The 285,876-nt window shown below is 44.5% G+C and overlaps 11 protein-coding genes across 21 annotated transcripts in view; 6 read left to right on the top strand and 5 right to left on the bottom strand.

Annotated features, from left to right (window-relative positions):
- The window catches only part of sdk2a (sidekick cell adhesion molecule 2a), a 103,784-nt gene extending 22,363 nt beyond the window's left edge, over positions 1 to 81,421 (top strand). Inside the window, exons 2-45 of one of the 5 annotated variants that reach the window (XM_084372465.1) lie at positions 33,113 to 33,272; positions 35,541 to 35,647; positions 35,940 to 36,087; positions 38,680 to 38,813; positions 44,009 to 44,120; positions 44,515 to 44,705; positions 44,945 to 45,028; positions 45,137 to 45,331; positions 45,877 to 45,993; positions 46,235 to 46,402; positions 46,833 to 46,935; positions 49,745 to 49,921; positions 50,171 to 50,307; positions 50,995 to 51,142; positions 52,301 to 52,441; positions 52,799 to 52,980; positions 56,840 to 56,955; positions 57,744 to 57,939; positions 58,042 to 58,140; positions 58,227 to 58,418; positions 59,065 to 59,186; positions 59,337 to 59,446; positions 60,804 to 60,954; positions 62,959 to 63,196; positions 63,291 to 63,406; positions 63,505 to 63,694; positions 64,565 to 64,663; positions 64,811 to 65,005; positions 65,114 to 65,315; positions 65,970 to 66,073; positions 66,314 to 66,384; positions 67,809 to 67,944; positions 68,128 to 68,184; positions 68,668 to 68,769; positions 68,857 to 68,972; positions 69,100 to 69,286; positions 71,564 to 71,701; positions 72,356 to 72,517; positions 72,614 to 72,739; positions 72,823 to 72,987; positions 73,222 to 73,362; positions 75,717 to 75,861; positions 78,195 to 78,324; positions 79,881 to 81,421. In XM_084372465.1, the coding sequence (XP_084228591.1) occupies positions 33,113 to 33,272; positions 35,541 to 35,647; positions 35,940 to 36,087; positions 38,680 to 38,813; positions 44,009 to 44,120; positions 44,515 to 44,705; positions 44,945 to 45,028; positions 45,137 to 45,331; positions 45,877 to 45,993; positions 46,235 to 46,402; positions 46,833 to 46,935; positions 49,745 to 49,921; positions 50,171 to 50,307; positions 50,995 to 51,142; positions 52,301 to 52,441; positions 52,799 to 52,980; positions 56,840 to 56,955; positions 57,744 to 57,939; positions 58,042 to 58,140; positions 58,227 to 58,418; positions 59,065 to 59,186; positions 59,337 to 59,446; positions 60,804 to 60,954; positions 62,959 to 63,196; positions 63,291 to 63,406; positions 63,505 to 63,694; positions 64,565 to 64,663; positions 64,811 to 65,005; positions 65,114 to 65,315; positions 65,970 to 66,073; positions 66,314 to 66,384; positions 67,809 to 67,944; positions 68,128 to 68,184; positions 68,668 to 68,769; positions 68,857 to 68,972; positions 69,100 to 69,286; positions 71,564 to 71,701; positions 72,356 to 72,517; positions 72,614 to 72,739; positions 72,823 to 72,987; positions 73,222 to 73,362; positions 75,717 to 75,861; positions 78,195 to 78,324; positions 79,881 to 80,291 (6,521 nt within the window). In that variant the 3' untranslated portion in view covers positions 80,292 to 81,421. Of the gene's footprint in view, positions 1 to 33,112; positions 33,273 to 35,540; positions 35,648 to 35,939; positions 36,088 to 38,679; positions 38,814 to 44,008; positions 44,121 to 44,514; positions 44,706 to 44,944; positions 45,029 to 45,136; positions 45,332 to 45,876; positions 45,994 to 46,234; positions 46,403 to 46,832; positions 46,936 to 49,744; positions 49,922 to 50,170; positions 50,308 to 50,994; positions 51,143 to 52,300; positions 52,442 to 52,798; positions 52,981 to 56,839; positions 56,956 to 57,743; positions 57,940 to 58,041; positions 58,141 to 58,226; positions 58,419 to 59,064; positions 59,187 to 59,336; positions 59,447 to 60,803; positions 60,955 to 62,958; positions 63,197 to 63,290; positions 63,407 to 63,504; positions 63,695 to 64,564; positions 64,664 to 64,810; positions 65,006 to 65,113; positions 65,316 to 65,969; positions 66,074 to 66,313; positions 66,385 to 67,808; positions 67,945 to 68,127; positions 68,185 to 68,667; positions 68,770 to 68,856; positions 68,973 to 69,099; positions 69,287 to 71,563; positions 71,702 to 72,334; positions 72,518 to 72,613; positions 72,740 to 72,822; positions 72,988 to 73,221; positions 73,363 to 75,662; positions 75,862 to 78,194; positions 78,325 to 79,880 lie in introns of all 5 variants that reach the window. The other 4 variants (XM_084372463.1, XM_084372464.1, XM_084372462.1 and 1 more) reach the window with 4 other exon arrangements.
- A 9,091-nt stretch (positions 81,422 to 90,512) lies between these two features.
- On the top strand, positions 90,513 to 109,105 carry cdc42ep4a (CDC42 effector protein (Rho GTPase binding) 4a). The gene is made up of 2 exons (XM_084371645.1): positions 90,513 to 90,781; positions 104,869 to 109,105. Exon 2 carries the CDS (start codon positions 105,021 to 105,023, stop codon positions 106,065 to 106,067), a length of 1,047 nt encoding a protein of 348 aa, XP_084227771.1. The 5' UTR covers positions 90,513 to 90,781; positions 104,869 to 105,020; the 3' UTR covers positions 106,068 to 109,105.
- Positions 109,106 to 129,396: 20,291 nt separating this feature from the next.
- On the top strand, positions 129,397 to 132,162 carry pmp22a (peripheral myelin protein 22a). Its single transcript, XM_084371171.1, has 5 exons — positions 129,397 to 129,631; positions 130,382 to 130,473; positions 130,625 to 130,718; positions 130,807 to 130,947; positions 131,061 to 132,162. The coding sequence occupies exons 2-5, from the start codon at positions 130,396 to 130,398 to the stop codon at positions 131,216 to 131,218; spliced, it is 471 nt and encodes a 156-aa protein (XP_084227297.1). The 5' UTR covers positions 129,397 to 129,631; positions 130,382 to 130,395; the 3' UTR covers positions 131,219 to 132,162.
- An 11,374-nt stretch (positions 132,163 to 143,536) lies between these two features.
- On the top strand, positions 143,537 to 225,755 carry arhgap44a (Rho GTPase activating protein 44a). 7 transcript variants are annotated; one of them, XM_084371701.1, is made up of 24 exons: positions 143,537 to 143,635; positions 144,267 to 144,419; positions 190,198 to 190,272; positions 204,382 to 204,421; positions 205,309 to 205,428; positions 205,533 to 205,609; positions 205,750 to 205,861; positions 206,054 to 206,130; positions 206,215 to 206,329; positions 206,491 to 206,559; positions 207,411 to 207,492; positions 207,934 to 208,061; positions 208,853 to 208,964; positions 209,432 to 209,513; positions 209,705 to 209,785; positions 211,034 to 211,147; positions 211,231 to 211,322; positions 211,399 to 211,582; positions 213,347 to 213,364; positions 213,468 to 213,656; positions 214,802 to 215,314; positions 218,266 to 218,411; positions 218,601 to 219,002; positions 221,705 to 225,755. In XM_084371701.1, exons 3-24 carry the CDS (start codon positions 190,220 to 190,222, stop codon positions 221,857 to 221,859), a joined length of 2,961 nt encoding a protein of 986 aa, XP_084227827.1. In that variant the 5' UTR covers positions 143,537 to 143,635; positions 144,267 to 144,419; positions 190,198 to 190,219; the 3' UTR covers positions 221,860 to 225,755. The 7 variants fall into 7 exon arrangements, with proteins under 7 accessions (XP_084227827.1, XP_084227831.1, XP_084227829.1 ...); XM_084371703.1 differs by lacking the exons at positions 143,537 to 143,635; positions 144,267 to 144,419 and adding an exon at positions 219,663 to 219,715 and having other exon boundaries at positions 189,753 to 190,272; positions 221,705 to 221,795; XM_084371705.1 differs by lacking the exons at positions 143,537 to 143,635; positions 190,198 to 190,272 and having other exon boundaries at positions 144,271 to 144,419.
- On the bottom strand, positions 159,730 to 174,245 carry hs3st3b1a (heparan sulfate (glucosamine) 3-O-sulfotransferase 3B1a). The gene is made up of 2 exons (XM_084371708.1): positions 173,475 to 174,245; positions 159,730 to 161,544 (listed from the first exon to the last, which is right to left on the bottom strand). Exons 1-2 carry the CDS (start codon positions 173,957 to 173,959, stop codon positions 160,926 to 160,928), a joined length of 1,104 nt encoding a protein of 367 aa, XP_084227834.1. The 5' UTR covers positions 173,960 to 174,245; the 3' UTR covers positions 159,730 to 160,925.
- A 1,951-nt stretch (positions 225,756 to 227,706) lies between the features above and the next one.
- LOC311267847 (RING finger protein 222) lies at positions 227,707 to 229,735 on the bottom strand. The gene has a single exon (XM_084371089.1). It carries the CDS (start codon positions 228,801 to 228,803, stop codon positions 228,171 to 228,173), a length of 633 nt encoding a protein of 210 aa, XP_084227215.1. The 5' UTR covers positions 228,804 to 229,735; the 3' UTR covers positions 227,707 to 228,170.
- A 1,296-nt stretch (positions 229,736 to 231,031) lies between these two features.
- ndel1b (nudE neurodevelopment protein 1-like 1b) lies at positions 231,032 to 241,640 on the top strand. Its single transcript, XM_084371636.1, has 9 exons — positions 231,032 to 231,186; positions 234,958 to 235,054; positions 237,321 to 237,474; positions 238,478 to 238,626; positions 238,749 to 238,885; positions 238,983 to 239,150; positions 239,241 to 239,332; positions 239,503 to 239,648; positions 239,741 to 241,640. The coding sequence occupies exons 2-9, from the start codon at positions 234,969 to 234,971 to the stop codon at positions 239,829 to 239,831; spliced, it is 1,023 nt and encodes a 340-aa protein (XP_084227762.1). The 5' UTR covers positions 231,032 to 231,186; positions 234,958 to 234,968; the 3' UTR covers positions 239,832 to 241,640.
- Positions 241,641 to 245,230: 3,590 nt separating this feature from the next.
- LOC311267790 (medium-chain acyl-CoA ligase ACSF2, mitochondrial-like) lies at positions 245,231 to 251,268 on the bottom strand. The gene is made up of 16 exons (XM_084371022.1): positions 251,110 to 251,268; positions 250,326 to 250,521; positions 249,585 to 249,713; positions 249,425 to 249,478; positions 249,180 to 249,298; positions 248,920 to 249,082; positions 247,832 to 247,927; positions 247,598 to 247,749; positions 247,423 to 247,511; positions 247,256 to 247,332; positions 247,050 to 247,157; positions 246,824 to 246,972; positions 245,988 to 246,129; positions 245,751 to 245,861; positions 245,600 to 245,668; positions 245,231 to 245,503 (listed from the first exon to the last, which is right to left on the bottom strand). Exons 1-16 carry the CDS (start codon positions 251,229 to 251,231, stop codon positions 245,453 to 245,455), a joined length of 1,827 nt encoding a protein of 608 aa, XP_084227148.1. The 5' UTR covers positions 251,232 to 251,268; the 3' UTR covers positions 245,231 to 245,452.
- A 587-nt stretch (positions 251,269 to 251,855) lies between these two features.
- Positions 251,856 to 255,095, bottom strand: slc16a5b (solute carrier family 16 member 5b). Its single transcript, XM_084371038.1, has 4 exons — positions 254,713 to 255,095; positions 254,165 to 254,305; positions 253,237 to 254,088; positions 251,856 to 252,104 (listed from the first exon to the last, which is right to left on the bottom strand). The coding sequence occupies exons 1-4, from the start codon at positions 255,071 to 255,073 to the stop codon at positions 251,917 to 251,919; spliced, it is 1,542 nt and encodes a 513-aa protein (XP_084227164.1). The 5' UTR covers positions 255,074 to 255,095; the 3' UTR covers positions 251,856 to 251,916.
- An 842-nt stretch (positions 255,096 to 255,937) lies between these two features.
- atp5pd (ATP synthase peripheral stalk subunit d) lies at positions 255,938 to 257,907 on the top strand. The gene is made up of 6 exons (XM_084371070.1): positions 255,938 to 256,045; positions 256,498 to 256,638; positions 256,831 to 256,927; positions 257,047 to 257,118; positions 257,279 to 257,341; positions 257,591 to 257,907. The coding sequence occupies exons 2-6, from the start codon at positions 256,517 to 256,519 to the stop codon at positions 257,720 to 257,722; spliced, it is 486 nt and encodes a 161-aa protein (XP_084227196.1). The 5' UTR covers positions 255,938 to 256,045; positions 256,498 to 256,516; the 3' UTR covers positions 257,723 to 257,907.
- A 10,499-nt stretch (positions 257,908 to 268,406) lies between these two features.
- metrnla (meteorin like, glial cell differentiation regulator a) lies at positions 268,407 to 276,326 on the bottom strand. Its single transcript, XM_084371468.1, has 4 exons — positions 275,952 to 276,326; positions 273,731 to 274,119; positions 269,514 to 269,573; positions 268,407 to 269,370 (listed from the first exon to the last, which is right to left on the bottom strand). Exons 1-4 carry the CDS (start codon positions 276,047 to 276,049, stop codon positions 269,057 to 269,059), a joined length of 861 nt encoding a protein of 286 aa, XP_084227594.1. The 5' UTR covers positions 276,050 to 276,326; the 3' UTR covers positions 268,407 to 269,056.
- Positions 276,327 to 285,876: the final 9,550 nt, after the last annotated feature.

Here is a 285,876-nt window from a genome sequence, read left to right as displayed (position 1 = left end):
TTGTGAAAATAACTGACTGATTGATTAACAATGGCAATACTCCTTAATTGCAGCCCTACTGTATATTTGACATTCGCACATTTGATGGCCGCTGCTTCCCAACCGAGCAGCAGGTCCGTTACTGGTAAATTTTACATGTTATAATAACATTAGATTACATTCCCTCACCTCATCCATTTTAGATGATGACAGACAAGGTGCTGCTGCAGCCAGCTTGACTAAAATCGATCAGGAATCAATAAGGGAAACAATAAAGAATCAGACCCAGTGATGGCAGTGGTATCAACAGCTCATCATTTCCCAGTCTTCTGCAAGAAGATTTTAGTCCTCTGAGAAAACCCCCCCCAAAAAACTCCTTTATTTGCTGATGTCACTTCGAACACCCTCCTGCCCTCTGGACATCTGAACAACCATCGTCTAATCAGAACCTGCACAATCTTCTCAGTAGGGTCACGATGACCAACTGAGAGATCAGTGTCAAGTGTCCCTGTGAGGAGCAGCACAACCCGAGCACACTCAGTGAATGAGTCATAGCAGCGAGGCCTGCACCATCATTAAATATAAAAAGAATCATTGTTTTATCTGCAGCTCCGTGTGATTCATTCCCTCTCGGTCTGCATGTGTACGTTTAAGCTGCTGTTTGTTCCTGCCTGTGTTTATCACGCTGCATTAACCAGCACACATGCACAATGTGTTAAATCACATAGTATCCCTCACCAGCACCACAAAGAAGATGTTTATTGTTGGGTAAAGAGCGGACCTCCATTCATCTGTTTGATAAGATTATTATCAGTAAATATTTCCTGTCTACCTGTTTACTCTGGTATGTCATTGGCAGCGGCGTGTTCCCATCTGGGAGTGTTTTTCAGCCGGTATCTCGCAGACAAAGATAAACACTGGTGTTGTTTGCTGGTGAGCCGATGTCAACACCAGTGATGTCACGGATACCCGTTGTAACAAACAAAATACCACGAAACAATGATACGGGATTAGCTGCCCCGCCGATCAGGGACAGCCCAAGGGTAGCGGAGTGATACGGGCCTGCAAAGCGCTTTTGCTTTAGCACATCTTGCTGACAGCTGCCTGTCCACATGTCAGCCTGAGCAACAAACCTAATCCGAGGCTTCGTATACAGCGACGGTGACAGTAAGGAAAGCAACAACACGAGCCCCCCCCCCCCTCCCACCTCGGCGTGGAAATGCTAGGTGCTAGGATTATTCGTGGTGTGGTAGATCATCCGCAGCCCTCTCACCCACCCTGTGAGCCTCAGAGGTGGATTAGAGACCTGGTAATCTGAGTGTGTGTGGTGACACATGTCAACCAAGGGATGTCTAGAGAGAGGAGTCGGGGTGAATTAGAAATGGCGGGGTAATCCAGGCTATAGAGCTCCAGAGTCTTTACACATATGTCTGTACACGCAGGCGTTCCTGTACACGGGCCTGTGGGCTTCCTTGACATTACCTCCCCGACATTACCTCCTCAGCACAAGCCCAGCCCGGGATTCCTGTCACATCGTTCCACGGGCAAGACTCACATTTTCATTACAGCGGAGCCAGTGGCGGCGCACAACCTTTTCTCTCCTCTCTTCCTCTCCTCGTCTCCTCTTCATCACCGTGTCAATCATCACAACGCTGTCACTCCGGATCTGTCTCAGAAAATAAGCTGTCTCTGAGCTAAGATCCAGACACACTTGAGAGACGGAGGCAGACTACTCACCCAGACGCATCTCTCTTGAAGTTGTACCACTATTTCGCTCCCTTTTCTGCCTCTTGACACTTCCCCTAAGTTTATTTTTTTTTTCTTTTCCCAGATTTTTTTCTTTTCTTTTTTTACTGATCTAATTTGCAATATTTCCACATATTAGATGAAGCCTGTACATGCGGAACAGAGTACACATGGCCAGGGAATTGAGAAGTGCAAATAATTCCCTCATGTGGAAAGGCTGCAATTAACTGGGGATGTCAGCCTTTGTAAAATATAATTGAGTTCAGGACGAAATGAACGTCTCTAATCCGGCCGACAGAGCACTGTCAATCAGCGTTCCTCGCATCCCCAAAACCAACTGTCATGCTTGTTTATGTCTGTCTCTCCACTGAATTTTTGGACACTAATGCTCTGGCAGCTGCCTCTCTTTAATGCGTGGGTGACTGGGTGACTTTGTGCGTGCCCGGTGGGAGTGGGATGCCGCACTATAGGGAGAGAGTGGACATCTGTCTTTTCCGTGGCCGCGCCGGAGTCAGATTGTGAGCTGAGGCATGGTGTCAAACACCTGCGCGATTGAAGAAACATTTTCACATTTACCGGGGATAAATCTCCTCTTGTGACGCGCCGGAGGATCCCGGCAGGTGGACGCGGCTATTAGCATAGCGTGGCCTCACCTCAATTCCCAGGGTCACGTAACAGTCAGCTGTCTCTTTAGGCAATCTTCCTCTCCAGTAGTTACTGTATGTGAATTACCTTTCCCATCAATTGCCGCGCCCTGTGAGGCATCTTCGAGACGTCCTCGTGGAAATGTCAAGCGTTCACGGCGCTCAAATATTGCCTGTCATAGCAGAAAGACAAGTGATGACCTTAAAGTGGCTGGATAAATGAGTCCACTTAGCGAACAATCGTTTTTTTCGCCCTCTTTAACTCCTTTCCACCTGTCTCTCCGGCTGAGGTTTTGATCTGTGGCCTCTCTCTAATCAACCCTCTTACTTGGAGGTAAAGGGTTGGGAACACATCAGATACCTTGATGTCTCTCAAAACAGGCCTCGGTCACACGGTTTAGTTTTTGTGTGTCTAATGATTGCCTTTCAAGGGCCCCCACAGTGATCCCCCCCCCCCCCCGAAGACTCCCTACAGGCTCCCACGGAAATGGATTAATTACAGGGCGCCTGACAAATGGCTGGCCACAGTTGTGGTGGCTTTGTAAACTCTCACGACTAATCAGCTGAAGACAGAGCCTGGTCACTCAGCACGACCTCATCAGCAGTCTGACACTGTAGCTGGGGCTGAAGGGCCTCTAGTCAGAGATTAATTGTGTTGAACTCTCCGTGCTGTTCGCCGCTAACTGATGCTGTCATCTCAGGCCCCGTCAACAGAAGCAGTGGCTCTTCACCCCGGACACCTGTGGACCCGATGTGATTGAGAAAAAAACCTCTCCGGCCCGCTTCAAACCCCTTTATCTCTAAGAGTTTTGATCTCTTAGTGAAATAGATTGAGGATTGATTGTCTTGCACTGTGTTTGGTTCACCGTGAACTTCAATGCGCGCTGTCTTCGTTTGGATTCCTGAGCAGTTTGTGTTTTTTTTTTTTTGCTTTCTTCTCCGAGCGATCGAGATGAGATATAACCAGATGCTGTTCTTATTGTAGCCCTCTGAAGCCTTGTGCCAAATTCATAATATGCTCCCTTGTACGATAGATGGTGAAATGTGTGTTATTACAAACAAGTGATGTGCAAATATCCAACATGATTTCACTCAAATCCTTAATAACCTGAATTCTTTGTGCTCGTTCCTGAAAGTGCCTCTCAGACTGTAACCTGTTTTCTCAGCTGCTTACCTGCCATATGTTGGTTTTTGAAACTAGTTTCTTATCCAAAGCAGCTTCGAAATTAGATACTCGGGTTCGGATTATTCATTTAATATATTCAGTCGGCTTTTTTGAAATACAGAGAAGTGCCTGCAGCATTGTTTATGCATTTGAATAACCCCTAAAATCAGAGAATACAGCAGGAATACAGAGCAATGCCCCCGTGTACCTCCACGAACACCTTTGTTATGTGTGTATGAGGTGAAGAGGAAGTGGATGAGAGAGGGTTGCTGGGGTTTTTGGGCATGCGTGATCCTCTTGACTGGGATCCAGATCCACAGGCGGAGAGCCCTGAGCCCTCAGTCAGCACATCACATAAAAGCACCAGGCTTTGCAGGATTGCAAACCGAGAGTTTTTTTTTTTTTTCCCCCCCTCATTTGTTTTCCTTCCTCTCGGTGAGGACAGGTTTTCCACTCTTGTGAGGAGTACACAAAAGAGTCTACCATTATCACAGCCGCGATCGACCATTACGGTTTCTCTCCCATCAGAGCGCTCGTTAACCGCAGGACAAAAAAGCCTCCCAAAACAGCCAGCGTGTCCTGGTGCAAACAACGGGGCGGTACGCCGTGCCAGCTTATACCAACAGCTTGTAAATTGAATCCTGTGGCATACAGTCAAGTTTACAGTGTTCAGTGCAGCTTTGCCACTATCAAGCAGCCAGCACAGCCCCCAAACTGACCCTGAGGCTCAACAACACCTGGCTCTTCCCTTGTTAATCATGGGCAAGGGGCCAGTCTAAACAAAAATGTCTGTGTAGCTATCACATGAACCATGCCTATACATCACAGGGTTTCCACTCTTCAAAAAACTGAGCTTCATCTCTACAGGTTTTATAGATTATCTGAGCTGTGCTGCAATGCACCGTTTTTCAGGGTTAGCCTAATTCACTGTGCATCTCACCGTGTCTGCATCCATTTGCAGGTTTTTGTTCCCTTTGTCAAAGCGTATTATTGACGCAAACAGGCTTAGATGCCGTACATGATCAGAACTGTCAGCATCTGGATAAAAATAAAGGCCAGTTGAAGATGGAGGTTTTTTTTTCGAGTGTGTGTGTGTGTGTGTGTGTGTGTGTGTGTGTGTGTGTGTGTGTGTGTGTGCATTTGGGGACAAACTGTTACCTGTGTGCATGCAACTTTACCTACGCTTCGAGTGGCTCATTCTGGAGGGCGCACTCGCGACAAATATCCAGTCGCATCAGAGAAATTATGTGCGACAGCAATCACTTTACATTCCCGGAAAGTGAGCAGATGGAGCGTGCTGTACAGTGAAATAAACACAATGAACGTAGCAGTGGTAAAAATCGAGCCAGCGCTGGGGGGGGGGGGGGGGGGGAACAAATGGTGAAAACAACATTTGGCAGGCTTTGTTCAGAGATGCCCGCTGATGGACTTAAGGTAGAGAATTAATCCGCTGATCGAAGTAACATTTGTCCTTAACACCGTGTCATCCGGTTATTTCAAACACATCTTTCCATCCCTCAATCTGCCCTCTACTCTTCACATGTCTTCAGCTTTAAGTGTGGTCAAATGGGATTATGAGAGACTGGACCGCATATGGGCTGTGCTGGTCTCCATCCCTGTTGGGGGATGTAATCCAACCCCCCCACTCCCTTCTGCCCTGCCTCATTATCAGATGGCCGGCATGTGTAGCAGTATTCTGCCACATACCGGCACTATCAGTGCCGTCTCTCACAGAAAAACTAAGCACTTCTTTAAGTTGTTTTATCAGTTAACTGTCTCTTTTGTCTTCCTTTGTCCCCCCTCTAAATTGTGCCTGACCGGGATGTTTGATATTCTATATTTGGTGGATTTGGGGGGACAGAATGGACTTGCAAGGAGATTAGAGTGAGGGAAGTAGAACAACAACAATGTACGGATTACAGGCAGGATTTGTGTGAGGAACACATGATATCCTCTCTCATCCCTTTATCAGATTGGCCGTGATGGAGAGGCAGTAGTGGCCGGGCCCGGCGAGGAGTAGGTTTGGATTCATTAGGAGGGAGCCAGATCAGGACAGAGAGTGATGATAGAGGCTCATAATTCAATAGAAAATCATCTCGCAGTCAGACGGTGACGCCTGCAAAGTCCGTCTGAACGAGTAGTGCTAGAATCAGAGTTTCCCTAAAAACAGGAGGGTAAATTTACCAGTCGGATTGGATAATTGCAGCCATTTATGATTCATCTTGACTTCTATAATTAAGTCACTTTATTGTACTTTAGAACAAGTGCAGTGATGATGATGACAACGCAGCATACTAAAAATATGCTCTGAAGAAAGACAGACTTCAAAGACTTCATTCACAAGACTTTCCTCCCCAGAATAACAACAGCAGCAGTCATTTCAGCAAACGCTACATCCAACATAACCAATATTAATTAGTCTGTCATTAGCAGTGGAGGAAGTTAGGTAACTAAACAGACACAACAGCTGCTCAGGGAGGAGCTCAGGATGGATGAATGTGTGGGAGATAGTTGTTTATTTCCTGTTTCTTAGTCACAGTAAAGTTTTTTTTTTTAACTATGACGACAGTCGTTCCCCAACCTTCCCCAAGTACTTATTACTGTAACCATGATGGTCTGCTAACCTTAATGAAGTCATTTTAAGCCAAACCTAAATGTTTTTCCAACCTTGACTATCTACTCATTTGAACCCTGACCGCGATCTTCACTTAGTCTAACTTTGACTCTGTGCCTAGATGTTACCAAACCCGAACCAAAGCTGTGTCAGCAGATAAAACAGATCTGTCTTTTCAACAGATTTCTTTATTGTGTTTTTTTTTTTTTTTTGCACAATATTTTAATTGGGATTTTCAATCACTTTCCTGCCAGAAATAACAGTAGATCATCAGCATATCAAACATAGATGGTTTAGATCGATGTGATAGAAGTATATTCATTCTACACGGAATCAAAAATTTGGTTGAAAGAAAGTGAAAACCACTGAAGATTCATTTTTTTAACTTGAAAGATTCTTTGTTCAGCTGAAAAATATATATCATATAATCATCCTTGGGATTTCTTTGATGTCCAGTACAAAATCAAACCCAATCCGATGAACGATGAGCAATTGTTGAGGCTGAGAATACAAATACAAAGAATCAAATTCAGCTCTGAGGGACAAACTTCAAAAAAAGTCATAAATCAAAATCTTTGTGCTTTGTACAGCTATTGGATTTTGCAAGGTCGCATGAAGGTTTCCTAATCTCAGTCAACCGTTTCAACTGAAACCTAAATGTCTTTCTGACCTTCATCTTTCCCAAAATCTAACCTCAAATTTTATTCCTAAACATAATCAAACCTGAACAAAAGCTGTATCAAGTGATGAAGCGGATCTATTTTACCATCTTTTCTTTTTTCTCTGCACAATATTTTCAATGGGATTGTCAAAACATTACTTTTTTTAAATAGACAGTCAAAATATGGTTGCAAGAAAGTGAAAACCAGTGAAGATTAATTTCTGAACTTGAAAGATACTTTGTTCAGCTGAAAAATATAGATCATATAATCATCCAAGGGATTTCTTTGATGTTCAGTGCAAATTTCAAACCACTCTGGTGAAATATAAGCAATTGTTGAGGCTGAGAATAAAAATACAAAGAATCACAATAAATGCCAAAATTTTGGAGGCCATTAATATAATAGAAGTTTTTACATAACTAGAAAATGCATGAGATGAACTGGGAACTGGGAAAAGTTGTGAATGCTGGTTGAATTGGCATTGAATGACTTTGTGATGTAATTACAATGTGGAGAGATCTTGAAGACTAGATGAGCTACTTCACTCTATAATCTTATTCCAGCTGCCCCTCCCCCACCCACTCTTTATTGATCATTACCACCATGCAGTTTCAAAAAACTCCTTGAAGCTCCCTCAGATGTTTTCAAAAGCTTTCATTCACCAAGGTATGCTAGTTCTTTTCAAAGCGACCCAGGATGATCCTTAATATATTAATTCATACTCATAATGGTAAAATATGAGTAGCTCTTAGCTGGTAAAAGTCCAATATTCCAAGGTCCATCGTCCTTGAAAAAAAGAAAATAATCAATTGGATAAATACCAAACTCTGGTGATCAAGACATTTTCAGCTTTGTTATCTGAGAACAACCTTTCAAAAACTTCTGATCAATGCAATCGTCCGAATATTTTCCTGTAGAACAACAGATAAGTTCAAGCTGTTTGTTTAAGCTTATGCTCCGATTAGGTTAAGGCAAGAAACCCACTTGGTAAGGGTTAGGAAAACATCATGGTTTGGCTTAAAATACCTGTTTTGGTTGCCACAAACACAGCTAGATGTTGCCTAACTTCCCTTGAAAAACAGAGTTTTGGTTGCCACAAACATGGCTGGAAATGTCCTGAGGTCTACCTTCAAAACACCCAGTTCTGTCCCCGCAAACACAGCTAGAGATGGCCCGACTACCCATGTGCAATATCTGGCTTTGGTCGCCACAAACACAGATGGAAATGTCCCAAGGTCTACTGGTTTTGGTTGCTGCAAACAGGCCCTGAAAATATCCAGAGGTTGCCCTCAAAACACCTGGTTCTGTCCCCTCAACATGGCTGAAAATCTCCCCACATCTCCAGAATATCCAGTGGTGTCATGCTTACAAATGCCGGCCTCATCGCCCGTTCAGTTAACAACTCGTAGTCACTGACTTCGTAGTCACTTGATGTTCAGCCTTGACGCAGACTGACCTCAGTCGGCCAATAAAAGTCCAAGCTGTCACATTCAGCATGAAACCAAGCGAAATAAGCACTGCACAGAAGGTTAATATCTCACTAGCCTATTATTTATGAGTGAGTTATCAGATGATTGTTTCAGTTGCTTTCATTGTATTTTAATACACTTTTAATGAGGAAGTAACTAACTGAATCACAGCTGAGCTGACAGCGCCGCACTCATTCACCCGTAAGTGGAGCTTCACTGCTAAAGGCTCCTGATTCAGTCAGTGTCGTCGTGAAGGGCAGACAAATACTATTATCCTCCGAGTTGGAGGATGTGTTGCGTATTTCTCATTACTGTCGATTCTATCTGCCAGGCAGACACTGGTTTCATTCCAGTCTTTGTCAACATTGGTTTACTTATTGTGGCGCTGTATTGAAAATGTCCTGTATTGAAAAATATTGCGTAATTGGAAAAAAAGGCATTCAGATAAAATTCATGATTTCAAGGTTTGTGAGTAGGATGCTTGCTGGAAACAATTTTAAAAAGCAGCAGCATTGTGAAGCAACGTTTACCAGCGGTTAATAAACTGAAACGGCACGAAACAACCAATGTGATTCTTTCAAGAGAATACAAGATGGGAATTTTTCTGCACCGAAGTCGGACACACTGTTAATGGGAGCCTCTTGCAGTGAGGGAATTATAATTTAACCTACACAGACAGAAAATCTATTCTTTTCCTCCCATGAAGCTGTGCGAGAACACAGAGCAATCAACAACGTGCCCTTTACCTATAGTTATCTGCACTGACCGAAGGGGGAAATGAATAAACAGTTCTCCGCCGTTTTTATGGAGAGCCCGACTCTGACAGCATCAAACAGACCAGGCTGGGTCCATCACTAGTCAAGCTGAAACACCTTCTCACAGTGCTGTCCTCCCACATCTTTCTCTCCACTCCCTCCACTTGTCTCCTCTAAATAGCCACAGCACAGCTTTGCTATGCATGCAATCACTGGAAAAGACAAAAACGCGCTATAAGGTTGACTTTCCGCAGTGTGGTTCCATCACAATGCCAGACGGAGGGAGACGGGGGGAACTGATGGACAAATGAAAGAGCGAAGAAATGAAACGGCTAGAGAAAGAGAGGAGCTAAGGAAAGGCAAAGAGCTGGACGAATAATAGAGTGAGAGGAATGGGGAAGGAAACGGATCGAACAAGAGGATGCCATGACAATTATAGGCAACAGAGCCCCTAACGTCAAAGTGGAACCCTATTTCTGGGAGCTGTCTATTCATCCGAATGTGAGACAGTAAATACCTTGTTTCTATCTTCCCCAGACGTCATTGTGACCACCAGTGGCACAATGGAAACCCTGATGAGGAGCACATGCAATTGCTCTCTCTTAATAAAATCTCACAGTTCCCATTACACCCCGGCACAATGGGCCTCTCGCCTGGCCGCTGATTGAGTTCCTACTCTCCGGGAGCTGTAATAGCAACCAAGCCACTCCCCCTCACCACCCTCACCCACTTTACCCCGCTTCCCTCCTCCGCCTTCGCCAGCCCTCATCCAGACTCCCTCCTGGGCTTGATCAAGGGAAGAGGTTTTTTATCACAAGTGAGAACTTTTCACTCCCCTACCGCTCTCCTTCTCTTTCTTTATTTCCTCCCACACATAAACAATAAGAGACACCTGGGCTTCTTCGGCCATTCGATCTGATCGATAAGTGGATATTTTAGTTTGAGTGTTCTCCCATCTCATTGATGCGAGGCACACCTTTATCAGGATGGCCTTAGCGGCCGTGGAGGCAGTCTGTCAGGGAGCAGTGCTGATTATGAGGGATTTTGAGGAGGTTTGCTGAAAGAGTCACGAGGTGGGCTGGATTCCTTTGCCGGGGAAAAGGGCGAGATTGTTCTCAGAAGTGGGTTAGGTTGTGGGAAAGAGGATTTACTTGGTGTAATTGCTCTTTCTTCTCAAGCAGGACTTTGGCCTTAAGCATACACACACCTCGAGGGAGAATTCACCCCAAAGCAGAAACACAACTTACAAACGTAGAAACAGTATTTGTTCTGTGAATGCATATTAATATCCAGTAGTTGAATGGCAGCTCGGTTCACGACTACAAGTATTCAAACTCTTGTATCTCTTCTAGGCATGCCAGTAGCCTTGAAGGGGAATTCAATTTTGTTTTAAACCTGTGTTGCATTTACATATTTTGAGAAATGATTCACACTTTCTGAAAGTTTTGGGATCGGTCCAGTAGGTTGCCTCAGCCGGTAGCTGGGACACAACTGCGATGGCTGCAACGTGATCCTTCAGGGATTACGACCTTCAAAGGTCTGTCCACTTGTTTTTGTGACTCACGGGCTGAGATTCTTATTTTAAGTGTCTGACGAAGTTACAGAAACAAGTCCTAGACGTAGAGATAGACCTTTTTGTTTAACAATAAGAACCTTTTAGTTATCAGAAAAGAAAAGTCTTGCTCGAGGAGAGACGAGAGTCAGAGTTGGAGAGAGGAGGTTGGTGTTTGCCAAGAAGAACTGCCAGCAAGAATTTATTTCCAAAGTAACGGCTGAATTTTTAGCTGATTTTGACCGTCCAGATGAGGCATCAGTGTTAACAACTAACCTTTGAAAGATTTTAGAGTGAGACTTCTCCTTGAGCGAGAAAAGGATTTTACTCTTAAACAAAAGGTCTGTCTGTGTAGTCAGACTGGCTGATGTATCAATATAATATCGCTTAGACTTTGTTATATCGTGTTTTGGCATAAGCGTTGTTTTTCCCTTATTTTTTTAAAGGCTGCATCAGACAAAGCCACATTACTGATGATTATTGATCACAGATCTCATTGTGTATAAAGGGTGCAACATGTAGGAATTTTCAGTTGGACAAAAGTTTGAAAATTAGCAAAAATTATCAACAGAATGTACTAAAATAGTGTCAGATGTTATGGCATTTGTGTATTGTGTCTTTGCCAACCAGCTAGCCCACAGCCCATCCCAGTCCAAAGCTCCTGTGCAAGTAGTTTGAACACCAACGGACTGCTGCCTGCACAGCTAAATGAGCTAACTAGCTAATGGCTAGTGGCTAGTCACTAGTTACTCTAGTGGCATGCTGCCCCATATATCGTTTGAGTATGAATTCAATTTGATTTTCTTGCCCACTGTGAACATTTATGAGGCGCTTTGGAGGAGATTTCCAAATATCAAGATTCATACGGGGTTTCACAATACAGCTTAAAAAGGTCATATTTTTCAGTTGCTACTCTTCTTCTTTGAGTTTGCTGCTTTTTTTAAATAGTCCTGGTGGTGCATCACACACGTAACTTGTTGGCAAAATGTCACACCAAACTTGTACAAAGTCCGAGGAACAGAGGAATTCAAACCGTGACCCATCCGACCTTTTTTTAGGTTTGGTTGTGGTGTTGAAATGCAGCGGAGGTCGGAGCGGTCGTGTGGTTCCTTGCAAATTAAAGGACGAGCCTGAAACTCGGATTTGATTTATTTAATCCCACTGACTCACACCCACTTTGAGGGCCTTCGCAGCACAGCCCACATCCACTTTGTAGTGGGTCAAAGAGCTAATTTTCTTTTCCTTGTTGACTTGTAATGATATAATCAAAACATTATATGAGCATGTGTACGGAAAAATAATGCACACACACACATACAGCCACGCATTGTAACCCTGTTCATGAATAAACACAGTAAACAGACTCACGCACACACACACAGCTCCTCACAGGTGGTAACCCATTAGAGACCTTTTGATTAGCTGTTTTCAAGATGTGAGGCAGGTAAACCGAGGCACTCCCTGCTGCTGTGTGATGCTAGTAAAGGTCAGCAGCTGGTGGCTTCGCTCATGTCTGCACCGCATTTACTCCCTGAACTCAGGCACCCTGGGAGGGAGAGGGAAAAAAAGTACTTGTATTCACGAGGTGGCTTCATGTATGCTCCAGAGACGACGTTCAGAATTGTAAGCAGGCGCCTTAAAAAGAAATCACAAATAGGATGTGGTCTTTTTTTCTTTTTTTTTGTGCTTTACACCACTTTTTTAGATAAGAGTATGGCTTCCAGATGTCACTTCTCTGTCTGGCAGGGACGGCTTCAGATTTCTAAACTTGGCAGAGTGTGTGAAAGCGAGGAGGAGAGATGGAGGAAAGTAGAAAATGCTCATTCTGGCTCTGTCCAGTCTACTGTTTAACTTGAGTGAAGCTGTTTCATGTAGGTCACAACTCTCGACGAAGGCTTCCTCTCACTGTGATACTCCCCGGGCCTGGCATCAGCTGCTTATGTCATATTAATTTCATATGGACTGGTAGATGGGCAGCCTTTGATGTACTTTATATTGATTTTTTGTGTGTCACTTATATTTAATCCGGTTGACTGACTCGTCTGTGTGTGAGGGGACTGATACCATGAAGATAAGGGTGTCAGATCAGTCGGATGCCATGCTTTATTTCCCCCTCGACAAATCCGACGAAGTTTTCGCATCTCATCGCCGCGCCGCGGTGACAGCCCGACAGGAGGGGTCCGGCCCGACACACTGCAACGATAGACAGCTCACGCTGACAATAACGCCACCGTTGCTCATGCTGACAAGAGCCCATCCTTTCTCATTTCATTGAGAAGAGATGCAGAGAGAAAGATGGAGGGAGGTAGAGCGGAGAGGTGGGGAAAAAGAGGGAGGCTGACTGGCATCCAGTCAAGGAAAAAAGACCGATTTTTGAGCTCCAGACAGTCTGCCACCGCGATGGTAATCCTTCAGTAACACCCCTCTTCTGCTGTGTAGGTAGACTGTCACACTGATAAACACACGCGCACACACAAACACAGATTATATAAAGCAGGCCTGTTCATACGTAGGCAACCTGCATGGTAACACACTGCTCAGTCACATTTGGCAAAGAAATCACTGTCTCACCTCAGCTATGAAAATACGGTTACCAAATTATCACCGCACTTGTTAATATGTGTCTAAAAACTCATTTAAAGTTCACATGAAGTGTCTTTTTTTATCAAATTAATGTTGCTCCATATCTCACCTATGTTGTAATTTCCTGGAAACGATACAAAATCTTCACTATGACTCATCCTACACTCATTTTCACATCCAGTGATCTCTCTCTGACATGGTTGTATGAAAAGGAAAGACCAACACCAGGGCGGAGTGTATTTCGGGGGCCGGGCCTCATGACTACTGTACAAAAACACAACTTTACTGCCAGATGTAGCTTCCTTTAGGGAGTTTGAAGTCGTATTTTTGCTGACTCAGTCCAGGAAACCGCCTCAGTGCTGTAGCCACTGTCATCTTACTGGCCGATCCGTCTGTGTTCACTGGGCGCCGCCAGTGTGGACAGAGTCGGCAGAACCGCTATACTTTCTGATCCCAAACATTTCTGTGCTTGGAACGATTTTACGATTAAAAGATAAATATCTAGACTCAGTAATTTTGGGTGGAAAGTAACTCCACTATCACTGGGATCTAGTTTAAGTCATACCCGGCTGATAGGACCAACTTCTCCTTCTGCCCGTCAGAGTCATGTGTGAACTATGGCTCTGTAAATGCAGAACTGACAGGAAATAGATATTCATGATGGCTCGTGTGTGTGGAGCTTTTTCAGTTCTCGGAACAGCGTCGACGCTCTCGAGCTGTGAGGTGCTGACAAAACACCACAAACCTTATTAAGCATTTGAGATTTAATCACAGTACAGACTATGATGAGGTAAGCAGCGACGGACTGAAGAGGAAAATAAAGTCCTTTGGCAGCGGCAGGCAGCATCCAGGTACAGAAAGAGAAAGGCTGTTACTATTGGCAACATTCGTCAGTGTCACTGACCGCTGGAAAGTGATTCACATCTGTCCAGGCTTCAGTTTGTGAGTTGATGCACAAAAACAGCACTATTCTTATGCTGTTTTATTAAGATTTTGTGCTAATTATCGGTCTGATATTGGCATCAGTGCCTTCGTACTGGATTGGACAGGAAGTCACATAACGCACATCACTAACCGCTCGCTCCGTGGGGGTGTAACACACATTCAGTGCTATTGACGACTGTAAACACTAATCAATATCTGCAACGAGTCCTTCTTTAGCTGACTGTTTCTACAGGAAAACATGTGCTGAGCCTAAACAATAAGCAGCAAATTAGAAAATCTATTTATTTCACCTCACAGAAGAACATGGCAAAAAATAGAAGTGGAGGTGTTAAATGTGATCAATTGAGGTGCTAAAAGATAAAAGTTGACTGTATTTGCTGTAAAACTTTGGTATTTACACTTTATATATTCGAACCCCCCCCTGCAAATGTTTTCTCACCAGTCACAGTGAAGTGACATCAGCAGACACGTGTAGGAGACTGTCATGCTGCAGGACAACCTTCCATGTCTTCAGAAGTCTCGACGTTGGTCAGCATTTTCTGCAAACTGGGTTGTTTTCACCCATGTTATAAAATCACAAGACGTATGCCTCCTGTGTGCAGGAAATATGTCCCTCCGGTGAAAACCTGCCACACTCGTGACGGATTTCACACAACACTGAAAAGCAATCAGCCATTTGTTGTGTTGAAATGTGGGTGTGTGGCTCTTTGAGGCTGATGTGATTAAGTGCTGCACAAATAAGTTCGACTTGACTTTTCTTGTTGGGGGTTGGACCTGTTAATCCAATTTTAGATGTGAGCTTACATCTCTGATTACTTCTCGTCTGACTGCGAGCCTATTTTTACAAATCAAAATGCCAGAGTTTCTCTGAGATCATTTTTTAAAAATGCTTCGATTTAGTCATTAGAATCAACTGAAAAAATATAAAAGCACATATTCAACAAACAGTCCAGCCTGTCTTACGCAGCTGGGATGTAATTGTTTATCCATTAAGGGAAGAAGCACAACTGCTAGAGGTAATTTTGTGGCTGTGCAAATGAACCAAAGAGAAAACAGGGAAAGGATTCATCAGAATGAAATGCAAAATAAATCATCAAAGCGATTAATGAGTATTATTTTTGTGTAAAACACACGTAGGACATCACAGCACAGCCGAGTACTCAATATATAAACGTGACAGTCTCTGGCTGATATGCATTGGATTAGATCAGAGTGGATTAGAGGGATGTGGAGGCAGGTTGGTGAGAACAGATCACCTAGATTGAAGAAGGATTTCTAACACTTCTAAATGAGATATGGGCACGCATTCAGAGATAAGACGCTGCATATGAAAATGGGTCAATTGTTCTGCAGGTTTAGCTCGTGATTAAGAAGATTACGTTCCACCAGTGAACAACAATGGCAAAGTCAGACAGCAGCCCAGTTGTACTTAGCCACTCTGTCAGCCTGGCTGATCCCTATTCTGTCCTTTCACCAGCATCCAGACTTTCATGTTTTGAGCGATGGGACTTAAGTACTGAGGCAGTGCTTGTCAGGCAGAAGATTTTCTGCTGGAACAGAACATAACAAAGCACAGTATAATTTGACTCATTCCCAGACCAAAGACTGTTTTGATGAAAGTTTGTGCGGGTATGTTTCTGTTCTGTCCACCCTCCATTTTTCAGAGGAGAGTGATTAGAGCGGGGGCACTTAGGCCAGAGCTAGCGGACTGCTATTGATTGATCAAACCTGGTCGTTCAGTCCTGGAGAAGAGGGAGGGTTTTCCGAGCGGTCTTCTATTCCTCCCTAATGAAAGGGAGGCAAAGCTCGCTGCCTCCTTTGATCCAGAGGGGATTAAAATAGTGTTGCTTATGGAAGTAGAAAGATCAGGGCTGAATGTTTCTGTGTGTCTGATGTACTGCTGGGGAGGATATACAGCCCTGTTCTGAGGAGTCTGAGGCTGGGTTTAGTTCACGGTAGGGCCAGGAGGTCCGATTCACCATGTGTTCAATTAATAAGAACACCTGCCTCTGTGAAGCTTTGATCAGCGGCATCATCATCTTTATGTACTTTCAACCTCCTCTCTTCTGCGAGTTTTGTACGATATGTTGCTGCATCTCCCGTTTTCTGTTTGTTTCCTTCCAGAATCATATCTGTGCTTCGCCGCTATTACATGTTTCTCCGTGTGCGCGCGCGTCTACAAACGCTTGCCTTTGTGATGCACCGTGAGCATCTCCGCTGAAGGCAGCAGATCTGAGGTTTTTGACAGTCTGTCTGTTTGCAGCAGCGAAAAGCAGGTTAGAATCAATAAGATCGTTTTGATATGCACAACGGCGCCTTGGACAGCCATTTGAAGGAAGTCCCGAAAAACACTAATAAACTTGAAGCCGCGCTCTCAATAATTAAAGCTGATTTTCTCTGAGAGAAAATATTTTCGAGGGAGCTGGCGAGGTGGAAGGCTTTGATACAGCCTAGAAGCCTTCATAAAAGTTTTAGATGTTAGAGAGAGTAATTGACATTTTTCGCAAGTTGGCAGTCAGAACCACACATACTTTGCCAAGTGGGCCCTCAAATTTGTGCGGTCAGTCTCTCTCTCTTTCTCTCACCATCTCTTCTTCTCTTGTTTCGACACACACACACACACACTTTGTGTCCGGTGCATTTTCAGTTTGATCTGTTTTATGGATTTCTCTCACAGCTCAGTTGAGAAATTCAATTAATTGAGCCATGCTGTGAAATATCGCTCCGATCAGGATACAGTCGTTTTTCAGAGTGTGGACCATGCAGTATTCATATCTGCATGATGCATAGAGCGCACAACATAAACCATCGTGGATCAGTTGATTTATGCACATATCTGCCTGATTAATCTGTGCCATGCACACACACACACACACACACACACACACGTTGAGCCAGGCACTTTAGGTGATGAAGCGGTCGACCAGGTACTTAAGTTTTCAAGCCCTTGGGCAGTGGAATGCGCTGTGATATGTACAGTGACATGTGGCTCTGCTATTAAACGAACACTTGTTGTGTCCGTGCCCTTTTGAAGCCACGGCTGGTAAAAAAGCCTCCAAGCTGTTCGGGAACGGTCTGTTTATGCTAAGGCCGGCCACCGGGGGGTGGGTTTGTGTGGCTATTTAACACACACACACACACACACACGGATTCTCTCTGCATGTATGTTCCCACAAAGGGAAGGCGGAGTTGTTAAAGAGACACTGATAGCCGCTGGCAGAAACTGTAGCTCCGTCTGATTGTTCTCTCTAGGAGCGTTGTGCATGAGAGAGCGAAAACACAGCAAGTGGCGTGATAGAGCGAGAGAAAAGGCAGCCTCTTTCTTCTCCGTTCAGCCTTTCCCTCCAACTACCTGCTCATTAGGTTGGAGACCGTGGAGCTGCATGAGGCCCGGTAACTGCGTGCCTACCGGAGAAAAAGCCTGACATTATCGGCGATTTATCAGAAGTCGCTGAACTCGTCACTGCACTAGCAGGCGTCAATGCATCAATAAATCAGCAATCACTCTGGGCGGTCTCGACTTCTACGGCTTCCTGCCGCCCTGACACACTTTTATATACTCTGTTTTATTCACTTTTTATGTGCCGGGTTGATGTATTTTATCGAGCTAGTTACTACAGAACATAAACTAGGGATTACAACCTTGTGCATAAAAAAAATCTGCCCCCAGAGAGAAATGGGAGCAATCTGTTTTTAATATACCCTACTTCTCATTCTCTGCACCGCTTCCACGCTTCACATTTCCGTCACTCAGCCTTGCCTTGCCTTGTTGCCTGCGAATGTATGCAGAAAACGGAGCAACATTGTTTTTATATCCTATTATCCGGAGGATTCGCCGGGCCCTCTCACCCCTCCAATTCCCCCACCTACTTTACCTTTCTACCTGTTAAGACTTCCACTAGCAGATGCTGTTATCTCTCAGGCTTTCAACAGCCTGTCACATCCACTAGCTTCTCGCTTCTTCAAAAGCTGTCTCCCACTTCCCTTCTGGATGTACTCCCCCTGCGGTTGCCGGTACCTGCTGGGAGGTTCAGCCGGCGATGTCAAACTTTGGGTGGTTGAAAACAACAAAAAAAAAAGAAAAAGGAGGAGCCAACACGAGGGTCAGAATGATGGAAGGAGGGAGGGAGCGTTTGAGTGAAAGACTGAGGGGTCCCACTGCAATAAGGTTGTTATTTATTTTTTTCCTTCTGTTTCCAAAGCTGACTTTATTGATTTCTCTAACCTGAAACACAGCCACAGTAGAACCTTCCATCGTCCTATAGATTGGAATTGATTGCCTTGAGGCTTTCTTGTCCTGTAAATATTTGCAAGGCTTTATTGATTCCATTAGTGGCTGGCTGCTATTTGTGACAGTGGTATGGATGGTTGCTGTTGGTAAGACTAAACTAATGCTGGGAGGTCGGCGCTTTTTTTTTCATGGCACATTAAGGTCTTGTTCCACACGTGTACTGTTGTATACGACCTGTCCTTGCAGCCATTATGTTGCAAATGGTCGCCTACTAGATTTGTTTTTGAAAGCAGTTATTCAGGTGGATGATATACAAGCTCGAAGCCGTTCTAATTAGTCCATTTATTCATCTTCAAAGCAGCTGTCGATACTCTATTTACCGCCACATGTGTCTGCGTACAAAGCGGTGCACATGGGATGGCAGAGGATCTGACCTTGGATGTGACCCTCGGGAGCCCGACTTGATCTGGAAGGAAAACAGAAGAGAGTAGTGCCTTTAAAAAGAGCTGTAGTTCCTAACTCATAAAGCTCAGGCACAATGCTCATATAGGGGCCAGTAATGTATAGACTGTGGGCGTTTCATCTAATCTGAGGAAGCGAGGGGCCAGGAGAGTGCTGCTGCTTAAGAGCACAGGGGAGAGCCGGGTGGCCCACGCACTGCTGCGCTGTTAACCCGCATCTCCTCAAAACCCCTCCGCCTCCTGCATATTCTACTGTTGTCTCAGGAACACAAAGACTATTTTCAGGCAGCCAATCCACAGAAGAGTGGGGAAACTGCAGCCCTGCATGCCCCTAAAAGCCTTCATGACTTTTTAATCGGTGGCTCAGGGCTCTGCGTCCAGCGGTTAGAGAGTGGACCCCACTGCCGGAGCTCCACTCCGTGGAGGGATCAAATCCCCCCCGCTTGAATCTCAGGCCTGTCAAAGCAGTCAGGCATGGAGGCAGTGGATGGGTGGCATCTGAAGGTGAGAGAGGGAGGGAGCGAGACGGAGTTGGCAGTGGAAAAGAGCAGTTTGCGGTTGAGGAGGGTCGGTAGAAGAGAGCCAGGAGGGAATGTTTGTAAAGGGAGGGAAGAATTTATGTGAAAGTGCTGAGAGGAGGAATAGCCCCGCACCAAAATAGCAATTTCTGAGGTGAGAAAGAGTTTGTTCAGTCGAGTTGTAAGAGAAAAGTGATGTGTGTGTGTGTGTGTGTTTGTGAGTGTGCGCATGGTGCGTTTGGTAGCACAGCATTTGGAAGTGATGGATTGTTACAGCATACCAAACAGAGTGGGAAAGGTGGGTGGTGGATTTTATTGGAGAGCTGGAAAGGTTTTGTGATGAATAATAGTCATGAGTGAATTGGTCATTGTCAGAACCCTCCAGAGCCTATTGAATCAGCAAGGCTAGGGTTTTACAATGAGCTTCAGCCATGAAGATCAGCCTGTTGGGTCGTAATAGATGGAAAGTGAGTTGATGGAGGCAGGAGGTACGATAGATGAGGCTAGCTCTCACCGCTGGAGCGGCATTTGTCTGTGGGGAAATGGGCCACAGGAGAGACCCGTGTTCCTCCCACACACTGTGCAGAGATCAGAGAGCAATATGGATGCATTTTGATGATCGCGGTACATGCACGTGCACTCACGCGCAGGTACACACACACACACGCACACACACAATGAAGCTCAGAGCAGAGTAAACATGCTGCGAGTGTAGCACGCTGGCTAATGATGCCCTGTTGACCCATCGCTAATGATCCCCCTCAACTCAGCCAGGAACATGATGGGCTTTGATCTGTCTGTCATTAAGGGACTGTGGAGTACATGCACGTCTCTTTAATCTGATGAGGAATTCAGATATACATCAACTCGCTGGAGACACACACACACTCGCACTTACAAGCATGTATTTACATATGAATAATTACGCTTGCGCATTCCCTGTAAAGATACATCTACTGTACGCTCACAAACATCCGCATTTATTGTGTGTGAAGGTCAACAAGTATGCAGGCTCTTGCAGCGATAAACTCTCACAGACACAGTTGTATTTTCACCTTTTGATTTTCTTCTTTCATTGATGTCCAGGAGTGTAACCCTTTTATCGACATTACTGATGATTACTGGTCAAAAATCTCATTGTGCTACTGTTTTAAAATACCAATATTGTCACTATAGAGATATTTGGTCAAAAATATGATTTGAGGATCAATCCAAGCATTTATGAAGTGTTTTTGAGGACATTGCAAAATATCGAGACATACAATACAGTCTAAAAATACTCTTAGGGCTTAGGGCTTAAGATTCATGATTCAGAAATGTCATTATGCAATGTTGTGTTTTTTGATGACAATTAAATACATCTTGAATTAACCTAAATCTAACCCTAAAGCAACGTGATGTAACTGTAAGACCAAAGAATCAACATTGTATTGCTTTAAATCAAGTCTTCAATGGATTTAATGCATTTTGTCCCCATTAGGAAGGTGAGTCCCCACAAATATCAACGTCCCCACAATGTTAGTAATACACGTATGAAAATACACACACATGCGTTGATTCATGTCACTTCTGGGGACTTTTACATCGAATGACATTCATTTTCTGGAGACTTGCCCTCGTCACAAGCACTCCAGCCCATCCCCACTAAACTGGTCTTTAGTCTAAAATGCATCGTTGAAAGTAGCCTGTCAGAGAACACACACACACACACACACACACACACACACACACACTTTAAAAGCACAAAAAGCCCTTGAATCCATGACAGAGATTACACATGTCACTTACTCGCTGGGGTAAAAGAGCAGTAATAAATAAAACAGATGATTTATTAATATCCAGAGTTGTAATCCACTGCATTATATGTGTATTAAAGCACATTACTTACCACGGCATGGTGAGCGTTAAAGTGCTTCTAATAAAATTTCTTAAGTGCCTACAGGCATTTCAAAGCAGCAGCAGATCTCAGAGCGCTATCTCCTCAGTGTCTCACTAATGGGACTGATGTAAATATGTTCATTTGTGAATCTTCCCTCCAATTTAGCGCTGCTCATATTGTAGATGAAGATTATCCAGGGATTATGAGGCTGGAAAAAAAATGCTATTTGATGTGTATTTATGCACGGCTTATAGATGTAGTAATATGGAATTAGGTCCCATCATGGGTGGAAAATACCAACGTGAAAAAAGTGTCACTCCCCCATCTGGCTCCCTGTCAGCTTGTCATTTAGCGATATTCATTTCCAAAAGTGGAAATTTAACAGACGTTTATGATGCAAATCACAGGCTATAACTCTATGGCGGTGTGGAGGGCCGCATTAAGACTTCAAATCACTCATGCCGTTGCTTTGGCGCTGGTTACATTATGCCATACCCACTTGATCGTTTGCACATATTTCATTGTGTAAATGCAGCTAACAACAGTCGGTGCCTCCGCTTTGTGGGTCCTCAGAGGCGGAGAAAGTTCAGAGAATTACCGACATGTTTTCTTTTTCTTTTTTTCACTGGTGTGTTAAGAGCAGCGGTGGGAACATTTCAATAACACGGTTGGAAAAAAAATGCTCTGAATACATTAACTTGATGGAAGATGGTGCTCGTATTTAAATTTATATAATTTCTAACGATAACCTCCAGGATATACGTGACATTGTGTGAAGACTAAAATTGCTGTGGTTGTAATTCCTTTTTTTTTACGAGGAGCTTTTGCATATGTATAAGACTGTGTCAAAAAATAGAGCTAACCTTGGTTTTTACTTTCACAGATTTAAAACTTCTACACAGCTTCCCATACTTCATCCCCCATGTGAAATGGACACGTTGGGGTGCAAAGAGTTGAAGGTTTAAATACTGGAGCTTCCTCTTAGCACGTTTCTTAATCTTTGCCCTTGACCCAGAATGAGAAAAAACAACAACTCAGGCGTGCCAACATCACTGAAGCAACACTGGTGGCAATTTTCGCCTCAGTGAAAGCTTAAGAATATAATTAGTAAAACATCATCAACCTCATGTTTAAGATAGGATTGTTGGCAAAGGGCTCCAAGCTGCATTTTGTTGCCAGTGTTTAGTATCAGGGGGTACGGTTCTGTTTACTTGCTTGAAATTTTCAATAAACGACACGATCTTCACAGTTTTAAAACGTGGGCGCAGATGACAGGCGTGTTAGAAGGAGACGGGCGGTTAATTAGAGCGTGTTTGTAGAGCGGAAAGGATTAATCGACTAGTTGCTCAAAAGAACATCGCTCAAACATTTTGATAATCAATTCATCATTTAAGTTATTTTTTCATTTCCTCTTTCCAGCGTCCTAAATGTAAGAATGTTGCTGCTTTTCTTTGTTACTTTTGTCTTTCAGTTTTAGAAGAAGCAATTTTGGAGATGTCACTATGATGAGCATGTTTCACACTAAACAATGAATCAAATAAGAATGAAAATAAACGTGCAGATTAGTCAATAATGACAATAATCATTAGTCGCAGCTCTATTTGTTTGTATATAATATTATTATCGGGCCACTCTATCGATTTTACACATCAGAGGCAGTTTACTGCTGTTAAGATGACGCCAACAGCTTTTTAAACTCGCCTCCTTTGGCTTTGAATAAAGTTTTACAAATGCAAAGCCTCCATAAATCAATAATTGATAATAGAAAGAGTCGTCACTGCCCTTGTCATCTTTTCATCATGGGGCTCAAACGAGGATAATGCTGTTCGGGCCCCAAGGGAACGTTTCATTGAAGTACTGCGAGTGGCCACTGGGCAAAATTGGAAGGTCGGGCTGAGAGGTGCCACATAATATAATATATTCATGTTATACTACCTGTGAAAGCAGCTGCATAAAGTCCTCTGTGGTTCAGAGGGGAACTCTCCAAAGTCTGAAAAATCAATCCCGATGATGTTATAGAGATGTCATCAGGGTTATCTTGGCTCGGAGTGTGGCGTCTGAAAGATAAGAACATTTACCAGGCGTGGGTGACCTTGAGTTGTGGTCTGGCAAATTTAGGATCCAAAAGTGGAAACATTTAGGCCTCTGCTGCTGCTGCTGCTGCTGCTGCTGCTGCTACGAGATTGGAGTATCCCTTTAAGAGGACAGATCCTCTACATCCGCTTTGTTATCCTAAGTTGTGTACTCAAATAATGAAGAGAAATACACATGTCTTTAATGTTCTGGTGTGGTCTGTCAGAGCCTCATCATTAGTCATTCTTTTTATTCTCAAGCATGCATAATTTCATAGTATTCACATAGGATGCTATTATGCACCCCCGATTTTAACAAGTCGTGTTTCTGGCGCTAAATCATCCTAAAGGATCATGTGGAGAGAGCACAACAATTAGTAGCTCCGACTGAGAATTTTCTACGCTTTTGTTCGAGTTGCATGCTTCTCACTCACCACCCGTTACTGTATCTGATAATTGAGATGAGCAATGTGGTGTGAAGTCATGTAAGAACCAGCCAAACGCTTCCATTAGCATAATGTCAGGGCGTTCAGATCTTTGTCTGCCTGCTGGCACAGTGCTGGCTGCCTGTCTTCACACAATGCAACCGAGCTGTGTTTCTCCTCTGTCTTTTTTTCCTCCTGCTTTGGGGGGGCATGTGCACTTCACAGTCAGGGTCGGGCGAAAAAGACTTTCCTATATATGCGTGTGTGTGTGCATGCCTCAGAGGTCAGAGATGAAGCCTGCTAGGATGTAGGAGGCTGGCAGCTTTGAGGGTTCATCTGAAGGAAGTGAGTTGGGAGTTGATGGAGTAGCTGCGACTTGGTGCTCCGGCATGGATGATGGGAGAAAATAGTGGTCAGAGGCGCCTCCCTGTAATGTGCTGGAGAGAGGCAGCGATGTGACAAGCTCCATTCTGTCAGCTCTCACACTCCAGAGGTCTCAATTAGGAACAGGGACTGTGTGTTCCCGCAGGCTGCCCCTGCTCACAAAGGTGAGGATCCTGCTACACGTCTCACCCAGCCCTCCACCAAAATTAGAAAAAACATCCATCCGTGTACCCTTCAACTGTACTCATCTGTCATCTCTAAGTCCTTCCCGCCAAAGATCTGTTGTTGCTCACGTGTAATCGAATTTTCCGTGACGTATTGTCAATGTGAGAAACTCCCGAGATCCCGATCCCCTGACCGGATGATGCATCGACGCCGGGGAAGGTGTTTGTCTTCTGCAAAACAGGTAAATAAAGCTTTGGCAGCACTGATCGCTGTTAAGGCTCGGGCCTCGACGAAGGAAGTGAGACAGACAGGCGGGCAGGCAGGCAGGCCGTGTAAATGTAATGAAGGGAGATAATAATTCTTTTCTCTGTCAGCTGCTCTCTGCCATTAGCATTTACTGCCAGCCCCTGCCACTCACTGCTTGGAGCCCGTGCACTCTGCCACACTGATAAGAATCACAATCACCAGTCTTTCCACACGCATATATTACAATGGCAGGCGCCCTGATACCTCGCACCTAGCAAAACACTATTAGCATGCCAGCGGTATCTCTTCAATTCAGGAGATTCAAAGGGATTCGGCTGGGGAAGGGAAGCACGGATGGGACATGGCAGTTTGAATCCATGCATTATGTCTGACGGTATTCTGTATCTTAGAGACGCGCCAACACACGAGGACGACGCGTGCACACATGCAGCGCGAGGGGATAAAGGAGAACAAGGAGCGGACAGGTTTTCCATAATGTCAAGAGCAAAGATGACTCTCTCCTCCCAAAAAAAAAAAGAAAGTACGAGTCTATCTATATGTTAATGGTGGGAGGGGAAAAAAAGGACCAGAGTCTGTCTGGTGCATCAAGCAATTAAATCAAGACCCTGTCTGATAGCTGCACGGAGCTCCCCACAGATGTCCCACGATGGACAAGGCAGCTCAGCCTTGCAGGTGCGTGTGATCGTCTCCATCTCGATGCGTGTGAAATAATGTTTCCCTCACCATACCATCCACTAATTAGGATCTAATTATCCAGGCTAGTGTAAACAATCGCAGCAGATGGCATAGCGCGCAGTATTAACTCTAATGACCCGGGGCCCTGTGGAATTCACATTTCAGCGCGTTTGTTTATTTTCCTCCATTAGTCTTTGCCCTACTTTCTAAATTCACTTAGGCCTATTTCCAACCTTCTCATGCCTTGAGAAAAGCTGCCCGCCTCCTATTCCCGACGCTGCTCTGCCTGTTTTTTTATTTGCTATTTCTTCCACTTACTGTCGTTTATCTGTTTTGTGATGCCTCTTTCTTTGTTGGGCTTTTTCTTTTCTTCCCCCCTTTTTTCAAACAATGTCAATTAGCTCTCACAAAGATCAAGCGGAAATTTGTACCTGTTTCTCTCCCCCACCCACCCACCCAACCACCGCTGCCTCCCTTCTCCCCAGTGGAAAGAGAAGAGAGGGGAAGTCAGGGGGGGAGATGTGTATGTGATCTGGCGTACGCAAATAAGAAAAAAAAATCTTACTTCTTCTTCCAAATCGTAGAAGCTGTCTGTCACACCTGGGAAATAACGCTGTGATGTCAGTCGCTTCAACGAGTGGGGAGTCTGGATCATTTCCCGTTGTGTTCGGCTCAAACCCCACTTTCTGTAAGAAAAAACAAATTCACGTATCTCTTCCTTAGAAAGTAAAAGATTGCCATACTGTCTTGGCGTACATTTCTAAGTTGATACACTGATCTGTTGGTGCCAAGAATATCCTCGCAGCTCTCTGCTGCAAGACATAAATCTTATGCCACGACGTCCGACGAGAATCCGTCCTTTGTCTTCTACAAAGCTGCGACTATCCCTTGTTGATTAAAGACATAACTTTCTTAAGCCGAGCTACAGTTGTTCAGCTGTGGCTTCCCCACTGTTCATCGGACAAGGCTGAGCAGACGAGAGACTCGACGCTGCAGAGGGCGTGTAATGGTGGCTGTGGGTGTGTGAGGTCTCATTAATTGACGCCGGGCCTTGTGCCTGTGCTCCTCTGCGTGCCGTGTTCTGTGCCAGGAGCTGGACTTGCTAATTAGGCTCCTGGATATCACAGACACGTCCCACGGTGCGCCATACAATATACTGCTAGTGACTCAGTGCCGTCGAGAAGGAGAGCGAGAGGACGGAGGGAAGATGGAGAGTAAGGAGCGATTGCTGAGAGACGGGGGGGGGGGAGAAAAAAAAGATGCAGAGACATCTGGACCGAGAGCTTGGAAGGAAGGGGGACGGCGAGAGAGAAGTGTGAGATGGAGGAAAGAGATGACAACTGATGAGAGAAGAGGGCAGGGAGATAGAGAGAGAGAGAGAGAGAGAGTATGAAAACTACTGTTTTGGGAGAGATCAAGGCCGCCGAGAAAGAGAGACTGCCACAGCACACAGAGAGGAAACTGTTATTGTGGCGGGTAAAAAGAGAAGAGAGAAGAGAAAGCTAAGATGGGTAGAGAAAGGGGAAAAAAAAGAAGAGGGAATCAAAAAGAAAAAGATAGTTCGAGAGAAGCAGAGCATAGCAGAGAGGCAGAGAAAGGCACTCAGAGGAGCAGCGAGGCAAACAGGGAGGAATTCCAAACAGAAAAGTGTGTGTGTGTCTGTGTGTGTGTGTGTGTGTGTGTGTCTGTCTGTGTGTGTATCTGAGTGTTTGTGCGCGTGCCCTGTGAATTTGTCTGCGCTGCCCGCTGGAGTGTGTGTCCAGATAATTCAATCTGCTGCCCATTGACTGGCCTCCCCGCTCCGTCTTCACTCCTAATTAAATCTCCATTTGTTGGCTGGATGCTACTGCTTCTAATTGTGTTTCCGTAGCACCGGCTAGACACACACAGGTACGCCCAAACACACACACACACACACACACACACACACACAGGCCCCACAGCGAGTGGGATCCCGCACACACACGTCACCGCGCTACATTACACCTCAATTAATCACATCAATTACACATCAATTAACCCGTGGCGATCGGCTCAACACAGCTGCACGCGGGCGGGTTTTCTCATCTGCGGCGCGACCCGGGGACGTTTTTCTACAACATCAAAGCATCATCAAACAGAAAAAGGTTTCAGACGGCTTAAACGTGAAAATCTATACTCCTAATTCAGCTTGGTGTGAGCGGAGAGGCGTGACTGTATAAGCTTTTAAAAGGCATGCTACCTGGGCCATGACGTCTGTATCGCCACAGCGTAGATACTGAAAGGAACTTGGTTGTACTGAACGCTGCACAAAGATGTACAAGAGGTTATAAATACGGGGAGCGGGGTGAGGGGACATCGAGCTGTGATGGACCGGCACTCACTCGCAGATGCAGATCCTGATCCATGGGCCATTTCTCTAAATGAATGTAGGCCTAGATGGAGGCTCTCCATCTTCCCCCCCTGTCTCTCAGGCCGGGACTGCTTGTTTGGCTTCGGCTGTAATGGGTCGCTTCACCTTGCTGCCTGGTGTTGGAGGACACCCCCCTCTTCTCTCTCCTCCTCCACCCATCACCTCGTCCTGCCTCCTCATCACTGCTTCTCCATCTCTCTCTGTTTTTATATCATCTGTTTCACTCCCTCTTCCTCCTCTCTGTCTTTTCCTCGTACGCTCTCTTTTTTTGAACCCCTCCCACCGTGTCCGCCCGCTCCCTGACTCACCTAAGTGATGGAGTGTAAATCGGTGGGGTGCCTGTTGTCACGGTGACAGCAGCTTGTGACAGAGTGACAGATCGGGTTGACCTTCAGGACGGGCCGTGTATTCGCGGGCGGGGAGGAGGAGGTTAGGTGTGAATATTTGTCGTGTTAGTGTGTGTTTTTGTTGGGGTTGGCTTCACGTCCTGGCCTTAACATACACGTGTATGAGTGTGTGTGTTTTCGCTTGTATCCATAAGGGAAGCGTTTCATCAGCTCTTAAAGATGCTTTTAACCCTCCTCCACCAGCCCTACAATCAGCACCCTTTCACGAGCCCATTACTAGGGCAAGGTCACTCCCATGACTGTTGCATAACCCCCATCAGAGGAGCTAACCATGACCCAGCCTGCGCGTTAAAGTCCCATCGGAGAGGCTAAATGATAGCTCTAAATTCTCGCGGATGACATGATGCACCATGAGTAGAGGTGGTCGATGGAGACGGGCAGTTATGTGCATACTGGATGTTTGCGTGTGAGTCCAGGAAAAGGAAGAAGCGGAGTGGATAACATCAGAGCAGACCTCCAAATGTTTTCAACAAGCAGAGGCTCCACTTTATCGCTGCATCTCTCAGTGATATGGTTGCGCCGAGTGCCAGCGAGGATGTGGTTACATCGGCTCAAACGCAGGTGCCTGAGGATTAAACAGAGGGCAGGAAGAGCTCCCCGCTGCTGGAGTGGAGCAGGGGTAAAGAGGTGAGGCACAAAATAAGCACAGGGACAAAAAAAACAAAAAAAAAAACAGAAGACAAAAGTCAATGTGCACGCTGTGTGATTGTGTGCCAGCATGGCGCAACGGGGAACACAATGGGCCTTGGTTTATAAAGCTGCACCGTGCCTGTGGTCTTTGTCTCACAGCCATTAAAATTCTGTGTTTGCAGCAGGGGACCCGGCTGGAGCCGTGCCACCATTCAACCTCAGCTGTCAGGTTAGAATAAGGTGTTTTTTATATCTGGTGAATAGGCTGCGGAGGTGAAGCTCCTCCGCACAGCAGCCACACTAAAGCCCTCCCGGTCCTGCGGTGCCAGTTTTGGGTCTTCCCCTCGATCTGCCGACCCATTTCCATTGGCATTTGTCTCTGCTCGCAGTGCTGCAGGAATTCCTGGTCCAGAAGCACTGCCCTCAAGCTTTCCATCTGGATGTGAAGCCTGCAGCAGGCGCCGCCGAGCACCTGCCAAACCCGCCACTGTCCCCTTTGTTCGTCGCTGGGATGCAGGAAGCGACAGCTCTTCTCCGCCAGAGCTCTTCTGTTTTTCTTCCTGTCCGCCCCGTCTCTTCCTCAGAACATGTCAGCTTTACCTTGACACAGTGCAGCCAGTCAGAAGGACACATGTCCTCCGGTCATTCACTTGCTGTGTGTCTGTGAACATATATTTATCAGCTGGCACTACAGTCTTTCCCTCAAACTCAAAGCTGGTAAGATAGTTGGTTTTTTGAGTCTCAATCCCAGAGTGTCAGTATTACTATCTCACTCACAGGAGCTTTAATTATATTGTGCATTTGTCTGAAGTCCCGATCAGACAGCTTATTGTTTTTTTTGCAGTGAGAGGCATCTTTTCCAATTGTTTTCTATAGTCAGTAAGCGTTAAATGTGCTGCCATCCACCCTGGGCACCTCGTGTTTTTATGGCTCATATTTTTGCAGGAGCTCTCTGAATGCCTGGAGTTTAAATCAGGAGCAGGAAAAGCACCAGACGCCATAGTCTGTCCCCGACTCATCCAAAAATAAAAATGATTGGCCTTGAAGTGACCATCATTCAGGTGAAGCTCCTGGACCAGCTGGTTGCACAGTACAGGGTGCTACTCGGGATCGACTGCTCGCCCTCAGTCGGAGCCAACGCTCCTTTAAGATGTTATTTATTCAGGAGGCTGCTAATTACCTATCTTGGAAGTTAACTTCTTCAACCTAGCCAAATTAAAAGTTGCAGATCTGCAAGTTTACTTCACAGTTCCTCTAAAGACAGGTGATGCGGCGGTTGCCAAGCAATAATAAAAAAAAAAAAACGCACCACACTGCTTTTTTTGATTGTTAACTCCTTGAGTTTTACCTCCTACAAAACTCGCCCTTGTCGATCACGGCCTCAACATCTTCCACTGCAGACGAGAGAAGCTACATTACAAGAAAATAAACAAGAAAATGATTCAGCACTTGTGAAATTATCCATCCACGCAGCCCAGACAATCCTACTTGAAAACAAGTTGATTCAGTCTGAAGATGAGGAGGATCTGATAATGCTGTTTTTTTAATCAAATTACTCGCAACAGAACGTTAACAAGTGAACTGAATTCAAGCATATATTCTTAATTATTTCTCCCCGTTCATATTTTGAGCACAGCGGCAAGAACAAGGGAAAAAAAACGTTTATTTAAGTGGAAAACGATTTCATGGTGGAGTGTGATTATGCTGCTTCTCCCAAAAAGTTTTCTTTTTGTGTGTTAATGCAGCCGTAAAGTAAAAATACTCAATTAAGTTTTCCTGACTAATTGAGGCGTAAAGGACACATTCGCGATCAATGTAGGAATATATATAATGGATTCAAATTTTTAAAAACAAGCTCATTAATCTCGTGGTTTCCAAATATAGATATTAAATCTTGGCACGCAAACAAAAATATGCAGCGTGTGTGAACAGCACGAGGTGACACCTGAGACACTTAACGGGTCGGATCAGAGGAGGCGAACGCAAGAGTGACAGCAGCTACAGCGAGCCGCCGCCGCCGCTACTGTACATGTTGCATATATTAACAGAGCTTAATGTATAGTTCAGATCTGCATGAGCAAAAATAGACATGTCCACCATGTGATTTACAGTCAGACATGTTTGATATATACAGTGTTGCTCTGCAGTGGGTGGCTTGCACACAAAGAAAGAAAGACTTAAAACACACCCACCGTCCGCCGCAGACACAAACACGTATCGGTGTCGTTTGACCTCAGCGGTTCACTGCGAAGATCAAAAGCACAGTGATGAAGAGGAAGGGGAGAATGAGGGTCAGACAAGAGGTTCTCTGTTGGAAACTCATTAGATCCCAGAGCCCGGTCTGCAGACGAAGTGCTCCCATCCTTCCTGCGGCAGTATGAACTGTTAGCGGTCAGCGGCCACTTTAGTTTCTCACCGAGTCTGGGAGAGAAGATCACTTCAGTCGTGTTTCACGGGGAGCAATCCATGTAACAATCTCCGATTCAGCAACATTGGAACGGGGATGTCGATTCTGTTCTTTATGTGATGTCAAACAATGGCTTTTTCTTTGGCCTCTCGCTGGCTTTGTTCCTGAAAAATATACACTTTGCTTTAACTGTAAAATTGGTCACAAGAGCCGCGGCGCTCTGGGATCCATAATCAGACTTCAGACGAATGGTTCGGTTGAGGCGGGAGTGAACGTGAGCGCATGAATAGAAGTGAAACAGGTAACCGCGGCGGTGATTACTGTGCACTCAATTCCCCGGTCCACAATTCCACACGGGTAACTACTTGGTATTATGCATATTCCTTTGCCTCAGACGATCGATGTGTGCGGCTGGGTTCGGCGTGTGCAGGTCTCTAATGGTGGCTTGTTGATGGAGCCGCGTTGCTAAGTGCACGTTGCCACCAAGCGCCCGGACCAGCTGGAAGTGGTCGGGTGTTGCCTGCGTGTGTGCGGAGTGAATGTTTTGTGTGTCTGCCGTGTGTGTGTCAAGTACAAATACATTTATGAGTGGATGGAATTACAGCAAAGCCGCCTCTCCCGCGGCTACTGCTGGAGGGAAAATAGGAGGATGGCTCCTCCATTTGGGCTCAGACGGGGGGGGATCAGTTTTCGAGGGCCTGTCGGGTTTGACAGTGTTTGTTTTGGAGAAGTCCATGCGAGGGTGGTAGAAAGAGCAGATTTAGCCAGGAAGTGGAGTGCTGTTGTCACCAGACGGGAAACAGTGTAAGGACTGGTTGTTGGAAATGGAAAGCAACGAGATGGCTGTTGTTTGTTTGCCTCCTTTTTTTTTTTACGAGCCGTGTCTGTACAGATACGGGAGCGAGCTGCAGCTTTTTCCGACTGGTATTGCACGAGCTGGCGTGTCCCGTTATCTCGTGTTTGTGTGAAACACAGAGGTGCACAGTCATTCTTTTATTTACAGTTTCAATCAGGTTACATTTTCTGTATCCGCCTGCCCGGCCCCGGCGAGGCTGCCCTCACAGTCACCCAGTTCCCACCACACCACCCTCTGCGTTTACCGCCATAAATCTGGGGTGTTAACTTGGATGTGGAGGGAGAGAGAAAAAAGAGAGAGAGAGGGGGGCTCCAGTAATCATCCACGAGAGTGAGTCAGCCAGTGTGGTAGACCCAGAACCAGGCGTGCTCCGGGCCTTTGGCGGCTTACTGCAACTATTAATACAGACTTTAATTAGCCCGCCACAAACACTGGCACAATCGGCTCAGTGTCGCCCGTGGCTGGTGAGGCAGACAGATCAATAGGTCTGATCATGCCTTTTTCATCAGCTCAAATGAAAGCACTTTGTCTCCGAGCCTCAGCCCTGGACCTTGCGTCTCACCTTAAAGGCTTTCTGTGGCTGCGCAGGCTGTGTGCAGTGTTGCGGATGGGGCCTGTATAATCTGGCTGCATTAGGGAACTATAAAGATAAATGAAGGGAGGCACAGAGCATAACTCATCCTGTCAGAGAAGAGGGTTTAAGGCTGGGAAACTTTGTGTTTTCTAAAGCAGCCCCTACCACCACCTCCCCACCCCCCACGGCTTCTTAGTTTCACACTCTCTCTTGTGCTTGTGTTCTGCTTTTTCTTTTTTTTTTGTTTCTCGTGCACAATCTCTGCCGTATTTTTCTCCATCTGCTTTCTGTCTATTCCCCCTTATCTCCCCGGCCTCCCCCTCTCTTTTCCATCCTCTTTTTACTGATCTAGAGGTATGGAAGTGTTCATTTACACTTCCCTCTGCTGCACAAATTGCTCTTCTACCTCTTTGCCAGCGCATTTCAAATGAAATAAAAGAGTAAGCTGCTTTGGCGGTAACAACTTATTCCATGTGCTTTTTGGCAGGCTTCTCTGTTGACCTTCAAGTTCCCAATCAGCGCCGAAGAAAAATGGAAATGGCTTGTTCTGAGTCCTCATTTCCTGTGAATTGCTGGGATTGTGTTGTGTGTGCTCACAGCGGTTACTGAATCGCTGCCTCTCACCGCTTTTTTTTCTCCCCCCTCCTTTCTTCAGATGATGTCCCGCCGTACTTTAAGATGGAGCCTCCTCAGACCCAGGTGCACCTGGAGGGGAACCGCCTGGTCCTCACCTGCATGGCGGAGGGCAGCTGGCCCCTGGAGTTCAAATGGATCTACAACGGGTCGGAGCTCACCAGTTTCTCCTTGGAGTACAGGTGAGGAACGCAACCTTGTCTGACTGAACCGATTCCTATTATCTTTTTTATTATTATTATTATTATTCATCAACTATAATTAGCTTACTACATGAGGACATTTAAGCGGCATTTAATTGTAACTAATAGCTCAATTGCTCATTTTTATTCATATTCCAGTCTCATTTTTATGGATTTATTCAGGACTGATTTGGCTGCACGTCTCCCTAGAGACATAACATCCTGCGTTCAGGGGATTGTCAGATTTATTCCGATTTGTATCTCACGCTACTCGACATCCAGAGATGGTGTAAGCAGATAACTCCTCTTTTTCTTACTGGAAAAAAAAAAATTACACAATGCATATTTCTCTTCAGGTCGTCGGTGCGGGTGGCTTTGCTATGTCAGCAGCAAGACTGTGGAGTTCATACTGGGCACTTTTCTAACTACGCACTTCAGCCACTAACCACAAGGCTGAACAGTTCGACTAACAGCCCAGAGTGTGGCGAGAGAAAGCTCAAGCCTGTCCTAACAAGGCCACAGTGTGTGTCTGTGTGTGTGTGTGTGTGTGTGTGTGTGTGTGTGTGTGTGTGTGTGTGTGTGTGTGTGTGTGTGTGTGTGTGTGTGTACTGTATGCTCTTGCTCTTGTGTGTGTCCCAGGTCTCAGTTGCAGCACAGTAAAAAAAAAAAAAGTCGGTTTCTATCTCATTCCAACCCTGTTTCCTGAACTCTCGACTCACAGTCTGACTAGTCTCCCCGACATGGACAGACACTCCCAGGTGGCGTTGTCTGATTGCTATCACAGTCTCCCCACCCTCCCCTCGCACACCTTCCCCTTCCTGTCTCTCTCCCCCCCCCCTTCCTCCTCGTCGTCGTCTTCTCCTTCTTCTTCTTTCCCTGTCTTTCCTCAGCATTTGGCTGTGCTCTCACGTGGCTTAGTCTCTGGGTCTGCTTTTTGCAGCCCTCTGCTTGTTATTCTTCACCAGCCCTGATCAAAGAGGAGAACTGGAATCCATTTAATCAGACCCCCCACACCCCCTCGCCCCCACCACACCACCCTCCTCCTCCACCCGAATTGCAGCGCAGTGGGAGCATGGCAGGGGCGGACTCACACTCCTAAGTGGGCTGTAGCAAACCAATTAAAAGAGGACTCGGCTGCGGGGTTATCTCGCTCGCGTGTCGCACACAACATTTAGCACGAATGCACATCAGGAGACAGATGCAGGTACGGCGACGCAGGATGACGTGCGACAGATGTTGCCACGCTTTGATTCAACCGAGTAAAGACTCACAATAACAATGGATTTTTTTGTGAGTCAGACACCGGGCCTTAAAGAAACAGTTCAGGAAAATTCAGTCGTTATCCGCTCACCAGATGGAAAATCAGGTGAGGTTTAGTACTCCGCAAATCATTTTCTGGAGCTTCACAGCAAAACGAGTGAAACCAAAAACAGAGAAAACCACAAATTGGCTCCAAACAGCTCGTCCAGGTGTTTTATAAAAGTCTCCAGAAGCTCCAAGATCCTGCGTAGATTCAAAAGATGTTATTTACACACTTTTTAAAGCTGAAAGCTTCACCGTAGCTGCTCTACCAAAGGCGTTAGCTTTTTTAGGTGTGGATTACATCTTTTCACATCAGTGTAGGATCCCACAGCGTCCGAAGACACTTTATGTTTTAGTATTTCATTTTTTTTAAGTTTTAAATGGAGCTTTAGACTTATCATTATTCAGTTTCCCTTTTTTAAGCATAAATCTTCATTGTAGTTGCTAAGCTACAAGCGTTAGCACACACCACATCTGAAGTGGGCGCACAAGCTTGATGTCACATTGACAGTGTTAAAGAAGTCTTTTCAAATCAGTTAAGGATACACTTGGACTAAACCAGAACAGCTGTATGGAGCCATTTTATGTTTTCTTTTTGGTTGTTAAAGTTTTAAAACCATCAAGTCTCCATCTCCTTCAGTTGTTTAGCAGAATGCTGCAACACTGTTTTGCTGTGAAACTTCACCCAGCTTTCTATCAGCATGGACGTGAAAAAATAACAACATTTCATTTTTGGGTGAACTTGTCCTTTAAAATACCACCATGTACTGTACCTACTGTCCTGAACCACGTCGTCACACTTCAAGGCCGCCCTGCTGGCTAAGTGGATTTGAGCTGGTGCCCATTGAAACATCTCGATTAAATTGGCATCTTGAGTGTGTGTGTGTGTGTCAAGATGACAAATGCCGCTGTCCGTCACGCCGATGATGACTAATGGCGCTTTGTGTTTTGCGTGTTGCCCATTAGGTACCTGATCCCCTCGCTGGACAGAGCGCACGCCGGCCACTACCGCTGCATCGTGAGGAACCGAGTGGGAGCTATAATGCAGTGCAGCACTGAAGTGCAGGTCGCCTGTAAGTGTGTGTTTCTGTTCCATATATCCCCCCCCGCCCGGTTCTGAGAGAGTAAGGGGAGGACACTGTTTTTGTTAAAGGCTTGTCATGCACAGTATGTGGATGAGTCACTCTGAGTAAAGGAGCTTAGGCTTTTGAAAAGGTGGTAATAATGACAATTCCTCTTTTTTATCTTCTTTGTTGCTGGCGTGCTTTTCCTCCATGTTGGCAACATTCTCCTCTCCTGGTGTTAATATTTAATTTTTCTTTGTCTCCCCTTCTTACATGGTTTTCTCTCTATTATTTCTGCCAGACATGGGCGGCTTTGTGGAGGCCGAGAGGTCCCAAACGGTATCTCAGGGCGAGGGCGCTCTCGTCCACGCCCCGCGGATACACAGCTTCCCCAGGCCGCAGATCACCTGGTTCAGAGACGGACGTAAGATTCCTTCCAGCAGCCGCATGTAAGTCCACTTTCACCTCGGCTCGGCGTGTTTGCCGCGTTTTTTTGCCGTGCGCTCTCACATTTGAGGTTGTTTTGAGAACAACGAGCTCCCGAAGCAGAATATCTTCCACTTCGGAGAACTCTGAGAAGTTCAATACCGCTCACAGATTCTTTCCTCCAATCCCCCGCACACACCGCCACGGCGAGAAGTTGAGCGGGAGTAGTTGATGAACAGATTTTGGTGCGGGGCTCTGTGTTCATCATTGAATTACTTCTCAGTGATAAAGCGGGTTATTATATCGCCCCTATTGACTTTGCAGGCGGAATGATTGAAGGGTGGAGATAGAGCAGGCAGCAGGGGAACCAATTAGACAAAATTGGACAAAAGGCCTCAATTGATGATATGTTTGACTGACAGCACTCACCCCTGGGTGGATTTGTGTGTGGGAGGGTGTGTGTGTGCACATGTGCATGCAGTAAGAATCTATATAAGGCCATATGTGCACAGTGGGAGTTCTTGTAGGGGGGACTGTATGTGCTGCGATGTGTGAGCGTTAGCGTGGCAGCTGTTTTTTTTTTTTGTGGATTCACGTCTGAAGAGACACTGTGAAGGTAATCACCTGAGATTAATTCTGCCATCCAGGACAAATAGAAGAAGGCAGTCCACAACTCCTCAGAAACCACCTCCTCATCTATAATTCAGCGGCGACGGTTGGCATGTCGTGGCTGACATGAAGACTTCTACCCTGCTCTCCATCTTCTGTCTGCAGGGCTCCAAACGCGAGGAGGAAAAAAGCAGAAAGAAAATTGCGAGAAAAGAAAACTCTCTCATCCCCTCCCCGTCCGTGAATGTTTCGACCGATTCCAGAGCCGGTTACTATGGCGCTGACTCTTATCAGAAGTGAAGCGGTGAAGCTTTGCTCTGTGACAATGAGAGGCACTGACAGGACACTCTGCATTTACCGCTTGTTTGCTCACTTTGTGTCAGGCCACATTGATATTCACAGGCGTGTGTGTACATCGGCGTTTGTGCGTTTTGCGTCGGTGTCTGTTGACTCGGTAAAAAAAAAAGCAGCGGCTCCTAATTGTCCAGGAGTGTGTCTGTTTATCCCTCACCGATCAGGCAGATGCCGGCAGATACGGAGAGTCTAATCTGGCCTCGCGCTTAGCGTCAGTTCTCATTTAATGGGCACTTCTCAAACGTTCGACGGCGTCAGACGATCTCAGCCGTTCTCCGGGCTGCTGGGACGCAACAGTCACACGAAAGAAACGTATTTTAAAGGAATAGCTCTGTGTTTTTTCTGTGTAGTTTTTGCGCCTGACCATCATTTTCAGATGCAGTTAATTTGGGAGGAATCAGAAATGTATTTCGCGCCCCAAAGCAAAGCAGAGCTCACAGTTTGTACTAAATTAGGGACTCGCCCTTTTAAGATCGGTCTGTCACAATTATTCATGTCTATATAATGAGGCAGGTTGCACACAGATGGAGTTTGACTGTGGCTTACATCATACAAATGTACTTCAAATATGTAGACATCTAAGTTTAGCTAGTTGCACAAAGCTGTTGCGGGACCAATTAATTTGTCCCGATATATTAAGACTGACTGAGCTTCTGTGAACCGAACTCACACTGGCCTACAGCGTCTCACAAGACCAGCAGCACTCATCCAAACTTCTGTGGAGATTACAGTAAACTTTGTCCTGCAGGATTAGTGGATATAAAAATGAACTGTTCCACTGAAACACGGTGGTACCTTGTGGACGGTTATTGTTTATGTGTGCTTTTCTTTTCGAGACATAATTTATGTGAATGTGTGTGTTTGTTTGTGTTTTCAGTTTCCCCTCAGGATTTACTGACTGCTCGCTGCTGTTTTAATGATACCGATGTGTCCGCACACTTGTTAATGTTGAGAGACACGTTTTTTTTTAAATGCAGACCAGCTGACCTGGAACATGTGATTAATTGGCAGCCAAAATAGCGACAAACTACATTCAGAACGACCCGGAGCTGTTTTAATTAAAGGGTTAAGTGTGTGTCGTGAGAATGAATGTAAACCAATGGAGAGAAACCCTGCAGGTGAATCACCATGAAACTTCCCCAGTTGATCATTTGCATCAAGACAATCATTTTTTGTGTTGCCAGTTTGTGTCGTTTAAACGTGCAAATGAAGCAATATGTAGTTACAAATGTGACATTTCCACAACAGAAATCATAAATCTTGTTCCATTTTGTTGCCATACTACAGTCAAAGATTTATACAAAGAGAATAAAGGATATATTTTGTTTTTATATCACTCAGTAAATCAGAAAATACTACCAACAGCCATAAAAAATCAATTTCTGCCATGTGCAACCCTCCGCTCTGGTGATAGCCGTGATCGGAGGCAACATGGTCTTCAGGTTGAAAATGAGGTAATTTGCCTGAATGTCCAGTGAAGATATCAAAAACTGATTCCAACACCTTCAATATGTACTCTGGATGTTTTATTTCCACTCGTCTGAAAGAAGAAAAGTGTTGTTTGAAACAGTGTGTTGTTTTCAAACGTCCAGAGTGTTTGAAAACAACATGTTTCAGCTCGACTAATGTCTGCGACTACATATTCCCTTTAGTGCGATCACCCTGGAGAACACGCTGGTCATCCTCTCCACCGTGGCGCCCGACGCGGGACGTTACTACGCCCAGGCGGTCAACGACAAGAACGGGGAGAACAAAACCAGTCAGCCCATCACGCTCACCGTGGAGAGTAAGTACGCTCAGACGAAGAAGACGCACCTCACGAGCAGATTGTTTGTGTCATGGGCAGATTGTGTTAACAGGTTGTCGCAGATGAAAATGTTCAGCAACACTTCATCTAACAGCTACACAACAGGTGGCTCAGTTGAGACAATAGAAACACGTGGCGCCCTCTACAGACGTCCGCCTCTCATCAGATCACTCCCTCCTCCTTCTCCAGTGTGTCCTGCAGTAATCATACCCATTACCTTCACCACAGTCATCCTCCTCTAAACCTCCGGCAGTGAATCACACTCGTAAGGTGTGTGTTTTCACCTCTCTTCTCTCCGACTGGCTGGATGTGCGCGCCCCGTAAAGTGGACCTTCACTTTAATCACTCCTCACAAAAAAGCAGATTTATGAAAATGACAACCGAGCGAGCGGGAGGGAGCGATTAACATGCTGCCATGCAAACACACACACGCGTCACTGCTAGAAGGTCGGCCTTCGCTTACAAACGGCGGCGTGTTTCACAACTTCAAATAAGGTTCGCCGTCGCTTCTGCGAGCGCGGTGTCAAATCATTAGTGTTTAACCAAACCTGTCGCGTCTCTGTTGCCCCACCTACTGTTGCCTGACTTTGATCCAAACAAAAAAACAGTTTTTCCTCTGCTTACTTTGAGCAGCCAATTAAAGGGAGTCAACACATGTATTCTGTGAATATAATATTTATGATGATACAACACAAACTCTGATAGAAGATGAAACGCAACTATGATGTACAGCAGATATCAAAAAAAGGGGGTTACGACTACCTTATTGGTGTTTTCGAATGCCAAGAAATCTTCTTCCTTTACTGCCGTGTGAGGGGTTTTTTTCACAACATTTTTCAGTATCAGCTTCCTGCCGGCTCCAGCATCTGCTCGTCATATCATTAATAAAGTGTTTGTAATTCAGCACGCATGACGCAGCAATCTGCGGGGACCAGATATCGCCGAGTATCACTGGATCTGGCCTCGTGGATCACACAAGCGCACTTTGCATCTGAAAGTCAATAAGGTTTTTTTTTACGGCTGCATTTGTTCATTTTCGCAAGTCTGTGGAGAAAAGAGAGAGGAAAAATATGCAGGAGGGGGGAGAGAGCGTCGATCCAGAGGGAGCATACAAATGAGATGGAGCTGAGTTTAATAGTAAAAAAAGCAAACTGACACCGGCTAATACTCCAACTGGGCAGACGTGTTGCTTTTTGTTCCATTCTTCCGAGTATGAAATTCACTCGGCGGTTCACAGTTTGTCTTTTTGGACAGATGTAAAACAATACGGTGACATTAGTAGCTAGGATTTTGCTATGCAGGTCACCACGTTGTTTACTTCCCCATTTAATTAGAAGATTACACACTCGAGGTATTCTCACCACTGAGAGTTTATGAACTGCAATACATTAATTAGTGTCTGCCAGAGAACCAATCATGTCTTCCAGGAACTAAAAAATGAGTTATTGGACGAGACCGATGGATGAATTCCCTATTTTTTTCTCTGGCAAACGTGGACGGAAGTCTCGAGGAAATATTAAAGAATTTAACTCCATTTATCAAACTAATTTATCGGTCTGTTAAACATTTATTTACACAAATCTGTAAACAATTTCTTTAAGCTTAAATACTGTGTTAAGTCGACTATCAGCTCTCTGTTGAAAGAGACAGCAACTATCTTATTTATCTTATCATGACCGCGGAGATAACAATCAATAAATCATCCACAGACATAATTACGTATTATGTGCTGTTTATACCATACTAATTAGTGACCTTAGTGACTTTGCTTGTTCTTCATCTCTGGAAGAGAATGAAAATATATGAATTAGGGCTGCAACTAACAATTATTTTCATTGTCGACTTTTGCTGCTGATAATTTCATCATTTATTCTCTAAAATGTTGAAAAATTGTCAATAATCCTCATCACAATTGACGTCACAAGTGACGTTCTCAAATCGCTTCTTCGGTCCAACCGACAGTCCAGAATCCAAAAGGCTCCTCATTTACTATCATAAACTAGTCAGTAGAGAGCATACCTCCGCCCAACAGTGCCCTTTTGTACTTTTTAATCAAGATTCATGCCGTCATTCCCTGAAAATTGACAAGAAAAGTCTCACAATGTTGAAGAAAGAGCGCAAAAAGTCCTGGATCCGTCCCTTTATCGGGATCTGCACCAAGATGGAGACCCATCCTCTGTCCAAGTGTCATGTAAATCTGTTCAGTAGTGTTTCTGCTGAGAAACCAGCCAACCACCAGACAGACCCGGCTGAAAACATAACCTCCTTTATTGAGGTATTTACAAAGAAAAGCTACAAATCCTTGCATTTAGAAGAGCTGGAACCAGCAAATGTTTGACATTTTTGCCTTAAAAATTACTGAAACAATCAAATCGATTATCAAAATACTTGACTAATCTAAATCCTTCCCTTCCCTTCACTCTCCATCCATCCACTTCTCCTCCCCTGGCTGTATCAGGAGCTCAGACGTCATCAGACCCAACACCAGGCAAACTTTCCACGTAATCTCCTCCAATAATTAGGCGAGAAAAACCTGCACAAATTACACATTTTAGCCAATAAATTCTGATCCAAGTGATTTAGATTTTTCCTCATAAATCCCCTGGACCTCTGCGAATCATTGCAGCCTGTTTAAGTTCATCTTTTTCAGTTTTTTTTGACTCCCCTGCTGACTTGACAGCGAGCTGCTCTTCTGCGTGAATTGATTGGTCTTCGCTATGCTAATTAATAATAATGTCAATAATGCCCCCAAGATGATGCCTCACCACCACGATGGGATGGATTCATCTGGATGTGTCGTAGAATTTTAAAACCTTCAGTCAGCTGCACTAACACAGAGCTGTGTCTATTTACTGACAGAGAGAAAACACTGAGTCAGTGGAAATAAATTGTCTTTATGTGGAGATTAAACAGTGTTATGATAATATTTTCACCTTGTAGTTACATATCACACTGATATGCTAATGAGTAAATTGTGTGTCATCCTCATACATATTCAAAGCGCATTACCGAATATATAAGGATATTTTTTTCTATATATTGACAAATATATCCAATAATTGCTGTTTTTCATTGTTTTTATTGTAAAAATAATACCAGATAGTATATTATAAATATATACAATCTAGTAATATATGTAAAATACATATGAGGTATTCATTTTTATAAAACATATATGAGCTGACTTACAAAAGGCTAACCCGGCTGTTAGCATCGCCCTAGTTCCCTCGAAGCCTATATGGGATTTTTCCAACTGGACTGGCACAAATGTATGATGCTTGCAATGCAGAAGCTAAAGTTAGTTCATCCTGAACTTGTTAGCAACCACCTTTTTCAAGACATGTTTAATAATTCAAACGTGGGGTATTTATTGACGTATTTGATGTCGCAGAACATGAAAAATCTCTAACGCTATGGTGCCCCGTAGGAGGCACATCCCGTTTCTTGTCGTCTCTTAAACTGTCCTATCAATAAAGCCATGAAAGGCCAAAAAATACTTTAAAAAAAAAGAAAAATCTCTAAAGCCTGGGTTGATTACCGACCGTATTTCAGGTGTCTAACCAAAAATTGACCATTGACTTTGAGACGTGTGAACCAGAAGTGCAAAAATGGTAACTTATTTCCAGGTTTTAAGACTCATTCCTGCGGCACTATATGATAATATATTGGCATTATGGCACCCCCCAGGTGCCCCCATGTTCGATAAAAAACAGCGTAAGCGCCCTCTATGGTGCCCCTCCAGTGCAGTAGATATAATCACATAATCAAAATGTATCTTCACAGTGAATTAGCCTGACTTTCTGTGTGCTTGTGCCACTTTTTATTTTTATCGCCCCTGACCCTCAAACATCCTGAGTCCACCCCTGGTGGACCGCCTAGAACCGCTTGTTCCACAAGGGTCCAAAACATGAGGATAAATGTCATCGTTCCCAAACTTCTCACTTCAAGAACCCAAACTTTTCTGTCTCTCAAACATCATTACATTGAATTTTAAGGTCAGGGTTCACCACTCATCTGTTTAATACACTCTCTGGTGCTGTGAGGGATCATCGTCTCAGTCAGTGTGTAGGTAATGCTCTGGGATTTAATTCAAATGCTGTAATTTTGAAATGTTAAATGAGTCCTTTAAATGTCAGCAGCAGCTAAATGTGACTTGAAGCTATAAAGTCGTCGTTGGTATCTGGATCAGCCAGAATCACTACTTTCAAGTCCAGTTTGTTTACAGTGAACAGCTGCACTCGACGCTGTACATTGACTTTTAAAACTCAAAACTTATGGAGCCGATTACATGAATGAGAATTTATATGCGAGCCTTGCAGAAAAATCTAATTCCACAAGGCAAATTGTTTGAAAGTGTTTTTCATGGCAACTTTCTCAACGCTCTGTATTAAAATTGAAATTGTAAAAAATCATTTTTTAACTCCGCAGCTGAAGAGCCGGAGACATGAATGAGGCAATCAAAGTGGGAGCAGAACCAAACAGCAGCAGCCCATCAGGAGGCCTGCTCCCACATTCAGACAGTGTTTGCTGAGGGAAGCTTTGTCATTACACCGCTGAGCTTCCACAAAAATGGGCCTTGAAAGGGTGTGATTTACAATGAGGTGGCGCAAAATAACAATAATGATAATGAAAACTTGATTAGGCGCGCTATTAACCCGGGATAGCCTCGAAAAACCTTCGCGAACACACACATGCGTACGAATCGCGCAATCACTCAAACACATACGAGTGCACAGGCCCGTAGTCGTACTCCGGGGAGGTGGGGGGAAAATGAGATCAGATTCAGAGAGAGATCACTGATTGAGGGCAGTGAATCGATGGTTGGCTGGAGGCTCCGTGAAACCCGTGAGTGATGGTGCTGCATTTAATCGCCTTTTGTGTTTGTCTCAATTATGCTACATAATGGCTTCTAACACCTGGGCTAACACCGTGCTCTGGAAACGCTGTGCGCACTAGAGAGAAGGATCTAAAGTAAAGACAGGGGTGTTAATAGTTGGGCGATAGCATGCTGGCTACCTGCTGCCGCTAGTGACAGATTGTCAGTCTCTGTGTAAGGATGGAGTCACGCTCAATTGGCTGCAGCAGACAGGTGCACTGGGATTAATCTGAGCTCTGCATATAGCTTATAGATTTTCTCACGTTTTTCTATCTGCCTTCTGTGTGTGATGTGATAGATGTGGGAGGACCGGCGGACCCCATCGCCCCGTCCATCATCGTCCCCCCCAAGAACACCAGCGTAACCATGGGGAGAAACGAGGCCATCATAGAGTGTGTCGCCAACGCCAGGTACATTTTTTCACACAGCAAACACACACAGGCACCCAGGCATTATGCAAACACCTTCGCTCACCTCCACATCTGATGCTTTATGACTTGAATTAATCTTGAAATCTTTTGTTTGAACATGATGGAAAAGTATTTTGTTACGGCTCTCATTTTGTACCTCTCCCTCCATTCTTCCCCTTTGATTCAAGGCCCCGGCTCTATTCGAGCTGTCTTGCGCAATTCCAGTCCTGGATTCTGACTATTATCTCCGATTCAAAGACTTAATCAAAATGACAGATGTATCCCGTTGCTCTCTCAATGCTCCGTAACCTTGAAACAGAATATGAATCTGTATTAAAACCCCACACTCCCGCTTCTCTCTTTTCTTCCTTTTCATCTTTTTTTTCTCCGCCAGACCCCTCGTCAAAATGGGTATTACTTGGCGGAAAGACGGCGTGGTGGTCAATACGGGGATCCGGGATTTTGGCCGTCGATTGGTCATCAGCTTGCCCGCGGTCAGCGATAGCGGCTTCTACGAGTGCGAGGCGTCGCTCCGCAGCAGCAGCGTCCCCTCAGTGACTGCCGGGGCCTTCCTGCATGTTCTCGGTAACTAACCCAGCAGCTTATGTTATAACAGCTTGGCTTAAATTATCCAAATATTGCATCAGCGAGCTAACCCCCCCTGATGTTGAGAGAACATTTTTGCTGCCATTTTTATACTCCGGTAATAGAGTTGATGTTCTTATCTGAGAAAGGCTGAGATAAAAAAAAAAGACGATTTGTGAGTTGTTTTTAAGACTTTAATGGAGCGATTTTTCATGCTTTTTTTCTCTCCTTTGAAACAGAGTACCCTCTGTTTGTCAAAGAGCCACCGAGTCACATCAGTGCAGAGATGGAGAAGGTGGTGGATATCCCCTGTCAGGCGCGAGGTGAGTGCTGTTTGTTTTTTTTCCATGTGCTGTGTGAAAGAGCAAAAAGGAATAAAAGGGTCACAGCGACAAGGGAAGAAAAAAGCTAATCCTCTCCCTCCTCTGCAGGCACGCCGCAGCCAGACATAGTGTGGTATAAAGATGCAGTGCCCATCAGCCCGGTGAAGATGCCCAGGTACAGGGTGCTGGTAGGAGGCAGCCTGCAGATCAACGGCCTCCTGCCGGATGATACGGGGATGTTTCAGTGCTTCGCCCGCAATCTCGCAGGAGAGATCCAGACAAACACCTACCTAGCTGTTACGAGTACGTCCTCCTTGAAGAAAATTTCAAAGCTATCTGCACGTCTGCTGCTTAATTCTGCTCATCTTCTCCTCTCTGTTCCCTCCCTGTTTTTTTTATTTCTTAAATCCGCTCCACTGTTCGCGTCTCTAATCCTCTTTTCTCCCTCTTCTCTGTCTTGCCTCCTACACCCCATCTATCTATATATCTCTTCGCATTGACAGATTTGTCACCTTGGATGCTCGGGCAATTATTGGCTATTTTTGAATGTGTAGCAGAAAGCAGAGAGAGAGAGAGAAAGGGGGAGAGAGGGAGACTTGCCTTGTCACATTCTCCGAGCTGTCCCTGAAAATGAGACCTGACAGCCGCCCCTTTTGTCAAGTCTATTAAGCTCTCAGCTGCCGTCTGCTTTATTAGGACCAAAACTGTTTATATATCTCATTATCACCTCTGTCTCACTTGATCTCATTGTGCATGTGTGTGTGTGTGTGTGTGTGTGTGTGTGTGTGTGTGTGTTTGTGTGTGTGTGTGTGTGTGTGTGTTTGTGGCTGACCCCTCCCCCATCGCAGGTATCGCTCCCAACATCACGGCTGGCCCTGCCGACAGTGCCGTGATTGACGGCATGTCAGTCATACTGCATTGCGAGACCTCGGGAGCCCCACGGCCCGCCATCACCTGGCAGAAAGGTGCGTGGGTTAACAGCGTGAGGTTCTGAGCAGGGGGGGGTTCATTATGTTGGACTTGTCAAACTTAGAGAAAAGGATTGAGAATATGCATTTTCTCCAAACAAGCTTCCTTACTTTGCTGCACTGCTTCCCCTCCTGTTTGTTTTCCCTGACATCTTTCCAATACCCTAATCTCTCTTTCTCCTTGTTCCCCCCTTTCTTCATCCCATACCATCCATCACTTCCGTCCCTTTCCCCGCAGGTGAACGTGTCTTGGCCAGTGGCTCGGTCCAGCTGCCCAGGTTCACCCTGCTGGAGTCGGGCAGTTTGCTAATCAGTCCCTCCCACCTGTCCGACGCCGGTACCTACACCTGCATGGCCAGTAACTCCAGGGGCATCGATGAAGCTTCGGCTGACCTAGTGGTCTGGGGTAAGCATAACAGAAACTGGATACACATCCTTCATGATGCTTGGATTATCTGCCTGTGCCTTCATTTTTCCCTCTTGACCAGCATAAAATTCTGCAAAGTATGAGCTAAACCTTAAAGATGAAGAGAAAAATCCTAATATCTTTAATCCGCGACTTGTTTACTTGAAGATGCATTAAGTACCTGGCTCCTGGAGGTCATTGTCAAGATTTCCTGACTATTAGTCTAATGACTCATACGTGTGCTTATTTCTCAGTGCATGAATTCACAGTACCAGTCCTTGCAAATACTCCATGCAGCAGAAATAGCATATGATTCACGCTGTTCCAGAGAGACATTGACTGAAAGATGAGACCAAGTCCAGTAAGCTCTCCTCAAATCCGCTGTTCAAACACAGTCTCTGTATAACAACCGCTCTGTGTGTGTTGGCAGCACGTACCCGCATCACTAAACCGCCGCAGGACCAGAGTGTCATCAAAGGGACCAAGGCTGTGATGAGCTGTGGGGTGACCCATGACCCCAGTGTCACTATCAGGTAATTGTGACTTCCAGCTGCAGTATGTGTTGGAATTCAGTCGAGCAAACGTGGGAACTATTCGTTTCACCGATATCTAAAGGTTTCTATTTTACGTCCAAGTCTTTTTACAGTTTATATTAATAGTATTCATAGATTTTTATCTGTCAAACACATTCAATATGCTGATGATACACTATTGTACTGTAATTTTCCCCAAATTGCACTTAATGATCTTAAACTTAGTTAAAGGTGCAATACGTGTTAACTCTAGTTGAATTTTCTTTTTAAAGAAATCACAGTTTTTATGTCATTACGTCTGTGTATCGTTGCAAAGACCAGCTAACCAGCTAGCCCCGGCTCGTCACGGGCCAAACTTCCTGAATCAATGCTCCAAGCTCCAAGTTTGGCCCCGTTACTTTTAAAGCTAACTGAACTAACCAGCTAATGGTAGCTACAGTTAGCAGCAGCTAGCTGTTATTCTGATGACATGCTGCCCCCTATTGGTTTGGAGTATGAACTCGACAGGTGGCCAATTCTTGCTTGAGGCCGATGATGGAGAAAACTTTCCTATTTCCACTGCACAAGGATCCAACATTAAGTCACAGAATATAAATGCCTCGGTATCACATAGACAATTTTGTCAATTATGGCAAAAAAAGAATTAGACCTAATTTTGCCATGCTTTGAAGGAAATGGTTTGTCAAAGCTGTCTGTCTTTGTTCTGTAATGGATTATGGTAATGTGATTTATAGGCATGCCTCTGCCTCAACCCTTAAGCCCTCGATGCTATTTATCATTCTGCTCTTAGGTTTATTACTGGTGATGCTAATAGCACTCATCATTGTACCTTGTACAAAAAAGCTGGGTGGTCCTCTCTCTTCACAGAGACAGGATAGGCATTTTAATGATATGATTTGTTTATCTATAATAAAGTCCTTAATGGGAAGTTGCTGATCTATATATCTGCTATTCTACACGGGTTGTCTGGAGCTTATTAAACTCGGTCTAATGACTGACTTTCAAGTGCATGTCTCTCTAGTTTGTTCTGGCCTTGGAAGATCTGCTTTTTGTTTCTATGTGCTGTCTACCTGGAGCTCTTTACAAAGCACCATGATAATAACACTTTGGTGAATTTAAATTGATTCAGCTTCTGTTTGTCCCTGTTTAAATGTAATGTTTTGTAAAGTGTATCTTATATGAAAAACCCAGTTGCCAGAATGAATGTTCACAACAGATATATTCAAACTTTACATTTGTGTTTTTTGCAACTTCACCTTTATTCAGGTTACATTTTATGTTGTGACAACATCGGGCTGAGGGTAAAGATCATGTTTTGTCGACACAAGCAGGACTGGAGGTCCACAAAAAAGTACCTAGAAATATGAAGTTGTTTCTGCAAACGTGTGGTTTTATTCTGGTGATTGTGCTCTCATGAACCATATTTATATATTTGTTTAAATGAAAAGGTTTATTGTGGTATAGTGGCAGACTCAGGATGTTTGAGTCAGGGGCAGAGAGAATATAAAGGGCACCAGCTGTAGGCAGTGGGGCCTCCAAGAGGGCACTTTTTCATATTTTTTGTACCATAAAGGCTTTTTGCTGCATTTTTTCAAACACAGGGGCACCAGAGGGCCAATGTTATGGTATCTTATTTCTGTATCTTTTATATTATTTTAACTTGTTTCTCAACAGAGCTGTAAATTAGAATCTGCCCTCAATTATCTTTGAGTTTAAATCAAGGTTATGTATAATGCACTGTTGCAAAAACTACCCAAAAGTCATACTTGTGTACAAGTAAAGATATGGTGTTGAAATATTACTGATAGAATCTGATAATAAATGCAAAAGTATCAAAATTGGATCTCAGCATTTTCTGATTATCGGGATCAGCAGGCGAGAAAATTAATTGGCTTTAATGCAGCGTGCAATGTGAAGAGTAACTCGAGACTAAACATGTAATGGAGTATAAAGTACAATATGAAGTTACAGAAAATGGAAATAATCATGTAAAGTAAAACTTAAACTTAACTTAGTTACACTCCAGCAGTTAATTATTATCAGACATCACAACTATTCCTTGACGCAACCTCGGTCGAGAAAACAAGTGGGTGTTTAAATGTCGTACTTAATTAGTTTATGAAATCTCCGAGAGATCTTATAGTGTTTATCCACCCTTAGACGACCTCCTATGGGAAGATTTTGAAACTCGTACAAACTGATTGAGGAATTAGTCCGGTGCTTTGCCTCCTCTCTTCAGACAGTCTTGAGCATGATGGAGTGTGTGTACATGCGTCTGTCTCGGAGGGAGTGAAATGATGTCTGCGGAGCCCAGTGATTAGAGTGCCTGTCACCTGTGGGCCCGCGGCATTGATCAGATCGCGGGGTAAACAGATGAATATGTAAACAGAGTAATAACTTCAGACAGCGCCTTTAATTAAACGCAACACAGAGGAGATTAGCTGGAAAGCCCGAACAGTCGCAATTAATCACAGGGAGCTCCTAGTGTGTTGCATGCCTATGTGGAAAGAGGGGGGATGGGGGGGGGAGGCTTCCATATGTGCATTTGGGTCTGTGACAGGGAGAGGGATGCATGGAGCAGAGGTTCGGTACTGTATGTGAGACAGAGAGAGATGGTTTTCGGATTCAAATCGCTTTGCCATCAGCCTCACAAGGCTTTTCATCGGTGTCAGCGCCTTCTGTGTTTTGCTGTTTTCGAAACTGGCGCAAAGCAAACAGATTTACTGTCACGACACTCCCGAGTGTTTGTGTGTGTGTGTGTGTGTGTGTGTGTGTGTCTCTCACATATGCATGTACATACATCCTCCAGGTATGTGTGGGAGAAGAGCAGCTCGGTGATTGACGTGAGCGTGTCGCCCCGCCTGCGGCAGGATCCCGACGGGACCCTGCACATCTCCCAGACGTGGTCGGGTGACATCGGAACATACACCTGCAGGGTGACCTCAGTCGGTGGCAACGACTCCCGTAGTGCCCACCTCAGAGTCAGGTATGCATATCTGCCTCTCCTGGCATTATTTTCCCTCTTATTTACGTCACACCGGGACATGATGGATGGATGTTTTCTCCGCTTTTTGTGGTTTATCACCGCTCTCCTCTCTAATCCATCAAACACTCTAATATTTACAATGCAAGCCGCTCGCTTCGGCTGTTTAATTCTTTTTATTTGCTGCCTCTCTTGTCTGATTCTGTTTCGGTTTACCTCTTTGTCCACACACACACAAACACACAAATACAGGCAGCTGCCCCACGCTCCAGAAAACCCAATAGCGGTCCTGAGCGCCTCAGAGAAGAGGGCCATCAACCTGACGTGGGCACAGGCCTTCGACGGCAACAGCCCTCTGATCCGCTACATCCTGGAGGTCTCGGAGAACAGTAAGGCGACGGTGTCACCATTAGCACCGCTTGTTGCTCAGATGCATTTATTGTGTCTTGTTAGTCATTTTAAAAGCAATATTGTTACCTCATACTCCCTGGAAGAACTCATTTGCTGCCCCTCTTATTACATTACATTTCCATGGTGTCCCCAAAATTGGCAGTTGCGTCCCCTCTTACCTTCTGCAATCAGTCTAACTCGATTGCCTCACCTGTGCGCTTCCCTTTCGCGAATGATCCAAGGGAGCCAAATTGCGTTGATGCCCGGCGAGCTTATCTTCCTTCCTTGTTTTCGCTTGATAAAATCAAAGAAGTGGGAACGCTTTTCACCCACAGAGAGTGAACCGTTCAGCCATTGCTCATCAGAGCTCAGGCTAACTGAGAAGATGACAACTCATTAAGAGGAAAATGAATCCGGGGATGCAGATGGGATCTGGGTTTTTTTTTTGGATAATTGAATTTCAATCTGATATTTAGCGCGAGTGTGTACAAAATAAATGACTTGTTTTGTATCAGCTGCAATAATATTGCTGAAAATGAAACAATGGTGTGCAATAACAGTCAGGAATGACACTGAATTTGAGTTTGCGAAGAGCTGATGAGGTTTTTCTCGAGAATGCAAATGCTCTCACAAGGTCATTTACGGCTCACTAGCTGCTGCTCACAGCTGTGTCTCCTCCGTCTCAGACGCCCCGTGGACGGTGCTGCTGGCCAACATCGAACCGGAGTTCACGGGGGTTACCGTCGGTGGCCTCATCCCAGCACGCTCCTACCAGTTCCGCCTGTGTGCCGTCAACGACGTGGGAAGAGGCCAGTTCAGCAAAGAGACCGACAGGTTAGTGCTCTTCTGCATCTGCTGAATATGAGTGATGTTGCAGGTGGTTTGTGTGCTAGCCATGGGAACGGTGCTACACTGGGGGGCTTTCACAGCTCTGGTACAGCCTGTACTCCCCCCCCCCCCCCATCTTTGGCAGTTCAATAGAAAATCCACTGATTATTTCCTGTAAGTCTACTTTTTTTTTTTGGTTTCACTCCTGTGGGAGAGAGTGAGAGACGAGGCAGCTTCGGGACGAGCCTTTTTCAAGATAAAACTGTGAATGAGCTGAAATTGTGCTTTGTGAAGACTTGATGGGTGCGCTGACCCAGCTTCATCTCTCTCCCTCCTATTAACTGTCTTCATGGGTAAAATACAGAGAGGCTCGGGCGAGCCGAGAGCTTCACATGGACTCGACTCTCAAGTAAATTCTCTTGACTAGCAAGACGAAACGGACGTAATTACACAGACGCACGCACGCTCTCGGCTCATCACCATTCACCTGTGCACACGACTGCCTGACCTTGTCTGCTTCAACACAATCCCATTTCCCGCTATTACACCTGCAGCGAGGAAATCCCTCAAACCCAAAAGCCATCGCTGCCCATCACGCATCTTCTCGCACCGCGCACATTCATGTGAAGCGTGCCCAGACAAGAGCGCGCGGCAGGAGGGCGACCGAGCGCCAGCGAGAGTGCCGGGCTTCTTCTGAGGCGTCTCTCGGGCACACCTCTTTGATCCTAAACACTCCGCTTCATCTCCTCCACAGCAGTGCGCCGGTGCACTGGGAGGAAATCAAGATGTCATCTTAAATTGACTTAAGGGAAAAGTCTGCCTGGATCGCTCTTTCTTGTTTCTTTTATATCTTTTTTTTTTTCCTCTCGCTCGTACTGTCTTCTCTATTGTGCCGCTCCGTTCTCACCCAGGCCTCTTTGATCCTTGTCATGCCACTTCAAGATGTCCCTCTGCGGACAGTATTATGGGGAATATGTTTCGGACAAAGACGCGGGCACGCTTATCTCGACTTTCCTTTATGCTGTTCTGAAAAAAAAAATACAAAAAAGCGAGCTTTATTATGATTTGATGTCTATGATGAAATGGGATAGAAATATGCAGAAACTCACATAATTAATGCATGGTTTCGCTCCGCGTCTCCTCTTTCACCTCTTCCCTCTGCAGACTCACGCTCCCCGAAGAGCCGCCCAGCGCCCCCCCGCAGACGGTCATCGCGAGTGGCCGCACAAATCAGTCCATCATGATCCAGTGGCAGCCGCCCCCGGAGAGCCACCAGAACGGGCCACTGCAGGGCTACATCATCAGGTAAGAAGACCGTGACAAGCTGCCTAATTTCTTCCCAGAGATAGGTGCCTGTCTGGGCCAATGCCATTCAGGAGTGATAATAACTGTTATGTCAGCTCCTTTTCTTCCTCTCCATTTCGCTTCGTTCTCGCTCACCGCTGCAATAGAATAATTGGTGCCAATTAAATACCTTCCTCTCCATTCATCTGTTGTCACCACTCTTCCTGTAACCATTTTATTACTGTTCTGCGTGACTTCTCCTCCGTGACTACTCTCCCCCCTCTCCCTCTCCGCTTTCCTGGAATCTCTGTTCTAATATATTTATATTTATGTCACCTGTCTGTGTCTCTGTCTATCGATTACTCCCTCTGCTGCCAGGTACTGTCTGTCAGGGCTTCCGGTTGATTGTCAGATGAAAAACATCACCAGCCCGGACCAGAGCAGTCTGCTCCTGGAGGACCTCATCATCTGGACCAACTATGAGATCGAGGTGGCAGCCTATAATGGAGCGGGCAGGGGAACCTACAGCCACAAAGTCACTGAATGGACACTGCAAGGAGGTGAGGGCAGCACTAAGGGATTTATATTACATACTGTTTATTCCCAAGGAAGCCTGACAGCAATCCCAAGCAGCCAGGCTCGATTTAAGGCTTGTCTGCTAGCTTCACATTGTGCTTTTCAAAGTTAATGTTTATACCTGGCGCTAGCATCTGTCCTGAGTGATCCAATCACAAGGGACAACTCTAAGTCTGTAAGTTCACACATGTCATTAGAAAGTGTCTCGATATGCATCTCAAGTGACCTCTTATGATCAGATTGAACAAACAGACAGTGTTTTTTGCACAAAAAAGGGAGAACTTTATGTATAAAATATGCCGAATTTACAATAAGGCCCAATTAATTAAGAATTTGTTGGAGACAGCATCTAACACTGTTTACATTGGGTCTCCGAACTCAACAACTCATAAAATCATGCGATTTTTAAAGGGAGTCTGGGGATTTTCTCCACAGGCGACAGAGAAGTAGCCTATATTAGTTACTGTTAACTGTATTTGTAAAATTTGACATGTTTACTGTCAATAAAAAGGCGTCTTCATTCATAAATTTTGTATAATCGGTGAAATCAGTTGAAACTGTTCAAACAGCTGCTAAATGTTTTGCAGTTAAGATGCACTTGAGAGGCAACTTGCTGTATTGCATTTCCATTTCCACTCTGCCTGTTGTTGGCTTCTTCCTCTTGTCTCACAGAGGACGCCAGTTGGCGTTCCGTCGCTATGACAACCGTGATGTCCTTGTTGTGGTCAAATGCGTCCCAGACCACCTTGACAACGTGTCTTGGTGGACATTTACACTGGTCTTTGATGCATGTTAATGCCGGGTGTAAACAGCCTCGTCTTTATTTGGCTCTACAGATTCCCATTCATCACCTGCAGCCTCATCGTGTCAGGACGACGCTCAGTCTGCCGCACAAAACCTGCGACTTGCTTTAATCTAGTGATCTGCTTTTAGAGATCAAATTAAGAGCTGTACAGCCGTGTTCCTCCACAGCACAGCCTTTTTAAGAACAAAATCCTTTGCCAACCTTGAAAAGGTGATTTGCGCATGTTGTTGAGAAAACTACTCGCTCTTGTCTCAATCAGAAGCCGGCATTTAGACTGCAGCAGCAGGGCTTTTAAAGGGAATTTAAGACGGCCATGTAAGTGCTATTTGCCTCTCAGCGCTGCTTATTTGTTTTTGTCAGGTTTATTGCAGGTAATTTCTCAATAAGTGCTGCAGCACTGTAGAACAAAATTGTGTGCAGAAATGAGAATATACAGGTTTTTTCTGCTTAATATTGACTTTCTTCCTGCTGGTTTTTAGCCTCAGCACCTGTTTTTGTGTGATGGCGCGTTCTGATTTTTTATCTCTGCTTTGGAATTTAAACTCTCCAGGAAAAAAAAAAATCTGACTCTTATTAGGTGTTTTTTCTGACTCGCAGCACCTCACGAAAAAGAGAAAAACTGTTGACGTTGACCACCTGGAGATGTCGGGGCGTTCTCAAATTTAATTGATGCCGCACATAAATTACCAGGTGATGAAGTGCGTGAGACGTACCTTTTTTCGATGTTTCCAGAGGAAGCTGCCTCAGTCGACTTCTTCTCTCATCCTACATGCTGAGTAATATAATTAGAACACACATTGTGAACTTTCCCCAGGTGTCAAACAGCTACATATTTCTGTCACGGCCGGCGATTCCGACGCCTTATGTTCCTCGTCTCCTCCGTCTATTCAAAACCTTCAGAGGATGAAAGTCACATTTGTTACTGTGAAATTATATCGAGTCTCATCTAAGATTATTTTTGGCAGCGAACCCCAAAGAGAATAACAGCACAGATATTGAATCTGGCTCCAGCGGATGAACCTCAGATAAAAAAAAAAAAAAAAAATACCCAAGGTGTGATTTCACAATGTAACCTTCAACCTCACATTTACATGCCGACTTTTTTTTTGTCCAGAAAATATTGCTAAAGCGAGCTGCAGCCGGGTGCATTTGCATGTTGAAAGGTTAATCTATGTTTTTATTAAAAAATATTGAATAAACTCTCTCTCTCTCTCTCTCTCTCTCTCTCTCCCTCGCAAGTCAATTCATAGAATACGGTGCGAGACAAAAAAAAAACACAAGTAAGAGGATCTCGCCTCTGGTTCTGCGCCGGCCTCCACTTCGATTTTATATTCCTTTAACTTGTACATAAAGCTCGGAGAGGCTTAACACACTCACGCATCTCCGAATCCCTGTCATGTTAAATCCACTCTCATGAACGGAGATCCTCTATGCCAGGCTCACTAAATATTCTCAAGAGCACTCGCAAGAAAATTGGGAGTGTTTCCATTTCCTATTCTGTTCCACTCCCTGCTCCGATGCAGTCATTAGAGAGGGTGAATCAGCAGATATTTTGATTTCATTAGATTGTATGGGTTGTACAGCAGACTGTTACACTGGTTTCGAGTTTGAGCTAATTTATTCATATCGTTTTTGTTTTTTTTGTAATGAGAAAGTCTGAGATGCTTTGCGGAGAGGAGAGAAAAAAAAAGTGGAGCAAAGAAAAAGACAGAAGAATAAAGACGACAGAGTTTAATCCATTTAGTAGAAGAAGCAAAATATTTCTTCTTCTTCTTCTTCTTCTTCCTCGGAGCTGCGGTGATTAATCAAGTAATCGATTAGCTGTCGGCCGTGGAATTAATTGCCGAGCATTTTTGATAATCGATTAATCCGTTTAAGGGACATTTTAAGCAAAAATAGGCAAAATTATCTGATTTCAGCTCCTTAAATGTGAATATTTTCTCTTTTGAGAACGTCATCTTCGGCTCAATCGATGTTTTTCGCCATTTTTGGACGTTTTATTGACCAAAAGACGAACATTTAATCGAGGAAATAATCGAAAATCGCAGCCTTGTTCGTACCTGAACGTCTAACGCAGTGGGTCTGTACATTTCTACACATTCCTCTCTGTAAATGTATTCATCATTTCCTCTAGCTGATTTATGTTATGAGCCCTGAGCAGGTGTGTGTGTGTCTGTGTGTGTGTGTGTGTGTGTGTGTGTGTGTGTGTGTCACTTTCATTTGGCTGGATGATTACAAAAACACTTCAAACGCCTCAGAACATGATGCACTCTACCTGGCACGCGTTATCGTTAAACCTTGAGAAAACTTCGCCGTACGTCCCGCGTGTGTGTGTGTGATGCCTGATCAATCAATCAATTAATGAGAGTCTGCGAACAAACAAACGTCGCTGCATTTGTAACGACGCTGCGATCGTCGTGTTTAATTAGCAAAAACTTTGAAACCTGGAAGGTATGGCAAACATCGCCACTTTATTTCCATGTCACTTCCCCTGCGGAAGAAAAAATAAATAAATAGTAATTTCATCATCCAAGTCTCGCTGTCAGTGGGTAACGACAGCGAGCGAGGCGTTCGTGTTGTTTAGCTCAGCTCCCATTAATTGGATGTTTCCGTCACTCACTCCATTAAAGGCACAAGAGCAGATCATGACGAGCATTTAAATGCATCCGAAGAGGAAGCCGAGGATGGAATATTGATGAGGGGGACCGACGCCGGCCAATCGGCTTCATTAACGTTCGCCTTCCTCCTCGACTGTTTTTTTTTTTTTCCGGTGTTACATCAGAATCGCTTGCTCACATCAAACAAACCGCTGCAGGGTTCACCTGGAAGCCGCCTGAGGCGAGCGCTCTCACACCCGGTTTGATTGGCATGTTCTTACCTCCCCAAATGAGCCAAGCTCCATCCTGATTCTCACGCCGGGCTGAAAGTGCCTGTTGTACATTTTCAAGTTTTTTTTCCCGCTTCCTATCTCATCTCTCTCTCATTTTTTTTCCTCCCACCCCTCTCTTGCTTTTTTTTCTCTCCCTCCTCTGGATCAGTGCCCACTGTGCCACCAGGAAATGTACAAGCCGAGCCTGTCAACTCCACCACGGTGCGTTTCACCTGGAGCGCCCCGAGCCCTCAGTTTATCAATGGAATCAACCAGGGATATAAGGTGAGCCCCGGCACCGTTCTGTCAACTGGTGCACTCTAGTGGTCGGAGGCAGACGAGCACGCTAGTCTGCAAACATCTCATCATGTCTTCAGCACTGAAAGGATATATGTCTCTCAGTGGTACTTAAAGACACGTGAGCAGTTTCTCACATGTTCTCATAGACAGCTGTTGCAAATGGGGACTTGTTTTAAAACACAAAATGGCTCCATACTCCTCTTTAAGATAAATCAAAGTCTCCAGAAGCACCAAGATCCAGAATTGATTTCAAAAGGCGTTATTTAAATCCTTTTATGTCATCAAAATCTGCAGTGTAACCGCCAAAATAAAAGCATTAACCAACCAAAGCGCTCGTTGAGGGTGTAAATAAGGTCATTTTAGATGAATGTGGGATCCCGAGGCTTCTGGAGACGCCAGACAAAATCATTTTAGGAGTATTTTTATTTGTTTTTTACATTTTAAAACAAGTCCCCATCTACTTCAGTTGTTTAGGAGAATGATGTAACCTTTTGTTTTGACTGTGACGCTCCAGAAATGTTTTGTCTGACTATTAACTTCATTGGCGTGGAGGTGGGTAGGTAATGAGTGCATTTTCATTTTTGTGTGAACTCTTCCTTTAACCTAAGAGGAGGCCCTACAGGTGAAAACAGTATTTCTTTTTCATGGATGAGATTTCTGGTGATTTTGCCTCCATAGCTTGACTTCAAATTTCTGTTCTGGACATTTACACATATTTAATTAGATAATACTTCCAATTGTGTGTCTAAAATGCGCACAATCATCGTTTCCAGCTGTTGGCGTGGGAACCAGGCCGTGGAAACGAAGTCACCGTCGTCACGGTGCGTCCCAACTTCCAGGACAGCGTTCACATCGGTTACATCTCCGGCCTGAAGAAGTTCACCGAGTACTACATATCAGTGTTGTGCTTCACCACCCCGGGGGACGGTCCACGCAGCCCCCCACAGCGGCTTCGCACCCACGAGGACAGTGAGTTCAGGATATTATATATTTTATGGTACAGACAGATAATTACGTGTCAGGCTGCTGTTCTGCTCGTTTACTACCTGTTTTTTATGATTTTGTTTACAGCCCCCGGTGCCGTGGGACACCTCAGCTTCACCGACATCCTGGACACCTCGCTGAAAGTCAGCTGGAAGGAGCCGCAGGAGAAAAACGGCGTTCTCACAGGTAACCGAGCGACATTAACACGTCTGTGAGTCGCCGCCGTGTGTTTTTCTCTGCCTCACACTTTGGATTTCGAACACTTCCTCCAGGCTACCGTATCTCCTGGGAGGAGTTCAACAGGACCAATACTCGGGTGACCCATTATTTGCCCAACTTAACTCAGGAGTACAAAGTGACGGGGCTCACCGCGCTCACCACTTACACCATCCAGGTAGCAGCCATGACCTCCAAGGGCCAGGGGCAGCTCTCCGCCTCCACCATCTCCTCCGGTGTACCGCCAGGTCAGATGAGATATTTCACTTTAAGTTGACTTAAATTAGAGTGTTTTCACATGGAGTCCGGCTGAAATGAACCAAACTCGGTCCTCTTTCTGGTCCACTTCAGCTCTGATGGGGCCTCAGTCCTCTCTCTGTTCTGACCTTCTCTGCTTTGGATTATCAGTAGTTTCACTCGGCACCAGATTGCTGAGGATTCTCTGCTTTTTCTCAGTTTAGTGTGCGGTAAAGTACTTTTTTACCTCGACACGGCGCTGCAGAGTGGTCCTACTGAAGCCTTTTACGCTCATATAAACAGAACATTTAAGTCTTAGCGTTGTAAAACAGTTGTGCAGTAATTTCTTCCTAAAAACTACTCTGTCGTCTCCCGTGTTTGTTTTTGCGAGCGTCTCAGTTTTGTCTACGGCAAGCCCAGAGGGCTAAAACGCAATCGCAAAGGGCGATGCTGACTAATCACTCTGTGTTCGCTTAGAGGGTTTGGAAGGCACCGAGTGAGAAAACACCCCTGTAAGAGCCTGAAACATCCACTGAAATGATTTCAAGATGACTCATTTCCACTTACTGTGACTCAACAGATTTTCTCCTCAGCTGTGATAATTTAAAAGTGTATTTTAATCCGTCTCTCCTCCATCCTCCTCCTCTTCATCCGCAGAGTTGCCCGGCCCTCCGACCAATTTAGCCATCTCCAACATCGGCCCCCGCTCCGTCGCCCTGCAGTTCAAACCCGGCTACGATGGCAAGACCTCCATTTCCCGTTGGCTGGTCGAAGCCCAAGTAAGACACTTCACATCTATTTCAACATAATGAGAACAGTCTGGGGTTTTGTGTGTGTGTTTGTGTGAGTGCACATTTTTCTGTGATAGCAGTTAATTAGTTTAATTTGTTGAGCTGCTGATATCTCCTCTTTGTCTCTGCGTGTCTCAGGTCGGTATAATAGGAGACAATGAAGAGTGGCTGACGGTTCATCAGCTGTCTAATGAACCTGACGCCAGATCGCTGGAGGTCCTGGACCTGAACCCCTATACGTTCTACAGGTACGCACACACACAGACAGACACATGTATACAGGTGTGGCATGAAGACAAAAATCTTGTACACCTGCGTACTTTACAACCCTGAGATCTGATTCACACAGCGCCCATTTTCCTGCGTTGTACCGCTCACATGTGGTACCGTCGTATAAACAGTTGTATAAACGGACAGAATCAGACAAATGTTAGTTATTTCACTGCTTTGTGATTGATTAGCAACTAAAAAGACGATGATAGTGAAAATTTGGAGAGACGTCAGGACATGACTGGAGGTAAAACGACATATTTGATAACCCCTTAGCTAACGTTAGACAGCAGCTTACGTTTAAACCACCGCTAACGTTAGACAGCAGCTAACGTTAGCCTTCAACCACTTCCGAGCTAACTTACAAGACACATTTATTTAAACCTGGCGGTAAAACACAAGCGCTATTGTTAGCTAGGAAAGTGGTTGAATGCTAACGTTAGCTAACAGGTTATCACATATGCTATGTTGCCCTGAAATATGTGTCCCTTCAGATTTTCACTAATCGTTGTCTTTTCACCAGCTAATCAATCAAGAAGTGGTTAATTGATAATGACTTGGCACGTTTCCTACGTTTGTACCCACCCTGACTGTGACATCAGAGGAAAATGGCCGCCATGTCAGAATCAGAATCAGAAATTCCCTTATTCGTTCCACAAACGGGGAAATTTGATGCGTCACAGCAGCCAAAGGACAGTTCAGTATAACAATAAACAATAATGATAATAGTAGAAAATAATATGTTAAATTCTTTAAATTGAACTTTAAATTCTCGGGAAAGATGCAGAATAATTGGCCCCGCTGGTGTGAATTTGCATGAATATCTGGCATTAACTAGTTTCATGAGTTTCATTCATTCACTCACGTTTTGCTACTGACCCTTAGAGACTCTTTCCAGGACGTCTGAAATATGTATTTGTCTTTCTCCATCTCTTACTCGCTGAGGAGGGCGAGGCTCGACAGCAACCAGAAACAAGTCGTGATGACTAAAAAGGGGAAAAACGTGTGAATGTTTGTCATGAATCGGGGAAAAACGCGGAGAGTTTTGACCGCGGGAGGAAACTAGGAGAGAGCAATGAAAAGCCAGAGTGAAAATAAAGTGAAAATGATTCACTGATTATCCTTTATCTTGATAAATCCTTTCAATTTACTGTTATCCAAGATTTCTCTGCCACCACAATGACCCAGTTTCCTTTTGGGCATCATTAAAGTTTCATCTAATCTAATCTAAACTAATCTAATCTAATCCTTCCCGCCGTATCATCGCGATTAAACGCCCACCTTCGGTCGATTTACTCCACCGTCAGCTCGTTTTCCCTTTTTTTCCCCCTCCAGGTTCCGGATGTGTCAGGTGAACATCGTGGGCACCAGTCCTCCCAGTCAGCCCTCCAGGAAGATCGAGACCCTGCAGGCCCCTCCGGACATCTCCCCCGCCAACGTCACCCTGCGCACGGCCAGCGAGACCAGCCTGTGGCTCCGCTGGGTGGTGAGTGCTCACGGCTCGTTGCACATCGCGGCCTCGCTGAGAGCGTATGAAGTTGGTGGAGTTTATACGATTATGATCAGATTTAGATAGGCATGTCTGAGTCGCTCCTTCTTCAGACTTGGGATTATTGAAATCTCGGCGCTGTAGATGAAGGTACGCCTCTGCATGCTCATGAGCCGTTTGAAATTGCTCGTCTGTTTTCTTTTCCGTCCTTGTCGTTGGTAAGATGGAACGTCATGTTGGTGCTGAATTGGTAAAACGCCCTTGGGATATTAATTGGATCCAACATTTTTTAAAGATAAGCTTTGTCAAATCAGATTTAGGCAATTTCATTTTGCCTTCAGAATCCATTTTTTTAAATATGTTTCAGAAAGTTTGACATTAACTGGTGACTCTTTCAATGGGAGTTGCTTTTTTTTTTATCTCAGCCGACTCTAAAGCGTCGCTCTCGTCACAAAAACTAATTTCACTTCGTTACATCTTCATTGTCGTTCAAGTCGCAGGTCAGGTCACATGCTGTGTTGACTTCCAAACAACTAAAGTAGCTGGGGACTTGTTTTAAAAGCTAATAAAACAACTGAAATAAAGACATAAATTGGCTCTTATATAGGTCATGCAGCATAGTCCAAGTCTCTGGGAGCCCTGAGGAGTTATTTATGCCTTTTTTAAAGCCAAAATCGTCACTGTAGCTGCAAAGCCAAAAGCGTTAGCGCACACAGTTGGATTACACCCGATGTATGGAGCCATTTTTGTTTTTTTGTTCCTTTAAGTCCAGATACTGCAGTCTTAATCTGTCTACAGTCTAATAATGATGTTATTGGCCGATTTATCTAACCTGCTCAGTATGTAAGACAATGAATTGAACTTATTGATATTCAGTGACATAATAGTAATAAAAAAAAAAAAATAACTTTAACTTTATTTCACTTTTAAACTGTGAAATTCTGACTGAATTCGAGTCGTCATGTCTCAATTCAAGTCGAGTCTCGAGCCATTTATTTCAAGTTGGCTGTCATCAGAACCTGGAGTCCACGTCTCTGCTGATTTCACTGTTTCGACCATGAAAAGTTGCCTCTTCTTTCTCCTCTGTATCTGTTTTTTTGTGCTTTTGTAGCTGTTATATGCTGAACACACGTGAAAACACTGATTGTGTTCTGGAAAGCCGGTGCGCTCTCCGTCCTTGATTATTGCTCCCCTCGTCAGCGTCCGGCCCAAAATATATTCTTTGCTGCGTCTGTCCATTATCACCGCCGTGCCAGTGGCTGAGCAGGTGCCAGGCTGCCGGCGGTCTCGTTTCAGGAGCTCCTGCAGGATTATAACGAGCGCATGTTACCTGGATTTAACAGCGGAGGAGTGTCGGCCGTGTGATGTGGCTCTACAAGTTAATGACATAGCTCAATGATTGCGGGCGATTTGAAAGCTGGTATTATGCCGCAGTAAAAATTTTGTGGTCAGCTTCACGGCCGTGACACGGGAAGTCTCAGCTCCAATCAGACTCGCTCTTTAGAAATCAGTATGCTCACTTATCATGCTCAATTATGTGTGTGATATACTGCAGAGGAAACACTGGCTGGATGACTTTTACAGTGATTGCAAAACGCCATAAGAAGTCACGACGTTAAGTTCAATATTAATGTACTCAAAGTCACTCAAACCTATGTTTTTTCATTGCCTTGAAGAACTCTACTCAGAAAGATATTTACGTCCTCTTCTTCTTTATTATTATTGGTTTAACAGATTTAGCGACAGTGCTGTTATTGTAAGACAATGGCGCATTAGCACATTTTATTAAACCCACTCAGCGCGGTGCTTAGCGCTAAGAGGGTTTAGCTTCCCTTCCCATATTGCCTCTCATCGCTCCTGACAACACCTCTCAGCTGCTGTAAAATCACTGTTAAGTACGACCTCTCATGGCTTACTGCTTCACTATACGCTCAGTTATGATGTCATTTATATTGATTTTTCCTTGAACTGGGGGAATAAAAACAAAAAATCCTCTGTCAGCCTCTTCCAGAGTGGGAGTACAACGGGAATCCGGATCTCGTCGGCTACAAGGTGCAGTACTCCAAAGCCGGGTCTAAGGGGGGAGTCCTGTCTCATGTCATCATGGACCGGCTGGAGAGGGAGTTCACCATCGAGGACCTGGAGGAGTGGACCGAGTACGAGGTCAGAGTTCAGGCTGTCAACGGTATCGGCTCCGGGCCCTGGAGCCAGCCGGTCCACGGCAGGACCAGAGAGTCTGGTGAGGACAGAAACGAGCTTCATTACTAAGCTCAACACGTACTCGCTCAGACACATGCTCGAGTGCTAAGCTGCTGTCCATCCTCTCACTGCAGTGCCCTCCAGCGGTCCCACCAACGTGTCGGCTTTCGCCACAACCTCCAGCAGCATCCTGGTGCGGTGGGGGGAGGTCCCAGAGGCGGATCGCAACGGACTCATCCTGGGATACAAGGTTAGATGTCAACAGTCAATCCACAGTTTATACCGTCCCTCTGAGAGTGAGTGCAGAATAATAATAAGACCATAAACACTGTGTGTGTGTGTGTTCAGGTTGTGTATAAGGAGAAGGACTCGGACACAGCTCCTGACTTCTGGCCCGTGGAGGGAAACACCAGCCACAGCGTCCAGCTGAACGGGCTGGGCAAGTACGTCCTGTATGAGATCCAGGTTCTGGCCTTCACGCGGATCGGAGACGGGAGGAGCAGCTCGCCGTCCATTTTGGAGAGGACCCTGGACGATGGTAAACATACGAGCAGCCTAAACATATATGTTGATGTATGTACTATATATTGTGGGTCGACTTGTCTTCCTGGCAGATAATTGGATCCGATATTAAGCAATTTTATGATCACACGCGTCAGTTTTTTTGTTTTTAATCCAATTGCTGATGAAATAAATTAATTTAATGCTCTATGTAGCTCTAATGTAGCATGTGATCTGCATAGTTACTAGTAACTAGTTTTAAAATAAAGGTAGTGGAGTATAAAGCAGCTGAAGATTAAAACATTTTAACTTAAAGGGTAGCTCCACGCCTTTTGTTGCTCCTGGAGAGGCTGCATGGAATCTGCCTGCAGTGGTGTCACTCAGTGGCTCCGTTGCATTGTGGGTAATGTAGGCCCCAGGCTGTGAAAAGGAAAAGTGTTATAGGAGAGCACTGCTAGAGGGCAAAACTGGACTGCTTTGCAAAACCTGGTTCCACATTACCCACAATGCAACTGAGTAACATCAATGGAGCCACAAAAGGCTTTGTACTTACTTTTTCTCACATGTACTCACTTTAATGTGTAAAAAATTGCGGGAATCAGCCTTTAAGCACAGTTTCTTGAGTAAATGTCATTAGTTACATTTCTTCACTGCAGCCTATTCAATCTTCTTATCTTTCTGAAACGCGTTTCTCACCACGCTGAGATCATTTCACTCGTCGCGGATCAATTTGCATCAAGAATTTTCTTGCTTGAAGTGTTTTTCCAGCGGCTGATTGAAACGTTCTGCCTTCTAACTCCTTGTTTGAAGAAGCATGTGAGAGAGTTTTTTTTAATCCCTGGATGTACATGTATGGCACATGTAATATTTTTACCCTGATCGGTTGGTGTTATGTGTTTTCATGTAGTACCGGGCCCTCCCGTCGGCATCCTCTTCCCAGAAGTCAGAACCACATCAGTCAGGCTCATCTGGCAGCCTCCTGCACAGCCCAACGGCATTATCCTGGGTCAGTTAAATACCATCATGAGAGCAAATGTGTTGCTTTTGTCCTTCAGATGTCTCCACAGGCCGCTGTTTGATTTTGTAGTGCAGCCCGAAATCGTTCTCTTTGCTCTCTCTCTCTCTCCGACTGATCCGAGTTTTGCCTTCTCAGCCTATCAGATCACATACAGAAGAAACTCTTCAAACAGCAACGCCGCCACTGTAGACGTGCTGAGCCCCAGCGCGCGGCAGTACACAGCCACCGGACTCAAACCAGAACTGGTGTATGTGTTTCGCCTCACCGCTCAAACACGAAAGGGATGGGGGGAGGCTGCCGAGGCTTTGGTGGTCACGACAGAAAAGCGAGGTAAAAAAAAAAAACACAGCGGCTGAAATGTTTTATTCAAATGACTCTCCTCTAAAAATATTAACTGTTGAGAGTGAACCCGTGTGTGTGTTTGTGTGTGGCCTTCAGCCCGACCCCAGCCCACGAGCCGTCCTGTAGTGCCTCAAGATGAAGTCCAGGCTCGCAGAGTGCTGTTGTCATGGGAACCGGGCAGCGACGGCCTGTCCCCAGTTCGTTATTACACAGTCCAGTACAGAGAGCTGCCAGACAGCAACTGGACTGTCCACTCTGCGTCAGTCAGCCATGAGACACACTCCTACATCGTGGACAGGTAACTGTCAAGGTCCACTTACTCTACCGTCATTTATTTGTTTGTTTTTATTATATATTTTATTAAATATCATATAATATTTTATTTATCTCAAACAAAACTAATAACTACATGTTTAAGTTTAATGTAGTGCAGATAAAAGTACATTATTTCCCTCTGAAATGAAGTGAAGTAGCAAAAAATTGAAATACTCAGGTAAAGTACAAGTACCTTAAAAGGGGGCTAAAGTGTGTTAACAGGTGAAATGATATCACTCAGTGGCTAAGTTGCATTGTGGGTAATGTAGGCAGGGAAAAGCAGACATCAGGTGTTTTCATCGTTGGACTCATTGTGGACAGTTTAAAAACAAATGTCCAGACTATGACAGAAAAAATCCATGCAGCCATTTTTAATCCGACGCGTCCTCCTTCCTTCGCTTGTGCCTACATTACCCATAATGCAACTCAGCCACTGAGCGACACGACTGGAGGCAATTTATGAGATTACATGCAGCTTCCTCTGGAGCCACACAAAGCTTTTATACATCCCTCTCACACATTCCCTCCCTGTAGCGCCGTAAACACAGTTTCAGAGTGTAATACAACACGATGCTCGTACAATACATGAGAACAAGCTGTACGAGACGTACACATCGCTGTTTTTCTCCCCTTCAAGGTTGAAGCCTTTCACTTCCTACCAGTTTCGTGTAAAAGCCACCAATGACATCGGGGACAGTGAATACAGCCAGGAGAGCGAGGCCATCACAACGCTGCAGGACGGTGAGAACTTGTGACAAACACTGTCAGCGTGCGGCGCTGTTCTGACGCACTAATTGTGTGAGCATGCCTCCACATCAGCGTTTCAACTTTGGATTTTTTCACAGTGAATACTTTACGTCAACACTGCGTGTGTTTACTCTCAAGCTGTTCCCCCCGCCAGACTGTTTGAATTATATATCACTCTCGACAGCTGTGTTGGTTTGCTCGCACCGACAGTCTTTTTTTTTTTATCCTCTCCAGCCCCAGACAAAGCCCCGACGATCCTGTCCGTTACACCTCACACCACCACCTCGGTGCTGGTCCGCTGGCAGGTACGCTGTGACTTACATCACATGTTTTTATGAATGAGAGGATGAATGATGAAAGTTATGACCCAGAGCTGGTTTTGTGTTCAGGTGAGACACTACAGGTGAACATTATGTTTTCATGCACTGGTCAACTTCGAGATTTTGGGCTCTACTTTCAGACTAGTGGAAGAAAATGTCCCAAAAAAACATATTTAGGTGTTTATTTTTGTACAAATTAGTGCCTCATTTGCATAATTAAGCATGAAATATCAGAAAACGTACAATACAAAAAATAATTGTCTTAATGTGAGTTATCAGCTGGGGAGGTTTCATGGTGATTTCCTTTCGACATTTATATCTCTGATTCTCTGAGTCTCCACTTCAGTTGCTCTCCCACTCAGCAAAACACATCCAGAGAGGCGCCAATTGACCGCTCTTTGTCGACGTTGAAAAGACTTCCACTGAAGGTTTTTGCCTTCAGTGGAAGTCTTTCTTACGTCTTTTTTAAGATGTCTTTTCAACGTTCACTTTCACTTCGGATCCTTAAAGGGTTGAAAACTAAAAGTATTTACGTCGGCGTTTCAAGACGTCTTTTAAACTCCGATTACAGACGCCGGAGGATCAACGTCTCGTGGTTCAGAATTACAGCTGTTTTGTGACGGCCCAATTTTAGTACATCCTGCAAAAGCTACAGGGTGGTGCCGACTCTACCAGGCGAGCTAGCAGGGAATCGTGCAGACTCACCTCTTTAACTGTAATAATAATAACGATTAACTGCGTCCCGTTCTGTCATGATTCACTATCAGCTTCACTGATTACCATGTTTTGTAATAGTAGCCCACCTGAAGAAGGTCTGAGGACCAAAACATGGTTTTCAATAAAGATCACAGTAAATGAAGATGTCTTTTGGATTTGTTTTGCTCAGCGGGTAGACAAACTTTCCATCTTCTGAAGGTTTTCACAGAGGGGTTTGTTCATATATCATTTAGAGCCTGATTTATACAGAAGATATCCAAAATTCCCTCTGTAAAAAACCTTTGACTGTAGCATGTCAACAGAATGAAACAAGAATTTTTGAACTCAGCTTGATCCAGTGGTCACTGTTCTGTTCTGGAAATGCTGAAGGGACACCATGTTGTTTTGGAGAAGACATTCAGACTCAGAATTTTAATATTTACAACATTAATGAGGAAATAATACAAACTGAGAAATATAATTGTTTTCCATCAGTGAATAAACAAGATGTTCGCAGAGGAAAATAAGGTCCCAGAACACAGTTTGAAGCTAGAAAGGTGGCAGGGTCCGCCAAGTAAACAAAGTAAAACAAGCAGGGAGCAGCATATTACCACAGTAACTGCTCACTGTTGGTGCTGTTAGCTAGTTAGCTCCATTAGCCGAGCGTCTATTCATCCAGACTGGGAGCTCAACAAGAGTGTTTCTCTTCACAGCCTCCATCTGAAGATCACATAAATGGAGTCCTGTTGGGGTTCCGGGTCCGGTACCGGGAGCTACACTACGACCGAATACGCAGCTTCACTGTCCGCACAGTCAACAGTCCCTCCGCCAACTGGGCCGATCTGACTGGTGAGTTCACATTTCGGTCAAATACGTCCGCTTTTATGCAGAAATCGGTGCTTTTTACATCCGAGTCTTGCTTTGATGCTATCAGCAAAAGGCCTTGAGTGAGTTCTGGTGAAAAGATAAGTCTGATAATATATCTGCTTCACCTCTTTTCCCAACCCCGCCCGTCCTCCCTCCAAACTCCAGCTCCTTACAGCATCAGGAACCTAAGTGAATCCTCGCTCACCCAATACGAACTGGATAGTAAGTCTCCTATCGCTCTTGTGCCTTCCCTTCCATCACTCTCCATCTGTTTGAATGCCATCTGTTGTATTGTACTTCCACACATTATACCATTTGTATGATAATTTACTGCGAGCGCGCGTTGCACCATCCTCCCACTCAGCTGCATCCGCTGAGAGGCCGGGCGCTGAGGGGCCGCCGATGAGTTTTTATGATGTGCGGACGACTTTAATCTCTCCGAGCTGCCCTGTCGTTTTTTTTTCCCAGTGTGTTTTTGTTTCATTTTAATCACCGACAAATCTTCCTCGTGTCCCCACAACAACCCCGTCTTTTCATCAGCTCGCCTTATAATTCCAAGCCCTCGTCTTTTTTCATTCAATTTTGTGATGTTGTCTTGCCACGGGCGTCACTGTGACTGTGTGGTCTCTCTGGAGCGAACTTCTTTTTTTTCTCCTCTTTTTATCTTAACCGTTTTTATTACAACGCTGCCGTCTCTCCTCGCAGATTTGAGTAAACACAAACGCTACGAGATCCGTCTCAGTGTGTACAACGCTGTGGGGGAGGGTCCCAGCAGTGCACCACAGGAAGTGTTTGTTGGAGAGGCGGGTGAGTGTGTTTGTCTGCTTTACCTTCTTATCTTGTCGAGTAACAAATGGAGCAGATAAAACGTATTTACACTCTGCTCCCTTCCAGTCCCGACATCCCCTCCTCAAACTGTGGTGGTCCAGTCTTCAACAGCCACGCAGCTGGACGTCACGTGGGACCCTCCACCTCTGGATGCTCAGAACGGGGACATTCAGGGTTACAAGGTATCAATAATGTGTCTTTTTTTCCTCTCTGTGTTTGCTGCAAATCTGCCAAAATTACATCATCTTTAATATTTCCATTGAACAACTGATGAATCCTGCACCCTAAACTCTTTTATTCTCTTTATAGATCTATTTCTGGGAGTTTCAGCTGCAGAACGAGACGGAGCGCCTGCGCACTCTGTTCCTGCCGGAGCTCGGGGTGAAGCTGAAGAACCTGACGGGCTACACCACCTACATGATCAGCGTGGCAGCCTTCAATGCTGCAGGGGACGGGCCCCGCTCCCTGCCCACTAGAGGGCGCACTCAGCAAGCAGGTGAGTTGCAGTGAATCCAGATGTGGCTGAGGGGAGATTGCAGATGATGTTCAGATTAACTTGCAGCAAAGAGACCTGCTGCCAGCACCATGCAGCATTTGACAGTCTGAGGGTTGTGCTTTCTTTGGGCCTCTCAAATGTTTCCCCCTGTCTGTCTGTCTCCCCCTCCCCTCCTCTGTCTTCTGCACAATTATACTCTTTATTTAACCACATTGTTAATGGTTTCTCAAGTGATTTTGTAGAGTGGCATCTCAAGGTTAGTCCGCTCTTCTGTGACAAAAGGTGCCTGCGAAAGAATAGACGCTGAGTGCTTTCAGCTCGAGTCACCGCGCCGCACAAAAACTTCACACTGGAGCTGGAGTGCTGCTGCTTTAAGACAAATAATGCAAGACCCACTTCTCCTATTCACTGAGAAATAGAACAGTTTCACTAAAGAGTTTAGTTTCGTCCTGTGGGATACAGCATAAGAGATCAGAGCCTTCTTGGCACCTCCTCCAGGACAAGTCACGGGGGTGGAAGCCTAATGACAGCGGCAGAGCGCTGAATACAGAGTGCGGGGGACACATGTAGATTAGTTTTTTTTGGCCGCAACTGCACAAAGACGTCTGTGTTTACAAGCGAGCGAGAGTCCCTCCTCTGCGGTTTCAGCACAAAAATGGTTTACAGTATAAATTTCTCTTGTCTTTTCCACCCCCTTGAAGGCTGTGACATTGGCGAGGGGTACAAAGTGCTGAGAACTTAAAAAACACAGGCAGGAATTTTGGCTCTCCGCACCACAGGGTACTGGGAAGTGAGCCAACACAAGCTTTTGTGAATTTTATGCAGAATTGTAGCAAAAATCCTGACACTTAGCTGGATCTGGGTTGGGTCAGCAGGCAGAATTCTCACAGCTCGTTTTCAAGGTCACTGGCTGATATTTAACACTCTTATGTAGACTTTCAGTTGGCTTTTTCAGTGCCTCATTTGCTTAAACAGTGTGTACACCGCCAGGGTGCATGCTTTTACATGCACAAAACATTTTGTTGTTCGTGCTCTGATAAAGAACAATGAACAATGAGACTGCTTTCATTTTATAATCTCCTAATATTTCAGTTTCATGGCGTCTAGCATAACACGATTTTTTTCCTTTTGAGACTTTGAGCTGTGCCTTTGCATTTCCCTCTGTCGCACTGGTCCAGTGGTGTTTTTGTTGCCAGTTTACCCAAATGTCTCGAGTGTTTGGAGCAAATGGGGAAAAGCTGCAACAGAGGTAATTTAAGTAGGTGAAAAATTACTTTTGTGACTTGTGAAAACTCCCCGGATGTATCCTGGTGGTATAAGCCTGCCTTTGGACGACTATTTCTGTCAGGAGTCTCCTCACTTTTGCTATCTTCGTATTACTGTCGTCAAAATCACACTCGCTGTGGTAATCAACGTGTTATTATGGATCCCACTGCCTTTTTGGCAAGACCTAGCCTACTCTGCCTCTGATTGGTTGCCTTTGTTGATTGTGTGTCTTTGGGCTAGGCAGAGTGGACAGGCTGGGTGTCAGTTGGGCGATCGCTAGCTAGCCTAGAGACACTGCAGTTGCAAAAGCTGAAGAGGTCGGTGTGTTTACCGGGGAAACTACATCTCATAATCCGCTGTATCTGCTTCACCACTGGTCGTTTTGTTTACCAAATCAACCAGAAAAATACAGACAAGAAACATTAACACCAGACAGCCACTGGACATACAGTTAAGAAACATCATGCTAGCTGGCTAATTGTTATCTCATTTGTGGTGTGATTAATAGTGAACGTATTTGTTTAATGGACTTTCAGTGGGCCACAATAATCTTTGTCAGATTTTTTGTGTCTTTGATAAGAAGAAGGTGTCTATTGCTTGGACTCCCCTGCTTCGCTCACCTCCTCAAGTACAGAACAACTTCCCCTTGGCACTATTTTGCAGAGGCGCCATTGTTGCATCCTGCGTTTAGCGCCTCCTGAGATGATTGTTAGTTGGTGCAGTCAGACCGTTCTACAGCAGTGACACAGCACTGTGGAGATCTGACTATGTGAAGCTGACTGGAGAGGAACATTAAGAATGAATTAAATAATGAGTTCATGTATTTATTTTTCTGACGCATGTGGGTCTCAGTTCGTGCCTTAATTACAGCATTTCACTGAGAATTTACAGATGTTTTCATGAATATGTAGACATACGCGCTGCAGTTTGGCAGCTGAGCGTTGTCTCTGTACTGTGAAGAGATCCGACTGTCATCACCTCTTCCCTCCCTTTTTCTTCACCCAAACAAAGCGCCGAGTGCTCCGAGCTTCATCCACTTCAGCGAGTTGACCACCACCTCGGTCAACGTGTCCTGGGGAGAGCCCAAACAGGCCAACGGCATCATCGAGGGGTACCGCCTGGTTTACGAGCCCTGCACTCCAGTCGATGGTGAGAAACTCTGCCTGGAGCCCTAACAACCCTGCCATATCTTGACATACCACAGCTGGCTTTCGCAGACAGTGATTTACAACCTCTCGCCTGGTTACCGTACTCTTTTTTTTTTAACTCATGCTGCTTAAGCTCACGCTCTAATCCGTTGCAGATGAGTCTATGCCTTGCACTAATACATATGGCATGGCTGATAAAAAGAAATATGTAGGAATGCTCAGGTGAGACCTTGCAGCTTTGTCTCTGACTGGGAAAAACATGGCTAATAGGTGGCTAAGTGTGGGTGCCTGGACCAGATTGTCAAGTAATTGGGAGCAGAGGTGAAATGCTGAGCTGAGGCTGTTGTGGTCCCTCGGCTATTCACTAATGGACCCAGAGCAAGCCGAACAGAGCGGTATAGACACAGAATATCAGTTGGTCTATTACAAAAAGGTCCTAGTGTCTCCTCCTATCTGGATATCTAGACGCCTGCTGGACTAACTTTTTGTGTTATGTATGCAAAGATGTGTGTGATGGTCTGAGTCTCATGAATAAGTCTGTGTGACTGTATCTATGTGTCTATTTATATGCAAAAGCTTGGCTATTTGTCGCTTGTAGAAAGCAGTGTCTAGAGTCTTAGTGTTTTCTGCACAGACTCCTCTCCTCGCACTCCAGGTGTCAGTAAGATAGTGACAGTGGATGTGAAGGGCAGCGCTCCCCTGTGGATGAAGATCAAGGATCTGGCCGACGGCGTCACCTACAACTTCCGCATCCGGGCCAAAACGCTCACTTACGGGCCCGAGGTGGAGGCCAACATCACCACCGGGCCTGGAGAAGGTGGGAGACTGTGAATATTCTGATGTTCACGTCAGTCATAATCCTCATAGGAGGCCTGCTTTTTCTTTACTATCCGCCTATTTTTGTCTTCTCAAGGAGCCCCGGGCCCTCCTGGAGAGCCCTTTATTTCTCGGTATGGCACTGCCCTCACGCTGCATTGGTCCAGCGGCGATCAAGGCCGTGCACCCATCACACGATACGTCATCGAGGCCCGACCCTCTGGTGAGAACACTTTTTGGCTGTTGCATGATGACTACAACTTTCTTCATCAGTGTATTCACATATTTTCCTCGTCCTGCCTTTAGATGAAGGACTGTGGGATATTCTGATCAAAGACATCCCGAAAGAAGTGACATCCTACACACTGAACCTGGACATGCTACGAGAAGGGGTCACGTACGACTTCCGAGTGATTGCAGTCAACGACTATGGCTACGGGTCGCCCAGCGCCCCCTCGCCCTCCATATCAGGTACTTTAAACGTGGCGTTATGTCGCAGGCCAGGCCGACTGCAGTCAGCTAACACGGCCACTTGCTCCACGGATACTGAGCCAAATAGTTAATGGCAGCAATAAGCAGTTATGCTGCCCTCTAAAGTTTTGGAGCTACCTTTGAATTCTGGCCATATCTTGCAAATTACACCTTTAAACTAAAATGTTCTTGCCTGTTTTCTTTATTCACGTCTGTTTCATGTCGTGTTTTCAGCCCAGAAAGTGTCTCCGTTCTACGAGGAGTGGTGGTTCCTGGTCGTGATCGCTCTGGTGGGCCTCATCTTCATCCTCCTCCTGGTTTTCATCCTCATCATCCGAGGCCAGAGCAAGAAATACACCAAAAAAGCAGATTCAGGTAGGAAAGCGCCGCTGCGGCTAACGTCTTAGTTTCTCCATTTGTTTCTGCAAACCTAAGCCATCGACTGGAGTTTGTCTTCCTCTCGGACAGCTCTGCTGAGGATTGCACTCTAGCGATTGTACTTTTTAAGCTTCTACAATTAGACAAATTGCCCAGATTTCCCCCAACATTGTTCAGCTGACAGGGGAAAGATGAGAGTAAAGGTTAGTGTGGTGAAACAGGCAGGTGAATAAACATTATTGTTCATGTTTAACTGCAGCGAGGATCGATACGAGGATAAATGGCTTTGCAGTGGTTTAATGCTCAGGTCATTAGTCAGACCGAGAGTAATTATATAACTACAGCGCTGCAGCCGGCAGCCGATTTTCATGATTGTGAATTATCCCAGGTGACACTGCTGCTCCCAGAAACTCTTTATCAGAGATTCTATCTTCAAACCTTTAAAACATGAGGTAGAGGACGTTAATCAATGTTAGTGGACTCACTGCCGTGTAATCACAGCGAGGGCATCTGAGGCTAGTTTTTTTAGACTTGTTCCAGCCTCCATCGTGTAGTGGTGGGAGATTTTTTGGGGGGGTAAGTAAAGGGTGAGGTCAAGCCCTCCTAAAGCTGCATCCCAGTGACTTTTTAGCTTGGTCAGCAGTTAGCATGGTGCCAGGGTTACCAGGGTCAATAAACAGGGCTCAGCGAGACCCAGTCCAGACAAGGACTGTGTTTGTGTGTGGACACAAAGAGGGCTTCTTAGCCCGTCTGAACCCCTCCCCAGTTTTCTCAGCCATGAAGCTGATCCGTCCTACTTGCTGCTGTTTGTTTTTTACCAGAGGCGAGGACTGGACAGTGGGCCCGACTGACAGACTGACTGACAGACTGATGATGTTTCTTTAATGTTGTTTTTATGGTGTTGTGTTCAGCTAATCACTACAGGTGAAGCACTGGTCAATGAGATTTTGGGCTATTTAGCTTCCACAACATGGAGAGTTTCTTTTGCATATTTAAACAAAAAATATCAGCATTTTTGTCAAAAAATACATGTACGATGTTTATCTTTTGAGGAAAAGTTCACCCAAAAATGTTTAATTCAGTCATTATCTACTCACCTTGGGTCAGTGGAAAGTTGGGTGAAGTTTCGTTGTCCACAAAACATTTCTGCAGCTTCACAGCAAAACAGTGTTGCAGCCTTCTCCTAAACAACTGAAGCAGATGGAGACTTAAAGTCATAGACCGCTCCGTGCAGCTCGTCTCTGGGAGCCCCGAGATCCCAAATTGATTTAAAGAGGCGTTATTTACTCTGATTATTGAGCCCAAATCTTCTGTACTGTAGCCGTTAAGCTAAAATCGATGTGCTCTCGGGGCTTGTTGTGTTTGTTTTAGTTCATATTTCTCTTCTGGACACATTCAGTGAAACAGAATCACGTCGTAATTTAAACAGACAACTTGTAATACAAAACAGACCTGTCTTAATGTAGGTAATCAGATGGGGAAGTTTTTATATCTGACATCTATTAAAGTGTAACTCGAACAAATTCCCTCCAGGGATGTCACTCAGTGGCGAAGTTGCATGTAGGCGCCAGGTTTGGAAAAAAAGGAAGTAAAAATGTGATATCTCTCTCAGTTGTGATCATTTGTTCTTAAACCAGTGGATTGTTTTTAAAAACCTGGTTACCCACAATGCAATTCAGCCAGAGTGACATCACCGGGGGCAGTTTATCAGATTACTAGCTTCTTCTGGAGCCACAAAACACTTTATACTTCCTTTCTTTTCGTATATATGCAGGCGTACTCCCTGATGAGGAACATTTGTGAAGCTAACCCTTTAAGTTTTTTACTTTATTCACAATTCTTTGCCTGAACACGTCTGTACTGTACCTTATTAAGGCCGTGTTTTCTCAGAATGAGAAGTTTTCTCATTTTCCGAGCCGGCATTCTCCACTTCACTTACAAACACCAGACCTTGCAGTTTTATTCCTATCTATATTCTGAAGGTTTTTACAGAGGGGACTGTTCATATATCATTTATAGCTCGAGTTATCGAAGATTTTATTCCGGAGAACGCGGTGAAAATGGATTTTTCTTGGTTGTTTTTTCTTATTTATGGAGTGATAAGAAGAGATGTCCAAACATCTCCTCTGACTCTGATGTGTCAAACAAATGAAACTGGCTTTATTCAATGTTCAGATTTCCGATTAAACTAAAATAATTGTCTTCATGTAGGTTATTAACTGGGGAAAGTTTCATTAGCCAACCTGTAGTGTCTCCCCGTAAGACTGAACTTGATTGGAGGTTTGATTGATTCACAGATCACTTATTTCAATCCACAACCCTCACAGTGTCGTCTACATATCACTGTCCAGGCAACCACTCCAACTGCACGGCCCTGCCTCTGACCCACGGGGAGATGGTGCGCCTGGACGAGGGACGCTTCCCGTCGCTGGAGCTCAACAACAGACGCCTCTCCGTGAAAAACTCCTTCTGCCGCAAGAACGGCATCTACACACGGTCAGTTCCCGACCGCACACAGCATTCATTTCCTGCGTGCTCCACCTCTCAGGCATATTGTTAGCTTGGGCCCTGCCTGAGTTTCTCCTCCTTGCTATTCAGCGTGTTGCTTGTGATACTGACAGGAATTAATAATGTAGTGTTGTGTGTTCCCCGCTCGCCTCACAATAGTCTGTCAGTCTGGAGAGAACAAACCGAGCCTCGAGGAGCCCAGCTGCTGATTGGAGCCGTCTTCCGCTGCCCTCGTTGATATTCAGCGTTTGTGTGGAGCAACAATTTATAGAAAGGGACAACACAATACCGGCTAATTAGCATTCATGAGCTCCTGCGTGTGCTCTTTGTCCGTCCGTCACTGCGTTAGACAAAGGGTGCTTATGGGTCAGAGCCGGACCATTTTTTTTCCTCCTGGCCTCCAGCCCGGAGTTTCTCTGGAGTGCGGTGCTGTGAGAGCTATCTTGACACAAAGTACAACGCCGTCAGTATGCGGACATGTCCTTCTACCCGTCAGGAGGACTTTGGCAGGCGGCCGACTCTTTGGGAATGCTTAGGCAAACATTAGATAAGAGGAACTTCACAAACTCTGGACGCGGGAGGAGACACGGGTCATTTACACGTTTGGTGACTGGACGGACGGACGGTCACGTGGGTTTTGTTGGGAGGTCGGGTTCAGAGTCCAGAAAGAAAGATGTTGGTTTTTACACATTATGCTGGAATGTGCTAGAAGCGGTGCGTTAAGGGGCAGCTGAGCCTGTGCTGATTTCTCCTTGACCAAGGAGGCCAGAGACGGGGGATCAAAGGGCCTCGAGTTGCTCTCTCGCTTTGAAGAGCTCCAATCTGCTAACGCACTCTTTGCTAATGATCTGTGGACTGAGGAGGAAGAGTGGAAGGAGGGGGCTCCCTGTGGGATATGTGAAAGAGGGATGAATTAGACAGATAAGGCGCGGAGGAAAATACAGTGCTCCTAAATAATTCAAAGCTCACTGGCAAGCGTGATCGGTGGCGGGATCCGATCGGCTCCTCCTCCTGTACGCTCACGTGGCAGCATCCTTTTTTTAATGTCTAACTCAGCCTCGTCTGAATACTAAGTAGAGGTTTTTATTCCTTCGCTCTCCGCCCCCTCACGTCACCCCCTTTAACCTAGAGGAGAAGTCCCTTTGTTGTGTCAGCCCTTTCATGGCCTTCGTCGCGTCGTGTCTTCTAAGCTTTTTCCCCGTTTCCCGGTGATTTAGCTCCCCGCGTACGTCTCAGCACATATTAATTTTCATTTGAGAGCTCGTCAAGGTTGTCTGCTTTATGTCTTAGTATTGCTCTTGACATCACAGCGTTTTTTATGCTCATCTGTTTCTGCCCCCTCATGCAGCGTTTCTTTTCCCATCCCAGATCATTTAAACATTTACTTTCATGCCATTCCTAGTTTACGTAATGACTTCTGAAAAACCGACTGTGCAAACTCTCCTCCCCTGCACGCCGAGCCCGCCGATGGAGCTCTGTGATGCGAGGGGGTTAGCGGTCCACTCTCGGCCCTCCGACCATCCCGCTCAGTCTCAGCAGACCTTGAACGCAGCAGCAGTCATTACGGCAGAAAGAGAAAAATAATTGTCTGCGCAGATGTTTTTCTCTGCCTCACTTTACCGACTTAATGACTGGAGCCAGAAGACGGGCGAGGGGGGCCTTTTTACTTGACCTGCGCTCGTAAAAGAACTTTTATAATGCATTGCCGAGCTCAGGGCCGCGCTTAGTTACGCAGCTTTTCTGCAAGAGGTCTAAATCTCAAAGCGCACAGTCGTTCACCTCTAATCAGCACAAAGAATCCTTTCATGGAGAGCATCCTGCTCGTGCGTCCCGTGGCGGTGGAGGTGAGATGAACTCTGGCAGAACTTGACTGACGTTTAGCAAAGATCAGAAGGAAACCGCTAAAAGATTTACACCAATTATAATCTCCTCCCTGCTTTGTGTATTAGTGGCTCCCAGGAATGCATAAATAACCCGTCCTGTGCCTGTCTGAGCTCAGCTTTCATTTTCATTTTCATAACCTGATGAGTCGGCGCTCGAGTCTGCGCGTGCTGACCCCCCGCTGAGATGTTAAAGCTTCTTCATTTTCCAGAAGTACTTTGCATCCTTCCATTAGTCATCTGAGCGGTGTCAGTCACACCAACGATCAGACGTTTTACTCGAGGAAGAGAGAGCTCTTGAAAATCTGTTTGAGTTTCCCAGAGTAATATATGATGATGATGATCAAATGAAACATTTTCGTCTTATATAACCATTTTGCTCCCTCTCAGCGCCTGTCTTCTGCTTTGACACTCTTTCTCTGCCTCCTTTTTTCTCTCCAGGTCTCCGCCGAGGCCCAGTCCTGGAAGCCTGCACTACTCAGATGAGGATGTCAGCACTAAGTACAATGACCTGATCCCAGCAGAGAGCAGCAGTCTGACCGAGAAACCCTCAGAGATATCCGACTCTCAGGTAAGCGCTGACCCTGGCTCGCCGCCCAATGTCCGCTCCGACTCCGGCATCGGCAATGAACTTGAATTTAAAAGTGAAATTCAACTGTTTGAGTTTCTCAAAGGGAGAAAGTCCTCCCGGGCAAAGTCATACCCTCTCCCAACTCAGATATACTTCTTTTATTCCACTTTCTTTCACTTCTGGCACTTTCACTTTCTTGATAACCTCCATTCTTTTATGTCAAGATCACTGCATTTTCCAGATGTAAAAACTGGATAGCTGTCTCATTATGAAGCATCAGGACAAATTAATCGGCCTCGAGGTGCGTCGCTCCGACATTAAATATCTTCTGTTAGCCGAGGCCGGTCACGGCTGACAACTCTGGATCCGGGTTTTTATTACTGATCTCTCCCATGGGAAGGAAGCACGGGGCTGATTCTCATGTCTCATGTGTTTTCAGATGTCTTCACAACTAATTAATTCTCCTCAAACAGGAAATGTCGCGTTAATCTGTGCTGCAGCTCGTCATGTGATTTCTCAGCGTGTGTTTGTAGAAGAGGGGAGGTCCAGTGAGCAGACAGGGAGGTTAGCAGTGACGAGGGATGATGAACACAAAAAGGAGGAGGAAGCTGATCGCGGCAGATCGCGAACATCTGTCTTCCCACACTCTCTCAGGGTCTCCCCGGCCAATTTATGTGCTACCTGCACAGTCAAAACATTGTTCAGCCCGGTTTGAACAAACACGGCCCTCGTGGGAGACACAAACCGGTGTTTTTCCTTTTCCTCTGCATTGCCTCCCACTGTTTACCTGCCACTTGTGCAAATAAATGGTGCTGCAACATCTGTTAAGCTGGAGTGTCTCAATAGAGCGGTAGATGGGCAGGCACTTGTCAGGCGCACGAATGTGCCAAGTGTGTTTTTCTGTGAGAGTAATTTGCTCTCTTGTTGTTTTTTATTCCGCTGTTTGTGTCTCTCAGTCTGCTGGAGAAGAGACAGGACTCACCCACACACACACACACACACACACACACACACACACACACAACTTAAAAAGACTGACGGCTTCCTGATACAACAAAGGCGAGAATTCATCCCGTAAACACTGTTTCTGTCCAATTCCAGGACACACTCGTGTACACTTATCACATCTGTGCTCCGCGGAGTCACGGGTGAGCTCCTACGTATGAAAGATGAACAACAGTAATAGATCCCAGTCGTCTCTCTGTAGATGCATCCTGCTGTGTCACGACTCAGTTTTGTGCCGTTTGACTGTGAGGATTAGAGTCAGCTGTCATTTTTCTCTCTGTAGTGAACATCCTGTCTGTTTAGTGAGCTCACTGTGTACAGAGTCCTTTCACAAAGTACTCAAGTATCAAAAGTAAAAGTAGATTCAGCATTTACATGTATGTAATTCATTTATGCTGCTGTTAGTCAGTTATCAGATCCAATACTAGAAACCCACTCGAGTCCAAGTAAATTTAATGGTAACTAAAGTGAAAGTAACTGGTGCAATCTGCAATGTAACTAGTAACTTAAGTGTACTCACCTCTATCTCTTCCTCCTGATTGGCTTCGCAGGGCAGCGACAGCGAGTACGAGATGGATCAGAGCCGGCAGAAGACCCACTCCTTCGTCAACCACTACATCAGCGACCCCACCTACTACAACTCCTGGCGGCGGCAGCAGAAGGGCGTCTCTCGTCCGCCTGCGTACGGCTACTCGCAGCCCGAGCCCCTGGTGGAGCAGGAGTCGCGGCAGCACCCGCCGCCCGTGCCGCCGCTGCCGCCTCTCCTCCCCCAGAGCGCCCCGTCCCCGCAGCCGCAGTGCCAGGGCCAGGGCACCCTGTTCAGGTCGAAGGGAAGCCGGACTCCCACCCCCTCCCTGCTGTCCTCGGAACCTCCCAGCCAGCACAGCACCCTGTACCGGCCCCCCAGCAGCCTGGGCTGTGCTGCGCAGGCACCCACCGCCGGCTTCTCCTCTTTTGTTTGACACACAGCTCTCCTTCCAATAACAACAGGACCCTGAGGACGAGTCTTTGATTTTGTTGTTGTTGGTTTATTTGTATTTTGCTCTTTTTTTTTTTTTTTTTTTAATCTCCATTTTTTTTTTTCTGTCTCACCTGACAGAGTTGTTGCTCTATAATTAAGCATTGCAGGCATCTTGAATAGCGTTTTCTCCTCTGTGAAGAGTGTGTGTGTATGACTGTGTGTGTGTGTGTGTAGAGCGTATGGCTGGTTAATCCATGTGATATGTATTTTAATGAAAAGACAATCATTTGAAAAGTTTTTATGCGTTGCTTAAGTAAAAAAAATGTATTTGAAGGTACAAACCATGTAAACAAGGGAGAACAGAACAGAACCCGAGGCTCTGAAAAAAGAAAACCTTGTTTTAAAAAAACACTGTATTATTGTTTATATGAGAGCTTTATGGATAAAAACAACCACCTTAGAACCATATAGAGTATGGACCACTTGGCTTGCTGAGACTGTACAATGGATCAACCCAACTCTGATGGACTCCTGTGATGTTTGGACTCAAGGACAACACTGATAAGTGAGGACTGGACTCTGACTCGGAGCGCGGCACCACGCTGGGCACCGTGGCCCCTCGGCTGCCTTTGAGTTTCTCACTCTGCCTAATCATTGTTGGAAAACTGCATTACGTGTTTACTATATGTACTTGTCTCATATTGTTTACCAGATATTTATATCAATCAGCTTCAAGCTACAAACATTTTCCGAAAAACATCGCTAGTGACAATGTTATGAATCACATTAAAGCATTGTGGCACCTTTATAGTAGTCTGGGGAATGTGTTGATCGTGCGCTGGTGCTCATGTCAGTAGATATACAAGCTAAGACAACTTTCTTAATGTGCATCCATTTGCTTTTTATGTTTCTCACAGAATATGACTGAGGACCAACAGCACAAAATCTTCTTGGTTCTAATAATATTATCCCATCACGACCACATCACAACACGACGCTACGAGTAGCTGTCAAAGACACAGAAGAATAAACCGTCTCCGAGACGTGAATTAGTAAAAGGTGCGACGAGTTAGCGAAAGCAGGTCTGCTTACAAACGTAAGAGATCTAACCTGTCGTGTTATTTCTCACAACAATGAAAAAACTGACTTTACAAAATGCAAGTACGTGTTTTCTTGACAACACTGGAAAAGAAAACAGCACGAAAATTGCTCAATTTCAGACAGTAAAAGTCCCCAAAAAAAAAGGAAAAGCAGATATTTTACCATCTGTTTGTTAAAGAGGCTGCGGAGGAGTTCAGCTTGATTGTGCATCTGTGTCGATTCGAGAAGCTTTACTTAATGATGCACAGCGACAGGACGAAGGTATTGTACATGAAATGCATCACCGATGACGTGAGATTATTGTGTTGAACATGCTACAGTGTAACATGGCGATTATACGATGACTGGAAATGTGTTTTATGCTCACAGTACGTACATGATAATGTTATGATGAGATGTTTTCTACGAGACTTTTTTTGAATATTGCTGGATCTTTACTTTAAAAGTTGAATGGGACATTTGCTGTGCTGGAGGTGGACCCATAGTGTATAAACTTTAGACGGTCGGTCCAAAATATTCTGTCAAAATTTGCAATGTGAACATCACTGTATACATCATGAAGGATACATTATGGACCTATTCATGGTAGCTCTCTAAAATAAATTATTCTATTTTGTAATGGCTTTTTCTTCATGCCTCGCCTGAATGTTTTAGAATGTAATTTAAAAATACTGCGTCAAAAAGTCGCGGACCACAAGTCGAAATGTGCAATACTATTTTTTTTTATTATTACAAGTGATAAAATAAGCTGAACAGTTCGAGTGACAAGTTGGATTATTGTCAAATTATGGTGTGATAATATGAGTCAGCAGGTTTGGCACAAAACTTGTGGAGTCCATGCCAGCTTGAGTACAGTCATTAAAGCAAAAGGGGGACAAACCAGTACAAAAAAAAACCTTTGGACTATTGTCAAATTATGGTGTGATAATATGAGTCATCAAGTTTTGCACAAACTAGTGGAGTCCATGCCAGCTCGAGTGCATGTTCATAAAGCAAAAGGGGGACATCCCATCACAAAAAGCTCATTGGGTTTACTGCAAATCATGCTGGGATAATATGAGTCAGCAGATTTGGCACAAAACTTGTGGAGTCCATGCCAGATTGAGTACACAGTCATTAAAGCAAAAGGGGGACATACCATTACAAAAAAAACCTTTGGACTATTGTCAAACTATGGTGGGATGACATGAGTCATCAGGTTTTGCACAAACTTGTGGAGTCCATGCCAGCTCGAGTGCATGTTCATAAAGCAAAAGGGGGCATTTCAAAATACTAATATATTTTGGAACGTGTGTAGCCCAGATTTCACAATCTCTTAGTATTCGGTGTCCCACTTTTGCTTTAATGCCAGCATGTGTTAGACCAGGCATGGACTCCACAAGTTTGTGCAGAAACCTGATGACTCACGTTATCCCAGCATGATTTGACAGTGAATCAACTTTTTATTGGCGTCCATGTTGCTCCATGATGCACATGAACACACCAAAGTCAGTGTAACAACTTTCCTACTAGAGATATGGGACCATACGAGGAGCACATGAATTCAGCAAGTGCTCCCATAAATGTTCTGGTTGGTTGACTGTGGAGTCGTGACAGTCAGGACTCCTTCTTCAACTTGTTCTTGGAAAGCTTCGAGGGGTATTTGGGCCCATTATCCCGCTGCAGAACTGTTGCAATCCCATTGTGTTTTATTTTGGCTGAATTTTTAAAACCCCTCTGGATTGATCGCGGTGGATTCAGATCACCTGTGCACAGAGTGTGGAGACCAGCTCCTAGTTAATGAGTGAGAGCAGCTTGGGGCATTGCCCTCGCAGCCAATCGGGATGTGACGACACGCTTTTTGTGAAGGCTTAAGAGAGGTGCCACGAAAGGGCAGCCTGACCCTCATTCTGATTCAGTCCTTGACTCACTGCGGACCTCAGAAACTCTGCTCTGTTTAGGCCCTGTTGAGATTTCTTTGCTGTCCTTGTTCTTTCTAGTTGAGGGAATTTGTGAGCATTATGTAATCTAGTTGAGGGACCGTCAAAAAAAAAAAAGAAGCAATCTCATCGCAGATAATTTACTGAATAAACAACACAAGACTCCAATCAGCAAAAGTTCTGTCAGAAGATGGGCTGCGTTGTGGCGTCTCAGCTGAAGAGCAGCAGTTTCTAAACCACTTCTCAGGAGGGGAAACGAGGTCAAATGCTGGAGGTGGGCTTAGAAATACCAGCATTTCACAGTGGACACCTGGAAAAATCATTCCTGGAAAAAAAAAGTCCTATTTACTGATGAATCCCAGGAAGAGATTTATGGCAGTAACAGAAGGGTGTGTCAGGAGACCGACAGGAGACAGGATGATACCACAGTGTTTCAAACCCACAGTGAAACATTGTTGTGGGAATATTCAAGACTGTGGTTGTTTTGTCTCCTCTGGAATCGGACACCTGCTCCAAATGGACCCCACCCTTACCAAGGACAAGTACAACCCCATTCCTCAGAGACACGCTCTGTGGGAGAAAAATATGATTCTCCCAGGTCATTCTGTCCTCATACAATAGGATACGTCATACGTACCCTGTACAGACGTTAAAGTCTGGATGAGGATAGTGAAGAGGGAGAATCATATTTTTCTCCCACACGCTCCACCCTCTGGTTTGGGCTTTGTGGAGAAGGATTCATACTGCAGCAGGATTATGAGCCAAAAAACACCTGGAAGCTTGTAAGACCAAAGAAGACCAAAGAGTCCTGACTGTTACCTGACCTCCACCCCAATGAACATTTATGGGGGCACTTGAAGGCTGAGAAAGCCAAGCATTTTGTGACATCACAAGAAGCTTTGTGGAATAACATGAGTCGTCAGCAAAAGGGGCGCATATCATTACAAAAACACCTGTTGGATTATTGTCGAATCATGCTCAGATAACATGAATCACCATGTTTTGCACACACTTGTGGAGTCTATGCCAGCTGGAGTGCATGTTCATGAAGCAAAACGAGGACATACCATCACAAAAAACTTGTTGGGTTATTGTCAAATCATGCTGGGATAACAGGAGTCATCAGACATCAAACTTGTGGAGTCCATGCCAGCTTGAGTGCATGTTACCATTAAAGCAAGAGGGGGGCATAGCATCACAAGAAAGCGTGTTGGATTCTTGTCAAATCATGCTCAGATTACCATGTTTTGCACAAACTTTTGGAGTCCATGCCAGCTTGAGTGCATACTGTCATCAACACGAAAGGGGGACATACCATTACAAAAAAAACCCTTTGGACTATTGTGAAATTATGGTGTGATAACATGAGTCATCAGGTTTTTGCACAAACTTGTGGAGTCCATGCCAACTGGAGTGCATGTTCATAAAGCAAAAGGGGGACAAACCATCACAAAAAAACTCTTTGGGTTATTGTCAAATCATGATGGGATAATGAGTCAGCCGGTTTGGCACAAACTTGTGGAGTCCATGCCAGCTCGAGTACACAGTCATTAAAGCAAAAGGGGGGACGTACAAAATACTGAGAGATTCTGAAATTTGTGTAGCCCAGATTTTTTCACTCAAATTGGTAAGCTTATATTATCATTTGTACTTAAATATCTAACATTCAAAACAAATGCAAAATTTGAAATACTGTCAAGTCCAGCTGGGATGACATGTGTTACCAGGTTTAGCACAAACTTGCGGAGTCCATGCCAGGTCAAGTGCACACTGTCAATAAAGCAAAACAAAACAGGGACATACCATCACAAAAAACCCTTTGGGCTATTGTCAAATCATGCTGGGGTAATGAGTCATCAGGTTTGGCACAGACTTGTGGAGTCCATGCCAGCTCAAGAGCATGGTGTCATTAAAGCTAAAGGGGGCATTACAAATACTAAGGTATTCTGAAAGTCATACATATTTCAGATTGAACTTTTCACTCATATTGTTAAGCTGAGACCATTTTCACTGAAAGAACACGTCTGACATTCAGAACAGGAGTATTGTGTCTGGTCTCAGACTTTTTGACCCCATTTTACATTCAAAAAGGCAAAGCAAGGTGAATCTTTGAATTAGCGTCGGGTTTTTAAAGCAAATGGAAACCGTATCAGAGCCTGCAGGCGACCGCTCCACACAGACAGTCAGACCTATTTGCATGGTCTGGAAGACAAAGTGATTCTAGGTGACACTTGATCCCACAGTGCAGAAACGGGCCTGAATCTCTCAGCCACAACAGAGACATAATTGGGATGCATAAGAGCATGAGTTACAGGGCAGCATTTTGAAGAAGAACCTGATCCGGTGCAAGCATGCTGAAAAGCTTGGGGGGAGGGTGGGAGAGTGCGTCTGGGTAATCTCCTTATTTCAGGCCGGAAAACATTGATCTTAAGGAAGGCGAGGGGGGGAGAACAGAGGGATCAGGCTGGAAGGTTTTAAGGAAAAAAGAGAAAGTCATGTCAAGGGTACTGATAGTGGCTGCTGGAACATCTGTATTTGCCCTCATTAGGAGCTTTAACAGACCATAATATCAGTTTAAATCACACTGGCAGATGCATAAGTGGATGGATCATCACATATGGATAATTGATCATTATGCAAATCATTACATTTCTTAATATTCCCCCAGAAAACAGTCCCTCAACTGCAGAAAAGGGGAAATCAGTCACTTCACATCTCATGTATATTTTAGAGCCGCAAAACTAAAGCTGAGTTTTTAAAAACCCTAAACATAACATATCGCTTGAATAATTCTAATTTGTAAAATCCAGATTATGGTAATTCTTCAACGCTAATGTGACTATTGTTCACCTTCTGCCGATCCACTGCACACATAGTGATCTTCTGTCAGATGCACAGACGCTTCACATCAACAAATCTGTTACATTTTCTTCTTTTTTTTTTATGCATTTCAGTTCGGTTCAGCGTCTCCTCGTGGGACCGACTTATACAGAATGCGTCCTAATTCTGACTGCGTTCGCCGGAGTGCATCAGAGCGAGTTTTGCAGCACGGCTAACTCATCCTGACTGGTGAGTCAGAAATTAGGACAAAAAAACAGGACACAGAAGAGAAATTGGACGTTACCGCCTTTTCAAAAATATTGATGAACAAAGGATTTAGTCCTTCACCTCATTTAAATTCACTCAGTCAGTTCAGTCGATGAAATGAAGGTTACGAGTCACAATGTTTCTTTTTTTGTGTGTGTGAGCATGGTCCAAGCCTTGGGATGGTTGTAAAATAGGCTTTTCTCCGCTGTCCTCTGCAAGGAAACAAGCTGAAATTGCTGCATGTACTCGCTGAACTAATCAGGACTGTGATATTTGTCCTTAAACGGCCGCTGCCATCCAAATTTTCACCCATAAAGCGACAGACAACGTGATTAAAGGGCACGGTCTTCCCTCTCTTATATGGTTTATAGGCTTAGCTGTGAAGTCTGACCTTATTGTGCACCCTCAGCTGTGAAATAACAGATTTATAATGTGCATCCGACTCATTGCAGGACGCCTCAGATCTGGTCAGGCTGAAGAGATAACGCACCGGCTCTGGAAGGGTTAAAGGGGTCCCAAGTAAAAAATGTAGAAACCTCAACATCTGATCCTCTGAGCGTCACTGTACAGCAGCGGATGATGAAACCAGTGAAAAACAAGCCAGACAGCCAGAGATGTTCCTGAACGCCCCGACGTTCAACCGAGAAGTAATTTTCCTTTTGAAGATTGAAAAACATGAAATGTGTAAGTTAGCCAGGGGAAAGCAAAGGATGTGTTACTGAGCAGAGCTGCAACAACAGCAGCGTGAAGCAGTATGGAGGCGTTAGACTGACAAAGTCAACAATGAATAAAGAAGAAATAAATAAAATGCATTAATTAATTTATAAAATGTGCCATAAAGTGATATTTCTGCTTTTTAATTTGCATTTGTATTTATTACCCTATTTATTTAGTTGTCTTTTTAATTTTTAATTTGATTTTTATTAGTATTTCTTATTCATTCATGTATTATTTTCCCCATTTAGATCCACAATCTCACTTATTTCTGTATTTTTTGTACACTTCTTTGTGCACTTCTTCTTCATTATGGAAAATGCCTACTTGTATTTCCATAACTTCAATGCAAATCATCAATTTTCGAAATTTCCCTTTGCGTTTTGTCCATTTATGACCACAAACATATTTATTTCCTAATTCCTTTTTACATTTCTTTATTCATTTCTGCTTCATTATACAACATTTACGCATATTTTGTTTTTATTGACAGTAGTCATTTATTGGTTTTCTAACGTTGACAGTTTCCATCCTCCATACAACAGGGCCTAGAATATAAGAAACAATGTGCTTAGTGTTTTTGCTACTTTACATCCTGCAGACATGACATTAACCCTCCTGACGGGTCACCGTATCACCAACGAGCCTGCATTTCCAACTTTCCTGCCTCCGAGAAACTACATGAGCACTGAATGCGTAAAACTGTCTGTGCTCACTCGGCTCAGAGGGCCAGGAGAGAAAACCTGATTACTGGCTGTAACTGCAGGTCTTGGAAGTGCGAGTCTACGATTTCCTGTCCTAACCAGATTCCAGTCACCAGGTTTGGAGAGTCAAACATCCGGTCGACGCACATTTAATGTTTCCTCTTAACAGTATGTCGGCAGCGAGCGGTTGAATTGATAGTTTTGGGGCACGAGCATGTCAAAGAAGCAACTTATAAAATGTGAGCACAGCTTGCTGCTGAACAAAAGGCCACTGCAGTCACATTCTCATCATAAAGAGGCCTGTTCTCCCATCAGCTGCAGGGACAGACCGTACTGGGAACATAGCCAAAGGCAGGAAATAACTTCTGAATGTGTGTGAGGGACATTTTCAGTGCAGCTCATTACATTATGGCAAGAGCAGAGATTTTAAAGTATAGCAATGGATGGATAGACTGTGACACAGCTGTGAAAGACGGAGGTGAATAGTCTGAATTCTGTGCAGGTATCGGAGGAAAGTGACTTCTGCCCTTTGATAATTATCAACCATTCACACATTCCTCTTCTCTGGCGCTCAGGGCGAGCAGCCTTGGGGTGCATCGCGTCTGCTTCCCCTCTCATTTCCATTGCAAAGTGGACTAATGAGCAGTCGCTGACAGACGGCAGCTGATCAGTCTGGAATACACAAGATCAAAATAGAAAAGGTTCGCCCATTAAAGAGAGTCTTTACAAGAAAATCGATGAACGCTTCTGAACTTCTCAAGTGTGAATAATTTGACTCCGGTGTTGTGACTTCAAAAGAGAGGAGAGCTGTTTCTTTTTTTAAATCCTTAAAATGGCACCCCCACTCCTTTTGCAGTAAATATTCCAGAATAAATGCAATTATTTTTCATTTTACACTTTTCTCCTACTTCACTGTGAAGTCCTCTCTCAGTGAACTGGTCTGTAGGCTTAAGTCTGACTCTGGGGACAGGAGAGAGTGAAGCAGGAGGGACGGCTTCATCGGCTTAGAGCCGAGGTCATCAGCGCCCTCCTCCAGAGGCCTCAGCTATACTGTCACCTCCTAAGATACTAAGTGGATGACATGATGTGGGACTTGAGACTTGGACCAAATGACTTCTGCTATTACGAGATAGGACAGGCCAGGGCTAGCAGGTTAGCATGCTAACTTTAGTAGATATCTCTGCAACACATGAACATCTATTTCTTCACATTCTGTTAAAGGTGCATTATGTAAGAATTCTCTTTCAAAAGGTATCTAAAATAAAAAATTATAAACAGTCTGAGGGAATAACAGTTTAAGCAGCTAGCCCTGGTCCAAATCTCCTGGGCTAGCAGCGTGAAGCACCAACACCTTTCCCCAGTGCCCCGGGCTCCCAGTCCAGACCGCTAAGGCTAGCTGAGCTAATAGCAGCTACAGTTAGCAGCAGATGGAAGTTACTCTGGTGATATGTTGCCTCCTATTTGTCAATTCTTACATATTGCACCTTTTTTAAAATAATGTTAACTTTTTAATGTTTAAAAAGCAACGTTATGTAGCAGACGGAGACACCGTTCAGCCTGTTACTGTTACAAGACACTGTAGCATCAACATGATTTTGAAGCTGTTATTTTAAAGTTAAAATAATGTTGCTTTAAGTAAGGACTTGACCAGTAATAATGACTTGGGACTTGCTTGAGACTGGGACCAAATGACTTGAGTCCCCATGTTTGGTATCACGAGACAGGATAGGCCAGGGCTAGCAAGTTAGCATGCTAACTTCAGTTCAACGTAGTACATAGACGTCTTTGACATAACGTCAACACTGTTGTTGTTTATGATAAAAAAACTTAATTATTTCACTTTTAAAGTTGCAGCAAATTATGTTTTTGCACGTAGAAACACATTGTCACTGGGTCCTGTTAGCTCGCTAGCTTGAGTATTGTACTCTCCTAGTAAATGTATTAGTGTTAGTGTCTCACGATTGCAAGGATGTAATGTAACTAAGTACATTTACTCAAGTACTGTATTTATGCATCCTTTTGAGATATTTGTACTTTGCTTAAGCATTCCCATTTTTTGCATTTTTGAAGGCAAATCATTTACTCATAACATTTATTTGATATATTTAGTTACTTCAGATTTAAAAAAGCCCAGAAGATAAAACAAGGCTGATACTTACCTCCAGTACTTCTCTCATGACTAAGTAATATTTTAATATAATATATAGGCTATGTATGACTGTTAGGTACTTTTTTTACAACACTACCCACTGACACAGTTAACGCATCACATTTCTGAGGAGCTGCAGGATGATATCATCTCACTTCCTCTGCTGTGCCTGCAGAGGATGAGTCTGCAGATTCTCTGAATGACACATCACAAAAGGAGACTGAAGCAGAACAAAGCAGCACTTCAGCAGATTTACACCACTGCTATTACAAACACAGCTGCTGGGTATTAATCCCCTTGATTGGTGGAAAACACATGATTAGAAATGATTAAACATATTCTATATGGTGTCATGTTTGGCGGTGAAGTGATGTTTTTAAAGCTTTTCTGCTGATTTCTATGTGATAAGTGTTGATGTGACAGGCGGACCCCTCCCTTCACGCTGCATGCTGAGAGCTGTGTGAGTGGCCCCCATGCTGGCAGCCTGTTTCTTTAAGCAGCCATGTAAAGAGGGCGTGTTCACTCACACACACACTCACACACACACACTCCCGAGCAGGCAGCAGCAGCTTTGTAGTGACTTATTGCGCTTCAGAGCTGCAGCGTCGCGTCTGAGGATGCGGTGACAGCAACGCAAACATATATGAGAAGAAGAAGAAGTAGAAGAGTGCTGCGTGCGTGAATGTGAGAGAGTGTGTGTGTTATTTGGATTTGGAGTTGATCCGCGTCTCCTCCCGTCTGATGAACGCGCCCCCTCTCCATTGTCAACCTGCTGGGGGGCCTCAAAGTGAAGCCGGCTGTATGAATGGGATGCTCGGTAAGTGCGTGCTCGCTCTCCAGTGTTTCTACTTCACTTGATAAACAGACAAAAAAGAAAAAAATACTACTACATGTGTGTGTGCAGCTCGGGTGTGCTCGTGTGTGTGTGTGGAGCAGAGCGGCTGCGTAAAAGAGCGCACGGTGCGCCAGGCAGCTGACTCTTTGTGGTCAGCTACTTATTGTTCTCCTTGCTGCCATTGACCCACCCTGAATCACAGCCTGTGTTGCTGTGGGGAGGAATCAGCAGCACAGCGGGGGAAATGTCCCGAGTGCCGTCAGAGATCCACTCACACTGAAGTGTTCCTGCTCTTCAAAGCGTGTCTGTGGTGTCGGGAGAGGAGCTACTTTGTCTGCTCCCCCCCCCCCTCAGCAACCGTGTTCATTTTGCTTCATCATATTAGCTTTGGAGGCACAATGGATGCTTTGATTTCTCTTTTTATATGTTGTTTTTATAATATCACTTTCCATTAAAGGGAAACTCGCAGGAAGAGAGGGGAGTATTCAGGAATTAGGCCGAACATGTGGGGGATGACATTTTGATTTCTACTCTGCTGCATGTAGGGAGGATGTGGTGTTGGCCTACATGTACACACGCATGGTTTTTCTGTACTATAGATAAACTATGTGACCAGTGATAGAATGTAACTAAGTATATTTACTCAAGTACTGTACTTAAGTTGAATTTTGAGATACTGCTACTTTATCCTACAGTCCAGAGGCTAATATTGTACTTTTTTACTCCACTTCATCCATTTGATGACTTGAGCTGCCACTTACTTTGCAGATAACATCCTGTATCAGAGTGTACAGTGTACAGATACATGTAAATATATGTAGCATCTACTTTTACTTCTGATTAGAGCTCCACTGATGCTTGATTGTTGGGGAAAATGTAGATTTTTAGCGAGTAAACAGTTCTGACGTCGATCTGTTGGTCAACAAAGACGCATTTCTTTTGGAGTGATCCTTCAATCCTTTGCTTTTCAAACAACAGAGGCAGGATGTTTTACAGTTTAACCATCAACCTAGAAGCAAGAAGCTCTCTAGAATTAGAGCATTACCCTGAAACAGTGAATAGTTTTTTGGGTCTCCTTCCAAACTCTTCAAACTCGGACACTTTGAGATCATGGGTCGGGTTGGTCTCCAAGCTTTGGGACGAGACTGAAAAATCAACTTTCTTACAAATTGGACCTTTTAACTTGGAATCTAATCCTTATAAACTACCCCAAGAGTCTTTTTCTGCATCATAGTCTCTAAAGAAAAGATGAAAAACATGCTGATATATCGGTCGGGCTCTACTTTCATTAAATATCAGATACTTAAAGACTCTTATAAAGATCTTTATTTTTACTCCACCATGACTTCTGTAACTTCTGTGTAAACTCCTTCCAGTCTGAGTGACGTGTCTTCTTCTTTAGAGGAACTTTACTGGCACACGTTGACGTGAAGTCTCTTACATCATCAGATGACTAAATGAAACAGCCACACATTACATCACTTTCTGCTGCGACACGTCGTGCACTCCTGTCCTGTTTGTCTACCTCATCACCCAACGTGTCCCGGAGACTGTCGACTTGGCAGTTTCTCTTAAATTGGCCTCGGCAGGGGGAGTCACGATGGCATCTGATGGAGCTCACCGACTGGGATGATAATAATAATACGGCTCAGGTCTGCGGGCCATCGCTCAGTCACCGGCACGCTGATAAGAACTCCTCAGCAATTGTTTGAGGAGATAATGTTATCAGAGGCGTCTCCCTGTGAGGCGGACTGAGTGGCTTTCTTTTGTTTTTCGCAGGTTTAAGTTTGACTTTTGACCCAAAACACACAGACGCCCTTTTGTGAGACGTCAACACGTCCTGCCTGGACTCTGATGGATTTCGGTTGATGACACAGCAAACATGCAAAGCCTCATCACTGAGATCTGAGTCAGGAGCTCAGCCTGTTTACTCTCTTCCCCCTCCGAAAACATTTTCTAACCAGCCTGCACAGGCTCTACTTTACTGTCTCTTAAATCACAAAGCATCTAATTGCCTGCAGGAGACATGTGTTTAGTGCCTGAAGGTGAAAGTTATCCTTCCTCCCGTGTGGTGTCGGACACTCTGCCAAGCACTCTGTTATTGGGCACAGCGCAGCGCCGACAGCAGTTGCTGGCTCGCGGCCCGGGAAACACAACCTGCTCCGAATTTAGTCGACAAAAGTGAGGGAGTTTGCGATGATCCCTCTCTGCTGCGGTGCCGAAGTGCAACTTTAGTGGTATTTGTGTCCGACAAGTGTAAAGTCCTGTCGTCTGTGTTTGAACATGTCTGCTGTTTGTGTGCTCGTTGGAGGCGCGGTGTGTGTCCTCGTCCGTCCGGCCCCTTCACATTCCAGGAAATACCAACATAAACTGTTAGTTTTTTTTCTCTGGAAGGCCTCTGAGGATGGCGATAGTGGACCGTTGGGTCATTAAAGAGGACGTGACGGGTCTTTAGTGTAAGTAAGTAGATGTTGGGTTGTACAACCACATAAATCCAGGCTGAGTACGACATGAACTCGAGTAAATAATTCATGGATGTCGTCTGGTTGACCTGTGACATAACAACCACCTTGTTGTCCCAACATAAAATTCTAAGAGGCGTCTCGTATGTCAGCGTGTGAATGCCGTGTTTGTTCCTGTGTCTTTTGTTTGCTGGCATTGTTTTCTGGTCTAATCCAGCACGCTGAACTGTGACCCGGCCCGGCCGTGGGCTGGGGTTTGGCGCTGCGAGCCGGAGGAAATGCTTATTCTTCTCCTCCGTCCTGTTTCCTCGTCAGTAGTTGTAAATATCAGATGGACTTGATGGTATCAGGGCAGCAGCAGACAATGATGAGGAGTTTATCATCTCAAAATGTGCACAAATCACCATTTGAGTGCAAGACAACGGTCGTAAATACAAATCCCAGGTTTCTGTAGCAGTTTGTCGGATGTGTTGTGAAGCTAGGTGCTAACTACCAACACAACTCAGCCCGTCATAACAGTGTAAAGGTTTGTCTTTAAAGAAACCTGCACGCTCAGGTTTTTTTTTGCCTTGTGGCAGCCAAAGTTTGCACATGTGCTGCACACAACTGAGAATAGTAACAGTAACTGGGTCATTACATGCTACCGGCTAAATCTGTGTTGAAACGAAAATGGGGGAAAAACCAACAACACAAGACATACAACTCAGTAAGCCGGCTAATGTTACCTCCTACTCCGTCAATGTCCTCTTCAGTCTCTTCACCTCTGTCACGAATGCCTGCTCACCCGGCTCTGGTTCTGGTTCCCATCCCGTCTCTGGACCTGAAAACCTCCTCCTCCTCCGAGCGATCCAAAGCAGCTGTGATAGCGGTGTAAACACTGACAGTCCACGGCCATTGCTCCGAGCGGAGTCTGCTAATAGAGGCAGCTTGTAGCTACGGTAAAAGTTAGCTCTATTAGCTTCTAGAGCTAACGGTACGACAACAGTCACAGGTTGCCAGAAGACATTTTCTCCATTGAACATGATCCAGTTTCATCAAAACCACTGATGTATGGTCGTGTGCTGTACAGCGTTACACACTGTGATCCTACCTGCTGTTTTAAGGTGAAATAAAGTTACATGATGCTTTAAAACCAGGAAAAGACGACAGTTATATCACGATACTGACAGATTACCCAGCTCTGGATGGGGTATCTGTTAGCATAGCAGCAGACGGGTTAATCATAAAAAGACTCTCAGGTTGAACTTTTCACTCATTTTATTTGATTCATATTAATCCACTAATTGGATTTTAAGTTCTGAAAGAGAACAACACGCTCGGTGCACTCACGATCCATTTAAAGAGCAAACTCTGCTGCCACATGAAGTCGAGTGGTTTCTCATATTTTGTAGAAAAAAAACAAACAATTTTCCGCAAAGAGCCTCCGCTGTTTGATAGCTGTTACTTTGGCTTCCCTCCAGCAGCTCGTGCATTTTGTTGCCTTTTCTGCTGTCCTGACCCCTGTAATTATAGCACTCTCGCACTTTCAAGCAGCATCCCATAATTTTCCCCTGCATTCTTTCCACTGAGGAGCGCCGCAGCTTTTCAAAAATGTAACCTCACTCTCCTTCTGTAGCTTCTCTTTCAGAGACGGTCGCTGCCCTCGCCGGTGATACGGACACCTGGGGCCCTGAGGGCGGAGCTGTCGGCACCGGTGACTCAGAGGATCCGGTTGTGTTTCGGCCTCTGCGATGATTAAATGTCATTGAAGCTGTATGGACGGATATAATGTTTAATCTAGGCCTGCTGCTGAACACAGAGTCCTGTGGGTTATTAAAACTGTGTGTTGATGGAGATATGGGCTGTGTTTGTTTGGTTAGCCCCCTCTGTCTGTAATACAGTATGATGGAGGACAGCCTTGTTTAGATTACGAGTGGCCAGGAAGGGCAGGCTGAGTAGATTTCCGGAGAGATGGGAGGCTTTACTGCCTTATTTTCTCCCTGCCCTTCCTGTGGTCGTACCCCCCGAACACGCCACCACGTTCCTCTCCATGAAACGCTTCATCATGTGTGGCAACGTCTGTGTTTTTCAGCTAATTTCTGAGGTTATATTGCGGTTCAAGTTGTCTCAGGCGTCTCTTTAAGAGACGGGGGGCAGTCATTGGCGACCCTGAGCTGGTTGTTGAGCCCTGCAAGCTCCAGTTGGATGAGAACGAAAAGCCGGAGAGGTTTCAGACGTGTCTCATTAGCGGGAAAAAACAAAATAATGTTAAGTGGTTGTTTCTGGCATGCTCTGGTGTTGATTTTGCCAGTGTCACTGTGCTAACTGCTCAGTCTCTCTGATTGTGATAAGATACGTCGGATTGGTGCCAGCGTCTCGCCGCACCATCAGCCTCCTGTTCCAGGAGCCCAGCAGACAGGTAACGCTGATGTTGTTCAGAACAGAAATAGATATTACGTCCGTATAAAAAGGTATTATAGATCTGTCATCAGTCTGAGCCCAGAGAATACTCTTTTCTCTTGGATGTGTCGACGCAGAGTGCAGCTTTTCTTGTTCGCTGTTTACGCGTAATAAAAGCTGTCAGTTCCATCAAAGCGGAGGACGCTGGAGCATCGTGTCTGGAGGCGGCGTCGGCTGGTAAATGTAAGAGAGACGAGTCGTCTCCTCTCGGGTATCAGAGGTCAGCCGGTGCACGTCGAGCCGAGTCGCTGCAGGCTCTGTTCTCTGCCGGGAAACCTTTCATTGGCTGTCGGGGCTCTTTTGAAAGCTACAGTGTCTCCGGTCGTGATCTGTCCGTCACTTTGCCTTCGCTCCTCGCTAGCTTTTCTTGATGAAACTTTAAAGTTCTGCTTCATTTAAAGGGTTAGAAAGTTCTTTTAGAAGTGATTTAAAAAAAACATGTATTTTGTAGAACATCCAGACAGCCATCAATAAATCAAACACTCTCACAAGAACAGGCCTTGAAGCCAATTTAGGTGGAGGTGAGGCCCAAATGGACTTTCTCAGATAAGCTTACGTGGTGAAAGAAGAAGTGATAACACTCTGTTAAAGTGTTTTATTCCTGTTCAAGTTAGCGAAAGGCTAAACCAGAACTTAGCCGCTTGACCAACAGCAGCCTCCACTGCGCACGCTCCGTGGGCCACACAATGTGACAGATCCAGGTGTAAAAATGTTTACACCTGGAAGTCGAGCTCTTTCAGGCTTGATGCCTCGTTGTTCTGCCTCCGACACTGTATCCACATTTCCAATATAAAATCCGTGGCATGACCAGAGTCTCCCACAGTTTAGGCAGAGATATTACGAAAGCTATTAGTCAGCTAGTCGCACAAGAATGAGCTGCTAGCTTGACAGCTGTAAGTACCAATAATATCCATGCTCGTTGTTTATGTTCATTAAGATGTTTTTTCTATGCTCACACTTCACAGCCCCTGAGCCTGTTGTTCAGTAGCTAACCGAGTAGCACAAATTGCACAGCCCCTTAACCAAAAAAACATAGCTACTGAGGCAGCAACAGACTGATTCAGTGGCTAACAAAGTTAGCACAAAGCACACAGCCCCTGGGGCAAAGAACAGGAGAGCCACATCTGAAGTTACACTGTTGTTCAGCAGCTAAACCAGTTAGCACAAAGCACACACACCCACAGCAGTGAACAGCAGCTAAACCAGTTAGCACAAAGCCGACACAATCATGTAAACAAACTATCTTTTAATGTCCAAACTCAAGAATCCTGTCGTCATATTGGCTGGTTTTGTCCTGGTGTCGAGGTTTGCGAGCGTTACATAACCATGCTCACAACATGCTATGAGAGTTAATATGAACATCTGGCAAAATCAACAAGGTGACAATAAACATTGATTGCTGGGGGTAAAAAAATATTTTTGCAGTTGCATTTCTAGTAGCGATTTAGCTGTGATGCTAAAAGGCTTGGAGAGTCTGGAAATGATTGGTTTGGGTCCCTCGAAAGTGCTCGAAAGTGCTTGAAAGTGCTTGAATCTCCCTCTCAAACAGCTGTACTGACCCAGCTACCGTCGCACTGATTAGATGGAATTAACAGCCCGTTTAGTTGTGTAATCATTTCCCGGTCTACTCATTGTTATTTTTAAACACCGCTGAGTCCTTGTGAGTTTGTTCTTCCTGTCCAAGCTGCTTATACCTTCAGATATTCCCCTCGCTGATCTGAGGATCGGCTCCAGATTTAGCGCTCACTGATATGAACGCCAATTCAAAGACCTACAGGCACTTTTATTAGCAGGGAAAGCTCGAAACAATCTGTTGTGCTTTGATCCTCAGCGAGCAAAATGTCCTGCTGGGTGAGGTGTGACATTTGCATAACAGACTCGCCTCACACCAGCTTGCCGGGTATGAGGGACGGCAATAACACTGATATGTGAGGGTTTTTTTGCTCTCTGTGTTTGAGGAATCGACACAGCGAGGCTTTTAATCTTCTGCTTCCTGCACTCGAGGCTTTTTACTTGTTTTTTTGGAAGAACTGTATCAGTATTTATGTTTTTTTTAGCTTGTTGTGATAAAAGATGTTGAAAATGGTGAAAATAGTCTCTGTGTGCATGATGTCCTGATTTATATTCCTATCGAGGGCTGTGACCGACAATTATTCTCATTATTGATTCATCCGTCAACTGTTTTCTCAATTAATCACAGAGTTGTTTAGTCTGTAAAATGTAGATCTCCAATGATTAAGCGATCAGTTATCAAGTGTCAAATTAATCACAGACGATTTTATTAATCCATTAATTGGTTTGTCAGGAAATATGTCAAAATTCTCTGATTCCAGCTTCTTAAATGTGAATATTTCCTGTTTTCTTTACTTCTCCAACACAGTAAACAAACTATAGTCATAAAGAAAGACTGAACGTCATTTTTCAGCATTTCATGACATTTTTTAGACCAAACAACTGATCAGTTCATCATGAAAATAGTCGACAATGAAATAATGTCAGAAAATCATGAAAAAAGCTGCCTTAACGGTCCAAAACTCCCAAACATCCCATTTAAAATGAGATAAAACAGTAAACAAGGCAGCAAATCCTCACCAAGGGTGAACTTGAACAACCACTTCTGGCATTTTTGCTCGGAAACATCTCTGAATCGATTAAATTTCTGTCGATTTCCAAATTTTTCCAGCTGTATACGAGTCAAACTGTGATGAAGCGGTTGGTCACAAAAACAGCAGCAAACATGCGAAGGCCTGGAGTCGGTGCGTCACCAGGCCACAGCGTTCCCTCCTCATTTCACAGCGACACATTCTGGATTCGCTCTTTGATCAAAATGAGCCGCTGGCTTCCCTCGCTGTATTGGAAATGCACGCTGGAGAATGGCATTGAAAGTGTGCCGGTGGGGCAGGAGGGCAGCCGAGGTGCCCCGTGGGTCCGACGACAGGGTCTGGGTCCACGGTGGCCTTAACGAGCCAATTAGACAGCAGCTAAATCTGGCTCTCGTGTGAGTGGGCGGGCTTTATTACTACAGTTTCTCATCGCTGTGTTTATCTCAAAGAGCAGCGTCAGCTTGATGTCTGCTGCTCCCCCGTCGGTGTGATTGAGAGATAATGTAATTTCCACTGTTTGTCCTTCGGCTGCTCCTTCCTAAATGAGATATTCAGCCCTGCTAACTGAGTTGCGTGGCAGATACCTATCTTCTAGAGGCCATTTGTCTGCTTAATTACTGGAGCATGTGTGTGTGTTATGAGTGTGTGTGCTGCATACCTCCTGCACTTAAACATATGGCAGTGAATGAGGGGTTTTCACCAGCAAATGGGATTTTTTTTTTTTGCAAATGGTACGACGAGGCTGGAGATGTTAGTCCCTGTTTCGGACGCATATTTGGGGCACATGTGGCCTCACAACCCCCCGATGTCATTTCACCCTCGGGTCATGCGGTCGCCCATCCAGGTCAGTGCCTTCAAATGAGGCAGACAGAGCGCTTCCCCCCATCACTGCAGCCGTCGACCCTCTCCCAGACAGCAGAATACACACAGGACGAATTAAGCACAAAGAAGACGCATCAATACTCGATTAGGGAGATGGACCATTAGTCATGTTGGACTGTGTGTGTGTCTGTGAGTGATCTCTTGTGTATTAGCGTCCCCCGGCCTCGTGTGAGAGAAACTGACAGGAGGTGAAAAGTTACACAAATCATCCAGCAGGTCAACATCTTTTTCAACAGGATGTCACACGAACATGTAAATTAGTCTGTTGTTTTCTGTGAGCTGTAAAAAAAAAAACAACTCTCGAGTGATTTCTGAGTCACCGCTTCAGCTCGTGTGTTCACTTCCTCTTGTGCAGCATCTGTCCACGTTAAGAAATGACTGCACAGGATTTCCTCTTGAGATGCGAGAGATTCTCCCAGGTGAATTTCACTCGGGTCATCCATTTCACCGAGAAGAAGAAGAAGAAGCCATTTCTGTTCACCTCCCTCCGCTGTTATTTCTGTACTTTCCCTCTAAAAGAAGAGCTGGGTGTGTGTTCTCTCACCGCTAAGTAGCAGCTATAACCATACGATGTTATACGAGCTGATTTAGGAATCCTCCCGAGACCTCAGCTAGGTATTTATATTGATAATTGAGTTATGTGATCTATAAACAGGGCTAACATTACATTCCCATGACATAAATACATTTGGGGGGAAATGGGTTTTGAATATCATTTACCAACACAGATGTGCAGCAGCACAGAGAGGCGAAGGCCCTCCTCTTCCGGTGAGCCGCCATGGGACAGGAAAGATATGCACAGCAGTGAATGACAGGAGATGGTTTTTCATCCCAATACACACCCACCACTCAGACTGCCTCTGTGTTTTGCATGTTCACACCTACTGTGTCTCAGATCGGGTTGTGACAGAGGGGAAGGGCGAAGTGGTCGACCCACATGGCTCTCCAAGTGGAGGTTTTAGAGCGGCGCACTTCAAAACAAGGGTAGTGAGAGTCATGTCAGTGTTTTATGGTCCTTTACGTTATAACAGGACTCTCACGATAGCAGATATTTTTACTAGACGAGTATCGTGGACAAAATAATTCACATTAACGATATTATCACGGTATCTCGAGTGTCCTGCTCTCGTCTGTCATCTCGCCCATCACAGTTTTGTGCACCACTACTACGTAGCTACCTAGCGAGTTGCTGTATCTTCTTCTACTTCTTTAATGTATTTTTGTTTAACGTGCATCACCGCCACCAGCACGACGATGCTAGATTATTTAAACAATATTGTCTTGTCTGTTTTATTAGCATGATATCAGTATTTTATTTCTAAATATCCCAATTATTGTCTATTTGTATATCCCAACACACACTGACGTCTCCGTAGCTAACTGGCTAGCTAGCTTATGGTACATGGCACCACAATGATGCAGTGTGCCTTTTTTATCCGATGAATTGGATGGTAGCGTGAAGTTGTGATGGCATATTGGAAATGTCGGTCTTGTGTGTTTACGTAGACGCCATCAACGATGACTGATGCCGTATGAAGGCTTTGACGGGGTGTCTCGTTCCACTGCCCCTCTGTAACTAACTGAGGGGCAAGTGGGCAATCGAAAACGAGGTGTTGGGGTGAAACTTAGAAATGGATTTGAGCCATGATGTGTCAATTTAAAAGTAAATTTATCCACTTGAGAAAGTCGTAGTTTATCATAAGACGAATTAACTACAAAAAATACCTAATTATAAAGACTAAACACATAACAGTCGTGTAAGTGGTGAAGCTCACACGTCTCTCACCATGCATATGTTTTCTAAAAGCAGGTCCCGTGGGGCACACCAGCAGGGTCTGGCACCGGCGACAGTTTGGAAACCTTCCCAGTGTGCTCAAGTTTATCACGGCCTGTACGCACACATGCTCACACTGCTGCGTTTTACCCAGCAGTTGAGAAATACCACATGAACGCTGCTCGGACATCTTCAGAGGGTCTGCAGGTCAGATGAGTCTGCAGCATGTCACGTTTCTGAGGAGCTCGTAAACCGTCGTCAGACTGAAACGACGCAGACGTGTCTCGTCCTCTCGTCCTCTCGTCCCGTCTCTCTTCTGTCCCACATTCTGCGTCTCCAGTGGGGCTCCGCTGCAGCCAGACCCCGAGTGTTGTGAAAGTCTGTTTATGAAGTCAATCCCCCCGCCGTGACCCCGCGGTTCCCACGCTAACTGCTGTCTTCTCAGGCCCTTTTCCACTTTTTTTTTTTTCATGCACGTGTACACCCACACTTGCATGCACGAACACACGGCTATAAATAAAGCAGGGCTGTGAATCATGTTGGATGTAACTGCAGAAGGCCTCCGCTGCTGCCGCTGCTGCTGCTGCTGCTGCAGAGACTCAGGATCTGATTTAGATTCAGCTGATGAAGAAGCCATGTTCTCGCAGTGGGCACCGTGGAGCCTGTCAGATTGATCCTGGCCTGAGGGTTCTGAGTCGGAGGCGGGTTTTCTCCTTTTGTTTCATCCGCTGCTTGTTTTTTTTTTTTCCTCGTCTGTTTATGCCACCCAGAAGCAACCACTCAGGAAGAAAAAAGAAACTTGTTTTTTTGGCTGGGTGTGAATTATTTCCCTCTCATTATTTCCACAAAAAAACAAATCAGAACATGCAGCTTCAATAATAAATATGTTGCTGTGTTTGTGCGTTTTTTGGCACGAAACCATTCAGAGTTCACGGAAAGTTTTTCACGTATGACGCCTCAGAAATGCTGCAACCTGACACGCGTTTGCTTCTTTTGACCCGGATGCTTTAGATTTTGTATCTACAGCACCGGAACATGTTTATATTTGAGTTAATCTCCATTTTTACTGTTGTTTTTTGATTGATACATGAGTTGTTTTGTCTATGAAATGTAGGAAAATGGTTGATTTAGTGTTTCCCAAAGCCAAAGATGACGTACTTTATGTTTCTATTCAGTTTAATAGAAAGAAACCAGAAAATATTCACATTTCACAAGAATTTGGACTTTCCCAAACGTATTAATCAATTACTGGAAGTGTTGTCGATTAATCCAATAGTTGACTTTTAAGTTTTACCCATAAAAATAGAAGCGATCTGTGTGAAAGAGAAGCAGCAGAAACGCTGCAGATGAACGGGCACATTGTCTGAGCTCTGGGCCGACACAGAAGGAGGCCATGTGTTGCATGCATGTATGAAGCCCTGAAGCCTCCTGCAGCCCCAGACAGGAAACGCTGTTGCTTGCTTGTAGGAGGGTGTTTCCATGGAAACCGAAGCAGGTGAGGGCATTAACAGGAAGAGGAGTAGAGGCTCAGCTGGCAGAGAGGGGGGGGGGGGTGGAGACACGAGAATGAGGTCAATGCACTCAAAAGGCTGTCACATTAAACAGCCCCAACCTCCCGACGGCTCTTCAGCCGGCTCTGACTGAAATATCTTCGGAGGCGTCTCTGCCAGAAACCCAGAGTCGAGGTTAAGTCTCTGACTGTTTTAATGATTATCTCGAGTGTAAACAAAGAGACGGGCATTATGTGCACGCTCAAGACGGCAAGGTAAGCACTTTCTCCTTCAGGCCGGCTTACACTGAACCGTTAGAGATTCTTTTTTTTTTTTTCCACCCACAAGTCAGAGAGAGGTGCATGTGTTTTTCATGTCTGTCTGCAGAGAAGTGCTCGCTCGGCACTTTGCAGGACCACCTTGGCAGGGCTGTTTTTTTTATTATGTGTACTTTATATGATGGGATGTGTTGTTAATGAGACGGAGCAGCACCTGAGGTAGCAGCGGTGGTAGCTGACAGCCTGCGGTGAGGTTTCCTCTAGAGACAGACCGATACTTGGCGCCCAAGTCGATACAGATATCAGGCAGAGAAAAACTCCAGCTGATAAACACATTGTTTTTACTATAATCCCCCAAAAAGGGTCATCGAACACTGACACATATGTGATGAAGGACAGATATTTGGTGTTACAGTGCACTTTCATTTAAGGTGATAAAGTTTGTTTTTTGACTGTCGAGCTCTGCTGGGAATGTGATGTTTATGAAAGCATCTATTTCTGCATTTTAAAGTCGAACTGAAATGGCTTTTTAACCGTTTGTGATCATGTCCGCGCTCCAATTGTGCACCTATTCAACAATATGTGCCAAAAAAAGCTACAAAAAATGAATTTCTTTGTGTTTGCATGTCTTCTTCCTGCAAAACAAAATGTCACCTGTGCTTATGTCAGCCTGTAACGACCAATAATATCATCCACCCGTCAACCGATCTTCAACTTTGTCACAAGAATGTTTAACTGCACGAAAACACACATTTATAACTTTTTCCACTGATTTTGATGAAACTGGATCATATTTTATGGAGATATATTTTATTTTTTGGTTTTCCCTCTTAACTCCTGCCGGCTGCTCGGCCTGAACCCTCGCTGATTTATGGACTTTCCTTAGCTCCTTTTGCTAAAGCGAGCGCTAACAGCAGCTAACTGCGCCGGGCTCCAAGTGAACACGGCTGGTGTTCGAGACCAAACTGGATCCGTAACAAGTAACAAGCTGCTGTTAGTCAGTTACCACCATGCAGCTAACGTTAGCTTCCTATTAGCTGTCAAACGTTAGGCCCCTGGATTGCCAGGAGCCAAACCTGGCAACACAACCACCACGGTACTGTGTTCCCTGTCATCACACTGGCAGCCGTCAGTCTCGCGTTTGTCATGGCCGTGTTCACTCGGACCTCGGAGCTGCTCGCTTTAGCTTCCTCGTCTCCTGTCTGGGCTGCATGTTTCAGCAAACATGTTTTCTATCTGCTGTCAGTCACAAACCTCCAGGGGTTTGAACACCGCTGTCCGAGGAGGAGAAGCAGACGGCCGCAGAATATTAACGCAGCATCTCTTCTCTGCGATCGCAGCTTCAGATACGTTGGTCCAAACAACACTTCTGTGACTGTTGAACGGTTAAGAGGAGTGTTATTACTCTCAGACACTCGTACGATGAGTGTTCGGTCGTACGACTGTCTGCTGTGCTGTCAGAGTCGAGCGTCACTCTGGCAGCTCTCGACGATCCTCCTCCGATTCGTGTCGGTCTGCGGCCGCTGTCACGATGCAGTTAAAAGCAGAATCCTGTGGTGTTTTCCCATCTTGTGTGTTTTTTATTTTTCCTTCTTCCAGTGCATTTCAGAGGTCATCTCTCACAGATGTTGGTGGAGTGCTTCTTATCATTACGGAGCTGCGTAATTGATAGCCTGACTCCCCAGTAATTAGTGGCACATTTTGAAATTCCTCGAAATGTTTTTATTTACTCAGTGGAGATAAAACAGCCGAATGTGGATGTCGGCTGCATTTATCAGACCGCTTTAGTTACTAGTTACTTTGCTGATGGAGGAGGAAAGAAACCAGGAAATATTCACATTTAAGATTAATTGATTTTTGCAGCTGTATTGTGAATATTCCTCCCGCGTCATGTGGACGCTGTGCAGTAACACAGTTTCCCCTTATGTGTCTTTTAGACGTCAGTAAGTGTGTGAGCTTATTTTTTGTCATTTTCTGTTAGTAATTGGTTTCATGTCTCTTTCTTTGATTGTTCATCACATCCTGACAGATCTATTCACTCTGAATGTCTTTTGTTATTCAACCAGAAGGATAAATTTATCAGCAAAGTAAAAATTTAAATAAATCTGATGTAATTTATTCTATTTTTCTTCCTCTTTCAGGTTCCCGGGCTGACTGCGATTGAGAAGCGTCGATATTCGTTCCAAGGCCTCTAACAAGGATTATATATCCCAAATTTGGAAGCTCTCTTCGTCGCCTGAAAGCATCTTTCGTTACCTCTTTGTGCAAAAAACAAAGCGGCTGATCAGCCACCATGCCGATCCTCAAACAACTGGTGTCTGGCTCCCAGACCAAGCGCCGCTCGCGCATGGACCTGACCAGGGAGATGATCAGCGCGCCGCTGGGCGACTTCCGCCACACCATGCACGTCGGCCGCAGCGGCGACGCGTTTGGAGACACGTCCTTCCTCAGCACCCGCTCGGGAGAACCTCCGGAGGCCACGTCCTACCCCAGCTCCCCCCGGCCCGGCCTCCTGTCTCGCACCTTCAGGAGCAGCAAGCGCTCCCAGTCGGTGACCAGAGTGGACCAGCAGAGAGACAACGCCCTGATGGCGCCCGGTGAGTCGCCCACCTACGTGAAGAACGCCATGTCTCTGCCCTTCCTCAACGACGGAGACAGAGACAGCATGGTGGCAAAGAGTTTGTCCTCGAGTCCTTTAAAGGACGTGGACAGGAGGGGAGCAGCCGCGGCCACTCACTTCCTGGAGCTGGAGGAGCGAAGCTTCGGCGAGCTGACGGAGCTCCCGGAGACCTCCCACCACTACGGAGGCGGCATGAAGCACGCCGAGTCGGTGATGTCTTTCCACGTGGATCTGGGACCCTCCATGCTGGGCGAGATTCTGGGGGTGATGGAGAAGGAGGAGGACGATCTCGGCTACGAGGAGGGCAAGAGCAGCGAGGGGAGGGCCTCGCCGCCTCTCAGCACTCACGGTGAGGAGGAGGAGGAGGACAGCGTGGAGAGAGAGAAAGATGAGGATGTAGAGGAGCAGATGGAGGCAAAGGAGGAGGAGGAGGAGGAGGACGAAGAAGATCTGCAGCCGCATGCCGGCAGCTCTATCGATCTGGGCCCTGAGCACGGCGGGCCCTACACCCCAGAGTACACTCCTGAGACCCGACCCAAACACTTGCAGCATCTGGACAGCTGCTCCATGTCCAGCTCCGGCTCCGCCGCTCTGGACGAGAAGCCGAGCAGCCAGACGTACGCGGGAGACACGGACAGCGCCACCTTCAGCGCCCCGCCGGAGGAGGAGAGCAACTTCTCCTCGTTCCTGGAGGATGAAGACGACGAGATCCGTGTATGAGAATCCAAAAGCCTCCTTTAAAAAACAAAAAACAAAAAAAAGAATATGGGACTCGGATCAGGAAGGAGTTTATGTGGAAAAAAGGCGAGTCCCTTTGACTGTGTGGATTTGCACTTGAAATGGAAATAAGTCACTGTTGTCGGGAGCTGTGAAGACGAGGGAAGGACCGCGAGGAGAAGAGTGACTGCTCCTGTAGGACGAGCCCGAGCTCCATCTGTCAGAGAGCCTCATCCTCCACTTTCTCTGCGAGTCTGTCAATCCTGCCTCCACCGTTTGAACGCCCCGGGGGGAGCTGACACGGAGGAGCAGCCACTTTTTAAAAATATGGAACATTCCAGAAGTAAGAAGAGGAAGAGGAGGAGGAGGAGGAGGAGGAGGAGGGTTAGAGAAGAAACTTTTGTAGGAAAAACACTTTCCATAACTGAAGCTCAGTTCTCTCTCTCTCTCACTTGTCACATGTGCTTTTTTCATTTGCTTCTTGTTGTCCTTTCCTTCTGTCTGTCTCTGGCTGTGGGACATGAAGAGGCCTGAGCTGAAGGACGAGGCCTCCGTCACTGCTTAGGTGTCTTGTCACAATAAAAGAGGGGCTGTGTTTGGCCCTTGCCTTGAGCTCCTCTCACCTGAAACCGTTACAGTAAAAAGTGCCACAAGACTCTGTCAGAGTGCGTTTTCTCCCTCATGCAACTCAGGGTCCCTCGCGACGGGAAGCCGGACCACGAAGCCCAACAAACCAAAATTCCCTTCTTGTTTTTAATTCTCTGTGAGGCGCCACACACTGAGCGGGGCTGTCGAGCCAACGGAGACGCACTGGCCTGCATCACTATAAAACAAGGTGTTACTACAGGAAGCAGGAGGTGTGAGGAGTGGTGTGTGTGTGTGTGTGGCGAGGGGGCACCGTTTCTTCAATCAGATGATTTTTTTTTTTCTTTCTTTCACCCCCGAAGCCGTAAAGATGATGATTTTTTACAGATGAGCTGATGAATTGGCCATCTTCCTTTTTGACTTATCTGTTATTTCAAGTTGAAACTGAGAAGACTTTGATAACCACTTCCTTCCTTGTTCTCAGACATCCGAGCTGCAGCTGCAGTGGTGCAACTGAACCTTGTTGCTCCTCATTAGTCCGGCCTTAATGTCAGAAAAAAACGGTTTCCACTACCGCTCACGAGGAGAGAATCAGAGCACCGACATGCCTGATGAAAGCAGACACTACTAGTATTTGCTGTTTAATACCTGTTGTTGTTGTTGTTTTATATCTTTGCTACGTTATCCGTCTGAAGAATGGATGAAAAAGAGAGAAGAGGCACAGCCAGCAATAGATGCAAGAGCGTTAAGAAAAGATTTGCTATTTTTACGAGTTGCACAGTCATTGCAGCTTCACTGTATCTCTTGCATCATTAAAGGCCGTGGCCAGAAGTGTCGAGGCTCAGCCGCGCTGATTGATTTTCACTGCCTTAACTGAAACTGACAGATGTGCCAAAATCATAATTCTCTCTCGCCAAATATAATTCAAGCTCACTTCTTCTTTTTTTTTTTTTTTGTGGGAGAGCCTTGTCAAGTCTGTCTGTCACATCCTTCTGTGTGTGTGTGCGTGTGTGTGTGCGTGTGTGCGTGTGTGCGTGTGTGTGTGTGTGTGTGTGTGTGTGTGTGTGTGTGTGTGCGTGTGTGTGTGCGTGTGTGTGTGCGTGTGTGTGTGTGTGCGGGTAAATCACTGTTGAATTCAAGTCTCAGCTTCGAGGTTAAAGAGTAAAAATAGAGACGCAGGAAGGAAAAAAAAAGGAGAGAGAGAATGAACTCGCATAACTGGATATTTATATTTCCAATCACTCAAAACACTACATAATATATTCAGGTAATGATAACGGTTAAAGGGACAGTTCACCACAAAATCAGACCGATATTTTTGCTTTATTACCTGTAGTGCTGTTCATGTGTGTAGATCAGGGCGGCCCAGAGTGAAGCCTGCAGCCCCGTCAAGTGTTTCTAATGAGGGAAAAACTAAATATATTAGTTTTGAAATAACAATAACATGAATAGCTTTTGCATCTTAACCAAACAATACAATAGGTGTTTGCTTTTAGCACATAGCCCACCGTTAAGTTTCAGTTTTGGCCCTCCAAGGGAAAAAGTCCGGGCACCCAAGAGACAGATTGTTTTGGTGCGAATCAAGACCTGGTTACTCGAGACCTCGTGAGCAGTTTCATGCTGTATCACTGCGCAGAAGGAAGCGTGCATCTACTCACAGATGAGAGGCTATGCTAACTAAGCTAACGAGGAGGCAATTATTGTTGACCTCCCGCGCTGTCACGAGCCTTCTCGTGCACGAGCAGGTGCACGCCTCCTCCTGCACGCTCATTCATACATCATAGTTGGGTTGAAAGAAAATAGTTCCTGCATGAAGCTGCTCACAACACGGTCCGGGGATTATAAGCTAGCTAACGTTAGAGTTCAGCCGAGGAGACCGCCGTTAATAACAAAAAAAAATACATTTGAAAAACTATTCATATATTCAAGACTCGCACATGTCACCGTAAACTTTAATGGTGTCTGCTAGGTCAGTTAGCTCGCCGCTTGTCCTTGAGCGGGTGCACGCTTCCTTTAGTCCGAATTGGGATAAAATGCCTTTTTTTAATCTTTATTTTTTTGCTATCGGACGAGATGGATTTATTCTTTGTATCACAGAAGGAAGCCTGTATCTTCTTGTGGACGAGAGGCTAGCCGGCTGAGCTAACTGAGGAGGACGTCTTCATTATATCAGAGAGACGGCAGACGTCTCTAAAACTTGGCGACTCGCACCAGAACAAGCCAGATAGATAGAAATAACTACAGGTAAGAGGAAAAATATGCATAATTGATTTTCGAGGTGAGCTGCCCCTTTAATAATTTCGTGTGAATGGGAGGCTGTCGGTGATGCCCCTGCCTGTATAATGTTGTATATTAAGCCTTACTGTCTTCTTTTCTGTACATTTACAGCCTTTTTTTCTCTGTGTTATCCAAAAATAACCTATATTTTTCAATAAAAGAAATCCTGAACATCTTTACCGCCGCCTGTTTCATTGCCTCACGCTACGTTAGATAACACAGTCGAGTGCGACTCAATCAGCGGCGCTAACAAAGGAATTCCTTGAGTGCCTCGTCTGCTTCCTGACGCTATTCCCTGAAGAGGAAGGAAGGAAGGAAGCAATCGAGACCCAGTTGGACGTGTCTCTTAAGTATTCGCCATCACAAGCTGAGAATGATGTGATGACTCGTGTTAATAGAGGAGAGCGTATACCCTCACGGTAGGAGGCTGTAGTCACATCAGGACACAAACAAGTTCAAGGTCTCACCAGCCGGCGTTCCTTCACATTTAAAAAAAAAAACTTCTCCACGTCTTCAATCTTTTCTCGTGTCCACTTGGGCGGATGTCTAATCTCCTTCCACTTTCACTTTTTCACAGTCACATTATACCAGCGTCCAATCTGCCCGAGGCCTGGGAAAAGTCATTATTCTTACACTCGGGGTAAAAACAGGCCATTTATATCGATTGTTGTAGTCAATACGAACCAGTGGGGGCTATTGATCCTACTTTTTCCTCTCCTGTCTGTATAAAGTCGTTATTCTTTTTAGAGATCTTTGGGTTTTTCTTCCTCTGAGAGGGTACCGACCTTAAATCCTCACCGCTCAGCCCCTTTTTTTGCATTTGTTTTGAGAAGTCTTAAAGGAGCAGTATGTAGTTTTCACCGACTGATTTTTGATGCCTAAATAATCAAACTCTTTGTTTTCATGACTGATTAAACAAACTGACCTTAAAGGACGACACAGGCTCATACTTTACCTTTATATGTGGCAGACCCTGCCACCTTTCTAGCATCAAACAGTCTTCCTGGGTCCTTATTTTCCTCTGAGAACAGCTTGTTTAGCCACTTATGGGGGAAAAAAACCTCCATTAACGTTGTCTGAGTTTGTATTTCTTCTCCAAAGCTACAGACTGCCCCTTTAACTGAGTTACAGACCTCTGCTGTGCTGCTGCCTCGTGCTCTGGATCCAGTCTAAGTGTTGTTATCTACTGCCATCTAGTGGCGGCACACGGCTCACATCTGGTGATGGGTGTGTCAGTGGATTTTGACTTTGGGGCTGTTGAATCGAGCTTTTGTTTCATCTCACACCTCCAGAGCAGCCGCGCTGATCGATGAGCTTTATATGTGATTTTTATTCATGTTTCGCTGCGACGCCCACATTTTATAATTTCTTACAGAAAAACCTGATCAGCAGGACTGTCAAGTCACATTACAGGATGATTTGTAGCGAAAGGCAGGATGTGAACACAACTGCTCCAGTCGTCCTGCACATTTTGAACTGGATACCGGAGACGGCTGATTTGTTCGGGGGGCCCCTGGCTTCACCACCCTCCCCCCACAGAGAGCCCATTGTAATCTGAGTCGGCCCTGCAGCTGCCTCTCCCTCTCAGACACCCTGGATGTAGTTTCTCATCTGCTTCACAGAGCTGTCAAATGTCATTTCCCTTTTGGTTTCCAACCAAAAAAAAAAAAAAATGGTGTTTTCTTACCAGAGCCGCCAACGGGAGGCGCTCACTGCCTTCAGGTTTATTATGTGAGGAGAGCCTCAGCCTGGACCCACAAACCTTTTCCGCCAAATTCCATCAGCAGACCTCGCAGCTCTTCCAGGAGGCCGACGGCATGCTGAAATCTGGAAAGTATTAAACAACCTGCTGGTGGAGGGGGGACTGGGGAGGAGGAGGAGGAGGAGGAGGAGGAGGGGAGGCGGATGAAGGAGGGACGTGAAAAGTGGGGGATGGGGGAGGCAAAGAAACAGAATACAAAATTGTTCATATACCGCCCTTTGCCTGGCTCTGCTCCCTCTCCACTCCCACACACACACACACACACACACATTAACCCCCCCCTCCCAAAACACACACACACACACACACACATCCAGACCACTCCCCACACAGCTCCAGCATTTTTCTTTTATGTTTGCAGCACTATCCTGCAAGTCCTTTTTTTTTTTTTTTTTTAATGGCTCATAAACAAACAGCCGTTTCTGCTGTGTCGTTCTGGGTGTGTGTGTGTGTGTGTGTGTGTGTGTGTGTGTGTGTGTGTGTGTGTGTGTGTGCTGGCACAGAGCTGGAAGGCGAGTGTGACGGTCGAGAAAGCCCCAACTGTGTGTTTGTGGCTGCGAGCGAGAATGAAAAAAGCTGGATGCCATCCAGACATCCTTTCCCATGCTTTGAGGGTCATAACTGACCAAATGTATGCACGGCATCTGGGAGGGCAAGCTGTACCCCGAGAGGGAGAACGGGCCCGCCTATATGAAGATGTATAGAAGCTGACGGGTGCCAAGATTTGAGCAGAGGAGAGAGAGTGGAGACATTAATCTTCCTGAGAGTGGGATCTGTCTCTGCACTGTGCTCAGACACAGTCAGACTGTCATTCATTATGTTGCTGTCACCGATGATCGTCACGCAGCCGAGAAAATGTTGTGGCATTGTGTTTCCGTAAACAGCGGATAAGTTTGTACGTTTTGTTCCGTCACATCAACATCTCTACATTTCATGTTGTGTTTAGACAACATGTATGTGAGCCAGCTTCCTTATCAGGAGGAAGAGGAGGAGGAAGAGGAGGAGGAGATAGTGGTGCTGCCAGACCTGGCTGTTTGCGACCACTTCAGCTGAAAACAAGATATTTTGTTTCAGTGAGAAGCAGATTTTCATATTGAAACAATGTGAGAAATTACAACAGAAAACTGCATTTCTAAAGTGAAATGTCAGAGCTATTTCCAGCCGTAAACAAGGTATTTTTAGCAAAATGTTGGGACGATTTGCAGCCGACAGCTGGGTATTTACACCGATGTGTCAGGACAATTTACAGCTAAAAATCTGGTATTTTTAGTGAGAAGCCAGGACAACTTGCAGCAGACAACTGGCAACATGTCAGGACAATTTGCAGCTGCTAAACGATATTTTAGCATCGTGTCGGGACAGTTTGTAGCAGAACATCTCTTTTTAGCGAGATGTTGGGACCTTAAGCTGCCAAAAACTGGGTATTTATAAGCAGGATGTCAGTGCAATTAACATCCAAAAACCTCCATAGTTTTAGTGAGATGTCTGGACAGTTTGCAGCCGATAAATGGGTATTTTTTAGCAACATGTCGGGACAGTTTGTAGCAGGAGAACATCTCTTTTTAGCGAGATGTTGGGACCTTTAGCAGGGGGTAAAAATTAGTGTTTTTAGGAAGGTGTTGGGACAATTTGCAGCCAAAAACCTCTGTAATTTTAGTGAGACGCCAGGACAATTATCAGGCAACATATCAGGACAATTTGCAGCTGCTGAACGATATTTTAGCATCATGTCGGGACAGTTTGTAGCAGAAAAACATCTCTTTTTGTGAGATGTTGGGACCATTGGCAGCCAAAAATTGGGTATTCATATGAAAGATGTCAGTGCAATTTACATCCAAAAACCTCTGCTGCAAATTGTCCTGACATCTCACTAAAGTTACTGACAACTGGCAACATATCAGGACAATTTGCAGCCCATAAACGACATTTTAGCATCATGTCGGGACTCTTTGCAGACCAAAATCAGGTATTTTTGAGCAGGACAATCTGCTGATGAAAACCAGGTATTTTTGAAGAGATCTCAGGACATTTTTCCAGGAGGATCTTCTTGATCAAGCCCTCACTGAGTGTTTTGTTGTGCCTACACCTCACCAGACCAGGAGCACGGTTTTATCACAACACAAAACTGAACACTGAACAAATAGAAACATGAAGTTGCAACACATCATATGTGGAGGTTCAACATATTTGAGGTTTGCAGAAACACACAAGCCAACATTCTCTCTGGTGACTCTCTGTGTTGCATCACGAACGTTCGTTAGTCGCTCAGTGAAGACGTCTCCGTGTTGATCCCGTCTCAACTCTCATCGTCAGATTCATTTATCTTTCCAGCATCTGCCTTCGCTTTGCATCTGCCGAGTACCCAAACAAAGTGTAACACAGTTAAACTAACAAGGTTATCATGAGGAGTTTTTCTCTCTCGTTGTGTCCTCAGACATTTCTCTCCAGCTTTTCCTCCAGGAGTGCGAGGCGCTGCGGATATTGGTGTTAACAGGAGCAGCGAACATAAACATTCCAGTACCCGGCGTTGACCTCCTGACCTCTAAACCCTGGAGCGGCAGGAGACCACACACACGTGGTGGTGGGAGGAGGAGGAGGAGCAGGGAGGATGCAGGACTTCTCCGGTGTCCTCGCCCTTAAAGAGCTTCAGATGCCGGAAAAACCGTGAAAGATTAGCCCGACCCCTGAACAGCAGCGCTGCGTTGGACAGTCGCAGGTATGTCAGAATGTGGGTCCGGCTTCCCTCAGATTGGAAACACAGCTCCCGTCTCTCTTTCTCTTTCCACCAGTTGTGTAACTAAAAGTTTCCTTTATGAATCTGAGATTGTGTCATAACCTCTTCTGGTCTGGACTCCCTCAGCGTTAAAATATGTTTTTCCGTCCTGCAGAACCGCAATTGCTAAATCCGCCTTCAAGTCAGCAGAAAAAAAAGAAAACAATGTTTTCCACAAAAGATTTATTTTTCTCTCTCTCGCAATGAACGAACAAACAATCAGTCGGAACGAAACGTTGTGAGCTTTAATGTGTTTAACTTCCACCACGACTCCCCTCTGATGTCCCATTTTCACGTGCAGGGGCTCTTTTTTTTTTTTTGTCGCCACCAGCGCAGAAACAATGATTAATTTTCCATTCTGTCCTTCTGTCTGTGCGCTAACCCTCGTCTCACTCGGCTGAAGAGAGGAGCGCTTCCTGCAGCCATGTGTGTCCCCAGGAGGTCTGGCCTGGCCTGCACTCAGCCATGACCACATAGGCCGGGGCTGGGGGGGGGCTGCGATGCTCCCTGCTCCCACTCCCTCTCTGCCAGGGGCTGCTTTCCCTTCCAGGGCCCGTCCACGGCTGGCTGACACTGGAGGAAGGAGAGAGCACACACAACACGCCTCCACACACCCACACCTTCAGTGAGAGAATACAAACTTTCACCAGCAAACTTTCAAGCAATTAGTGAAACGACACATCAGAATAATTCAGCATTAACTGATATCCGCGTCTTATTCTCCTCGGTGGGAACAGATAATTCGACAGTGAGTCAGGGATTGATACAAAAATCCGCCTTCAGATGTTGATCACACACTGAGGCTACATCCTCGCCAACATAGACCTGGCGCCGTCCCAACAGAGGCTGGTTGTCCGCACAATGCGCTCCTTGTTGAGGAGACACTGCATGCCCACTGTGGAGCCGAAATACTCCAAAGCCAGGACCAGGAAGTGAGGGATCACAGAGGGTCACTCCCCAAAGGCCAGCCGTAACCTCTGACCTTCCAGACCTTCTTCAACTTAATCTCCCGTCTCTGCCGACACAATGAGCGATACCAGTGCCACCCGCTCACTGCAGGGCGGAGGGAGCTGAAGGACAGACTCAAGAGATTGATGCCCGCCGATAATTTTGAAATAAGCGGCTCCTTTTGTCCGACACATTTCTTTTCTTCAAGTTATTTTTAATATATATCAGCCGCGCATGTTGAAAGTAAAGTTCTCCGTGTTTCTGCAAACTAATTTCATCTTTACACTCTCAAAGTGCTTTAAATTAAAGTCTACGTGACGGGGAATTAGTTTTGAAGTCTTAAAAGTTTTTGCACTTAAAAGTTGCAAACCAAGATATGAAGAGCAGCTTCAGGACTGTGTTAAAGGGACAGCCCACCCCAAAATCAAAAATACATATTTGTCCTCTTCCCTGTAGTGCTATTTATTTAAATAAATATACGTCGTGACAGAAATCATGACTCGGTTTCTCAAGATAATCCGCAGACCTTGTTGTGAGCAGTTAAATGTAGGAACTATTTTCTTTACGTATCACCGCACAGGAGGAAGTGCGCTAGCTAACTATGCTAGCTCGGCCCCAGGCGCATGAGGCCAAAAGAGCTCGACTCTCATCCACGACTAGATGCCGCTTCCTTCTGTGCAGGGATATAGCATGGTCTGTGGATTATCCTGAGTAACGGGGTCATTATTTATTGGTCTTGTTTGCTAGCGTAGTTAGCTTAGTTAGCTCACTTCTTGGTGTGATGCTCGTGACAGCTCGGGATGTAAACATTTATTGCCTCCATCTTGGTCTAGCTGTGATGTTAGCTTCGGTAGCTAGCTTCTGAACACTTCCTCCTACATGGTAACACAGTTGGCGGGTTTTCTCACAACCATGTCTGTGGATTATCTTGAGTAACCGGGTCATGAGTTCTGGAAAGAGACGTTGCTGTTTTTCAAACCTCTACAGCTGACGTCTGTATTTCTGAGTTTTGGGCGAGCTGTCCCTTTAAAGGACATTTAAACTTTTCTCATTCACTAGTGTCTGTGTTCCTCCGGCAGCTTTGTGAAAACACAGTGTCCACTGTTCTCAGTGATTTCATCGTGCACCCCGCTAGCATCACTTTCCATTACAGTCCATCACCTTCCTGTTTTTTTTTTTTTTCGTCCACTCGTGGAAAAAAACCGCAGCAGCTTAAAGACTTCACTGAATCTCCAGAGCATCATAAATCAGGGCGTGTCCAGAGATAGAAAACAACACCAGGGTGAAGAGTCCCAGGGCTCCATGTGGAGGGCTGTCTTTAAAACACAGTGTACTGGGTGTTGGTCCTCCATTTAACAGCTCCGTCATCCACTCCATGCTCCCCTCCCCTCTGGCCACGGTTCCCTCTGGGCCGAGCTGGACCGGAGAGGGGGAAAAGTCCGGCCGATGCTGGCTCTCCTCATCGTCATGCCGGCCAGGCTCCGACTCCCCTCCTCCTCCTCCTCCCCCTCCTCCTCGGAGATGACGCGGCCAATCAGAGGCAGCAGAGCATAAGCAGATGTTTTGTGAGTGTTTGTGTGGCTGTTGGGTCGAGTTGTGTTTGTTTTAATTTATCTGATTATTGGATGATTGGATTTATATTTGACTTTAATAAAAACAATTCAACGCAGACAAGAATACTGACTGAGGAAGAGGATGAATAAAATATGTACATCCTGCACATATTAAAGGGCAGCTCCAGCAACTTCTACACATTACAGTGTGTTTACGGGTCTTGGGGAGAACTTACATATGTGGAAAAAGTAGCGTAAAGTCTTTTGTGGCTCCAGAGGAAGCTGCGTGCAATCTGATAAACTGCCTCCAGTGATGTCACTCAGTGGCATTGTGGGTAATGTAGGCAGTAGGTTTTGAAAAGTAGTCCACTGGTCTATCATCGCGCTCCTGTAACACTATTGGACTCATTAAGCACAGTTTAAAAACAAATTATCACCATCTTTAATCCAAATATTCTTCTTCCTTTCCAAAACCTGGTGCCTTCATTACCCACAATGCAACTTACATAGCCGCTGAGTGACATCACTGGAAACAGTTTATCAGATAACATGCAGCTTCCTCTGGAGCCACAAAAGACTTTACACTACTTTTTTTTCCACATATGCAGTCGTCCTCCTCACGACCTGTAAACACACTTAAATGCGTAAAATTGGCGGAGTTACCCTTTAAGTTCACCCCTGTACATGTTCCTGCTCTGATGTGTCAGTGAAGACGTCTGTACAGCAGCGCTAATCACTTATAAAAGCACTCGTACTGCAGGCACGCATGCTTTAAATGCAAATGTTCGCTAAAACGCTGGATAAAAAGCAGCAGCTCACAATTATTTGATCTCTCTAACAGCCGTGACATTCCCGTATCTGTCACGAGATATCTTCTCTTTCCGGGCCTGAAATTTAAAATCTATCTGCAGTGTTTATTTTAATCATAAATACTCAACGTGATGCTTCGCATGTGATGTGAAGGGCGGCGTCTGGAAGACACAGCTAAGCATGTGAGGCCATCTCTTCCTGGCTTTTTCCCCCTGTATCAGACAATTGCCTCTTGGCGGGCGTAGCTCGCATGGTAAAGCCTGGTTAAAGCCCCCCTCCGCCCTCTCCATCTGTAGCTGTTTACTCTGACTGACAGCTCGCTGGGACGCTCCAAAGAAAAGCTGCACCAGACTCATGTCGAGCCGAGCGCTGCCTCATTCACACCAACGAATCTGCAAAGCGAAACGTCATGTTGACGGAGAAAACCGCAAAACTTTTGAGGGAGTGAGGCGCTCGCATGTGTGTATGTGTGCTGAGGAATGCGGGTGTGCTTACGTGGGTTGTTTGACCGACTTGGTGAGTAAGAGTGAGGTTGGACAAAATGTGAATCAGAGCAGGATGGAACAAATAGAGGAGGAATGGTGAAGTAATCATCCAAATCACTTTTCTTTTCTTTTCCACTATTCTCCGGCTCCAGCTGCTGCCGCCGCTGCTGCTGCTGCTTTGGGCCGGGCCAGGAAGTGTTGAAGGGAGGAGGGTGGGGGAGTGTTTGGGGTGGAGGCAGGGTGAGGTCACCAGGCTGTTGGCCCCTGGGAAGGGAGGAGAGAGTAGAGACACTTGGCCCACTGTCACAGCTCCATCTATTCATCCCTCCATCTCATTGTCGACCGAGCCCTCGGACATATGGTGCAGCCGGAGCGTTTCCAGCACGCAACATCTGGAGCACAGTGCTGCCATTTTTGAAGGCTATCAAACACTGACCCCCTCCTTTTCACACATGTTCCCATAGAGTGAGAGTTGAGTCACCACGCAGAGCTGTAGGCATATTTCAGAAGACCACTGTGTGAGTGTCGGAGGCCCTGCGTGCCTGGGATGCCTTGGGTGTGACCGGGGGGGGGGCGGCCTTGCATGTGTGTGTGTGCAGTGTTTTGGTCGGTCCAGCTGCCTGTCGTCTGCAGCCTGTCCACCCCACCCCACCCCCACCTCCTCGCTTCACTCTGGAGGGAAGAGAGCCAGCCAGACAGCGAGTCAAGTCAAGCACAGATGCAGAAAAGGCGACTGAATGGAAAGAACTGCTGATAGAAAGTGGAATTTCCTGGTCACCGGCGACTTTTCATTGGGGGGGAACCGACCGAGCGTTGGACGCCTTCCAGGGGCCTCGATAATCCAACTACGCTCATTACGACTCTTAACGCGGCGAACCGCAGAAAGTCAAATTCAATCATGAAAACACAACCGAGTTTAAGCTCGACTGCTCTTTTGGATTCGGCCGTGAGAGGTGAAACGGTTTCCTACCGTCACCACAGAGTTTCCAGTCGTGCGATTGTGCAACACTCGCACACCGAGAGCTCCGTCTGGTGAGTCTCAGGAGTTGGCCGGAGCTTTTTTACTCCCTCCTCCCACGACCACGTGTGACGGGGGAGATCTACAAACCCAACCATGACCTCAGAGAATTAAATATTCTCCTCGGAAAACCCCCGCATCCCCAAGGTGGTAGTTTAGGTTGTCAGCTGCGTTGTGATTGTATGTGTTTCAGTGTTTCAGTGTGTGTAAGGTTTCTGACTTTGCGGCTCTCAGATATGCGACTTGTTTTCCACCGAGCGTTGCATTTCCAGCCCGTCGCTTTGTCAACACATGTTTTGCGCTGTGCATTAGTTATAAAGCCCCAAAAGAGAGAGAGGGACGACGTTTGGGTTCCTGCAGGAGCCCAGAGTTTCAGTTTAACGAGGCTCAGGCTGAACTGTAGGCTCGCTGTAATGAGAGCCCAGGTAATTGTTTTGAAAGGGTAACTTTATAATGGAAAAATATAAAAACAAGTCCTGTTTTCAATTAAGTCTTTCCATCCCATCCCCCCCCTGCACGACTCGGTTCAATCCGAGCTGCCATGCTATATTTTTCTTCTCTGAGTTCACCACTCGCCTGCAACATATGGCCGAGAACGGGACTTTAATGTAAATTTTCCGCTTGCACACTGTACACCTCAGCTTCTGGAGGCCTGTATTTATTTATTTATTCAGTTAAATGTATAGATATTGTTTCTGTCTGTCCTCGTGATGCTGCCACGCCCAGATTTCTTCTTCTTTGGTCGTGTGAGGGTGAAATTCCTCACGTAAAAGAGGAACCGAGTTGAACACATGTTTTGTATGGGTGGGGGGGGAACAGGCGAAGGTCTCATCTGGAATGCATAAAGCATAACAATACATCCCAACATCGCTCATCACTGGAAGGACGCTAGGCTGCAGATGGGCGTGGGTGGGACCTGCTATGTCTTAAAATCCAGCTGGTATAGGATGAAACGCTGCAGACGGTATAGCTGGAGCTCTTCTTCCTGTGGCCTCTTTCATATTTGTGAATATACTCTTTATTGTCTCTCTGTTGGGTCAAAGTGATAATCTGCCAGATCTGTGTTTTACGGGGAACTTTGGACACTCTTTGGTTTTCGGCTCCACGTTCTGAAGATATCATCAGCCAGAGCTGTGATGCTTCTTCTCCTCACATTTTTCCCTTTGAGGAGGTTTCTGTGGCAACAGGCTTTTCCTGCTTCAGCTCAGTCATGGCGGTTATCGCCGTTTGTGGTCACTAACCAATTGTTTTTCTATTGAGTCCTATCTAACGAGGGTTTGTTCTCATTTTTTGTTTCCATCCAGAGAACATTGTGTTCTTGGAAAAAAACCTACCAGAAACATTTAGCTGTTAGAAGCTTTCATTAACTCGTCAGCATGACTTCATGCAAATCAAGAGAAGGGAGGAACGAGCCTGTGACAGCGGCTCTGTGAGGCTCGGCTCAGCTGATGTCAGCATGCAAACGTGCCCACAAAGTTTACCATTGTAATGGCTTAGCATTTTGCATGCTGACATTTGCTTATTGGTTTGTCCATTTTGGGCTGCTGTAGAAACATGGCAGTTCAGTATGGTGGAGGAGGCTAGTCCCCATTATTAGCACCAGGCTTTGAAGCTAATTTGACGTAGCAGCGACAAAACGTGTCATTACAACGTCACATGATGCACACTGGCACCAAAAGACTTTTTCCCATAAGCTTACATTGTTAAAGAAGTGTCTGTAAATGGTGGATACATCTTTTGAGCATCACAACCGCTGCAACACGACTCTTTTCAGCATCAGAATTTGATCCATTCAGTCCGATAACATTTGGAAAGTCAATAGTTAGCGGAGGGCTAAACCGGAAGTTAGCCGCTCAGCTGGCTTAAGTCTCGAGAACACACGCTCGATGGGTTGCAGATGGTGTAAAATCCAGATAATTATGTACCCGCGAAGTAAAGTTTCTTGCAAACTCATTTAAATGTCATAATTTGACCCATCAGGTCCGATTATATTTGGAAAAAGTCTAGAAGATACACAGAATTAAATCATCTTATCCCCCTTCAAGTTAGCCAGGGGCTAAAGGGGAAGTTAGTTGTCGGAAACCTGTGGTGCGCACGCTCAACAGCCTCACAATGCGGGTTATACCTCGGAGGTCAAGCTTTTTGGGCTTCGAGGGCCACTGAGAGGCTTTCATAGGATTGAACGTTGCTTTGCCTCTGATACTGTATCCAGATTCATCCATGCATTGAACTGTATCAACTTAGTTGGCTAGCCTTCCGTCCTTCTGCGCCGTGATAAAGCAGAAGATAAAGGTAATTTCAATGAGCAACTTTCATAGGAATTAACTGAGCCAGGCCTCCAACGCTGTATCCAGATTTCCTTTAATTGATCCTTGGGAAGAAGACCCAAAGTGTTGGAGCAACGAGCCGACAGACTGACCAAACAAATTAGCAACCGAGCCACTTCAAGGTCTTGACAAAAAAATATATTCACCATGATGAATATCTCACACGTTAAGAGGCACTGTACACACTGTGTTGGAGTTGATCCTGGAGTTAGGAGCAGAAACACCAAAATATTTGTGAATTGTGGCTGTTTTCAAGTGTGTGAATTATGCGTGTGTGGATTTGTAGCACGTGCTGCTGCATCTCAGAGTCCTGCCAGGATTCATCGGTCCATCCTCACCTCCTCCTTCTCCTCCTTCCACTGAGAGGAGCTGTCAGTGGAGCTCGGCTCAGATCTGGGCTGCAGTCCAGACCGATGCCGACGGATGAGCACACACACACACACACACACACACACACACACACACACAGAGTCTTCTGCATCCAAGCCAGGCTTTAGGACCCGGCCACAGTTTCCTCTGGCCAGGCCGCGGTACAGTCACCGAGCTCGCCATCACATATGTATGTGTATCACCACATTCCCCCAAAGGCTGACCAAAGTTTGACCAGCCGTCTTCCTCTCCAAACACAGACAGGAAACCAAAACACCAGGAGTATTATGGATTCCACTATCAAGTTTGGTTTCGTGTATCAGCCGCTACATGACTCATAATGTAAGTAGCCAGGCCTGATGTAGCCGGAGATAAGGCCTCGCTCTGCAGCATGCTTACAGGGACGCTTCACCACCAAATTAAAAGCACATATTTTCCCTCTTACCTGTCGTGCTGTTTATTTATCAACATTGTTTTGTTTTGGGAGATATCAGTCACAGAGCTGTCTGCCTTCTCTCTAATATAAAGGGACCAGATGGCACTCGACTGCCCAAAAAATACATTGGAAAAACTCAACAGCAGCATCTCTTTCCATGAATCACGACCCGGTTAGTCATAATAATCCACAGAAGTTGTTTTGAGCAGTTTCACTAGGTTAGCTCAGGATGATCTGATTTAATATGGACTCTTTAGCCTCCTCTCTTTCACACAACACAGCAGCTAGCCCCTTCGTTAGCTGTCCTAAAGCTAATAATCCACCTCCCCAGCTGGTTTGCATGAACTTTCTATTAGTCAGCACTTCTTACACTCGGTGTGAAAACCTCCTGACGGCCCTCGGGCTTCCAGAGCTAAACTCACCACAGCGCTAATCATGTAAACACATCTTACCGAAGAGAGTAAACAAAGCTCAGCGCCTGGTGTTTACACTGGGCTAGCGTGACCTGTGACCCCCAGGAGCAGCTCTGGATATCTGCATAACACACGCACGGCTTAGCTTAGTCAGTCAGAATCGGCTCCTTATCCTCCAGGTAGACCACATTTACAAAAAATCTACAGTGTGGCAGCACTTTAGGAAAGAAAGTACTCCCTGGCACACACCTTTCTTTACATAGCGTCTGAACTGGCAGCCGGTAAAGGAAGTGCTGCACTGTTAGCTGTCAAAGGAGCACAGACACTCTGCTCGGAAAAGATAGCAACCAGCAGGAATGGGGGGAAACCGCTGATAACAAACAGGCAGGAGTTGTTTTCTTCTCTCCGCGGGGTTGAAGGGGGTTTTAGCGGCACATCTCAGACGTAAATGAATCATAAGACCATCAGTGTATCAAACACTTTTTGATTGTAATTAAACACAACTAGCATGCGGCGTGTCGGATGCAGCTTAGATATTTATCCGTAGATAACGGCGCTGTGAGATCTGTGCAGAAAATGCGAGCAAAGGCGCTACAAATTGAATTCTTTCATAGCTTTTATTGCTTCATTCCAAGCCCCTGAGGCCACTATCACTCTCGTTCGAAGCAACAGTTTGTATGCCGGTCCTGCCTGTTGGGATGTGAGTGCTGATGACATCGACTCCAACAGGAAGCCAGGGGCTAATGATTAGCACATGTTGTAGGATCACTTGGGTGCCACAATCTGGAGTTCGTCACGCCGTATGTCTCTGATTTATTATGGTTGTTGTTTCTTCACAGGGAGGGACAGGCTCGTTTCTGAAGGGAGAGAGGAGCTGAGCCACTCTCCCCTCCCCTCCCGCTGCAACATCTTGGCCCACTTTATCTGATTTTTCACTCCCAGCCGATGGAGATCTGCAGCTCGGTCATGGTCCGTTTTTTCGGGGCTTGGGAGTTTAAAGTGGGAGAGGTGAGACGGGGCATGCACGGCACAGATGCTCCGATGTGATCCTGATTTGCACAGGCAGACCTGCATGTTGTGGTGTTTCCACACACAACAGAGGGATCAGATGACCGGCTGCACTGTCAACAATAAGCTGCAGACGCTGCATAATGCAGTCTGAGGGCAGGTCGCGTTTGAGGTGAATCAATACGTGAGCTTGTCTTTTTGTGGTCTGACTCATCGGAGGTAGACTTTGGACTCTTTCAGTCGGTATTCTCCTCCTCTCTGCTTTCTGTTTGTGATTTCAAAATCCCCGTCTCTACAGGAAACAAAGCACACAAGCAAATAACAAACCCCGGCACTTCCAGGGAAATTCTGGTACCTGAGCCCTGTGTTAACGTATAATGTGTAATCATTTCTGTAAATGATTCACACTTACCAAAAGTGTTGGAACTGGTCCAGCAGATCACCTCAGCTGGCAGCTGGGACACGGCTACAGTGGCTGTGATGTAACTTTATGTTGCAACTACTGTTCGACATTTAAAGTGACATCCAATAAAAGTGCTTGTTTTCGTCGCTGACAGGCTGAAGTGTCTGGCAACGGTACAGAAACAGTTCCTGTGGAGATGTTACCGGAAACACACAAGGAGAAGTCTCGCCCTAAAATCTGATGTGGAGTTGTTCCTGTTGTTGCCTCGTCCAGATTGTGTAAATCAGTTAGTCAGCAGTGACTTTGGAGATAAACTCTTGGTGGTGACCCTAAACTAACCCTGACTCTCTCTCCGACTGTAGCCGACCTTTCCACCGACATCTTCTTGCAACAGCTTGTGAGATTTCAGAGTGAGACTTCTTCTTGATGAAGACTTTTGTGTCTGGTTGCAAAAAAGATCTTATTATTTATTTATTTCTGGACTTTATTGGACGTAACTTTGACAGTCGTAGTTTCCCCAAAAGAATACATCGCAGCCGTGTCCAGCTGCTGGTTGAGGGGATCTACTGGACCGATTCCAAAATGGGAAGTTTGAATTATTTACACACAAAAATATATATATTAGCCCCGACAAAGACAGTAGGTCAATGTCAATTTAGCCTATTTTTCCACTATATCTTCACTACAAGAACCTGAAGGCACCATGTCATGAGACGTGACCGATGCCGACTCGAACCCTGACAACATTCCAGGTTTTTGGTGGAGTATCGTTGCTCTCTCACTGGTATGAATATAAACATGAGAGCAGCTTGTACCGTTTTTTCTGCTGTGATTTGGCCACTTTAATGCCAGAGCTCGCCTCCCCAACTGCGAATGTTTCATCAAAACAAGTTCCCCTGACACTATTTTGCAGGGGCGCCATTGCCTCCCCCCCGGGCTGTGATTGGTTTAGAGAAACACAAACAAGCCAGGGCGTTTTTTTTTTTTCCCTCCCCCTGTAGCAGAATGATAATGGGTGCAGCCAGACATTTCCCCAGCGCTGGCACACGGCTGTGGAGATATGCCTGGCTGTGCGAAACCGGTCTCTCTCTCTGAATGCATTTTGTAACATCTGTGCTCCGTGTCGACACGCCGTGTAGCATCGCCGTCATTATGTGTGAACAGTGTAACATGGCCTGGATGAAAGTGTGCAATCCTTTAGGTGTGGGTCTCCTCTGCAGCTCCTCCTGCCTGGTCTGTGGCATGTTATCTGATAGTCACTGAGTGGCGAAACACAAACAGTAAGAGCAGCAGAGCAGAGGAGAGGCCGGTTCAGGCCTGAGGATGGGGCAGCACGAGCGGAGAGACAGCCGTGCACATCCTGGGAAGCAGCGAGTGCATCTGGGAGAGGAATGTCGCCGTCTCTGGTTTCAAAGTGAACTGAGTGATGCGTTTTGAGCGAACAGGCCAAACTAACCCGGAGCTGCGAGCTCAGAGGTTTCACAGATGTGATGAGCCACAGATGACCAGTGAGATGACCTCTGTGTTTTTTTGTGCACAGGCGTTGTCAGCTCCTCCCGATCACATCTGAGCAGACTGACTTCAGGGCTTTGGTGTTTCCTCTTGTTTTGGCAGCGGCCTCCATAGGTGAAGGAGTTACTGAGGCGTTCCACCATTCCTTCATATCCCCACGGGTGAAATAGGCCCGTCCAGCTGTCCCCGCTAACGCGTCCCCTTCGGCGGCTAAACCTGGGTCAAGTCCAAAACTACCTAATTCCTGATTGTCTCACTCTTCCCCTGCTGTCCCATGTTTTGCTGTTGGAGCGCGAGCAGTCCAGCAGACTCATTTGGCCTCTCCTGCAGGTGGAGCCCTGCAGCACTTTGTACCCGGGCTGGGCCCTGAACCGAGGCTGACTCATGCTGTCATGAAACAGAGGACGGTTCCAGTGAAACGCCCCGACTGTAACACCAGCCTCGACTTGACTTTTGATAAGATGTGAGATAAAATCAGAGCTGACGTCATCTGCACCGGCAGGCATGAAGAAAAGTGAAAGTTAGCGCTCACCTTGCCTCTGACATCCAATCCAGACGTACAGATACAGATTCAGATTGAAATCTTAATGCCACATAACAAACTCAACATATTGTCACTGAGGAATCAGAGGATTCATCTCCAAGCTGGAGTTATCCAGGCTGCAGATGTACTGGGCCCAGTGTTTCGCAGCATTACAATTTGTACTTTCATTAAGTGGCAGTAAACGCCTGTGACGCCTCTGTGGTTTAATTTCAGATCAGCTGTTTTGCTCGAGGTCCTGCAGCACAAATCTGTGAGGTTCATTTCAGGAAACAGACAAAACACTCTGGTTATTCAACTTTCCACATGACAAACTTTCTAAAAAACTGCTCACCTGTGTCCTCCGGTGAATCAGGGTGTGTCGGTTTCATATTTCAGCCGCGGCCCTCGCCACAATAGCCGCGACTATAGTTACTGCCGAGCTGCTCCGGCCTGTTTGCTTTGTAATCCTTCACTTTCAAAGGAAGACGAGCTGTGTGTTCTCATCTAATGGGGGTAAAAAGGTTTTGGATGGTTTCCAGCGCTATCAGCCGTGGAAGGCAGATCATAACTCTGCAGGGTTATGCTCGAGCTATCACCGACAGCACAGAGTAATCAGTCAGAGAGGTTGGTGCTAATAACCGTGTGGGGTGAAGTGTGAGAAACCCCTCGCATATCCTTCAAAATGTCCTCGCAGAGACCGGGTGTGTGTGTTCGTGTCGTGCTGAATTAATTATCACAAAACTTCAAATAACAACTGTATAAAGAAGTCATTAAAAATGCAATATGTGGATGTGTTTTGTAGAAAAATGATTAAACATCCAGCCGCTGTGTAGAAGGACGGGGGCAGGCTCGCTGTGGATTAAATGAAAGTTAATAAAAGTTGTGATGAGGGAAGGGTGGGGCTCGTCTCGCTGCAGAGGAATGTATCACAGACGAGTTCACAGCAACAACAGCAACACAGCAGCGTTTTAATTTGAAGTTGTGTTTATTGTTGTTAATCTTTAAATGGATTTTTACACTTTATCAGAGAAAAGTGGATCCTAGTAGGCCTTCACCAACACAACTGTCAGCATACATGTTGGCAACGGAGATTTCTGCAAAACCTATAACTTTACGTTTGATGTGTTGCAGCTTTATTTTGTTAAGTTATTTTGTGACGGTGTTGTGTTTATGGTCTGGTTAGGTTTAGGAACAAACACCACTTAGTTAGCGTTAGTTTTGGGCTTCATGGTTCTGTCGCCCACAAACGACTTGGCTTGAAATTGTTCTGATGTCTCGTCTAAATATCTGTTTTTTTGTTGCCGCTCACACATCTGGAAAATATCACGACATCTTGTCAAGAATATCCAGTTTTGTTGCCACTAACGCTGCAAAGTGTCCTGATGTTTCATCAGAAAGTCTCCACATTCTTTGCCACTAACTTGCTAGTCTAACTTGTCAGTTTGAACACTGTCCCTGTGTCTCTTCAACAATATCTTGTTTGTTGCCACCAACATGATCAACATCTCGTCACAAATATCCAGCTTAACTGCCGCCATCACAGCTGGCAAATGCCCCGACACCTCGTCAAAATATCCGGTTATTGTTGCCTCCGACACGACTGGAATATGTCTTGACATCTTGTTATAAACTAGTTGATCTGTCACCACGAACGTCTCGTCAAGTAAGAGCGTAGTTGTCACTCTTCACCTCCGGCCATGAAAGTCAGCTCAGATTCATGTAATGTGAACATGACTTGATTTATTTTTGTAGAAATGTTGATGTGTCACGTATGAAGCGCACAAAGCTGAATGTACCCGTTGGTTTGCAGGACAGTAATGCCAACATTTCATCCTGGTGACTGGTCTCTCCTTCAGGGCAGGACCGAGTGTGAATCCTCTGTGAGTGTTGACATTTGCAGCCTCCACACACACCTGCTCACGCTGACCAGTCAGGTTTGACTCCTCGGCCCGCTGCAGCTGGCACCGGCCTCCGCCCGACCACTGCACCAATTACATCTTCATAAACAGCAGCGTGTCCAGCTGAGCGGTCAGCTGATCGTCAAAGAGCCTTTTCTCTCTCTCTCACTGCCTCCTCCAGCTCTGCCGGGACTCCTGCCTCACCCCGGCATCCCACCGCGGGCCCGGGCAGCGCCTCGCAGCTCCTCCTCCTCCTCCTCCTCCTCCTCCAGTGTTTACAAACACAGACCGCAGGAATCCACCTGAAGAGCCAAAATCTGCACGGGAGACGGAGGCCGAGAGGGGAGGTGTTCACGCTGCGTTCTCCGCCTGCAGCAGCTGATCGCAGTCACGTTCTCCTGCTTTTTTGTCGCTGTTGTTGTTGTTTTGTGTTTCTGGTTTTACAGCTTTGTCACTCGTGAGGAAATGGCCTGAGTCGACAGAGTAATGAGGGATGCAGAACCACGGCGGGCTGTGGCGGGAAATCATTGTCAGTCATCCCTGAATCGTGTGTGCGTGGAGATCCAGGCCGTTCCATCAATTTAGCGTGACCGTAACATCGCACTGCGGTAACTCCCTTTGGCACTGGACAAACTCTCCCTCATGTCTACAGACGCAGGAGTAAACACACACACACACACACACACACACATAGAGGGAGGCATTCTGGGCATACCGCGGGGCCTCCAGAGGGCTGGTCTGCTCACACGCAAACACACACACACACACACTATCCGGATAGAAAACTGTTGGATGTGTGTGTTTTATGAAGCTCAATGTGCACCTTTGAGGTCAGTTAGTCAGCGGGGGTCAAACACAAACACCTGGAACGACTTAAATCAGATTCAGAAAATGCTTTATTGACCCTGAGGGGTAAATTTAGTTACGTCACAGTCGCTTCCTCTAAAATAGAAATTTGACAGCGTGAAGGAAAGAAGTAGAATATGCGCCTCATACTACACAATAATTGCTGTATAGATGCCCAAAGTGGGGCCCACAGGACAAAGTTGGCCCGCCATAAGGTTCAATGTGGCCCTCCATCTGTTTCTAGTGAAGCAATAATAAAAAAAAACGTTTAAAAAATGTGTGTATGCATTTTATTTTTCGTCAGGGAATAATGCTCTTTAGATATTTAGGATCCTTAATTGTTTTTTTGAACTGAGCACAGTGGACAGGAAGTTAGTCAAATAAGGGATCCTACACTGTATTATATCATTAAACAACACGACACGACACAATGCCATACGATACGATACGATACGATACGATACTGCACGGCACGACGCGATACGATATTATACGATACGATATGACACAACACAATGTCATAGGATACGATATTATACGAAACGACACAATACAACACTAGGGGTGTGAATCTTTGGGTGTCTCACGATTCGATTCAGAATCGATTCTCGATTCAAACGAATCTAGATTCAAAAATTGATACAGTGCATAGTGTGTTAAGGCAAATTATGGCATCAAAACAATACAGTTTGTATAAGATAATGTGATTTTTAAACAAATGGATTCCAATGATGTAATCACACAAAGGCAAACTTAAGACAAAAGGTAACATTTATTCATGCTAAACAAATAAAAACTTACTGTACAAGAAATAACTTGCGTAAATAAAGTTGCCTAAATAAAAGCTTAGGCCAGCTGCCTTTTCTCCCAGAAGTTACAAAAATAATGACACTACAGATACATTTCTACTTATTTATTTTCACTGTTTAAGTGACGCTCTGTATTTGTTCTGTCCCCTTTGCTGCTGTAATAATGCAAATTTCCCCGTTGTGGCACTAATAAAGGATTATCTGATCTTAATATCTCAGCTCACATTTTTAGGACTTCAGGTGTGGTTGTAAAGAAAATAACACACTACACAGTGAAGACCTCAGGACGCAGGACCAGGAAATAAAGACATCAGTGTTATAAAATGCAGCAACAACACATGAATCAGTAAATGACAGAGCCTCAGAGACTCAACATGTCCTCACTGGAATCTAACCTGTTGTGTCATCGCGGCGTGTAGGTGTGAAATAATGGATGTTTTTTGAGGGGTCACATTTCTTTAAACAATAGGACAAACTCTACACAGCCATGTGGCCTCTGGTACAATCCAGATGAGAGGGTTTACCGCAGCGAGGAGGAGGAAAGAAATAAAAAGGAGGGAAAAGAAGTGAGCTGGAGCGGGCCTCTGGTGACGTGCAGGGCCTGCAGGGCGGTGTTCTCAGGCGGAGACAGAGGCAGACTGGGGTGTGTGAGCCACATCTGGAATAGTAGCTGCACAGAGAGAGTCGAGAGTCGGAGAGGAGCAGAAGAAGAAGAAGAAGAAGAAGAAGAAGTCTTTCCCAGCTCTTCACCCCAGCAGCACTCCCTTCTCACGGACACCAGCTCCTTCCACCTCCTGTAGTTTTTACTTTTTGTAAGTTGGACTAAACGCGTCGGAGCGTCTCGTTTCAGTCACACAGTTGATTTTCTTGTGTGTTTTTCCACTCATACATGAGGACCTCTGGACTTTGGATTAACTTGTATTCATAAGTCTCATGTGTTGCTGCTTTACCTGCCTGTCTTCTTCATGTTTCACCGCTTTAAGTTCACGTTTCCTTTTAAATCCTCAGTCTTTAGAATAAACGCGCGGCGGCGGCGGCTGAGGGCGCACGCATGGCGCATGGAGTGTTTTTCGCGCAGATGGCTCCAGTTTGTTTTTCCAGCAGCATGCATTGATTAGTCAGCCTTTCTCTCTCTCGTATCGACCTCCTGCCAAGCTTCCCTTCTTCCTTTTATTTCCTTTTCACCTTTTACGCAAACGTGCTTTCCTTAAAATTAACGAGGCGTAATTAAATCGTTAAGGTTTGTAAACGGATCAAAAGTTCACGCGCAGTGGGATCAATGTGTGCGCTTTAAAAAGTTGGACGTTTTGGGGTTTTTTTTGCTCCATCGGGAAGAAATCAAAGTTCTTTCTCTCCTTCCTTCTTTTCTTTCTACGTTTGTAAGAGGATACTTTCACATTGAGGTAAACATTGCGGTTGGTTTTGGTGCACAAGTGAGGAAATAGCGCCATCTAGCGTCAGGATGCGATAACATCCAGCTCCACGCCTCACACGAGGTTTGTTTATGGTTCATGTGGATTGATTTATTTACTTTTTCTTCATTTTTCTTATCTTCTTTTTAGATCTACTTGAAAAAATGCTGCTCATCCTGCTCGGAGTGCTCGTCCTGCACCTCATCATCCTCATCCTGCTCATCGTGTCCACAGCAGCCAGTGTAAGTCACTCTTCACAGGGTAAATTGTAGATTTGTGCACAAACAGGAAGTGATAATAACTGTAATGGGTTGTTGGGTTGTCAAGCCCTCAGCTCAGACTTGCAGGACGCTGAATTGTCTTTAAGCCTCCTCTGTGTTGTTGTGTTCCCAGGCCTGGACTGTAGGTGGGGACAGCAGCACGGATCTATGGTACAAATGCATGACGACTAATGGAGGCTACCACTGCAGGCCGGCCAGCAATGAAGGTTTGTCGGCATCCCTGAAAACAAAAAAACAAGCTGAAATGATGTTTAGTGTTTGTTAAACTCTCCATCTTCTCTGCGTGTCCTCCAGACTGGATCCAGGCGGTTCAGGCCCTCATGATCCTCTCCATCCTCTTCTGCTTCTTCTCCCTCATCGCCTTCCTGTACCAGCTCTTCAGGCTGGTCAAGGGCGGACGCTTCTTCTTCACGGCCATCTTCCAGATCTTGGCGAGTGAGTATGACCTCATCGGAGGGTCCACACCCTGAGCAGAGATTCGGGTGGAGTCATGAGATCATAATTCGGGTTCAGATCCCACCTCACATCTCCCGCCTCTCTTCCCCTAGGTGTGTTCGTGATGTGCGGGGCCATCATCTACACCGTGATGAGTCCGGATGACGGATCCGGGGCGCAGTTCGGCTACGCCTACGTGCTGGCCTGGGTGGCGTTCCCTCTCTGTCTCGTCAGCGGCCTCATTTATATCGTCCTGAGGAAGAAGGAATGAGAGACGGAGCGGTGGAGGAAGGAGGGAGGAGGGGTGGCGAGGAGAGACCCCTGACAACAACATCGCACTGTGCCTACTGCCCACAGACCATAGACTGACATCCCGACTACACGACAAAAGTGCACGTGCCGCTAACGATTGTAAACACTGAATCACCGCCGGGGATCTTTTTAAAGCTGTATCCCTGCAGCCCGTTACGTTCCCATCACACCTGTTGGCGTCGCTGCACTTGTTTCCCCGCGGTGACGTCACGATGCGTTTAGAAATGCGTTGGCGGCACGTCGACTTTTGTCGCACGCTGGCACCCCGACTTCCACACAAACACCCATCAAAGACGAGTAAATCCTGCCTTGCTTTCAGTACAAAGATGTACATAGTGTCTGTGGTTTTTAGACATATTTATAACATTTTTACATACATTTTGTACATAGTGTCGTCAAAGTTAACATTGTCATGCTCAATTTTTTTTTTTTTTTACGTGATAGAGTTTCGTGTCTCTCACAAATCATGCAGCTGTGCCAAAGAGATGTCGCTTCAACCGCCAGAGTATCAAGCTTCTGTTTTCTAAATGTCGTCCTTTCTTTTTTTTTTTTTTTGTTCCGAGCGTCGATGCGTCGACCCGCGTGCCGTACTCAGAACGTCTCCGTTCGTCTTGAAGGAAATGAGAACATCCTCAGAAACTAAAAATAATAACAGTAATAGTGTTAATAATAAACTCATGAAGTTTTGTTTTCTGAATTATCTTTGTACTTGATATGCCAAATAAAATGTTTTTGCATTTTGTAATCTAGTCTTGAAAAATGGTGCTTTTTTTACAATCATCTATTCTTGAAATGTAAACTCTGTGTTGCAGTGTGTCGTCGTGTCCTGTGATTACTTTGCTTTGTACAAACCTACGTTTGCATTTTTGTCAGTATTCTTCTAAATAAACACTTTGAAATTTATCCTAGTTCTTCTAATATTTACATTATTGGTGAGTATAGCTGGATATTAGGTGCACGGTATTATGGGATGACACAAGGAGTCATGGAATGTATATAAAAGTATAATTTGAGGTACTTGTACTTAGTTTTTTCCATTTTCTGCTACTTTACACTCGTACTTCACCACATTTTGGAGGCAACTACTGAACCTTTTACTCCACTACATTTATTTGATCATTTTAGTTACCAGTTACTTTGCAGATTACTTTTGAAGACAACAGATTACTTTTTTTGCAAAACTGCACTGATCAAATGCAACTAAGTACGTTTACTAAAGTACAATGTGAGGTACTTGTACTTAACTTGAGTATTTCCATTTTCTACTACTTTATACCTCCACTCCACTACTTTGGAGGCAAGTATTGAACCTTTTACTCTATCTTTAGTTACTAGTAACTTATTCTGATAATCAGAAAAATGCTGTATTCAGTATGTAAATATATTTATCATTTACTTCTACTCGTACTTTTGATACTTGAGTACATTAATATCAGATACTTCAGGACTTTTACTCAAGTACTATCTGTATGACCGACTTTTACTTTCACTAAAGTAATATTTCAACATGATATCTTTACTTTTACTCAGGTATTACTTTTGCTTACACTGCAGTGATGAAATGTAACTAAGTACATTTATTCAAATACTGTCTTTTAGTACAATTTTGAGGTACTTTACTTGAGTGTTTCCATTTTATTTTAAACATTTTGGAGGCAAAAATATTGTACTTTTTACTCCACTACATTTATCTTGACCTTAGTTACAAGTTACTTTGCAGATTACATGCTGCATCAAAGGTTACATTTCAGATCTCTTAGCCATGATCAGCCGACCTTGCGTATACAGTATAGCTAAAGGAAAATATACTGTGTGTATACTTTTACTTGTACTTTGATACTTAAGTACATTTAGTATCGGAATATTACAGTTAATAGTCTTTAACTGAAGTACTACTACTACTAACCCTTTTTACATCACGGTACAGAAACGTTGTCACACAAGGCCTCTTGCAGTAGCTCAATTGCACCACTTGGTGGAGCTGTGACCCACAAAACACTCTCAGTTCTGACCTCTGGTTCACCTGAGGGACTCATGGGTGTGTGTGAAAGTCATATTTCTACATCTCCAGTGGTTCATCCTTCTGATGAAGTGTTCAGCTACATTTTTTTAAGCTGAATAAACTCAGTCTGAACACAGAGAGGCGTCTGAGTACAACTTTAAATGATCCAGTACACTGTAAGCTTTTAAAATGTGACTGTTTGGCTTCTAATTCAAACGATTTCTCAGTAAAACTGCTGATCAAATAGATTTCCGTGTGTTTTTTAATCCCTACAGTTGTTTATTCGTCAGCTTCCAGACTGTTAAGAGGCAAACATTCAAAGTACACACAGCTCCATCTGGCTGCCGTTTGAGGAACAAGCTCATCAGCTGCTGGAAACTTGGCACACGACTGAGCATCGATCACAGAATAAAGTGAAGTGTGGTGCAGGAAAATCTGCCTCAGCAGCATCTCTGTGAGGAAAATCAAACATTTCCACAAAATATTCTGTCTGGATCGTCGGCAGCGACACGGTAACGTGATCTCTGTTTATCCCTGACAGATTCTCCCCTCATCGCTCATTTATCATGTTTAACCTCCTGATACAGTGATGACGCAGGTCACAGCACAGTGACGCACCTCAGTCCAAGTAGCTCTGTAGTATCTGTTGTAAAATGATTTGATTCTCCACAGTGCAAGAGCCCCTGTGAGAGGTCAGCAGGTGATATATACACCTGTGTACCTGTATTCACTGTAAAAATCATAATACAGTATTTGATGTAAAAGTACTATGTGATACTGTAATAATCATCTTTTTAAATTATTAACAATTAACTGTTATATTACAGATCATTACCCATCATGCACTGCAAAATAGTTTATTGTGGTAATTCCCAGTGATTGTTTTGTTCAGATCCTTTACTTTGGTAAAAGTAGGAATACCACAGTCGCTGTAGTGTTACAAGTAAAAGTACTGCATTCAAAAGATACTCAGAGTACAAGAAGTAACTGTACTCATTACGCAGAATACCTCAACTAGATTATGATTAATTATTGACGCATTAATGTGTTCGCATCAGTGATATTGCAGCTGCTAAAGGTGGAGCTAATTTCAGTGTAATATCAAAATATATCAAAAGTTACATTTTGTATTAATACTCTTAAAAGTTATCAGCAAAGTTACAACTAAATAAAGCTGTCAAATAAAAGTAGTGGAGTAAAAAATACAATATTTATATTTGAAATATGAGCATGAAGCTGCTTAAACGTGGGAATATTTGAGTAAAGTGCCTCAGAATTGGGTTGAATTATGGTGCTTGAGTAAATGTATTTAGTTACAGTTACAGTTAGGAGACAAACAACCAGCAGGAGTCTGTATCTCATCCTGTAAATGCTGTTTTAAAGCAGGTGAGCAGTCAGCAGGTGAACACTGATGGTTCCTCTATCTCCACTAGGAGGCGACTGCAACACACTTTTCTCCAGGGCTCTCTCCTCTGAAGGGTTTTTAAGTTTGACGGAGGCGTCACAACTCAGAGTGATGTAGAATAAAATATACTGCTGCTCCTGCCACACTGGAGGAGATACGTCCCCCTGCTGTTTAAAGCGAACCGCACTGTCGTAACATGACACTAATCTTCTCTCCTTCTCCCCTCTGAAGTTGGCACCACAGTGGATTATTGAAATAGGATTCTGCCTTTGATCAAAAAGCAGTTTATAGATCGTCTTATACTAAACATCAGGAACAAAGTTTACGGCTTCCAGCTCTTGAACTGCTGTTCAGTGTGCACATGATGTTACACTACACAACGAGAAGTGAAGGCTGTTTGACTTTGTCGTGCTTGAAAACATATAAATCTTAAGTGTATATTATATTATAGATCACACTCAATCCATTGCAATGAATTCCTCTGCACACTGTTGGACACATGCTGATCAGATGGTCCGCTCTGATCTTGTGTCTAGCAGTTAAGCTCGTGAAACAAAAAATATTTGTGTATTCATATTATTGTGGAGTTTTTGATGAAGGAGAAGGAATAGGTGCCATTTTTTGCTGCAAAAACCATGTCAGACACACATAAGAATATCTGTATATATGCCTTAAAGGTGCAATATGTAAGAATTTACCCCCTGTCGATCTCATACTCCAAACACACAGGGGGCAGCGTATCGTCAGAGTCACTGCCAACTGATTATCCACAAGTTTCCACAAACGATTAATGATGATATTTGGAGGAACTAGCGAAAGTATTGAAGCGTCGTAATAACTGAGCCAATGGCGCCACTTTCAAAGCTTTAGCAGTGTTTGCTAAGTGGGCTAAGCAATAATAATTAAGTCGAGACACTTAATGAATGAAACACTCTAAGAACGAGGATTTGGTGTCCTGGAAAACAGCAGTTCACACCCATATTTAGCGTACCGTATCATGGGGGCTATGAAAAGGGTGGATAACTGTAGCTGCTGTTAGCTAGTTAGCTCAGTTAGCAGTGCAGCTAGCGGTACAATTAGCTGACCCAATCCTGCCCAGGCTGGAAGCTTGGCGCACCAGGGGAGTGTTGCTGGGGGGATTTTGGGGAGCTAGCTGGTTAGCTGGCTGACAAACGTCACATCCTGTTTATCATTTTTGTTATTTTTAAACCTACGTATTGCAGCTTTAATACATGTGTGGAGGGGATCTTTAAATGTAGAAGTGTTGTCGTTTAATGTAAATCCTGATGCTTCAGGTTTCATGTCACTTCTACACGACACGAATCAGAGCGTCTTCAGACTCACAGATATCACCACCAGCCGCCATGACGGATAAACAACAACCTTTTTTTAGCTGCCGACCAGACGCCGCAGTGCAATTACCATTAGTTCACATACTACCCAGCGCCATCTGTGCACACGCTTGTGTGACCGCCTGCGGTACTCTGTGCAGGCAAACAGGATTCACACACACACACACACACACAAACCTGCATCGCATCCTGCACAACCTGTGTGCAATTTTATCTAGTAAGTCGTTACGGCTGCTGAACGAGCAGGCGGAGAATTAAAGCCTCATCCTCGGGTTTGTCAGTTAACAGACCTTCTCCTAAGTTCATCAGTCGTGACACAAAAGAGAGGCCAGTTAATGCTGCTCTGCTCGAAGTCCCTGGGCATACAGATAACATATTGGGGATGTCAAGAAAACTCCGGAGGCCTATAATGGCCTCACAGCTCCATTTCAAACGTGGTTAACCTTAAGGGTTATTTATCACTGGGAAGGTCACCGGGGGGCACTTAGTATTTACTGCAGGACATGCAGGATGGGGGAGAGGGGATAGAGAGGAAGCCACCCTCATAACCGTCCACCGGGTACTTACTTTGGTGGCTGTGTGCATACATCAACACTGTTTAACTGCTTGATAAAGACCAGGGTATTTCAGACTGACTCTCTGAAGGGTTAAACTGCTGCAAAACAACAGACAAGGACATTTACATGTCAGCATCTTAAGTGCCTTCTCCGTATCCCAGGAACACATCAGGATCATTTCCATAAGTCTACGGTTGGGAATTTCTCTGCTGAGGCAGTAATGGTCGTGAAGGAGCAGATACAATGGGCTGCAGCCAGCTGATGGCTCCCTGAATGGGACCTATGAGGACTTCAGAGGAGTCCGCAGCCCTCCTCTCTCCTCTCTTTCTTAGATTTGTTGCCTTTTTATCCGGGGTGTCCGTCTCCCGGAACAAACCCCGGAGCCTTCAGATGTTGCTAAACGATAGAAAAAATGGGCAACCCCAGTTTATTCAAGGCTGATTTCATCACGCCCATAAATCTCGGAGAAATCAAAGCCCGTCTTACGCCCGCCCCCCTCCTCTCCCTTTGTCTTGCTAATACGCATTAGACTGCGGCTGGCTGCCCACTTTGACGGCGGCCCGGACAGGATCTGGGCAAAGTTGCAAATGTGGAACCTGGAGGCACCTTTGACCCCTGACCCCCGCCGTTAAATCCAGCCGCTAGAGTCCGCCTCAGACCCCCGCCATGCAGAGGAATCTCCCAGCTCCATTTCCTGCCTGAAAAACTCACACGGAGACATCAAGATATATTAGGATGGAGATGACAGGAGACAAGAATAGCTGTTTTTTCCTCCTTAAATAAAATGTTTTCTGACACGCTCCTGACCACAGATGCACATGACTGCACATATGCATACGCCCAGACCAACATGAATGCTTTCTATATAAATTATGAGTGAATAAAATCCCACAAACGCTAAATCACCCCATCCTTCATGCTCTTTATGGCACCGGCACAGATGGGGAACACTTTCTCTACAGCATCCAGCTGTCAGGAGAGACCGAGTCAGAAGTATTAAGCGGAAAAACTTTCAAAATTTCAAAAGAAAGAATAAACTTTCAGTGAAGTTTGAGATTAAAGTAGCACCACAACGTGTGTTCGCTCATCCCAAGTGACCCTGAATCATTTCCGATTCCAAACATCGCTCCTGCAACTTCAGACTTAATTAAAACAGTGTGTTAGTAATAATTTAGAGCCAGCAGCCAAGATTCAACCAGTCATAATCATTGAGTACGAAGTGAGGTGGTTGCACAGGGGAGGAAAAAAAAAAGGGAATAAAAATCAATTATTCACTGCTATTTTTACGCACATTAAATCTGGTTCCATAAAAAAAATCAGGGAGTGATCTGGGAAGCGGCGCTAGCATCGTGCGTCTGCTCACATTCGTACACCTGCATACTTAAAAAGGCAGCGTGGCCACCAGCCGCCGACAAAGACCTTCTAATCCAGCTCTGGTGGCTAACAAGGTTTTCTATACTGGTGTGACGAGGCTACTGAGGCAAACATTTCTCCTTTAATTATACAACAGTGAGCCGGAGAGTGTCTTGCTGCTCTCTGGTGTCTCCGGCCCGAGCAGAGCTCCCCTGCAAATTAGAGAGCAGTGTGACAGTGCTGCGATGCATCTCTGTGGGGGGAAACACGGAGCGGCAGCGGTTTGCACGGCTGCTGATCCATTTATGGGCTCCGAGTGCGCTTTACCACATTGGAGATGAAAATATGTAGATAATTTGAGAGAGCTTGTGAAAGCTTGCACATACAGGCACATGAGGATAATTACACACAAAGATGGCACAGAAATGATTTTAAAAAGACGATGCAGTCGGGGAGGAAAGAGGTTCTTCTTCACACATGAAGGGGCCAACACACTCAGAATGAAGATGTTAAACGTATTTGATCGTTTTTGTCCTCGGAAATGTGTCTTCGCTGCGACATGAGTCTCTTTTTAAGCGTGTGGAGCCGGAGGGTGACGCTACAGAAAGACATCCATCGCCCTGTACAGTGTTAGCATCAGTATCAGAATTAGTGTCCTCAATATCATGCCTTGTAACTTCAACCCGATCAACTGAAGACAACTCAGAATACTATTTAATTCACAATATATTCATACATAGATCTAATCACAGCCTCTCATCTGTCAGTGGGCTAAATAAGCCTGAGCGGTTGATGTGATATCTGCTGGCAGATCAAATGAAGGATGGCGGTCGTGGCCTAATTGAGGGGTCAAACTGAAGTAGCTGTGTTATTTCAACCCCACTGACCCGGGCCGGTCGCCCCCCGGTCTTCCCCTGGTGGATTTCAGAGTGGATGAGGGAGTCGCTACCAGCCGAGCTGTAGGTGTTTGGAGTGGGCGTCTTTGTTTGCCTTCCCAGCCTTCGATACCCCTCTCTGGTGACTGATGATTCAGAGTCCTGGTGCCTGCTGAAGTCTGGAAGGAGGCGAGCTAGAGTTACACCTTTAGCAAACACTCCACTGCCCAGAGTTCAGAAAAAGGGTGGATGAGATGCTTACACCGGCTAAAAGCTTCACATGCTGCAGAAGTTGCCAGTTCCCAGAGTCTATCTGCTCCAACAGATGCCAGGATACCTTTCTTATCTATCTGACTGTACGGCTATTCTGGTGGGTTGATTCGTCAGCAGTTAAATCCCCCGGATCGCCTGCATCCTCTGATTGGATGGAACAGCCTATTTCCTCCCTCTTCCTTTACTTTCCTCTAAGTTTACACCGATTCATCCTGAAATATGTTGTTGCAAGAGATTTTATTTGGTGCAAAAGCTGCTGTTGCTGTGCTGCAGCTGCAAATTTGTCAATGGCGAGGTCTACTCATGGCGTTAGGACCACCCCACGAGCTACAAGCTTTGTTTTTGTATGTTTCAATTGCTCCTGTGTGATTTTATCTGCTTTTTAAGGAGACTGACATGGATTTAGATACAACGGACGACTGAGTAAAAACTACTAAAGAAGGTATAAACATGTTATCCTCAAATGTGCCTTTATTTTGATGAGTTTGAACAGAGTTCGCTTCCTTCCTGCAAATACAAGTCTATGAGTAAGAATTCCCAATTAGGTCTTTAACGAGTGTTGATGTGACCGAGGCTGGACAATGTAAGCAGCACAGAGGCCAGAAAACCTTTTTAAAGCAGCTGGCATAAACCTGTAAACACTAAGGAACTCCAGTTGTAAGCAGCCAGTCTGAACCTCGTTACACCACAGTTAACCCCGTCAGTGAGAGCAGTCAGACACCTAAACATTAGGACAGACGGAGAGAGAGACACCGAGGATGGAGAGACATATCTGCTCAGATAGGTTCAGGCGGGGTTAATAGGTTTCCCCCTTAAAACATCTGCGTAGTGCAAATATTGACAGTGACTCCATCGTATCATCTAACGACCTCGTCCATGTCTCATCTCACAGACTAAATAGTCCAAACAGCTGTTCTGTGATCGCGTCGCTTCTAGTCCTGAAGAGATCCAGACCAGTCCAGAGTCTGTATTAAGACCCATATCGCTAATGCTTACCCAGACTGCCCATGACAGAGAAGAGAGAGATTAAAAGTGTCGTTTTGAATATATCCAGAATTCAAAGGTAGCTCCGAAAATATAGAGTGCAGCATGTCATTAGAGTAACCCATAACTTCTTGGCTGTAGCTAGCTAACATTAGATAATTAGCTCACGGCTCAGTTGGCTGTGGAGCCAGTCGCAGTAGTGTATACCTGGACCAAGACCTCGGATCATGGGGGTGACAGTGAACACGTGGACACCGAACTGGGACTGAACACAGCCTCCAAGACTGTTGGAGGTCAGTTTAAAGATGGGGGATAAAGTAAGGAGGCGATTTACAGCGGCTCTGACCAAGACAAGGACTCTAGGGAGGAAGGAGAGGTAAAAAAAAAAAAAAAAGCAAGTAGAGCTGGACTTTTTTTCACATCTTAATCTGTGAATTGAGGATTAATTTTGACCAAACCAGAGATGATTGTGGAAAAACAAAACAAGACTGTTTTTGATGGGTTTTATTACATTTATCTAGACGAGAATGTTTTACGATGAGTTAACGAGGCAATTAAGATCATCTCGGTTCGGTGTAGGGTTTTATTTTTCTGTTTGCGAAGGAAAGTAGATGCAAGAATAATTTTGTGAGTTAATTTTGTTCACTTATCACACTCAAAGCTAAGCGAGCTTGTCAAATGTAGCAACTGCCACTAAACCAAGCTAAAACTACTGGGTGCGATCAGACTATCGCCTCCTGAGGTACAAAGTGGTATTACAGAACAGGACGAGCGCGGGGGCTAGCTGGTTAGCATAATAACTTTATTAGAAATCTCTGCCACACAATACAAAGACATCTTCGACATCACATCAACATTGTTGTTTCTTCACACTGCAGATTTTTTTTCAAACTAAAATTCTGGGTCTTCCCTTATCTTACAAATTGCCCCTTTAAAGCAACATTATGTAGAAATCCAACAAGTTACAGAGTGCAGAAACGAGTGATAGGGGGTCAGAATGGCTTTGAAAGAGACACCATTCACCAAAATGAGGCTGTTATCTTAGAGCAAAACAGTGACGTAATGTTTCTTGAACAGGTCTTTATTACTAAAGTGCAGCCGGAGAGGGACGGATGCACATCCTATTAGTTCATCATGCAACACTTGAGAATAATCTAACTTTAATGAGAACTGTGTAACATTATCTTCTCCTGTTACATCTTTTTAATAGATAATGATATGATTATGTCTGGGGAGGGGAAATTATTTAATTATCTGAGTGATTTCATCTCAGTTCTGCCTCCTTTGTTATCATGTAACAAGTCTAATTTAAAAACATTTGAGCAGGTTAACATGAAACACGAGATCAAGACGGTGACGTGCGAGGCTGTCGTGTAACTCAATCAGTCTCACATTTCAAAATAACAATTAGAAATCCGTTATGTAAGTAATTAAAAGTTCAGTAAGTGTATGATCCATCATTCGTTCGGAGCTCTTCAGAGAAGTGGTTTGTTGAAAAGTGCCGCTCTGCCCCGGAGATGTGTCTGTCAGCTGCTTTTGAACAAATTTTCTATTATGCAGCTTGTGTCAAAATAACAGTTAACTCAGACAAGCCAGGTTAATTCAAACGTCTCCCAGAGCCACTTATTCTAATTCTTCATTGATGGTGTCAGGCGCAGAAACGGCCCCGGGCCCACACAGGGCTGTGAACCCTGTAAAATGTGTTTTGGAAAAAGTCTGAACTGGTGAGTGAATTGTGGTTAAGCAAGAAAACACTTAAACACTCAAAACATGCCTCTCCCCAAAAAAACAGGCGCACCCTCTTGCACAGCTGGCATGCTCCTCAATAATTGCCTGATAGATCTCTGGCTACTGGAGTGTGGCTTATTCTCTCCATCTATAAACATCTATTATTTATAAAAGCATCGAAATGCAGAGTTGGAAATGGAGAGCATTACAAGGCTGAGATGCGTATCATTCTGCAAACAAGGGCTTGATTGCTCATTCTTCAAGAATGTCGGACTTCAAAAAAGGGTTTTGAATTCTTTGGATATTTGACAAAAGCCTCAAGTGGCATAGGCAAACAATGGCGATCATTAGCCGTATCGAAAAAGAGCATCGACTAATGAGCCAGTTAACCTTTCAACCTGCAGACACAGGGCTCCTGATTGGCCGGTGAAGTCAAGCACGAAGCTTTGTGTCACCTCCATCAAACCAGGATCCCAGAGCATCTGTCTCCTTGTGTTCGGTTTTCTTTTTTCAGAGACATTTATTCAAAATTAAAGTTACATCTCCCCAATTGTGGCCAGGCTGATAGAAAGACTGCAGAGCTAGTTTTATATCATCAGATCCCTCCTTCCTTTCAACGTGTTTTTCAGACGTCTGCAAATTCGGCTGAAGACAAACTTTTTTAATTGCCTCCTCCTCAGCTAATAGCAGAAATTGATGGCTGCCACAGCCTTGACCCTTCTGCTACCGGCATTTAGAAGAAGCAGAACCTGCATACCTTTCACTGATTCATCCAAGAAGAATAAGTCTGCCTCTCTGTGTTGTCTGTGCAGCGCAGATGTATGAGTCAGCGCTGACAGCATTCGGCGTTAATGTCTTCCATTAACCATTGTTACATAAAACCTCCGTGCATTCAACCTTTCGCTGCGTGAAAATAAGAGCAATTAATGAAAAAAATAAATATGTCCAACACGCTGTCAGAAATAATTACTAGACATCCTCGTGTCTTTGACAGGAGTAACGAGTGCTCCTACAGCTCCATTGGCACCTCGAGTGTGTGCATACGCACCGTAACGAGACTCTTCCATCTGCGGCTGTCAAGGTGTCAAGAAACCTTTTGACAGCTCAGAAAGTTCACACCGTGTTCGGTTTTGTCGGGTTCACCCTCTGTCTGACATATGACCAGCGGTGGAGCAAACATCATCACTGAGCTCCTGGGTCATAAAAAGCAGGATTCATGGGAGGTCATTCAGCGTAGGCTACAGGTCATCATGGGTCATGTAACACACTTTATTTTGTTCAAAATCTTTTAAACAGATTCGTCAACAGGAGATAGCGTCATTTATTTATATATACATTACGATATGAAAACTGGCCACAGCAACAGGATATGCACATACACATAAAGAACATCACAGGGCAGCAAAACATATTGATGAGCAGTTACGTCTTTCCCCACTTCCACCTCGATCCGAAAGGTCCATCGATTCTCGATATGTGACAGGAGGACTGAGTGACGACAGGACTGTAAGTCACATGTTCCCACCTCTGCCCCCTATTTCCTACTTGCACAACAAGCATCATAAATCTGATCTGCCCATAAAAGTCAACATTTATTGAGTCCATGAATATAAGCTCAGAGTTCATGTGTTAACTGTGCCATAGCTTTGCATTGCAAACACAAAAACACCATGTAAATATTCAGTTTTCATGTTTATTCATTCAGTTGTTTTAAACAGGCTTTTATTTTGAAATGATCGATACCGGAAGTGAGGAAAAGACGCACACAAGTGTAAAAATTACTCTTCTAAACTGAGGAAAAACGTCATATTTTGTATTGTTTAGCACCTGGCCCATAAAGGCACAAGGTTTGTAAGTGTTTTGTTTCATATTGTGCGCAAAATGTAGTCACTTATAAGATCGGTTTTAATCGTTTATGTGAGTTTGAAGCGAATGTGTAAGTTAAGCTAGCTAGTCGCTGTATTAGCCTGTGCACCGGAAGTCCGCTTGGTAAGCAGTTACATGACCTGGTTTAAATAAGTTTGTCATTTTATGTTAAAAAGAGTAAAAGAAGCTGTGTTTAATGTTCATGCTGTAACATGTCAAGTTACTTTAAAGCCCCTTATTGGTGATTGTCATAAAAACAGCCTCTGTTAAAGGGGCACTATGTAGTTTTTCAGAAGAAATCCAAACTCAGAATTTTAATGAGCTAATAATTCATGCTAGAAATATTTTTTTTTTCCCATAAGTGAATAAACAAGCTGTTCTCAGAGGAAAATAAGTTCCCCAGAACACTGTTTGAAGCTAGAAAGGTGGCAGGGTCCGCCACATATAAGTTTGTTTATTTAGTTTGTTTAGTCAGTGAAGACCTTTCTCTTCGGATTACATTTTCATCCCCAAATCTACATAGTGCTCCTTTAAAAAGGGTTCAAAAGAGACATTTCATGGATGTGTATGGATTAAAATGGCTTACGGTGTGTTCACCTCTCCATCATTCAGGCCATCATTCAGCTGGGGATGCTACACGCCGAGCCAGCCTCCTCTGTCCAGCGTGTGCGGTTACTGCCGAGCCAGATGTCCAGACCACAGCGGCCTCGTGCTAAGCCCGCGAGGGCTTTACAGGTCCTATTCGACCGCTGCTGAAGACGAGTGGTGAGTGAAGCTGAACAACCCTGACGGCCGTGGCTCGCTGACGTCTGTGTGATCTGAGTGCAGCCTGCTAAAAACATTGAGAGGCAGGATGTTGCAGGATGTCTGTTGTGGGTAATCCGACCTGATCGCCGGGATAAATGAGGACAACTTACTTTGCTGTAAAAAAAAAAAGGCTGTGTTAAAACTTCACATTACTTTATGTCACAACTTTAAGTGTCACCACATTAATGGCTGGACATTTTCCCAGTGGCTTGTCCAAAATATCCAGTCACTCTCACAAATGTTGAAACGCTGCCTCGAACAGTGGTCTTTAGCTTGGCAGCCTTGTGTAGCTGTTATGAAATGGCTGAAAGTTGTCCCGACGTCAGGAATATCATGTTTCGTTAGTGCTAACGCGGCTCAAAAATGTCCTGGTGTCTCGTTAAATAGATCCAGTGGTTTCATGCTTACAAATGTTGAAATGCCATCTTGAAGAGTGCTTTCTGGCTTTGCTGCTGTGAGCTGTGCTGCTACCACACCCCCTTCACCTCCTGATGTGAAAGTCGGTTCATGTACATGTAGTGTGAACGTGAAACTACACCAGTAATATAAATACAGTATAACACGTATGAATTTGAACCTGTTGTTTGCGGCGATCTGAAGTGAATTTTGATGACATGTTGACATAATGCACCAGAAAGGTTCTCTCCTGTCAGCACATCTGGATGATTAATTGTTGCCAATCCTTTCTGAGTTTATTGGTTTTGGAAATGTTTTAATGTGTAAATACCAGAAGAGGGTTGTTTGATTTTAAATCATGTTGCCAAAACTTGAGAAAATAACTCACCGTCTCCCCCCTCCACTCAAAAATGTGTTTTGCTTGTTGTTACTTCACTTGGATGTTTGCAGAATGATGTATGTGCAGAGTTTGACACTAGAAGGCTGTTTTCACATTCATCGGCCGAAGGGGGAACTTCTCTGCGCTCACCTTAAATCTGAGTCTAATACATTCACACTCTGTGACATAACAACTGGTTAGGAAGCCACTAATGGTCCAATATTCAACTTACACTTGTATGATGTGGAAGCATGAGACTCCAGTGTACATACACTGAAAATGGGCTTCAATGAAGTAGTCGTAGTTTTTCAATGAAGTAGAAGAACCCATTGGTTTGTGGACTACCGTTTTGAAAGCCTCCAGTTTGGCATTGCAGCTGTCGCCATCTTGTTTTTATTGGAGCCAGAAGCGACCATGTTTGGTCCAGATGGCGAAGCTGTGGAGGATATCCTCGCTGCGGTAGCGACTTGTCTGTCACAAGGTAGCCACACCCTAAAGCAAACCCTGCTTTATCGTCTATTTCACTCTAAATGGGACCATAATTTACTAAATGAACATCGTGCTGTACTGGAGAGGAATTAAACAAGTGACTGCGAACATAAACTCATTAGGAAACTTTTTACTGAGGTTATAAATCAAGTGAGAAGTAGGGTCATTTTCTCATAAGCTTACATACAACCGGACAGTAGAGTCATCCTCCACTGGTCGTTAGAAATAACGCAGGTTTAAGGAACTTCTGCACCAGCTTCACTTTTTCGACAAGAAGTTATTTGTTGAAATTAAATTGAACCATTAATTCTCACTAGAAATGATATAAATGTCTGTTTTTGGCGTACAAAATCATTTTTACTTTCCCTGATAACAGTTTGCATGAATTCCTAATTCACGCCAGTACGTGTCACGATGTACCGTCTGAACTCCGGGCCGCTGCTGAACTTTGACATGGATTTGTGTCGGGCGCCGGGATAATCAGCAAAGTAGCAAAGACGAGGAAGAGGGCAGTGCAGCCATGTCAGCTATTATACTTCCTTCAATTTAAATTAAGAAATTGTTGCGGTGCACTTGCTTCCTGTCTTAAGAAGCTTTTCGAAAGATTAATTGCTTCAGACCAGGCTTTTACAATGTAGGTCAGATATTGAGCTTTATTTCAGTCTGTTCATTATTTGCATCAGCAGAGAGAGAGAGAGGAAGAAGCCAAGAGCCTCTGAACCTTCTGAGCTACAGTCACGCTGTCTCTGGGTGGAAGTCGCCTTCTTGACGAGCTGAAAGCCATTTTTCAAAGTTCGTAGGGCATGAAGCCATCTTTAAAGCCGACAGCGCTTTGATCCTGCGGTTTGCCGTGATTTGTTGCTGATTAATGTGGAATTTGGTCCTCTCATTCATGTGGATACGTCCCCTCCCCTTAACACACACTCACACATGCACTCATCCTCAGCTCCGACTCTGCTTCATCGCAGCCACGCAGCAGCGCTGACGAGTAGACGCCAAAAACTGCATCGCAGCGCCGCAGGGAACACCGCCTGTTTTCCTCTGGTCGGAGTTCAAGGAAAGAAAAACGTCACCCCGAGGGCCAAATGTACGAGAATAAAAAACACAGGGAAAGAATTTGTTAAATAACGGATTAGTATCTATCGTACTACTGGAAAGTGGTTTCACTGGTTACTACAGCCCAGCCACAGTAAACAGAGGATGTTCCAGGTGAAATAATTTTATTTGCTTTTTAGACATAAAACACACGTTTACAGCGCCAAGAGAAAATAATAAATGTCAACACTTAATGTCGGCCTTTATGCCTCTTTGACTACAGCAGACTGTTTGAACTCTGTGCCCTCTCTGTCTCCATTGTATGGAAGTGGAAACTCATTTTTTGACACAGCATTCCTGATTTTGACCTGAAAGTGGCATCCATCATTGTTCAAACGGCCTTTTTCCCCGCTCAGGGTGATGTCGGGGGGAAAAGCAAGCAGCTTCTTCCAGGTACACATATAGAACAGGCTAGACTTCGTACAAACACCGAGAGTGGTCGGACGATTTCAGTGAAAAGCCGCGAGGCAGATTTCCAGACGTGTTTTTACCTTGTTTGTTAGAGCACTTCAGAAATCATAAATATCCCGAGGCTAACCTTCGGCTAACAAATAAATGGGTGCAGGACCTTCGGATTTTCAGCGTCAACAACAAGAAAAGCATCATTACACTTCTCTGTGTTTCACAACACAACAAAATAACTTTTTCCAAGGACAACGCTGCATTCCATTACAGCCTGTCTCTCACTTCGGCTACATTTTGGTTAAGTGTGTTTTCCAGCGATCACTGTTCTTGTTGTGTCGGCTCTGTTTGGTCCGGCGTCTGTAGCGATTTGCTGGATATGTCAAGGCTATTCGGACTCTATCAGCGATCTGTTTCCCACACTGGCTGTGATATAACTGAGTGACTGATTGATTTTATTTTCATGCACACAATGTGCCCAAATCCTGAAGTACAGTTGAGGCGGTCAAACATTTAATTTCATAACTAAATGACAGGTTAATCAGCAGCTCGGTCTTAAAAAAAAGGTTGTTCTGACTTCTCTCTCAAGCTTGACAAACAAAATCTGCTACAGAACAGGCTCCACTTCCTGAAGCACAACCCTCACTCTCACTTTCACCTTGCACAACAAAGTCTGTCCTCCTGTGGAGTGGCATTAAACCTGCCTCTCCAGGGCTAATTGTAAACCAATTTCCTCCATACTTGAGAAACATTGTGCTCCTAATCTCCTGTATATCACGAGTAACCTTTGGATTTTAACTAATTTAGCACAGGGGTGATTCGGCCTTATGTCCAAGTTCAGTATCTTTCTTTAGTGAGTCTATTCCAAGATAAGATACAAACACCTTCTCTCTCTACTGCGACTAGTAACTGGTCTCTACTGTGGCTTCCCGTTACTAAAATAAAACAGTGTTTGTGTTGCTCGCTGTCGCTTGCATCATCCATCCTGTTCTCTGTATGTCAGCTTGCTCCTTTCAGTGTGGAGGAAAAGACGGGGATGTTTTTCCTCCACACTGCTGAGCTTCTCATCTCAAGTAGTGTAAGACCAGCCTCCCTCCTGAGGAACCTTGTCTCAGCCACCCGACCCAACAACCTGAGATACTAAACTTCTTCAGCTGGGACAGCCTTGGAGGTTTTAGTTCTCGTTATGATGAAGGCCACGATCATCACCATCTGCAAGTAGCGACGTCACCAAACTAAACGCTCTTGTAGCCTCCTCTGGTTCTTGAAATTACCACCATTAAAAAATCTCACAGACGTGTTTGTTCGAAGGCCAGTGAGCAGGAAAAGCTACATTTTGAGCTGTAAATTATCTACACTCTCCTTACAAAACTAATTTGAAGAGTTAATCATAGAAAGTCGATGTCAAAGTTGACTTACAATCGTCAAACATCATAATTTGAATAATGAGTCAGACAAAAATGGCCACATGCAGCCTATTCTCTGAATATAATGTAGTCATTACAATGATAATAGTGACTGTAATACTGCAGAAATAATTGAATTAGTCCGCCTCGTCTCTCCTAATACAGAGAAACTCCCAGTCCTCTGAGCTACGGGTCACTGGTTGGTTGGAAACGCTTCACCAAGTGACCAGAGAGGATCGCAGGCTGTTTAACTGTGTGATGTAGCACAGATAATGTCCCAGTGCTGCAAATGTGGGATGACATCTATTAGAAAGTGTGTGTGTGAATGTGTGTGTGTGTGTTTAAGCAATGAGGACATGAGTTACAAGGCTGAACCACCCACATTATGAACCCTCCCACCGTTTTCCTCTCAGTGCCCCGTTGAAGGTTGCAGCAGCGGCCAAGTCAGGAGAGCTGGAGCAGCGTCGAGCGGGTGGTCGTCTGCAGCTCGCTCTATAAAACATCTCTGTACACGAGGCTAGGAAATATATTTGGCCCTGTGCTGAAGAGGTTTCTGTTAAGTCCAACGGTTATCCAACTAGTTTGAGGTGCTGTGCTTTTAATCTCTCCGCCGTAACAATGCAACACAAGCTTTGTTTTATTTATTTATTCATACGTTTGATGGATTACCTCAAACTCAAACATTCAGTCAAAGCGTCAGTGAAATATGTCGGCCAGATGTCCCTGGAATTAAGTTGCTATTGGACAAATCCTCACCTCAGAAATCCAACGCTAACGATCATTGCAGAAAGTAGCGTGCCAGCCCTTTATGTAGCGAGGCAGAATGCAAAGGTTTGGTGGTCCAATATAGCAAGTCTGACTTTCATACAGGAGCAGAGATGAGAAGTGACGAAGTACAGAGACATTGTTACTGTACTTGAGTAGATTGTTTGTTTTTTTGGTGTTCGGGACGTTTTAACAACCCAAAATGTCGGTATGTGACGTCCCGGGGATCAGACTCAACCATCCACTATCTTTCTGGTGCGTTTACAAACAGCTGAGACAAATCCTACCGATTCTACCTTTAAGTTTTATAGTGTTTGAATTATATAAATATGACGTGAGCTTCAGTTATCTTTGCACAGAAATGGCCATGCACAGATATTATAGAAAGTGGCACTGAGAAAGATATTGGAAGTGTATGCTAATAGAGGCTGGCAGTGAACATGGTCCAAGGTTTTGCAGACCGGCGAGCGGATAACAAACTCTTGAAAAGAGTTATTTCAGTTCTTTCTTTTTATGCATAGCTTGTGTAAAGCAGACACGTCATATGGTATTTTTAGGACATGTTGCCGACTAGAAATGCCATCAGTTTGCTGTTCAGTGGCCACTTTTTATGCAGTTTGTGTTCAATTATTTGTGTATTCTACAAGCATAACATCTCTCATTGCCTGAGACAAAGGATCAGTAGATGGGAACTAATATGACAATGGAAAAGATTTAATATTTAAGGTAACCACAGTACTTTTGAAAATGTGCGCCGCCCCTTTGATTTCCATCTTAAATATGGTGACGTTGGTAATCTAACGGACCCAGAGGATAAACCTAATGAACGAACGGAGAGAGAAGATTGTTGAATGTTCGGGGTGATGGGGAGACGCAGAGACTCTTCCTAATTATTTATTTTTCCTCTTTCTGTCTTTATTACCTAAGTTATGTTCTCACCCCGTCAATTTGTTGGTTGGTTGGTCGGTTGGTTTGTCAGCAGGATTACACAAAACTGCTTAACAGATTTCCATTAAAGCAAGGATGGAGGATGACTCTCTGCCCAGAATAAATCCCTTTAACTGTTGGTGTTGATCCAAATAAAGAGGATGGATCCAGGATTCTTTTCTCACTTTCTTTAAAGGTCCAATTTGTAAGAAAGTAGATTTTTGGGTTTTCTTCTGATACTGACGCTTTGGGATGGTGGCCAACCCGTCCTACAGTCTACAGACTCAAACAATCAAATTATTTCAAATTGGACCTGTTAATATTCCAAGATTGGGTGTTTTTCACCATTTTTCGTTCATTTCTCAGATGAAAAAGTTCTGGTCTACTTAAGGTGGCTGGTATCTATGAGTGAGTATAATTGGATGCGGATCCAAATAAAAATCCCGATCTAGTGGGTTTGAATATGTCTTAGTGGATATTGAATTGGGCTTGATCGAATTAAAGGGGACTGTTGCACCATAACGGAGGTATTCAGTCTACTGAGTGACATTCTTACTGTCATTACAATATTTTTTGTTGCTATTAATGCAGTTGTGTTGTGGTGGGGGAGGGTAAAGGTTTACAATAAGTCTGTTTTACTCGGAAAATCAATAAATATATTTATCAAACAAACACACAATAATCCTAAACTCCTCTCCTTCATGAGTTACTTTCCTTTATGCCTCTTTACACAGGCTGCGACAGGTGAGAGGAGATTTTTTGAGTGTGTGTATTAAAGAAACACTGTTATACTCGATTGGAGGTATTTGATTGAAACAAACCTTGATGGGTCTGGAGCCTCACCTAATCAAACCGGCACAACGGCACTCAGCACCCTGAGCGCCGCTGCTGACGCAGATGTAACACTCACTCAGTGCAAAGTGAAATGGAAGGTGACATGTGAAGGAAAACAACAGAACAGAGACATTTCCTGCGCTATAGATGAGACGGATGACCCAGATAACGATCTCTCTTGTGGTTCAGGCTGATATTAATTCCATACTGCGACAAGCGCTCCGATCCAATCACGGAGAAGGAGTGGGAGCATCTTGATTGTGTCGTCACCGATAATGCTGGAGAAATCATCCAGCAGCGCCCACGTCTCATATTACACCGTTTCTATACGTCGAGTGCCAACGGCTTTGTTTTCAAGCTATAGCAGAACAGCAAGGACGGAAAGAGAGACGATCAGAGGTTGTAAAATAGTTCCTCTGCATAACTTCGACCAGCTGGTGTGCACCCACAGGATGGAAAAACTGGGCTCTGGGGTTCAGCCTGTTGTCTCACAATTTGACTTAATGGAAGTCATCAAAGGCGCGAGCAGCTGAGAGGAAGGTTTTGAGTGATTACAGGATAATTGGCGAGGCTTTTAGATGTGGTATGATGCAGCAACAGGCGAGGGGGAAGAGGAGGAGGAGGAGGAGATTCCTGGTGGTTTGACTCTGGGTGCATTCTTTGGCAGATCCTCTGTTTGGCTAAATTAATGATCAGAGTTTGTTTTGGTGGCGCGCAGATGAACCATCAGCTCCTCTCATGTCATCTGACATGTTTTGCTTCGCCGCCTGTTTTTCCCCGAGTTGGAGCAACAAGTTCTCGTCTCAAAAGAGCAAAATATAGCGGTGGGGGGAAAAAAGAGAAAATGAGAAGTTGTCATCGCGGTGACAATGAGTGACAGCGCTCCCCTGATACCATGACAACACGAGGAATTCAACTCAATGGAGCCCGTGACGAATCGGGACCTTGATGTTCACTGAGGACAGCGGGGAAAGGGGAGATCAAGGATGGAGCTCATTCAGATCAGGAGTGGTTCGCAGGCTTTATATAAGACATGAAACTTGATAGCAGGGGTGGGACTCATTCTGAGGCTCAGTGTTGTGAAGCAGTGCCTCGATTTATAGAGTGAAAAGAGCAACAAAAGGAGGAAGAATGGTTGGATATATTTTGGTAAATGCTAAAGATTTGCTTTAATTGGTTTTTGCGTTTAACTGCATTACCTTTTGGTTTGAGTCCTCTTGTTTATCACAGTGTTTGGTACAGTATCATTACGGCTCAGGAGGTAGAGCCGGAGGTCCACTAATTGGAAGGTTGGCGGTTCAATACCTGGATCCCCCTGCTGCACATCAAGTATCCTCGGGCAAGATACTGAACCTCAAATGACTCCCGGTGGCTGTTCAATCAGTTTCTAATTGCCAGTTATTGTTATTGTATGTGTGAGAATAGCTGAGCACAGAAATATCAAAGCACTCTATCTCTTCAGATGAGCAGGTCGGCACCGTGCATGGCAGCAACTGATGTCAGTGCATGAATGACTGTGTAGGCTGGTAATGTTTGCAATTTTATTTATATTGCGCCAATTCACGACAATAATTAATTGATTAATTTACAGAGACCCAATGTTTCCCCCACGAGCAAGCACTTGGAGACAGAGGCGAGAAAACGGACTTTTAACAGGCAGAAACCTCTGAGAAGGTTCGGGCTCATGGTGGGCAGCCAATCAGAAGGACGGGGAGAGCAAAATGTGGTCCTGGGGAACTAAGACAGAAGATTTTTAGTATTTTGTTATGATTGCGTCATGTCAACATGTTGACGGGTGTCACAGCTGGTGAGATCCCATCATAAGATATTTTCTTCCCTAAATTGAATTAAAAAATGTAACAAATACATGACACAAGCACCAAACAGCTTATCAGTTACTGTGGAACTGTCCTTTGAGGAAAGATTTACAACTAAGAGGAGACAAAAAATGTCCTTTGCCTCAAAAATTGTGAGATAAATTAGAATCACAACGATGCTAAACGGTCCATCTGTCAGAAATTCAAACCCGAATGTGCACTTGCATTTATTCTACTTAAGAAACTGACAGCTGCAGATGACATAACCAGTTTTTGAATTATAGACTTTGCACCCATAATAACCAGGAGTGTATTAAAATACAGAAAATTATTGCTTTTACTTGACGTACCTGCCACAGTCCTATAAAAAAATAATCACAAGAAATACAACACACTGAAGGAGAGGGAAGCGATGCGTCTGTATCGATGGGAGATAAACACAGACTGGTGCAGCGGCCGTCTTGGGAAATTTCCGGCTCCGTTCTGGCATTGCCTTAATTTTCATTTAATCCCAGGAGCAGAAGTTTAACGAACCAATTAATTGCAAAATCAGATTAAATCCCTGAAAGCCTCCAAATGATCTCTGTGTGAAGTGTTTCTCCGACGCTGAAGGCACACACATTATTGTCCCTCATTAATTTTTATTGTAGGATCTCATTTAGAAGCCAACAAGTCCTTGAGTCTTGAACTCACGCTCTCCGCACCTTTTTATCCTCGTCCACAGTCTTAATGAAATCCCACAACATAACTTTATTAGATTTAATGCCACGTGGGCTTGTATCTGCCGCGTCCAGAAGCATCTGTCCTGTAGTCAGAAGCTCTATTTTAAAAATATCCTTATCTATGACACACATACGCACCGATAAATGTAACCGTCTGACCCCGAGGCCAGCTCAGACAAGACTATGCCTTCCACTCCAGATTAGACACCAACTGAAGGCCAAGGATCCCCCCGCCCGGCCCCTCAGACAGACGACAGACCCTGCAACAGACAGTCCAGTCAGTAATCCTGAGGAGGGTGCTGCATATCCCTCACCCCTCAAAGTCCAAATCTTGGATTATGAAGGTGACATTGGTCCATAGAGAGTAGGGGGCTCTACACACCTCATTACAGAGAAAGCAGGATAAGACTGGAGAAGCACTGAGACGTCTGAGCTGGTCGGGGTCACAGGTGGTAGAGCAGCAGCAACTAATGCTGATTACAGATTTCCTGTTAGATGTGATTCAAAGGGACAGTTCAGCACAAAATCAAAAGTGCATATTTTTCCCTCTTACCTGTGGGGCCATATATACAGCTAGTTTGGCGAGTGGGGCAAGAAAATTGACAACACAGGAAGAAAAAGAGGAGGTAGGAGCACATAGGATAAAAGCCAGAGTGCTGCTTAGTGCTGTAACATTACAGATATCTTCAGAAATATGGGGGACATGGTGAAAACATACGTCTATGTTATGAAGACTTAAATCATGAAAATGATGCTGTGAAGAGCAGAAGATAAACACACTTAGAAATAATCTGGAAAAATAGACATCTGTGTACTGTTTTCTGTTTGCAGAGTGTCATGATGATACATTTATACGTTGCAGTGATACAGAGAGAAAATAGTTCCAACATGAAAATGCTCATGAATGAGACGTTCCTGTTGAGTTCTTCAAACATATCTTGAAGCCGAGTGACATGTAGATCCATCATATTAGAGCGAAGGCAGACATCTTTAAAACCAAAACAATTTAGATAAATAGGACTACAGGTTAGAGGGGGAAAAAATATTATTATTTCGTGGTGAACTGTCCCTTTAATGGAATAAGAGCCTATATAAAATGTGTTGAATCAGATAAGCCAAGCAAGCTACTTATACTACTACTTTAATCTGCCTGGACAGTAGAGATATTCACCACAACCCCAAACCAAAAAATGGTTTTGCGATCAGGGACTCGCTGAGTGGCTTCACTGAGGCAGAGTGATAAAGTCATTACAATGGTGCACCACTGGGACTCAGAGAGGACCGGTCTGGCCCTAATGGACGGTCCAGAGTGGTACCAGGCAGGCGGGCGACTGCAGCAAATAGTGCTGTGAGACCACAGGATGAACATTAATGACAGGACTGCCTGCGTTGGTTAGAGGGCACTTCTGCCCTCAGCTCTGTCCTCCAGGGAGTCTCTGGTTACAACACGAAGGGTTTCACTGGTGGTGATGCAACTTCCAGGCTCAACAACATCAGCCTGTCTGCTGATGTTTATCCCGCGAACAGCACAGACTGATGAGCTTTTATTAACTTTATTAACCTAAAAAATCTGACTGCAATAAGAGAATGTTTTTTTAAGTTGTAATGATTGGTGTGTCAATTCAAAGCTCAAATTAGCGGCCATGTTGGATGCCATATGTGAGGCCTAATAATCTCATTGGACAAAGCCAGAAGTCCTGATCCTCTGAGAGCACTGAGGAAATCAGCTGTTGTGCGTAAGGCTTTAAAGACAATGTACAAAAAGGTTTTGACTTCTGCACACTTGAGCCGCTGCAGACTCACAGCGTAAAACAAAGTTCCTCTGAACATCTTCACGTGACATTAACACCAGCAGGAGTAAAGCTATGCTAATGCCTGACGGCTAATTAGAGTCGAAGCAATTACAAAATCAAAAATGTGATTAAAAAGAAGAGGTCTGACGACTCTTTACCCATCTGTTTCAGCCCATCGGGAGATAAAAACACACCACAGATGAACAGTGTGAACACGAGCAGCATGAAAACATGTTGGAGAGTTGGACTGTAGAGACGCTCATGTGAAAGTGAATCAAATCATTTTATTTTTAGCTTTCATGTTCAAGTGCTGATGTGTCTACACGTTACGTAGCACTATAAGCTACACTGATACAGTAAGTACAGTAGCAGTAAGTGCTCTGATGCCATTATCACGGGGGGATTACTCCTCCTCCTCGGCTCGCTGAATAAACATTTACACACATTATGAAAACACTGTTTTGCACTGATTTGTCCTGAGCCCTGGAGCAGTTGATACCCCGCAAGAGAAAATGAAACATTTTGTTCAGTCGCACACAACAACAACATTTGGACGTGAATAGCTCTGTTGCATCAGAACAGATGCCGGAGAAATCTGCCTGATTATTTCGAGGGACAACATGTTGAGAGATGTTCAGTTGCGCTCCGTGTTGTGACAAGTTGTTTTCACATGCAACAGAGCATTCACAGCTCAAACTCGCTGCCAATGAGGAGCTGATGTACGTTCACAGCACGTTACAATCTGACAGCGCTGAATGCAGCGCTTAGATTTGACCCGACAAGCCCGAGGTGTGGCCGTGTTGTGTGGTAATGAGTAATTTACGGTAACATCTGCCTCAATATGAATTCAAACCAGAGTTATGTAAGTCAGGTCGGTCCCACACGACGCTAAGAAGCCCCTTTTGGAAGAGGGATTAGATCTGGATTAGCCATGTCAGCACATACATGTCAACCGCAAGTCTACTGTCTCAGATTAATGCTTGCCCTTCCTATCGGATTAGGATTAGGGGTTTAAACAATGCAGAGAGATTATGGAACAGAGAGGAAGGCAATTGTCTTATTAACCTCTGAAAGTTTAGCTAACAATGCTGATCCTCGAGGTCTTTTCTGTCTGGTTTTCTGTAGGTGTTAGTTCTGTCCTCGAGATCAGGCTGTCACGGTACTTAAAGATGAATACTTCCATTTAAAGAAGCTTCAGCAGCGACGGAAACAGCACTTCCTGTCGGTGACTCAACCGAATCAACAGCGTTGAACACTTGCTGCTCTTTATAACCTTTTCTCAACAGTCACGATGTGCAGATAATAAAAAAATGAGCTCCTCACAATTTTCAGAACAAACTCGAGGCTAAAAATACAAACCCATTCTTCAAGTCAGACTTCTCATCCTGTTCGGTGCTGCGTTACCTTGTATAAGAGCTCATTCAGTTCACAAGAGAGTGAAAAGGTCAGCTATCCAAATATGAAGAAAAAAGCTCATTTAATCCCCACAGGTGCAGGAGGTAATTCACCTGAGTGATGTCATATTCTGCAGGACTCAACAAATTCAGCTATTAATCAGTATTAATCCTCAACCGTCTATTATAGTCAAATACAGCACTGTAAGACTTGATGTATAACAGTAATCATGTCCAATTCAAAGAAACTCCCCAGACTCCCTTAAAAAATCTCTCAATTTTGTTTGTTGTTGAGTTTGGAGAAACTTTACGAACATTGTGAAACACTAAACATGACAAATTCTTAATCATCCACGCCTTCCTGTAAATTCAGCATTAAATCCAATCAATTAAGTTGTTTTCTTTCCTTGTAAGAAGTGTCAGTTTGACCCGACACCACCATACCAGCCTGTCTGCTCCTTCCACGTCCACAGTGCGTCTCACCTCCTGACACTTAGCAGTAGTTTGAACGCAGGATTTATGATAGAGGACGATATTTTATTGATAGTTTACATCAAATTTTCCAACTACAGTAAACAGTAACAAATATAATACTTTGTCACCAGGCTCCCTTAATAAATTGCTCAATTTTGGGAGTTAGGAGACGGTTCATAAACACTTCGAAATGCTATCTATGACAAATTCATTGAATTCAAGACATTAAGTTGTTTTTGTCTTTGTTAAAAGTGTCGGTTTGTTGCGGCATCGATGAACCATCCTGTCTAGAGCTGCCAAGTCTAAAGTCTCAGCTTCCACCTTTTCGCTGTTTGAACACACTGTTTTAACTGATTTTACCATTTTAACTAAATCTATGAAATAAGACAACATTTTATTGAAAGTAAACAGTAATAAATACTTGCTGCTTCTTGTCGCCTGCAGAGAAATCCACCAGACTTCCTTAATAAATCACAAAATTTTGTGAGTTGCTGAGACGGGAGAAAGATGGTAAAATCAGGCCTCATAGTTGTTGCAACTAATGTCACATAAAGGCTTAATCAATAACATCACAGCGTGGCTTCAGGAGTAACGTCCTTAATCACTGATTCAGGAGTGACTCAGCACACAAGCGAGTGGATGAATTACCTGCAATCACTTCTGCAGAAAGACCAAACGTGTTCACCTCACTTCCTGCATGACTGACATCTTGGCAGAAAACACCGACTTTTTCTTTGACATCGTAATGAGGCTACAGTTCATCCTGCTGCCAAGCGCCCAAACTTCCGTACGTTCGTTCTCTAAAACAAACCCCCTGCTGTCGTACGGTGTTTTATTTTGTTTCACTTTTATTGAGCCGCTCTGATTCTATTCCCCCGGTGGAAGCTGCCAAGTGGATGTGTGAAGTCGCTTGATGCTCAGAGCTGCCAGGTGTCTATTTTCCTTGTCTTCCCAACCTTCAAACAACAGCAGCCTCCCTTACAACAGCCTGGAGGGATGTGTGCTAACAGCTATTCCCCAGTTGGGAGCCTAGCAATTACAGCACCCCTCCTCTATCCCTGTAATTGCAAAGGGAGCTGCTTCCTGAGCGATCAGACAGCGAGCCTGCCACCAGGGAGACCGGCTTCATACACCTCTGGCAGCCCCAGGTAAATGAGGGTGTTTTTGTCGGGGAGTTAAATAAAGGTCGTTAATAGAACTGGGCGATTCATATCTGGCCGTGACCTTTGGCTCTGCGGTTTGCTGTGCTGCATGATGGATGGGACAGGTCGAGCTTGAGGCCTAGTAAAGCAGAGCTGCACGACAAAACATATTGACAGAAGATATTAACTGTCACTGGAATCAAAACAAATGTATGCATCGTGTAATTACGTGAATGAATACTGTGCCATCAGCAGCACAGTCAGCTCCACAAACAGGAAGTAGTGCATCATGTCGACACATTCAAACAGCAGCTTGAAACCTGACCTCACTTCACATCGAGGAGGGCTAAGTGTCACCCAGGGACACGAAGGAATTCCAGTGTTTTTCACAATAACGTCTCTGCAGATGAGAAACCTGACACTGTGTTATGTGTTTGTGGGGGTCATGGCAACAAAACCCTCATCGTGGTGGCAGCAGGAGGGGCTGAGACAGCTAAAGGTAGTTAACAGTGCTGTGCTAATTAGCCCGTTAGCACAGTTAAGTGCAAGATGGTGAATTAATAGACGCAGCAGTGCACCTTTCGCCTGCGGGGTTCCAGAAATCTGTACAGGTAATGTGGTGCATTAAAGAGTCATACGAGTTCATTTAAAGGGACAGTTCATGCAGAAATCCTCATACATAATACACATCTTACCTGTCATGCTGTTTATCCATCTAGTTTGTTTTGGTGTGAGGTCCTGAGTTTTGGAAATATCCTTCCAGAAATCATGACACAGTTACTCAAGATAATCGGCAGACGTTCATGTAGGAACTATTTTCTTTCTACAAAACAGAAACAACCGTATCAAAGCGCAGAAGGAAGTGAGCATCTACATGGACGAGAGGCGATCAAGGCAGCGTGGGATGTAAACAGTAATGGCGTCCTCCTTGGTTAGCTTTGTTAGCTCGACTCATCCACGTGGAGATGCACGTTTCCTTCATATATAATAGATATATATAATAAGACATGACACTGCAAACAACAAGGTCTGTGGATTATCTTGAGTAGGCAGGTCATGAAAAAACCTCACTACAAAACAATCAAGAAGGATAAAAAGCACAACGTAAAACAACATAAACCAGTCAGTGTGTTTCTAATACAGTGCAGTAAATATGGCTGAAGCAAAAGATGGGAAACCGTTCATGATTTTGGTAAAACATTTTTATTTCTTACTTCATAAAAACGACATGACTGCAGCTTTTAATCCACTTCTCACCTGTCTAACCTGCTTCATTTTCACTTTGTAAAGCATACAGCATAGTAGTGCCTCGACAGCGGGGTCGCAGTACATCATTATGGAACGACGTCTGTTAAAATGCTGACGAGTGTTTCTTTTATATAACGGTTGACTAAAACTCAACCATGCATGAAATTTAAATTAAGATATTGTAGTCCGAGGATTGTTTATTTGAATTCTCTTCAGCTGCGACGGAAAATAAACTAGATAAAGATTTAGAGGAAGCTTATTTTCTGTCATCATCATGGATAAGGGCATCATTAACACACCTCGTGTCACCTGTGGTGAAGCTGTACAGGATGATCAATGGGAGCCATTTCAGGACAGATCGATGAATGCGATTAAGCCATATGAATAATTTTCTTTTTGAAAAAGAGCATTAACTGGTCAGGCGTTATGAAGCCTACGCAGTAGGTTTTTCGGATAAAAACATCCCGAAGTATCGTGACAGGACCCTCTATTGGATCCAAATCAACATTCCTTTGTAGAAACGGTATAAATAGTGGTTAAGTCAAAATATTGCAGTGGAAATTTGTATTATTATATTAACTTGAAGTTGGCTCAAGGGTCAACCATAAACTTGCGACCATTAATGGATCCATGTTTTATTACGCTGCTCCAGAGATCAAGGCAGTGCCATCACTCAGGTCTAATTGACATGATGAGGAGCTATTACTGTATTGATCCACCTGGCAAGTGGCACTGGATCAGCTGAGGCCCGTATCGACCTGACTAAGTGGGTCCACAGACCTCTGAGGGTCAGGCAAATGTTAAGGGGATATTAGCAGTTGTTTGTAAAGTTGGATCTCATTCAGTTTAAGGTGAAGTGAGAGCAGCATTTGGAACAAAAAGTCGAAGGAGGAGATATCCACTCGAAGCCAAGGGGAAAGAAAAAAAAAAGAAAAGGATACCGACCCTGCTCAGAATACCCGTAAAAACATTGTGCTTGTAGAAAAATGTTCATGAGAATTAAACCTGTGTGTGGCAGAGCATGAAGAAAACTGGTTAGGCAGCTTAGTGAGTTAATATCATAACAATAAATTATCATAAAATAGACTTCTGAACTTTTTACACACCACCAAATACTGTACAACAATATCTCTAGAGTGAGCAAATAAAAAACACAGATGAGGGACCAGCTGTCACATCTGTCAGTCCCAGCCAAAGTCATGACCAGTCATCTGGTAAAACTTGCTATTAAAGGGTTTATAGAAGTCCCTTAGCCTCTGCACCACCTCTGGGTCAATATTCGGATGGGTCCTGCCTTTGGTTTTGCCCAGGCAGTGCGGCTTGCTGTTCCCCTCGGGTCTCTTAAGGCAGGGGAAGCCCTTTGCGGGGTTAAAGTGGAAGTGCTTCTCCGTGACCACCCGCCTGAGTCCGAGAAAGTCCTGGACGCGAGCCATCTCACCCGCGGGGTCGCTTATCAAGCGCTCGCCGCTGACAAACAGCAGCTGCTCCATGGGGAAGTGCTGGAGCCAGCGCTCCAGGTGCTTGGCGTACATGCCGATCTGAACGGCGCTCCACGTGGTGTCGATCAGACCCGCCGACATGTTCTTAAAGGTCAGGCTCTCGAAGGACGGGATGTCCGGTTTCTTGGAGCGAGTCTGGGTGTAGTCGGAGATGGCCCGCGTGACGGGATCCCGGACGACTACGATGAGCTTTGTGTCTTTAGACATGGTGTAGATTCGAGCAGGGACCTCCTTGGTGACGTAGTAGCTGGGGGTCTTCTCCATGGTCAGCTGGCCCTCTGATGACTTGGGCATCAATTCCCTGCAAACGACACAAAAACACAGATTTACATGTGCGCTGCAGGCACAAAAACAACCCTATTCCTCTTCACAATGCCAGCTAACAACTTTCAAAAGCTCCCCATACAGGAAGACGAGGTTTCCACTGACACAGAAGCTCTGTGGCAGGTTTAAAGCCCTGTCAGGCAGGAGCAAGTCAATCATCATCAAGGAGACAATTGTAGACATCACCAGCAACATTAGGGGAGTCTGTGAGTGTACCCAAAGTGACAGGAAGTGGTAGGTAGAGCGAGAGTCCTTTCAATCATCCCTGATTGCATGTGTACACAATACACAGTTTGTGGCATGTTCTGAACCCAAACCCTGAAGGAAGACGTTCACCATCCTGCTGCTGCATTTAATCTACCTAAAGACCTCAATCCTCTTTAAAAAGCCCGCAATCCTCACATTGAAATATTCCACACCTTCATTACATTATACAAAGGGCGGTTTAGCTGTGAATAGGCGGTATTATGCTTCTTAATGTCATGCCACGGCTGCACCTTCCTCCTCATAGTTGTCAGTAATTTTGAGTCAGATGTGAGGGGTTTGGAGAAGGCGTCCATTCCTGAGGAGAAAAATGCAAAGCTCTGGAGCTGTCTGTTCCCATAACTGCATATTCTCCCTGACCCTGGACGGCTCCGGTTGATCATAATATAGCCTGTTAACTGCAGCCCCGACTGGATAATGGCTAAAGTGAGCCAAGGGGGATTAGGACTAAGCCAAACACGCTAGAGCATTAGAGGCTGGTTGACTGCCTCGTTGGCTGGCTCGTCTCTGCAGGGAGAGGAGGAGAGATACGTGGCCACGACGATGAGCATTTAATCCATGAAGAAATACAAGCGATGGACACGATAACACAAACTCCTGTACCGCTAGTGCAACACAAAGTTACAGTTTGTGAGAGAGTGTCGGAGGAGCGTTCACTCAGCACAAAGTAAAGAACAAGTCAGTCAAAGTTGTCCCGAAGTTCAGTACTTCAGTAAATGTATGTATATTAGATCGGGCAGGACTTGTCATCCGTCACCCTTGCGATCCAGAAGCTGGTTCTGCTCATGTCCTCCTGAGCTTCACCAGACAGAAGCTCTCGTAACAGACGCAGCAGCAGATTTGCACACTGAACGTTGCTGCTGAGTGTTTTGCTTGTCTCACCTATGCGTTGTAAGCTGTGGAGTCAGCTCTCTGTTACCATGGCGTTAGCTAACTTCAATCAAAACCACCCTGCGGCGTAATTTTCTCTCACCGGACAAACACTTCAACCTTATGCATCAGCCTTTATATAAACGTGGGGAGTTTTACTCCCTGATATTAGTATCGACATCGGCCCCCCAAAAAACAAGTCAGCTCTGACTGCAGACGTTTTATAATTGCACTTGATCGATCTGATGTTTGTTGTATATAAACTAATCGACAGTTTAATCCCAGTTAAATAAAATTATAAACTTTTCACTAGCTGTGAACACTTTGAATCAAACGTGTAGCTGCTTGCTTCCAGTATTAATTATGGAGGTGCTTCGGGGACGAGCTCAGATTTTCAGATGCTTGTGAACACAACATGACTTCATATGGTGTTTTTGTTGCCCCACACAGAAGCATTGAGGAGATTAATTTATTAACTACAGCAGAACACACTGTTTGGTCCCTGCAGTCCCTGATATGTATGAATATCACATACTGGTGCAACAAATGTCTTGAGTGCAGGAGCAGTGACTTTCTGCTGTATGTGAGGATGAGCCCAGATGTGATATCACAAGCCTCCAGCGTACCCCATGCTGGTTTAAGTTTGTCACTCTTGAATTATTACAGTGTTCGGTAACATTGTCATGTTTTGATCGGGAGCGGTTGATCTAAAATGGAACAACGGGGAAGCGGAGGAGCCGCGTCATTAAAGTGATCACAATAATTTCCAACCATCTGTTGGTACACGCACAAGGAGCTTCAATATTCCTCTCCAAACCCAGCAGCTTTCATCTTACAAATTGATGTGGTGGAAAGAGCCGAGGACGCTCTGGAAGATTTTTGACTGTGGGGGGAAAAAAGCTGTTGTGATTATGGGAAAAGTAGGCATCAACCACACCTCATTACTGCCATACAAACACTCACAGGGCTGTCTTCCTTATGCAATTTCATCACCTGTGTCACCTGCTCTTTCCTTCCTTTCTATGGAAGCCACGAGGTCTTACATTTATTCCACTTTTCCCTGCCTCAGAGCCTCAGCCACCGTTCAATGTGGTGGAAAAACCACAAACCTAATCAAGGTAATAGGTGCGAGAGACTCAAACAACTCTATAAGAACCCCCCCTGCAATTATCTGCAGCATCTATTGGATACACAGCGCTGTAGGCCCTTTTTCGCGGTTCCTCGAGGGACACGAAAACTTACTACCAATCAAACTTTCCACTTAGTCCCCGAGCAAAACAATCTGTGTGAGAAACACATGCATTATTCATCTTAGCCGAGACAGAGCAAGGGGAGAGCGTCTCTGACGAGCGAGAGAGTCGCCTTAGGGGGGCAGATGTAGCAAGCTTTCACAATTTGTTCTGCTTAATAAACAATGTCGCCTGGAACCAATAGGTTTCTGTGCATCCTCATCTATCAATCAGCCACGCAAAGGCGTCATCAGCGAGCTGCAAGGGAATTGGAAAAACAAAAAAACGTCCTGTCTCTTGAGTTGAGTCACAGCGCGCTGACTTTTGCCCCTTCATGAATTTTGCATTTTGACTTCATAAAGCTCGAAAACGCTGCTTCACTCTCAAACTGCGGCGTCTAAGTGGGCTCTAAATGTATTCTCAAAGTCGTAAAGCAAAGAGTCTGAGCTTTGGAGAGTTTCTACCTATAATTGCCGCACTAGAAATAAATCCATATTGATGCTTCTGCATGCACACAAACATCCTCTGCCCTCTAACCTGTCCTGTTAAACTGGCAGGAGAACAGCAGGGCTGAGGAGATAACGGTGGGGAGGCAGAGAGGAAGGAGATAAAGCGAGAGAGGAAGGAGTAAAGAGAGGATTAGATGGAATCAGGTGGAGGATGGAGACGGTGGAGGATGACCCCCACTGACCCAGAAGCCTAAGTCCAAATTTTAAGTCACCGGCGACTTTAAACGCTGTGTGTGCATCCTGTAGCACCCGGACAGAGACCTACAGACAGATATTAAAGAAACAGTTCACCCAAGAATGAGAATACGGTCATTATCCGTTCACCCCCCCTATGCCTGTGGAAAGTCAGGTGAAGTTTCATAGTCCACAAAACATTTCTGGAGCTTCACAACAAAACAACGTTGTGGCGTTCTCCTAAACAACTGAAGAAGCTGAGGACAGTTGTTTTAAAACTAGAGTGCAAACCTCCACCCACCTGTTCCTTTTATCCACAATCATACTGAGTCATAGTTACCAGTCACCTTAATACAGTATGCCTGCTTCTTTTCATCAAGATCCCTGAATTATTACCTGAGAAATTAACGAAAATGTAAAAAAAATGTATACGGATCCGCACCAAAAGTTACTGGGTTCTATTCTGGGCCGAGATCCATCCGCCATGCAAGTTTCGTAGGAATCCGTTCAGTACTTTCTGTGTAATCCTGCTGACAAACCAACAAACCAACCAACAGATGAATCATAACCTCCTTGGCGAAGGTAAAAACTGAAAATGGCTCCACACAGCTCATCCTGCGTGATCAAAGTCTCTGGAGCCCTGCGATCCCCAAATGATATAAAAAGACGTTATTTATATCCTTGTGCGCTAACTAGATAGATTTTGGCTTAAGAGGGCTGTAAATTAAGTTTTTTTAAACTATTTTGGGGCTCTTAGAGACTTTGATTACTTCAGACAAGTAGTGTAGAGCAATTTTATGATGCTTTCTTTCTTTGTTTAGTTTTTTCATTTCAAAACAAAGTTATTTACACCCTGTTTTAGCCTGAAATCTTCGCTGTAGCTTCTCAACTAAACACAGTAGCAACTTAAGCGCTTTAACAATGTTTAATAATGTCCAATTTGAGATCTTGGGATTTTTCGAAGACTTGGATTACGCCTGGTTACGACAAGCTATACGAAGTCCCAGGCTTTCCTCAGTTGTTTAGAAGAAAGCTACAACAGTTTTACTGTGAAGCTCCAGTCTACCTTTTCATTTTTGGATGGACTTTTCCTTTCAGTCACTTTCTAATGTAAATGTTGTGTGTTTTCCTGCAGCCGCAGCACGCGATACACCACCCGTACTGCGACCCACAGACAGATATTAATCCAGGTGGCGGTGTGTGTTGTGTTGTGTCTGCTGTGCAGGCAGGTGTGTCCATTAAACTGCCTGCTGGCGAAGCGGCGTTTGAAAGCTGGTGCCTTGTTTACATTCACTGCTATCAGGAGGGCGGTTCAAAGGTAGGAATTTATAACGTCGCTGCGTGGATGACAACCCTCAGTCATGACTTCACCGAGTTAGGGAAACAAGTCCAGCGCTGGAAACTCCGACATGACTCACTGTTTCTTGTGGGACTCGGCTTGACTGACGCTAATTGGCGTCTATGTATATTTCAGCCTCTCAGACCGCGGTGACAAGCGACCGCTCCAGAAAAAAACCCCTCAGCATTATCTAATGTCATGATGGGTTCTAATCTTAAAACCGAGGTCGAGCTACTGTGGGAGTCGTTCCTCTTCTCGCAGACAGGATGAGAGGTGGTGGTATGTAGCCACTTATAATAATCAGACCGATATATCGTGAGATGAGTCCCAGACAGGAATCAAAGAGGAACGCATCTTTTAGCGAAGGTGCTGCTCGGCCATCTCATCATGCGTGTGAAAGTCGTCGTCACCGTCGTTTACACTCGACCGTCATTATCTCAACAGCATTCCTGAACAACAATGATAGTGCAGAGAATGCCTTTCTCCCATCCTCCATTATTACTGTCAGTATGCAGAACTCAAGGCCACCTGGCTGTCTGATGGAGACAGGCCCAGTTCGAGGAGGAGGAGGAGGAGGAGGAACAGTGCATGAGCCATTCTGGTTTCTCTCACACAACTGTCAGCCTTACATTAACACATAACAGACCTGACAGTCAGTTGTTTATAGAGTCAGCGAGCACTTTGTAACAGGGCGGTGCTGCTGGGAACAAACGTAAACCCACAACGCTGAGCCGATCACACGGGAGGGTTTTATACACTCTGTGAAAGTGATCGAACAGTTATCAGTAACGTGTTAGTACGTATACTAAGAGCCAATAGTTTTCTGTTTCTGTTACAGATTGATTTTGTCTTATCCTGTTTTTTTTAGATGCCAGCTCAGAGGGGCTCATCAACAGGTGTGACGCTGACTTTCAAGCTCAAATAAAAGAAACTACAAACATAAATGTAGGTTTTGTATATGAACCATAATACTGTATGTTACCTTGGCCAGGAACCATCAGGGAGGTGCTGCACCAGTGACCTGATCTCCACTGACTTTACACCTCAGAGAGTTGCAGTGCTACTGGCTACTAGTGCGACTTCACTGGGGTTATCCACTGGATTTTGGCCGCGTCAATATGCATTTCCATTACCAGTTTTACTGCGCCGAGTACGCCCCCGCCTCCCAACAGGCCACCCATGACGACCCCTTCTCTCCATCAAACAACCGAGTGTCGCTAAACACGAGAGAAATGCGTTTTTTAAAAGTCTCTGCAGTAATTTTGTGTCTCCAGTGTCCTTGTTCGTGCTCTCAGATATCTGCTGTATTTCTGCTGTTTCATCATCTTCACTCTGAGCTGTTTTCACAAGTCGTGCTAAGTTACTGCTGCTGAAAACTAACTAAATAACAGGAGACTTTTCATTGTGAAGAATTTATAGGAAATGGAACGTGTTGGTGGATATTTGTTGGCAACTGTTCTTCGATGGTACCGCTGGGAGAAGAAGCATTTACAGGCGCTCCTTTTACCGCTACACAAGCCTGTCATTAGTTAAAGACACACCTTCAAGCAGGTAGACCTGTTGTGATGGAAATGAAAATCCCTGCCAGCACATGTGGCTCTGTGCCCCATGTTTCATAGCTGCACGCGCCTGAAACTCAGACCGAACTGCCAGAGGACGACTTGAATTGTGGGAAAAAAAGAAAAAGTATATGTCTGTTGTTCTGCTGCATCTGTCCAACAGTGTTAAAGGAGCGCAAATCAATACTAGCAGCAGTATTAACCAAGAGCCACAGGAAACTCTGAACGTGTGACAAAGAGACTCGAGTGAAAAAGCAAAGACACCAGCCGGCAGCTAAAACAACCTGAGATGATCGAGCAAGGCCAAGTGAGCCGCAGTCAAGTTTCTCATAGAAATAAAGTGTTGGAGGAATTCAGAACGAACAAAGAGACAGAAGCTGCATTCAGAGAGAAAGTGAAAGAAACAGCTACAGCCGAGAGAAACGAGGGAGGAGGCGACGACAGCTTACGTTGTTTATAATTATAAAGTTAAGACTTTTAAATGTGATAAAGAAAGCCAATTCTCTGCATGTATGTGTGGCTGTTTCCAACTTATAGATTGCAGTTGGTACAATTAGATACTTTCCCTGCAGCAGCATGCTGGTCTGAGAGGATCAGCAGAAAGAAAACAAGACTTCAAAGAAGCAAAACAAAGATGGCCGAGGCAGATTGCGGCTCTCTAAGGTTGAAGAGAGAGAGACAGAGGCAGGAAACAGCACTTTTTCTCTGAAGATTCAACAAAAGAGTGCGATGAGGAAGTCAACAACTCGAGGGGATATAATGGAGTGAACTTGTTTTGTTTCAGCGTTTTCCAAAGTGCTGTAATAAGTGCTGTGGTTTGACAAATTGCCTCAAGCAGAAGCCCGGGGGGTTGTTGCAGCAAATTAAATCTTCCATCTACCAGACTGGGGAGGGGAGGTGCACATTATCAGTATTGACAACCTAGTGGACTCGTTCTAGGAAGGACGGCATCACTTTAGTCAAATCGGGAAGGAGGGAGAGGCTGCTTGACTTTCTGCAGGTTGAAATATCTCAGGAATGTTTGAAACAACAGCGTGAATTGTTTCTTTGAAGCATCTCATTATCGAACGCTCTCTTCCCCTTCTTTCTCCCGTCAGTGTGCTGACACATTAGTTTAATCCGGGGGATACCTATATCCAGAGTTTTCTCACTTACACCAAATCCCCCTGTGTCCTTGCAAAGAGCTGAAAACTGTCGAGTAAGCGAAAAAGCCACCAGCGGACTCAAACGAACCTACTCTTGGGAACTTTTCCATGCTGAGATCTCTGAAAGTCAACTTTCAGCCCCCCAAAAAAGCTTTAAGTGTAGCGAGTCTTGGGCAGGTTCCAGTGAATGCTCTTTCCGATGAACTCCTGCTGGGCTTCGTCAAAGGGCACTTTCACCCTTCTGAGCACATTTGCATACAAAGTGAAGGCAGAGAAAACATGTTTCACACTAATTGTCTGCTCTTTTATTGTCAGGGTTAATGCAGACCCCGGGGGTCCCCGAGCATCCCCTTTCATTGAGCTCCATAATACTGTTGCGCTTTTCTAAAGACTCACTTTAAATTTACTGCCCTCTATCTGCCACTGGCCTGCAGTAAGCCTCCCTGGGGCTCTGAGGAGGATTACGCCGTCTTCTCTGACACCCTCAGTGAGTTAGTAAGAAGGCCGCTCATTGTTCTATATGTGGACCCTCAAGAGGAAAACACAATTACAGCAATTATTCACATCTACTGTATAGAACCTAGAAGACCCTGATTTGAGCGTGCATTCAGTCGATGAGTTGTTAACCTGCCAAGATAAGACGTACGGGAGGAAGTTTTATTAAAGGAAGGAGGCGCACAATCGTCTGCCTGCGCCTCTTTCGCTGTATTGTGGTCGGTGTCCCGCTGAGCCAGGGGGGCCTCTCCTCTATGAGGGGCTCCGGCAGGATGGACACAGCGGACCTCCAAGCAGGACGGACACACCAATCACAGCAGATAAATAGTGCGGCACAACTCAATGCCACCACAGGAGCTGATAAGCCCACCCAGCGGACCGCTCCCCTCCCCAGGCTACTGCACGCCATTAGTCTGGGAGCGCTGAAGTGAAACATATGGGAAAACAAATCAACAAACACCTCCGTCTGCTCCCGGCTCATCTTCAAGACTCACTTCTGATAAGAGCTGCAATGATTAGGCGATCAAAAGAAAATTAATGGCTAAATGCTGTTGATCAACTAATTGTTTAAGTCGTCTGACAAGTAAAAATGTCAAACGTTTGCCTGGTTCGGCTTCTCAGATGTAGGAATTTGCTGCTTTTCTTCATCATTTATGATACGAGTGAAGAGTCTTTGTGTTTTGGACTGTTAGTTGGACAACAGGTGTCACTCTGAGCACCTTGTGATTTAAATTATGATGAGCATTTTTCACATTTTTTGGCTTTTTATAGACTAAACAATTAATCTATAAACCATGAAAATACATTACAGAGGCAGGACAAGAGAGGCATGAAGCGGCAGAGGCAAGTAGAGCCAGAATATTTTCACACCTAACTCTGTGAACTGAGGGTTTATTTTTTACCAAACTAGAGGTGACTGGAAGGGAAAACCCACATGGTTTTGGTGTAAAAATTTACTTTGAGGCAATTAAGCTCCTCTTAGCTCGTAAAAGAGAGAAACTTCAGGGTGTATAGTTGATTTTTTTTCAGTTTGGGAAGACAAATTTGTGTAAAAATATTTCCTTTCTTGAAATTTGATGAGTTTATTTTGGCAAACCGCTGCTGCATGCACAGGATGGGCCGGGACTAGCTCATTAGCATGCTAACTAGATACCTCTTCAACACACACGGACGTCTTTGGCCTTATCTTGCATATTCCCTCTTTAATGGGCTTCAAAAACGTGTGTGAACGCTCAGTCATGAAGCCCACATGTGTGTAAAAACTCATACATCCAACAGAGATGTGCTCCAGCCACCAAGCCATGCAAAAGGTGTCCTCAGAGCTCCACTAAATGATCATTAAGGGTGGACTGGGTGTCATGGTGCTCTGCTGTATGGGGTCAATCTGTAGCACGGCGCTCTCACTGTGACAACTCAAGCCAAGTTGTTTTAATTAGCGCGATCACCTCTGTGGGAAGCAGGAGCCTTCATTATACACGTCTCAAGATGAAACAGGTTCCCACATCCACTAGCTGCTTGTTTGGTATGCAGTTTCCTCTGTGAACACGAAGCGGCCACGTCTCAACTACACACACCGGCTTCTCGAGACTGTTACTCGCATCAGCATTTCATTTTATTCATACATCGCCTGCTTGTGCATCAATTGTGGATCGTAAAAAAAAAAAAACAGCAGGAAGACTTGAAGTAAAGAGATCGTCGAGCACAAGTTGCTCAGTTCTGCAGAGATGGACAAAAGATCATTCTTTACAGGCTGATCATCCAAAAAAAATGTCCTTAACCTGTCCGGAAATGCTTAAAGGAGCTTAAGCGAGAAGTCCTTTGAACAATGCTTCACTTAACCTATTGTAGCTGTATGGAGCCAGCTTTGAAAAACAGTGTCTAGATCCTTTTGACATCGCCTTGTTAATCCCTCCGCTCAGCCAAATGGACACTTGAAACAGCAGCATCTCTTATTATCTCTTATTCACAATGTGGTCGCTCTGATCTGAAGCGTTCAATGCCACGCCATTTCCGGGGAACATTCGGGGGTACATAAAAGATCGCTCATTTCCAGGAATAAATCGTGCTTGTCGTTAATTTCCACTAAGAGAAGCAAGTTGTGTAATAACGCAGCTGAGTCAACAGTAAAGAGCTTTCATATTGAGATGTAACGTACAAGGACAACAGTTGCCATGGCAGAGGATACAATAAAATGCTGAAGGTGTGAGCAGCCTCAGATCCCTGATCTCCGTCTTTGACACTGACGTCTTTTTGGATCTGAGATCAAAACAAATTGCTGCGGCTGAATCAATACTCCTCATGATCTTGAATCCAGCTCCTGGTTGCTCAAGGAAGATAACATGATGTAACTTGCTGACTCCGAACCATAAACCATGAGACGTTTCTTTGAACTTCGTCCAGAATTCAGGTCGAATTTAAACAGAAGCTCTGCGTTATCTTTTTTTTTTCTCTACCTGTTGGCCCCTTCTTGTCAGAAGGCCACAGCAGATCTAGATCCAAGGTGTAGATCCAGATGTGGGAAAAATTCCAGGAACTCAGACTGAAGGTCGAGCAAACAGGCAGAAAATCGATTGTGCTTTCAAAAAAGGAACACGACAAACAACACCACTGCAAACAGAAGGTTTAATGCTTTATGTAAGTGCTGCTACGTAGTGTTGACATTAACCGTACCATCAGGTACAACTGAGGTATTTTATCAAGTGTTTCCATTTTCTGCCACTTTAAACTTCCACTCCACAAGGCAAATATTGTACTTTTTCCTCTGCTGCATTTATTTGATAACTTTAGTAACTAGTAAAATTAAATTCCCATCTCGAGTTGGGAATGAGACTTGAAAAATCTACAATCTACAACTTTCACTTTTAAGTTATTTTATCTGCAGTCAGATTAAAAAACAAAGAAACACTGATTTCAATAATCAGAATAATGCTGAATACAGGATTCAGTAGGCTGATTGGGCAGTATATACATATATGTGATGTACGTATAATTTACTTTTAATACTGCAGTACAATTTAATATCAGACACTGTAAATACAGGACAGTATACCAGTAGGAAGTGGTGCACCATGGAGAAACAACACCCTGTAGAAACTGGTATTGTACAGGTGACATTAGCTTGCAAGCTATCAAAGCTTAGCTAACTGATTAGCTAAGACCCAGTAATGCAAGAGAGCCAGTAAGTAGGCTAATGCTACATTAAGCTAACTGCAGTGCTGCAGGAAATATATCGCTAGTAAATAACGTTTAATACCAAAGACTTTTACTCAAGTACAAGGCCATTATAGTAATTATAATTATTGTTTTTGTTATTATTATTATTACAGCATGATATTTTTACTTTAACTCAAGTGTGACCACTGGGTACTTCTTACAACACTTCTGCAGAGGTTTGATTGCACCTGCAGCTGTTAAAGGGATTTAGTGGTTAAATCTAGTGATGTGGTTGTTCACTGCAACTAACTGAACACCCCTCGTGCTTGATTTGTCCATTCTAGGCTACTGTAGAAACAAGATGTATGACTGTGTAGATATTTAAGGCTCATTCTGAGATCACAAAAACACAAAGATTTGTTAGTTTCAGGTGATTTTACACCAATAAATGCATAATTATGAATATTACATTTATTTGCTGATGATATTATACTTTATATCTGCCTACATCCTGAACACTGGATCTTTAAAATTGTCACATTTATCAGCTTATCAGCTGTTTTATTGGCTCAGCTTCAGTTTCCTCTCTCTTGATAACAGCATATCAATATGTACCGGTTCACTGTGAATTTTATAAACTGACATAAATGAAACTAAAGTCACAGCACGTACGATAGGATCATTTCACTCGCTTGTTTCAGTAACAAAACTACTCACTTTAATTGCATTTCACACTTCATTACTTAATTTTCTCACTTTCTCTGATCTTACTATCTAATCTCTTCCCAGGAAACGTAGTGAACATATCAGTTGATCTCACAGCCGATAATCACATCTTTCTGTTCTCTTTGCAGTGTTGTGAGACTAAAAGCACCTTGTCAAGATGATAACCATGTAGCTGGGGTGTAATGTCAGTTTAATGGACACGTGAGGACAGACTGTTAAAGGAGCCAAGTCAGATAGAAACATTAGACTCGGTTGGTAGATGAAAACGCTGCATGAGCTGGTGTTTCTGTAAATGCATTTTTGGAGGAAGAGGAAGATTTGGGGGTTTTTTATTCTGGGCCAAGAGCTTTACGTCCATAACTACATGAGATGCCTTTGAGCAAGGCATCCGAAGTGTACAAAATGAAGCATCCCTCTCCCTGAGGTATCAGATGGGTGTCGTACCTGTACCACTCCAGCCCCTTGTCGTAGTTGCGGTCGAAGAAGTGCGGCTCCGCTCCCACCGCCCTGATGTCCGGATGCAGCCGCAGGAACTCCAGCAGCGCCCGGGTCCCTCCCTTCTTCACCCCGATGATGATCGCCTGGGGCAACTTTTTACTTTCCGACTCATTGAGGAAACCTGACATGGCATTATCATCCAACGCCTTCGCCTCGCCCCTGATTTCATCCCACTCCTCTCCCCTGCTGTCCACATCGTTCTCGTTATTCAGGAGGTCCCTGGACGCCCCGAGAGAGGAGCCCCGGCTGTCAACCTCCGCGTCGCTCTCGTGTCTGTACGCCAGGTTGGGCATCGTGGAGCAGTAGCCGACGCAGCAGTAGATCATGTAGACCCAGAGGGACAGCATGATGCAGAACACGAAGAGTTTGTTTTTCACGTGGGATGATGATGGCACAACATGTAGGCTGTGTAGGATCGGACTATATTCCATAGGACCGCCGTGGAAAAGTTATACTCCAGTGAAGAGGCATGTTGGCAGCGGGCGCATCACTCCTCAGCCATGACGCGAATCCTGGAGCACCGGTGCGTAATTCTCCCCAAAAATCAGCACTGATCCTCCTCCACCTCCAACCTCCAACCTCCTGCTTCAACTCCAGCTCTGCTTGAGGAGCAGGGTTAATATTTTTTTACTCTCAACTGAAACAAAAATGTGAAAATGAAAATAAACAGAGCGAGTGAAGATCTCTCCAGGTGAGCGACGCGCGCGTCAGGGAGCGGGCTTGTCTCCCATCACTTGCTCTGAGTGTGTGAGCGCTCACACAGCAGCACCAAGTTATCTACCGCCGACAGCAGCGACAAGCGCGAGGCAATGTGATGAAGCCACTTCCGGTGGAGCCCTTCAAAGTAAAACTGTTGAGACTAGCGAAGAAATGACTGAAAAATAAAAAAATAATGCCCAAAACATGGTAAATCAACACATCAAGCATGTTTTGTAGTGTTTTAATAATGCATTCATGCCATAAAATTAACACCATGATGTCACTTTATTCATACAGAATGAGCAATTTAAGATTATTTTCATTGTCGATCAATCTCTCAATTTATTTTCGTCATTAAAATGTTGAAAAATGTCGATCAGTATCTCCTAAAACCCAACATGACGTCTCCAACACAAATATATCCAGTTTACTGTCAAAGAGGAGGAAAGAGACAAGAAAATATTCACATTTAAGGAGCTGAATCAGAAAACTGTGACTTTTTCTTTCTCAGTAAATTACTCAAACTGATAAATCGTTAATAAGAAATGATTGGCAATTCATTTAATAGCTGAAAAACTAAACAATTAATCAAATAGTCGTTGCAGCTCTAATGTCAATTACACTTATTAAAGAGCAGACAAAGGAAAACTAGTATTATGATATGGTTATTATAGCAAATTAATTGGTAACTGCTCAGAAAATTATTAAAACTGATTAATCAGTTATCAAAATAGTTGGCGATTAAGTTGATAGTTGACAGCTAATTGATTAATCAATTAATGGTTTCAGCTCTTAAGGCAATCAACCTTAATAAGAGGTAGAAAAATAAAAAGTTATAAAATACAGTAGTTATATAGCAATTACTAATTAATTGGTAATTCATTTAGGAATAATATTAATTATCTCAACATTAACTGAATATAACTACTATTGTACACTAAGTTCAAATATGTGGTCCACCAATGAAATCAGGGTAACAACAACAACTTTTATTAGCTTTTATCCCGCAATTGAACATTGGACTACTTTTATTTTGAAGGTTGTGACGCTTCCGGTCTTGTTCTGTGTGTGTGTCTGATGGAGTCCAGAGACACTGGAGGGCGGCTGGCTGCCAGTGGAGCTGAACGCAGCCTCCATCCTGAACAGATTTCAGCCTTTTAAATGTCAAAAATGTCAAAATGATGTTGAGTTATGATGAATAAACATCACATCTTTTTTTATTCTTATTAATAAAACTCTTCTTCTTCAGAGAATAGAGCTCCACACGCTCTTGAAAGTATCCCAGCTTGCTCAGATCTGACACTTATTTGCACGTTTACAACTTTTACTGCTGCTGTGATTTGATTTTCCACACAAAGGTCACAAACAAAGTGTGGCGTGACAGAAAGTATGTGTCACGGATCAGCTGTTACCTTTAACAGCCTCACACATTTCCTGCTGTTGTAGGAGGAATCGGTCCAGTGCCTCCGAGTTAATTGGGCTCATAATCCTCCCTAATTGCCTTTGTAATCATCCCAAACATTGTGACTGTGTCCGTGCTACATAAACAAAATGTTATCAGAGTATTTTAGGGAGCCCCGTAAAAGTTAATCATTCGCTCTGCAGGGGTGTGGTGGTGTGCTCGCTGGAAGTTTCAGTCATGATGAAGAAGACGTGTGAGCGTGAATGCTTTAAATGCAACAAAAGTTTGGTCTGTGTGTGTGTGTGTGTGTGTGTGTGTGTGTGTGTGGGTGTGTGTGTGTGTGTGTGTTGCCACCTTCTCTTGATGGAGGGTCAAAGGCCTCCGGTCCCACTGCACCTCTGAGCTAGCAGAGGATTAGCAGGATTACCCCAGAGCTGCCATGTCAGTCAGAGTTTCACCAGAGACAACCCTGCCCCCTTCATCTAAGCCCCTTATCTCATCTTTCAGACACTGCTATATATGATATATGAGTGTGTGTGTCCCTGTGTGTGTGTTTGTGTGTGTTTTCTAATCCTAATAGTTGCATTTCCACAGTGCATGAGCAGCAGATAACCTGTCTGAGAGAAACGTGTGCGTCGAGGGGTTTTGGTTTGCAGCGCCGCCGTCACAGTTTGCCCTCGCTGCTCTGTGTGCAGACGGTGTTTGTCTTTGCTTTGTGGACTCTCTGGGTGGAAGTTGAACTGTTGAGTTCAAGTGTTGTTGGAATTTTAACTTTATATTTACTCCCAAGTCCTGAGAGAACTCTTTCCCTGTGAGGACACAGACGTTTTCAGGCCGTCAAGTCAGACAAACTATCACTAAATACAACTATTAGGTAATCATAACACGTCTGTTTTGAAACAGTTACAACATATTTGTCTCACTTGGACCCTTTTAGGACGAAGTATTAGCCACAACTAAAGTTTTTCTCACAAGTTCAGTCGTTCTCGCCAAGTGTGAGCACCCTGCGGTGCTCTCATGCAGTTGAGTAATTTTATGAAAAAGTAATGTCTCCTTAATAGATGCAATAATATTATCTCTGGACGTGTTGCTCCTGCCTGAAGGACTTTGGATGTCTGATTCAAACTAAAAATATGCAAAACAATCCAGTCTTTTGGGAAAAACTTAGAAACAAATCCTGTTATTCCCTCCGGGTCAGCAAACACTGCAACTTTTTTTTTTACCATTACAGGATTATTTACTCACCTGATCAGAGCCTAAAGAGGGCAGATACTGGTGATACATTTCATCACTGGCTGTGGAAATCTGAAATATGCTGCTGCTGCTGCTGCTGGATGCTAAATCTCTGTATGTCTGCAGACGTTCACATATATATGAATCTTTATATATAAATCTCTGCGTGGACCGCTTCCTTCTCATCTCTGTACATACGTGTGAAAAGAAACCCAAAATCAAGCCGGCGCTCTGAAAATACTCTACAGATGTTGAACAGTTAGCGTCAGAACAGAATGAGTAATAAAGGTTTTTAAATATTTGCTGACCCTCCGCTCTGTAATCATCTATAAGAGGAAGTGAAATTGTCAGATTTGATTACTGCAGCAATATTTAAGTCCATTTTTTTAAGAAATCCGGAAACTACTGTTGGTCGATGTGATCGCGGTTCATTTTTTACTGAAGTCATTTGAGGAGATTGATTCAAAAAGTGTACGATTTACTTTAACTTGTGTTTTTTATACTTAAGTCTGTCGTTGTGTTGTGATGGATGCCAGTCGTTTATGTTAAGCAAATTTATTTTAAGATACTCAAAGGCTTTTGCTCAAGTATTTTTTGATATGAGTCAGTTTGACTCTGACCACAATAATATTTTAACACGATAGCTTTCCTTTTACTGAAGTATGACTTTATAATACTGTCAAAAGGGGTTACGGCGGGCTAATCAGAGCTTTTTTTGATGAAAACAGCAAATTAATCCAATATTAATAAAACGTATCAAGTCATATAACATAATTAATATATACAGACTGTTCCAAGAATGAGATATTTTAACTGTTGTTACTAATTATTGATAAATCGAAGTTGAAGTCATTATTTATTTTAGATTTACTCTTTATGATTCGTGTTCTCGCTGTAATAAACAGGTGTTATTTTTGGGATTGACAGACTTCAAAGTGGAGCAGAGTCATGGAAGGATGAGACTTAAAGACACCTGAGGGAGGCCAACACACACACACACACACACACGCACACACACACACACACACACACACACACACACAAACACATACGACACACTTTTTCCAGACTTCCGTAAAAAACTGCGTGTCCTGATTCGTTCCATCTGTTATGCTTCATGATGCGTGGAGACAATACCTCATACACACACACACACAAACACACACACACACACACACACACACACGTGCCCTCTGTGTTATCTCAAAGGACTCGGCAGAAGTAAACCGGACACACTAAAGGAAGTGCTTGACTTCTACACATCCTCAACACGATTACACCAACTGAACCGTGTCAACACGCCGCTCCTCCGCAGCCTAAACAGATGACATAAACAGCCTTTACACATGAAACCCAGACGCTTCAGGACACTCGCTGATTTTTTCAGACGTGTCTCAGATCATGTCGGCGAATGCAACTCGATCCAACCTTGTGTTTATTTGGGTTGTCAGTGTCCCATTTCTAATAAAGCGTTCTCCACCTCACAGGAACATTTGGTGCCTCGCACACCTGCCTGCGCAAAAGTAGCTTTATTAGAGCTGCTAACAACATGCGCGTGCTTATCACCTTCTCCTGTCAACATGTTTTCAAAATGAACTTTTCAGCATACCTGCAAACGTGTGAATAACGTGGGAATCAGGCGGATACGTGTCGCCGTGTGTGTAATTACAATCTTAATGTGCACACAGGATCAAATACACAAAACAAAACATGGAGTCGTTGTTGGAGAAGCCTGCAGATGCCAGAGATCTGAGCCTATTAGGGGGTAAAGTGGACTGATGGATGATCTCATCCGCCCTTCTAACCCAGAAAGAACAAACAGAACAACAATCGGGCCGACCGCCTTCTTCCACACGCAAAGCCCTCAGTCTAATGACGGGGTTATTAGGTGAGCCAAGACACAGATCAACACACTGCTGTTGCTCCTTAAGTTCCTCCTTCAAGCTTTTTAACTCAGGCTAAGGCCATTTAAAATGTCTATAAATTCCCAGGAGCCGTGCTAGAGACCATCTGATCTTCTGTTAAGGTAGAGCCTGAGTGGATTTCCTTCACCTGATCCCGTAGAAAAGGTCTTATCCCGCGCTCACTGCTGTCCTCCTGGACCCAGTGGAAGCAGCCTGTGGCGGTTTGGAGGGCTCAAGCAGGCTTTAGATCTTCCAAGTCCTGCCTAGTCCTGCCCAAGCCAAAGAAATCCCATAATGCTGTTAGCTGTTTTATCACAGGTAAAGATGCACTGACCTCCATAGTTTTTTGTGAAATTATAGCACCAGGATCTGTTTCCTGATGATCCAGATGTGACACATCAGCTCACTTTACAAGCATTCATCCACTCAGACAAATGAAAGCTTTTCAAACACATGTCAATGTAACGGTTCAAGAAAATGACCTCATGCTAACATTTCTTTGGCCGTTGTTTTACCCTACAAGGAGGTTTCGTGTATCGCTCTGTATACAGACCATAACTTTTATTTTAGCACTGACTCTCAATCGACTGTTCGCTCTAACAGACAGACGTCAACAAGCACTCACACAGAAGAAGCACTGAGAGAACTGAAGCTGACTTCAAGTTTCCAAAGAGGTTGTGTATTTGTGTAATCATGTGAGATAACACAACATCCAGATGGTTCACAAGTATCGAGGTATGAAGCAACGTTACCACCTCATTAACAGGTCTATTTTCAGTTTGTTTACCCTCTTCCACTTAAGAGAAAAGTTTGCAGCAAAAGTTGTGGTGATGAACCATCTCATGTGGTAACAATCACTTCATGTCATAGGAAGATACTTCAGTCACAGGTTTTGGATTTAGAGCACTGGACTTTGAGACGATCACTGTCCATGGCATCTTTCAAAAACATCCAGCCTGACCAGCCGGACCGCCCCAGGGAGGAGATCCTGGAAGGGAGTCACGCTAATCCAGCTCGGTTTTAAGGCTGCTTCTGGCTAATGTCCGCTCACAGGAAAAAGAAATGGACACATGGGATGGCCAACGAACAAATCTGTACAGAGACCTGTCTCCACCACAACCTCCTGGATCGAGCTGTTGCACACGACGGACCGTGTTCCTGAGTCGAGTGCAGGACTACAGCGATACGAGGAGTAGTTCTAGTTTATTAGGTTTGCTCTTGGCTGACGTGGCCATGATATGACCTACTTGTGGCTCAGATCTGGCAAACAGTGTCGTCATTCTGGTATCTGGTATCCGTATCTAACAATTGTGCTTTCTGGGTTGGGCCTTGGCGGAGGTATGCACTCTGCCCTGTGCCAGTCTAGATTTATTTTATTGTATTTTGCTCACGTCGTCCTCAAATATTACCTACATGTTTTGTCCCCCTACAGTTTGAATATGAGATGTCTGATATCTTGATTTACTGGAGTATAGTCTGGAATAAGACAGAATGACAATCATTCACACACAGTTTGTGTATTTCTTGCTGCTTTATTATCATAAATACAGACAATAGCTTCAAAAGACAGCTTTGACACAGCTTTGCCATTCGACCATTTCCATAAAAAAAGATCCTCGCAGTCAAACAACACATGTTAACTGGTGTTCAAAAGGTTGTGGTGAACATTCACCGGCAACGGTGGCAACTAGATACCCCCGAGTGGAAGGCCTGGAGGCTGGGCGTCCCTCGGGGAGTATATCCTGGATGAAAACGCAGCCCATTATTCGAGCTGAGAACAGGTGCTTTCAACAAAGAGCCCTGCATCATTACGGCCCTGTGGGAAATGAGGGAAAATATCAAGGTCCAGGAATTTACGATGTGGCCTTTTGAAAGCACGGCAGATCAGATGCCCGAGTTGTGAGTCCAACTAGAGGAAGCCATTTATAGAATAAAGACGGAAAAACAAGGAAAGACTCTTTTGTATTAAGCAGGAACAGAGGAGAGTTTTCTTAAACCAGCAGACAGCAGGTTAATTAGACACGCACATGAAAATAATGAGCCAGTCAAGAAGTTATATGTTTGAGTCATCACTGAATGGCACATATGTGCAATTATTTTATATTTGAACATCTCGTCCAAGTGACATAAAACCACTTTAATAATAACGGAGCTCTGTGGTAATCTCCTTCGATTCGAAAGCATGAAACAAAGAGAGCTGTGAGCAGAGTTCATATAACGTTTACTTCAGGTTTGCGTCTTAATTATTTGGTCTTTACTCTCAGACTGTGTTTATTGTTCAGTGGACGGAGCGTACGTGTCAGCAGTACTCTGAGGTCACAAGAAAGCAGCGCTGTGGCCAAGAACAACTTCTAAGCGAAGCTCCGTCTGGGTGGAGGTCCTCTAAAGACACGTTACGCTCCACATTTCCACCGCTTCTCCTTCACCGTGCTTTTGTTTCAACATTCCTGACGTGCTTCTTCTCTCACTTCTCTTTCATTTCACTCATCTCTCTCCGGATTACAAGTGCTTATGAGTCTCACTTCGCTACTCACATATCTTGAGAGTTTCCCTGAGAAAAGAAGGCTGCTGCCTCCAAAAGCTTCCTCACCACCTTCTTGCCACCCATAATGTCGATCAAGCTCTGCTCTGCAGCTCCACGCTCGCTTCATCGAGGAGCCTTGACTCCTGTCAGACCAGAGCAGGGTCCTCTTTGATCTGGGCTGAGATGACAAGGCTGTGTGGTCCCAGAGCCCCAGGCCTCCTCCGTCACCACAGGCACAATATGACAAGGTCAGTCAGATGGGGGCAGAGGGAACACCCCCATCATCTCCAGTTTACCTATAACAGGGTGGAGGCCACTGTCCCGAGGGCCTCCAGCTGATGCAGGGAGACCCCAAAGTTTGAAACAGCAAACGAATAAAACCTTTCAAAAGTAAGTATTACATAACAGGTACAGTGTGATGATAAAGCATCAAGACAGTTGAGAGAGTCTCAACTCCAGACTGTCAAAAACTGATGCTCTGGGTTGGCAGCTCAGGTCGGACACCAACCCAAAGCATCAGTATTTAAAGACCCGGGGTTGAAAATCAAAACAATACATAATCTTTCTACAGGGAGGTACATTTTATTGCTTGAGTGACCAAAAGCTGGCCTTTAACACATAAAACTACGTTAGGACCACACCCGTGTTCAAACTCAGCATTTATTTTGACCTCAGCTACACACCTGTGAAGTCTAAGCATTTCTTCATAAGACAGATTTCATCAGCTGTTGTGGACATTAAACAATTAAGACAACAACTCCCATGAACCAACGCTGCATCTGTCTCTTGTTTTGTTTTGATTAAGAGAAGCTGTGGAGGCAGAAATTACATGCTGTGCTTTTAAAAACAAATGTAGTCTTTAGGCGCCCTTGCTCGGACCACACCCGTCTTCCAACTTGGACCTCATTTTGATCTCACAAAAATCTTTTATTAAGAAGAACTGAGTTATATCCATGTCTGACATATGAACAAAAAACACTACAGGAAGTATTTTTTAGGGTCTAACAAGTCCATGAGGGATGAGCACAACACAAAAAACAGCATTACTAACTAACTAGAGCTGGAATATAGTTGATATTCTTTGTGATTCCCTGTGAACAGTAAATGATACTCGGAGCCTCAGAGCTGTAAAAACCCAGAAGTTAAAGTTTAGTAATAATAAGTAACTAACTCTTGACATTTCCAGGCAAAGCACTTGAATAAATCAGAATAAGCTCCGAACACATGCTGCTTGCCTCTGAACTGCACCCATTAAAAAATGTACAAAGTCATTCTTCAGTTTTCTTCAGTTGTTTTTTCAATCAGCTGTCACATCCGTTTGACGGCGCTCTCTGTGGAAAGCAGGCTGAAATGAAGTGAAGCTGGGCAGGCAGTCAACCCCCTGAGGAAGAGACAAGACAAACATGATAAGAGGCTGTTGGTAAAATTACAGACTGCAGGCTGCTCTTAATGGAGTTCAGCTCAGGGTTGAGGGAAGTCTAAGGTCAGTCAGTCATCGACGCTGCGCCGTTGATGCGTCCTACATTCCTGAACACCGATGACAACAGGAAAGAGGAGGATGATTATTACATTAAGTTCAACCTTTTGAGACAAACATGTAAACTGTACTTAAAAAAAAACACAAACTGCAACCATAATACACTGATCCCACGTTGCAAAGCATAAAGAAGCTGCATGAAGCCAACACAAACAGAGTATTGACGATCGTGAACTCTCCCTGCACAGCTACCCAGTCTCATTAGCATTGGATAAACACACACTAAAAACCTGTTCAATGCATATTTCATAAGGGTTGTGTTGAAAATTCAACCTCTTCCAGATTTACAGTGCATGCTGAAGCAGCGAGGGTGGGCAAATACCATAAACCACAGAACCCACCCTCGGTATACATACTTTCCTGAGGTCACGATCAAGATTTCGAGCACTTTTTGCCAAATATACACAACACAGGTCTTAACTCTGGGACTCGGAGCTCTCTGAACGTTTGATTTATGGACCCTTCACTTTCAGTCTGGCGGAGCCTTCCTGACCCGAGTCTCTGAAGCTTTAGGTCAGAACAAGTGCCGTAAGTTCCAGCGCTCCCATTCGGCTTTCAAGCCCGCTGCAGCGATACGCTATTTGCGTGCTCCATGTCCGTTTAACTTTTCCCATGGTTCTGTGAGCAATCAGCTGCAATATCCTGCCTGTAAATCTCTCCATCAGTGCAGCAGCCAGCACCAGGGAGGAGTTGGCTTGTCCCTCAGGTTGCTCGCCTCACATCATAAATCCTGAGCCATCTGAGCTCAATCTGTCTTTTAGATCCATGAAATGCCAAGGCTACCTCAAGGCCCTGGTTTCCACAAGTGCTGGTCTCATATCAGACGTGCTGCGAGTGTGTAAATGTTCCATCTACACCTGTAACAGAACGAGGATGTGGAGTTAACAGCTAGAAAGTGTTAAAGATTCACAAAGACTGCCAGGTTTTTTAATTGTCTGAAGTGTGAAAACTGAGCTGTTAACATTTCATTTTTGCTATGCATTTGTTATCATGGTGTAACTTCGCCTGTTGAGTGGCGTCATCTTAAAATACAAACATCCAGAGGAGGAAGAACTACTCAGATGTTTTAATTAATGGATAAAAAAAAAATGAATACAAATTACCTAACCTTATAAACGAAACGTGAAGAGACAACAGTTTCGACACTATGTCAAAAACGTCTATGTGATGTGTTGCAGGGATGTCTGCTCAAGTTAGCACGCTAACCAGCTAGCCCCGGCCCTTCCTGTCTCATAATACAACTTTGTACCGACAGGAGGTGATAGTCTTGTAGCTCATGCCAGCTGTTAGCATAATAAATGAACAAAATGAACTCACAAAAATGTCAAGAAAATGTCAATGAAACATAAAACTGTATACTATCTGATGCCCGAAGTCATATGCTGCATTCACCTGGTCCTCGGATGGTCCCACTTCCCGAGTTGGACAGCAACGAAAGGTTACAACCTAAAACACCATATTACAGATTACATGTGACTATACAAAAGTTTGTTACCATCAACCCAGTGTTTACTTTCGTCTGGCGTCTTTCATTATAATTCTTTCCGAGTTGTTTTTCCAACTTGAGGGGACGTTCACGTGAATATTCCCGGTCAGAAAAATGTTTTCCTGAATATTACGACCCCACACGAGTGCTTAGATAGTCCTGATCAGAGCTGCTGTAAATCGCCTCTGTACTGTATCCTCTGCTGTCAAACTGACCTCAGTCGGACTTCGAGGTCCCAGTTTGTTAGCCAGCTGTGTTCCTTCTCATGTCAGGTGGCCAAGTCCAGTTGAGATGGGCCCTGTTTGCCAGTGGTACCTCCCCTGTGATCCGAGCTAATTAGCCAATGCTAGCTAGCTACATCCAAGGATAGCTCACATAGAGCAGCAGTTGTTGGTCACTGGTGACATGCTGCCCCCTGTGTTTTCGGAGCTACCTTTGAAAACTGGTCGTTTTCTACAAATTATACCGTTGAAATACACAAAACTCAACAGAATGTTTACAAAACTATTAAAAAAAGTTCCCCACGTTGGTCCCCAAACAGGAAAGCCCATTTTTATCTCACATGCTCTCTACTAATGTTGTCTTTCTAGCAAAACCTGCTGTTTGATTATGTGTGTGCTGCTCGCATGTATGTACTCGCTCCTTCTCTGAACACAAACACATCCACAATGCACTGCAGCTGGAGCTCGCCACACCCCTGCAAACGCTTATTGAGTTGGTATTCAAGAAGAGGTGGTTGAGAGGAGCATGCCAGGAACACAGTATTATCGTAAGATTTAACGCTTCAATGGGTTTGCCACAGGCTAATACCTGTCACTCTGCTGAGCTACTGTCTGTTTATATGATGAAGGCTGATTAAAAATAATGAAGGCCTTTTGTGTAATATTGAGTAGTTTTAACTGACACTCACATCAGGAGGAGTTTACTGAGAACTGGAAGTTAAAAGGTCAGGGTTAATCTCTATATAGATCTGTGTGTGCTGGATTAGATTTATGATACAACCATCAGAGCAGTCAGATTCGTTGAAATGTTTTACAGCTTCTCAGAAACAAGTTTTCACTGTGTCTAATGTGTTATAAATGGGTGAGGGTTTGGCATCACTGAAGAAGCAATAGAGAGAAAACAACATCAGGGACGCATTTTACCATATCAAGCTATCAACAGTTATGTCTTAAAGGGGCACTATGCGGTTTTCAAACTCAGAAATGTAATATTTACAATCTCTGAGGTGGCAGGGTCCGCCAAATCTAAACAAAATAAAACAGTATGAAACTGTGTTGTCCTTTAAGGTCAGTTTGTTTCTTCAGTTTATTCCGTCATGAAAACAAATTTAGTTTATTTATTTAATTTGTTAAAATTTGATTCCCAAAAACTACATAGTGCACCTTTAATCAGAGTATGACCACTAGGGGTGTCACGATAACTGATATTAAAAAATGAAATATTGACATTGTGTTTATGATACATATGATAACATCGTCTGCAAAGATGCTCAGCCTCGGCTCTGTGCATCTTTTGTTGAATGAGTTCATCTGGTTGACTTTTCTTTAATAAGTGAGTAGTTTTGTAGTTTAATTGTTCTTTTTTTACACTTTCTTTTTTACAGTTATGGTTACAGACAGAATTTGTTTACCCACAATGTAATTTAGCCACTGAGTGACATCACTGGAGGGACTTTATCAGATTACATGCAGCTTCGTCCGAAGCCACAAAATCCTTTATACGTTTTTTTTCCACACATGCAGGAGTACTCCTCAAGACCTGTATACACACTTTAATGTGTAAAATTGGTGGAGTTACCCTTTAACTTGCTCCTCTTTCTACGTACTGAGCTCTCGTTTATTATTATCATCCATTACACAGTATGTTTCCTGGAAGTTGGAGGCGATGAAAGGTGTGCTGTGGAAGATTACACCTTGATAGCTGACATCATCACCATCTTCTCAATTTTTGCGTCCACACCTTATAAATAGAACCAAAGAGTTTGTTCTGCGTTGGAGCCGTCGTCTGGTTTGTCCAGAGAAAGAAGCGTTTTTCATGTTGTAATTACATCTCTGGTCGGTTTATTTCTAGATGCTGAGTGTCCAACTTGCCACGGGTGTTTAGTGCTGCGGCAGACCTGCATTTAGTGTCTGAAAGGTGTTTGTGATAACCATCATTTTCTGTCATTTGATGCATGTTAAAACAGCCCCTGTAGTTGAGACCTGTAATATCTTCCCCCCCTCAGATGTCACAGAGTTTCCATTAGAGCCTGGCGCTGGATGGGGCTCATTATGTCCCCAGATAACCCTTTAAAGACACAGCACAGAGTCTGGCCTCAGCACTCAGGCTCACCTGGAAGACTGATGTTAACGCCTGGAGCCACCACCTAGTCTTTAAGAGGCAAGAAGTTTACAAAGAGAAGCAAACCTCTCTGCTTTCAGCAAGTTGTTGGACTCATATTGCTTTAACTTCCTGCGATCATCCTCCTCATGATTCCACGCTACTTTAATAGGTCATATAACTACATCTTTGACATTTCGCAGCAGACATTACATACTGTGCATTTGAAATAAAAGTGAACACCTCTAGATTAAAAGGAGACTGAGTGCTACATCCAGAATGCCTCGCACACCTCCTGTGATGAACATGTCACACTTTTCTTTAATGACAGACCAAAGGCTTGTAGCTGCCCACCCTTCGCACTTCAGACCGATTGATCTAGGTAATACGATGCTGCACGTCTGAAGATAAAACACAAGCGTGACGTACGCAGCGGTCCCTCCAAATCTCCCTCTAACTCTGTTGACCGGGGCAGCTTTTAACCTGAGCTCCTAACGTGCCATTAGGTCCTACCTTTGTTTGTTTTGAGCAAAGCTAACACTTGACACACCGACATTTTTGTTTCCAGTGCAGGACCTAACCCATCTAATGACTGCGTGCACAGGTCTTGTAAGTGTTGGTCTAATAGCACGCCTGAGTGCACGGTCCACGGGGCATCTGTCTGACCGGGACAGCCCACATATCAGCAGCGGCAGTGGGTCATCGGGTGGAGAGGGTATGACCTGAGAGGAGCCTTCATTAGGTGAACCGGGGAGCCAATTAGTCCCCAGCTGCCCGGCAGAGCAGCGTTAGAGAGGGAGGAAGAACATTCAGTCATCCCGCTCAGTGACGGGAACAGCAGGAGGCCGGATGAAGAATCGTTGTTCAAATCTTTTTCTTGTGCGAGTTTAAAACCTGGGAAGTCTTTAATGATATTCAGAGGTTGAAATCCATCTCAGAGTCCCCCTGAAGCCTGTTGCTGTTTCTCTACACAAGGGCATTCTGGTCATTGTGGAGGGTTTTGTGAAACAGGCCAGCGGATGTGAACGATCCTCCGTGCTGATTTAGAAGTGTCCAGAGACAGTCTGGAGCTGTGTGTTTTTTTTGGGGGGGGGGTTGGGGTTTAGAGTCGAGAAGACCCCTCTGGAGATGCTTTTCAGAAATGGTCCCCTGCTTCAGGGGGGCTGGGACGGGGGCGTCTGGACTGGGACCGACCAGTTCGTCTGAGTGGTGACTAATGAAAACAAATGATCTGACAAGGTCAAAAGGTTGAGATCAAGGCTGAAGGATCCTCTGCCCCTCTCAATTTCCCAACTTGGGAGATTAATGAGGGCAGGGAACAGCCATTTCTCTGTATCATTTACTCCCTGAGGCCTCGGAGCCTCATGGCAGTGGTGTGCAGCCCACCTGTTGGCCTATTAAGGCCCAGTGGAGCCGAGCCGGAGGGGGATCGGTCCTGACTCGGGGCTGGGACTGCTCAGAAGCATATTGTGTCGTCAGGGCTCCTCCTGAGTCTTGTGTCCATTTTTACTTTTCACATTAGAGACCTAAGATGGATGATTCTCTTGAGCTGCTTTGAAAACGTCCACTTCTTCACCATGAGACTAACGCACATGATTTTTTATTTCACAGGTGTTGGACACACTGTTATGAACATGCACCAAGACAGGCCCAGTGACAGCGTCTCATGTGGCATGTCATGAGCGTTTGAACATGTTACATGGTAACTGATGGCTTTGAGTGAGCAGCCCAGTCATGATGCTGCAGCTGCTTCTTCACACTGTGAGTTGAAGAGGTTTTACGAGACAAGACTGCTCCCTTCTGGACAGTTCACCTAAAGGCAGCACAGAGGCCATAAACACATCACAGCAAGGCCAGAAGTTAAAGGATGAGTTCTCCAGAAATGTTAAGTCAACTACGAAACTTCACTTTCCATCAATTTTATTTTTGGGTGAACTGTTCCTTTAAGTTTTTGAAAGGGAAAAACAATAAAGACGCTTTTATACTTCATAATTTCTATTTTAATAGCGTGCAGCAACAGTTCATCTGATTGTATTACATAAATTCAATGATTACTACGTTTTTCCATCATGTTGAGTCGTTGTGTATAAATGAAACAACTTTGATTAAATTAAACGGTGGAAAACTTCTACATAAACGTTTGTTTTGTTTTAATTAGGCTACTACAGATAAAGTTAAAGAGGCAGTATGTAGTTCTGCAGAAATTCAAACTCAGAAATATTTATTCTTTCAATAAGTGAATAAACAAGCTGCTCTCAGAGGAAAATAAGGGTTTGAAGCTAGAAAGGTGGCAGGGTCCGCCACATGTAAACAAAGTAAAACAGTGAGGTCGGTTTGTTTGTTCAGTCATTGAAGATTTTCTTTCTTCTGATTAAAATGTCTTCCCTAAAACTACATACTGCCCCTTTAAGTGGAGCTTAAGGTATTTATTATTCAGGTACTTCACATAAAATCAGTGCATTTCTAACTGGTTATTGTTTCTTGTGATAAATCAAACATCAAGTCATTTAATTTACACACTGACTCCACACGAGAGAAAAACTCTCTGACCCTTTACTTTTATTAATGAAATACAGTGGATGGAAAACTGATATTTAATTAAAATCAAGTCAGCGAAGAAAATATATCTCAAAAAAACTATTAATTATTCTCATTATAACCATCAGTCACATTATTTTTATTATTTAAATAAGTCACAGTATATTTGAGTGGGTACCACTCTTTGTAGCTGCATCGTCACATGGCTGACACTAGGTGGCGCTGTTCACCAGGCTGATCCACAGCAGTGGAGGTTTGCTGGACTTCTTATCATCAGTGTGTGTTCTGATCATTGTCCCGCTGGTACATGATAGAAAAGCTCATTATTCCACATTATCTCTGACAACAAGACTAAAGACAGATGAAACACAATTATTAACATCATATACTTTTACTTTAATATTCCTCTGTCAGTGTGCACCACTTCATGCGCTCAGACAGCACGTGTGCATGTATTTTTCATGTGTTCATAACAAAGCGTCCCTCCAGCTTCCTGCACACTTCTCTGCAGCGCTGTTGCAGGATGGTCATTACCCATAATTCCACCTCTCCATGTAATCAACTGCTCTAATCTGGACTAATGAATTAGATTAAATCACTCATTAGGATGCATTCCTCTTTGATCACGCTTCACAGTCCTCTGGGAAAACCGGCGAGATTGGATTATTTATCGAGCGTCAGCCTCGTTTTCCTACATTTCCCACACTGCACTGCTGCGCAGCCGCTTACTTGTCGCTGCTGTCGCTCTCCCGGCTGCCTGTGAAGTGCCCGCGGTGAGCTGGTCCAGCATCCCTGCGCAGGCAGCAGGCAGGCAGGCAGGCAGCAGGCAGCAGGCAGGCAGTGGGGTTAATGTAGCTGTTAGAATAAACCAGATGAAAATATGTAACCGCGGGGAAACGTTTTCTGCGTCGGCGGCTCGCGATGAGGGAAGGAAGACATGGCAGATTGGATTTTGCGCTGCGCCTCTGTGGAGCACGGACCGTTATATACTGAGAGAAATAATGCGGAATATTTCCCCCTGTAGGTGTTAACGCAGAACATACAAGATGAAGAAGCAGTTCAATCGGATGCGACAGCTCGCCAACCAGACGGTGGGAAGGTAAGAAGGCAAACCCCTTTTTTTTTTTCTCTCTCCCCGTGCGCTATTCTCACCGGGCCAAAGTGAAAGGAGGAGAAACCCCCCTGATAGGCTGTGAATCATAACCCGTGCAGAAATGATTGTGTGTGCGTTATTGTGCATGTAGATGGTCAGTGCTTGTGTAGGAACAAAAGAGCAGCCCGTGTTTTAAAAAAACGCCTTTTGGTGCTCCTATGCGTAATGTCCACTGAGGCTACCGCAGAGGCAGAGTGTGTAGGCGCATTGCCCCAGTGCGACCTGCCCACGGAAACACATTAAATATAGACGATCACACAGAGACGAACCCCCCCCAACCTCCTTTAAGAGCGGGTGCATGAAAAAAAAAAACGTGTAATGGTGAAGTTAAGGTGTGATTACATCCAGCTCCTGTGACAGAAGCTGTCAGGAGGCGTGCGTGATGCAGACGGATGCGGTGCGGGGCTGCGACGTGAGAGGATGGAGGGGTGGGGGGGGCAGAAAAGGGAAAAGGCGCAATGTTTTCATTACGCAGTAACATCAGCTGTGAGGAGGGAAGCACCTCCTGGGCTGGAGGGAGGGGGGGTCATCAAGTCCGTGCATTCCTGAAGGTCGTAATCCACATCTGGATTATTTTAATCTGACACTTTCTGTCTGAATAATCCTATTATGCCACTAAAAAAGCAGATCCGAGGACCCTCCTGTCACAGTCCTCTACCTGTCCTGCACCTGGGCGTCCCTGAGTCCCGCCCCACCTTCAGGAATAGATGCTTTGTGACCTTTCACAGGTCCCCTGGGTTTATCCCTCTCTTCCCTCCCCTCCGCCACCCTGCTGGCTCACCTCACAGGGAGGCAGAGCAGCTTGTCAAGCAGGAGGTGTTCTCTGCTCAGTCAGTACACAGGGAGGGAGGAGGGAGGAGGGAGGATGAGGAGGGAGGAGGGAGGAAGGTGGGGGATTAGGGCCAGGAGGTGTGTGGGTCATCATTACGACACACCTTGCGGGCTGTGTTGGTGCTATCAGTTACCCCGTCGGTTCAGGCTGCTTTCTCCAATCCTTTCAGTGTGTGAGTCATTAGTGTGTGTGTGTGTGTGTGTGTGTGTGGGTGTGATTCTGGAAATGTGTGTGGGCCTTCATATGAGCAGAGAAGGTAAGACAGCGTGAGAGACAGCCTGATGTGATTGCACTCCCCACCTCCAGTGCACGCCGCTGCTGTTTGTGAGCGATATTCTTCTCACACTCGGCCCGCCGAGGTGTTCCGCCGGTACCGCCGAGCCGTAACGAGCACCAGAATACAGCCTCCCGCAAACCCGCAGTTCACCGCAAACTCTCAAACAATGGACTCACAGCTATCCTCGGCACGTTTTCTCATGCTAAGGAGAGCTTCGTGACTCTTTTGAGCTTCGGATCAGGCCGAGAAGTAACAGGTGTGACCCTCTGGTGACCTTGAGCAGAATCAAACTTTGGCTGTGTCATACAAGAAGAGATGAGAAGAAAAAGGAGTAGCCAAAGATGTACCATCTGCACCGAGTTTCAATCACGGTACCATACGGTGCTGTGGAGGAAACTGCCCATCAGAAGTGTTCTCATGCTGCAGAGAAAACAACAATCTGGATGAGTTCGTGCTCCCTAAAGGTCGGCATGCTGTTCCTGTTTGTTGCCATCTTGTTTTGCATGTATTTGAAGTCCCGTTCCTCTCCTTTGGTGTAGTTTACACCAACATTAGGGAACTGTTAGCTTCAAATAACAACTTAGAATTCATTTCAATTGTATTAGAGTGAATGGTGCCTCTCGCTTTCCCACTTCACCTCCCAAACGCCTGTTCTTGCACTGTATAACTCGGGTTAACAGGCTACATAAGACAGAACCAAGCACGGGTCTTTAGCTAGCTGTAAGAAGAAACACGGTCAGTATTCTCAGTGCAGAGGCGAAGAGACCAAAGTGGAAGTCAATGGATGAAGCTAAGACGAGAAAAAGCGAAAGATTAAGAGTCAAGACACGAGAGTAAACACATTCACATTACATGTTAATGACCTGACTTTTCATATGTAGAGCTAGCAGTGGTGTACGGCTAGGTGAGAAGGCCAATGACCAGAGTTCAAGACTGCGTTTCAACATTAGCCACTAAAACTGGATATTTTTGATGGGAAGTCAAGGCAAGGTCAAGGGTTTTGGTGCCTGAGCACTGTGTTGTCGCAACATAGAATTGGAAACCGAGCCTAAAGAAACATGGAGCTGCATCGTAAAGTTTGAGGAATCACATTGTGGGAAGGTGAGGTCGTGTCTTGCGTTATTGGACTTTCTTGATGTTTGGCAGTGTCTGATTTTATCCGATTTTATTCAAGCTAACTATGCGTTTCATTTGGTCGTCTGATGCTTTAACTTCTGGGAAAACATCAGATGACACCTGGGAGAGTGAGGCAGGAAGTTTGTGACCATGACCATTTCAGTAGATGATCCCACGCTACTCCAAGACGTCAACAAACTGCGTCTTTTTTCCTTTCGTTGTGTTGATTGAGAGACTCCTAACAGCAACAATCACATACTGTGTGTTTAAATGTTGATGGCCGGAGCACAGTCCTGGTACCGTACGGTTCTCTGGACGAAACTGCCCATCAAAAGTGTTTTTATGTTGCCAAGAAAGTAACAATCTGGAGGAGTGTGTGCTCCCTAAAGGTCAGCATGCTTGTTCTTGTTTATTGCCACCTGTTTTGCATATATTTAAAAATCACTTTCTCTATTAATAGAGTTAAAGAGGTGTTGTGCCGAGGCTCCACATTCTGCATCGGGCTAGTTTTCTTATGTTTGCATCCTGACCGTGAAGGGCGATGATGTCCCCTGACAGAACAACCCACAGAGCAGAGACGTGTGAGTGTTGTTTAGATGCTTTACATGCCTGTTTGGATCCGTATGTCCTCGTACACACACATGTGTTTCGGTGTGTTAGTGCAGGATCAGCGGGCGGGGTCAGACGAATGTATGTAAGTGCAGATTAATGAGGCATCTTAATGTAAACATTCACACGCAGCGACCCTTTTCCCATCATGCTGCAGTTCAAGGCAGCTCCTTTCTCCTGCGCGTGGGGGAGAACGGCATCACGATTTTAATGGCTGTTGAACGCACCCTGCAGAGAGTAACCGTGCATGTTGACTGAAATGGAGACGCTTCTCATGCTCCTTGTGGCAGTACAAATGTTACCCTGCAAAGACAGGAATAAATCAGCAAGAAAGGACAAAAGCCTGTTGATTAATGAGTTCACTTAGGGCTGGGAGATATGTTATTATTGCATCGTTATTTAAATATGAGAGTATGGCTTAATCCCATTTCCAGTTTTTTCCCTTACCCCTGGTGTTTGAGAGCCCCTTTGCCCCTCAGAACAAGGATACAAGCGTTAGTGGTTTAAATCTTCCCCCAATGAAATGGGACAACCCTTCAAAACCCTCAGTTTACGCCGACAATATGCCAATGATTCCTCCTGCGTCGCTGTAGCAGTCCTGGTCTCATCACAATGCCATTTGCCACTTATCTGATAGAGATAGAGAAGCATGGACGCTCGAAATGTGTTCACAAATTTATACGCTATCAGTCAAGTCACCTGCTGGACTTCAGTTAAATTTCAGGCTACCAAGACATCGGCAAGCTAGTAGCGAGTGTGCGTCTGAAAAAAAGTCAGTTTGGACCGTCGTGTAGCCCTGAATCTTCACCCGACCCGTCTGTCCCAACAAGAATCGGGACACCCTGGATGTGTACGCACAACACTAGGGTCAAGGGGTGTATTGAGATCCCCTAGATTTTGGATGTACCTTTATATCGTGATACGGCGCAAGCGTTGTTGAACCGGACTGTTCTACGTGGACCCACGTGGTCATTACATCCACATTACTGGTGATTATTTATCAGAAGTCTTGTATTAATATTCTGTAAAAGTAATAGTCACCCCTACAATATTCAAAATATCCATATTGAGGTATTTGATAAAAAATATTGTGATATTGAGATTTCAGAATATATTGTGTATTGCGATATAACCTACAAATACTGTGACACTGTATTAAGGCCACGTCACCCAGTCCTAACTTCACAGATCATAGTTTTGCTCCATCTCGTGCTCACTGACTCTTCAGATGCTCAACTCTGCTGACTCAAGCTTCACAGTCGTCATAGTGGATCGGGGGGGTTACCGTGTCGGTTTGACCTCGGCGAACCTCGGCAGTCTCACTGGAGCCGTTAATACCGCTGACCGGACCTCGGCCTCTTCAAAACCAGCTCAACAAACCCACAAGAAGCGAGTCATGTTAGCATCTGTCCGACTTTGATAACAAGAATCTGAGTGTGTGTTAGCAGGAGTGTGTCTTCATTAAGATGTAATTAGCGAGCTGTTACGACTGCAGACTTTTAATCCGGTCGTCTCTTTCTGGCATGTGTTATCATACAGAAGCACATTTCTGCAAAAAGGATGAAAACTAAGCTGAACAGAGATAAAGTTCATTATTATGAGATAAAAGGTCAATTTCTTTCTCATAATTTCGACTTTTTCTCTTTTTATTTTTAATCAAGGCTAAATTTCATCTTTTTTTCAAGACTTTTATTTTGAAACACTTATTATTTATTGATTTTTCAACATTCCAGGACAGAAAAAAGACGACGAACAAGACGGCAACATGACTAAAATGATAAAAAGATAAATAATTGCATACAGTTTTTAAAAATGAAATAAACTGACAAAATCTGACTGAAATAAAAATAGATTCAGTGATATCAGATTCAGTTTACAGCAGAAAATGGAAAAGTAAATAGATAAAAGATAACTGAATAAATATGAAAATATAGGTAAAAGGTTACTTTTCCTCCGTGTTCGTACATAACTCAAATATAAATCATGTCTCATCTTGTTGTAATGCTGCAGATATATCTTCATTTTCCATAAAATGAATGAAAAGTTCACAAATAGAAGCAAACACCTCGTTATTACCTTTAAGAATTTAAAGGACGTCGCTGCTTCCTGCTTTTAAAATACCAGGATCAGTTGGATGGATTCCTACTAGAGGTGAATCCACGCCCGTCATCCTGCCTCCTGCACGTGACACCTCACACTGTTTCGCTCCTAAAGGCAGCGAAAACAGTGCACGAGTCTTTTTTTTTTCCTGTGTGTCTTACATGTGATGGAGATTGAAGGTCTTTTTCAGTGGGGGGTTGGTGATCAGGTGTGCTGTGTCAGCACTCCTCTGGCTCTCTGAGGCTGCTGCTGCTGCTGCTGCTGCTGCCGCTGGGTGAGATCCACATCATGTGATCTGCGGCTTGACCAATCAACCTCTGTGGAGCAAGACCTCATACTGGATGGAGGATGTGCAGCCATGCATACTCTATAGCTTAAAGAAATGTGTTATGGTGCAGTGGGAGAGACAAAGGGGTGTCACAGCTCTGCAAAAGTGAGAAATTATCCCTGGATTTCCTTCCGTTTTGTTGAATTAAACGGTTATCTTTGGTAGCTTGGCTTTAAATTTAAGGGTGAGTGCCTTTGCAAACCCTCTACCATGATCTAACAATTCATTTTTAAGTGTTTGTCTTCATTGTAATTTATTTAATGCCCTCATACACATGAAACAAGCCAGGAAAAGATTACTTTATTCCAGCCAGCGCTCCCACCCTCCGTTTCTCTTGACCTATTTCTCTATTCCCAGCTCACTGTCCTATCTAGGTCTAGGACAGCCGGGTAAAGAGTCCATGATAGGAGTCTGTGAGACTGTCACACTGATTTCACACATGAAAAAATGAAAAACTGGCTTTTTTCCCCCCCGTTTTTTCCTTGATAAGGACATCGCTGTCCGTCTGTCTCGGGCTACACCCTCCTGACAAATTGCCACTCGCCTCCGCCCGCCCTCACGCTCTGCACCACTCACCTGGGTGATGTTCATGAGTGGTAATGGCGTTCTTCCCTGCCCCGTGCCTTTAGGCTGGGCTTTAACTCACCACTCCACGATGCAATTATCAGAAAATGGCAGCCATTTGTGGGCTGGCAGATGAGTTGTAGATGCTCCTCTCTCCCCGCATCGTCTCACTTTTACTCTCTTCCATCTGACAGTGTGACGCAGTCTGTGAATGTGTTGCTGCCTCGTAGATTTGTAGCGTTTATAGAAATAATTTATAGGAGTGGGACGTATAGAGAGGAGGAAGGACACATGGCAACAATAAGAGATGTGTCTTTGCCTGTTTGTGTAAGAAGTTTGCATGTTAATCTATATTGTGAATCGCTTTATAGTCGGAGGATAATCTGGTGGATTATCAGTGTCAACGACACTACGATTATTACGATTATTATTTCTCTACATTACTTATTCCATCTCTGGTTATTTTAAGTTTTGACACTAAGATTTTTATGTTTACTGCAGATGATTGTTGATAATCACGATCTGGTATCGGCCCTGAAAAGACCGTATCAGTCGATTCTTACTATACAGCACAAAAACACCAAAATAGTTGATATATATAGGTCAGTTTTTAGGCAACACAACCTCGTACCTGTATGACTATGTGCAGCCTGTCACTTCCAAAACGACATACATCACTGTGCCCAAAAAAACATGGCCGCTTTGGTTTATGCAAAGAACTGCGTTGTGGTGTGGGTTAAAATAACTGCATTACTTATGTAACTTCAGTTAAAATGTACCTATATAAATGCCAGGACCAGGCTACAAAATCCAATATCTCAATGTCGATTGTGAGAATATTGTAGGGACGACTATCGGTGCCTCTACCAGGTATGTTTTTGATAGATAATCCTCAGTAACATGGCCATGAAGAGGAAGTGGGTCAAGACAAGTATTAGAAGTGGACGTGGCTGCAGTAACGTTATGTATGTCACATAACTTTACAGTGTTAGTGAGTTGAAATAACTCACAGCTCACAGCGGTCTCCTGGGTGGAAGTCCTGCTTTCACTATTTATACTACTTCGCCTGACTTCCTCCTTTGCTGCTGAGGTCACGTCTAACAAGAAACAACAATATGGGCTGTAATAAGCTGCTTTCACAGATAACTTATTTGCTTGCTTTTTCTGATGAGGACGGCTGTTTTTAGATTGGCTTTTAAATTTTAAATGTATTTGCCCCTTGAGCAAGAACGTGGGATCTCAATATTTTGAAATTAGATTTTTTTGATAAATAATCATCAATAGTGTGGATACAATGACAAGTGGGTCACTAGGACAAGCAGAACAGTCTGATACGTTCAGAAACGTGCATCACTTTACTGTAACGCAGCCTTTAAAACCAGGAGAAGGCAACACTTATCATATCAGGATATAACGTCATCCAAAATCTATCTAACGATGCTCATAAAGGGACAGAAGAGAAAAGATTCTGCGTTAATCCTGATCGTATGAGTCTTGTAGACAAATTGCCGTCAGCATAAAACACAACTGCCCCTGCCTGTTTCACGTGAGCGCCTCTCGGCCCGAATGTGATACTGAAAGAACATATGGTCGCTGACAGGTAACATGAGACGTAGGAGGCGACCCTGTTGCATCCCAACGCAGCATCTCCTCCTCCTCCTCCTCCTCCTCCTCCTCCTTCACCTCGCTGCTTCAATTAACTGGTTGTTCAGATGCAGAAAGGTGGAGGTCTGGCCTTCACGGGGCAGCTGATGCACATTGTTAAATCTTGACTGGAAAGTACATTCACATCCAAGGTTCCTTCATTGCGAGTGTTTTTCATCAGAAATGAGTCATTACTTGTGTTGGAGATCGTGGATCTTCTTTTCAAGGCGAAAGCTGTGATTGTATAGAGCCATTCAGTGTTGGTATCAAAGGTCCATGTTGATAACCCGCCCATAACCCCATCAGTGCCTTCCACAGACGGCATACTACAGGGTAGAGTTAGTGAGAGAGAGCCTTTGTCAAAGGGCCGTTTTGGCCATCAAAAGAGAGGTGATGTAATATCAGACAGAAGCGTTGTTTCTATGCAGCCGATTCCCTCAAAAGACGAACTTAAAGAGCCCGGCGCTGTCGGGTCCGATACAAACGTGTAAGACACGACTGCTCGCTCTCATCTGCACTCTGATTTAGTTTGTGTCTCCGTTGACCTGCTGCATATTAAAGAGGAGTTCGATCACGGGTGTCGGGGTCGCCCCGGTGCGTTGCTCATGATCTCATCTTCAGCAGGAAGTGACCTCGGGGGTCCGAACGAAACGCAGCAAATGAATCAGATGCAGTTCAGCCTGCGAGGCGTTCAGGAGCAAGACGGGATGATCTCATGTACGACACAAAGACACAAATAACCCACAAATGACTTTGTAAGTGCAGCTGTTATAGGAACATGATCACCTCTGTTTCAGTAAGTTTTCATTCATCATCAGATTAAATTTATGTTTATTAGACAAACTGTGGTTTATCGAGGTAATACTCAGAAGATGCAGTCATATCTTTGTCCCTCATAAACAGAAATAATGGTAACACAAATGTTATGTTAAGAAGTATTTAAAATTCCTTTGAAATGACCCCAAATTACCACAATAATAACCTTGTAATTTATTGATAATGACCCCTCTATTATTTGATAATAATATTCTGCTATTTTCCAATAAGCAGTAAATAAATAGCTGGTAATATCTTTAATTCATGTTCAGGAAACCAGTTGGAAGGTACCTGGAAATTAAGTTATTTAACTTATTATTAGAAGGGGCCATTTTCAATAAATCTTGGGGTAATAAATGTTGTAATTAAGAAATGTAAGATATCTCACTTAGTAATAACCACTCACTCGCCATGAAACTTGCAGACCTGTTAAGCGTTACATGAAGTTATTGCTGTGAAAACATATTCAGAAATAGAAATTCTCTTCACGTCCAGCCCAAGGTCCTCCACTGTACGTTCATCCAGCCGCTGCATTATTCTGAGCAACAATGAAGTGAGAGTAGCTACAGTGGAGCGTCATTGTTGTTAGAAATAATGAAGTTCTCCTCAGGAGGAGGCGGGCGGCTCCCTATCAGCGTGCCCACTTCCTCCCATTCAGGAGTGCCAATAGTCTCAAAACAGGAAGCACTAATCCACTAATAACAATTTCCTGCTTTGTTTACCTCGTCCTCATTTTTAACATGTAGATTTTTAGCCCCTTGATTATAAAAAAAAAAGATGATTCTCCATCTTCAGTTTTTCTATACAGTAGGTGTAAGATCCTCCTCATTCGCTGTTGCCTAGAAACGCTCATTTGGTATTAGCTGTTTCATCAAACTCGTTCGTTTTTTGCCAACCCACATGTTCGTTTTGTCCAAAAATGGCAGCGAATTCTTCTTGTTGGAAGCGACACAGAACGACGGCTTGAGAAATCGTTTTTCTCGGTTGCACGGTCGGTGCCGATCCGTCGCCTCGTTCTGGTGTCTGTTCGATTGCTCTCTGCTGGACGTTTGGCTTCATTTTAGGTGTTTGCTGCTCTGGCGGCGTTAAAGCAGTGAAGTCACAGAGTGCTTCTTGTGCAGATTATTCACCATGAATAAAGTTATTAGAGATAACTCACTGCTTGTGTTTCCAGTGAAACGTTGCTGAATGCTGCAGGCTCTCTCTCTCTCTCTGTCTCTCTCTCTCTCTCTCTCTCTGGACATGTGTGTGTGTTTTGTGTATGCGCGTGTGCACGTCAGTGTGCACGTGTGTGTACACTCACTCTCACAGTTATTCTTGCATACTTAACAGAACTGTGACCTAGTTTGCCGGACAACTACAGTAAGTGGGTTTTTCTGTTTTAGTAACCTTGCATCCCGTCAGCCCCTCCGCCTCGTCTTTTGGGAGGAGCGAGGCCTCTCGGTGCGTTTGCACGGGGACGGCTCTGGGGGGGGGAGAAAAAAAGCAATAAATGGAGAAATATTCACGGAGCATCTCTAGGATTTACACTGCTGTGTGTTTGTGTGTGTCTGAGTGTGGATCTCATGCCAGCGCTCCAGGCCGTGCGGTGCCCTGCTGAGGCCCAGGGCCGCCATTCTGCTCCACTACCCTCCCCTCGCAGCACCCAGCTCAGCTCTGTCAGGGCCTCAGAGTTAGCGTTGTTGTTAGCCATGCTAAAACCCAGAGCGTGACGCTATCTTCTTTGTTCAATCTCAGGTGGACCTGTGGACTCACAGTGTTATAGCCAACAGTTGGCTCGCAACCAAGGCAATATGTTCAAGGCCGGGGATGTTGTTTTTTCACATTTTGATTACATCCGCATTATTCATGCTCTCATAAACCATGCGCAGCACTGGGGGGGGGGCTGAGCATGAAGGCCCTCCAACATTAACATATCTGGAGAGAGAAATATTTATTATATAAGACATATTTGTGTGGAGTGCGAGGCTGAAATGGTCAGCTGGATATTTGGTGCACACATGTTACTTCCCATGTTGAGACATTGGACTGACTTGGAATGTCTGAGGTCTCTGGGAAAATATGCACATTAAAAATGATATTTTTCTACGACCAGCTGTAAATACAAAAAGCAACCCTCCTTCTTATCAGTGCTTTGTAATCGTTGCCACCAGAGGTTGGGAAAGTATTCACTCGAGATCAGTCTCGGTCTCAAGACCGCTTTAATTCGGTCTCGGCCTCAAAGTGGACTCTGGAGGTTATCACAGTGTCACAGTATTGAGTTGTTGCTGTTGTCTAATTGTTTACTAAATACTGTGCTTAATGATGGTTTCTACGGGAGGACGAGAGTCGCACAGAAAACCTGACGCTTGCACTAAAAACTAGAGCCAGACCGACGTGCTGTTCTTGGGGCCGACGCTGATACCGATATTGGGGAGTAAAGATTTCTGATAATGATATATAAGTCTTGGTCTTGTCTCGGTCTTGATACACTCTGGCCTCGGTCTTGACTCGGTCTTGCCCTGCCTTGGCCTCAAACTTGATTTGGTCCTAAACCTTCAAATGCACTCGATGCACTCTTGTCTTGGTCTTGACTCGCTCTTAACTTCAACACTGGGTTGAGAGGGAGTTATTCAAAGTGTGGCAGCTGATCTCTTACCGTCAATATTGTCTCAACTTATTCAGGTTCATCTTTAGTTCGAGCAGTCGTCCATGTTTGCACTGCACTGATTTGTAGTTCTTCCACTGATGTACCAGAGAAAACAGCCAGAATGTGTCAGCTTTTTGAATTTATTTTGTTTGTGTTGGACTAAAGTCTTCTGATACATTTCAGCACTTTGCTTTAGTTAATTAATCAGTATATTTATAGATGTGTGTTTTCACGTGTGTGTGCGTGTGTGTGTGTGTGTGTGTGATGGAGAGAGAGTGTGTGTGTGCATGTTTGTATTGAGTCATCAGCACCTCCAGGTAAAGGAATGCCTGCGAAGTGGCAGATGGTTGGCATAAACCTGGCAAAGTCTCTCTCCCCCTCCATGAGCACGCCGCCCACATGGCTGCCAACTCTCCCACGTGTTTGCTTCCCTCCCAGGACTCGTTCTGCACACTATTTGCTTAGACGAATTTTCTCTCCTCACCTCCCAAATCTCCTGCGAGGTGGCTTCGCATCAGGTTCAAGCAGCTCCGGTACCCTCCCGTGTCCCAGCCCACGCTATGCTACTTTGTCTCCGTGTCTTCACAGGCCTGATTATGTACGATACCGCTTCCCTAAGAGGAAATACCACTGACTGAAAACAAACAAGCTGAAAGAACAAGACGGTCCGCTGTCTTTGAAGACCGGCTCCGATCCGTTTGAAGTCTGGGTCAGAAAGGCCACACCAGTTGTGGTCGGGAGAGAACAACAGATGTTTGAATTTTCATTTTCCCTTTCTTTCAAACGGCAAATGCAATTAACTAATGGTGTTTTTTTAACCGACTCCCTTTGGATTTGCACTCCCTCAGTCGACTCAACCTTCAGGAAAAACACTCCCACACTCAAATAAACAGAAAGAGCGATCGCAATAAAACTTTCTAGCATATGCAGCTGTCATATCTAAGCAGGTGGATCCACGTATCTCTGCCAAATATCGCTAACAGAGTAGCTCCTCCACATCCCCGTCACCGCTGGAGCTCCTGTCCCATCTGTGCCCCCTATTAGGGTCCCTCAGCTGCCGGATCCTCCCCGAGGGACGCCTCGACCAGCTATCTGAGGCCACATAGACGGCGACGAGCTCGCAGCTGCACACTGCGGACCTCCAGGCGCTCAGCATGGAGTACATGTGACAGTGTGGTGCGCAGGGTCTTTTATAGAACATGGAGGTTTTCGGAGATTTTTCAGAGTGTCGCAGCAGAACGGAGCCAAACTTTAGCGCGCCGCTCGGGTTATTTTTATCCCCCTTTTGTCATGTAATCAGCAATCTGCGATCACACTTATCCTCACAGATCATGCCAGAAATCTCTCGCTCAGCTATCAGTTTCTCTCTCTCCCTCTCAGGCTGGCATGCACACACACATTTCCTGTATTTTTTTCTTCCTCCATCAGCGAGCAGAGCAGTTTTTTTTTTCTTCTTCCAAGAGGCTGAGTGTGATTACATCCATTGGTACATGCCTGGTTTGACCCAGTTCCCATGACTCCGTGCTCACATCCTGGCACCGAGAGCAGGGGATGCTAATAACTGACATCATTAGAGTTCAGCTTTCTGTTATTGGAGGCAACGTATGGATCATGCACACACATCACGTCAACGTTAAACATTTCAGCCCGTTTTTCTGCGCCGAGGCTTTTTAATTGCGATGTATTTCTGTCCGGCTGATGAACAATAGAGATCAAATCAAGGTCTTTTCCATTCTCTCTGTCAACAGTGAGATAATTTCAGATTTCGTTTCTAAACGAACGATACAAAAAAAAAGCCATTATTCGCCATCGGCACTGGCACGGTTGGGGCACAATAGCAGGAAGAGGTTGTGCAGACAGGAAGGGGAAGTGCCGACAGAGTATGTGCACCAGTGGGTGGTTGCCGGGGGGTCTGCGGGTCTAGGTTTTGACTCAGTTCTGGAGGTCAGACTGCCTGCCCAAGAAGTCCCTCCCTTGTCAAGCCTGAGCAGGAAGTACATGTTATCCTCCAGTCTGATTAGATGGTCCTGATAGGTCCTGGATTGTTGCTGTAGATACGTGCATTGTGTGCGAAACTGCCCGAATTAGACATGTAATATACTGCAGGTGCTCCGAGGAGGGAATCTATCTTTTCTTGAAGGATTATAAAAGCATACTGAGCTCTGTGGGGAAATCTTCTCGCTGTAAAAGAACCCAAGTCTTAATATATAAGCTTTCTGAACCGAGCTGACACCGTGTATTTATGAAATCCAGTGGTTTGCTTTTTTTCCCGAGCTTATGGCTCATTCAGTACTCCGGATGAGTAGTTTTATCTGCTTCAGCGGCGGTGCAGCTCTGCCCTTTCCTTCAGTCTTTGGCTAAGTCCCCAGTCTGCTGGATTCACGGTGGGACGCGATGCTCCTCGGTGGGAACTGCCATATTTGAATCAGTGGCCTTCGGTGGCCACCGTCCTGCTTGTTGCACTCACGCTGGTGTTAGGACACTCCAGCGAGTTTGCAGCATGAATTCATTCAGTCAGCCTGATAATGAATATGTTGATCTTGTGTCTAAGTCACAGAGGGACACACACACACACACACACACACACACACACAGATGAGCTCACATGAGCACCCACATATGCTCCAAAGGGACAGGAGCATGGATGTGTGGTGCACTGCCACATTGATGATGATGATGTGCAGAAAGTCAGCGAGGGATTCTGCATGAAGTGTAACACAGCTGGGACTTTGTTTCACAACAGGGGAACATTTTGGCAAAGACGCACTGATGTGAAATACGTATGAGACGCGTAGAGAGCCATAAATCACTTCAGCTAACATGTCATCATGGATTATATACAGGGAGGAACAGTAAATGTGTTTCATAACCGTTTATAAACTGTTAACAAGTTACTTATTAGTGCTTGAATGAATAAATATCTTATAATCTAACAATTCATGTGTTTATGACGCCGTTCTCAATACTTAGATAGTCTTATTTTCACATGAAGGACGAATAAAGACCTTAACACCGACTGTGTACAGAGCACGAAGCTGCGTTCACTGACGCAAACAGACGTGTGTCACGTACAGTTATAACATCATGTTCATGTTCTCTCTCCTGGATTCACGACTGTTTTTACACTTTTATCTTTACAGGGCGGAAAAAACAGAGGTGTTAAGTGAAGACCTTCTACAGGTGAGAGTGTGTGTGTGTGTGTGTGTGTGTGTGTGTGTGTGTGTGTGTGTGTGTGTGTGTGTGTGTGTGGGCAGGGAGGGAAATCACAACACCTGTGAATCAGACTTGTTAGTCTTTGATTAGCCGATGGTCTCTTAGCAGTCGGTCCGCTCATTATTCACGCTGAGTTACATTAGCAGGTGTAAATAATGTGATTATGACGCTCGTGATCTGCGTCTCCAGCGGTTTTTTGTCTCGTGACGCCTTAAAGCAAAGTATCTTCACAGGTCACGCACAATAAGTCTTTAGTGAAATAGTGACTCTAAATCTTCAGGTTGTTTCATTTAAACAAAGAGAAAGTCAAAGTTAAATCTATTTTTCCCTTCTGATTTCCTCCCCACTCGAGATGAATGGTTATTAATATTATCTGATATTTTGGATTAACACAACCCAAAACAATGCTGTTAAACTGCTTGTACTGAGTGAACAGCATTTATTTTTAAATGAATTAAGTAGAGTTCAACCGTTAGTCCATTACTCATCACTTGACTCATCATTTAATTAATTTTTCAAGCACATTTGCTGGTTCCAGCCACTTACATTTGCAGATTTGCTGCTTTTCTTTGTCATTTATGAGAGTAAATGAAGAGTCTCTGGTTTGAAGACGTCACTTTGGAGCATTTTTCACAATCTTTGGACATTTTATAGATTTTTGAGTAATCAGTTAGCTGGGAAAATGATGAATAATCCTAAAATGGAGCCCTGTCTTTAAGTACGAATGGAGTATAACTGGGTGTATATACTGTAAAATATCTCTACAATAAGACAGCAGCAGTGTTGTGTCTGTGGTAATAGATGTGTGTATGTGTGAGTATGCCGAGATGTTTCTGCTGTGTGTGTTCGTCCAGGTGGAGAAGCGTCTGGACCTGGTCAAACAGGTGTCGCACAGCACCCACAAGAAGCTGACGGCCTGCCTGCAGGGTCAGCAGGGCACCGACATGGAGAAGAGATCCGTCAAGTCGCCTTCTGTGAGTGACTGCATCCGTCACCCGTCTCACGCCGCGTTATTCATCATCCCGCGTGTGAATCTCTGCAGCCGCTTCCTCTAATATCGTTTTCTCTCTGCCGCCAGAAAAAACTCCCGCTCACGATCCTGGCACAGTGTATGGTGGAGGGTGCCGCGGTGCTGGGGGACGACTCTCTACTGGGGTACGTCACGAAGAAAACACACGAGAGAGAGCGAGAGTCATCTTTAATTATTGATTCGGCTATTGGATATCTTCTCCGTCCTCATTAACCTTGCCTTGCATTTTAATTGCCTCTGATTGCCTGTGACTTTCACCAAACAGGAAGATGCTGAAGCTGTGTGGGGAGACGGAGGAGAAGTTGGCCCAGGAGCTCATCCAGTTCGAGTTCCAGATCGAGCGCGATGTGGTGGAGCCTCTCTACGTGCTCGCCGAGGTGAGCTGTAACTTATTGCACCAATTAAGAGCTCAACACCTCCCTGGCAGGAGTCACAGAGCCGCACTCTGTCACTTTTTTTTTTTTATTTCTGCCGTCGTTAACATAAAATGTTAGCGGAGTATGATCTTCATTTACATAAAAGTGTCGCTCGGAGCTGACTTTAATCCTCTGCTTGATACTCCTCTGCAGGTGGACATCCCCAACATCCAGAAACAGAGGAAGCACTTAGCTAAACTTGTCTTGGACATGGACTCCGCTCGGACAAGGTGAGGCCACGTCCACAAATTCATTTTCTTAAAAACAAAGGCTCAGGTTTTTAAATATTTGTCTTTTTCACCTCGTGCCCACAGATTTCACCAGTCGTCCAAGTCATCCAGTCACCCGAGCACACTGCAGCCCGGCGCCAAATCCGAGTCTCTCCGAGAGGAGATGGAGGAGGCGGCCAATCGGATGGAGATTTGTCGGGTGAGACAGTCGAACGTTATTCCTTCCTCAAGCTCTCTGTTGATTTATATCCCTCCTGCATGCATCAGACACAAATGCGCCACAGTGCCAGAATGATGTTACAGTCACATGTGGGTGAGATCATTTCTTTAAGGACGGTCGGTCTCTGCTTTCTGTTTCAGGATCAGCTGTCAGCAGATATGTACAGTTTTGTGGCCAAAGAAATAGACTATGCAAACTACTTCCAGACAGTAAGTACACTGGGAATGTAATTAAATATTGTGTTTGTTTTTCTGTTCTGCAAAGAAAAATGTCGTCCCCCATGAGGGATGCAGCGATTAAATGATTTCACTGGTGACTGTGGTTTTTAAAATGTCCTGGTTTTGTAGCCGTGAAGGCTCAGAGACACTCAGAGGTTCTGTACAGTGGCCAGTTTAACTTCAGGGGGAATTCCTCGACACTGTTAGTGGACGTAACTTTGACAGTCGGAGTTGCCCAAAAGGATTGCAGCTGCGTTGTGGCAGCCGTCAAAACTTTAGGAAAGTATGAATCCTTACATATCGGGCCCAGGCTTGGAAATAATAGAATTTTCTTCTAATGTAACTCTCAGTCGGTGGGGAATTTAATATAAATGTCTCATTTGCAGCCGGCGAAGTAGCTGTGAGTTTTCATGCAACGCAAATTAAACCGAAGGCAACAAAGAAGGAAAAGGATCAATTTCAGCATATAATCCTCTTAAGGGTGTAACACCTGCAAAAGAGATCACTGTAATTTCTTTCTTTCATTTTTTGACTAAGTAAACAACACATTTCCTTTATTTATACAGATTATTTTGTACAGTTTTATTTCTATTTTAAAAGGCAGCAACTCTTAAAAACAAGAGGCAACAAAGAACATTTGTGGGAACAAAATACAACCAAACCTCTTGTTAAAAACACTCATGTGATTTAATACGTGTGAAACCGTGAGACTGTCATTATAATCAGACCATCAAAATCTATAATCGCTGCATCCCATGATAACACAGGTTACATTTAACATTACAAATGGTGTAATAACTTTATTGTGTGACGCACGAACACTCTCTCCTCTCCGTCTGCAGCTGATAGAAACACAGGCAGAGTATCACAGGAAGTCATTAGAGATTCTTCACAGCATCCTGCCCCAGATTAAAGCTCACCAAGGTGAGTCTTACACTGTGTGTGTGTGTGTGTGTGTGTGTGTGTGTGTGTGTGTGTGTGTGTGTGTGTGGGTGGGGGTGTGTGTGTGTGTGTGTGTGTGTGTGTGTGTGTGGATCTGCTCCAATTCTGCACCTAAAGCAATATTCAGATGAGAAGCAGCCCCGACGTGTCACATGACAATCTCATTAAGCTATAATTATCCACCTTCATATTCAAGCTATCGCTACTTTACAAGCTCTGAATCAAACAGACGTCTTTCATCGTCTGAGTAAATATATAAGATGATGACGTGGCGCTGACGTGTGACATAAACAAGAAAGTCGTCACAGAACTTGATATCTGCGCCGCCATTGGTCAGAAGCGGTCCGGCGGGAGGAGGCGCAGCTGTGATGCGTAGGTTTGTTTGTGATCGGAGCTGCTGTGTTGTGTCGTGTTGTGTTGCAGAGGCGTGGGTGGAGAAGCCGTCGTTTGGCAAGTCTCTGGAGGAGCACCTGAATATTAGTGGGAGAGAGATCGCCTTCCCCATCGAGGCTTGTGTCACCATGCTGTTAGAGTGTGGCATGCAGGAGGAGGTAAAGCACACACACACACACACACACAGATATAGTGCACATAACTTTAGCAGCATTTTAGATTAATAAGCTGTTGTTGCAGTTCAGTGACAGGACGTGTCAGTGGCCATAACCTGCACACACACGGGTGCTGGGAATAAGGTGGATTGTGAGCAGCAGTTAGCGGTGATGCCGCCCCTGAATTCTGGCCGTTTTCTTACAAATTACATCTTAAAAGAACGAGCTTTCAACCAATCACACCCACACACACACTCACACAGCACAGCACCAGACATCCTGTTCAAAATGTTCAAAATGTTACATTTTATTTCTGTGTATCTGACAACAGACCACTTTCAAGAACAGGGCTGCTGTTGCTTCTGTAAAATTCAGTAAACAGTTTAAAGCTGATTTTTATCTCTCTCTCCTTGTTTGACTGGAAAGCTGACTGACTCTTATCTTCTTGACCTTTAAATTAAAATCAAATCCAGTTAAGGAAGGAGAGCGAGGTCGAGCGGCAGCGTCTTTGCAACAGGAAACAACATTTCTGTGAGATCGAGGTCACTAATCATCTTCACCATGGTTTTTTATTTGTTTGTGGTAAATAGGCCGACACAATTGATAGTGTCATATAGCAGAATTATAAATATAGTCGACATGTTTTGCAGTTAACGTGCTGTAACGTATGTTCCTGTGTTACGTATCATCGATAGTGTCGAGTGCGCAGCGATGGAGGCTGCAGAATGTATGCACGGGTCACGTTAGCGCTGATGATCACACATGATTGTGTGTTTCCTGTGTGTGGGCTGCAGGGCCTCTTCAGAGTGGCTCCGTCAGCCTCCAAGCTGAAGAAGCTGAAAGCGTCCCTGGACTGCGGAGTTCTGGATGTGCAGGAGTACTCCTCCGACCCGCACGCCATCGCAGGTGAACTACGCCCACACAGATGCTTTGTTCGAAGCACATTTCCATAACAACAACCCCCTACACTCTGTCATTGTGAGTTAGGAAGAACAACTGTAGACTACATCTATGTTAAAGGCAAAGATTCTCACACAGCGGTTCACGTAAAGGTCGTCGCACTGTACCGAAGTTTTCAGATTTCTGCACCTAGTCGGCGGAAAATGTGCTTCTCCAGGCGAGCAGAGCAGTCAGTGAGCCGTCTTCATCAGCTCTGCCCTCAGTGCTCATTTCTCCCGAAGGCTTTTTGTCCTGATATCGCCGTCCATTTCACACATTAGCATGAAATCTGTGTTGAGCAATCTGAATCTGGCAGCTGCACTGGGCTGCGAGGGCCTGCTGGAGGGGGGGAGTGGAGATATGGGGCACAGCCTCGGCAGTGAAAAAAAAAGAGCCAACCCGTTTTTTTTGCTCCCTGTTTTTCTCACCCAAAGGGGCTCTGAAATCATACCTCCGTGAGCTCCCCGAGCCTCTGATGACCACTGAACTTTATGATGAATGGATTCAGGCCTCGAAGTGAGTTGTTGTTGTTTTCTTATTAAAAGTGTTTTCTTGAATTGTGCCACTGGCCACGATGGAAAATGGAAAAACAGTCCAAAAGTCTTTTATTCAGAGGGTCTAAACTGCCAAAATGAAATATTGGTGACATTTATTAAGAAGTGGAGCGACTGGAAACTCTAATGATTTTTTCTTTTTTATTTCTCCAGCGTTCAAGATATGGACAAGAGACTACAGGCGTTGATGGCAGCGTGTGAAAAACTCCCCACAGACAACTTGAACAATTTCAGGTCAGTCGCTTTCCAGCTTTCCTGGCCCGACTTCTACCGAAAGACTGAGAAGCAGTGAAAGATTTTAACGTTTCGCTGGCTCGTCAGGCTCTCTGAGAAGCCAAGAAGAAACTCCCCGAAAAATAAACGGTGAACAGCTGAGTCATTGACGCAAATTACCCAAAACTGAGCCCAGACAATGTTGTTAAACTAATGAAACCAGATCATCAGTTTCAGCCCAACAAGCGCCACCTACAGGCAAAGAAAGTGGTCGACCTTCGATATACTGACACCTGCAGACGATGGATACGTCTCAAGCCTCCTTAATTGCATCCACATTTCCCTCGTTTGCGTCTTTTCCTCGCACAGAGAATGGAAACCATGCAAAGAGAGAGGAGAGGAGTAATGAGACATCCTTTCTTACGAAGGGAACGTCAGCCATCTTGTTCAAATATGCTAGTTGGATAACCGGGGTATATGTACTTCACGGTTGAGCTGAAAGTCCTCCAGGAGGACCGCTCACATACATCCTCGCTCCTCGGAGCAGAAATAAGGGCTTTGGGACGATCTGCAAGATGGCCGAACAGAAAGCAAAGGATCAAGGGGCGAGGAAAAGTCAGATAAGAGACGTGGAATGTAACCAGAGAGTTTTACAGCATAGTAATCATTTTCATTATGATGATGTCAAAATATCTACATCTGCAGGTTTAAACTGCTGCTGCTGTTACTTACCAACACAGGCTGTGATGTGCAGAGCTACAGTCTGACTCAGCAGATGTAGGCTGTTTGTATAAGCCTCCCATTGGGCGCCTATATCAGTCGGCACTCCCCCCTCTGGTGTCTCCATTTTTTAAATCTCTACAACAACAACAACATCCTCCAAGCTAGCAACATACACGCTGAAAACGCCAAGTTAACCCAACATGATCACCAACGAGCTAGCAGCTCTTACCTTCTCAGTGCCAGGGCTCAGCTCCTCACGTTCCCACTGACACTATTCTGCACCCTGGGTTTAGCGCCGTCCTACATAATTGTGATTGGTTGCAAGAGATACAAACAAGCCAGAGTGGGTTTTTCCCCCCCTGTACCAGAATCATGATGATGCAGCCAGAACTTTCTCCGGAGCTGACACAGCGTTGTGAAGAAAGGTCTGGCTTTGTGAGACTAACACAGCTCTGATGATGTAGTCGAGTAGCTCCACCTCGTGCTCTGTCTGTTAATAAAAGGTCTTCATGAGGTGTGAACTGGTTTTAAAATGCACTTTTTCAGATATCTCGTCAAATTCTTAGCCAAGCTAAGCGACTACCAAGACGCCAACAAGATGACTCCTGGTAACATGGCGATTGTTCTGGGCCCTAACTTGCTTTGGACGCACACAGAACCGTATGTACTGAACTGTATTTTACATGTTATACATTCGTCACATGAGGATCCTGCTGCAGTTCACTTATTCCTCTTTGTTCCAGGAACATGACGGAGATGATGACCACCTTGTCCCTGCAGATCGTCGGCATCATTGAGCCCATCATCCAGCACGCTGACTGGTTCTTCCCTGGAGGTCGGGATCATGTAATATGTCTGTGATAATGTCCTGCTGTAACATGTACGCTGATGTCGTCCTCTCCCTCCCTCAGAGATTGAATTCAACCTGACCGGCAGCTACGGCAGCCCGATCCACACCAACCACAACTCCAACTACAGCTCCATGCCCTCCCCGGACATGGACCAATCGGAGCGCAAGCAGCAGCACGACCAGAGCCGACGCCCACTGAGCGTTGCCACGGACAACATGATGCTGGAGTTTTACAAGAAGGATGGGTATGATGCCAACTGCATCCTTCTGCTGCCCACCTCTCACTCTTTCACTCTCCTTGCTTCTCTCTCTTTTTCCCGCCCACGCCTCCTCGCAGGCATCTGATGTTTGATTCTCATATCTGAGCCGGCGACACGTGCACATTAAAAACCCATTAACTCTGTGGTGTATTTACGCATCCTGTAACCAAAAGCTTTCCGCTCCCGTGAGTCAAATGCATCCACAGACTACAGGGAGGTGAGGATCGGACCGTATATATCTCACCTGTCGATAATTTTAGCTACGTCCCCGATCGGCATGCAGAAGGCTGAGTGTCATTTGAATACATGAGGGCTCAATTGCCTCGAGTGTCATCGTCTGGGTCTCCGATGGAGCACTGCTGGTTACATCTTTTTTATTCTGAGGAAATATTTCTTCAGGGCTATCTTCCATCCTCCCACACCCAGCTCCTCCTTCACAGTCTGGCTAGCACGTCACCTGGCCTGAGTCATTCATGCAGCCGGTGGAAAAACACTGGCAGAGTTAAAAAAAAAGCCAATGCCTTCACCAAAATACTTCATCACATTTGGTGAAGGCAGCATAAATCTGTGCATCCCATTTGTCCAGAAGACACATTCAGGTGTTTGTTTTAGTGCAGATCAGTATGTTCTGTGTGCAAATGTTTGCATATTTATTTACATAGTGTCAGTTAAAACAAAGACATACAGTTGTTCGACAATGTAAATTTAGCAAGGGATCATGGGAGTTGCTGTTATCTTTGTTTAACAACCACTATTGTTGATAACAATCTATCTGAAGTAATTCAGACATAAATATCGGATGAGGTAATGTTTTAAAGTTGTATTCAAAAGAAGTTTAGATCGCGATGTTAAAGCGACAGGCGGCCGAATGAAACGCAGCGTTAGATTGAGTGAAACGTGGATTTCTCTCTGTTTAAACATTGTTGGAAACATTTGGGATACATCAAAATATATAACAAAGGTTGAGTCGCTTTAAGATGTAACTTGATTGTTACTCATTTTATCTTTTAAGGTGCAATATGTACGATACGATATGCTACAAAAAGATACGATACGATACGATACGATACGATACACAATGATACGACATGCTACAAAAAGATACGCTACAATACGATACGATACAATGTAATGTAATTTTAATGACGTCTGTGGTTCCCCAAGCCTAAAAAAAATCCTTCTCCACCCAGCCGGCCAGAGCTCCTGTGCTAATGGTGTGAACACCAACACCAACCAACACTCCCCTAGTTGGACCTCCAAGTCTGGGCAGAGTAGATACAGAATCGCTGATGGGACCACTAGCTGCATGGCTAACTGCGCTAACAGAGCTTAATATAAAAATAACTGTCATAATGGAAGTAATCAACAGAAGATTTATATCTATTAGTTCATTTTTATACCCTATTCATCTGTAGTGTCTCCTCAGCAGCTACTAATATGGGTTGATAGGAAATAGCTTTTTATCTGTTTAGCACAATTAGCTCAGGGAAAAGCATCCGCTCTGTGTGTGTTTGCAGGACTAAGCAGGTTTAATTTGAACAAACAGGCCTTTAATTGCTCAGTAGATCAGCGCAGGCTGGTTATGTGTCCTGACGTCTCCTCACCTCTGAAACATCACTGCAGCTCCTCCCTGCCTCTGTGGATCTCACCTCCCCTCCACATACAGTATACAGAGTGTGACTGTGAACTCATGTCTGCATTACTTCTGACCTCATCTCCCTTTTGCCTCTCTTTCCCCTACTAACGCAGCATTAGGAAGATACAAAGGTACGCCCACGTTTTTCCCCACTCCTTTCCCTCACCACCTCCCCTCCTCCTCTGCCTCTTTCTTCATCATAATGTGTGACTTCCTGTATGTGTTCGTCTCCAGTATGGGCGTCCGGGTTATGGATACCTCCTGGGTGTCTCGTAAGGGTTCGGCCACGCTGGCCCGCAAGGCCTCCTCCACCCCTCCCGGGATGCAAGGCCCCGGTTCTCCCGCCGACACGCTGATCCCCGAGCAGCCCGGAGAGCTCGCCACGTCCCCGTCCGCGACGCCTCCGCTCGGAGAGAGGTTTTGGTAAGTCGGCAGTGGAGACGCTTGTCCCCTTCTTCCTCCACTCCTCTTCCATTTTTTAATCGCCATCATCATCATCACCATCAGTAACTTTTCTGAGCTGTGTGGCCGTGTTAATCACCTTCATGTCTCATTCTGTTATTGTTTCGGTTTCTCACTCTCCACGTCTCTTCAGTTCTCCCTGTTGTTTGTTTTGTCAGGTTGATGTCACTGTGGGTTAAAATTTTCAAAAAGGATAATGACATTTTAAAGGTTTTAGTCCAAATACTGTGTAGAAGTTTTGTTTTCTGTACACTGTGTGCACTAAGCTTCAATCCGCAAGTCCTTTTGCGAGCATGTTAATATTTCCAATCTCCCATTGTCGTGGCTTGGCTTTTCTCAGCTTTGGTCGTGAATTATTTCCTTTTTCTGTTGACACTCTGACTGATTTCACCATTTGTTGGTATGATTATCATAGTTAAACACATGAATAATCACCTCATGGTCGCTGGCTCTGCCCGTGTGGCAGACACGAGATAATATGGCTTCTGGCTTGGCTGGCTTCCCTTCTCCTCTTCCTCCTCCTCCTCCTCCTCCTCCTCCTCCTCCTCTCCTGTGGCTCTTTCAGCCGATGAAAGGGTTTTGTGTCTGTTTCACACTGCCCTGGGCTGGCTGCAGGACCTGCCATGCAAATAAGTCATATAGTGTAAGATAAAGTGCAGATAGGGTTTCTTTCCTCTATGCAGCAGCAGCAGCAGCAGCAGCAGCAGAGAGGAGATATTGAGTCATGGGCTCAGCTTGATAACACTGTAAGGTGCAGAGACAGATCCTCACAGCTCCATGCAGTGTGCAGACACAAGGTGCTCACAGAGGGAGTCCAACACACTCTTCTTTTTCCTTTTGGCAATAAAACTTTCTTTTCCTTTGCTCTTTCTTTGTGCTTGTCTTTGTATTTGCACTAAGCTGAGTGTGTGCTAAGCTTGGTGCCCACCACCCACCCTAAAAATGCAGTTTTTTTTTTTTCCTTCTTCTGTTTTTGGCTTTCGGACCGACTAACACACTAACACCCTGATCATCAAAACAGCTTATCCTATATCGCTCCAATGCGTCTCCCTGTTCAATCACCAGAGCTGTTTCTTTTGTGCTGTCTATTCTCTTAATATCTACAGCTCAGACAACGTGTCGCCCAATCGGCCGGACACCTCTCATGCCCACCCACCCCAGGGGGAGGACCGGCCACCCCCCCCTTACCCCACCTCCTCGTGCCACGCCGGCCCGCACCACTTCTACCCCAAACCCCCACCCTGCGCTCGCCCCGTGGCGCCGGGTCCAGAGTCCCAGCCCCCCGCCTCGCCCCCGCCCCCGCTGCGCTGGTCTGGCTTCACTCCCCCCGCCCCGCCCCCTTCCTCCTCTTCCTCCTCCTCCTCCTCGTCACTCGACATCAATTCGAACCCCAAACCCAGCTGTCTGCACTTCCCCAAGCACAGCCCGCCTGGTGACATGTCGCATGCCGCCCCAGCAGACACTAACGCCTCACCGCTCTACATCAAAACCCCCCTGGTACTAACCCGCCATGACCAGTCCCTTGGCAACCCCCCTAGCCTCCCTTCGTCCGCGCCCCCGCCCCCGCCGTGGGCTGCCTGTCCGTGTGTCCGAGAGAGAGGACCCCCCAGGCTGACTAGGTAACTACAACACACCCATGGCCACTGTGGATGCATCACAGAGTGGCAGCTGTATCTCTCCTCTCCTCTAGCTCGCTGGCTCATGTTTTCTTTTTTGCTTTTTTTGGTTTGAGTCCTCCCCCCTTCAGACGACATGACTTCAGATTCTGTAACATCCCGGTTGTGCAGGGAAGCCTCTCACGGGGGCTGCCCGGCAACTGAGGATGTTACTGGCTCATGTAGCGCTCGGTTTCATGCTGGTATAAATACATGGACAAGGCTGCATATGGCTATCGAATATAGCATATGAATGTATTTATTCTACAGTTCGCAGCAGTTTTTTTTTACTAACCAGCAGAAGGAAAGCATCACGTTTTTTTTAAAGGGACAGTTCACCCCAAAATCAAAAAAACACATTTTTTTTATTTATCCTTTACAGGTTGTTTTGGTGGAGTTGCCAGATGTTTTAGACATCAGCTGTAGAGATGTCTGCCTTCTCTCGAGTAGTGTTTTATTTCTGTATCACTGTGCAGAAGGACATGTTTTAAAGGGACTGTCCTTCCTCCTAGTTTAGCTTAGTTAGCTTAGTCAGCTAGCATCTCATCCATGAGTAGATGCACGCTTCATTCTATGAGGTTTGGCTTAATTTGTGCGGGCGCTTACCGCTTCACTATCTGTAAATACATTTTGTAATATATTAAAGGTGCACTATGTATAACTAGAACTATGTAACTGCAGCTGCTGTTAGCTAGTAAATTAGCGCTGAAGGCCTGAGCTAGACTACCTCACGACTACCTAGTACTCAGGCACAGTCCGATGTGGTCCATGCACACCTTTCTCCACCCCTAACCTGCCAGAACAGCGCCCTCTCTGTGCTCTGGGACGATCCTGATATACAAATGAAGCAGCGTTCGTGATGATTCATTAAGAAAATAGTTCCTGAAACTGCTCACAGCAAGGTCTGCAGATCATCTTGAGTAACAGGGTCATGAAGTCTGGAAAGCGACGTTGCAGTTGAGTTTTTAAAATGTGTTTTTTGAGCACCACAAGCCGAGAGCCAACTCTTTCCATTATATAAGAGAGAAGTCAGACATCTCTGCAACTCACACCAATAAGTAAGAACTAAGAATAGCACTACATGTAAGAGGAAAGATTCGTATTTGATTGGGGATGAACTGTCCCTTTAATGAAGATTATCAGGGTTAATAACGGAGTATCCAGTTTGCATTAATGTCCTGCGAGCTGCAGTATAGAATATCTTCGTGCAGTATAAGCATCTTCCAGCTCGACTCCAAAGTGCTGAGCTCGTCTGAGCGGCTGTGGCGGCTTCCTGACTCACAAGTCTTTGGTGTTACAACCTCGCAGGACAGCGTGAATCATTACAGCCAATCTTTGTCAGCGGTCAGAGCGAGCCCGCTTCATAACCGTCCCTCTTCTTGTGATTCGGTATCTCTCTGACTTCCCTCTACGTTCAGACGGCTTATTTTTCTGTGGACGCGCGGCTCAGAGGGGCCTGCAGGGGATCGCAGTTAATTAGATGTCACATAATCCTAAATGTGACGACCATACTGCAGCACGGGCGCTCTTTGTGGGCACGAGTTCTTACGACTTAAGCAACTATACTTGTCTATATTATTGTTTTATATATTATTAATAAGTTTATTCAAATGTAATAACTGTGTTTTAAAAGCAGGAAGCAGGGAAAGAGAAATGTACGGTATATAAAATGTTATTCCCATATTACTGGTGTCTTTAACATCATATCTTAATAAACAATCATAATTAATCATGTTTATTGTCTTTCCATACAGTCTAGTAAGAAATGTATAAGTACGTTAATCAATAAATTAAATATTTTCATATTTTACGTGCAGTATCTCGACTGCTGCTAGCGTCTGTTTTCTAATTAAAATGATGAACCCGATACTGAGCTCAGTTAATTAACGTGTTTCTGCCCCAAAGACGCGTTCATGCTACTTCCTGTTATTTGTTGCAGGATACAAATATGCACGCCATCTGTTCATTAATGCAGGGAAGAAGTCTTTGTTGTGGTTCGGTTCAGATCTCAGCTGGTGTGCAGCTCAGGCGACATCATTAACGTCCTTTTTGAGCGCTACAGGCTCCCGTAGAGTGAAGACAACTCTGTCCAACTGCAACTTTTTTTTTCTTTATTCTATTAAAACTGATTATTTTTCTAATTAATCATCATAACATCCATCTGACTGGATCTAGATGTGACAGTAATGGTGAAATTCGGATCAGGTTTGTCTAATTGACATGCCAATGGCATCTAACATTATTATTTTAGTCCACGTTCACAATTCCTGATTGGTCAGTGACCTTTTCATCAATGAAAAAGACAAGAATGTCACAAATACACTACTAGGTTTCTCTGTGATCAATTTTAGGAACTTCTGTGCACCGATTGTGTCTAAAAACTGTTAAAAAGGAGGCGTTTAAAAACGTGTGACACTGTTTGGTCTGTAAACACTTGGAACGGTTAGTCGATTAACTGATTAGTTGATTGAAACAAATTTAATTGCCAACTTTTTTGATCATTTATCAAAAGTTTTATTCCGTTTTCAAGCAGAAATGTCGAACATTTGTTGGTTCTCTTGGATTTTCTTGCTTTTTCTTTGTCACCTCTGACAGTAAATGAAAAGTCTTTGGGTTTTGGACTGTTTGTTTGTTTGGTGTTTGTGATGTTTCATTTTTCATTTTTGACATTTTATGGACTAAACTTCATCGTTTAATCGTGAAAATAATGAAAACAATGGTCAGTTGCAGCCCTGCTTGATATAATCTTTACAGTTGGTTACAGTGAACTTTGTAAAACACTCATAAGTGATGATGATGATGATGATGATGATGATGATGATGGTGGTGGTGATAATGAGGTGTACTGACCCAGTTTATGAGCGTACTGTCTGTCTGACTCTGTTCACACACTAATGTCTGCCTGTCTCTTTCAGTTCATTGAAGAGTAAAGAGCTCTCACCTGTCATTGGACACAAAGGCATCCAGGTGGCAGGTCCTACTGTCCCCCCCAGCAGTAGTCCTCAGAGCAGCAGCCAGTCCCCCCACTCCACAGAGCACAGTCCACACACCCTGCGCAAAGGTCGGCACCACCCTCAATCTGAGCTGACATTAAAAATGACATTCGTCAGTCGGGGAGAAACGGGGCCGGCTGTCGCCTTTATTAGATCTTGTAAATGAAAGTGAAAGAAGTGTGACGACCGACCTTTTTCTTCCCGTTTAAAGAACATCCAGCAGCAGACGGTGACGTGACTGTGTTGTGTGTTTCCAGGTTCCAAGAAGTTGGCCCCTGTGCCTCCCAAGGTCCCTTACGGCCAGTCCGGCGGGATGTCCGACCAGTCCACAGGTCAGCCGTCACCTGTCAGCCTGTCCCCCACACCTCCTAGCACTCCCTCCCCTTATGGACTGGTCTGCCCTCCAGGGCAAGTGCCCCCATCCTCCCCCGGGCAGACCCCACTGGGGGCGCCCCACTCCCTTTCGTCCCCGCCCTCTCTGACCGGAACGCTCACCAAGTCGCGGCCCGCCCCAAAGCCCAGGCAGAGACCCAGTCTGCCCCCTCCTCAGCCGCCCACAGCCCCTCCGCTGCTCACTGGCCCAGGCATGGCCCCAGTGCCCCAGCCCCTGGAGCAGGGCCTCCTGGATGGACTGTCTCCTGGGGAGAGCATGTCTACAGGTAATCACTACCCCTTGGCAACAACCCCCCCGCCGCCGCCGCCACAGGTGGGGCTGCAGCGGCCCTCTCTCAGACTCGCTGTGGCTCTGTCCAATGGAGACGGCGGACGAGTGTAGGACTCTGTAGGACGCTGTAGATAAAACAGATCCCTCCTCCCCTTTACTGACTGTTCCCACACGAATGTCTGAATGAATTTAAAGTTGCCTTTTAGACACAGATGCCTGAGAATGATGCCATGTAAATATTAGCGGTCTTTTTTTTCGTTGTGCTACTGTAGCGAGCAGACCTCCTGACCTATGTACTCATTGCTTGTGTTATGTGATGATGTTTCTGGGTAATGTGTGGAAACATCAGAGAAGCATAGCTCGTCCTGCTTGTATGGAAGTTGCCATTAGATTCATCATGTGCTCTCTGTTTATCTGTGTTACCCAGACCCTCACTCGGCAGAGGTAGGTCAGAGGCTCACACCGGTCCACTCTCTCTCTTACTTTTTTGCGTAGCAGGCGTGGAAAACGTAGCCAGACAAAAAAAACCCACACTCTTAACTACAGTATGATGTTCTGATGATGAGGTGTTCTGTCATTATATACCGATCACTCTGTCACTTCTGTTATATTTATCATTCTCTTGTTCCCCCTGCTACTATTGTGTACCTTGCAGCTGTGTGAGGCCAGGGGATTCAGTGTGGGCTAAGTGTGAGGGGGACTTTTAGGGTAAGCCAGACCGTCCCCGCCCCCCATGCGCTCCATCTTCACTGCCTGGCCTCGTGCTGTGGCTGCCTCTGGGGTCTCCTGCAGCCTGCCTCAAACACACCTACAACCAGTAGCTTCTCAATCGGAAAACATTTTCCCGATTTTCTTTCTTTCTTTGGCGTTTTTTTGACTCAAGCGATACCGCATGGCTTAAGGACTTCCCAGAGTGCACCACACTGCGCTCACATTGCAGACGCCGTCGCTTACAAAGGTCCATCCTTAAAGCCCCCCTCCTCCTTTTCGTTCCCCATTCCCAGCCCTACGCCAGCAGACATCCCCCCCCTTCCTCTCTCTCTAACGCGCCTGCCACCGGTATCAGGGGGCCACAGGTAACCCCCCCGGTCCTCCTCTGGCAGGTTCATCGCTTTTTTATAACCTCTGCTCCCTTTTTACTACACCGCCACGCTCCATCTCATTCCTACACAGGAGTAGTCATCAGCTTGGAGCTGCTGCTTACAGTAAATACAGCAGCAGCAGCACATTAGAGTATCTTCAATAAGAGCAAATACTGAACCCGGTCCTCATGAGATCTCCATTGTTACTTCAAGCCCACTTGGTGTCTTGGTGCCATTTGTTCCACAGAGATCCACACACATCTTGTTGCCTCTGTGTTGGTTTATCTGGCCATTGTTGTACAGTACTGTGTCATTGTGCAGTCATTTTGACCTGTTATTGTATTTTTCTACCTGACAAAATATCTGTTGTTGTTGTCTTAAAGGAGAAGTTCACCCCAAAAATAAATGTAAATTCAGTGGTTATCAGCTCACGGCCCACGCGGATGGAAAGTCAGATGAAGTTTCGAAATCAGCATCACATTTCTGGAGCTGCACAACAAGACGGTGTTGCAGCGTTCTCTTAAACAACTGGAGCAGATGGGGAAATAGATCCATCCCCACTTCAGACTGAGTGCACTTAGCACTTAACAGCTAAAGTGATAGCCGTGGGCCAGAGGCGTTATGTTATTGGGTTGTTCGTCCGTCCGTCCCATTCTTGTGAACGCGATATCTCAAGAACCTGGTCAGAGAATTTCACCAAATGGATGAACTGATTAGATTTTGCTGGTCACCATTTTTGGGGCCATTTCTCACCCTTTTCAGCGGTAATAACAACTTAATTTTACAGTGATGAAGTGATAACATTTTATACCCAAAGGTCAAAGATCAATTTCACTGTGACATCATAAAGGTCTGCAAAAAATATGTTCTGACCATTTCAACACCCTCCACTGTAAATTTACTGTAAAGTTGATTTTATTTTGAAAAAGTCAGGAAAACAATTACCTCAGATTTCCCAAGTAAAGTAGAAATTTAGGTCTAAGTCGTACAAGCTGAAAAGTTTTAACAACTTGAAATATTAGTTTAATTTACTTACGCAAGTATCCTCAAGTCATTTTATCAGATTTTACAGTGTAGCTCAGGAACAGAAACAAGTGAGTTTTGGTCGTCTCCATCTTCTTCGGTTGTTAAGCAGAACGCTGCGTCGCTATTTCACTGTGAAGCTCCACAAAAATGTTTTCTCGACTGCGAAGCTTCACTTTACTCTACATCGGCGTGTCCTCTGAGGAGATAACGACTGAATTTTCACGTTTTGGGTGAACTTATCCTTTAAAAAGACAGAAAAAAAGCTGTGACAAAGACACGCTAGTCTCTGAGTGAGTTCACGTCTGACTAGCGGCACACTGAAAAAACATCCCTGTGTAGAATGTGAAGCACATGTAACCTACTGATTATTCCAATCAGGGCAAGACATCATTATGCCACTTACCATGAGTCCAGACTCAAAAAGATTAATATTATTTCTGCTCTCTTCCGTTTTTTACACCTCATTGTCATCATCATACGCCCTCTTCTCCTCCTCCTCCTCCTCCTCCTCCTCCTCCTCTTGCTCACATCACCATTTCCGCCTTCTCTGCTCATCACACTCACCTCTCCCACCATCGCTCACCATTAGATATCTTCAATTATGAAATCCCCTCCATCAATGTCAATCTGGACAGCCTCATCGATGAGTTCAGCGGTGCCCCTTGCAGGAGGTCGGTGGCAGTGACAGACTCTCCAGAGGGGGACGCTGTGCCTGAGGAGGAGCCCCAGAGCACCACTCTATGACCTATGACCCTAAGGCATCACAGCTTACCAGCACCCCTATGGCTGTTCATACTCTCTTTAAACTGTCGCCACCCAAGGCCTGATGGAAAACTCACACTGGCCTCACCAATGCCCACCTGAAACCAGAACACATCTGCTGCAGGCTGCAAAGAAACTCATCTCTTACAATCGCTCGCTAGAACATAAATGTGACTAAAAAAAAAAAAGACACCAAAATGCCATAGTGGAGGAACAGTTGCCTTTAGGAGGAAAGACTGGAATATAGATGAGTATTACATTCAATTTTTTTTTTAATTTTCTCTTTTTATTCGCTCTGCTTTGTTTCATCTTTGTTGTTTGATGCAGTGGTCTGTATTTTCTGTGAGTTTTTTGTTTTCTTATTTTTGCCTTATTAGAACATGCAATCAGAATTTTTGCAATATGATATTCACACGTTATACGACTTTTTCGGTTTTCGGGGAAAAACTCAGAGCCTGACATGGTTTAGGAGCAAAGCCCATCCTCAGGGTGAAATCACGGAGACGGAGCGAGAGTCTTAACGATGCTCACAGGGTATTCGAGCTTTTTGTGCACATGAGGGAAGAAAAAAACAAAACGCTGAGCCCCGTTTCGAGACAGGTTTTCGGCGCGCAGGATGAAACATTTTAATGCAGTTTAACTCTTATCGTCACCTCCCGGTCTTCTATCACATCTTTATCGACTGTAGTCCACGCAGGTCAGCTCACTTTAACTCACTTTATACCAGCACAGTATGAGAAGAATGTTACTGTAAATCTTTTTTGAAACTTGCATCTCCTGTTCAGTTTTTTCGAGGAAAAAAAGCACCGCGATGTGTTTTTTTTTTTTTTTGCATGACGAGCCGATGACGAACGAGCCGGGCCTCAGAATGGCAGTGTTTTATTTGGTGTGAGTGTTTTTTTCTGTTGTTGTTGTTGCTGTTGTTGTTGCTGTTGTTGTCCTCGGAGAGTACATTTAAGACCGCCCGCGTTGCTGTTACGGTTTGACGATAACGGATGGATGACTACACTGCCTTTAGGTTCGTATGATTCTCTCCCTTAACCTTGTTTCAAGTGCTTCAGGTTCAGTGACCTTTGACCCCAAGTGTAAATACAAAGACTGTACATAAATCGATGTATATAAATGAGAGGAAAAGTATATGTAAAATGCATATCTTGAATATATATAATAATAATATATGTGCTGATATTTATCATGTGTAGAAAGTGTAATGATTCAAAAACTTGATGTTATTTTTGTCCCCGCACACGATGAACAGGTTTACTGTAGATTCATGATGTTTCACTCTGACACCAGGTTACAAACGATGCTGCAGCAGAAAAAAAAGCAGAGCGTTATTTTTCTGCTACGAATCAGTCGCGGTCTTTCTAATTCTGTCTCCCGAGCTTTGACTTCAAGCATGCTAGAGCACTAATGAGTTGCACACCGACGCCCTATCTTCTTTTTTTCTTTTTCAATCGTTTATGTAATCGATTCCTGTGTAAATGATTGGATTACTTCGAGCACCCCTGGGCCATTTAATTAATTCATAATGAGGACAAATGTAGTCCAAGCCTATATTGTTGCAATGACTATAGCGAAGTAAAAAAAAATGCAACCCTGAGTCCATAAAAGTTGGGATGCTGTGTAAAACTGAATGTGATCCTTCGCTCTTCATCCTCTTTCACAGACTCTGGATGAAAAAACTGTACAACAAAACCAGAGGCTGGGAAACACTTCAGGAACACAACATGTGGAAAACAACATTTTACAAAACAACAACTCACAAAAAGACATATAGACCCGTTCCCAAAACACCAGAAATTCATGGTATGCTTGCAGTTTGGTTGGTTAAGGCCATTAAACTACTTGGGTAAGTTTAGGAAAGATCGTGTTTTGGGTTAAAATCGTTAATTTACTTCTGTAACTTCTGTTGCTAATGTACTTTTGCTTCGTAAGTAACTTATAATATGTACGTTACGTAACTTCATTATATTAGTAAGGTAAAAGATCTCTCCGTTGACTCGACCTCCCGATCTGGACTCTCTAAATATATATATATCTCTTTATAACTTCTCCTCACTTCCTCCTTTGCAGCTGTATTAATGACTACAACCACTAGAGGTCGCCACATAACAAGAAACTGTTCCTTATCAGCTGCTTCCAAAGATGACGTATATGTTTTTTGATGAGGACGAGCTGCAGAAAACACAACAATGTGTCGGGGCCACTACAGTTTTCACTCACGTTTCACACAGCGTGCTAACTTTGTTCAAGAATCAGGGTTGTACGTGCTCATTCAATTAGAAATTCAAACTCGACACACCTCTAAAGTCGCGTGTCCTTCGTTGTTCGACGGTTAACCCGAGGTATTTCAGATCCATCAGATGACAGATGCTGCAGTGCCACTTTTCTTTCCATACAAAAACGTCCTAGGACAATAATTTTGTCGATTAAAGTGCAATTACAGTGTTTTACTGATCCACCTCAGTCCAAAAAAAAAGAAGCGGTCAAAGTCACCCCCCCACTCCCTCCAGACCCTCACCCCCCAAAACCTGCAGAAAACAAGCCATTGATTTTATTACAAAGCAATGAATTACTTTCTTTAAGTTTGTTTGTTTCTGACTAAATGAACTCTTGAGTTAACTTTCTCTCTCCACAAAGTGATCTATGGTATGCCTCAGTGTGACTCTGTTTTATGAAGATTTTTGGTGATGTGGATAATTATCTTGATAGTTGTGGTGATTATACTGTATGACAAACAATTTTTGCAAGTGCCCTCACACTGGTTGTTATTTTTTTGGAACTATAGGCATAATTAATGTGTACTAGAGGTTTTATTTTCTGTGTTGGATCCATACATTTATACAAGGAGGCAGGGGTATCTCTCTCTCTCTCTCTGTCTATCTCTATCTCGCTCTCTCTTTCTGTGTGCAGACTGAATGTGACTCACTCAGATTTCAAACGCTAGCCTACCTGATTTTTTTGTAATAACGTGCAGGCGGAAAGGAGCGCTTGTGTGTTTTGGATGAAGGTTAATTAGGGGGCCTGTTGGCATGTATTATTATTATAATTATCAGTACAGGGTGGTATTACTGCAACGCTTCTCGTGCGTCATAACTGGAACTTACAGCCACCTTAAGAAAAGCATGCATTCATATTCATTATAGGTGTGATTATTTATGCTGCTGAAAAGAAGAAAAAAAAACATCCGTACCCTCCCCTGAAAACATCAGTCACGATCTCATCGCATATCTGACTTCTGACTGTAACTTACAGCCATTTTTCAAGAGCATATTCCACCTTTTTTGCACCACATGGTACACTGTTACATAGTTTTATCAAGCATTTTAAACTACTGTAGATCTACATTTCCTAACTCACCTCGACACCGCCGAGTACGTCGGTCTAAAGCTCAAATTTGTTTACATTTTGTGGGAGGGGGGAGGGGGATTTTAAACGAGAAAAAATCTGAAGAAGACGATGAAGAAGAAGGAGTGTCATGCATGCGCTTAGATAGTCTTTTTGATAATCCACGTTTTGTGTCAATCACTGTCTTTTTAGGGATTGTAAGAGGGGTGAAAATGTAAAAGACGGACTCCAGAGAATGTGGATCACCATAGACGGTCCTTTTTGGGGGCGTGGGGTTTTCGAGCAATACGGTAGAGGAGTAGATGTTGCCTGTGGATGTACTGCCTCCTTCTGCTTTCACTACTAGTGTACAAAACAAAACAACCTGCCGCTTGTCAAGCCCACCATGTCCACCTCCCTCCTCCCTCCTCCTCCTCCTCTGCTTAGCATATCAAGTGGAACACAGTGTGTACTGTGAAGCCTACCTGCAATCCTTATCAGAATGTCAGAAATAAATATATATATTAAACTCTACATTTTTAATAATCTCACGTGGTCCGCGTGGGTTTCATTTCAGTGTGTTTTCCCCATCTGTTTCTGATTATTTGTTTTCGTCTGTGTTAATTTGAACAGGTTGTCCTCGACCCTCCTGTCGTGTTCCCTCAGGAGGAACATCGAAACTGTTTCTTGGGTCAGCGTGACCCGACGCTGCATTCATTAGTGGTCAGAACCAAAAAAAAGATCCAAGTAAACATTGTTTGTACCTCACATAACACCAACACTAACAATTCAGTCAATATATTGTACAATAGCCTTATTAAAGTGGAAGATTCACTTACTTTTCCATAAAAAATACACGTTCAAACACTTTTTTGTGTTCTTTGGACAAACCCTGATATAAGATACATTAGTTTAACATCACATTTATTTTTTTTAGAAGCATTTGAAAGTAACTCACAACATCTATTCAGTTTTGGGAGACTTACAGTATTTCAATTTTCTGCAGTTTAATACTTCTGTTCCTCGACATTTTTAGGGGAAAATATAATTTCTACAGAAGTTCATAACTTTTTTCTTTTTGTTTTGCTTGTGACACGTCTACAGCAGCAGGGGTTCCTCATCATGTGTCAGATGTCTACGAGTTTTTAGCAGTTTTACAAAAAAAATATATTTTCCCTTTAAACATTACTGTTCAAAGTCGGAGGTGAAACCATCCAATAAAAAACAGATTTGTATGAAGAAGAATTAGTTTCTTTCTTCCTCCCGACACCGTTTACCTCTCATTTATCTTGTGGTAGCTAAAACTAGCATCACATCAACCAGCTACAACAGAAAAATGGAACATTTAATTACAAAACTTTCATTTTTAGTTTTACTTTTGGAGGCAAATATTGAACTTTTTACTCCACTCCATGTATTTGATCTCTTTAGTTACTAGTTACTCTGCAGATCACATGCTGCATCTGAGCCAAAGTTTTTTAACTAAGTTTGGTGACGTTCACTTTTACCAAAGTAACATAATGTAACAGTCTCTTCTTTGTCTCGAGGGCATTCACTGCTGCTTTGAGCAGATTTTTCACTCTCTCCCACTCATGAATAACATTTTAGTCAGATCCTTTTAAGTTTTCATCTCTTTGCCTTGAAATTTTGTGACTTTTGTGCATTTAAAACTACAGTTACATGTCAGGAAAACAGGAAAATGATCTTAAACAGTCTGAGTCATCAAAGGAAATACATGATCATCCTCCTCCCACTGAAACCAGGTCTGACTGAGCAGCTTCTCCTGTGTGTAACCTGTAGGACTGGACCAGCAGGACGGCTGCAGGAGTGTTTGTCGGGATGGTGGTGATACTGACGCAGCTCGTTCAGGGAACGAGTTTTTTATTTGGTGTGGATCTCCACCCCAGGTTGCACAATGCGGGTCTCTCTGCTGGATCCTTAAAGAGTCAGTGGTAATCTAATGCTACAGGCCAGCAGTGTATCTCCTTACAGCAGCAGCTCATCTCCACTGCTGCTCTGCCTCCTTCAGACTGCCGCGGGGGCATCAATAATTTCTTACTGGAAGTTTTAAAGGTGGCTCTGTTTACACCAAACAGAGGATGTTTACTGACACAACCACTGACTCACCTCCAACCATCTGCATATTAAACATATTCCTCTTGTGCAAAATAAGAGTTTAAACTGGAAAAAGTGTGAGAATTCAATGTAAAAGTGTCTGACATGATTTGTTTTGTGATGTAATGAGGAGAGGAGACCTGTCAACATGACACCCTGAGTGTTTGCTCTCCTCTCTGAGCTGAGCTCATCCTCCTGCAGAAATATAACACCTTATTTTGTTCTTCTCGGGGACGTATACATTATGCAGACGCACATAATAACCCTGGAGTTGGGAAGTCGTAGCTCTGCACTTTAAAGTTATTGTCCACAAAGTTGCTTGGAAACGGTGTATCCACAACAGTGAACCGAGCTGCTTTAAAAACAATGGGATCCAGTGGGGTTCAAAGTTTTTATTGCATTTTTTTTCTGCATTCAAAACCTTTTTCTAAAAAAAATATACAGAATTTAAAAATGTCTACTCCAGTTGGGTTTACAAGCTTACTTTAACCAGTAAAAAATCATTTCCTCGCATGTTTCCTTCTTAGAAAACAGGTTGAACGTGTCACAGACAGGAATGCAAAACAAAAGACTTTGCTGTCAAGGCTTTCCTAACCTCTACTTCACTTTGGACGGTTGCTTGGCAATGCACATAAAGCACATGGGCATGCCTGTAAACCTCCTGACTTGTCCTTTAAAAACGACAGTATGATGATCACATTTTAAGTCCATGTTGCAAATCAAAGTCAGATTTTAAGTGCATGGATTGTTCACAGAAATGAGATAAGTTTGATCCAAATAAACCGCTTCACACACTTTCTATCAGCGTCACTTCTTCATGTTTGGCACTTCGTGGTCACATCGCTGCTCTAAGCCAGCAGGATCCAGGGTAAAGTCGCAGCCACCAGCGCCAGGATGGTGAAGGCTGACAGCAGAAGCAGCAGGCACCGTGCTGTTGTGCAGATCCTGCGCCTCCTCCTGCGCGGCTGCTGCTGCTGCGGCTGAACCACAGTCATCACCACGCTGAGCGTGTCCTCCTCAGCCATGGGTCGCCCTTCAGCGCTTATGATAAAGATCTGAGACGCGTTATGGCTCGGCCTGATCAGCCTCTGCCGATGGACTCGCTCGGAGATCCCTCTAAAGCAGCGAGAAATCCAGCTAACTCCCCCCGGCGAGCTGTCCCCGGAGGCGCGCCGTGCGTCCTGGAGCTGTCCCAGCGGCAGCGGCACCTCCAGCGTCTGCGCCTCGTGAGGAGCCTTGTCCGCCGCGAGGCTCACCAGCGCTTCCTTCTGTTTCCTGATGAACGTGAGGTGTCTGCAGATGGGGCAGGCGATAGTGTCCCTGATGTTCCCATTGCTGTTGATGCTCACCAGCGTTTTGACCAGACAGTCGTGGCAGAAGACATGTCCGCAGCTCAGAGTCCTCTCCGTGCCGGACAGACACTCGTAGCACACGGGACACTCCTGCGCGTCCTCCTGGCTGTCCTCCTTCTGAAACGCCATGGGAGGTAAAATATAAAAATATCCTCTTCAGTCACTCAGTTCAGAGTTACTGAGGCTCCAACAACTTCATACATGCAGCCTGAATACCTCCAAGTCCTTTGTCATGGCTCATGGTTCCTCTGTGGGTGGAGGCGAGCTGCACCTTGTAAAACAGGGCCTGCCACCTGACTTGACTGATCGGGTCCCCTGATGGCATCAGTGGCAGAGCAAGTGGCTCAGCTGGTTTCAATTTCACGTTCGTCACCGACATTCTTTGAATATTAGAGAGAGAAACAACTAAACCGAGCACACGTGACCAGGTGATGGTGGTGTTTTCATCTGATGTGACAAAGCCCTGCAGAAAGCCTTCACATGGTGCTGTTCATGTCACAGAGTATTAAAGGATGCAGATTAAGTCTCATACATGAGTATTTGTGAGTATTTATTTGGGATTTCAGTGAATGAGCTCAGAGGTGATGAGAAAGATGATGAAATTAAAGGGTCGTTGTTGGAAAATGGACATTTTTGGACAACTCCTTTCCAGAGTGACAGTCCCTCTCCGACATGGTCTCAACAAAGGTCCCCCTACTCTGTTTCTTCATATTCGGTCGTGTCTTTTTATTTTTCGTACACTTCATGTGTCCAAGTAACCGACAAAGTCCTACCTTTCAGAGAAACAAAGAGTTTTGGAGGATGCTGCCCTGCCCCCTGAGTCACAGCTGGGTGGGTGCAGGACAAACTCAGAGGAGGAGCAGTGAGTGTTAATGGAGCTGACGTGTGTCATGGGGATCTTAAACAACAAGGCTGGATCGACTCTGCTGTCTGAGTAAAGTAGTGAAACTGTAAATGATTACTTGTGTATTTGTTTATTAGACATAAGTGACTGAATGTTAATATAATGAAATGTTATTTTATAAAAGTAAGGGCTGCCAAAAATGGTTTTAAAAAATCAAAGCAATAATTTTGTCCATTTTAATCGACCCTGATGTAATTCAGTTGTCACTTAAATAAAGATGCTTGAACCAATTTTCAGCCAGTGTTTTTGTCTCACAGTTACTGTTTGTTATTGAGTTTGCTCGGCTCAAAATATCAAGAAGTTTAGTGAGATTATGGTTAGAAAAAGTTACCCAAAAATAACTTCAAATCAATAGGATCGGCCTATACATACAGAGTTATTGATTGGGTTTTGGTGTAGTGACATTTCTTAAATTAGGGCCTTTAAGTGTTCAGGATTTGAAAGATATATAGTGTTTTAATGTTTTTGAATGATATTGTTGTTGTTGTTTGGGTTGCTGTTGTTGTGAATATGTTTTGTCTTTTAACTGTTTTTTTTTTTTTTTTTCTGGACAGACACTGTCTCTGTGTCCTGCCCAGGGACCACAGATGTACATTAGCTCATAGCTAACTCTGCCACAGCTGTGAAGCTGAGCACTGTCCGTGTCAAATCAATCAAATCAGTGAAATCTCTTAAATTAGGGCAGTTGTCAGCGTCCAGAGTTGTAACGACTGTATTTAAAACAGGCTATAGGATGAAGGTTTAATTACAAAGAAAACATCTGGTTGTTTTTGTTGTTGTATTTTATTGTTATGAAATGATCATATTGTTGTTGTTGTTGTTGTTGTTGTTGTTGTTGTTGTCTCTGTCTCCTGCCCACAGACTGCAGATGTACATTAGCTTATAGCTAACTCTGGCACAGCTGTTCACTGTCTTAGTCAAATACACAAATAAATTAAAAAATAAAAACATATATACAAATAATAATTATAATATTCATAGTAATATGAGACAGAAAGGCTGTGGTCTAAAACAATAAAAAGTGATTGCATATTCAGAGCTAATACTGATTTAAAAACAGACACAACAGCATTAATTAGCCTCATTAATACACAGAAACACTGACACACGTCTCCAGGAATATTTAATGTCTCTGGTCTTTGTGTCTGTGTCTGTGTTTTCTTCTCTGACAGTCAGATGCCACCTCGTGGTCAGTGTAGTGAGTCTCTATGTGTGCACATCTACAGTCCAGACAGCGCACACGCACACACACACACACACACACACACACACACACACACACACACACACACACACACACACACACACACACACACACACACAGAGAGAGAGAGGCGTGGCTCACTCTACTGCATCTATTTCTACAGCGGCCCTGCCCAGTTCTGACGTCGACGCCACTGACGTCAGCACGTACGTTCGCGTCACGATTTACGTCGGTTCCGGGAGACGCGTTGGCAATTTCCTAAACACGGTCGGTCAGTTGAGTATCATCCGAGGCCGGAGCCGGGGAGAGGTGTGTGTGTGTGTGCGTGTGTGTTGGATGTCACACCGGCTGGAAAACGACCCGCAGAGACAGAAGAGCGTTGGACACGGATTTGACATGAGCAGGTACCGATCCAAACCCGGGGAAACATCCCGGTTTCGTGTTGTTTCACGCCCGAGCCGAGCTGTCGCGTTCAGCCGCGGCGGTTGTGTGATGACAGCTCGAGCTGCGTTTAAATGTCGGCTGCTTGTTTTTCTCGCTTCAGATGTTAGTGTTGAATTTATGTCCGTTTTTATTCGTCTGTTCGCTTTTAACAGCGTTACATGTAGGTGTTAGCATCGAGCTAATGTCCTGTGCTAGTATCAGACTGCTGTTAGCTTGTTCACACACTGACAGCAGCGTTTATTAGCTAACTACATAAACCTAAAGCTCCTGTTGAGATGAATCTGCCCTCGTAAATGTCACTTTTCTTCTGTTTTAGCGCTTCTGTTTATGATTTTTGTGAACATGTGAATGTTGGCTGTAAATGACAGTTATTTGTGGTTCATGTCAATTGTCATTTTTATAGTAAAACCTCAGTTTTAGTGGTTTTTATGATCACTTTGACAGGCAGTATGTTAGCTGTCGTTTATGCTAGCCCTTAACACAAGGGGTCAATATATAGGCCAGGGCTGCAACTAACGATTATGTTCACTAATTGATCAGTTGTTTGGACGATTAGATGTCAGAAAATGCTGGAAAATGTCGATCAGTGTTCCCCTAAAGCTAAAGGTGGAGTCCTGAAATGTCTTGTTTCGTCCCCCAACCCAAAGATATTCAGTTTACTGTCAGGGAGGAGTAGAGTAACCAGAAAATATTGACATTTTAATACTCGAACAATCATTGAGCTCTGAAATATCCCCATGTCAGGCTAACACTGCCACCACACCCTGTCGAGCTCAATCTGATTGTCATTCATATACAAGCAAACCACAGTTAGACTACAACATCATATTCTTAAAAGCATTTGTTTAAGATCCCTCTCGTGAGCCCCACTATAAAAACATGACTTCATCAGGGCCGGCTCTTCTTCTTAGTAAGCGCCTCGTCATCTCCAACAAAAGAGGATGTAGAGACAAGAATGTGGGAAAGGAAACTCTCTTCACTACCTTCCCCTGTCTGCTATTTCCAGATGGCTCCACAGTGATAAATGTAGTGTCACCGTCGCCACCATCTTTGCTGGCTGCGAGCCCTGCTGCCTGTCCTGGCATTGTTACGACAGACAAATAGATGCAGGGGTCAAGCTGACACCGCTCCAGAGGACACTGAAATGAGAGATGACAGGAGCTGCCATTTGTCCTGGCATAGCCTCAGTGTTGACCTGTTACCTGATATAAGTGAGGCACTAGAGCTATCTATCAATCCACCAAAATAGATATGATTAATGCATTATTTTAGTCTATAAAATGTCCAAAAAAAGCCCAAAGCCACATCTTCAGTAGCTTCTTTTGTCCAACCAACAGTCCTAGACTCCTCATTTAATGTCATAAATGACAAAGAAAGGCAGCAGATCCTCATATTAAAGAAACTGGAAGCTTGAAAACAGACTGAAATGATTAATCAGCTATGAAAATAGTGTATCTCTGTTGCCCCATTTGAGTGAGGTATCCTGTTATTGGTCTGTGAGCTCTTGTTGTGGGGGTGATTATCCACATCAGGCCTTTGATTTGAATCACCATGGAAACAGTTTTCTTCCGCTCATGCCGACGGTGACCCACAGGGATCAATAGAAAGCACCAGATCCCGTTCAGCCCACGAAGCATCATAACAAACAGAGATCTATCTTTGTTAGACCACCTTGAGATATTCTGAGACAGAGCTGAAGGCCCTCCCCGGTAATATGATCGAGCTAACATGTTATGTCAGTAGCAGCTTGGGAGCGTTTCCCCTCTCTCCACCCTTGTGGTATTTTGGTCTCTGGTTTCCTTCGTGATTTCCAAAGCAGTGTACGGACACGTGAGGGCCCTGTAGCGAGTAAATTGTTGATGACGCCATCTCAGAGGAATGTTTTCAGGGGAAGAGCAGCCGGTCCGGCCTCTGAGTCTAGACCACTTTCTTCTTGGCAAGAAAAATTATACGTCCTCCTCCTTTCACAAGCCCAAACCAAGCTGGTCATCAAAATCTAATCACGATGGCTACAGTAACTTAAACCACTAGGCTGTGTTAGTTATACAACCGCTTTCTGCACAGTTCGACAGTTTTAACAATCAAAACAAATTCCCTAAGCTGTCAATGAGCATCTGTGGGCCGAGTTGTCGTGTTGTGTCCAGCACCGTTGGCAGTCATCATACGTTGTTGGCGAATTCAGCGTGTTGAATCTGTGGTGAAGCTCGTTGGATGGAAGACTCGAGCCTTTTGCTGTAGTATCAATGTTTTCGCCCATTTAGTGCATTTTCTTCTTATTTTCCTCCTCCGCCTCTTCACCAGTTCCATTTGCAACATATAATCAGACATATCCTCGATTTAAAAGTGGTTATATTCGTAAAAGTGGTGTACATTCCCTGTTCTGAGTCCTCAGTTTTCCCTTTTTGAATAACGAACACAAACTAGCACTACTTGGTGGTTTGGAGAGTTATTTCTTCTCACGCAGGCGCAGAATGTGCAAGCTAGTTAGCGGTAGGTTGTTTGATATTGGTTTGGTGTGTGTGGGCCTTTAAACCGCTGAGCGTAGGGTAGGTGCTTCGACAGCTGGTCCCAAAATTCAGTTTCCAAAGTAACCATCAAGAAATTTCTAGTGAATTTCTCTCCTGCTAGTTTCAAATAAACTGTCCTGCAAACACCGACCATGTCATCGTTAGTCCTGCGAGTTGAAAACATGAATCTCTTCCTGTCTCCTTGTGCATTTGTCTTAATCATGATTCGAGTCATTTCAACAGGTCAATCAATAATCACCTTACTATGCTGCAAAATGCTTTACAAGGATGGGATTGGATTTCTCTACGAAGCCTAAAAAAAACCCAAAACATTTTAGAAACCAGAGAAGAGACCACCATCACTACAGTTATCCAGCTTTATAGACAGAGTCTGGAGTGTCCTTTGCTTCACTTTCAGTCCTGCTCACGTTGTTGTTCCCTGAGCTACATCCTCTGTTTCTCTGATAAACACCTCTGTACAGATCATGACCACATTCCTGGAGCTGCAGCGACGGGAGTGTCGATGGCAGCATCTGTATTTCCCCCCCACGCACAGAGCACACACACAGTGACTCATTCCAGATGTGTTTAATAATTTCCTGCGAGCTGCCGCCTCATCGCTCCGCATTGATCACAGAGTGAGGCAGAGTTTATTAGCTCACCAGAAAAGAGGAACAACCGTCTAGTAAAGTTTTGTCTCTGCAAACAGGACGGAAGAGGAAATTGTCTGAACACTTCTGAACTGAGCTTCTACAGATGGACAGCTTTGATCTATTAGGCACCAGCCACGCTGAATTAGCTGCTGTTAATGATTTAGGTGTGTTGACAGCACATGAATTGAGCTGTGAGGTTAGAAATGTAATGTTTTGCAGACAATGAAAGGCCTGTTGGCCATCCTAGCTTCCAAAAGATCAGGTGCTGTCGTCAGGGATTCATAAGTAACTAAGTAACTGCGTCTCGTGACCTGAGAACAGCAGCGACACAGCCAAGCTGATCTGACTTTGTCAGATAAACCGAGATCTGTCCTGATGTCTCGTCCGCTGAGGAATGAGGGGAACGTTTTGAATCTTGATTTACCTGGTTGGTGTTTTACCTGTGAGATAAGAGGGGAACGCTCTGTGCCTGACGCTACACGCCTGAGGATGAAAATAGTCAAAGTGTTGTATCATATTTGAGTCACCTGGCCGGCTGTGATGCTCATAAATATGTCTGTTTAATCCTCAGGGTGCCCTGACATGGACAAAGAGATGATTCCCAAATTTTCAACAAAGGACGAGGAGGTGGATTACTGGAAGTCCCAAGCCCTCAAATACAAGAAAAGGTAGGTGATGTGAAGAACGTCAGTGATGTATGACCTCTTTAGGTTTCTTGTTATGATCAGTCGCACTAAAGGACAGCGATAAAAGCATAAAACTGAAATGCTCATCACAAGTTCCCACAGTCCAGAGTCTGTTTTTAAAGTGCTTGATTTTCTACATTTAATAAGTTGGAACCTTTTTGCTTGAAAAATGACTAAAACTGTTATTCAATTATGAAATAGTTGACGATTAATGTTGTCTGAACTGAGCTCATTCTTACAAATTGGGTTATGTGCAAATGTGTCATGTCTGTCTTTGAAAACGTTGAGCCAAATACAAGATGGCAGCAGTTCCCCCTTGTGAAATAAACAGTCAGTAAACCCTTTAAACTCCAAACAGCAGCTCAGTCTTACATAACAAGCAGCTGCTAATTTGCTGAATTTGCTCTTTCTCTGTACTTCTGATACTTCTGATGGATGTGGTCGCGCAATATTTCTCTCATTACCCCCGACCCAAACTTTTTGAAGTTTGAACGGAAACCCTGTGTTTTAAGCCATATAAGGCAAATGAGCAGCCGAGCGTTTTGAAATCGCTGCCCACAGACAGCTGTGGCTCTCAGGAGGAAATGACTCCATCTCTGACTGCTTCAGCAGAGACCACAGGCAGCGGTGGTGCTCGTGAGCGTTGTGTAAATCCCTTCTGAACCCCGTCTGGTTGTGTGGAGTTGGGGCCCGTCGTACTCTCAAAGGGAGCGTTGAGAGGGTTAAACTCCTGGTGGTGGGCTTCTGAGAAATTCCTGCTGTGGGTACAGAGAGGAAAAAACTCATGGAAAAAATAGCACCACGCACACAGTTCACACATGTTTTTGTGGATACGTTTTCTCAGGAGAACTTTAACAGTCGCAGCATGTCGTGTTTATGAGTTACCCATTGAGAGGTTTATCTTCCTGAAGTGATATTTTTAAAACTTGACTTTTTCCATTTCGATTCTAAATCAAAAATTAATTTAAAATGAATTAGCTTTAAATTATCAATCAAAATTAAAAGCCACCCATGCCTACTTTAGTTTATTTTGGGTTTATTTTGTTTATCAGAGATCCTCTATTGATTTATTTGGGAAGATGGTTCACTCGGGAGAGATTTGAGAAACCAAACTTTGTAACAAACTGAATTTCTATCTTTTGTTTTTGGTTGTTGAGTTTCTATGGGTGATAGTTTCTGTTGAAATGTAGACTCATTCTATTTTAAGGTTATAATTTAAACTTGCCAAAACCTAACCTTGCAAAAAGCCACCAGGAAAAACAATAATATATCTGTAAGTGCTGAAAAACAATGTTAAAAATTGAATCGTGGGAATTGGAGAATCGTCACAGACATACTACCGTCTCTGATTATCACAAAAAATAAGATTGAATCATGTGCGCGGCGCTTTTATTTCCTGCTTTCACACATTTCTTGTTAATTTTCACACTTAATGCAGCGCTACGTCGCGCTTAAAGGGAAACTGTTGGTTGTTTCGAACTGTGAAAAGTGTGACGGAGCACAAGCCAGGCTGCTAAACAGGGAAGTCACAGGGCGCAGCGTGCTGATGAAGCAGCCGCTGTGGTGTTGGTATGTGTGGAACGACCCCGGCACAACAACTGATTCACTGTGAGGCCATTATCCGAGCACAAGTCAGCTGATCTCAGAACAGGGTTAACCACAGTGTCATCGTGTGTGTTCACACTCTCGACCACTGAATCTAGTTTTCTTTCCTATTCCGCCCTGTAATGTTTACTTGCACTACATTCTGAGTTATGTTGTGTGTTCAGACCATCTGCCCTGACCAGCGTGTACACGCATCCTGTTACTTAAACCGAGACCTCATCCCGTTTCTGTGCCGGCTCACTCTTCATTCTGACCTCTCACAGCTGAGGGTTAATGACAGCAGGCCTGTTTTTCTGAACCATCTACTGTCACAGTTCAGCTGTCTCTTTAGAGCTGCTGTATATTTAGAGTGCTTAACTCGACGGTGCTGAGCTGTTTCCTGTTCTGCCGAGGCAGGACTGAAGGTTATAAACCTACAAATATCTGGCCGGCGTTTCATGCAGGTTTATTTCCGGCATGTTGGAGATTAAGCTGCTGGAACCTGCCTGAGCCCGGCTCGTCTTACCGGACAAAAGCCGGTCAGTTTTCTAGAGCTGGTGCCCGCGGTCATTCACCCGGTCAGCTCTGCAGCACTGAATGGCGGACAGTGAACACAGTGGCCGGTAATTGACAATGACTGTTCATGTTTCTGTGTACTGTCCAGCTGCCATGACGCTCAGGAGGAGCTGCAGGAGTTCCAGGAGGGGAGCAGGGAGCTGGAGGCAGAGCTGGAGGCGCAGCTCGGCCAGGCCGAACATCGCCTCCGAGACCTCCAGAGTGAAAACGAGAGACTGAAGAACGAGATGTACAACCTCAAGGTAACTGGGCCTGGCGACTTGCCAGTGGAGCTTATTTTGGGATTCGGCTTGCCTTTATGGTCCAGGGTTTAGGACAGCAATAAACTAATCTGCAGTTACTCAAGAGGTTATCTGATCCCTGCTGGAGGACGAGGTCCAATGTCTTATTTGTATGCAAGGTCTTAATGAGGCGCTCTTAGGTAATCCTTCAGCACTCTTTAAGTGGATGTCGGGATAAAGAGAAAGAAAATAGAAAACACTGACGAGTCTGGTTCTTAATCACAGCCGGCATGAATGGTAGTAAGGTGATTATGCACCAGGGTCCAAAGATGACACCTGGCAGGCACCAAATGTTAGAAGACGTTCTGCTTGGCAGGTAAATCTTGCAAGGCTATCCAAAGAAGTCATGTAATCAAGACTTCTGCTGAGAGTCTCTGCCACGTTTTGTTTTCATTCATGGCTTCTGGACTTCATGGTGCATTCATGTGCACCTCGTAAACTCAGAAATCCATACTCGTATGACTGCGAGGGTTGTTTATTTTCCTCTGTTGACATACGTGGCTACTTCTGTCAATACTTTATTTATTGTGGTTTTTCACATGGCCCGACACGTGAAAATGCTCGCAGCAGCTAATGCTAAAAACGAACTGTGTCAATGAACCAGAGAGATCATGAATCATGCTTTCCTGTCTTTGTGCCTCGGGGGCCACAATGCAGGCATGCAGCCCTGCCACCAACTGTACTGTGAAGTACCGCACGGTAAATGAGCCACAGGGCCTCCCCGGGGAACAAAGAGGCTCTGTGAAAGTGAAATAATGTGGAAGAACATCTTTATCAACTGTCTCATTATACACCAGGTTGTAGTGCTGCTGTTGAAAACTATTGTATAGTACATAAAATGGTTGTTCATGCCGCGTAACCCAGGAAAAGGATATGAACATTTTCCTGGAACATGAGGTCTGTTTGACATCCTTGTTTCTCTACGCTCACTCACTAAACTCTTTTCTCTTCTTCACTCGTTCAGGAGAAGCTGGAGCAGCAGTACGCCCAGAGTTACAAACAGATTTCTATGCTGGAGGACGACCTGGTACAGACTCGCAGCATCAAGGAGCAGCTACACAAATACGTCCGGGAGCTTGAACAGGCCAACGATGACCTGGAGAGAGCCAAAAGGTCAGCAACACAGTACATTTAATTACGTTTAATTTAGATTAGTTTTGTTTGTAACACCATTAAATGATTTTGATGCAGAGGGTTTTAATGGCTGTGCCCCTCGTCCTCTACTGTATGTGCAGGGCAACAATCGTGTCTCTCGAGGACTTTGAGGGCCGTTTGAACCAGGCCATCGAGAGAAACGCCTTCCTGGAAAGTGAGCTGGACGAGAAGGAGTCTCTTCTGGTGTCCGTGCAGCGGCTGAAAGATGAAGCACGAGGTAAAGACGACTCTGTTCTGCCCTTTTGCAGCCAATCTGTCACCTGAGTAAGGGTTAGCAGAGGAGTATTTCATGATTCTGTCTCTGTCTTCTGCAGACCTGAGACAGGAGCTGGCAGTACGAGAACGGACTACAGACAGGATGTCGGCACCCAGCTCGCCCACCTTAGACATCGACAAGATGGATTCTGCAGTGCAGGCCTCTTTATCGCTCCCTGCCACACCTGTAGGAAAGGGCCTAGAGCACCCGTTCATCAGCCAGAAAGGTCAGCTCGAATTCATCTCATTTTACTGCACACATGAAAAGTGGAAATTCACTGATTTATATACTAAAATCAGCTCGTGTGCTTTTGCAGCGTTGACCAATGGCTGTGGCAACTCGTCCCTCACCCCCTCTGCAAGAATTTCAGCTCTCAACATTGTTGGTGATCTCCTGAGGAAAGTTGGGGTAGGTGTTTCCCTTATCCGTCCCATTTATATTAAACAAACCTGAGAATATTCCACATTTTTCACATGTTGTTGGTATTATTTCAACAGTGTCCTCATCCACAGGACAAACAGGAAGATGTTTTATGATGAGGCTAAACACGGATTTCTATTTTCTTATTCTGTTCACAGGCTTTGGAGTCCAAACTCGCCGCCTGCAGGAACTTCGCCAAAGACCAGGCGGCAAAAAAAAACTACTCCAAAGAAAACGGCACACTCATCAACAGCAACGCCACCAAGTTCTCTCACTCTCTACACACCACTTACTTTGACAAAACGTAAGTATTTTTACTAAACACTTTCCTTCTGACTGTTCTGTACTTCTGTCTGTGTTTGCTAATAATTGCGCCTGTCCGTGTTGAAACCACAGGACTGTAAACGGACTGGACCCGAGCTCTTTGACCTCCATGGCAGCATCCAGAGCTGTGTCTCCACCAGGCATGCTGCCTCTGAGTGTGTGAGGCGTCCCCGCACCGACCTCTACTTCCTATCAACCCAACACAAAAACAGAGAGGACACTTGAAAGACCATTACATTGTGTGCTAAGTGTGTGTGTATGTGAGTGTGTGTGTGTGAAACAACAGAGAGAGTGTGTGTTGTGCCTGTTTGGGATTGTGCATTTTTTTGAACGTGAGGTGTGAAAGAGGAGGCTTGACTTCACGATGTTCGCAGCTCTGAATGCATCTGTGAGTGGGCGAAGACGTTCCTACCACATCGTTGCATGTGCCTAAAGCTGAACTGTACTCTGCTCGTATGAATGTCGCTGCACATGCGTCGCTCTCTAGATGTCAACTCTGAAGTGGCGCCGTTAAATTCTTCCGAAAAAAGCTACTATCCCTGACAAAAGGTCCGGAAACGGACCACAGCTTCTTTCTTTTCCTCCTGTGTTTTTCACTTAAATTGCACAGTTAAAATATTCTCAATTTAGAATGTATTATATTTAAAAAGGGATCTGTTCATATTAATTTATCTCACAGTAAAATGCAATCTTTCCTCTTTTTTTGCTATTTTCTTGCATGTGTGCAAATGTAATGTGGGGTCGGAGAGGCGCGGCGGGACCCCGCATTCATGACTGAAGTGAATGTTGATCGTTCAAAGCCATGTAGTGCAGTCGGTCCTCTTGTTGCTGGCTACTCGCCGTAATTTATTTGGAAGTAGTCTCCATGTTAAAGGGACAGTTAGGCCTAAAATCAGAAATATATTTTTTCCCCATTACCTGTACAGCTATTTATCCATGTAGATTGTTTTGGTGTGAGTTGTTTTAAAGATATTGGGCGTAGAGATGTCTGCCTTCTCTCAATTAATGCCAAAAATATACATTTAAAAAAATTCATTGGCAGTTTCTCTTTCTAGAAATCTTAACCGAGTCACTCAAGATAATCCACAGACCTTTTTGTGAGCAGTTTCAGGAAGGAAGATCTCTCTACAGCCGATATTGCCAAAACTAGACGGATACATAGCATCACTTGTAACAGGACAAAACATGTGTTTTTGATTTTTGGATGATCTGTTTCTTTAAAGTGTTGAAATCTCAGCTGGTTCTGTCCTCTGGGTTAAATTAAACCTGCACTTAAACTGCTCCTCACAGGTTTGGCTGCAGTCGAGTGTTTTTTTTTTCTCTGTGGAGCTCCGTTGACATTTCGAGGGAACAGTTTTGCCTTTTTATTTTTTAAATGTTTGACGTATACATTTTTTTTTTTTTTTTTTAATATTGTGACAGGCTCATTTACCTCATTCTGATGGTGGATTCGCAACACGAGTAGGCGAATTTGGCTTTATAAAACTACCACTCAAGGATCCTTTTTGAGGCTGGTCTTATGTAAATTCAGGGTCTGGAGGCCTTTTGTGTTCTGCAGCACATTTGCTGATATTAATGTTATTTTGACTTGACTCTTGAATTTTTAGCAGGTTGGACATTGATTTCATCCCAGAGTTTTGTCTAAATCCATTTTGCCCACACATTTCTCTCTTTCAAAGACCATCATAAGTTAAAGCCTTTAGTATTCATTGTTATTTAATAATATAAGATGTCATTTTTGGGCACTCTTATGAGCCTGTTACTAACGTGTGCTCTACAGTCGGTGTATATAGCTTGTAAGGATGGTAATTTTGCCTACCACATTTGTACATACTGACATTTGGCATTAAAGTCCTATTTATTTCAGATTCTGTATGGCATGTCCAGATAACGAATGGTTAAAGCCATTGTATTATGATATCAGATTGTTTGTCAAAATTGTTTAATTAAATAAAGATTGAGATGACAAATACGTTGTGTAGTTTGTGTCGTATACTGTAATTAAAGATGATGCAGCATAAGTTTCACTTATTGTACATTTTCTAAAACTTTCACGTCTTGTGTCATTATTATTGTACAATGTTTAAACTGTACGGTTTTCTGTAAATATTTCAAGTATTTTCAAGGTCAATAATCAAACTTCATCTTGATAACTTGAGCACTGGTGAAAATAAAGTTTTGCCAGGATAATCTTTCTAAATTTCTTTAAAAAAAAGAAATTCATCTGTGAAAACATGGGGGGAAAAAATCACTCACTTTCTCACATAAAAAAAATAATAATATCCATGAAAGGTTTTGTACCTGATTTTTATTTCACTTGGTTTCAGAAATGAAAGGGGGAAAAAAAACGTTGTATTTGTATCTAACTGTTCAACACAAGAAAGTACGGAGAAAGATGGGGAAAAAAACAAACAAACTTTTCTCGTGTGCATGAGAAACGTTTAAGTTTTTTTTCTTCACGTACCCAAATTATGCACGACAATCATTGATATCCCTCAGCCTGGGATATTGTTTGAAAATGGAAGTTTGATGCGTGAACACTATTTATTCATTGAAGTGTAGTTACGGTGAACTCTGCCTGCATCGTGATCAGGACTCACAATGAGCATATGGAGTGTAACGATTTTGTGAGAGCTGTCACTGACTTTATTTACAGGCTTTCATAAATCATACAATCCCTATTCGCAGGTGGTGAGGATGATCCAGGTGAGCTGACTGGAGAAGGCAGAGTGTGTGTGCGGAGACTGCGCTGTCTCCAGTGCGCTCTGTCGTGTTCACTGCAGCGATTTCACACACAAACTACATGAAAACTAAAATCATATTTGTATTTGTTTAAATGTCTGAATTTTGAGAAAAAGTCTGGGGCAAAAAGTAAGAATATTGAGGAGAAACTTTTAGGCAGGAAAGTCAGAATTTTGAGGAAAAAGTCAGATTTTAAGAAAGATTTTGATCTGACTTTTTTTCCTCAACTTTTTCTGAAAATGTTGACTTTTGTTTCAAACTTTTGTCCTAAAAATGTGACTTTTTCCCCTCAACTTTTCTCATAAAATTCTAACTACCCCCCCAAAAAACTCTTACAATACACACTTAAATAACACTTAAAATCTAAAAATTTTCTTAAAACTCTTGACTTTTTCCCCCAAATTTAGAAAAATAATTGTTTCAAACCTTTTTTCAAAATTCTGACTTTTCCCCAAAAAGTTTCTCCTCAAAATCCTGACTTTTTCCCCTCAACTTCTTCTGAAAATTTTGACTTTTTTTTCAAACTTTTTCCCAAGATCCAACTTAAAATCTGACCTTTTTCTCAAAGTTCTGACTATCACCCCCAAAAGTTTCTCCTAAATATTTTGACTTTTTTTCCCCTTAACTTTTCTTATAAAATTCTATCTCCCCCCCTCCAAAATCTTTCTTAAAATCTAACATTTTTCTCTTAAAATTCTGACTTTTTCCCCCAAAATTTGGAAAAAAATATTGTTTCAAACTTTTTCTTATAATTTTTACTTTTCCCCCAAAGAATTCTCCTTAAAATTCTGACTTTTCCCCTCAACTTTTTCTCAAAAAGTTGACTTTTTCAAAAAATTCTGACTTTTTTTCCTCAAAATTCTAACTATCTGCCCCAAAATATTTCTCAAAATTCTGACTTTTTCCTAAAAAATACTGACTTTTTCTGCAGTTGTTTTTTCACAATTCTAACTTTTCTTCCCTAAACCCTTTTCTGAAAGTTCTGACTTTTTTCCTCAACTTCTTACTTTTGTTTCAAACTTCTTCTGAAGACTTGTCTCAACCTTTTTATGACTTTTTTCCCAAAATTTTCTTTCTAAAATTCTACCCCGCAATCTTTCCTAAAATCTAATTTTTTTCTCAAAATTCTGACTTTTTTCCCCAAATTTTGAAAAATAATTGTTTCAAACCTTTTCTCAAAATTCTAACTTTTCCCCAAAAAGTGTCTCCTCAAAATTCTGACTTTTCCCCTCAACTTCTTCTGAAAAACTTGACTTTATTTTCAAACTTTTTCTCAAAATTCTGACTTTTCCTTCTCAAAATTCTGACTTTTTTTCCTCAAAATTCTGACTTTTTTTCCCCAAAATTTAGAAAAAAACATTGTTTCAAACCTTTTCTCAAAGTTCTGACTCTCCTCCCAAAAAGTTTCTCCTCAATATTCTGACTTTTTGCCCCAGACTTTTTCTGAAATTTTTAACTTTTGTTTCAAACTTCTTCTCAAAATTCTGACTTCTTTCTTAAAATTCTGACTTTTTCCTAAAAATGCTGACTTTTTCTGCAGTTTTCTCACAATTCTAACTTTTCTTACCTCAACACTTCTCTGAAAGTTCTGACTTTTTTTCCTCAACTTTTTCTGAAAATTGATTTTCGTTTCAAACTTTTTCTGAAAATTTTGACTTTTGTTTCAAACTTTTTCTGAAGACTTTTCTCAAACTTTTTCTCAAAATTCAGACTTTTCCCCCCAAATTTAAAAAGAAAATTGTTTCAAACCTTTTCTCAAAGTTCTAACTTTCCCTCAAAAAGTTTCTCCTCAAAATTCTGACTTTTTTCCCCTCAACTTTTTCTGAAAAATTTGAGAAAAATTTTAAACAAAAGTTAAAATTTTCAGAAAAGGTTAAGGGTAAAAAGTCAGACTTTAGAGGAGAAACTTCTTTGGGGAAAAGTCAGAACTTTGAGGGAAAAAAGGGTTCAAATTTTCGAATGTCAATTTTTGAGGGAAAAAATGGCGAACATTAAGAGAAAAGTTTGAAAAAAAAGTCAGAATTTTGAGAAAAAAATTTAAACAAAGTCAAAATTTTCAGAAAAAGTTGAGGAAAAAAAGTCAAATCAAAGATCAAATCAATTTTATTTATACAGCCCAAAATCACAACCCCATTGCCTCAATGGGCTTTACAATCTGTACAGTGAATGACATCCTCTGTCCTTAGACCCTCGAATCGAGTGAGGAAAAATTTGCCATGTTGATGAAAAAAGAAACCTTTAACAGGGGAAAAAAAGACGATGGAAGAAACCTCAGGAGGAGTAACAGAGGAGGGATCCCTCTCCCAGGACGGTCAGACATGCAATAGATGTTGAGAAAAATTTGGAGGGGAAAAGTCAGAATTTTGAGGAAAAAGTTTGAAACAAAAGTCAAAATTTTGAGAAAAAGTTGACGGGAAAAGTCAGAATTTTGAGAAAAATGCTAGATTTTAAGAAAGATTTTGGGGGGGGAGTTAGAATTTTATGAGAAGTTGAGGGGGAAAATTTCAGAATTTTGAGAAAAAGTTTGAAACAAAAGTCAAAATTTTCAGAAAAACTCTGACAAAAAGTCAGAATATTGAATTTTGAGGAAAAATGTCAGATTTTAAGTCAGAATTTTGAGGAAAAGTTGAGAGAAAAAAAGTCAGAATTTTGAGATGAAACTTTTTTCAAGATCAATAATGAAACTTCAAGTTCAAAGATGATATTAACTCAGTGTACTTTTATTAGTGTTATCATTATGGCAGCGTATTGATACCTCACCAAAAAAACACAAATGGATCAGTATCACGTTATAACCTAAAGATCTTATTGTTATAGCAAGATTATAGCATTATTATTATAATATACAAACAAATCATTTCTTCTTGTAATAACAATATCCTACGGAAGCCCTGAGGCCTTTTTCTGGTATGGCAGCAATATGTTTCCATAGATCATAAATGTGAGGTAAAAGTTGATGAATTTCAAGTTCTAACAGCTGATCAGTCAGATTACAGTATCTGACGGGGAAGAAAGCAGGTGCAGGTTCAGTCCATCACAAAGTTAAAGACCTAATCTCTCCTCCATTCTCTCCTTTAACGTCATCTTCTTGATCTACAAAAACAGACAGTAGCAGCCATTTCATTTCATTATTATACAAAGCATAAATCATCTTGATAGTTCAGGTGTGTTGGTGTTAGAGTATCGTACCTTTCCAGAGGCTGTCAGAGGGTAGCTGTCTACAAAGAACACGTAGTGTGGGATCTTGAAGTGAGAAATCTGTGGGGGAAAAAACAAATATCAGTCCCACAAACTGTGCCGCTCTTCACTTTCTGCAGTCGTATCCACCAGCTCCTCTCACCTGGCCTTTGCAGAATGCTCTTATCTCCTCTGTACTGGAGGTCTGGCCCTCCTTCAGCCTGATGCAGGCACATACCTGCTCGCCCATCCTCTCGTCTTTCACTCCGACCACCTGGGAGACAAACAGAGGAACAAGAACAACTCTCATGACACATTTTGTTTCACATTATCTTCACCGTCCACTGTTTAGAGAGAGTGTTTCTGATCTTTGCTGCCCTCCAGTGGTTCCCAGTCTCACCTGCACCTCCTGTACTTTGGGATGTGTGTATAGAAACTGCTCTATCTCAGCTGGGTAGATGTTCTCCCCTCCTCGGATGATCATGTCCTTCAGCCGTCCTTCGATGCGACAGTAACCCAGGCTGTTCAGACTGGCCGTGTCACTGAGTAGAGGAAAATCACACAAGATGTAACAGATTACATGTAGTCAGGAATACGGATAACACATTGTAATAACCAACCAAAATGAGTTTCCACAACACTTTTTATCCTTAACATACTAAATATCATGGTTCATTAATGGATAATAGACATTTGCAAAAAAATTTGAAACATCATCAAACAACAACATTAGAACTTTCCCACAAATAATTGCTTAATAAATGGTTTATAAAACATTTATTTGTTTGTTAACTAAAGTGTAATTAACTATAAAATGTACCATTTATCAGTGATGGTTATTATAAAGTGTTACTAGATTACAACTGGCTGCTTTATTCAGCCCAGAATACATTTGAAAAAAATTGTAAATTATTTGATTATTGACATTGTCACAAATTATATGACTTCATTTCTGATTACATCTTTAAAACATGTTTGGTTTTTTTTAGCTTTTTTTTTGTTCAACTGCATTCAACATTTTTTAGAACAACACAAAACACCTGCAGTTCGTAGCAGTACTGTTTCTCTAAGGTTGATCTTATTTGACCAAATGCTTCAAAATGCATTTAATCGGCTCTGAAAACGTTTTGAGATGTTTAAAGACACATTCCTGCAACTCAAATCTTCACCTGTGAGCATCCATCCCTGTGACATGTGTCTGTATTTCCTCCGTCGTCAAAGATACGTTGGACTCACCCTGTCCTGTACCAGCGGGCTGGACAGATAGCCTCCCTGGTTTTCTCAGGATCATCCCAGTATCCGTGCATCACACAGCTGCCTCTGATCATCAGCTCTCCTGGAGTCCCCAGAGGGACAATCTCCCCATTAGGGTCCACCACTTTAGCCTATAGTAAAGACTCACAGGAATAAGTCACAGTGCTGTCGCTGTTATATATAGATACAAGAAGAAATTACGGTATACCTCAGTGTGGCTCATGATACATCCCACAGTATTCAGCTTCAGCTCCTCGTTGTCGTGTGGAAATCCTATAAATGTAACAGGGCTGTTCTCGGTGGTTCCATAAACTACCTGTTGAAACACAACTTACACATGTTCAGATATGCTGAAACAAACTTTACCGTCTCATACGGTATTATCTGAAAAGGTATCGGACGTGTATCGCTCACCGATATCTCTTTCATGTTCATGTCTGTTTTTAGTTTTCTCAAAATCTCCGGAGGACACGGTGCACCTCCCATGAGGCCTTAAAACAGCAGCACATAGACGAGGACGAGTCAAACATCACACCCAATTCAACACACATTTATCATGTTTTTATGTTCAGATCTCTTACCAGACTCAACTGACGACAAATCGTACTTGTGTATGTCTTGGTTAATCATGTCGGTGAACATCGTGGGAGTGCCGTAGAGGACGTTGCACCTTGAGTTTAAAAACATTAAATGCAATCAGTGAAAGTTGATAATGTTGTAAATTTCAAAAGTGATTTGGATGATGAAGTGCCATACTTTTCACTCTGAATGGCCTCTAGGTTGGCCTTGCTGTCGTAGCCAGTAGCTGGGAAGACCAGTGTGGCACCATTCACCGCCATGCACATCCCTGCCAGCACTGAGCCAAAGCAGTGGTACAACGGTACGGGCACGCATATTCGCACCCGAGGCTGATGGGAAGACGGAAAATAATATTGCTTACATTTTAACTATTTCTGTTTTCTTCAAATCAAGAAAATAATATGGACTTACTCTCCATTCGAAACCCATCCGGAGACCCACAAAGTAAGCGTTATTTACAATATTGTGGTGAGAAAGAGTGGCTCCCTTTGGATTCCCTGTCGTCCCCTGAAACAAATAAAACAAGCAGCGTGACTCGATCTGAATCATTGTTAGAGCTACACCAATCAGCCACAACAATGAAGGACCCACAGGTGAAGTGAAAAACACTGGTCGTAATGTTCTGCTGGGAAACCTTGGATCGGACTTGACCCTGCAGGTCCCAGTGATGCCCAATCAGTTGGGATTGTGACAAAGATGCCTTGAGCACTTTGTCACGTTCTGTGTCATGATCCTGATCCAATCAAGCATCCAAGGAGGCTGCACCTTGGATTGGTCTTGCTTCTGATATGTTAAGGCATGAACACAGGGCCTCTGGCGGTGTCCTGTGGTGTCAGGAATAACGGTGTTGGCAACGGATCCTTCGAGTCGGATCCATGAGGGCCCCACCTCACACCCCACCGTCACCACTGTGATGCCTGACACCGCAGGACACCACCAGAGGTCCTGTGTCCATGCCTTGATGGATCAGCGGTAAGTCCAGTCCAAGGTTGGGCCACCATGGATTGGACGCACACTCAATCAAGATTGGGATTGTGACAAAGGCAGCTTGAGCACTTTGTTCTTTTGTGCGGATCCCAATCCAACGGAGCATCCGTGGAGTCCTTTGAGGGGCATGTGGGGCCTTCATGGATAAGACTTGTTCCGGCATGTCCTGCAGATGCCTAATCAGATTGGGATCTGGGGAATTTGGAGGCCAGGTCGACACCTTGAGCTCTTTCTCACATTACTCGAGCCATTCCTGAAGGCAGACCACTGCCATCCGAAAGTGCCTTGAAGGGCTATACTTGATCTGCACCAGTGCTGGGACAGGTATTCAAGTGGCATCCACATAAAAGCTAGGACCCAAGGTTTCCCAGAAGAAAACCATTATAAGGAGATGATCGCTGTTGTTCCCTGTACCTGTTGGTCCTTTAAATGTTGTGGATGATCAGTGTATGTTATTCCAGGTGATACATGTACATGTACATGTGTGGCAGTTTTAAAGTACTGAAGTTTACTGATGTGAACTGAATGTTGATGGGGTCATCGAAGGACAGCCTGCTCTGCAGATCCATCAGCTCTTTGTGGTGCTGACTCTCCGCTGCCTGCATCACATCGTCTACGTGGAACATCCCCGGCTGTCTGCTATCCGTCACTATCACCATACGCAAGTCTGGCAACCTGGAAAACCCGAGACAGGATGTATTTAAGGTCTATTGCTCCCATGATGACAAGAGAGGAAGAACATGTATTAAATCTGACATCGGCTCTGTCAAACCTGGAGCTTTTGATCATGCCCGCTGGAGTTGTGTCGATCTCTGGGCAGATCTCTCTCAGCATCTCACAGAAATGTTGTGTTTTAAATTGGCTAGGGCAGACGACAGCTTTACACTGCACCTGCATACGACAAATCAATTTGGTTGGATTTATTTTTCTTAAAACAGAAAATTGTAACTCTTAGGTAATGGTGCAGTAGTTATGTGATGATGTAAGTAGGCTAATTCCCGGTTACAGAACACTAACCTTCTTTAGAGTAAAGTCTATTTCCTTTGCCTGATAGGCCGGGTTCAGTGACACCTGCAAAGATAAGAACAGGTAACACGGGACAGGCGCTTAGTCATCCAGCTGAAGGACTGTCAGTGGGAACACAAGGCTACTCTGTAAAAGTCATCTGAAAACTGACCAGTATAATTCCAGCCTTGGCTGAAGCAAACTGGAAGAGGATCCACTCATAAGTGTTGGGTCCCCAAACTCCCAGTCGGTCGCCGCGCTTCATGCCCAAAGCAAGCAGACCTGCAGCAGCTTTATCAACCTGCAACGATGAGTGACACAACAGATAGTTAGATAACTCTTCACCAGCAGTGGTAAAAAACTGGCATTTTACAAATAGCTCTCTAGCTTTTCTTCCCAAAGTTGTGATGACTTCTCAGCCTAGTCGCCATATTAAAATGTTAAATTTGTACATTTAATACGTATGATATCATCATGTCATGAGGTTGAAGGATGGTGGTGGTAGGCAAGATGGCTGCAATGTGAGAGAACACTTATCAAGATGCAGTTTGAACATTTGTGAGCAGGAAAAACACATTTTTAACAAGATGTTGGAACATTTTCCAGCCGCGTTAGCCCCAACAAAACCGGATATTTTCGAGCTGATGTTGGGACAATTTTCCAGCCAAGAACAGGATATTTTTAACAAAACCAAACACCGCTCGGGATTTGTTTTAAAAAAAACTCTCCGGTCCCCATCTACTTCAGTTGTTTAGGAGAAAGCTGCAACACTGTTCGGATCTGAAGCTCCAGAAACGTTTTGTGGACTACGTAACTTTCCCCCCCGACTTTCCAGCTGCATGAGGGTGAGTAGATTATGACTAAATATACATTTTTGGGTGAACTTGTCGAAGACTTAACATCTGAGACGCACATCTTGCTGAAACTCCACAAAGGTTTTCCGGATGCCGTCCTGAAGGAAGACCACAGCCTCACGGTCGGGCCACCGCTCCACTGTAGCGTCCAGACTCTGGCCGACGGTCAGGTGGAGCAGAGAGACGGAGGATGTGCCGTGGACATAGCTGTTGGTCAGAGCCGGGATGTGAGGAGCAGTGTCCACATGGAGTGACCTGGCGTAGAGAGCAAGATTCAAAGCAGTTTACGACCATTAAGAATAAGTTTTTAAAATGACTTTGTAAAAACAGTCATTAACTCGTCTTTTGAACGTGGGCCAAGACGTTGAATTGACTTCTTTTGGATACGTGTTTGCTCAGCGGGTACCTGTTATGACATTGTTACCGTTACTCTGCCTTTTAGTTGCTTTACGGAGATTACTACATAATTTAATCTGAATTCCTTCGCAGTTAAAGCAACATTATGTAGACAAAGCTACATAATGTTGTTATAACAATGCACTCAGTAGAAGTCAAACGTACTTTTTTAAGCTACCAGATCTTTATTAACATCCTTCAGGAGCCTATAAACTGTTATCATGTTTCTTAAAATCAACTGAGATTAATAAACAACGCTTATCTCGACAGCAGGAACATCCAGTTACAGGTATTACAGACAGATGACCTATGATCAGATTCAAATGTAGATATCTCACAAGGCTCTTTATCAGCTGATTTAAAAGCTTGTTGTTTGTTTTTCACATTTTTTTATTAAAACCTTAATTTTAAAGGAACATTCAGAGGGAACCATTAACATCAACTTACCGAAACCACTGGAGGGAACTCGTGCTGCATACTTTCCCAATCTTGCCGTGTTTGTGTCCATTAACAGACCTGAGACTGCGAGCGCAGGATCTCAGCAGCGGGGAAGAAATGAGCGCCGACATCACAGTCTGCTTCGACAAGTGGTTAGAAAACACTGTGGCTCGGCAGCTAAATGAACCGGTTCCTGGCTGCTTGTCTTGACTAGTATGTAAATGTTTAACTTCCACTCGTCCTCATTGGCTGAGGGTGGCTTTGCCATTTGGCCAGTTCACACGGCTGCAGGAGAGTTTTTACGCTCCGATTCATTCTCCTGCTTCAGTTTTCTGTCTGACAAACAAAAAAGATTCGTCATGTCTGCAACTCAAGAGACAAGGAACTGACAATAAGGATGAGCGGAGGTTATTTTCACGTGAAAAACTTGAAACTGATCTAATTTGAGACTTGTTTTCAGCCTTATCATGCTGCTTACTTTGCATTAGAAGAGCATTATTTGTTAACAGATAAGACAGTGCTAAAAGGTTAAGAGTTACAGTATCTACACACTGAAGAAAATGTAGGTTAGACTGACAACAGCTTCACATGCTGAGGCCTGTAATACCACCTACAGGCCATAAGATACAGATCCTTCAACATGACAAAGACCACTCACTAACATCATTTTATGACAGCTTTTATTTTATTACAGAAGCTAATTAAACATGTTCACACAATGAAAAGGTACATTTACACTGCAAAATCAACTCTATACTCTTCTTGAGCCGTGTGAGATTGAATCACACACGGCGTGTTGTCTGATGATCTTTCTTGTCAGGCAACCACAGCAGGCCTCTGTTGGAGATCTGATGGCGTCCTCGTGTTCTCCCTCTCCTCCTCCTTATCTCGTTTCCTGTCCAGAAAGTAGAAGGACCCTCCGATATAGAGGCCGGCAGAGGTTACACACAGACTGGTTGCGTAGAAGATGTATGAATACTGGCCTGTGTAGTCCACCACGAAGCCTGAGAAATGCAAAAAGGAGTGTCAAGGGATGGCCGGATGTAAAGCTGCCCACAGAGACAAAATACAATATTCAATATTTCATATTTGTGAAGCAGTACGCGTGGAAACATGTCATGAAGTTGACTGTTTTTGTCATGTATTTGGAAAAAACGTGTAGTTTACTTTTAAACTGTAAATGTTAAAATTTAAAAAGCATTTAAAATCAGATACTTGGACTTAGTTCAGATCGTTTCAGGTGTGATTTGAGGAGAAAAGTGCTGAATCACTGAGCAACACAGCAAAGTCACGCAGCCTCCACCTCTGACCTTCACCTCACTGTGACCCTTGACGAGGCCAGCACATGATGTGCTGCAGGGCTGATGTTTTATCACAGGAGACATGGAACTGAATATAATAGATGTGTAACAAATTAACAGGCTCAGCAAACACGGCACTGAATGACTATTTCAAATGTTCCATTATTCTTGTGACTACTCCAAAGGAAAGACTTCCTCATTTTGTAATCCTGTTGTTGCCATTAGTGATGATATAGTCTGTCTAAATGTCTATTTTGGGGGGTAATTTATTTATTTATTGGCTTTTTTCAGGAGCATTACACAAAAACTACTGAACCAGATTTCACGAAACTTGGATGGAGGAAGGGTCTCTGCCCAGAACAAGCCTACATGTCTGCGCTCAGGGGCGGTTCATGCTTTGATTTATGGCCAAATACGTCCGAACCAATCATCTCGTCAGCTTCTGCTGTAGTTGTCTTTGCTGCTTAGGAGCATATATGAACTAGGGATGGGGTCACATGGCATACGATGTTTCCAGTCGCTCCGTTTCTGTTCGTCTCTGTGGACGTTTTGCATCTCTTTATAGTTATTTGGCCTACAGGCATCCTGTTCTCCTCTTGGGCCCCAGAGCCTCTGACACGTAGACCATTGATCCGTTCCATTATTTGGATTCGATCTCTGAGGGATCATGAACACATTTCACGGCAATCCAACTGACTCCAGTCCAAAGACTTTGCCATTCCTAGAGATGCCACTACCACGGCTAAAATACTGCATAAGCCACGTGTGTGTGTGTGTGTGTGTGTGTGTGTGTGTGTGTGTGTGTGTGTGTGTGTGCGTGTGTGTGTGTGTTTACCTGCCAAGGGTGGCCCGAGTAGAAGCGCTACACTTTCCAGCATGCTTTTCAGCGCCATAGCTGCAGGGAAGCGACTCATCTCCACGTTGGTCATCAGCACAGAGACGACCACCGTCATCAGCACGCTATAGCACAGGCTGAAGATCACCACGTACAGCAGGAGAGCTACGAAGGAGGCCGACGCTCCACAGATGCAGTTACTCAGCCCACCCAACACAACAGACCCAGCGAACACATATACAACAACCCTGCTGCCACTAAAGCATGGCAAGCCCAAGATGAGGGCAGCTATAGGTCGCATTGCGATGTTCACCTGACCCATGATGGACATCAGGAGGGCAGCGCGGTCCATCGACATATTTTGGTGAGTAGCGTAAGGCACAAAAAAGATAAAAGGCCCCGCATATCCCAGTGAAAGCAAGGTCATACCTATTGTGAGGACACGATAGTAAGCACAACTGACCAGCAGGTCAAAGGCCATATGCCTGCGCAGGTATGCTATAAAACCACCAATAGCAGTCGTAACACGGCCTTTTGGCCCTTTTGTCTCCTGCTGCTGGGAGAGGTTGTCCGATCGATCCAAAACCTGAGTGTGTTTGGGTTCGTTTGGTCCTGATGCAACTGGTCTCATCAACGCCCCGCATACACAGCTGTTTAGCAGGATCCCGCCCATAATCAGGAAGCTTCCACGCCAGCCGAACTGACCGAGCAGGGCGTTGCTCATCAGGGGCATAACGCTCATGCCCACAGCTTGGCCGATGGACGACAAGGCGTTAGCAAAGACTAGACGCTGCTGGAAGTAGTGGCCAATGATAGCGACTGAGGCCTGGTGCGAGAGGCAGAGTCCCAGTCCTGTGGAGGAGAGGACACTGGTGAGCCAGCCTGTGGAAGTGTGGGTTCAAAGGTGTGTGTGTGTGCAGCTCCTCACCTGTGATGGCGCTAGCAATGTAAATGTGAGTGATGGTCCTGGCCAGGGAGGCTATCGACATGGCAAGTCCACTCAAGAGTCCTCCTAACATCACTGTTGTCCGGCAGCCGAAACGCTCCTGTGACATGCTGCATAACAGACCTCGGGAGAAATGGAGGAAGAGTTTCAGGACAACTTTTCCTTAATGCAGGAGACAGGTTCGCTGTCTGCGCCCATTCCAGGCAGGTTTGTACAGTTTATTATAGGTATTTAAAATGAAAGATGCCTGACAGATGCTTCTGTCCCATTTAAAACCAAAAGTGAACACTGATTTTTATTTAAATCCAGACGATGAAACCTAACCAAGTATTTTCATTACTTAGATCTAACCTAATAGTTTTAATTTTTTCTAAACCTCAAAGTGGTTTTATATCCTAAACTCTAACCCAACTGTGGCTGAAAATTGGAAATATTCTTTTAAATAACTGGAAACAACAAACTCACAATGGTCAACGCACCATTTCAGATACGTTCATGTTAGCGTGAGATCTACAGGTACGTATCCATACCTGCACCATGCATCATGGTGGAAATGATGGCCGGCACCAAGGAGGTCTCCGTGTTTCTGATGTGAAACTCTGCTTGAAGCTCTGTGTAGAAGATACTCAGGCTCATGAGGAAAGCCAGCACCATAGACAGAGCCATGTTGGCTGCCACCACCACCCAGCCCCAGCCTCTGTCGGGTGCAGCTGGCTGCGTGGCATCAGCGGGACAGGAGGTGGACTTCTGCTTCTCTTCCTTTCGGATTTCCTCCTCTGGATGTCGTACTGCTGACTCTTCCTCAAAACACTGAGCAGCACTTACCCAGCCGGGTAAAGCATTATTTTTGTTTCTCGTGGCTGGTGTCTGATCCTCCAACACCTGAGTCATGGTGCCCACTGCTGCTGTTAGTTCTGCCTCTGAGCAATGCTCTTTTCTCACATTAAAATTCAATCCTGTGTTGTTCTGCGTCAAAGTTTGTTATTAGGTAGATACTTAATCCTAGAGGGCTGTTTATTCAGAAACCAGCCAGCCAGCAGTATTTAATCATTCACACATAAAAAAAACAAGCACAGCAATCAAGAAGAAACATTCAAAAACATGAACACAATTACTTAGTCTACTTGAAGAGTAATATTACGATACATCTTACACTATTTGAAGGCTGTCATACCCTGCAGTTTTACATAAAATATAAATTAGATTAAAATAAAAAAGCAAAGTCATTGACCTACCTTACACCCAAATTTGACGTGGGGGCGTCTTTGACATCCAACAGCACATGAATCAAGCTGTGATTTTCCAGGTAAAACTATAATAGTCATAGTCATAGTGCTTATAATAATACTACATGACTTTAAACAAGCAACATGACCTCCTCCAGCCAGTCAACAGGTGTGGGACGCCCATACCTGGGCGGTGAGTTGCTTTATTTTGAAGGGTCCTATCAGAGGTAGTCAGGTATGGTTTCTGAAAATACGGTAATTTATATCATATAAAATAAAATCATGCATATGAGCACTGTAAACGACTATTTTAACACTCATTATTATAAGTACGCTGTCGGGTCACCGTTAGCTCCAGTTAGCATCAAGAAAGTCATGCTAACTTTTACTATGAAACCTTCAAAATAAAAGCACGACGAGCGTTCTTTATATTCTGTCAACTGCCGAGAATAAAAACTGGTCGGTTAGAGTTAGAAAAACGTATTAACGAGGGGTTTCTCTCATAAAACATTATTTCTGTGTATTTTTACAACACGAATGATTAAATTGTGAATCAAACTAAACGCTGCTGACGATTCAGCTGAGGTCATTTCCGTTTCCGGTCGGCCAGCACGGAAGAGGTTGTGTCGTGTTGACGGTATGACATGTTGCTCAAAACTTTATTAAACTGTGTTTTAAACGATTAACAAGCTTTAATACAGGTGACATGTAGCATATTAGTTTAAAACATGACACTAATGTAAAGCTGCTGTTTAATATTTTAACGTTAACTGACGGCGGTGTTGTTCTGACCTTGCTAATGCTAGTTAGCAATGTTTGCTAACTGTCAGTCAGGAGATCAACTGCTGCCAAATCACTGTGGAGGACACAGAGGACAGCTAGTTATCTTATTTGTCTGCGTGACATACAGTAAAATAATTAGGTCTATTACCTGTAAGGGGAACCACCATTTAGCTTGTTAGCTCGTCAAAGACGTTGTCAATAGCATCAAATCTGGGACACAGATGTGTATTTGGAGCTAAATCACCACAGAGAAGCTCATTTAAGCAGCTTAACCATCATCATTTTATATTTTTCTGTCTCCTCTAGTCAACACCCCCCTGAAAACATGTCTGGAAGACGAGCTGCCCTGAAGGCCATTGACTGGCTGGCTTTCACAGAGAGGGTGCCACCCAACCAGAGGACCATGTTTAACAACCTGAAGACACGGAGTGATGCCATCGCTGCAAAGTCTGTATCCCCTGTTACAACATCTGTCAATCCCCTATTTATGTAACCCTGAGAAATCCTTACCTCTACAACAAAATTACAACTGACTGGCAGCTCTAAAGTGGCTGTAATTGTGGGTTATATGTGTAAAAGTTAAGCTTAAGATAGACATCCAATCTGAGGTGTTTATAACCAGCTGATCTGTGTTCACAGGCTCCGCTCTCTGCCAGAGAAACCTGTCACCATCGACTGGAGCTACTACAAGTCTGCTGTGGCTAAAGCAGGCATGGTGGATGAGTTTGAAAAGAAGGTGAGAGCAGTGAGCGGTCTGTTTGCGGTCTTTGTACTGACGTGTGACATGAAACACATTATTGTTGGACATAGTGATGGCTGTGAGACCATAACTTACCTTTTTCTGTCTCCTTTCAGTTCAACGCACTGAAGGTTCCTGAGCCTGTGGACACTCAGACAGCTGTCATCAACGCTCAGGAGGCAGAAGCAGTGAGTGTTACCTGCTGTGTTTTTCCCCTGAGCTGTGTCATTTAAAATAATATCATCTAAAAGTGTGTTTGTCTTATTTTGTTGTCCCATTGTGCTGTAGATAACATAAAACATGGAGGCAAATCTATTTTTAATGTGTTTTTTTCTTCTTGTCTTCTAGAACTCAGCAGCTGCCGCCTACGTTCAAGCATCCAAAACCCGTATCGTCGAGTATGAGAAACAGGTGGGGATTATAAATGTACAAGCGTCTATCTTTATCCACCCCTGTACCATTAATACAGGGGCCGAAAGTTGTGTTACCCACAAATCTACAGTCTGAATGGTCACAGTACAATTCACATTATTAACTAATAGAGTTTTGACATTTCTCATGAGAGTCAACAAGTATTGAAATTCTTCCAAGATAAAAATCTGGCTCACTTGTCTTAATTTCCTCCTCTTGTGATGACGCTCTGCTCTCTTTCTTCCCCAGCTGGACAAATTCAAGAACATGATTCCCTTCGAACAGATGACCATCGAAGATCTGAACGACACTTTCCCAGAAACGAAGCTGGACAAAGCGAAACATCCTTACTGGCCTAACAAACCCATTGCTGAACTGTAAACGTACCATCCTGACTGTATAAAATGTATCTTCCACCAAGAGAAAACCTGTATGTATATAAAATTGAATCTGTTCAGGAGGTTTAAAAAAAATGACTATGAATGTAGGAAAAACATGACGCGTGTTTTGTTTCTTCCTGATTATACTCGTGTGAGTAAACCCCAAATAAAAAAGGCACAACTTTCTTGCTTTTTGTGATCAGTAACGTGAACTGAAGGTCGTCAGTGTTCACAGGCCCATTATAAACAACCTCGCGGACCCCTCGCAGGCAAAACAACTGTTATTTTATGACTGGATTTCTTCCCAGGCGTCGTGAACTGAATTTGATCTGTTGGACTGTTGTTTTCTTTCTAAATTTGGTATGAAATATCCTCCAACACTCACTGAAAAGTTGGCCCGCGTGGACACGCTGATGAGTTTTTAAGTACACGCTCGACCAAGTCGCTCTCAGCAGAAAAGCAGAGTTTGGTTTCCTTCCCTCGTGGGGTCCCTGTTGTCTTTGGTACAGTGATTCGTAGTTGTCAGTTTTGTGCATCAGCAGGGCAGAAGGACTGTTTATTTACTCATGTCTGCAGGTAGAAACGTCCTCACACACTCACACTGCTGCCTTATCGTAGTGGATACATCGCTGTTGAGTTGGACAGATTGAAGCCATCCATCAGCGTGTGAGCAGCGATCATCGCAGCTCCAGCCCTGTCTTTATGCAGTGTCAGTCTTGTTCAGGCTTTTGTTATGACTACAGCATAAATCTACATTTCACCACAGCGGGAAATATGAGCGGTCTCTCTGGGATCAGAGAGGGAGACTTTAAACATAAAGCCCTCTCTGAGCTCTCACTGCACTGTTATTATGGCTTTGGTTTGTGGGCTAATACTGTGCATGACTCTGGTCCATCGGCGCAGGCAGTGATTGTGATAAGTAGAGGATTGTGATCTGGCCTCAACCTTGTTATTGTCTGATCAATCACCATAAATGGTGAGAAAACATCGTCCTGCAGGGGGCAGCGTCGGTCTGATTAAGAGAGAGCTGTTAACTTTGTGTCACCATCCAGATAAAATCCATTTAATCAGGTTATTCTGAGGAATGAGAGTTTTACTGTGGTTGTCAAAGTGGGAAATCTAATAAATTCACTTGTCTTTAAACTAAAGGGTGAATTTGATGGTTAAAAGTGAAAAAAGCTAACTATATTTCCTAAATACTGAAGAAAAACAGCTTAAACTTACTGAGAACTTTTAACTGAAATGGTCTCAGTTTAATTCTGACAAACAAGACCATCGGTGAGGTGACTGTCTATTTTCTTATCCAGGTTCGAAAAGTCATTAAAATCAAACCTATTTTTTATGAGCTGAGGATGAATTGAATCACCCTCGTCATCTTTTGTCCAAAGGGGGCAGCAGATTTTACAAGAATGAAAGTCCATTTCAATCTGTTTGGAAAATAAATGGTGCCTCATGTTTTACTTGTTTAGATCCTGGTGATTTAGCACCTCGTCAAAGTTAGGCAACAACAGCTTTAAATATATAATATGTAACATTAAAATCTAAAAACTACCAGACCTCTGTTATATGTTGCGTACTTACATGATCCCAAACAGAGAAATCTGTAATTGTATCCAGTTAACGTTGTGTTTCATTCGGTCACCTGTCGCTTTAAGAGTCACAAAGTGAGGAACGGATTCAATTTTAAGTTTTATTTTATAACTTCTTGTAGATCTTGGATTGAGTTGATACACCAGCGTTTTAGTCTCCAGCGAAAACAACTCGATCGCTTCCGTCGTCCATGTTTTCAAAACGTCCCATCCCTGGTTTATAGCACGACACTTTGTGTTGAAAATGTGAAGGCCAGACCAAGATATCTCTGGTGACATCATCAGGGTTATTTCTTCTTCAGCCATGAGCCACAGGAGACATAATACAGCTGTCTGCAAGGGCTGAGTGGTCGTTCTCAAGATGAGTGAACTGACTCTGACGTGACGGCAACACAAAGACAGTCCAAGAACACTGATCTGATTTTATTACGCCCACATCAAAACAGCATAATGTGGACGTTTCTTTTTTAATTAAAGACTTGCTGGAATCAAACCAGCAGGAGTGGAGGCATAAAAAAAAATACTTAAGACTTCTGTCAGCAGCCTCACATTTTTCAGATGGCGAGGCGTAAGAAAATGTCTCTGTCAGCACGCTGTGAGGGTTTACCGCCACCCCGCTCTCTGATTTCCCCACTCAGACGTGTTCTGCATTCCACAGTAAAGCGGCGATAATCCTTCCCAAAAGTCTCCACATTATATCATACCGGGGAGCACTTGTCTCATGATTCTGCTCCGGCTTTTCTCAACACTTCAGAGTGAGATTGAAAACAGGCTGCGGCTCGAAGAGACTTCAATAAATATTCTTAATATTTAATCGGTTTCTCATGTTTGACTTAAAGAAACAGCCTGTTTTTATTTGCTCTCTGTCGTCTCTTTGCCGACAGCTCGGCCTCAAGAGCTCAACGGCGAAACTGTAATTCGCCTCTGTGTTAATTAATCAGGTTGACCTTTGACCTGTTGGAGTGCAGGCAGGTTTTCCAACAACACAACGGGGTCCTGAACTCTGATTTAGGGTCGCCGACCGTCACCTGTGCCGAGCCACCACGCGAAACAGAGACGTGCATGCGTGACCCCCCGCGGCTCTACTTTCCCCCGGCTCAGCCATTTCTTTTCCCAGCTGACCGTTCAGCTGTCGCCAACACTTGTCCACTTGATAACTGTTGCCATAACTCAGACCTCAGCACGCTCGTTTACAGCCCCTAATGATTTTTTAATGAAGTCCACGTCCTGATTGGACCCCAGAATATCTCACTTTGGAGGATTCTGCAGATGATTAAAGTGTTTTTTTAATCCAATCGATTGAAAAACTGTTCATGTCTGACGCTGGTGTGTGTGTGTGTGCTGAGCTGTTTATGAGTTGGTGTGTGACAGAGTTTAAATTCCTCTGATGCTGTCCTGAATTAGGCCGCGCTGTCGTTGGGGTTGGATTTCCATTAACATGTCGGAGAGGCTCGCTCGAATGATTTAACAGCTTTTATTGATCTTTTTGGGAACAAATCGCCCACAAGACAAACTATTCTGTTCATCTGACGACTTAAGAGAAGGAACGCGAGTGAGAGAGAAGTCTGTGAATGTGATGAAACATAACATGAATAAAACTTTGAAACATTTTCGTCTGAGTCACGTAGAGAGATTAGTTGTTTCTCCCATGATCCCACGCTTCATACGTCTTTTGTTTGTGGTCACATGAAGGGAGATTAACATGTGCAATTTCTTAATATCTGAGTCAGATCGTGCTGGTTGCTGACGTGTCTTCAAATTGTGTTTATGCTCAAAATCCTCTAGTCGACAATAAAAAAACAGACATCATCTGGTAATGAAACAGCAGAATGACGCGTCCGTTCCCTCTTCTGCTGCGTCCGCCTCGCTCAACAGCCGATCCATCATCCTCCGTCCCGAAAACAAACAGCTCACATCCGCTTCTGTGTGAAAATCTAAGTGTTCGCTTCCTACCTATCCATCACACGAGCCATTATGCTCCTCATTTAGACATCCATCAAACGTCACATGTTCAATTACACAATCCATCACGCTCTGCACTTGTCCCGCCATTGGCTGATGATCTTTGTCACCCCACAAAGCCCAAAGATGTGTGTTTCCTTTTGAGGCTAGAGTTCACGCCCCCGCCTCCTCCAGACTCTAATGGCTGAATTCAGACAGGAACCATTTTTTTCCTCTTCTCATCGGAAGGCCAGGACCCGGGTCACAGGTCAGAGGGGGGTCGGCCCGGTTGCCAGGGAGGAGTTCACCGACGAGGCAAAGCCACTGGTGCTCAGTGGACTGTGCAAACAGGCCTGAGAGCAGAGGAGCCGGGGCAGCTCGCATTATCACAATCGCACAAGCAGCGGGCGTTGATGAGTGACAGCAGTGTAGAGCGAGCGACAACACGCTCATTCAAAGCCAAGATGAAGTCAAGAGAGCTGTAGCGACAGGACGGGCTTTTGTTATTGCGATCAGCGTAAGTTTCTGTCACGGTCCGTCCACAATGCATCGTTTTAGTCCGGGTCGAGTTGTGTCGGAGAATAGTTCAGACGATGTGTTGTCTGACCGCATCGAGCTGGAAGCCATGAAGCTTAGGTCGACAGAATAAAATGCTGAACGTGTCAGAGATATTTTAACGAGATGTTGGGACAATTTCCAGCTATTTTCGTGGACACAAGTCACTTGCAACTCAACTCGACAGACAATAAATGACTTGAAACTTGACTTAGACTTAGAAGTAAAAGACTTGTGGCTTGACTTGAGGACAAGATGACTCGAATGACTCGTCTGTGTTCATTTTCTGTTTTAATCTTATCTCCAGTTTTTTGTAGTCTGGCTGTCAGTTACTCTCACAGTTACCAGATGTGACCATAATTGTAATGCTTTCCTGCGCCTCTATCCTGATTAGTGGTCGCCGAGCTTGTCAGTTTTACTCTAGATGAGACGCATAATTTACAAAATTAACATCATGCTGTATTGAAGAAGACTTGAAACTGGAGATTGAGACCATAAAGTCATTAAGAATCTGTTTACTGAGGTAATAAATCAAGTGAGAAGTAGGGTCATTTTCTCGTAAGCTTACATTCAATCAGACTTCTTTTTGGAGCCAAGTTTACGGTGCTTTAAGAACTTTTCAGACCCGGAAGCTCCATATTTTACACGGTGGGTGGTTCTGAAGGTTTGAGACAGAGACAAGTGTATTCACAAAAAGATTGTTGGATCATTGGATACAAAACCTGATCCACAGGTCAGTGCGAGGTCAAGTCTCAGTACCAAAGTCCAAATATCACTTCCATTTGGATCTCAGAGCGAGTTCTGTCTCTCTGCAGCAGACCGCCAATCACATGGCGCTGGTGACATCATGAGAAAGTTGTCCCCCTCGTTGACAAGGCCCGCCGTTGCCATGGGGCTCCTGGAAATGGCACTGCGGATCCCAAGTAAATGAAGGATGAATGTTGGGGGGAGGGGACGCGAAGACAAGTAAATAAAAGTGCCATTTGCAGTGTGTTTGCTTGACGTCCTCGGAGCCAAACTCTGCCCCGTTATTGGGCTGCCGAGCACTGGTGGTGGCGGCGGCGGTGGTGGGGGCTCCCATTGCAGCAGTGGACCCCCCACTCTGGAGGACATTGGCGTGTTTGCCGAGCGAACAGGGCACCCCGACGCGGCCTCCGGGAGCCATGTGAGCCGACAGCAGCCGCGCACATTCACTCATTAAGAAAAGAGGACGACGGTGGACAAAGGGAAGAAGGAGACAGTCTTGTCGGAGCAGACTGCAGCATTCACAAACAGAAATAATTAGTCATAATACAGACATCAGCCAAGACAGACGGATTTACATGAGAAAGCTCAGCAGTGTTCTAGCAAATGTATGGACTCGTCAACAGACCTACTGCTACTGTATGTTCTGACTGGACGTGATCCCAGAAGTTTAAGACGGAGTGAAAGGTCGTCTCGACCATCATCCAAAAAAACCATCTGATGGAGACGCTGCCTGCTCTCCTTCATGCTCACTACACATTTACTCAGCCTGAGCCCACAATTCCCAGATTCCCTTTGATACCCGATATTTAGACATGCAGGCCCACGCCGTGACCCCGCAATCATTTTTTTGCGAGAGACACCCAACACCAGAGTCCTTAATCCGGCCATACCGCTTCAGAGGGAGAGGAGGAGGAGGAGGACGAGGAGGAGGAGGAGGAGGAGGCGTTTTTTTAGGAACTGGGGAAACTCCTGACCCACGAGGGATTAATAAGCGTTCTGTGAGGTGTCTGACTGACTTGTTGACCCTCACTTTCTGATGTGTTCATCGCTATCGGGCTCCAATCGGGAACCAAACCGGCTACAGGGGATTGTGACTTCTACATTTAAAGTTCAATCCAGTCTAAAAATATCATTTAAATAGTTTTGAGCTACTCAAAAATGCCTATTTAAGACACAGTAAGGATTTTTAAAGCCAGGCTAGCAACACAGCTGTGACGCCTTGTTTCCACACAGCTCTGTGAAGCCGAGTCAAACAGGAGTCCATTCATTCTCGGATGTAGGAAATTATATTTAAGTTTTCTCTCCATCTTGAGAAAAATGTGTTCATTAAATTCTGGACCAAGTGGGTCAAATGTGTAAAGCCGTCGTGTCCAGACTTTGTGTAGTTGTTAAATAAATGACCCTGCAATGTTTTCTCTTTTTTTCTCTCGAGCACGCCTTTTTGATTTTTATTTTATTTCCTTTCCGACCTCCTTCAGGCATCCTTTGCTTTTTTTCCTTCTCCCTAAAAAAAATCTGTGGATGGCTGCAAAGATGATACTGCTCTCTTTATAATTTAGGACAAATAACTTCTATAACTTATTGTTGTGCTCAAAGTTAATTGACTGAACATTAAGCTGTCACTGCAGAATCTGGGACTTTTCTGTCAACCAAGTTTGACTTCTGGTGTTTTAAAAAGCTGCCATTTCTAAGAAAAGTAGATTTTTGAGTCTCACTCCCATCTCATAAAATAATGACACTCTAGGATTGTTGTTGTTGTTGTTGCTGTTGTTGTTGTTAGCATTGTCCCAGTGAGAGTTCTAGCATGCTAATGTTAGCATTTACCTTAAAGCATCATAGCGTCACATTGCTGCGCTCTCAGGCTGCGTTTTAAAACTTGTCCTTTTACTTTTTACTGTTAGTACGTATTGTAGCTGCCCTCACAAAGGACGTACTGTTGCATGCACTGTGTACGACTGGGTACATACTATTTCATCATAACATTGGGCCTTGAGCTTTGACCCCTGTGCTCTTTCATCCGTCGCAGTCAGAAAGAGTATGTGATTTGTAAAGCAGCCAATGAGCGGTCGTCTGTCTGCGCTCTCTCAGCGGCTCAGTCGTGACACGGATCTTCTGCTGTGCAGAGGACTGTGACTCAGAAAAGCCAGAAATGGACACTAGCTCGCATACTGTAAATGCAACCGCATGCAGTCGGATATTCTGGGTTCGACATACTGCATTTGGTATACTATTTATTTGGTCAAGCTTACTCTTTTTCTGGCACAGGCCACTAAATTGTACGGTCATATCGAGCTTGAGCTGTTTTTTGGTTGATAAAGTGGGCTCCAGATATTTCTTTCCTAACTTCAATAAAACAAATATCATTAAGAAACTGAGTCATCTTCTTAGTTTCTTGGGATGAAACAGTCAGACTTTTCACCCTGATGTTTAATAAGCTGACTGCAGCGTGCGAGGCTGCGTGCAGAAGTGTCAGGGCTCTGTTGTGTCAGATCGGAGGTGTCAGGACTGCAGCTGTGGACTCGGTGTGGGTGGCGGCTATCTCGCTGCTAGGGCGGTGTGTTTATGTGTGCTGGGGTTTAGGGCCACGTGCACAATGCGGGCACACACACACAAACACACACTCAGAAAACCACAGAGACTCTATTGATTCCAGCTAATCAAGGCAGCGGCGCTGGGGGATGCTGCACGAGTGTGTGTGTGTGTGTGTGTGTGTGTGTGTGTGTGTGTGTGTGTGTGTGTGTGTGTGTGTGAAGTCAACACATTCCTCACATACCAGCACTTCCCAAAGAGGCATAAAATATTAGCCACCGCTCTGAGCTCCTCTCTGCTGGTGTCCCCCTGCTCTGTAACTCCTCCGCCCGCTCTCTGTGACTGTGCACTTTGGTTTTCAACAGTCCAACTTTCTTTTTTTTTCCCTCCTTTCTTTTCTTTAATTCCACCCACGAGATGACCATGCACCGACTTTCTGGCTGAATCACACCGGCAGCACAAAAGACTCTTCATATTCATGTCTGGTTTGAACTGGTCCGTCTCAACTGGTATCACAGCTCAGTCTGACCTCGCCCGTGAAACCAATTTCATAATTGTCTAGATTAAAATGAATGAGCTACACCCGCTTTTACTGGAACCGAGTCCTCTTCAATAAAATCTGATTAAATGCCATTTATAAAACATCCTTTTGTGTTTTGTTTCATTCTAACTGCAGAGCAGCTAAACGCAGCGTGAGTGACAACAGCAAAGACAATAAATATCTCGGTTTACAGAAGTTTGCCTGCAAATTTGAGTCTACTCCTCCGACCACCTGGCTCATGAAACAGAGTAATTCTTCCAAAAGTCCAAAACCCAAACAATTCAGTTTAATAGAGCAGCAAATGTCTCAATTTGAGTAGAAAAAACCACTGACTGTTTGGTGTATTTGCTTGAAAAAATAATTCAAACGAATAATCAGTGACCAAAATAGTAGCTGATTGTTGATCGACTCAGTGTTTTTCAATCTTGGACTGTTGCGTCGTCTCCTGCGTCTCGGCCACAAAGCTGCACTCGAACACACCGCAAAGACAACAGCTGATGGCCAAAGGAAACAGCTCTCTAAGCAGCGTGTTTCTGACACCGCTCTCGCTAATATGGCCGCTTCAAATCAAGAATATGTCAGATGAGAAGTTGCAAATGGAGAAAAATAAGGAGAAAACGCACGATATGGGAGGATTCATGGATGCTGCTGCGACAGGCTCAAGAGGTTTTCTCTTTCGTGCACTGATCTACTTACCTGAGCAGCCAATCAGAGCGATTTCTCTCACCAACAGCCAAACAGTGCCAACAGTGCGGCACACACCGAACTGACTGTCAGCCTGGTGTTTAGAGGCCTTTAGATGTTTCTCCACCCAAACACACCTGCTTCCAATGAATGGGTCGATCTCAGACTTCAGCCGAGCTTGACGACGAGCTGATCATTTGAATCAGGTGTGTTGGGGCGAGGAAGCATCTGAAACATGGAGGGCAGGACCAGGACTACTTGTTGCAGGTCTAGGAAAGTATAAAAAAAAATCCTGACCCAGTTGGCAATCAGCGCTACCGACAGAAAATCAAGTGTCCACCTCACCATCAACACTCTGGACACTGGTCCAGGTATCGATCATGTTGCCGTGGAGTCTTTGTGCATCTGTCAGCAGCAGCTGAGAGGAAGAAGAGAGGGAGGCCTGACGACCAGGACAGCTGGAGCAGCGAAGAATCAAACAGCCAAGTAATGCCCGCTGACCCTCCTCTTCCTCCTCCTCCTCCTCGTCCTGAGCGAGAAGGTTCACAGTAAGGCATCGTCACCATAGAAACTCTGTTTGCATTTCCCAGTGAGCAATTCTGGGACCGCTGGCTTTCAGCTGGAATTCAGACATTCAGTTCAATGCACAGTGTCTGGAGAAGCGATTGTCTGTGTGGGGCAACTTATTGAATGGCCTTCTAGGTGTTTCCGGACAAAAAGAAAGGAAAAAAAGAAAAAGAGCCTCGGCCGTGAAACTGGATGTCATCCGAACAGGGAGCTGACCTCCAGTTAGCCGACTCGCTCCTCGTTGTTTTCATTTGAGCTGATGAAAAATGAAAAAGCCCTTCGTTTTTTTTTTTTTTTAAAACAGCGGAGCCGAACATGCCAATCAAAATGTGGAGTGTGGTTGGAGAGTGCTGCTCTCCGCTGCGTGCCCAGTCACAGGGCTGTATTCAGGTCTGTCTTCAGTCCTCTCTCTCATACCAGGCTGCTGCGCTGGAACAAAGAGGCCTTTCACATTGACCTTGACACACTGCCACCCCCATCACCACAGGAACCGGCGTAGAGGAATCCACTCCAGCTCTCTGATATCAATCTCTCCGTAGCCCTGGCAGACGGTCCCAGCTCCGGGCTGAGGTGAAGCTTGGAGAGGAGGCTAATGCACATCATATGAGTGTTTTTATTCCAGCAGAGGAGCTCGAAAAAATAACCCCTTAGCACCACTGCGAGTGTTATAACCGAGACTACACCCATCGGAGTTTGGGTTTATAGTGTTAGCGTGTCATAATAAATGAGCTTTAAAGGGGCAGTTCACCTCAATATCATGCAATAAATGCATACTTTTCCACTCACCTGTAGGTGCAGAGTTTTAGATGTATGTCTTCTCAAATACTCAAAATACACTTGAAAACAGCAATGCAAAAGCAAAAATAGTTCCTACATGAAACTGCTCACAACAAGCTCAGTGGATGATCTTGAGAAACCAGGTCATGATTTATGGAAAGAGAAGTCGCTGTTGAGTTTTTCAAATTAATTTTTTTGGCGCTTTGAGCAGCACAAGCTGAGTGACATCTGGTTTCATTATATTGGAGAGAAGGCGGACATCTTCATGGCTGATATCTCCAAAAACTCAGCAACTCACACCAAAACAATCAAGATTGACGAACAGCACCACAGGTCAGAGGGAAAATATGGATTTTTGATTTATGGCTGCAACTAGTGATTATTTTCTATCACCAGTTTGGACTAAAAATGTCAAAAATGTAGTAAAAAAGCATCCATGACAGTTATCCGACATTTGTCGTCATGTCCAAAACCCCAAATTATTTGGGTTTATTGACATATTCAGTTCACAATGATATAAGAAGAGACAAGTAGCAAATACTTCTATTAGAGAAGCTGCAAATAGGTCATGTTTGGCTTTTTGGGGGTCGAGGACAAAGCGAGATATCTGAGGACGTCATCTTGGGATTTTCTGAAACACTTGTTGACATTTTTCTCCATTTTCTGATATTTTATAACCAAACAACTGATTTGATTCATTGAGAAATATTCTGTTCCTTTCTGCTCCTCTGTACACAGTGCGTCTCAAGTCAAAATCCAGAAACACAATCATTTATTTCACATGTAAACATCACAGACTTCGACTCTGTTCCAAGGAATAAAAAGCTTTTATTCTCAAGGCAAAAAAAAACCATGTTCTTGCTTTTTTTTTGGTTTGTTTTTGTTTTTTTAACAATTGTACGGCCTGAATTAAAAAAAACAAAAAAAAACAAAAAACACATTTTCAGGCATTAAATTGCAAATCATTTTTTAAACAAAAATAAAAATAAGAGGCTTTTCACTTTTTACATTTCTGTCATAAGAAATAACTTCAGGACTGTACATCAAGCTTTTTTTTTTTACAAAGCAACGCAGAGCTTCAAAATATACAACGTTCATTCACATTTTATACACATTAAAAACGTTTTTGCTACATTTAAACACCTGGGAGTTCCTCGTCTGCGAGAAAAAAGGCAGTCCGAACACATTCCACGTTTGCATCACGTCCGACTCTCGAGTCCATCCAGCGGTGCTGCTTGGCAACAGTCAGGACGCTCAAGTCTTTGTCTCCACAGAGTCACAAGACAGCCGGAGAGGACAGAGGCTGCGTCAGTCCGTCTCTCCTCAGTATGAACTCTCGGTTCGGCTCTCCTCCCCACCCAGTGAGGACTTGTCTTATTTCCAAGCGCGTGGGCAGGTTATCAGCTCAGTCCGTGTCCACGTGACAGGGGTTGGTCCCGTGCTGCTGCGCCTCGTCGTACAACCGCAGGAAGTCTTTGTAGCGCGGCGCGCAGCTCATCCAGGCCTCCCCGAACCTCACCGTCCCCGTGAAGAGGAACTCGCCCTCTCCGGCCCTCACCCCACACTGCAGGGGCATCTTGATGTGGCCGGTCCAGGTCCGTACCCTCACGCCTCCCGACAGGAAGACCTGGACCTTCTGTCTGTAGAGGCGGCTGAGCTCCACGGTGACGGACGTGTGCTCCTCCTCCTGCTCCACCTTCTTAATGCTGCCCCGCGCCACTGAAAACACCAACAGGAAGACGAGATTTAGATACCGGCGGTGACTGTATTTCATGCTACAGCAGAATGTTTTCATTGGAAGTTTCTGCACACCATAATGCAGGAGGAGGCCTATAATTCTCCCAAACAGTGTTTTAACTCACCAAAGTCATTGGTGCAGACTGCTAGAAGCATCTCAGCGTCGCTGCAGGGCTGACAGGGCGCTACATGGAAATAAAGAGAGACAGAGGATGAGGACGGAGCCAAAAATTTGGTCGAGCACACAAACAGAAAACACGAAAAGTCCATAATTTCTGCCTCACTACTGGTCTTACAGCACGATAAAAATCTTGTCGACACATCCACAACTTTCCAGTTAAGTACAACTTACACAAACACACAACTGTGGTCGAGCGTTCCTCACAACACACACTCACAACCCGACTCGGGTCAGAGTCGTTTTCATCGCCACAGCCGATTATTTATTCACAAAGACGGCGGAGCACGATTCGGCCGTCATGAGCTCTGATTTTTTAACACCGAACAGAGCTGGTGGCATTAAAGGATTAGTTCACCTAAAAATGAAAATTCAGTCATTATCCACTCATGCCGAAGGAATGCGGGTGAAGTTTTATGATGGCTGTATTTTCATTTATAGGTGAACTGTTCCTTTAATCACTGCTCACCAGAAAAAAAACAGACGTTTAATGCTCATGGGGGCTGTTGGGTCAGCTTCCCCACCGCAAGAGGAACAGCCTTTATGCTCCATGACAAACAAGGACCAGATGAAGAGAAACGAGGAGAGGCTGCAGCTCTGACCTGGAGCTCTGCGAGTCTGAGCGATAACATCAAGTAAGAGTTTTTAAAAACAGAGAATCGCTTCAGAAAAAGGAGTCAAAGACGAAATCAAACAAAAACCCACACACTTTACCAGATAATGTCTAGAACAATAAAAAGGATGCCATGCTCTCACAAGTAGAGGGCAAATAACTCAGGGTTAAAAAAAATAAAATAAATAAAAGTGAAGTAGCCTCTACAAACTACTTTTAAAACGGCAGCCAGCCCGCCCCCTGAGAGCTTTACAGCAGGAGAAAGGGCCCTAAATGAGAGCAGTCAAGTCAATGATTAGTTGACTCAGGTGGTCCCGCGGCTAGCCTGACCAGAGCGCCTTTATTAGCCCGAGATCTGCTGTGGTTTGAGAAGAGGGGGGAGCAGAGCGAGGGAGGCAGGGAGGGAGGGTGTCGAGTCAGCACAGGGCTGAGGGTGGGGCGGCAGCGGGCGTCCGTCCATAAAATCAGAGGAAGAGTGATTAAAACTGTTAACTCAGGTGGAGTGAGTGAGCACTGTAGTTTAGTGTGGCTGTAAAAGACTAGACGACAGAGCAGCTTCGCTCCTCAGGCTGTGAGGAGTGAAGCTGCTGAACTCAACCTCAGTCTTGTGTAGCATTAAGGGACTATAACTTTCATGTCATTAAACCCTGTGTCGTAGAATAACGAAAGAAATGAGCTCCGATTTGCAAAATTAATCTAGTTTAGCTCAGCTCCAGACTAACTTTTCACACTTCATGAAGGTGTCCCCAGTAGCTTTGGTCAGTGTTGTCTTTTAGTGTCCTTTGTCCTCTGATGCCATTAATGCGGTCACCACTGTCACATTTATGGGTACAGTTACCCTTCTTGGTCATTTGTATGTAGAAAGTGAGTAGAGGCTTTACTTTTTATTAGCAGTAGTATCTAATTTTGCATTTCCATTACTTTATTGTATCTTTCTATTTTGTTTTTGCCCTGTTTCAGTTTCTTAATCCATCACTCAGCTGCTGTAACAAGCAAATTTCCCCAGTGAGGGATCAGATTTCTCATCTTATTCGTACGATTTTAGCATCTAGATATTAAAAAATGCTGTTGTGAAAGAACGAGAGAGTAATCTAAGGAAGATATTATTTTAAAACAACCTTCGTGGCCATCTGAATATACATTTCTGAGTTTACAGGAGCGGAGCTGGAGCTTATTTTAAGCCGGCTGGTCTGAAGTTGAGCGTTGGGGGGTGAGGGGTGAGCATGTCTTAGGTCATCTTGTGTAGCAACACGAGGCGCTGCCTGCATCATCGCAGAGGTCAGAGGTCAAACAGCCACAAGCTCGGACGGCTTAAGAACAGCTGGAGAGCCGGGACACTTCAGAGGGGCCGACCTCGCCCCGAGCCCGGAGCAAAGGCCCTTTGAAGTGAGGCTGCATACGTGCTGCCACAGCACCAGAGCCGAGGCTTAAACCCACCCAGGGCTGTTTTTTCTTTTCCTCTGCAGCAGAGCAGAGCAGAGCCGAGCAGAGCCGGGCTCACATGTCAGACATGAAACAGAACCACAGGAATGGGCCGAGAGCCGAGTCAGCATCTCGCTCTGGCCCTGTGCACATGCAAGCGCCACTCTGATCAGAACCACTTCACAGGGGCGGGGAGGGATGAAGGATGGGACGAGTGGTAAAGAGAGGGGAGGGAGCGCGATGCAGTGTCCCTGCAACATCTGGACCCTGCTGCATTCCTCTGTAATGGAGCACAACTTGCTAATACCACTCGGCACAGACGAAAACCACTTCAAACAGCCGGGGAGGGAGACGGAAGATATATGAAGGCGAGAGGAATGAAAAAGGAAAATACAGGAATGATAAATAGACAAAGGAAAGGAGAGGTAGGAAATTGTGAGGCCGAGAGGGAGAATAATTTAAGCGAGCTGAAAAGGCACGGCGAGGGAGTGACAGCGAGAGAGAAGAAAGAGTGTGGGGGGGAAAAAAATAAGCCTATATGAACCGAGAAGGTCCTCCCAACATCTGGCTGGAGACGCATTCCAGCTCGACGGTGAGCAACTCAATCCCAGCACAGCGGGTCAGAGAGAAGAAGAAGAAGAAGGAAGGGAGAGGACAGAAAAAGATGAGAGGCGAAAAAGGAGCAATCAATCCGCGAGTGCGGGCTTCGGATGACACGAGACCACTGTCTTTGTGAATCATCCCGGCGCTATCTCTCCAGCCACATCACACACTGCAGATTATACTGCAGCGCCGAGCAGAGCGCACTAATGTGGTCAAAACAACTCCACGCTCCGCTCCTCTACGTCCAACCCTCGCTTTGCTTTCTCCGCGCTGTGCCAAATCGTGACGCAGGATGTGGATATGTGAACCCAGAGAGCCGTAAAAACAGATGTGGGCCTGATACCGCTCATATTTTGCTTTTAGGTGGAAAAAAAAACAGAGTTACCAGCGCAGCTTGAGGCTGTGCAGGTTTGGCAGGTACACAGCGTGAAAACACAACGGCTGTTTTTCGACGGAGGCCCTCTGTTTGGCTGTGCCCCTCCGCACACAAGCCATCCAAATAAAAAGAAAAAAATGGGGAAAAAAAGAAACAATCCCAGCTCAGAGCCAAGTCAGATCAAGTGTGCAGGGTTGTGAAATGAGCTCAAATACGAACATTTCATCCCCCAAAAAAACACACATTTATAAAAAAGACTTAAAGGCTTCAGATTTGAAGGTTTCACAGATACGTTCTCCCAGAACCAAAACTGTACGACAATGCTACCAGAAGAAATGGACTTTGGCTCCAGTGTTAGCACTTCGCTGGAGCAAATGTTCAGTTTCCTACTATTAGAGTCCAACTTAATAAAAGTTTCCACCAGTAGATGGCTGCATTTAGTGCAGAGCAGCACACACACCACCACCAGGGACAGAGCACAAAGGAGCCCAGTCCTGGAGGGAATCATCCAGGAGTCTGGAGACCTTTAGAAAAGAGTGGCTTAGATGTAACAGAAGACAATTAAAGGAACAGTTCACCTAACAAATGAAAATGGAGTTATTCTCCTAAACTACTGAAGTAGACTTGTTTTACAAAGTCAAAAACAACGCAAACACTAAAGAAAAACATAAAATGGCTCCATACAGCTCTTCTGGCCAAGTCTCTGAAAGCCCCAAGTCATTTACACCCTTTTCAAAAAGATATCTTCACTGTAGCTGCTAAGCTAAAAGCTAAAGCAGTCTGAAGTGGAGGTTGATCGGCATCGAGGGTGTAAATAACATTTTTCAAATCAATTTAGGATCTCAAAGCTTCCAGAGACTTGGATTATGCTGGATGGAGCCATTTTATGTTCTTTTAGGGTTGTTTTTAAAGTTTTAAAACCAGTCTCCAGCTACTTCAGCTGCTCAGGAGAATGATGCAACACCGTTTTGCTACGAAACTTCACCCGACTTCCCATCGTCATGAGGGTCAGTAGATTTAGGGTGATGCGTGTTCAATGTTCATGGGAGCTGTCGTTCAGGAGGAACCACCTTGATACTCCACGACAAGGACCAGATGAAAAGACACGAGGAAAGACTCGACCTGTGAACTGTAACTTTAAGCATCTTACCGGCCACTGAGTGCGCCTCCGGTCCCAGCCTGTCGCTGACCAGCTCGTACTGGAACGCCGTGATCCGCCGGCTGATGTCCATGTGAGGGACGGCCTCGATGAAGAGCGCCCCCTCCTGGATGCTGAAGCACTGCACCTTGCCCTGAGCTTGGTCCTGCTCGCGCAGCAGCAGCCGCAGCTTGCCGTTACGGTCCAGGTAGATGTTGGTGCCTCGAGACTCCGCCGTGGGCTTGATGCAGACGGAGAGGCGGGCGGCGGCCGGGGACACCGTGTTGGGTCGGAGGTTGACGATGATGGCCCCCGTGGGGTAGAGCCACTCCAGGGAGCCCTGGGAGCACCGCAGGTACACCTGCTCCACGTCTCTGGCGTGGCCTTCATGAGTCAGACCGCTGCGAGGAAAGAGAAGCAGAGAGGTGAGCGGACATCAAAACCAAAGTCTTTGGAAAAAATTTGTGATTTACAGAAACCCAAGAATGTGAAGACGTGTTTTCCCAAACTCACGCTGAACCTTTTCCCCCCTTTCATGCAGCATAAAGGGATTATTCAGTAGTCTAAAAATGATTTTCTGGTCACTTATACGCCGAGTTAACCGACCAAGGTGAAGACCTCTGGCACACCGCGAGGACATTAGACCACATTCCTCCTGAAGCATTAAAGGCCGTCTGCGCGCAAGACTGGCTGCATGACCAGTCACGAGCCGGAGCAGCCAAAATGACCTCAGCTCCGACACATCCCCCCCCACCCCACACACACCAACCTCCACCACATTGTTCCTCCCAGAGCTCTGGCAAAACGCACCACTGGCACGCTGCCTTTGGGAAGAGTTTGGAAGCAGAGATGGATGAATGGAGGGACACAGGGGCTTCTGGGCAGACAACGGCAGCAACAGTAGCCGGGCCCGCTGCATGCAAGTGCAAATGCAGGTCACGCACCGAACCTCCCCTCGCTTTCAAGCCACCAAAGAGACTGGAAGAGACTTGTCCGGGCAGCACTTCGGACTCTGGCGCCAGCATGACCAAATGCACTCCCTCCAGAACTTAATGCCTGGTCAGGGTTTGAAAAACTCCGAGGCTGTCAGTCATTCTGTGGCAAAGCCAGAGGCAGGAAGCCATCAGCAGTCTACCAGCGTGCGCATGCCAAGCTAGCGGTTTGACTCCGGGAGGAGAAACGCCCAGTTTCCTGAAAATGAGATGCTGAAATTCAAATGTGCCACAGATCTAAAAAACTAACCCCATGGCACATGCTGAACATATGCAGCCGCCAGAGAGCCCCGCAACCGGGCTCTCCTCAGCACGCCTCTAATTAAGTCCCCCTCTAACTTCATCACTTCTGCATGCAATTAAAGGAGATTAGTCGAGAGGCTCACTAATGAACAACAGATTATTGGTTAAGAGCTCAAAGTACAGAATATGGCCGACCCCTCCTGACTCGGAGGATGAAAAAACAAAACCGCACTATTTGAGGCGAAGCTTCTCAAGTGCAAAACAGATTTCAGCAGATGTTTGATGGGAGGTGAAACTTTCCAGTTTTTAAGCTGCCTGAGGTTTGAGGATCTGAAAAACACTTACAACGCAGCTCTGTGCGCAACGATTTTTGTGTTTAGTTGATTAATCGATTAGTTGATTGAAAGAGGATTAATTGACAATCGTTTTATGGTTCCAGCTTCTTTAAATGTCACAATTTGTTGCTTTTCTTTGTCATTTCTGACAGTGAATGAGGAGTATTTGGACAAATTTGGTGAAATTGTGAAGCTTTTTTCACATTTTTTGACACTTTACAGACCAAACAACCTCATTTTAACTCAACTCTTACACTGAAAAAAGCCAAAATCAGAATAATAACTGGGATTTTAAGGCAACATTTGATCATGTGGTGTACAAAATAATAATTAAAAGTATGAATAAAGTCCATATTGATCCAGATAGTGGGCACACATGTATTAAAATGTAGTGAATCACACATTTTGTCAGTCATTCATAAATTCAAAGAGCAAAACTCACGTGTCTGCTAAACTATTGAGCTTTAAATCTCCTTTAACATTAAAAAACAACTAATTAACTTGATGAACTTTGTGATAATCGTTATAAAAACTGTGTTTTGTGTTCATTTCTTCTCTCCCTCTCCAGTTTCGGTCGTCCATCTCACTTTCAAACTTCCTTACAAACATTTTTAAAATCAGTATTTAAACATATATTTAAATAAACACGTCGGCAGAGCTCACCTGCCCTTCCAGCTGCACTGGTCGCTCGAGTACTGGCAGATAGAAATCCGACAGAGGAGCAGGAGCGGCAGCAGGGAGGCCAGCACCGGGGTGAGCATGTTTGTCTCGCCGCTCACTTCGCCTCCTCTCCGGTCAAACTCTGGTTCAGTCCGCCGCCGTGCTTCCAGCTACATGTCGTTTCCATGTGCCCCCGGTGTAACTCCGCGCTGCTCCCCGGGGGGGTTCCCGCTTCTCGTCCTCGGGTGGTTCAGACGACTTTAACGGCGCGTATTCACAGCCAGGCTGCGGCTCCGGGTGCTGACGGTCCTCCGTGAAATGTGGACTGAGCGGAGCCGCGACTGCGCTGCCGGAGCTCTGCTGCGCTCCACGTCACAGCCCGGCCCGGGTCTATCACTGTGAGGCGTTCAGGAGCTCTGCCCAGCCTCCGAACTTTCAGCTTCACAGTCTGAAACTAAAGTTGGATTTCTTTTAACTTGTTTTAAAGTTGTTTTAAAGGAGTTACATGAGATTAAAGGTGCTATTTTCTTACAAAGAGCACCTTTAAAGACAAATATGGTGCAAGAGGTATTCAGATCCTAAGGTAAAAAAAAAAAAAAAGTGTAGGAATATATTTAATATTTACTTTTAAGAAATACTTTAAAAAGTACCAGAAGATAAATCAAATAAAGTTAAATCAAATCCATTTAGTCTTCTGAATCATGGTGGAGCAGAATCATAATCAGATTTGACTTAATTGGCCAAATAAAATGTGAGAACTAGGAACAAGGTCAACAAAAACTGCAAGATTGTTTGTTTTTTGTGTTGTGCTGTATCTGCGACAGTTATTTACACAACATCTGTGTCAACTGTATGTTACTTGTTTACTTTAGATGCAAAAAAGTCAAGTTTTTTTACTTAGTTTATTAGTTTTAATTATTTTGTGATCACATCATTACACAGAAAAAGAAAATGTTTTGTTTGTGTTAAATGTGTATCTTTGTGAATTAAAAAAACAACAAAATATGATAAAATAATCAGAAGGCTTATTTACCTTCTCTGGCATTTTTACGTAAGTTGAGTTACATTTGAGTAATTTAATCATGACAGAAAACCCAACCTTCCCATAATTTGAGATGTGTTAACTCATCTCACAGTGAGTAGGGAAAGTTCCGACAGCACCTGAAGTGAGCACAAGTCAAGATTTTTGTTTGCAGAGAAGAACAACAACAACAACAACAGATGCAAGCTCACCCACAAGAAACTACACAGATATATATTGTAAGTTATTTATATTATTCCTGAATTAACAAGTGTCCAAGAACCTTTTTCATGATTTCACAATCTGAAGTCAGGTCCAGTGACGGGAAATGAAAAGCAAGAACTGAGAAAGTCAAACTTAAGGTGCTTTATCACATCTGGCTTCCTGTTAAATTAAGCATAATCTGATTAAACCTGCCACCAGAGGAAGGCAACGCAACTGTTTCATTGCTCAATTTCAGTGTATTGTGCAACAGTTTCAGCGTCTGTGCAGCATGTTAAACTCTGAGAGCTGAAAAGTGAGTGAGTATTTGTGTCATGTGTTATAAACATCTCATAAGCAAGTGCCCTAATAACCACCACATACATATACATTTGTAAAACTGTCCCACTGATGAATGAGGAACATGGAGACCCGCAGACGAAGCACACTGCAGAAGTTCGACTCCTCATCTTGGAGCTTATTGAATGTTATTTATGTTCAGTTGATTTCTTGGCGCGCTGAAATTGAAAACCGTGGTTCGATGATCCGGTCACAGCGCCACAAACATCTGCAAGTACCGGCCGCATCAAGGGATGAATGCAAGAAAGTCATAAGTACTGGTCAAGTAAACACAACTACACATGTTGTTTTATGTGAAATAATTGTGGGTCAATGCCTAGAAATGTAAAATAATGACAGAGCGGCTCCGAGAGCTAAATTTATTCCCCAATAATTCATTTATAAGATGAGGGGGGGAGCTGGAAAACCACAGCGTGCCTTCCAGACAGCGCTCAGGTCAGAGAGCCATGCAGAACACCCAACGTCAACAACAATCCTTATTAATTCATGGTATTAACTTCGACATTGATCTATAACTTCATGACCGTCCTGACCAGCGTCTGAAGATAACAGATCCTGAGCTGTTTCACAACCAGGCTCTGTTTCCGAGGGCAACGAGAGCTGCAGGGACTTGCAGAGTGGCGGGGTCCGTTAGCACCGCGTGCATCTGTAAACATAAAACAATCATCACTCAAGTCTCGGATCCTGAGTTTCCTTCAGGAGCAAGATGTTGTGTGAGAGTGTGTGTGTGTGTGTGTTGGCATGGGAAAGAAAACCCGTCTGACGAGGAAAACCAGAGCAGTTTGTAACTGCTACGTTTCCTCTCTGGTTTCTGAGGACTCGGAGTCGGTTGTGGCAGGTTGGTGATCGACATCTCATTATTACTGACCCGACACGCAAGGGTGCAAGTTCGAACTTGGGCTGCACGCCACCAAAGGGGCCCCACGAACCTTTTATCCGACTCTAGACGTTTCTCTCTCTCTCGCTAATAAAACACTCTCCCAGTCTTGCACATTGAGCAACTTTTTCATATCGCTTACGTAATGTAGTCAGTGGATCAGTGGATTTTGGCCGGCGAGCGCGTGGTTTCTGTTCAGTCCCTGACAAATTGCAGGCTGTTTGTGAGCTACGCCTCTGGACCACGAGGCGTGTCTGAACACGACGTCCGAGGAACCATCACGATTACACCTGCACCAGAGCTACACCTGAAAGAGGCTGTCGATGACGTCTGTGAGTTTTGGTGTCCTGACTCCTCGTCCTGACGTTTCAATCAGTACTTTAATTTCTTCCAGTAGTTTGTTGACGTCTTGGAGTAGCGTGGCTTCATGGGAGTGTTGATAAACAACCATAGCTGATGAAAATCAATCAGATATCGCTCCGGCAGAAATGTCCACGGACGAGGTGACGTTTAGTCACGTTCGCTGCCTCCCTTCCTCACTTTCTGACATATCGTTTTACATCAACATTCAGGGCATTTAGCAGACACTTCTGTCCAAAGCGACTGACATCTGACGTCATAAAGTCAGGCGACCAAACGAAACACACCAAAACCTCGAGTTAAAGAAGTTCTCAGGAAAACCAAACGAAGATCTTTGTCGTTTCCAGACGTTTATCTTTCATTCAAATCAAATAAAAATGCCAGACACTCGACGGTTCCAGCTCAGCACGTGTGTGTACGAGGAATATTTTGGGGGTTTTGAGCTGTTAGCCCGACAAAAACAAGCCATTTTACTAACGTCACCTTGACCTGTGAAGGGCACGATTATACAACCGTGACTCAGAGAGAGAAACAGTTAATTATTGTGCAGAATCACAAATCAAAAAAACTATTTCCCAGAGAAATTAATCCTCCTTAAGACGGGTGTATGTTTGCCCTGGTCTTGTTTTTCCAGTTGCTCGATCTCTTGCTGTTAGTGTTTGTTGTTTTCTCTTTAAGGAAGCAGGTTCAGCTCTCACCCCTCCACCTGTCAGAGGTTTCACTGGTGGTGGGAGCAGAGAGTGGAGGAGGTGGAGGAGGGGGGAGAGAAATCGATGACATACAGGACGAGAGTGAAAAACAGACAGTTAATCACACGGTGCGCTCCTGTTGTTGGTTTCTGATTCAACCTTGGCGGAGGAAACACGTCATTCAACACATGAGCAGCGAGGTGCAGCTGAAATTAGAGGATTAGGAGCGTTTGGTAAATATGTGTTGTGGAGCCTGGGATAGTGAGGTGGGACCCAAGGGGGAGGCGAGAAAAGGGGGGAGAGGCTGCTGAAGTTTTTTTTGGGGGGGGAAGGGTGGGATTGTGTTTTTTTTTTCAGGCCTGTTGTCCCCAAACTCCTGCGTGAGTGTGACTCACTTTTTACACCCGGAGCTTTCCTCCAGGTGGAAAAGCAAGTCGTAAAACAGATCAGGCTGCTGACAGGATGTGATTTTTATGTGTTTGCATGTGTCCTCGCTGTCCTTTCTCCCTCTCTGCGCTTTCCTTAATAGATCCACTGAAACCGGTCCTGTCAGGCTCTGAACAAACCCCCTGTTAATCTGACTGTTTTTTGTAAAACAGCAGACAGTGAACAAACCTATTGTTCTCCTCTGGGTTTAAAAGCTACAGTGTGCTGATCCGTTTTGGCTGAGGTTTTAGTGTCTGGAGTTAATTTTCGACAACCTCCTGCTCTGAGAAAACCAGTTTGATGAATGTCCAAACTGCTGCTCTTTGTCAAAGCTAGTCACAACCTGTTTCATTAAAGGGACAGTTCACCCCATACCTGTAGTGCTACTTATCATTGTTTTGATAAAAGTGCCGTAAAAAATACTTTTGAGAAACTCCAAAGTTATGTCTCTCTCCAGAAGTCGTGACCCAGTAACCGGAGATAATCTACAGAACTTGCTGTGAGCAGTTTCAGGTAGGAGATATTAACTTTTCATATCTCAAGTGCACAATTTCCTGTGTGGCTTGTGACCGCGTGGTGTGCACGGCTAACCAAGCTCGCTAATGTTACAGGAGGACGCCATGGACCATACTGAAACGGCAGCCATTTTCCTGCACGTCCGAGTTGGGTGAATAATCTTCCTACATCTGCAAAAAACTGTTTTATATTGAGACATTTATGTGTTTCTGTGCAAGATTTAGCCAAACATTGTACGGTTGTGTTCCAGGTTGCAAGTCCTATAAATATTTGGTATCTGTCCAATTATAACGTCACAGCTTCCTGATTGATCAGCAGCTGAAAAGACAACGAATAATAAAAACTAGAGGGCCATATTTCAAGGTTAAACAACGTATTTAGCTCCTGTCATTAGCAACCATTTCCTAGCTAATGTTTGACAGTGTCCCTGCAGATATGAGTTAGTGAATCGATTGGGAAGTGGTGAAACAATTTGTTGGATTGCCTTCATTTACAGACTCCGACAGACTTGAGCTTCCCACCTTGACATCAGAGGAAAAATGGCCGCCATGTGAATACGGTCTATGGCGACCTCCTTGACCTCCCTGACATGAAACTGCTCACAACAGTGTGTATATTAACTTGGGTAACCGGGTCATGATTTTCTGGAAAGAGACGTTGCTGTTGCACCAAAAGCCGAGTGTCGCCTAGCTCGATTATATTCAAGAGAAGACAGACATCTTATAAACTCTGCAGCTCAAAACAGAAGGATAAATAGCAGCACACGTAAGGGGAGAAGTATTTTTTATTTTTTTTACTTTGAGATGAACTGTCCCTTTAAGGCTGCTATCTTTGGCAGATAAACTGTTGACTGCAATCACACAAGCATGTCCGATATCTTGTGGTATGCAGAAGCAGATTGGAAGGCGCTGATATCATCGAGAGGCCGTCTGCCTGTCATCATCCCTCTCTGGCTGCTGTCCAGGCTGTCAGAAATGCAGCTGAGCTCAAACCTGCACAAACATTTACCCTCGGTAAACAGGAACACAGTCATTTTAAAACCGCCAGACGCTGTTTGTGTCTCCTCCGACACCTCGCGCCGCTTCCTCTCTCGCTTAAGGCAGCGCGGTGATGAAGAGTGCATTCCTGCTCTATCGTCAGTCTCCTGGTCAGCGGTCGTGCCGCCGCTAGTAAAGAGCATACATGCAGCTAGTGCCGAAATATGTGGGAGGAAGTGACATATTTGAAGCATGCAGCAACTGGAGCATCTCACTCACAAATTCCCTGAAGTTTTTGCAAGCCGAGGAAGACAAAGCCCTGCTTTTGTTTTCAGCCCTGATGGTGATGTATAGCCTGTGTGTGTGTGTGTGTGTCTGAGAGGAAGAACCACACAGTGAAATACAGAGAAAAGAGCAGAGAAAGCCAGAAAATGTCATGGTGCCTTATCTCTTTCTAGGCCACGTGAGGGGTGGCAAGAGATTAGATGCTGCCAAGGCCTCAACGCAGCGACATGCTCAAGTCCACGCTGAATTATCCCCCTCGATGCCTTCAAGCTGTTCTCACCACTATCAGCCCCCCGTCACAGAAACCTGAGGAACTGCAGCGCCGGGAGGAATTTGGGTCGAGCTCGTTTTGACACGGCGAGGTGCGAGCTAGCAGGTGGGCAACTTTTTTTTTTCATGAAAGCAGCACAATAAAAGTGAACCCTGAAATTTCACAGAGATCAGATATGGATTATCCCGCAGGTCCAGGTGCTTCTGAGGGCTCGAGGATTACCGAGCGCGAAGAGCATCACAGAGGACGACAGTGTTGAAGGTAAAAACGTGATTCACTGAGAGGAGCAGTAAATTTCTCCAGGACGACTTCCGCTCCGCTCAGATTAGCCTCGCTGATCTGATTCTCAAGGCTTCCTCTGGCCCACGTCCCTCCTGTTTCTTCATGGCACTGTGACATGAGAGCTTCCTTGATGCGAACACTCATTCTTTGATTTGCTCGATCAGTCCGGGATGCGGCGCACAAAAAGCCTCATCCATTAGGCCCGCTGATGCCGGGTGACAGCCATGTTAGACTCAGAGACTGTGGGGGTGAAGCAGGAGCGCCTCTCTTTGTTAACGCCCGAGTCCTCTGGCTCTCACGGGGAGATCAGCTCCTTCTATCTCCCCTCAGACTCTGGCATCGGTCCTGCGCAACACTTGGGAGCTCACACGCTCTCCAACGTGGCAGGAGAACATTCAAACATTCGACTATCCAAATAATATTGATTTCATGCAGCTGATCTCTGGGTTGTGTTTTTTGTAAGCCGAGTTTCATGGAGACAAGGCGAAACAGATTTTTATGTATGTTTTCAACATTGCAGGGGACGTCATCTGTCTTCAATCAGAGATTCAGCCAACTGCCAGTGCCGATGAGGCTTAGTCAGGCTCCCTGGGCATTTTTCAATCGATGACTGAGGTCATGTTTTTGGTTGTGGCCGCTTTATACTTCGAGGAGGAGATCTTTGAGGAGATATCGCCCAAGTTTCCCTTCGTGTTGGTTTTTCAGGGTTGAACACTGAACAGAAAACACTTTTACCTTTACACGACTGTTCGTCTGCTTTCTGAAGAGACTTTCTCACTGGATGCCGCAGCTACAGCGTCGGAAAGAAACCGAAGAACATTTACTCAGTGACTGAACTTAAGCACCATTTTAATGAGTATATTTCCATTTTACAATGGTTAACAATGAGGTTCTGGTGGTGAGAATCGTATTGCAACCATCCAAGGTAGACTCACCACGAGCTGTGAGATTGTGAGAAACCATAAGTCCGTATGATATCACCCTTGATTTAAGACATTTTATTTGCGTTGTCATGGAGAAGCACTACACACGCTATCCTACTATCCTCATTGGTGGAGGTAGGTATTTACCACATGTCGGTTAGCGAGTTACTGCTTTCGATCAGATCGTTGGACCACAGGGCGACCATGATGTTCCTTTCTGACATGCTGCGTTTTATTAGAGATCAGGCCACAGATTGTTTCCAGGCTTAAAACCCCAGGATTTTGTTTAGACGTCAATGGAGTGAAAGGATGGGAAAATTCACCTCCAGGACTGCAATGGTTCAAAAACTGAGCGGTCGCAACATTTCAGAGAGATATTTTACTTTTTAATGCAGGGTTTATATGTGGGGTTGTATGAGGTCGGTGTATTACCTGCAGTAGATGATCGTCAGCTCTTCCCGTGTTGGGAAGCAGCGAGTAACCGTACATACAGACGTTTTACGGTTGAGGGAATGAAAGGAAAAGGCTGTTTTCCTTTGGCAGCGTGAAGCGGCAAAAATGTTCAAAACATATATTTTTAGGTGGGACTTATTTAGGGTGGCTAAAATACGTCTTGGTGGTTGGTTTGGTGTACAGTACTACGATGCTCTGCTTCCTTTGGCACTACATTCCCTCAACCGCACAATGTCCGTATGCACTTGTGCGTCGGGATACGGACGTTGTAGGGTCAGGTTACTTGCTGACGGTCATCCATTGCAAGAAATAGACTGAAAGACCTCAACTGTCACTTTAACCTGTTTTATAATCGTCTGTCTTTTTATTTTATTCTCTGGAAAACGTTTTTTTTTTATTCTCGATCCTTCATTCTATCAAGTTTCTTACACTTATTTCTAAAAAGTTTCTGAAACAAGTTGATTTCTCTCAGAGTCAACAAAGACTAAGAGTCAAAAAAACTTTTCTTACAAAGATGAATATTTTTTACAGTGTAAAACACAACGCAATCATCATATTAAGTAGTTAAACAGTTGGAGTTGGCGCTGTTGGAGCTCCATAAACCTAAATAACTCCTGATGGTTGGACGCTACAATTGTGCATGTTTGTGTTTGTGAATAACCCCGAGCGTGAACTCTTTGTCGTCCTCACTGACCCCTGCATGGTTCTCCCTGACCCCTAGCTTTTCCACGAACCCGCCACGTCCCGTCACCTGCGACCGCGGCTGTCACCAGCTTGTGAATCGGGATCACCTTCAGAGCGGACCGCACCACCCACACAACTCTGGGTTTCCGAAATCCAGCTCTCATTACGGGCAGAATGAGATCCATTCAGAGGGGTGCCAGAGGATCTTAAAGACCCCTCTGTATCCAAAACCACTGGGTCAGAATTTCCATAAAGAGCCATCACGCTTGGTTTATCCCGAAGGTTTGACTGATTGTTGTGTTCTGAATTGTTCGGCGGTCATTTCTTCGGGCAAACCATGAGCAAATATAAAACTTTGCATGTGGACGGACACAATAGGCCGACTGTTCTCCTCTCCTGCATTTCCGTCTCTCGTCCTCCTGCCCTGTGTAAACACATGAGCCTGTTAATGTGATTTGCACTGAAAGGGCTGCGCTTGTTGGCCGGCTGTGTCAGCTGTGCAGTGGTGGAGGCAGCGTTCAGATCCTGTACGTGAAATTAAGCGTCAATACCACAGTGTGAAAACAGTCCTGCAACCAAACGTTACTTGAATACCTGAAGGGAACTTATAAGATAAACTATATATCTGTTTGTCAGCTTGGTGCTGACTTACTGCGCAGAATATTAAATTAAGTTTCCTTCTTTAATTTCTCCTTTCTGAACACTGGTGCAAACGTTTCGACACCACCTCACCACCACACACATTCAAGCATGTTTTACAGGAAACTAAAATAAACAGCGCACAGAGCGGGGATCATTTGCTCGAGACTTCTCTTTAAAAAACAAGCTTGAGACTTGACTACAGCTGTAGCAGAGATCGCACTTGTTATCCCAGAGTATAAAGTGACCACATTTCGTCATCACGTTGCTCCTCAGTGTGCTGTGAAGGGATCGTCTTTCTGCTGAGGAACCATAGAAGAGGAAAAAAAAGGCCGACTACGTCAAAGTTATTGCTAAATACTCGCTCAGCTCCTTTTGTTTTTAAGCTCTCGTATGAGAAAAACAATGCGCGGCATGTCAGGACATGAAGAGTGACATTAAAAAACATCAAGCAAATGCGCAAATAACCTGTTAGGTTTGTATCTTCCTCCTGTATCCTGAGGACGTGTCAGGCAGTCCGCCAACACAGCCCGTCATAAGGAGTCGAGCAGGTATCAGAGAGCTGATGGAAACGGACTGGAAAGACGTCGAGGCACTGTATATTTTATTTACTGTTTGCTTTCTGCACGTGGCTCAACATTAGCTTTGAGTTTTGGCCTCCAAGCGATAAAGTTTGGGCCCCGCTGCTCTGAACGCACACGTAGCGAATGAAGAAATTAGTCCTGAGACTGAAAGGAAATGTCCACATGAGGAGATTATTTTAGGGTTTTTGAGCAGGTGGTGCTGAACGCGGAGAAAAGCCTTAATATTTAGTAACCTGGATGAGGTTAAAAGCGGCCGATGTGCTGAGTGAGTGGAACACGGAGGCCGCTGCTGCCAGATCAGCTGCGGGATCAGCTGAGGGATCATGGGAGCTGAGCATGGAGGCTGCGCTCTGTGATCTTATTATTGTGCTTTGTGTTGG

This window comes from Pagrus pagrus (assembly GCF_965226575.1).
Source record: "Pagrus pagrus genome assembly, chromosome: 13".
NCBI classification, from domain to species: Eukaryota; Metazoa; Chordata; class Actinopteri; order Spariformes; family Sparidae; genus Pagrus; species Pagrus pagrus.
This window is presented reverse-complemented; position numbering and strand designations above follow the sequence as displayed.

Bases quoted from the DNA above. Each gene is read 5' to 3' on its own strand.
- cdc42ep4a (XM_084371645.1), top strand. From the start codon at position 105,021: ATGCCGATCCTCAAACAACTGGTGTCTGGCTCCCAGACCAAGCGCCGC.
- pmp22a (XM_084371171.1), top strand. From the start codon at position 130,396: ATGCTGCTCATCCTGCTCGGAGTGCTCGTCCTGCACCTCATCATCCTC. The intron at 130,719-130,806 runs GTTTGTCGGCAT...CGTGTCCTCCAG, and splicing joins CAGGCCGGCCAGCAATGAAG to ACTGGATCCAGGCGGTTCAG. The intron at 130,948-131,060 runs GTGAGTATGACC...CTCTTCCCCTAG, and splicing joins CATCTTCCAGATCTTGGCGA to GTGTGTTCGTGATGTGCGGG.
- hs3st3b1a (XM_084371708.1), bottom strand. From the start codon at position 173,959: ATGGAATATAGTCCGATCCTACACAGCCTACATGTTGTGCCATCATCA. The intron at 161,545-173,474 runs GTACGACACCCA...TGTCGTTTGCAG, and splicing joins AAGGGGCTGGAGTGGTACAG to GGAATTGATGCCCAAGTCAT.
- arhgap44a (XM_084371701.1), top strand. From the start codon at position 190,220: ATGAAGAAGCAGTTCAATCGGATGCGACAGCTCGCCAACCAGACGGTG. The intron at 205,429-205,532 runs GTGAGTGACTGC...CTCTGCCGCCAG, and splicing joins GATCCGTCAAGTCGCCTTCT to AAAAAACTCCCGCTCACGAT. The intron at 215,315-218,265 runs GTAACTACAACA...TGTCTCTTTCAG, and splicing joins GGACCCCCCAGGCTGACTAG to TTCATTGAAGAGTAAAGAGC.
- LOC311267847 (XM_084371089.1), bottom strand. From the start codon at position 228,803: ATGGCGTTTCAGAAGGAGGACAGCCAGGAGGACGCGCAGGAGTGTCCC.
- ndel1b (XM_084371636.1), top strand. From the start codon at position 234,969: ATGGACAAAGAGATGATTCCCAAATTTTCAACAAAGGACGAGGAGGTG. The intron at 237,475-238,477 runs GTAACTGGGCCT...TCACTCGTTCAG, and splicing joins ACGAGATGTACAACCTCAAG to GAGAAGCTGGAGCAGCAGTA. The intron at 238,886-238,982 runs GTAAAGACGACT...TGTCTTCTGCAG, and splicing joins GCTGAAAGATGAAGCACGAG to ACCTGAGACAGGAGCTGGCA.
- LOC311267790 (XM_084371022.1), bottom strand. From the start codon at position 251,231: ATGTCGGCGCTCATTTCTTCCCCGCTGCTGAGATCCTGCGCTCGCAGT. The intron at 249,299-249,424 runs GTTAGTGTTCTG...TGTCGTATGCAG, and splicing joins TAGACTTTACTCTAAAGAAG to GTGCAGTGTAAAGCTGTCGT. The intron at 245,669-245,750 runs GTGAGAGGAGCT...TTTCCCCCACAG, and splicing joins GAGCATTCTGCAAAGGCCAG to ATTTCTCACTTCAAGATCCC.
- slc16a5b (XM_084371038.1), bottom strand. From the start codon at position 255,073: ATGACTCAGGTGTTGGAGGATCAGACACCAGCCACGAGAAACAAAAAT. The intron at 254,306-254,712 runs GTATGGATACGT...ATTTCTCCCGAG, and splicing joins CACCATGATGCATGGTGCAG to GTCTGTTATGCAGCATGTCA. The intron at 252,105-253,236 runs GTAAACACACAC...TGCATTTCTCAG, and splicing joins ACTCGGGCCACCCTTGGCAG to GCTTCGTGGTGGACTACACA.
- atp5pd (XM_084371070.1), top strand. From the start codon at position 256,517: ATGTCTGGAAGACGAGCTGCCCTGAAGGCCATTGACTGGCTGGCTTTC. The intron at 256,639-256,830 runs GTCTGTATCCCC...CTGTGTTCACAG, and splicing joins AGTGATGCCATCGCTGCAAA to GCTCCGCTCTCTGCCAGAGA. The intron at 256,928-257,046 runs GTGAGAGCAGTG...GTCTCCTTTCAG, and splicing joins TGGATGAGTTTGAAAAGAAG to TTCAACGCACTGAAGGTTCC.
- metrnla (XM_084371468.1), bottom strand. From the start codon at position 276,049: ATGCTCACCCCGGTGCTGGCCTCCCTGCTGCCGCTCCTGCTCCTCTGT. The intron at 274,120-275,951 runs GTGAGCTCTGCC...CTTTCCTCGCAG, and splicing joins CAGTGCAGCTGGAAGGGCAG to CGGTCTGACTCATGAAGGCC. The intron at 269,371-269,513 runs GTGAGTTAAAAC...TGGTGTTTTCAG, and splicing joins AGTCTGCACCAATGACTTTG to TGGCGCGGGGCAGCATTAAG.